This window comes from Notolepis coatsorum (genome assembly GCF_963971535.1).
Source record: "Notolepis coatsorum genome assembly, chromosome: 18".
NCBI classification, from domain to species: domain Eukaryota; kingdom Metazoa; phylum Chordata; class Actinopteri; order Aulopiformes; family Paralepididae; genus Notolepis; species Notolepis coatsorum.
In genome coordinates, this window is record NC_140182.1 from 66,379,531 (window position 1) to 66,612,030 (window position 232,500).

A 232,500-nucleotide genomic window follows, 5' to 3' on the forward strand; every position below is an offset into this window, starting at 1 on the left:
CTCCCCCCCCTTCAATTATTCAGAAAGACAAGAATAAAAGTGGCTCCTACACCTCCGGTGAGTCGGCGTGAAAACACAAGTCACTGTCTTCAACCAAGTCTGAATAATACAAGCCCGACTAACTGGACCTTCAACAAGACCCTATCCAACCTCATCAGGTACATCAGGTCCTAATTCTTCAGCGTCAATCAGCATGATATCACACATCACCAAGCCGGGTCTCAATTGACAATATTCCGTATACACTGTATGGGATAATGTATAGCTACGAGGTCATTGTCGCAAAATAATTGACAGACACTGCGTTCTCTCTGAACACAGTGAAGAACACAGAGTATACCAAGTATACCGAGAACACCGAGTATAGCTATACATTATCCCGCTTATTACAGGGCTAACTTACTAATATACGTAATTCATTTTACACCATCGACAAGACGAGATCAAATGCAGACGCAGTTGTTCTGTTGCTCCTCTGTCATCGACAGACGGCAGGTGTGGACTTGATTGCACCTGATGTAGTGCAGCTGTGCATATGCTGAGCTTAGCTTTAGCTTTTGTGACTGCGATCAAAATGCTTGATTGTGATTGGTCAATAGCGCTCTGTTGCCCCTAACAGCGGTCATTATTGCGCGTTGCCCATAGCAGCGGTGAATTATCGAGAAATAATTGACCGCTGCTATGGGCAACAGAGCGCTATTGACCAATCACAATCAAGCATTTTGGCGAATGTTAAAACGCCATGTAATAAGTATATATATATTTATTTATTCTTACTGTATATATATCTATTCACATCTGTCTGTACATACCTGCATATAATCCTTTTTACATATCTGTACAATATCTATATCTGTACATATCCCTACCTACTCTTACTAGTTGGCCAGTATGACTTACTACCATAGTGTTTTTATACCTGTATCACTGTACATATTAATACTACAGCTCTGTACATACATCTGATTAGCACTACACTCAGTAGTACTGATTTATATATCTTATACCCAGCTTAATCACCTGTACATTGTATATTACTATTGCACTACTGGTACATTTGCACTGTGGTTGGATGCCAAACTTTTTTTCGTTGTACTGTACTTGTGCTGTATAATGACAATACATTTTAATCTAATCTATTCACATAGCGGCCATTTTGCATGCTCAGGTTGGGTTCTTTTGGGAACAGGGTGGAAAGGAACAACCAACCTGAGCATGTCATAAAAGTGAAAGGGTCAACAACTACAGTCAACAATTTGGAATTTCTTCCACCCATAATGTAGGAAGAACATCTTGAGATTCCTGGACCCGGAGAGGGACATCTCTATTCTCAAAGGCACGTTGAAGCCGGGAGATGTCATCCATTATGTCTTTGACCGCCAGAGCACCACCAACATCTCGGAGAACCTGTACCGCCTCCTCCCCACGGTGTCGCCCATGAAGAACCAGCACCACCGACGCTGTGCCATCGTGGGCAACTCTGGGATCCTGCTCAACAGCCAGTGCGGGCCAGAGATAGACGCTCATGACTTTGTATTCAGGTACTGTAGCCGTCCAAAGCAGGTGTCTATCAAGAGAGCAACACAAGATAAGATAAGATAAGATAAGATATTCCTTTATTGCTCCCCTTGGGGAAATTCAGGTGTTGACAGGGTAATAGTAGAATACATAAATATAGGCAATACAATTATAGTAAAGACAAGAATAAGCAGTATAAACAATATACAGTAATTAACTCTGAATATGAGCATATGAGCAAGTAAACGGTGTAATCAAAGGTGCAGAGGAGGGTCTGTATGTCCTATCAGTTATATTACAATAAATATGGGCAATAAATAAATATAGACAATAGGCAATAGGCAATACAATTATAGCAGAGGTAAAAATAAGCAGTGTAAATTAACTCTGAATATAAGAATATGAGCAAGTAAAAAAAATTAATCAAAAGTGCAGATGAGTGAGATAAAGTATTGATAAAGCATGAATCGTAAATCAAAACATGAATACAAAAGTGAGTTAAATGTATATTCATTTTACGTTTAGCTCAGTTTATGCATTGAAATGATTAACTTTCCAAATTCCTTTTTTACTTTCAGTTTTCTATTCAGTTTGAACTTTCTACCTTAAAGTTAAAACTGCTGCATTTTTAAATGATTTGGTTATTTCTTTGTTATATCCCTTGTGGGCTTGTGCTGGCATGACAGAAAAGATAGGCTATCCATTGCACTTTTTGAAAGCTGTCAAAAATGTTTATCCTCTAACTCAGCTTTTTTAATGAACCGAAGCATTTTGGGGGGAAAAGCATCCCTGAATAATTAACGGCATGCTAGGCAGTTTTGACATTTTGAAAAGCTATAACTTAGCTATCTGCCAGAAATGTAATGAGCTCAGAGTACTGTTGGCATTCCGAAGGCTCTCACTCTTATTCACCTGGGGATTCTATGCTCAGTCAGTTCTGCTTTGTGCTTTACTGTCAGCAAAAGGGTTTCTGAGTGGGTTATTTATTGTCGTCTGCCTGTCACTGGAAGTCAGGGACGGATTTAGCCTGCTATATTAGGGTCGGGATGGTAGAAATAATAGGTGAGCAGGTGAGTTTGTTTTGCTGTGCTGTCTGGCACTTTACCTCTTAACCAGCCTCTCTCTTGGCTCTTTTCCACCAATTAGTTCTGGTTCATGATCCAGTTCCATTCAGGATTCTTGGTGCCATCTAGCGAACCACCCCGCGTTTCCACTAGGGATGGGCAAAACTTGTAAAATTACTATTCGATAGTCACTAGGAAGAATTTGAATACTAATCAAACCTTTCATTCCAAAAGTTACATCATTCAAGCTTGAACTGTCTGAACTTCATCTTGCTTTTCTGTTGTCGCAGCTGTTAACACTGTTACGCTACCTGGCTAGCTAGCGAGCTGTACCCAGCATGCCATTCAGCGATGTAACACTTTTCTGTTGTCCCAGCTGCTAACACTGTTACGCTACTTGGCTAGCTAGCGAGCTGTACCCAGCATGCCATTCAGCGATGTAACACTTTTCTGTTGTCCCAGCTGTTAACACTGTTACACTACCTGGCTAGCTAGCGAGCTGTACCCAGCATGCCATTCAGCGATGTAACACTTTTCTGTTGTCCCAGCTGTTAACACTGTTACACTACCTGGCTAGCTAGCGAGCTGTACCCAGCATTCCATTCAGCGATGTAACACTTTTCTGTTGTCCCAGCTGTTAACACTGTTACGCTACCTGGCTAGCTAGCGAGCTGTACCCAGCATGCCGTTCAGCGATGTAACACTTTTCTGTTGTCCCAGCTGTTAACACTGTTACGCTACCTGGCTAGTTAGCGAGCTGTACCCAGCATGCCGTTCAGTTTCCAGTTTAATGTAAATGTGCCAGAATTAGCTAATGAGCTAGTTTTCATCTGTAGTCCCTGCCTAACATGCATGTCTTTATGGTGTGGGAGGAAACTGGAGTACCCAGAGGAAACCCACGCGAACACAGGGAGAACATGCAAACTCCACACAGAAAGGCCCCCTGCTGGGGTTCGAACGCAGAACCTTCTTGCTGTGAGGCAGCAGTGCTAACCACTCTGCCACCGTGCCGCTCAATGTATTTGCTGAAAGCATAAGGAACACACACTTGTTTATGTATATTCTTTTACACTGTTTATGTAACTTTGCTCTGAAAGTGCATCCAGTGTGTAGTGGACATGTTGTCCTTTCAACACCACAACACTTGACCAGAAGTTAGAAATGGGTACTGGTATTTTCTGTGCTATTTTTCCATTGGCTGAACAAAAAAAAGTCTTACCTTTTGATTGGGTAGGCCAGATACACATTTGGTTGGGTTCCTTGCTGGAAATAAGTCGATAAATGGACATTGATACTGCACTGGCAGATACAACAAGCCTTATGTTAGACCAGCTATGTGCAGTGTACAGGCTAGGTACAACTCAACTAAGCATGTGTGTAGAGAGGCATCCGTAATGAAGAGACTCCTCTCTCATAAATCAAAGAGTTCTAATTTCATTTTTTTAAATTAGTTTTAGTATTAAAAAGTCTTACATTTAATTTGCACAGGTATTAAATTATTCGATTGGGGCAGCCCAGCTGTCGGGAGATTAAATAATATTAAATATATGAAATGTTTTTGTATTCAAGTCGTAGTTTTTTGCGGGGCTACCAGGAGCTTGGTTCATCTGGCAAGAGCTTGTATGGAACGTGTGAGAATCGTGGTCGTGAAATTGGTATTAAATGTTGCTCTAAGTGGTATTAAAAAAGTCTTACAATGAATGAACTTGAAACCTACAGATATCCTGAATTTGCATAGTCTGAAGCAGGAAGCAGTCGTCTCTATGCGGATGCAGCTCATTGATCTGATACTAGATCCACTTAGCTGGAATACGCCTGGAATCTTAGTCATTTCCAGTAATATTCCAGTTAATATGGAATCCATCTGTTCATCTCCTGTCCTCTGAATGTGCTAGCTGGGATATTCCTCCACTGAGGAATGGTCAACCTCCTCAGTCTCACAGCTCTGTTGTTATACAGCTCAAAGGGTCTCTCCATTCACGCCAGCCCAACAACACAGGCTCGAGGCAGAGAGAAAGTGTTGGGTTACAAGGAGCTAATTTGCACTGCCAGTCAGATAGCGAGATAGTATCAGTTCACTGTGGTATAGCCTGCTGTTTTGTTCTGCGCTATCCACTGTCAACGCCGTCATTCCTTCAGGCCCCTCGTTCACTTCCATTCATTTCGAGGATGAAATCTAAATATGATACTTCTGTTTATACTTCTTGTATAAACAAACTGTGCAGCAATAGTATTCTGTGTAATATACTTTTCTGTGTCAAAGAACTACTTGTTGTTTTATTTTAGCTAATGTTGCCATTTTCAAAATACCAGTAAACAAACTATTTGTCACACGAGGTGTAGTTTGACCAACTGTCAACTTTTCACAGAATGTCTCACACTCCTACGCAGAGAGTTGGTCGACGTTCCACCACTGACAGGCTGTGACGTGACGTACACAGAGCCATTTATTACCACAGTTTAGCCGGTCTGGATAGTATGGACTCCATGTTCTGGCCACTGGCCACCTTATCATAGTGAATCATACGCCACTGATACTTTAGAACTTCTTTTGAAACCTCGCTGTCTAAACTCTGGATGTACAGGCGTAGAGACAGCTCTGCGTAGGAGTGTGAGAATGTTTAACATTCTTCCCCCAACAAGGCCAGACTCCTACGCAGAGCTGTCTCTACCCCTGTACATCACAGCCTCCGCAACACATTTGCCCCAAGAGGACAACATTCTTTTACCAAATCAGAACATCCGCAAACAAATTAGTTTGAAAAGAAAATGCGGTTATAATGTTGAATTGGATGTATACAATAATAACCAAAAATTAAGCTTGTCTGAACATCTGAGTTATGCAGTGTTGTAGTTATCCGAAAAGTAAACAGACTATAGTGCTATGTCTTTTGGCCACACCTTTATGGCTACATTCATCATCGTTTCAAGTTCAAGTTTCTTTAATAGTTGTCATACAGAAGTACAGAATACTTTTATACAAAATGCTTCTTACTGTTACGCTCCAGAGACTGTGCTAGACAAGATAAGTATGAAATAAAATAGTATAGCATGTAGAATAGAAGTAAAAATAGAGGTCACAGTGTTCAGTATAGACATATGTACAATGTTCGATGCAGAATAGAAGTAACTGAGTTACCATACAATATACAATATACTATGCAATGTATTAATATACAATACTATATAGTGCAGAGCAGAAATGGGATGAGGTACAATTTAGGTACAATTTACAGTAAGGTGTACGAGTTGTAGTGCAAATCCTTTACCAATAAATATAAAGTGTAAAGTGTGTTTCGGTGATCTAAAGTGTGGAGAGTGGGTGCTGCAGTGTGTTGTTTGTTTAAGTGAGTGTGTGCGTGTGTGCGTGTGGGTGTGTGTGCTGTGTGCATTTGATGGTTGATGCATAGTGTTTATTGTTCGTTGAGCAGCCTGATGGCCTGGGGATAGAAGCTTCTTCTGAGTCTTTCTGTGCTCGCCTTAAGACTCCGGTATCGCTTGCCTGACCGCAGCAGTTCAAAGAGGCAGTTGTTCGGGGTGGCTGGAGTCCTTGATGATTCTCTTAGCCTTACCCCTGCACCGCTTGTTGTAAATGTTCTGGAGGGTGGGAAGCCCCCCTCCAATTGTGCGTTCGGCTGAACGTGTCACTCTTTGTAGTCTGCTACGGTCTTGTGCAGTGCTATTCCTAAACCAGGAGGTGATGTTGCCAGTCAGGATGCTCTCTATTGTACATGAGTAGAAGTTCTTAAGGATCTTCTGACTGACTTGGAACTTCCTTAGGCGCCTGAGGAAGTAGAGGCGTTGTCGTGCCTTCTTCACAACACTGTCAATGTGTGTGGTCCATGTCAAGTCCTCGGATATGTGGGCTCCGAGGTACTTGAAACTGTACACTCTCTCAACCGGTGCCCCGTCGATGCTGAGGGGGCTGTAGTCCTTGACCCCCGACCTCCTGAAGTCCACAATCATCTCTTTTGTTTTGCTGACGTTCAGGGAGAGGCCATGGACATGGTGAATAAACAAGGCTGCACAGACATCGTGAAATGTGATTATTTAATTTATTATTTATAAAAGATATGGGGGGAACAATAATATAATATTATTTATACAATATATTAAGGGAAAATAATATGAGTAAAGGTAGCACTGGTTAGTTTACTTGGGCTTAGTTTGGGCAGAGATGTTTGACAATGGAACGTTGTCCAATTCTCTGCGTAGGAGAGTGCAGCAAGGCAGCATGTAACCATGGGTAACCACTCTCCAAACATTCCACACAAGACAAAGATACACAGCACACTCAAACCTACCTTGTTTTTCAAAGGTAATGCATCTGTGAAGATACATCAAATGCCAAAACAAACACGTACCGTTGACTCACGTACCGTTGACTCTTGAAATCTGCACAGAAGTAGTTTGCTTATACTTCAGCAGTATGATATTTAGACTACGTCCCTGGAGGTGAATGAGGGACCTCACACCTGAGAGGAATGGTGGTGTTGACAGCAGACAACAGGGACAGCAGTGGTCGCTAGCTAAGTTGTACACTTACATGAAACTTTTGACTGTTCTACTGAAGTGAAATATCCCTTTGAACTTGTAGATACAGGGGCGGTCAGGTGGCGTAGCGGAGATTGTGCTCGTCACCAACGCAGGAGACGCTGGGTTTGAGCCCAGCTCTCGGCGTTGCTACCAGCTTGGCTGGCCGTTCATACTAATACAATTGGCAGTATTAGGGGGTGGAGAAGCTGGCGGGTGGGAATCTGGCGTTGTGGACAGCGACGCCTACAGGTCAGGTCTCGGCACTTGCTAAGCGGGGCAGGATTTGGTGGAGATAGCGTGCCCTCCCACGCGTTACACTCCACCAATGAGAGTCCTCGCTGCCAAGTGTAAAAGAGCATCACTGGCTTGACGGCGCACGTCTCGGAGGAAGCGTGCGTTCGACATCAGGATACCCTTGTACCGACTCGTGGGAGAACATGCGAACAACATCCAGGTAGGGGAGGGGGGGAATTGGCACAACGACTAAATTGGGACGGGGATAAAATCAGATAAAAATAGGAGAAAGAGAAGGTTATTATGTAGCCCTTATAAAACCCCAATCCGTAGTTTTTCTTTTTACCATATCAGTGTGGGTTATAATCACATACATTCTTGAAGAGTTTGGTCTATAGATGGAAAATAATCTATTTTGGACACTCTTAACGATATCTTATATGATATAGGTCACACCATATGGTCTATATATATGATATGGGTCAGACCATATGGTATATATATATAATATGGATTGGACCATATGGTATACTGTATATGATATGGGTCAGGCCATATGGTATATATATAATATGAATCAGACCATATGGTATATATACTGTATATGATATGGGTCAGACCAGGTGGTGTATGATATGGGTCAGACCATATGGTATCTATATACTGTATATGAATGATATGGGTCAGACCATATGGTGTATATACTGTATATATGGTAGGGGTCAGACCGTATGGTGTATATTTGATATGGGTCAGACCATATGGTATATATATATATGATATGGGTCAGACCAAATCTAAATCATGACAGTACAGACAAAATAAAATAAAGTAAACACATACAAATAAATAACCTTGAGATTGGGTCCCTCCTCCAAAGCATTCCCGCCTACACAAATATACCTACACATTTCCCTCTCTATTATACATACCCATAATACACACATGTATATTTCCCTCCATCCTGTCTCAAAGCAGTGTGTCCCAAGCCTACCCAAGATAGCTAGTAATTGACCTCCATCTCCTCTCAAAGAGAGGCATCTTCAGCTGTAGCTGGGCTGTCATGTGTTCCATCGTATGTACATGTTCAGGTTTCATCCAGTTAATAGTAATAATTGTTTTGCAATCATCAATAAGCTATGTAGTATATAGTACTGATCCGTGTCCAACACTTGTTCACGCTGTATTTATAACAGAAACAACATTGGGTCCATGGGAATGTCCGTTTCCAATATTTTCTCCATTTCTTCTTTTATATCATTCCAAAACGTCCGTATTTTTGGGCAGTCCCAGAATATGTGCGTATGATCCCCAACCATACCACATTCCCTCCAGCATTTGTTGGTAGAGTCCTTTTTGAAGACACATGCTGTCAATGGAGTTCTGAAGAATCTCATTTTGACCTTCCAATCAAATCCTTTCCATAACTGGCTTCCAATCCCCCTGTGACAGTTAGACATGGTTACACATGGCCTCCCAATCCTCATCCTCCACTATTGTATTCATCTCTAGTTCCCATTTTCTTAACATTATCAGTTATCTGCCTGTTGTTAATTAAACCTGTTTGGTCTGGTTTTATAAGTTTACTAATGTGTTTTTGTATTCTATTTGCTATAATTGAGGTCAGCACCTTTAAATCCACACAGAGAAGGCTGATTGGACGATATGACATACATTGGGTTGGGTCTTTATTGTCCTTGTGGATAACACTTATCACTGCATCCAGCCATGACCCCGGTGGGTCCCCTTTGTCCAGAGCATAGTTTCCAAATGTTTGGATTGTTGATGTTCTGTCTCTAGTCTCTTAATTTCCTTCTCCAATTCATTTTGTTGGGCTAGTCTTTTTTTTTTTTTTTTATCTTGAGGAAATAGCAATAATATTGCCCCTCATCACTGCTTTAGTCCCCTCCCAAAGAACAGAAGGGGAGACAGTTTCATTGTCATTGAAGGCGAGATATTCCTCCCAGCCTTTACCTATTTCCTTAAGCGCTTTGACATGCCTAATGTAAGGCGCTATATAAAATAAATGTATTATTATTATTATTATTATTTTGTATTGCTTCATTATTTAATAGTGAGACATTCATTCGCCAGTATTTAAACTGTTTACTTGGTCCTATCTTTATTTTCAAGGTGACAGGGGCATGGTCTGAGATAGTAATTGGTTCTATTAGCTCTGTATAGGTCTGTTCTTGAAATAAAAAACATGTCCAGTCTAGAGTAACTGCCGTGCACCTGTGACATGAACATATTATTCCTTCTGCCTGGGGTGTGCACAGCGCCAGATATCCATCAGTCCCAGTTCCTCCATCATCGCCAGAAGAGCATTAGTTTTTTTGGACCGGGGACCTGTTCCTGCTGGGAGTCTATCTATATTATTTCTCAAGACACAGTTAAAGTCTCCCCCTATCAAGATAGTACCCTCCGCTTTATCCGCTACTATGGATGCTATTTTCTTGAAGAAATCTGCATTGTCTTCATTTGGGGCATATATGTTGAGCATTGTTATTTTGGTACCCCCAATAGACCCCACTACCATCACATATCTACCCTCCTCATCCTCAATAGTTTTTTCATGGTTGAAATAGACTAATTTATGAAACAGTATGGCTACTCCCCTTTTTTTCCCATTTTTAAAAGAAGCACTATATACCTGATCCACCCATTCTCTTTTCAGCCTCAGATGTTCTTTTTCTGACAAATGCGTTTCTTGGATCATTGCTATAGAGCAGTGTAATTTTTTAAGTTGACTAAATATTTTTTTCCTCTTTACTGGGCTGCTCAAACCCTTGACATTATAAGTAATACAGTTTAGATCATCCATATGGCATTATCTTCCATTTGTTACTGACTGTTCCATCAGTCTCTTTCTTATCCAAAGGTATGTACATTCAAGTAAAGCAGGTGTATATTTAAGTGACGGTGGCCCAATGTTTCTCTCAAGGTATATCAAACTACACAAGTAAGTAAATAAAGTAAAGTGCACTTCCACATACCCAACTGTTTTTTTCTCATAAAATGTATTTACATTTTTTTTGTAATTGTTTATCACTTTAAACCAGTTCCGTTGTCTCTTGGGCGGGGGGTAGTGATGGTCCTCCGTGGGATTCACACACACACAGTGTCGGCGCCGCTGTCGTACATGGGTTCCGTTCATTATATTAATTTCTTTGTCATCCTAACGTCAGTTTCTTTACCTTATAGTAAAGTATAAAGTATAGTACAACTCGGCGTGTATTGAAATCACTCAGGTCCTCCGAAGAGTGCCGTCACATCTCTGCTTGACAGTCCCCCTGGGTCTCCACCTCTCCTCTCCCCTGTGCTTTTCCATCTGTTGTGGGACATCTCTTTTTCCATCCGCTCTCGTTCATCTACTCGCACTCGGATATCAAACTTCTGAAGCATCTGAGCAGCCTCCGTCAGAATAGTGTACATCTTTACCCCAGAGTCCGTGAAGATCTTTAGCTGTGCCGGGTACATACATCTGGCCTTAATGGTCTTCTGCCTCAGCTGCTTAATTACGACACGTACCTGTGTCAGATTATTTCGTCTTGACCTATTTTGTAGGTCTTCACATCTAGCCGTCAGTTCCATTTCTCTACGCAGCAGGTATTTAATTGCCCTCCTGTACCTCCCGTCCTTGTCCTCTACATCGTTAATACGTTGCTCCGTTTCTTCTGTTCTCTTCTCAAGGTCTTTAATTTCACCTTTCATCTCTTGCATTGCTAGTTCCAGCTTCGTCAGTGACGCTTTAGTCTGACGGTGTCCTTCCATGTTTTCATCTCTCAATTTCTCCATCTCCGCCAGTATCATTTTAGCATCCGAGCTAATTTCAGCGTGTTCCCCTTTGCTAATTTGGCTAGCTTCAGCTACTTCTCCCCCGGGGGATTGAGGTTGTTGTCTCCATTTTACTCCTCTATCCTTAGAGCCGCCTTGTTTAGCTATGCTCTTGAGTCTGCCGGACGATGAGTTTGTGCACTTTTGTCGAGTTTTAGTTAGTTACGTTAGTTAATTGTTACGTTAATTAATTGTTAAATTGACGGAGCCCATCTGTACCGATGTTGTCTAGCACATGACGTCACCGGAAGTCCACCAGACCAAATCTATTTTAAATCTCCTTTTCTCTGGTTTGAGATCTTTCTCACATGGGTCAGCTCCACCAATAACCCGACATGAAGGATCTGTGTTAAGACAGCTTTAGAGGAATCTATGCACTGACTATGAAGTGTTTCCGGCTGCTTGTTGTGGCTAACACCTTCTAAAAACATTTGATGTTGGCGTTTCCTTTACACCAGCTACCTGTGGGTGATCAGCATTCAGTTGTACAGGCTCAGAGAGCTCTGCATGCGAGGTCAAAAGACATAGATAAATGTATAGGGGGAATTGATTTGAAATGTAACAAGCACACAGGGACTAATTATATCGCTGCCATGGCAATTGATTGACTGTCTTTATGCCTCAGGTGCAACTTGGCCCCGGTGGAGGAGTTCTTGGGGGACGTGGGGCGGCGCACCAACCTGGTGACCATGAACCCGTCGGTGGTGCAGCGGGCCTTCCAGGACCTGGCCAGCGAGGAGTGGAGGGAGCGCTTCGTGCGGAGGCTCCAGGCCCTGAGCGGCAGCGTGCTGTGGATCCCGGCCTTCATGGCGAAGGGGGGTGAGGAGCGCGTGGAGTGGGCCGTGGGCCTCATCCTGCAGCACACCGTGGACGTGCACACCGCGTTCCCCTCGCTGCGCCTCCTCCACGCCGTTAGAGGGTAAGGCGGCCGCTCGGGTCGCACGCGGACAACGCTGATGCTCTTGATTCTCAGCGCTGCGTCGTCTTCTCCCCCCCCTGCTTGAGCTGCCTGGTCCTCTTCCGGGTTGTGCGGTGCATTTAAAGGAGCTGTAAGTGGTATATTTGTTCATGTAAGTGTTAAATAGCGGTACATTCCGACAGCCATCACTGATATAGAGTGAGTCAGTAACATGGGTCTCCCAGTCCCTTCCGCTCTTCAGTAAACACTGACACTGATATTCTATCCCACTTTATCCAATCAGGAGAGAGAACCCTAGACATTTTTACTTATTTCAAGAAATCTTGCCATGTCACATTTGCTTACTGCAGTGGTAGATTATTTTACTTGTTTCAAGCACACATTTGCCTACAGTTTTTATTTCTTATTTTTGGTCGTCTCTCCTGATTGGATAAGGTAAGAACAGGATACCAGAATAATGTATTTTTTTTATACGTTTTTTTATTATGTATTTTTGGTAGATATTTCATTGTTTTTTTCCACGCAGTCCGGTAGAGAGAGAGAGGAAGTATGGGAGGATAGATGGGGGAAAGGTCGCTGTACGTGGTGGGCCACCCTGGCACCCCAGAATAATGTATTTTCTGTTTACTGCAGAGCAGGAGGGACTGGGAGATCCATGTTACTGACCAAACACTCACGCATATCAGTGATGGCTGTCAGAATGTAGAGCTATTATTTGAACGTTTTAGGTAGACCACTCATCTTCACACAAAAATACCACTTTTACAGCACCTTTAACCTAATGTGTTATTTAAAAACAATACTCGCTGTACATCTGGTATAGTGCACCGTAGAAGCTATCCACAGTAACTATGCAAACAGTGAAACTGAGAAGAAATGGCTTTAAAGTTCTTTGACTATCCAGTGATTTTGTAGTTACTGCAATTCGTTATACCTTTTCTCTTTAAGACAGAGCACGATTGCATTCTGAAATCTTGTCACAAGATAAAACAGATATTGAGAAGTTCAATTTCACTTGTAATTCAGTTTTGAAAATAATTGCAGTTACTGCGGCTAGCTTCTGCGGGCCAGTATAGGCGCGGGTTGAAAAATCAATAGACGCAGAAGGACCGCCCGCATTCCGAGCCTGATGTTGCTCAATGAATCTATTAGGCCAAGAAAGTTGGCAGGACAAGAAGACCAGGCAGGGACACTCAACACACCTGTGAGCAGAATAATCTATGTGCTGGAGGGCTCTAATCTCACAGCGCTGACAGCTATTTTTAAATGGTTAAAGCTGCTCACCAGGGTTCAGTGTTAGAAAGCTCTGCTCACTGAGCTTCCTCACCAGTAGCTATACTCACTGAGCTTCCTCTCTCGTAGCTATACTCACTGAGCTTCCTCTCTGGTAGTTATACTCACTGAGCTTCCTCTCTGGTAGCTATACTCACTGAGCTTCCTCTCTCGTAGCTATACTCACTGAGCTTCCTCTCTGGTAGCTATACTCACTGAGCTTCCTCTCTGGTAGCTATACTCACTGAGCTTCCTCTCTGGTAGCTATACTCACTGAGCTTCCTCTCTGGTAGCTCTACTCACTGAGCTTCCTCTCTGGTAGTTATACTCACTGAGCTTCCTCTCTGGTAGCTATACTCACTGAGCTTCCTTGCTGTTAGTTATTCTCACTGAGCTTCCTCTCTGGTAGCTATACTCACTGAGCTTCCTCTCTGGTAGCTATACTCACTGAGCTTCCTTGTTGTTAATTATTCTCACTGAGCTTCCTCTCTCGTAGCTATACTCACTGAGCTTCCTCTCTCGTAGCTATACTCACTGAGCTTCCTCTCTGGTAGCTATACTCACTGAGCTTCCTCTCTCGTAGCTATACTCACTGAGCTTCCTCTCTCGTAGCTATACTCACTGAGCTTCCTCTCTGGTAGCTATACTCACTGAGCTTCCTCTCTCGTAGCTATACTCACTGAGCTTCCTCTCTGGTAGCTATACTCACTGAGCTTCCTCTCTCGTAGCTATACTCACTGAGCTTCCTTGCTGTTAGTTATTCTCACTGAGCTTCCTCTCTGGTAGCTATACTCACTGAGCTTCCTTTCAGGTCCTCACTCACAAAGCTCACTGTAGATCATTGGCTAAATTATTATTCGGTTTGCCTACTACGAGCCACCGCACCTTCAGTGCCTCTGCTTACAAACTGCCTCGTTACTGTAAATTGCCTCTTGCCGTCACGTTATACTTGATGTTAAATAAACCTACAGTTTGGTACAACCCGGGTGTGATCATTGACTCACACCTAACAGAGGTACATATTTACACTCACTGAGCTTTGTGAGTTTATTATACAAATGAAACCTATTTTGCTCAATCATCAGTGTAATTGATTTTCCCTGAAAGTGTATGGTCTTTAGTTCACTGGATATTTAGTTGTAATCCTTTGTTTTGATTTGAATTCCTTCGAAAATCCCATTCACTGCACTAAGTACATAAAACATCTGACTAACGTGAAAACTAGATTTTACTAACGTTATCCCCCAGTGGTGGTTTAGGTAATTCTATTTTCTACCGTCCACTCTTGTGATCGCTAACCAAATTCCAGCATCTTGCACGGTTTCCTCGGTTTTAGCAGGGTTTGCGATAGGAAGGCAGCACTTGTACTTATTTATTTTTAAACGGTTCTAATCTCAGAATTTTGCAGAAAGAGATAATTCCTCTGAAACGCAAGGCAGCGCATGCCTATGTCTATGACCTTTTATAGTGTTGTCAGAGGAATGCTTAGTAGTATACCAAGCTGACTGCATATCACTGGGCCTTTGCTCGTCTGTGCCTTTGCTTGTCTAAGTGCCAGATGCTCTTTACATAAGTAGAACCTCTGCCTCTCAACGTGATCTCACTGTTGACCAGAGAGCTGCACGGTTACTCACTATAGGCATCAGGTAGAGGGCCGGTCTGTCTGAGTGCTAGACAGGGCTTCGCTGGTCCTAAAACAAGACTTCAGCTCCAATCTATACGTGTCCATCATATATCCAGGGAAGCGTTGCTCATGGGACGGGGTTTGCACGGCAGGCAACCAGCTTTTGTGAGCAGAAGCGCGCGCGCGCATGCACGTGCGCTCAAGAACGTGCTGCACTCGACTCGTCGCGTGTACCTGGCTACCTCGCATAAGCATAACAATAGCGCATGGAATGCAACCCATTTCATGGCAATCACATTCACAGGTTTGGTGTGAACGGTGCTCTGCCTGAGTCAGACCACTTCACACCAAACCTGAGGGGGAGGGGGCAGGGAGCTCTGTGTCTATTCCATCCTATCCTATCCACTACAGTAAAATACTTATGCACAAAAGTCATTCCATGCAGCACTGCAGAATGTGAAAGGGGATTCAGCGCCATGAATCAAATTATCACCAATAATTTTCAAGTAAACACAAGTTGTCTGATTATTTTAAGTTTGCTTTTGTGTTTGTGTGTAAAACAATTTCTTTAATTGAATTAACAATTACATTTAAAACATTGTTTGTTTTTCCACCATATCGGTTGACAATATAATTTCTTTATATATTGAAGGCTACATCCTGTGCGCACGCGAGGGAACATGTATGCGCGTGCGTGCACGTGACGTCAATAAAACGTGTGCAACCAGCTTTGAAATCACCAACGCATGCCTGCATATATCCGACGTAAATGTAACACTATAGTGGCTATTTTAAGGACTTACTTAAGTACAAGATGATTGCCATTGGAGGATATTGAAGTTGGTAGATTTCTGATTGAACGCTGGCTTTTTACTGTGCTCCGCTTGAGCTAACATGAGTAGAACCATGGATACATACTGGTATTGTGAGAGTATATTCTAGGACATTATACCTTCACAATTGTCCTTACATTGTTTAAAATAACTTCTAACCTACTAACCTTTGTACTGTACTTTCTACTGTCTTTGACTATTATGCACTCTGCTACTAAGGAATCTACCTTGCCTATATTATTACCTACTATGCTAATATGCACTCAAGTCTGTAGCACTCACTGTTTGACAAACAATATCTGACCCTTAGCTGCCAGAGTTGTACCCTTCCTGTCAACTTGTTGTACAGAACTTGTAAGTAGATTTGGATAAAAGAGTCAGCTAAATGACTAAATGTGTAAATGTAAAATGTAAAATAAGAGATGTCTTGATGATTTATTCTTCCGCATCTTTCCGCTGTTAGTCAAATCAAATCAAAATCAAATGTATTTGTAAGGCCTGACAACACACGTTAATGTCCCCATGGGCCGGACACGTCTTCTTTAAACAAGTCAAGAAGAAACATCACAATAAATCAAGAACAAAGCAAAAACACCATAATGTCCAAACAATTTAAAATAAATAAAATCCTTGCTGGATTTTATTTACGCATAATGAAACACAAACAAGTACATGCAATAGCAACTAGGGTATATAAGAACATTTTGAAAGATTGAAAATAGAGCAGATGACGGATCCACTTGAGGCATGGGGGCGGTGTAGAGAGGACCACATCCTCCCGGCCATCACCATGGGACATCCACCACTCCGGTCATCACCACGAGACAACCTCTCACAGGGAGACGGGGACAGGCCGACAGGCGTTAGATAGTTTGTGTGTTTGTGATGAGTGGACATAGCAATAGATACAAGTAGTAAGCATGTATGTGAATAGAATAGATACATGTAGTAAGCATGTATGTGAATAGAATAGAAGTACTTAACCCAGCAATGAACCAGAACAGGCATGCATGCATGCATGGTGAAAATAGAATCAAAGTATATAAGATAATTGAGAAATGTAAGTGATGGATAGAACTAAGAACTACTGCAGGCATATGTAAACAGGATGAGATACAAGACGATGGCTCAGGGCCATATGCTCCGGGGGGCAGGAGAAACCACTCAGAATTGGTCAGGGCAGAGCAGGTAATGTTCAGCGCTGCAGGCCAGACAGAAGTCGGTATGAAGCTGTTCCATGGGACGGTTGAGACAGAGACAGGGGTTAAAAATGTCTCCCATGTCTGCAGAAAAGCAGACATGGGAGCAAATAGACATCCTAACTAAACTAGACAGATTAATCTAATGGTCAGTCCCCGACCAGGTGAGATCAGGGTTCGTTGAAGGAGAGAGTTGTAGTTGTAATGTATGCACTTGTTTTCCTAGGGAGGATGTAACTAACGTACTGTCATTTTCATTTGTCATCAGATATTGGTTGACCAACAACGTCCAGATTAAGCGGCCCACCACTGGTCTTCTCATGTACACCATGGCCACTCGCTTTTGTGAAGAAATCCACCTCTATGGGTTCTGGCCCTTCCCACTCGACCCGCACGGAAAGCCGGTCAAATACCACTACTATGACACCTTAACATACGAATACACATCCCAGTCAAGCCCACACACCATGCCTCTGGAGTTCAGGACGCTGAATACGTTGCACAGACAGGGGGCGCTCCGGCTCCACACGGGCACTTGCAACGCAAAGAAGTTACCACAGAGAGAGCCGCGGCAGAAATAGCTGCCAGGAATGTCTCTGTGGAAACGTCCCCTATGCTCTTAAGTTAAGGAAATACCTCTCGCTTGGCTGAGCATAGCTACTCCGGAGCAGGTTACAGAAGAAACACACTTGTTTGGAAACAAATGTTTATTGTACACTGGACTTTTATGAAACCCGGGGGAGTTGAACAGAAATGAACTTTGCCTCGTTTCAGCGCTCTTTATAAGAGATATTTATACACCTTACGATTTCCACCTTTTGAGATTTCTATGGCAACCTTTTGAAATGGTGAGACAATGTTTGGTTTGCTCCTCGTCGACGAGACAGGTTTATTGCTGATCGTAAAGCCCATTGTCCGTGTGGACAGAGAACATGTCAAGTCTGCCTGATTGCCTTTTATTCTCATCTGGCAGGCCATAGCCCTGGGAAGTCACGTGATCGTTTTAAGAACGCCTGGTTCCAGACTAATTCTTGCCTATACGGTATGGTCTTTTACCACTTGAGTTTCTCAAGGTAGCAGGTTTATGTGTGGTTCCACTTATTCAAGAGCATAATTAAATGATTTTTACATTTGAGAAGAAATGAGAAAAAAGTTATTGGCACAAGACTGTACCTAATGCAATTTAATCTTTACTTGCTTCCATAGAAACCACTACAGTACCCATATGCCTCGTCATTTGAAGTCCTGAGAGGACGACGTTGCGAAGTGAAAATAGTCAAAATAACAGACGAACACTATTGGAATTATATACTCATAATAATTACCTGACACGTTTGTTTTTAAACGCACCATGTCTTGAACGTTTTATTCGTGGCTATAATGAAAGCAAAGATGGTGGCGAAAACAAACGAGAATGACACAAACGTCAAAGTAGTAGTTGTGATTGGTTGAAGACTGCAGAGGCATATGGGTACTGTAGTAGTTACCATGGAAACGAGTAAATATTACAATATAAAACACATTTAGTCAGAAATGTTAAAACATTTGCTTTTGTTATGTTTTCATCTTATGTTTCATCGTATGTTTTCATGCCCCACTGAGTAATAATTCAGCCCAGCAACTATTGGCATCAATCTTTGCCCCCATGGTATGGGGAGGATGGGATATGATTATTGCTGGGAGACTGTGTTATAAGTAGGCAATGTTGGTCTGTTGTCGTTTTGTCTTTGTTATTTGATTGTATGTGTTCTACATGGTTAAGAATTTATATCATATTGAAATGTATATACTGTTATCAATCCCTAATTGTGCAATGTGGTGTTAGTATGTATGTCTTGAAAGAAGAAAAAAAAAAAAAGATGGAAAGAAAAGTTGTACCTTTATTGGTAATATTAATATAAGGATTAAATCATCTATACCTCAGTCAATGATTATGAACCTACACAATACGGTTTGGCTGTACAATGGGAGACTACAATGGGGGACAGGTGGAACCTCACTCTCCAGGTCTATGTCAAAATGTGGTCACAAAGTTAGTAATGGATTGTCCATTATAAATATAGAATAGCAATACAGATTTGGAAATTGCCATAATTTAAATTGCATTCACACTGCAAGCCTTAGTGCTCAATCAGTATGCTTTGTTTGGTTATTCACATTATATTTTTTGTGTGATTTGTGCTGTTCACACTGTGAGTCACATATGAGCAAAGAAATCAGATTTGGGCCACTGGCATCTGCAGTGAACATATAGCCTTAGTCCAAATGACAGAAGATCAGAGCTGCGTTGTGTCTCTTGTGAGGTGCTGGTTGCGCCACAAGATGGAAGCATCATGAGGAAAACTGGTTCTGAATGTGGTTCAAGTGTTCAAACATTGGTTCAAGTAGGTCAATGTGATTAAACGCTGTGGATATATGCAAGAGGGAATTGATAGTATATGAATGGAACGAAGTATTAGAATGCGGAACATTCTCTGTGCTATTTTAGGGATGTGGATGAAACGAAGAGTGTAAATATTGTTTGTATTAAAATATAAATAATTTATATTATAAATCCTAAGCCTTGGTGTATCTTCAGCTGAAAGGTCACTGTAGCGGATTGTTCTCACTTATGGATAATTAACTTGCACAGAAGCTTCAGAAAGAATGTGCATACAAGTTGGCAACTCAACGCTCTATGGCCCACTTCCATCGCCAAAGTCTGGATCATGGTTTACCTTGAGAGCTGACTGAAGCAAGGGAACCATGGCAAATTGTATACACAACTTCTCTAAGAAAAAGATCAAGGATAAGGAACCAGCCAGCTGCTCACACTAGAGGTTTACACAAGCTCAGCCAACAGCAAACTCACTTTGCAAACATTTCTCAAGACACTTTAGGGCCATGTCTGCATTTGGTCATTTTAGTTGTGGTCTCGGAATGTAAGTGCATGGTGCCTGTGTGTGAGAGAGTGCTTTTTGGTGCATTTTCTTTTCATGGACATACTGTATTTGTAATGTCCTTGACAACCAGTCAGCACTTCCTTGACAACCAGTCATCACCTGCGACAGTTCATTACAGAAGAGGTCCTCAGCCCCTAAAAACAAAGGAGTGACTTTTTGTGACAGAATGGTGAACTTTGACCAACATGGTTAAACAGAGACATAACGGTGAATTTCTACACTAAATAATGATTATTAGTTGTTCTTTTCAGGCCATTCCACTTGATTAATAATTCTTGGAGGGCTTTATACTTCAAATACTCCTTATTTCACAAGAAAACAAATCATCTGTACCAAAGATTAGAAACATAATGATGTATGCATGTCTTGGTGACCCTCACAAAATCATCACGTGACCCCCAGGTTGAGAACCACTGGATTACAGCACAATAATAATGCAAATGTTAAAAGCCTACTTGATAAATCGTTTTTTTTTTACTGAGATGATACATGGAAATATGTCTGTACAGTAGTTTCCATCTATTTATTTTCACCTCAAACTCAGCCACAAATAAACGACTACATCGAACATACAGTTCTGCTCACTGTAAGTAGTGTGAACTGTTGAGTGAACTGTTCTGTTTAGTTTAGTTTGGATCCCCAGTTAGCTACAGCATTGCAGTAGCTATTCTTCTTGGACAAAGGACTAGAGACTTGGACTAGTACACACACAAGACAAGCTCCAATATACAATAATCAACTATTCAAGAGATCTATTCAAGAGATTTATTGAACTATGTGAAATAGCTAAGAATACGTAACTGTACACAACTGTACGCCCACAAATTTGTTTATACACGCCTAATTTAACAGCTAACTAAATTGATGTTGATACATAATGATGTTGTTGATGCATAAGTCCCAGTACAGAGTATTTGACCTCATCATTGTAAGTAACTTTTACAATCACATTTGAAAAGCATAAAAAACTACTTTCATACATTTCAATAGTTTCTACATCTGTCCAAATATGGTTTCTATTTTTCTTTCATGAGTTTTCTCAAAAGATGTTTCCTCAAAATGCCTGAAATAGAAGTCAAGAAATATTTGAAATATTCAAAGTGCACTCCAGTCAAACAAGCAGCCTCTCATGTGCTCATGTGATTTTTCTATATAAAAGTATAGTCTTGAGAGGATGGTCCTGTGGACATACATGTTTGTCTTTCCAATCAAGTTGAGAATAGACATGAAAGCCACACAGACGTCAGCAGACCATCTGAAGTAATGACGGGTGTATTTGTGAAAGCCTGTCTGTTTGGGGCAAAAATGAAAAAGACTTTTCTAACCGATATTACTAAGTTAATTAGCCTCGAGTCTTTTTATAGAGAAGTCCTCCTGTCAAACTGTAATGACGACGGTATGACGATGTGAATCCTTCGTTTTGCTATAAATCATCTGTTCAACAGTGAAAACACAATAGAATCTTCTTTATTGTCAGTGTACACAAGGCAATTGAAAGTTGTCTTTTCGCATATCCCTCCTAGTTACACAAACACACAGTCCCCCACATATAATTTCATCAGAGAGGTCAGAGTGCAGTGCATCGCCCTCGGTTACTGTCCGGCCTCTTTTACCGCCACCCTGCCTCTCCAGTAATATATGGTAACAACAGGCATATGCTTTTGCCATAAAGCCTCTTCTGTTCAAAACAAAAAGACACAGTGACCTTTTGTATAGATGCACACAACGTACTTAAGAACTACTAGCCTTCATACTGTCTTTTACCAGTATGTACTTTGCTACTAAGGAATGTACCTTGCCTATATTGCTACCTACTATGCTAATGTCTATACTACTATACACTCAAGACTGTAGCACTCAAGTTCGACACTGTTTGACGAACAATCTTACTTACCCTTAGCTGCCAGAGTTGTACCCTTCCCTTCCTGCTGACTTGTTGTACAGAACTTGTAAGTCGCTTTGGATAAGTGTCAGCTAAATGACTAAATTACTTTAATGTAAAATGTAAATGTATCCGACGGTTGTGTGAAAACGATACGACGTGACACGTTTTCCTATAGCTAGTTCAGTGAAAGTGTTGAACTGTATCACTACAACACAGAGCAGGAAAATGTAGATGAACCACACAGAAATATAAGTTGGACAGGAAACAAGCTACTAAAAGCAGGAAGAATGAAGCACACAGGAATACAAGCTGGACAGGAAACAAGGAAGAATGCTCGAGTCACTCATTTAAGATGATACGTAGTTGAATGAAAGGTTGTTTTATTTGGTAAATGTGGAGCCAGCCAGTGGATAGATCTTTAAAACGATAGCGCTCTTTGTCAAAAACCAAAAGCATGGTTGAAATGAAACGTTGGAATTCAACATTGTTGGCTTGAATGTGGGATGAGGAGAATTTGCTACAATCTATAAATAGCTAACACAACAAATTGAATTCCTTTCATAAGTGGAGAAATCTGTCTGAAGCAGAGGATCCAGTTAAAATAAAAGTCCCATGTGACAAAATATAAAATACATTCAAACACGGCACTAAAAGACATTTTAATTATCTCTGAATAGGATATTGAGGACAAATTGCCAACACGTAGTAGGGCGACTATAGAACATCTGATGCACTGAATGGAACTGCTGCTTTCCTCCCAAGCAGCTCAAAAACGGTAACTTCAAACCAACAGGTAAGCCTTTTTGTACACAATATAGCTAAATGGATTGCAATCGTTTGAAACACATAAACCAAAATCAAATATACGTAGCTAATAATATTAAACATATCGATCTTTGAAAGCTTATTAGATGGTCATTACAACAGATTCAAATATGATACAACAGGACTTCCCAGAAGCCCCCCCACCACACACACACACACACACGCTCCTTCATATATTCTGCATATCAAACAGTGGCTATCATTGTGCACCATTTTCTGTAAATCACATTGTTTGAACACAGAGACATATCTTGATTCCTTTGTTTAAAAAAAGAAGAAAAAGGAAATATGCTGCCATCATTGACTGTACATTGTTTAAACTGAGTGATATTATGATTGACCAAAGTAAGTATATCAGTGTACTATCAGCTGTGGAGGTCATTTGGAATGCTTGGAAAACCGCTCTCAGATACAGGTGCTATCATGTAACAATTTTGATTAAAAAACAAGGTGACCTAAAACCCAAAGAACACTATTGTTTTGCAAAAGGATTTAGTTTAAAGTACAATACCAAGGGAGTTTGTTAACTACCCTGCGTATATATATATATATATATATATATTTTTTTTTTTTACCAAAACTATATTTGATCATATACCTTTTTGATTAAAACAACTTTTCAATCATTCACATTATAAATGATAGTTAAGTTATTAAACAATTAAATACTCCTTGAAAAGTGAAAAGTAAGTGAAGTCCTTACTTTTACTTGCTTGGTATCAGGTCAAATCATTTTCAAATGTCATGCTTGCCTTGAAACAAAAATCAAGATCTCTTCTTCAAAAAAAAGAAAAGCAGTGGAGAATTGGGAGAACAACATTTCTCAGCAATGGTAAAAGATGGCACCCACGTGTAAAAGAAATTACAGCTGTAACTCTAGTCAAATGTCTACATTAAACGTTTCACGTTTATCACCGTAAATCACCATTGTTTTTGAGATTTGAGTCGCATGCCATTCTTGACTTGAAGTCAGATTATTGTTTAGGCAGTTGCTGAGCGTCTCTTTCCATTTCCATGATAGTTGGTAGCCATTTTTGTGTCGTTACTTCCATAGGCTTCCAATGTATGTGAAACCCTATTCAGACTGGATTAGTGTTACGTGGGGAGGTTCTGTAATTGTTAAATAACTGTAGCATTGGTCACTTTAAAGGCCCAATCAGTGATCCAAACCTAAACAAATGGGTGGCCCCACCACCAGATATAAAAACAATAAATAGAAAATAATCTAGGCATGTTTTCATTCTCTAGTTTACCGACTCAGCTGTAGATACAACGGCTAATACTAGACAACGGGTAGTTATTCACAAGTTTTAAATTTCAAAAGCTTGTTTATGTCGGTAATATTTGTAGTAAAACAGACATATACTCTGCTTTATGGCGGGTTGAGAAAGTCCCTAAACTATTATATTCCATCTACTCCACTTTTTCTCCTCCTATTTTTTCTTGTATTTTCCTCCCATCCCAATTTAGTCGTTATGCCAATTCCCCCCTCCCCTTCCTGGTCGTTGCGCGCATTTGCCCCCTACTTGCCGGTCTAGGGAGCCCTGAAGTCTATCACATGCTTCCTCCGATACATAGGAGACAGCCAGCAGCCTCTTTTCACCTGGCAGCGAGGACTCTCATTGGGTGAGTGTAACGCGTGGGAGGGCACACTACCTTCACCGAGACCCTTCCTCGCTGTGCAGGTGCCCTGACCGACCTGTAGGAGTTGCTGTTTACAAGGACCAGATTACCACCCACGGCTTCCCTCCCGCTGACACTGCCAATTGTGCCAGTATGACGACCGGCCAAGCCGGAGGCACCGCTGACAGCTGGATTCGATGCCAGTGTCTCTGCGGTGGTAGACAGGCGCTTAGTCCGCTGCGCTACCCGGCCGCCCACAGATTGGTACTTTTAAATCCAGTACTAATCTGCCATAATTCGAGGGCAAATTACCCACTGGTACTCGGCGATCTCGACCTGATACTAGCAATTTAGTTTGAACAAACATCACCGCAACGTAATAGCATTATGTTGTTGTTGTGTTGTTGTCTGGCAGTACAGATCATGACGTTTCATTCAGACAAGAGGGCCTGCTAATGATTTGAGTCATTTGAGGGAAATAGCAATGACCTTTTATCCTGTGTAAAGGATTAGATCTCAGGACCTCCCCCAGTAAAACCACTTGAATAAGAGCTTTAAAAGCCTGGAAAGCCCATGGAAGTTACCACATTATTTAGCTGACATGTTGCCCCATTGTAGCTTGTTTGTTAGTGACTGTAGTTAGTTAGTTACTGGTGTAATATGTATGATGATCAACTATCATTTTGTAAGAAAGAAATGCAGAAGGGTTTCCACATTACCTTGCCACAGTAACATTTAGTGATTATTTCATTATGTCATTAAATCTGTATTATGAAGTGTAGAAACTTCATCAAATTAAATATTCACAACACACCTGATCACATCTTCTTAGACATTCAAATGAATTGCAAATGGAGGTATTCTATAAATACCTTAAAAATATACCTTTTCACAAGAAATATTGTAGCATAGATTTTAAATCCCCAAAATAAGGACTGCCTGTAACTCAACCTGCCTATTGTTATGATATGGAGCCACTAGTCAAAAACAGACTTTCGACATTCCACAAGCTCTCCGATAAAAGATTGCCTGACTCTTAGGCTATGTTCACACTGCAAGTGAAGTGGCCCAAATCTGATTCGGTTTTTTACTCATACGTGACTCAGATCTGATTAATTCGTGACAGTGTGAACAGCACAAATCACATGGAATCTGAGCTTTTCGATTCTGATTTGGGACACTTTCATATGTGGTCCTAAATCAGATACAGGTCTGATTTTCTGCAATGTGACCTCAGTCGGAACAGTTGTGCGACTTTCATGCAACCTTAGTCACTCTAAATTAAACATTTGTCACAATGTTTTACGCCCATCTTCTTTAGTGTTCATTTGCGCATGCGGGTCAGTTCAGGAGCGTGACCAGTTCACATTGGAATCTGATATTGGCCACATTTTAAAAGATATATAATGTGAAGAACAGCCAAACAATAAAGATCAGATCTGAGCAATAAATCTGAATTGAGCACTTACGGCTCGCAGTGTGAACATAGCCTTAGCGGGCATAACAACAAACATGAGAGATGACCGAGGGTCTTTGCATGACGAAGGTTTTGACAAATGGGAAAGTGAACAACCACTGCAGAGCTGACTGGGACCAGTGTTCTCAATGTTTCATTCACTTAAACGGAACCCTGGTCCCAGTGATGTCCAGTGGGTGCTGAATTTCCTCACTGTTGTCAAGTAAACGTCATCAACGTCTAGACCTTCTTAATATAGACCTTGGAGATGACTACCCTGACGATATTATATGAGCCTCTAAGCGAATATGTGCACTTGAACCCTTAAAACCTGGAAAACCCCCGCTGAGATAGCAGCAAAATGGGGATTTCTCAAACAACATACAGTAAAAAAATAGAAACACTTCAACCATGAGGACAGAAACCCTCAAACAGTATATATGCACAATAAAGTAGTTAGTAGATGGCTAATATTTGGTAAGCTACAACAAAGAAGTTGACACTTAAAAAAATATCAATCTGATGCACCAAACACGTATACTTAATAGTGTGCAAACTATACATTGGAATAAACTGTTTTCAGTGGACTACAGTGGATAATTAAGTGCCAAATGATGGCTTATAGCAGCCATCGCATTTTCTCTATGCGTTTAGCCTTCATTGAAAGAACGTTCATTAATTCAAATCACACAAACGTAACAAAACACCGGGGTGGTCGATTTTGGGCAAAAACTTGGCAACACCAAAAACGTTAAGGGGACAAAGGGAAGCATTCATTCAACTTGCCCTGGGTGAATGTGCAATCAGAAACTGATGTCCATGCTGATGTTCACCTGAAATGCAGAGAAGACACATTTATACAGCTTTAGTATGACTTTAGACAGAGGCAAGAGGGCGTAGGTTAGGTTTCAACACTGGGGGGGGGGGGGGGGGGGGGGACTTCAATCGGGGGAGTCTTGGGGTCCTCCTCCAGAAAGAGCTCAGAGCTCCAGACATTGATGTCTCTGATTAACAAGTTGAATGCTAAGAAGGAATAAGAAATATAAAACATGGCTTTGTTGAATTGGAGTAGACTGCAAGGCTGCTGCAATAATCAAATAATGGTGTGATTGCGATTATATGAGATAATAACATATAAAGATTTTGTTTCAGTCGTTTTATTTTCCCTTTTAGAATTTCTAAATTTAGAAATAGAATTTCTATGCCTCTTCCATATTAACTTTGAAATAAAAGCACATATGTTTGCATATGGTGGTGGGTGGTGGGTCTGGAGGTCAGTGACCCCTCCTCTGCATCAATGTATGGTGGGAATGTCTTTATTTATGTAAAGGAAAAGACAAAATTCAGGTACCCGCTGACACAAATATAATGGAATATAATGCAGTAAGGCATTCTGTATTGCTTTCAAATATTCTCCTGTATTATATATAGTTACAGGTAAGAAGGATATATAAATGTTTTGACCCCCTTATTTGTACCTGTTTTGGGGAGGGGGTTGTCTTTCCTAATTATACTAACCTACACTGTAGCACTCAACACTTTGATGAACATTGTTACTCAGCTGATAGAGTTGTGCCCTTCCTGATGACTTGTCGTACAGAACTTGTAAGTCACTTTGGATAAAAGCGTTCAGCTAAATGACTAAATGTAAATATTAGTTATATTTTTGAGGGGGACAAATGTACCTCACATTCTCAATATTGAGGGGGACATGTCCCCTGCAACCCCCCTAAACCTATGCCTATGACAGATGCCTGCTGTCCACAAGGTGTGGTGAAAGATAAGGCTGTTAGGCACATAAGAAGTTACTATAAAAAAAACTGTCCCGTCTTGAACGGCAGGTAAACAGGAGACCATATCTTCCTCTGAGGAAGTGGTTCTTGTGTCAAAGAACAATGGACAGGACGGAAGGGAGAAACCCTACGTCAACAGTTGACTTCAAGTAACACATTAACAGTGGCTTGTTAACAAGAATGTGCAGAGAACACAGCTACAGTATAGGCTACTGTACTGTAAATAAATACACACTTGTTTTTGAAAGTGTGTTCCTGTTAAAACAACAGGACCCTCCAAAGTCTCAAAGCCAAGCCATTCTACCACCTTTATGAAGCTATTCAATTGATCGAAGCAAGTTCTGAAAGTTCAATATGACGCATATCCTGAAGCTAGAACTTTGTCCTTGAGCTTTGAAGTTTGCATGTAGAGCATCAATGAGCGCACCTTTATCATCAATAGCATACAGAATTGCCAGCTCATTTATGGGCAAATTTTATTTTACACGGTAGCCTATAATCAAAGAAAGGTCTGAAATCGTAGAAAGCTCTAGAACACATGCTAAACAATTCAAAGGAACCAACCTGTATTTGACATCAAAGAGGGTTGAATCGTCTTCATCGTCGTTCTCCTCGTTGAGAGGGGCCATTTCTACACGCTCTGCTGGCGTAGTTATGATGTCATATTTTCGCGTTTTCCTAATTCGTCTCCCAGATCTATGGAAAAGCAAAAATAATACATGTCACTATGAGGCAAATAATTTTTTTTTTTAAATGAAGACAACATCACAGTTATATTTCCAGTTCAGTGCATGCCTATGGGGAGTATGCTATAACAAGTGAACTGAGGTTGTACATTTTACAATTTAGTCATTTAGCTGACGCTTATAACCAAAGCGACTTACAAAGGTTGTAGGCTTTGATACCACCCCAATGTATTCCAACTGCTACATGCCAATAATCAGAAATCCAAGGTATTCTATCCATAGCCTCGTTTTTGTATTAAAACATTTGCATTTTGTACTTTCGTTTGTATACTGTATCTTGTATAGTGTTTGGTCTTTATTCTTTTAACTTTTGTACTGTATGAAGCACAATCTCAGGGAGCTCATACAGAACCAAGCACTTCACTGTAATGTACAGTACATGTACCTTATATGTGACAAATAAAAACAAAACTTGAAAACCAGCCTCTAGTCTAAATGATGCTCCAGTTACTCTTGGCGACAACAACATTCAGCACCTCATGCTGTACATCACATGTGCCCAATAACAACATGACCGACAAATGCTATTTTCTTAGTCCTAATCGATTATTTGAGATGTTCGCGACGGAGCACAATTCACCTAATTACTGTGAGATATCAAAGAAAACCATTTATAGCCGTATTTCTAAGTGTCATTGCAATATAACGAGGGCTATAGAGTCATTATTTTACCAAGGAGCATATTCGCATCGAGTGATAATAACCTACCTGAACACTTTGATGACCAGACACGTGATGAGAACAGCTGTTAACACGCAGATCAAAATAACTATGTTTTTCAGAGCTGGAAGATGTTCCGTGATGAATGACATGCGGGATTCGGTGGTTGTGGCATTATTATTATTATTATTATTTGCCAAATCCTCCAGGATGGATGATGTTGAATTTAACTGCGTCGCGGCGGGTGAGGGGAGAGTTTGTGGTTCACCCGTGACTCGCCACGCCGCCGCAATAACACAAGTTATTAAAATGAAATGATAATATGTCATCATTCTGCAGAAATAAAAATGCAAGTTGTCAATAAAAAGGTGTATATGATTCTCCTCTTGTAGATTTACGAAGCGTATCTATATGCGACAGTAGCTCTACTCCTTCACATTATATATAGGACAGCTTTTTTCAACCGCAGATCTTTTTTGTTATTAAAAACAAAATAGAGAGCCGTGATTATCCATCTCTTATCGCGTCCGATCCTTTCCAGATATAGTAATTCGTCGCAGCTTCTTGTGTTTCTCTAGAGGTCGTTCGCTCCCGGGTTGAAGCAGCAATTCCTTCCTGATTGATTTTGGAATGTGTGCGTGTAGTGGGGATGAGGAGGATCAGGCCCCCGTCAAACCAGCAGCACAATCAGTGGGACTTCCTGTCAGAGCTTTTCAAAATAAACGTTCCCAGGTCAAACACAACTACAGTTTCAAGTTTTGTTTTATTTGTCACATATATTGTACATGTACATTACAGTGAAATGCTTGGTTCTGTATGAGCCCCCTGAGAATGTGCTTTATACAGTAAAAAAGTTAAAAGAATAAGTCCAAACACTATACAAAATATACAATATATGCAGTAGATAGGTGTCAAACTAACGGCCCGCGGGCCAAATGCGGCCCGCCACGTCATTTGATGTGGCCCCCCAAGAGCTCAGGTAAAAAAAAAAAAAAAATTACATTAATATTGGGTTAAAAAATAGCAGTGTTAAAATAATTGTGGGTTAATGCGTTAATAAAGCTTTAACTTTGACAGCCTTAGTGTAACTGACCGCCAAGGGTAAAGATGCCTATCATCTTTACCGTCAGTAAGCTTTGATTTGCGTTGGTCTAGATGATCAACTTCTAATAATAATAATAATAATTCATTTAATTTATATAGCGCTTCTCAATAACCCGAAGTTGCTGACAGTAGTCGGGAGCAGGGGTACAAACAAAGAGACGAAAGCAAAGAAACAAAACAAAACAACAAAGAAACAAAAACAAAGGAACATGAGACCATGGGGGGAACGGGGGAGACAGCCTGATGGCACAAAAAAAAAAGACTAGAGACATATCGATCAGGTTGGAGGGGAGGGGGGGGGTTTAGGGGTGGGGGGGGTTGAAGGCAAGGGAGAACAGGTGGGTTTTGAGGCGAGCTTTGAAGGTGGAGAGTGTAGGGGAGTCTCTGATGGACTGGGGGAGGGAGTTCCAGAGTCGGGGTGCAGTGCGAGAGAAGGCCCGATCTCCGAAGTTTTTAAGCTTGGATGTCGGGACAGTGAGGGAGGCAGTGGAGGAGGACCGGAGGGAACGGGTTGGGCGGTAGGGGAGAAGGAGATCAGTCAGGTAGGGGGGGGGGCAGGCTGTGGAGGGCTTTGAAGGTGAGGAGTAGTGTTTTAAAGTTAATGCTGTGTTTGATCGGGAGCCAGTGGAGGGAGTGGAGGACAGGAGTGATGTGTTCGCGGGACCGGGTGTTAGTGAGGAGGCGGGCGGCTGAATTTTGGACCATTTGCAGTTCATGGAGGGAGCGGGAGGTGATACCAGTGAGGAGGGAGTTGCAGTAGTCCAGGCGGGAGGAGATGAAGGCGTGAATGAGGGATTCAGCAGCGGGGGGGGAGAGGCAGTGACGGATTTTTGCGATGTTGCGGAGGTGAAAGTAGGATGTTTTCACGATGGAGCGGACGTGGGGGTCAAATGAGAGGGTGGGGTCAAGGAGGACACCAAGGTTGCGGACTAGGGGGGAGGGGGTGATGGTGGAGTCGTTGATGGTGAGTGTGATGGGTCCGGATCTGGTGAGGGTGGTTTTGGTGCCAATGATGAGGAGTTCAGTCTTGTCACTGTTGAGTCTTGTCACTGAACTTCTCTGTATTGGCTCAGAATACTGAGCTCTCTATTTATCTATTTAAGAAAAGAATATTTCGGAGCCACTTGTGCATTTTCATTTAGTGTCCACATGGGGGCAGAGCTCGTCTTCCCTATAGTATAAAGGTCACAGCTTCCTGTGTGACCAAGGCGGAAGTAACTCAGCGATAACGACGGAGCAGGCAGCGAATTATGTATGATAGAAGAACTTTACTCCAGTTAAATAACTCCCCTTGGTAAAGCGGAATAAGTTATGTCGAACACTCGAATGTATTATTATTATTACTGTTGTTGTTGAAGAGGTCTATATTTATGTGTGTAACTGCCAAACATTTATAAACATGTAAAGTGGTGCACTCACGGAGTAGCTTCTAATCAAAGGCACCTGCTGCCGGACAAGTAACGTTATTATTTATCATTGTTTTTCCCTGAGTGCCTTTGTTATGGAAGACGAGTTCACCTTTAAATATCTTTGAATGCAATTGTTTGTTTGAACACGTTGGTATAATAATGAACAACATGTGAACAATATTGAAACTGTGAACTATGTAACTAATTGTATGTTTGTGTTTGACTGTCCTATGCAGTTTTCACGGTGCAAACGGGGTGCAAACGGAGCAAATGAGGCAACCGTCACTACCTGTACAAACGACAAACTACCAAAGAAAAGCTACAGTACTGCTAAGCTGAAATGCAAAAGAGAAAACAAATAAAAGCATCTGTACGAAACATAACCGCATCTTTATTTCAACACCAAGCCGGGGGGCAGTTACACTTAGTTATTACACATTCTTACACATACATGTATGTTGAACATCTGAGGTATTGATGAAGTAACAAAGGAAAAAAGCCAAAAGCACTTACTCCTCAGACATTCTTTGACAATTTTACAGCCCAAAATACAAAAAAGATCCAGGCGGAATAGGTAACAAAGGGTTGAAGAAATATTGTCTGAACTGTCAGATGCAAACTGGCTGTGTGACATAACCGAGCATCTCGCTCAATTGAATAAGAAGCTGTAGGGACGCAAACAAGTCCCACCCAAAACTTGACCAATATAGTTGTGAACTGAGACAACCCTTATTTTGTTATTTTTGAGTACAGTTACAGTTGTGTGTTCATGCAGACACATAATAGCAATTTCATTACGAATTGAAAATGGGGGACCCTGATGTAAACAAGTCGAAAGTCTTTCTCTGGTCTGCATCCCCTTAACAATAGTGTGTATTGAACTGTACTGTACCCATTCTGCAATCTGTTAATTAAAGTTAATTAAACTATCTTCCATTAGTTGGATGTATGGCCTCTGCAAGGTTGTGTGCAGCCATTTGTTTTTGTAACATCTGCTACATCTGTCCCACGTGTTCTTTGCAGCTCAGTTGTTAGTTCTGCCCCTCTTGACTGTGACAAAAAGGTTTTGAACAAACTTAATGTCATAGCTTGTATTTGATGATATTCTTCTTTGTTATTTACTTGAATGGTTTGATCATTGATTGATGGAGTAATATGGGGTTCTGATAAACCAAAATTATTTGTTAAAATAACATAAGCTAACATATATTTTTACATTTATGCAAATGCATATGCAATATGGATAACTTGAATAAGTAATAAATACAGAAACAACATGTTTAACAATATGTAAATGTGTAGCTACATTTATTTTACATTACATTAACATTTATACGGTCTTTGGCCCTTTGAGGGCAACCATAATGCTGATGTGGCCCTCTGTGAAAATGAGTTTGACACCCCTGCATTAAAGGAACACGCCAACATTTTGGGAAATTAGCTTACCCTCTTCTCCAGAGAGAGACAAGAAGATAGTTAGCCTAATTTAGCACAATGAACGGAAGCGGACATAGCTGGTTAGATTTCGGGAGAGGTGTTAGTTGGACAATGCTTAGGCTAACCGACCATGTCCGCTTCCATTCATTGTGCTAAGCTAGGCTAACGTGCAGCCAGATATAGCTTTCTACTGAACGAACAGAGAGGAAACTGGTATTTATCTTCTTGTCTCTCTCTGGAGAAGACTGTAAGCTAATTTCCCAAAATGTTGGCGTGTCTGGTAATCGGAAGGGCAGCGTGTTGGAGTGTCCTTGAGCAAGACACTTAACCCCTAACTGCTCCCGATGAGTAGGTTGGCACTTTGCATGGTTGCCTCCTCCGCCGTCTGTGTGTGAATGTGTGAGTGAATGGGTGAATGTGAGGCACAAAATTGTAAAGCACTTTGGATAAAAGCTGCTATATAAATGCACCATTTACCATTAACCAAATGTTCTTTGTGACTGAAGCTCCTGCCCATGCCCCAACAATGAACCCTCTTTCAAAGTCACTTAGATATTTTCCTCTTGCCATCTTGATCCAAAATCAAGGTCAACTGGGCCTGTTCAGCATTTTCATACATGTCACAGAGCATGATGGGATGTTTATTGCACTCGTCTGGTTAGATGATAACTTATTTTCGTTGTACTGTACTTGTGCTGTGCAATGACAATAAAATGTAATCGAATCGAATCAAATTGCTTAATTGTATTCTGCACCACACCTATAAGGAAGCATCTGCATGTGTTATGTTTCTCATTCGTTTATTCAGGTTTGTCATGTCTGTATAGGGGGATTCATGATGTTCACTATACATACAATTAGCCCCCTTTGGGACTAGCACAAACCACTGTGTGGGTGCTAGTTCTGAGCAGCAGTGGCTTTGGAGATAGATATTTGGAAGTCAGGACGTTTCAAAGTAAAAACTATTCGAGTGAGAGAGAAAAGAGCGAGAGAGTGGCCTGTGTCAGAGTCGGTAGATAATCCACCAAGCTTTTACTTTGACACTTTGTGTCTTCTTCCATGTGAAAACTCTCAGCCTAGTATTGTGCCACAAAAGTTGTTATTCTGGAAAAAACTAGAACATAAATTACCAAATTACAACTAAAACAGTGCACAAGTAGCAGGACTTGGACAGTATACGCTAGAGCGACCATGGGACAGCCCCTATGGACGCCACAACAAACAACCCTTAGAGCACCATCATGAATGAAAGAATGTGGCTTTGGAACAGTGTCTGTCCAAATATCAAGACACTATCTCCAAAGTCCCCTGTTGGGGCTATGAATAGCTCTGTAGAGTATTCTGCAGTAGTGACTGTTGCGGTATTTAACTTCATGCAGACAAGGTTTCACAAACACATTACTTGAACAAATTAGGCTGCACACTGTTATGGCCCTGGCCTAGGGGAACCTGGGCCCCACCATGTTCAAGGGCCCCCACTCTTCCAACTCCCAAGGAGAGCCATGAAACCATAATCAAAAGGTCAAAGTAGCAGTTTATTGATTTAAAAATATTTTAAGATTCAAAGCAGAGCAGTGCCCACTAGAATGCCTGACCACTAAGTGTGTCTGACTCTTACCATCTAAACTACACATATGACATAATTCATGCCAGTTAGGGTACCTTATGTATACTGCACCATACTGTTTACTTTACTTTACTCATAGTATATATTCAGATTCAAATTATTTATTGCCCATATTTATTGTAACATATAATATAACTGATGGCAAACAGACCCTCATCTGCACCTTTGATTACACTGTTTACTTTCTCATATTTTTTATATTCAGAGTTAATTATATTGTTTACACTGTTTCTTTTTATTTACTTATTTCTTGCATATTTTTTACATTAAGATAGAATTGTATTGTCTTTCTAATATTACCCTGCCCATACCTGTACCTCCCCTCCCCCATGCTTCTATGACGCCCGGATTCAGGAACTAGGCAAAATCTGCATATGGCTCGCTGATAACAAACTATCATTACACATGGGCAAAACAGAGTCCATTCTCTTCGGTTCAAATAACAAACTCAGCAAGACCGACGGCTTCTCAGTTGCAGTGGGTGACAATATTGTCACAAGGAAAGACGAAATTACCTACCTGGGTTCCATCCTAGAGGCAAATGTTTCCTGTGACAAAATGGCATCCAATGTAATAAAAAAAGTCAACCAACGAACTAGATTCTTGTACCGGATCTCCTCTCTGGTAAACAAGAATACCCTGAAGACTCTGGCAGGAGCACTCATTCAAGGGTACTACGACTATGCGTGCACCTCATGGTACCAAAGCACCTCAAAGGCGCTAAAAACAAAATTACAAACATCACAAAACAAACTGGTCAGACTACTACTTGACCTTACCCCCAGAACCCACCTCACCCCTGCCCACTTTGACAACCTAGGATGGCTTAGAGTAGACGACAGAGTACAGCAACTTGCAATGGGCCTGGTCTACAAGATACACTATACGACTAAGGTACCCATGTACATGTCAAAATACTTCCCAAAGGTCAGTGAATACCACAACCACTACACCAGAGGAAGCTCAACAAATCATGTTAAACCCAGATTCGGCTCAAACAAGGGACTAAACACGTTTTGCAATTATGCCACATCAATGTGGAACGCCCTACCCAAAGCTGTAAAGGAATGTGAATCCCTACCCACATTCAAAACTGCTCTTAAAGAGCACCTACGGGAGGCTGCAATTTGAAACTGGCCACCGTAAATGCCCAAAACCCCCACCACCTCCTAATAGACAGTCTCCTCCCCACCGCATGTATATATTCTCTCCCCGCCGTATGTATATTTCTCTCCCACCCACCCCCTCCTAATGTACAGTCCCCTCCCCATCATATGTATATACTCTGTCAGGATCTATGGGTAACAGTACTGTATATTTGAATACCGTTTATGTCACAAATGTATCAGTACTAAATACCTATATGTCCCTATGCCATAAATGTCATGTATGGTGTGTATGTCATAAATGTCTATATGAATTGAAAATGGGGGACCCTGATGGAAACAAGACAAACGTCTTTTTCAGGTCTGCATCCCCTTAACAATTGTGTGTATTGAGCCGTACTGTATTGTACCCATTCTGCAATCTGTTAAATAAAGTTTTCATTCATTCATTCATTCATTCATTCATTCATTCATTCATTCATTCATTCACCCAACTGGATCAATAAAGGAATATCTTATCTTATCTTAACCAAAACAAACATAACTTCCCTATAACCCTATAACAAAACAAAATGGAAACAGAAATACAAAATTAAACCTAACTTCTAAATAGAAAACATGAGAAAATTATACAAAAGAAAACATGGCTTCTCCCTCTGACTGGCTTCTTCATGACAATTTGAAGTGATTAGATACAATTACAAGAAAGGTTATTTACATAATGTTTATTAAAGAGAAAAATAAATAATCTATACTACCACTGTAACCTTTCAGCACAGGTAACTTAATACTACAAAATGAAAGGCATGGCTCACCAGCGTCACACAATATTACAAAATCAGCACCACAAGATCAAAACACAAATCATAGCAGATGGTTGGGAGTGGAGGCTCCACTCAGAGAAACCCCACCTGCAGCTCATCACCCCCCACCTCCCCTCCACACACACATAGATACACACAGACTAATTGCTCACACTGGGAAGGATGAGGAGCAGGCTAACTGGCACAACACATTTCCACAATAAAAGACCCAAGGGTGATAAAACATGCGTTGACAGAATCGTTTGCTGAATAGTGAATACTTATTTTATCCCTATGAAAACCTAACCTTTTTACTGTCTTTTCACTACTATGTACCCTACTAATATACTTATACTACTACCTATCATGCTAATATGTCTATACTACTATGTACCCAACTACTATACTTATACTACAATGCACCAAACTACTATGATACTATACTTATACTACTACCTATCATGCTAATATACGTTTTTGTATATATATTATTAAGGTGTAACTTTTTGTATTGTGTAATACTTACTGTATTACTTATTGCTTTTTGTATATTGTGGGAGTGAGCAGAGCATTCCACTGTACTTCATATATACCAAACATTATAATTTGTAATCTTGAATCTGCCTCCTTAGTTTGTATGCCATTGATTTTTCTTTACAGAGCTTTGACAATGGCCAAATTGATCTGCCCCCTTAAGACAAGGCCTAATACGGCTCCCAGATACCATTCACTGAAAACCAGCAACACTATTCTGCATGAATATGCATTAATATTTATTTACAATGGTGGGAATGTACCTTTAATTGCAGTAGAAGGAAACAGAAGAAGGAAGCAGAAGAAGTGTCCAAGGGTGTTTAAAGGTGCTGTAAAAAAAAATATAATAAAAAAAAGCTGTATTTTCTTGTTAAAATAAGTGTTAAATAGCTCTACATTCCGACAGCCATCACTGAGTGTTAGGTCAGTAACATGGGTCTCCCAGTCCCTCCACTCTGCAGTAAACACAAAATACATTTAGAGTAACACACTATATCAGTGATGGCGGTCAGAATGTAGAGCTATTATTTTAACATGTAGACCACAAATTTTAACTATTAAATACCACTTACAGCACCTTTAATTAATTAAACACAAAAATACAAAAACCAAGGCCACAGTCTTTGAACCGGAGAACTTGAATACAAAAAAACAGAACACAAAATGCAAAAACACAAAATGCAAAAACACACGGTTAGCACACTGCACACGGTGAGGGTAACAAAAACCAAGAATAGACTTATTCAGGGAATCTTAGAAGAATGAATGAATGAAAACTTTATTTAACAGATTGCAGAATGGGTACAATACAGTACGGCTCAATACATACAATTGTTAAAGGGGAACTATCTTATAAATGGCCTTTTTGAGTGTTTAGCATTGTTTCCTAGCTATGTGAACTTATATTAATATGATCTATGTCTCAAAATTCGCATATTGGCGCATTCTTCCAATTCTCCTCTCACAATATTCACCCTCACTGAACTGAGTCATTTGAAAATGTGCGTGATTTGTGATGTCAGAGAGACACAGCTGCATGTTAATGAAGAGGTGCAAGATGAGCTGCACACAGTTCTGCTGCCCAGGCTCAAAACGGCTCGAGATCTTGAGGTAGAAAAATGCTGTTTTTGAGGACTTGATTAGAAATACAAAACAATGAATAAAAAAAATATATATATTACAGAGGTGTTCCATAGACTCACAGGAATTGTGTAAAAGTGCCCAAATAGTGAAAGAAATAGTAAAATAGTTCCCCTTTAAGGGGATGCAGACCTGAGAAAGACGTTTGTCTTGTTTCCATCAGGGTCCCCCATTTTCAATTCATATAGACATTTATGACATACACAACATACATGACATTTATGGCATAGGGACATATAGGTATTTAGTACTGATACATTTGTGACATAAACGGTATTCCAATATACAGTACTGTTACCCCTAGATCCTGACAGAGTATATACATATGATGGGGAGGGGACTGTACATTAGGGGGGGGTGGGTGGGTGGGAGAGAAATATACATACGGCGGGGAGGGAATAATACATGCGGTGGGGAGGAGACTGTCTATTAGGAGGTGGTGGGGGTTTTGGGCATTTACGGTGGCCAGTTTCGAATTGCAGCCTTCCGTAGGTGCTCTTTAAGAGCGGTTTTGAATGTGGGCAGGGATTCACATTCCTTTACAGCTTTGGGTAGGGCGTTCCACATTGTTGTGGCATAATTGCGAAACGTGTTTAGTCCCTTGTTTGAGCCGAATCTGGGTTTAACATGATTTGTTGAGCTTCCTCTGGTGTAGTGGTTGTGGTATTCACTGACCTTTGGGAAGTATTTTGACATGTACATGGGCACCCCGGTCGTATAGTGTATCTTGTAGATTAGCTTGTAGATTAGCTTGTAGAGCTAACGTATGACTGTGGACACTAGAACGGTAGACAATGGACCGGCAAACGACACAAGGAAGAGCAAACAGATGTGCAGACGGGCACAATGAGAACATGAGAAACACCTGATTATACACACAAGACACGCCTAGGAGGGAAACACAAGGACAAAGAGCTGCAGGGAAACAAGCGGGGGATTTACAGCTGAGGGGCAAACAACTGGGGGGAGTAGAACCGACAACCCAGGGCCTCCGCAGGGGGTCTGAACTGAATCTTAAAGGTGCCGTAAGTGGTATTTTTTGTTCAAATAAGTGTTAAATAGCTCTACATTCCAACAGCCATCACTGATATAAGATACAATAAGATATTCCTTTATCGATCCCCTTGGGGAAATTGAGGCATTATAGCAGCATGGGGGAGCGGAGGTACAGGTAGTAGAAAACATATATACAGGCAATACAATTATAGTACAGAAAAGTAAAAAATAGGCAGTGTAAACAATATAATTAACTCTGAATATATATAGTGCTTGGTCAGTAACATGGGTTTCCACTCTGCAGTAAACGCAAAATACATGTTCTGGTATCCCGTTCCCACTTTATCCAATCAGGAGAGAGAACCCGATATATTATATTTTTTGTACACTTATTTCAAGATGTTTTTATTTCTTATTTTCGTCAGACCATTTCCCCCCCAGGAGAGTCCTCTCTCCTGATTGGATAAAGCGGGAACGGGATACCAGCAAATGTATTGTTTGTTTACTGCAGAGTGGAGGGAATGGGAGACCCATGTTACTGACCAAACACTCTATATCAGGGATGGCTGTCGGAATGTAGAGATATTATTTTAACACGTAGATCTTCTTGCTGTCTTGTCGTACAGAACTTGTAAGTCGCTTTGGATAAAAGCGTCAGCTAAATTACTAAATGTAAATGTAAATGTAGATCACTTATTTTAACAAACTATTAAAAAAAACGACTTACTACCACTTTAACTAAAAGGTTGTTTTAAAAGATCAGGCTATTGAATTGTAAGCACACTTTTCCTCTTATGACAGATGTTGTACATAGGGAAATTATTGAAGGTGTGATAATAACAGTGGTAATAAAATGTGCCTGTTTCATTTTAAAGTAAATTACTTTGTTAGATTGTCTGTAGGTGGGTGCGTATGACTCATGGGTGGGGAGGGGGACCCAGAGGCACCTCATGTACACAGGGCCCGGAATTTCCTACTACGCCCTGGCCTGCAAGGCCTGATAAAAATTCCGGTACCAGTCCAGGAGGCGTCTATTCTTATCCTAACCCATGTTTGCGATCTGATAGGCCACTGACGTTTCTGGTCATGTGACATGTGCGCCCAATCGCGTGACGAGCTGTGTCTTTGCCTATTTCCGCGTCGAACAGCCTGCAAACAACCTAACGCCTAGTTTATCACTGGTTAAGCTTAGGCAACTCTTTCGAAGTTGGTTAAGGTTAGAGTTTGGAATCAGGGCTGGCGTTCTATCGCCATGCTCTAAGTCTTAGACAAACTCTAACCTTAACCAACTTCGAAAGAGTGCCTAAGCTTAACCGTCGAAAGAACTTGCCGTCACACGATTGGTGCACATGTCACATGACCAGAAACGTCAGTGGCCAATCAGATCGCAAACATGGGTTAAGATACGAATTTAGGCGTCCAGGAGCACTTAATTCTCCATGGATATGCAGTTTTTAATTCGAGTTTTGAAAATGGCCCAGTTTACTGGCCTCCTTAATCGTGAGTATAATTCCACATTTATCAGATGTTTTAATGCAGTATGATGGCATCATGCATTTCTCAAACTAAAATAACGGGTTTACCGACATTTATCGCGCTTTTATCTTGAAGGCAACATCTCTAAACCGGAAGTTATATCGGCTGTCAAAGGCCTTGCTTGTGTAGCAGCTAACCACTTTCGAAAGAAACCCCCTCATTTTATGTGTAGTAGTAAAGTAGGTACAACATTGGAAAAGCGTGATATGGTTACACTGTCACTTGTTTACAAGATCCAGCAATAACACACATGTTATTCCATATTTGTTTATACATCTCTCTCACACCAGTGACCATAGCAATCATTCTCTTGCCTGATAGCAACCGTTGTTTCTTCCAGCATGGAGGGAAAATGGACATTCTAAAAAGATTTGTGGAATAGGCCTCTATTCCATGGACAATTTAAAACAGAAAAGAGGATGTGATTATCAGTCAATCAAAGGCCCATCATTCCCATTAATAGACCTCTCAAGTGTGTCATAATTCTTCTGTAAGGGCAAATTAATGGGTTATTATAGCTTCATATAGGTGGTGCACACGGGCTCTGAGGTGTACCTGTAACCAAAGATACAATGTAAAAGACACAATTACTGGTAAATGCATAAGGAACACGTTCATTTTTGCCATAGGTGAAAAATACAAGGAACTGGAGCATTGCGTTTTTTTGTTTTGTTTTTCAAAATGATGACAACACTTAAGAGGTCTATGACACTACAATAAATAATCATTCATCAATTACACTAATTAAATTATCTTGGCACTAGTGGTCCTGTCCTACAAGTGTTACCCACCTTGATTTGATTAGTGCCACTAGATGGCAGCACATAATAACAACACGTTCTCTGGAATCTGTCATTTTCTTGTTAGCTAGCAATTCAGTAGTAAATACTCTGTTATGATCAGGTGTTTACCTTCACTCATATTGGCCAATAAAAACATTATGGGTGACACACTGCTGAGAATTAGTTGTAATGGGTGACATGTAGTAAGCAATAGCAAGAGGAGCCTTCTATCTTTGGCTAAATGGGTTATGATGACATCAACGGATGTGGACTTGGACCAGTCATAGATATATATAAAGACTAGATGGCGCAAGGCGGAGTCTCCCGCGCGTAGTTCACCGGCGGCCATCTTGCTACAGTTAACTACTGTTGTAATTTTGCATTCTGGCCACTGAAGTTGATAATGTCAATAAAATTTGGGCCTTACAGGGTTTAAGTTGAGTGATCTGCACAAACTAAAAAAATCTTAACTCGCTGAAATGGATTTACAAACGGTTTGGTTTATTACAAACGTTATTAATGTGGCTATGATTCTTGCTTGGAAGAATTTTTATTAAAAAAAGTTATTTTCATATGAAAGTCCATTATAAATATGCAGTATGATAACTACATCGCTGAAGTTTTTAACAAACCAAACGGTTGAAAATTGAGCAAGCTATGGTTATTTCAATAGTACATGCACTATCGACATTCATGTTATGAGTGGGCGTGCTACCCTGTAGCAAGATGGCCGCCATGTGGCAACGTCGGTCTCCGTTGGCCAGCAGCGCGGGTGAGTCATCTAGTCTTTATATATCTATGGAACCAGTAAGCTACTGGTTCCTGATGAATTGAAAATGGGGGACCCTGATGTAAACAAGACGAAAGTCTTTCTCTGGTCTGCATCCCCTTAACAATTGTGTGTATTGAGCTGTACTGTATTGTACCCATTCTGCAATTTGTTAATAAAGTTTTCAATCAATCAATCAATCAATCAACCATGACGTCACGGTTTACATCATCAAGCAAACAAACCAACATTATTTTGATGGATTACTCCAAATATTTAACCTTGCCTACAGATTATTATTGATTATTGTTTACTGGAATATTAAGTGGAATCATCCCTTTGATTAACCTACATCTGCTTCCTTATGGAGTGAAAAACCATAAGTGTTATTGGCATAATAGGCTACGTGCCAAACACAAAGCAAGTACACTCCCACACTTGTTCTCAACCCTGTTTGACAGTGCTATTGTGTTACCTGACAAAGCCTTTTTACAGGTCACTCTCAAGGAAGGTAGGCCTACACATAAACACAGAGCAAGAGGCAGGAAGTGCTTCAATCACTTTTCATAGCAGCCATTTTGACTTGTCATAGGTGGGTAAACAAAAGTGTAACCAACGATAGATATACTCATTATTATATATCTATTCTATACAGTAGCTAGGCCTATATCTTTATTTACACAGCCATGACACGTCAAAATGACTGCTGTGAAAACTACTCTTTAAAGTTAAAGTTGGCCGATGGGGTCACACAAGGAGCTGCCAGAGCTTATATTAATGGAAGTGGGATCAGCGTCTTCTGGACAGCTTTGAATTCTAGCCACGATGTGGAACCATGCTTGAACGTGCTTTTAAAGATAAAAAATTAAAAGCTACAGTGATTTATGTGTTTTCTGACTGGAATGTGTGAATTGATTTCCCAGACTCCCTTGAAACAGCGTTTTATTGTGGAGTGGATGATCCTGTTGAAATAAACAAATGAATCAATGAACGTTTCTGAGCATAAAATAAATCAATGTGCCAAGCCCACGTTCTCTACACATCCTTTTACATGTGCAAGAAAAGAGCAACATTCAATTGATCTATTTACCACATGCAATATTCGTCATCTCAACTACCGTGTCATCATTGGTGATCTCCACTTGTTTACTTAATTGATACAAATGCTGACTTAAAGCTAACCAAAAAACAAATCTATTTCACGCAACTTGTCAAGAGAGAAATCCACAGCGTGTATCATGATGTATGACAAAAAAACATCACTTTTGTATTTAGTTTAAAGCTATAGTTAACTCAAAAAGGGTGAGGAGAAAAAAAGAAGAGAACAGCAGTTCATCACAGTGATGTAGGAGGAGCTGGAAGATTGATTGATTGAAAATTGTATTAACAGATTGCAGAATATGTACAATACAGTACGGCTCAATACACACAATTGTTAAGGGGATGCAGACCAGAGAAAGACTTTCGTCTTTTTTACATCAGGGTCCCCCATTTTCAATTCATCATAACATGACATACACAATACAGTACTGTTTATTTACAGACAGAGTTTCTAAAAAAGAATATATACATTTGAGGGGGAAGAAACTGTACATTGGAGGGGGTTGGGTGGGGTGGGGTTTGGACATTTACCGGGCCAGTTTAGAATTGCAGCCTCCCGTAGGTGCTCTTTGAGAGTGGTTTTGAAGGTGGGTAGGGATTCACATTATTTTACGGCTGGGTAGGGCGTTCCACATTGTTGTGGCATAATTGCAAAACGTGTTTAGTCCCTTGTTTGAGCCAAATCTGGGTTGAACATGATTTGTGGAACTCCCTCTGGTGTTGTGGTCGTGGTATTCACTGACCTTTGGGAAGCATTTCGACATGTACATGGGTATCTTAGTGGTGTAGTGTTTCTTGTAGACCAGGCCCATTGCAAGTTGCTGTACTCTGTCGTCTACTCTAAGCCATCCTAGGTTGTCAAAATTGGCAGGGGTGAGGTGGGTTTTAGGAGTAAGGTCAAGCAGTAGTCTGACCAGTTTGTTTTGTGATGTTTGTAATCTTGTTTTTAGTGCCTTTGAAGTGCTTTGGTACCATGAGGTGCAAGCATAGTCGTAGTACCCTTGAATGAGTGCTCCTGTTAGAGTCTTCAGGGTATTTTTGTTTACCAGAGAGGATATCCGGTACAAGAATCTTGTTCGTTGGTTGACTTTTTTTTTATTACATTGGTTGCCATTTTGTCACAGGAAAGATTTGCCTCTAGGATGAGGCACACCTTTACTTTGCTTTCCACCAGGAAGCAGCTGGATGAGGCACAACACCCCCAGGCTCTCCATCAAGAAGCAGCTGGATGAGGCACAACACCCCCAGGCTCTCCATCAAGAAGCAGCTGGATGAGGCACAACACCCCCAGGCTCTCCATCAAGAAGCAGCTGGATGAAGTACAACACCACCCCCAGGCTCTCCATCAAGAAGCAGCTGGATGACGTACAACACCACCCCCAGGCTCTCCATCAAGAAGCAGCTGGATGACGTACAACACCACCCCCAGGCTCTCCATCAAGAAGCAGCCGGATGACGTACAACACCACCAGGCTCTTCCGGGCTTTTCTTTTTGTCTCAGAGGAAGGCAAACGAGCAGCTAGAGTCCAACATCCAGAATTTGTAGTGCAACAGGGAGTCCATGAATGATGCCAGTCTTTAAAAAGTCTGCCCCAAATGTGTATTTTTTATTTTTGCATATCCCTCCTAGTTACATCCACACACACAGTTCTCATCATATCCTTCCTAGTTACACATACACACAGTCATCATATCCCTCCTAGTTACACATACACAGTCCTCATATCCCTCCTAGTGACACATACACACAGTCCTCATATCCCTCCCAGTGACACATACACACAGTCCTCACATCCCTCCTAGTTACACATACACACAGTCCTCATATCCCTCCTAGTTACATGTACACACAGTCCTCATATCCCTCCTAGTTACACATACACACTGTCCTCATATCCCACCTAGTTACACATTCACACTGTCCTCATATCCCACCTAGTTACACATTCACACAGTCCTCATATCCCTCATAGTGACACATACACACAGTCCTCATATCCCTCCTAGTGACACATACATTACACACAGTCCTCATATCCCTCCTAGTTACACATACACACAGTCATCAAATCCCTCCTAGTTACACATTCACACTGTCCTCATATCCCACCTAGTTACACATTCACACAGTCCTCATATCCCTCATAGTGACACATACACACAGTCCTCATATCCCTCCTAGTGACACATACATTACACACAGTCCTCATATCCCTCCTAGTTACACATACACACAGTCCTCATATCCCTCCTAGTTACACATACACACAGTCATCAAATCCCTCCTAGTTACACATACACACAGTCCTCATATCCCTCCTAGTTACACATACACACAGTCCTCATATCCCTCCTAGTGACACATACACACAGTCCTCATATCCCTCCTAGTTACACATACACACAGTCCTCATATCCCTCCTAGTTACACATACACACAGTCCTCATATCCCCCCTAGTTACACATACACACAGTCCCCCACACATGTGCATTTCATCAGAGCACAGGGTCGCCTGCAGTGCATAAAAATGGACACCTTGGAGACGGATAAGATTGAGACCCTTGAATTTCAGCTGAAAGTAGCTGGAGATGGACAAAATGGAGGCATACCGGATGAAAAGAGAGGCTGAACTGAATGATAGGATCTGATCACTGGAATTGATTGATTTAATTGATTGATTGAAAACGTTATTAACAGATTGCAGAATGGGTACAATACAGTACAGCAAAATGTTTGACATTTACCGGGGCCAGTTTCTAATTGCAGCCACCCGTAGACCTCTTTGAGAGCGGTTTTGAAGGATTCACATTCCTTTACGCCTGTGGGTAGGGCGTTCCACATTAATGTGGCATCATTTGCTAAACGTGTTTAGTCCCTTGTTTGTGCCGAATCTGATTTGTGGGACTCCCTCTGGTGTTGTGGTTGTGGACTTCACTGACCTTTAGGAAGTATTTCGACAGGTACATGGGTATCTTAGTGGTGTAGTGTATCTTGTAGACCAGGCCCATTGCAAGTTGCTGTACTCTGTCGTCTACTCTAAGCCATCCTAGGTTGTCAAAGTGGGCAGCGGTAAGGTGGGTTTTAGGAGTAAGGTCAAGCAGTAGTCTGACCAGTTTGTTTTGTGATGTTTGTAGCCTTGTTTTTAGGGCCTTTGAGGTGCTTTGGTACCATGAGGTGCAAGCATAGTCATAGTACCCTTGAATGAGTGCTCCTGTTAGAGTCTTCAAGGTATTCTTGTTTACCAGAGAGGAGATCCGGTACAAGAATTTTGTTCGTTGGTTGACTTTTTTTTATTACATTGGATGCCATTTTGTCACAGGAAAGATTTGCCTCTAGGATGGAACCCAGGTAGGTAATTTCATCTTTCCTTGTGACAATATTGTCACCCACTGTAACAGAGAAGCCGTTGGCCTTGCTGAGTTTGTTATTTGATCCAAACAGAATGGACTCTGTTTTAAGCCGTAATGGTTAAGCCTTTGTCGTGTGGTAGTGAAAGGTTAATCTTCTGTAGTGTTTTTTTTATTATCTAATCTGTCATACACTTGTCCTAATATACTAACCTACACTGTAGCACTCAACACTTTGATGAACATTGTTATTCAGCTGATAGAGTTGTGCCCTTCCTGTTGACTTGTCGACGTTGTCGTACAGAACTTGTAAGTCGCTTTGGATAAAAGAGTGAGCTAAATGACAACATGTAAATGTAAATGTAGTGTAGTGAACGGATTAACCCTGTAGTGTGATAGTGAAGGGTTAACCTTATGTAGTGTGGTAGTGAAAGATTAACCTTCTGTAGTGTGATAGTGAAAGGTTAACCTTATGTAGTGTGGTAATGAAAGGTTAACGTAAGGTTATGTATATAACCAAGTTCTATGAATACTGGTGACGCTCAGCGTCATCTGCACGCACTTCACTTCGTGCACGAGCACTGAATAAAAAATTCCACAATGTACCTTTACATCCCAACATTCGTCTGGCAACACCCCTATCCGCTTACCTTCATAAGCAGGTGTGTGGTCACCTACTCGCCTCCTTCCCAAACTTTCACCACAAGGCGAGATCAAGGGCCGCAGTGGCGTCCTGACGCTGAGCGTCACCAGTATTCATAGAACTTGGTTATATACATAACCTTACGTTCTATTTCATACTGGCTGCCGCTCAGCGTCATCTGCACTACAGGAGCTGAGCGGGAGCCTGAAGCTCGACAAATGTACCCCACTGAGGCCCCCCACAACCATCAGACTGGGGAGGACCGAGCCCCCCGACCCTCCCTAATGGAGGATACCCTCCCTATTGGAGGACGGGAGGGAGACGGATCCGACCGTGCGAAGAGGAACTCAAGCAACTCAACGCACAGGGTGAGCAGATCGTGGCTTGACCCCACGACTACGCACACGCACAACCCGCATGCCACCAGGGAACGAACGGAAGGAACAACCCTCGTTACTACCCCCAAAATCACGGAGTCAAGAGCAAACTCAACCCCGTGGCAAGGCCGTAGCAGCGGAGCGCGAAGGAAGACCCAGACCCATTGAAGGGACTGGATCCCCTGGAAAAAGGGGGGCCCGGAGAGGTCAATGACGCCAGGCATCAAGACCCCACCAGGTGGTCACTTAGTGACACCGCCCCCCACATCGCCAGCGTATTCGGATAGGGCCCCTCCAAGAGCGGGCCCTTTCCCCCCAATAGTACACTGCCTGGCACACTGACCCTGCATCACAGGCAGTCAGCATGGCCGTAAAGCACTCAAAAAAGGTTAACCAACGGAAGCAGGCAGCGCACCGGGGAAACCAGGCAGCAGGCTGTAGACCTGAGCCTGGAGCACTACGGACGAGACAGGCGCCAAAGGGGTCAACTGAAAACAGCCCCCCCCCGGCGGAAGGGGCGTATGCTGGCGTTGTTGAGCACCATGACAAAGCCTCCATCAAAAAAAAACCACCCAGAGGGGTCGAGGCAGAGAAGGCTGACACGATTGGCAGACGTCATGAACGTGCAGGGGCACACTCAACCGGGTAACCCGGGAGTTGACTCTGCTCCAACATACCAGGGAATCAACCACCCTCTCGGTACACAGACGGTGGTTGTTCCTATAACCCCTCAAGAAAAAGGGTTATCCCAGGCCTACGGTTTCAACGAAACATTACTTCGGACCGGGCCCGGCGGCTCGGGAAGCACACAGGGTTACCAGAGGAGGTCCAGAAGACCACCCCAACAGCCCCCTCTTTGCCATGCGTGAGAGAGGAGCGAAAGAAAGGAGAACCAGCCCCTTATAATAGTGCCAGGTACAACATGTACCCAACAAAGGGTCTCCATAACGCCTAACCCTGTGACACCCGGGCCGACCCGGCATTTTTCCCCCTGAAAAAAGCGCAAGTCCCTCAGGGTACCAGAACAGCAGATCTGCATCCCCGGCGGACAACGGGTTAACTGACCTGGACCAGCGTGACCAGAACCAGTCCCGTGCCCTAACCACGCCGACATGCCCACTCCAGGAGAGGGGGCAGGAATGCGTGTTGATCTAAAACATGAAAAGAGGGCGCCACCCAGACGGTCCTATTTATACCGCGCTCAGTGGCCCACCCCCAAGGGCGTGAGACCCCTCTACCTATGTTCTGATCTATGCCGTTAATATCCCCCAGATATGAATGAGAATCCGTCGAGACCCAGCAACAGGCTCTCGGAAGAGGAAAAAATCCCCCATCCCAGTTGCCCTATAAAAACGCTGTTTTAATAACAAGCAACCAAGGCGTACTAGCCTCCTGCATGATTCTTAACAGAAACACCCCGAGCCAGCACTATGTATGCGTCGGGACCCAAAACATATCAATGGACAGTCTAACCAGACCCCACATTGATCCTTCAAGGCGCCTGGGAGAACGACAAGAAGGTTGTCGTGCTTCAAATTCTCCACTCTTTTTATTAAAAAAGAAAGAAACACAGACTGACATGAATCCCACGTGACGCAGCCGAGGGTAAATTTTTTTTACATTTTTACATCCCGCCACCCTAACCACAGAGGAGAGACGGAACTCCCCAGAGAGACTTCCCACGTGAGCCATAGATTGAAAAGTCACGGTAACATTGTGACCAACCGACTCAAGTTACACATATATCGAGCGTAGTAGAACAGTTCCTACGCTCTGCCCCGACAACTTGACAACAACAGATCCTACATACGGGTCTAAACTCACGGAAGCCGCCGTCCAATAGAAACGTGCCTAGTGACGTTTGTTATGACGGGGGGAAACCCAAGACTCAACCGCCCGTGATAGGTGCGGAGTCTGGGAAACCCCCCCCCCCCTCCTTGCCAAGCCGCCTAACAGCTTGGCCCTGACCGAATGAAAAGAGATTCCAATACCCCCCTGACCAATCAGAAGAGGGAAGGAGGGGTTTATCCGGTACCCCCTCACAAGCCCAACCCTTGCATACGACAACAACAATAGCCATATGATACCTTCGGTAGCAATGCTAATGAATAGCGCAAGCTAATTCAATGCACGCTAACCACAGACACATCTGTGAACAGGGTTTATAGCAAGACCAAGTTGTGTGTGTGAACCCGACACCCGTATCTATGTTGTAAGACACAGAAAATCTGATAGAGAGAGAGAGCGGCTGAGCCGCGGTACGTTTTCATACGAGCATTACTGCAAACCAACACAATAGTGTTGCAGCTCAATATCACTGTTTAAGCAACAGAGCACACAACTAACTGCTACCTGTTACTGCACAATGTTGTTTCTTCTTTTGATTCTATTATATGTACCACTGTATTGCACATCGTTGCGGGCAAGACCACCCGCATTTCATTGTATACCTGTATGCCGTGATAATTAAAACTCTTGACTTGACTTGACTTGACTTGACTTGACTTAACCTCTACCTTTATGTGGAGATTCAGGTCGAGGCAGAAAAAAATCCTTTTTCAACCGAGTGTAGGCTGCAGGCCTTGCTTAAGCTCCAACATGAAAATAACGTCTAGCACTCCTATCAAACCCATACTAGCGAAAGATTCACACATTGCATCCCCATCATATGTTTGGTGAATAAACACACAGTTTGTTAACAAAAAATACAGTCCCTGTAACTGAGGGGTACAATTCCCTGACTGTATTAATAAGTATGGTATCATTAAACCACTACTGTCTTATGTACATTACTACTGGCCATACAGTACACAGGTATATGATATGAACACCTCCACAATGACACGGTTCCACACAAATCTGGGTTATAATAATATTTATTAGCAGCAATGATAGTATATAACAATACTTTACGTAGAGTCGCGCTTATAAGGCGAAGAATGTGCGTGAGTAAATCAAGAGCGTAAGTCCATTAGAATAGTACGCAGGAGATAATAACTACCACCTGTATCAATAGGAATTATATCTATGGTACACTAGTAGGGCAGCGGGAGATACTAGTAGGGTCCCTCCGGTTGTAGGCCAGCAGGGGGAGGAAATGTTCGAATGCAAACTCTGGATCAACGGGGAATCAATAAGCTCCAGCTACGGGAGTCGGTACATTACTCCCTTGATCGGCAGACGAAAGCAGCAGCTGTAATCCAAGTATGCGTGCAGCATAGGTGAAAGCCAGCCAGCCTCTCCAAGAGACGGGCTCGAGTGATGTTCCTCATGGGTAAATCCCACACAGTAGTGGGTGTAGACGATTCTCCTCCGCTCCAACAGCCACAGGACCAAAGCAATATAATAATAATCCAGCCGGAAAAGGGCTCTGCATTCACCGGTGTAGATTCTCCGGTGCGCGGTACTTCACATTAACTAGGTCGAACTTGACGTTATTCCACTAAGCTCTGACACTTTTACTGTCCTATTCGCATGCGGTTATAAGTGCTCTATTTAGATGCACGGTTGCTCACTTCACTTGGTCGTTGACTCGTGATGAAGGCTTTACGTTTGAGGGTAACGCGTTTCTAGGTTAACTTGACTTTAGGCTAAGTGCTGCTGTATCCACCTGCGACGTATTTATACGTACGGCGAATAATCTAGTACCAGCCTTATTCCTGTCTCGTATTCTTGCGCAGAACCGGGCATGTCCAGGCAAGCCTTGGCGGTGACTTTGAACTAGACCTTGGGGGTATGGCAGTGGCGCCTAGGGGATCGCTTCCAATAGGAGAACGAAATATTATGGTCTGTACTAGGTAAAAGGGATATTCCGTGTATATGTACAAAGAATACACAAGGGATATCAGACGATATACAAATATTATGCAATATATATCAAGTAGTAAATATATATATTCGGTTTAATCTGATCCTTCGTAACAGCCGCCTCCTAATTAGTCCCACCTAATTAGATAAGCAGAGACAGATTAACCGCACTGTCCACTACTCAATGTCCGTTGTGAGGGTAGGGCAGTTCACAAAGTCGGGGGGTCATGGTCGTCATCGAGAGAGTCGGGGAGCCTTGGCAACTCTATCAGCCTCGCCACGGGCCGGGTGTATGTCCGCCCTTGGACGAGCACTTCTGCCGCTCTGACCTTTCCGTCGGCACCAGTGATCACTTTGCTTACGCGGCCGGCCGGCCACGCAGCTCGGGGTAGTGACTGGTCTATGGTCATGACGACTGGACGGGATGAAGGGGGGCTTAGGAGGAAGCGGGCCTGAGACTGCTTTGATCTGTGCTTGGCTGTGCCTCCTCCTCCTCCGTCTGTTTCTCTTGTTTGCTCTGTACCCCGTCTGAGGAGGGGCCGGTTCCGGCCGCCCCGTCAAGGAGTCGCTCGGGGTGCTGGGTTCGAGGTCAGCTACGTCTGGAGCGCAGCTGAGGGGGGTGGAGTTCCGAACTCCCTCTTGTGCCCACGGTTCTCTCACAGGCCTCTCGCTTAATGTCAATAGCCTCTCAACGGGCTGTACGAGGGAGTGGCCGGTGTCGCTCGCCTTTGTGTGTAGGCAGCGTGTAGACGTGGGTTGACTGTCAAGTCCGTAGAGGGGGCCCTGGAGCGTCCACCCCAGTCGGGTCTGAACCGCGACTGGGCATCCTTTGGGTCCGATGTGGGCCGCCTCAATTGGGAGAATGAGGTCCGCGTGGTCGGAGCCGATGAGCAGGGTCGGTGTGGCGCCGTCGATAAGCGGTATAGGTAGTTGACGTAGGTGCACATACTTCGCCATCAGCTGTGGGATGGGGTAGGTGTACTGTGATAGGCCTATGTCGTGGCTGGTGAAGACGTTGGTTATACTATACTGCTTCTCGGGCTGGTCCACCGTTGCTATCTTGAAGGAGACCTTCTCACCTTTTATGGTCTTCTGGTCCCTTCTGATGGTGCGTATTGTCATGGTACCTTTGGCACCCCGCAGGCCCAACTGGGCTGCTGCGGAAGCAAGGAGGAGAGTCTTTTCAGACCCGTCGTCCAGGACGGCGTAAGTGTCCAGGACCTTGTCCTCGTAGCTCAGGAGCACTCTGACCACTTTGATGAGCACTCGGGGGGTCCCGCTATGCTGGTCAATGTGGAGCACTCCTGTTGGTCGGTTGCTTTGGGTCTTCTGGAGGGCCCCGCACCGTGCTGCGCGGTAAGCGGCGCCCGCCTGGGCCGCCTCACGCCACTGTTCAACTTGGGCGGGGTTCAGTGTCTTATATTCGGCGCACTGTGCCATCCAGTGTCCGCCGTCGCAGTAGGTACAGTAGGGGGCGGTCTGGTGGCTCTTCGGTACTGGTGCCACCGCCTCGGCATGGTACATTACCGCAACGGGCCCACTCTGTTGTCCTGGCTGACGCCTGTTGATGTCATGCAGGACCTCCAAGTGGGCGCCACCGCACCTGCTGCACTTCTTCTTCAAGCGGCACTCAGCTGCCATATGGCTGCGCGCGCAGCGGAAGCAGCGGCGGTGGTCCTTGATCCACTGACTCACCTCATCCGTGGTCAGCTTCCCGAAAGTGTCGCATTGATACAGCCGATGTTCTCCTTCACAGTACTGGCATTCAATCTTCCACTCCTCTTTCGTCGAGGGGGTGTTGTGGTTCTTGTGCTGCGGTACTGATTCGGCTTGGTGCATAACGGTCACCGACCGGCGGTTATCATTTAATCCCCGAGGTCCTGGTCTTGGGCTTGGTCCACTCCATACGAACGTGTCCAGTCGTAAGCTGCTGACCTCCCTGGCGAGGAACTCAGACAGGTCTAGGAGGGATGCCTCTGGGCCGTTGGGGTCACGGTGGTCTCTCTGCCGCCGAAAACGCTCTTGTCGGGCGGGAGGGAGCTTCTCTAATATTCTCTCTACATTAGAGTTAGCGTACAGTTCGTATATCCCTTTTTCCTTTTGGGACCCCAGCATCCCTACCAGGGACTGTACCTTGATAGAGAGGTCATCTAATGCTCTGTTGTCTCTGGCTGGGGGGAGACGGTCAATGTCTCTTATCTCCTGTATCACGTAGTCCCATATGCGTCCATAACGTTGGTCGAGGGCTACTAGAGCCGCGGTGTATGGGGTAGTAGAGTTGGAATATGCCAGCGCTATATTGTGCGCTCTGGGCACCTTCAGGTGCTTGAGTAGGATAGCATACTTGTACGTTTCATCCGGTACATCGGACATCATTGTCTCTAAGCACATTCGTAGCTCTGTGTACTGTGCTCTGTTCTCGTGTGTGAAGTCCGGGAACGTCGGTGTGCCAAGGTACGATGCCATGGATGGCTGGCACATCGGTGAGCGTTGGGGGAGAGGCCTCCTGGGCGAGTCTCCCCGTGCGTGTCGTCTTGGGCTGGTACTTGGTGGGTACCGAAGGTCTGGTACCCAGGTGCTGTTCCTCGGGGCTGGCGGTGCGTCAAACTCACCCGTGAGTTGAGTCGGGGGTTTGTAGCGCAGTGCCTCGGGGCTGACGTCTGAGCTGTACTGGACCTCCTGGTCCAGAGTACGTTGCTGCTGGTCGGGGCTGTACTGGGTCTCCTGGTCCAGAGTACGTTGCTGCTGGTCGGCTTGACATTCCTCCTCTTCCTCCTCCTCTTCCTCTGCTAGGTCCTGGAGTCTTCTGTTCAGTCTCTCGGCGTGGTCCGGTTCTTCCCGGTTGCTGGGTCTCGTATGGACCGGCCGGGGAGGGGGTTCGGAGACGTGGACAGGATCCTCCTGTTGGCGGGGTCCCGGGTCGCTTGGTCGGGTAGGGGAATGTGTCCTAGACCCGTGTCGTGACGATCTCCGGGAGTGAGGGGGTGTCGCCATGGCAATCAATTTGTCCATCATCTGCGCCTGCAGGCGGTCGCGCTCTGCCTCGCGCTGGGCATGGGCGGTGTAACTGAGGGGTACAATTCCCTGACTGTATTACTAGATATGATACTTACTACTACTACCTTTGTACTTAATATTCGGCCACCCAGTACACGGCATAAATATATTATCATGAACACTCTCACGTAGATGAAACGGATCCAACACAAATGTACGAATTAGAAACAGGTCTTTATTTCCTACACAGCGATGGTGTGTAGAATAAACACTTAATCACTTAATTACATTTATGAATTGAAATAGTATGCACTTTTATGGCAAGGAGTATTCGTCGGTATATCAATAGATAATGTCCAATCTCTGAAGGCGCAGGTGGTAAATATACGACCTGGAATAGTTAAGGAATAACAGCAATGATACTTTAATGATTATAGGCTGGATACACTAGAGGGGGTTAATCCGGTCGCTTGTAAGCCGACAGGAGTAGGAGGGGGGGGGGGTAGAATCCAGCTGCCTCGTCCGGCCAAGGGTATCCCAGGTGAACCCACTGTAGTGCCGTTCAATGCGCCGGCGATCCTTGGACCACAGATGAAAGCAGGTGGACTCTTTGTGGGCCGGCTCTCTCCGGTCCACGGGGGAGAGATGTGGAGAGACCTCGTCTTGCAGAGCGTCTCCTCACCTTGCGTCCTCTCCAGGGGGGGGGGGTTCCAACACACGGTAGTGTCGGGGGTCTTTATCCATAGAATAATCAAAGTATCCAAAGCATAATCCGTGCTTGGGAAGGCGGGCTGTCGTCGGTAGAATAATCCGGTATACAGGTCCACTCGCTCGTCGGCTCTGGGGCTCCTCGGGTGCAGCTTCACATAGGGTCAACCACCCTGGGTAAGCAGCCAGTTCTCTGCCCGAAACGATGGGGTACTGACTACGGTAGTATTCTCACCGCACGAAGCACTATATATTAACAGACTATTATTAGCTTAATAGACTACGTCCAACTCGACGATATAGTGCCAAATATGACTATTCAAATATTAATATACACGATGTCTCAATACCGATGGTAGGCCGAACTTGGCCTTACTCCCACACGTGGCATCGCGGGGAGGCTTTACGTCTGTGACTCTATTGGAGGGTAAGAAACTGGACTGAAAAGAAAGTCCTACTTTAGTAGCGCAGTATATATACGCACTATGAACAAATAGTCCCATTAGTGGTGCGGTAGCCAAATTCCTACGCGGAACTAGGACTTGTTCGTACATGTCGAGCGGTACGTTTGAACTGGGTCTGAGGGGTATGGCAGCCTGGCACCAAGGTCTCGACCAATAGTAGAATGGAGACTATTATGGGATGTTCAGTAGGCTAGAATGGATATTCAATGCATATTGTACAAGGAATATACAAGGGATATCAGGGAATATTAGAGAATATACAAATACAATTAAATATATATATATAAATAAATATATATATTCGGTTTAATCTGGCCCTTCACAACAGCCACCCCCTGAATAGGTCCCAGACCTAATCAGTTAAACGGAGACAGATTAATCGCGTTGTCTATTTACACATAAGGGTTTGCTGTAGGGGTCAGTCAACTTCACAAAGTCATAGGGTTGTAGGGTCATGGTCATCATCGATTGTGTCTGGGAGTCGAGGCAGTTCTATGAGCCTTGCCACGGGACGGGTGTAAGTGCGACCCTGGACGAGCACTTCAGCTGCTCGGACCTTGCCGTCGGCACCGGTGATCACTTTGCTTACGCGGCCGGCCGGCCACATAGCTCTGTGCAGTGATTGATCAATAATCATGACGACTGTTCCTTCTGTCAAATTGTCTCTCTCCTTTACCCACTTCTGGCGGGTCTGTAGAGACGGTAGGTAGTGCAGTAGGAAACTGTTCCAAAACTTGTCGGCTAATACTTGGCTGTACCTCCACATTCGTCGGCCGTTCGCTTCTTCAGGCCGGTACATTGTCTGGGGTAATGTGGGATCTAGCCGCCCCATCAGGAGTGTGTTGGGGGTAACTGGGTCGATATCCGCCACATCACTGGAGACATATCCGAGGGGCTTCGAGTTAAGTACTCCCTCAATCTCCGTGAGGACTGTCAATAGGACTTCTTCCGCCACAGTCTGGGCCCCAAGTACTGCGTACAGGGCTGTCTTTATGGAGCGCACTTCTCGTTCCCAAGTGCCACCGAAGTGGGGTGCGTTTGGGGGGTTGAATTGGAAATCAACCTGTGCTGGAGCGAGGTGGGTCTTAAGTTCTGGGCCCATAGCTTGGAAGCTCTCTCTCAGCTCTCTTTCGCCGCCTTTAAAGTTTGTCCCATGATCGGACAATAGGGTAGACGGTCTTCCTTTCCGTGATATGAATCTACGGAAGGCCATAAGGAATGAGTCTGTGCTCATGGTCGGGAGAAGCTCGATGTGTATCGCTCTGGTGGTCATGCATTTGAATACAATACCCCACCGCTTCTCGGTTCCTCTTCCTTTCTTTATGTGCAGCGGGCCAAAGCAGTCCATACCCGTTGAGTGGAATGGCTTGTCACCGATTCGGAGGCGACATGGAGGAAGGTCAGCCATCCTTGGTATGCTGGGCTGCGCGCGCCACTTGCGGCAGTCTAGACATGTTCGTTGGAAGCGTCGTACCGCCTCTCTTCCTTGTAGGATCCAGTAACGACGTCTGATTTCCGCGAAGACTCTTTCTGCTCCTGCGTGATGTACATCCTCATCGTATTTCTTTATAATCAGCTCTGTGACCTTGTGTCGGCTGTTCAATACGATCGGGTATTTAATGTCATCCGGTAGATTGGGGGCTCTGCGTAGGCGACCACCCACTCTGATGAGGGTGTGAGCGTCGCTCTCGGGGGCCAGGTGAATTAATCTGCTGGACGGGCTTTCCTCCCTGTAGACAGGCCAATTCATCGGGGAACGAGTCTCTCTGGGCTCGCTGCAGTAGAAGCAATTCTGCTTCCTCGTAGTTAGCCGCTGACATATCAGCGGGGGACTTGCACTCCGGGTGGTACCGCAGGAATGTTCTTTGTTGTGCACTCTCTATGGACGTGCAATCGTTTATGTTAGGGTCGGTGGAGGCTACGGTGCTCAATCCACAGAACACAGACTTCTTAATTTCCACCTCCTCTGGACTTGCTTCCCTCGGGATAGGCATGGGCCACTGTCCTTCCGGGAGTCTTAGGAATGCGGGGCCGTCACTGTAGACATTGCGACGGGTGAGGTCATCCAGTGGCATCCCCCGGGTGATGACGTCAGCTGGGTTCTGTTTTGTATCAACGTAGCGCCACTCTGTTTCTCCGGTTAACTCTTCGGTTAAGTCTTGAATCTCGGTGACTCTGACTCCCACGAAGACTTTGTACTTGCATGAGTCCGATTTGATCCAGGCGAGTACCGTCGTGGAATCTGACCACAGGATTGTTCTAGACACCGGTATGGTGAGCTCACGTTGGATGAGCGTGGCTAGGTGCGCTCCGGCTAGGGCTGCGCAGAGCTCTAGACGTGGGATAGATTGTTGCTTGCGTGGGGCTATTCTCGAGCGGGCGAGGACAAATGCTGTGTAGATCTCTCCCCCTTGGTCTTGGGCCCGCAAGTAGGCTACTGATCCGTATGCGACCTCTGAGGCGTCACTGAAGACGTGTAAGTCCATTTTACATGTCTCTGGCCTCACCTTGGGTGGGAAGTAGCTTCGACGCATATTAACGCCTGGGAGTGAGTGGAGCTCCATCTCCCACTCTCTCCAGGTGGATCCAAGGTGTGCGGGAATGGGGTCGTCCCAGCCCTGGTCCTTGTCCCACAATGCTCGTACAATCATTTTTGCCCTGGTGGTGTACGGTAGAATACATCCTAGCGGGTCATATTGTCGGGCGAGTGTTGTGTACACACTCCGTCTGGTGGTCGGCGCCGCCGCCGGCCTTCCCTGCTCCGTAGTCAGGGGCTTGTGTCTGTAGTGAAGCGAATCTGTTTTGAATCGCCACACCAATCCCAGGGTCATCTCCTGGGCTTCTCCCGGGATTGTAGCCATCCAGGTCTCGCTGCTGGCTGCCTTGTCCTCGGAGGAGAGGCTGCGCAGTACTTGCGGATCGCTGCTGGCCCACTGCCTGAGATCAAAGCCGCCTTTGATCAATGAGGCGCGGAGTTTAATCAGGAGAGCCTCGGCTTCTTCCTGGGTTGAAAGGCTTTGTAGACAGTTGTCTACATAGAAGCTGTTCTTTACGCTGTGTCGGACCTCTTCGTCCGCTGCTGGGTCCTCTGCTACATGTTTCTGTAGTGCAAATGTCGCACAGCAGGGGCTGCACGTCGTTCCGAAGGGGAGGACTTCCCATTGGTAGATGGCTGGGTGCTCATCTCCTGGCTTCTCTCTCCATAGGAACCGTAACAGGGGCTTGTCCGCCTCTACTAATCTCACCTGCAGGAACATTCCTTTAATGTCCCCGCTGATGGCCACCTTTTCCTGGCGGAAGCGGAGTAGAACGCCGAGTAGGGAGGGGCCGAGTGTGGGACCGGGCAGTAACTCTTTATTCAGATTTTGGGATCCGATCTGGTAGCTGCAGTTAAATACTATGCGGTCTTTACCGTTGTGATGGACCTTGTGGTGGGGCACGTACCACGATTCAGTGGTCTGGTCAGCCTCTTTAATGTCCATCTTTGTGACGTGTCCCGCTGTGATGAGCTTCTCAATCTCAGCGCGGTATACACTCTCTTGGGCGGGGTTCTTGGCTAAGCGCCGCTCCGTGTTCAGCAGGTACCGTTCTATGGCGTCTGTCTTGGCGTGGAAAGTAGGCATTCCTTCTCGCCGCAGGAGTGGCGTGGCGTATCTCAACACGCCGTTGACCGGGACTCTCTTGGTCCCTGTCTCGAGGAGGTGAATGGCGTAAATGTCATCTTTAGAGCGAATGTCTTTCTTTCCATTCTTAAAGGGCATTTGTTCCAAGCTCCATAGCCGCTCTACGTGTTGCAGGAGTGCGGTTTCTCCCTCTGTGACTCGGGAGTGGAGACATCTAGTGGCTGTACTTCGGTTGAGAGATTTGGCGAGCGGGCCTTGGAGAGTCCATCCCAAACGGGTCTCGACTGCTGCAGGACAGCCTCGGGGTCCGGTATGAACCCGGTCTATCGGGACAATGAGGTCTGCATGGTCGGAGCCTATCAACAGGGTCGGCATAGCATTGTCTATGAGCGGGATCGGTAACTTGCGCAGATGTGCATATTTCTCCATCAGCTTGGCGACGGGGTATGTGTACCGCGACAGTCCTATTTCTTGGCTGGTGAAAGCGTCTGCAATCTGGTACCGTCGCTCAGGCTGGCCGCTTGCTGCGATAGAGAATGAGACATTCTCGCCCTTTATCGTCTTCAAATCTCGTCTTATTGTCCGAATTGTCATTTGGGTTTCGCTTCCCCGCAGCCCTAGCTGGGCCGCAGCGGAGGCGAGCAGCAGGGTCTTCTCTGACCCGTCATCGAGGACGGCGTAAGTGTCCAGGACTTTATTCTGGTAGCTTAGTGTCACACGCACTACTTTTAGGAGTACTCGGGCTCCACTGCTGCTGGCGGGATCGATGTACATGACGCTCGCTTTGCGGCTGGATGGTGCAGGTGAAGGGCGCCGTCTGTTACTGTCGTGAAGTATGTCCAGATGGGCTCCATCGCACTTGGTGCACCTTTTCTTTAAGCGGCATTCGGCTGCCATGTGTGAGCGCGCACAGCGAAAACAGCGCTTGTTGGACTTTATCCATTGACCTGCTTCCTCCGCGTTCAGCTTGGGGAAGGAGTCACATTGCGCTAGCCAGTGTTCTTTCTCACAGTAGGGGCACACTATCTTCCACTTCTCCGTTCTGGAGGGGGTACTGTGGCTCCTGCTGCTCGGTACTGACTCCGATTGGTGCATCACAGTCACCGATCTTCTTCCATCATTTAGTCGTCTGGTTCCTTCTCTGGAGCCAGGGGTGCTCCGTCCGAATGTATCTAGCCGTAGGCTGCTGACTTCTCTCGCCAGGAAGTCTGCTAGATCGAGGAGGTTCGGTTCGGGGCCATTCGGGTCTCTGTGGTCCCTCTGCCGCCTAAAGCGCTCCTGACGAGCGGGCGGCAGCTTCTCCAGGATCCTTTCCACATTTGAGTTGGCGTAAAGTTCATACTTCCCCTTTTCTCTTTGCGCTCCCAACATCCCTACCAGGGACTGCACTCTGATGGACAGGTCGTCCAGTGCTCGATTGTCTATTGCTGGGGGTAAGCGGTCGATGTGTCGGATCTCCTGGATCACGTAATCCCATATGCGCCCATACCTCTGGTCCAATGCTACCAGCGCTGCTGTGTATGGGGTGGTGGAAGTCGCGTAGGCGAGCGCTATATTATGTGCGCGGGGCACCTTTAAGTGCTGCAGTAGGATGGCGTATTTGTGGCGTTCATCCAATACATCCACCAACATGGTCTCCAGACACATGCGGAGTTCTGTATACTGGGCCCGGTTCTCTTGGGTGAAGTCGGGTACCATAGGCGTGCCAATGTATGACGCTGACTGTGGATACATCGGTGAGCGTTGGGGGAGAGGCCTCCTAGGCGAGTCTCCTCCCGCTCCTTGGTATGGGCTGGTACCGGCAGTGTACCATGGCCCGCTTGTCCAGGTGCTGTTCCTCGGTGCGGGTCGTGCGTCGTGCTCACCCGTGTATAGAGTCGGGGTTCTGTAGCGCAGCTCCGCGGGAGTATAGCCTGGGCTGTACCGGACCTCCTGGTCCGGTAGAGTACTGTGCTGTCTTCGGGCGCGGTTCTCCTCCTCTTCCTCTTCGTCTTCAGTTAGGTCATCCAGTGCTTGTAGTCTCTGGTTTAGCCTCTCCACAGGATATGCTGCTCCTTCCCGGTTGCTAGGTCTCGCTTGGACCGGTGGGGGGAGGTGGTCTGTGGGGGGTATAGACCTCGTCTGTTGGTCAAGTTCAGGGTTGTTTACTCGGCTAGGGGATGCCGCCCTGGAGGTGTGTCTAGACGAGTTCCTGGAGCCTCTGGCGGAGGGAGAGGGTGTTGTCCGTCTGATCAGCTGTTCTATTAGTTGCGCTTGTTGTCTGTCGCGCTCTGCGTCCCGTAGAGCACCAGCAGCTGCTCGCTGGCTGTCTGCTCGGTCTCGGGCCACATTTTCTTCCATCTGAATGCGTCTTATTTCCAGGCGTATGTGCTCTTCTTCGCTCCGTTGCTGTAGCTGCAATCGATCGCGTTCACCCTGGAGTCTATCGCGTTCAGTAGAGGCTTTCAGGCTGACGAGGAATGCCTGCTGTAGGGTCCTCTCTGCCTCGCTGGGAGAAGGCGGTTGTATAGGGGAGCCTTCCCTCGGGGTACTCCTTGCGGAGCCTTGGAGCTCTATCTCCACGGTGCTCTCCCCGTCTTCTTCCGTGCCGAGTTCTCTCTCGGTAGCGTTGTATTCCTCCCGGGACTCATCGGGGACTACTTCTTCAGTACTGGCGGGGTGTGAAGTCATGTCTGGTTCCCACTGGTCCCCACCGTGAACTTGGTCAGTTACATTAGAGCCCGTAGGGGCCTCTATGGTCGGGGTAGTCTGGGCGTTGGGGTTAGACATACTTTTACTTTCTAGTTTTACCGCGTTTACTGTTAGTAGAAGACTAGGTTGTTGACTGACAGCGTAAGCCTCTAAGTACTGAGGGAGCCGTCGTTCGCGCTGCGGGCGTTGGTTAGGAGGATCGTTTCGTGGAGTGTTCATCATAGGCCATTTCAATATTAATAACACTATATTAATATTACACTAATTACCCTCCGGCTCGAAGGACCAATTGTAACTGAGGGGTACAATTCCCTGACTATTACTAGATATGATACTTACTACCACTACCTTTGTACTTAATATTCGGCCACCCAGTACACGGCATAAATATATTATCATGAACACTCTCACGTAGATGAAACGGATCCAACACAAATGTACGAATTAGAAACAGGTCTTTATTTCCTACACAGCGATGGTGTGTAGAATAAACACTTAATCACTTAATTACATTTATGAATTGAAATAGTATGCACTTTTATGGCAAGGAGTATTCGTCGGTATATCAATAGATAATGTCCAATCTCTGAAGGCGCAGGTGGTAAATATACGACCTGGAATAGTTAAGGAATAACAGCAATGATACTTTAATGATTATAGGCTGGATACACTAGAGGGGGTTAATCCGGTCGCTTGTAAGCCGACAGGAGTAGGAGGGGGGGGGGGGGTAGAATCCAGCTGCCTCGTCCGGCCAAGGGTATCCCAGGTGAACCCACTGTAGTGCCGTTCAATGCGCCGGCGATCCTTGGACCACAGATGAAAGCAGGTGGACTCTTTGTGGGCCGGCTCTCTCCGGTCCACGGTGGAGAGATGTGGAGAGACCTCGTCTTGCAGAGCGTCTCCTCACCTTGCGTCCTCTCCAGGGGGGGGGGGTTCCAACACACGGTAGTGTCGGGGGTCTTTATCCATAGAATAATCAAAGTATCCAAAGCATAATCCGTGCCTGGGAAGGCGGGCTGTCGTCGGTAGAATAATCCGGTATACAGGTCCACTCGCTCGTCGGCTCTGGGGCTCCTCGGGTGCAGCTTCACATAGGGTCAACCACCCTGGGTAAGCAGCCAGTTCTCTGCCCGAAACGATGGGGTACTGACTACGGTAGTATTCTCACCGCACGAAGCACTATATATTAACAGACTATTATTAGCTTAATAGACTACGTCCAACTCGACGATATAGTGCCAAATATGACTATTCAAATATTAATATACACGATGTCTCAATACCGATGGTAGGCCGAACTTGGCCTTACTCCCACACGTGGCATCGCGGGGAGGCTTTACGTCTGTGACTCTATTGGAGGGTAAGAAACTGGACTGAAAAGAAAGTCCTACTTTAGTAGCGCAGTATATATACGCACTATGAACAAATAGTCCCATTAGTGGTGCGGTAGCCAAATTCCTACGCGGAACTAGGACTTGTTCGTACATGTCGAGCGGTACGTTTGAACTGGGTCTGAGGGGTATGGCAGCCTGGCACCAAGGTCTCGACCAATAGTAGAATGGAGACTATTATGGGATGTTCAGTAGGCTAGAATGGATATTCAATGCATATTGTACAAGGAATATACAAGGGATATCAGGGAATATTAGAGAATATACAAATACAATTAAATATATATATATAAATAAATATATATATTCGGTTTAATCTGGCCCTTCACAACAGGCGGCGTCGCGCGCTGCTTCGCGCTGGGCATTGGCGGCGTCACGCTGCGCATTGGCGGCGGCGTGCTGCGCCTCGGCGCGGCTTCTTTCAATGTTCTCTTCTGTCTGAAGGCGTCTGGTCTCCAGTCTTATGCGGTCGTCGTCACTCCTTTGTTGCGCCTGGAAGCGCTCTCGCTCGGTTGCAGAATGTTCGCGTTCACTGAGGGCTTGCGCTTGGAGTTGCGCGTGAAGGCGCTCTCGTTGGTCTGCAGCTCGTTCGCGCTCGGTGGAGGCTGCCAGGGTGGCGATGAGTGCCTGCGCCAGCATCTTGTCCGCTTCGCTGGGGGAAGACACAGGCGGAGGTGATCGGCTTCTGGCAGTGCTCGTTGGAGATCCGTTCTCCTGTCGCGCTCCGAGGAGGTCCATCTCCTGGGTGTGCGTCTCTTCTGGTAGTGGGTCGGGTTCCGTCCCTGGAGGGCTTTCTTTATCCTGGAGCTCTCCGGGGACTACCTCGTTGGCGTCGGCGGGGGGTAAAGTCATGTCAGGTCCCTCCTGGTCCCCCCCGTGAGCTTGGTCAGTTACGTTAGAACCCACTAGGGTCTCTACTGGCGGGGTCGCCTGGTCGGTAGGGTTTGACATACTTTGACTATCTGCTTTATTTATTTTATCCGTACTTAACTTCTTTATAAAGCTAGGTAGTAGACTGTCAGCGTAGTCCTCTAGGGAAAGAGGTGGCTGCTGTCTGCGCTGCGGGCGATCTAGTTTAGGAGAACCGTTTGTGGAGTGTTCATCATCGGCCATGTTAATATTAATATTATATTAATATTACGCTAATTACCTTCCGGCTCGAAGGACCAATTGTAACTGAGGGGTACAATTCCCTGACTGTATTAAATAAGTATGGTATCATTAAACCACTACTGTCTTATGTACATTACTACTGGCCATACAGTACACAGGTATATGATATGAACACCTCCACAATGACACGGTTCCACACAAATCTGGGTTATAATAATATTTATTAGCAGCAATGATAGTATATAACAATACTTTACGTAGAGTCGCGCTTATAAGGCGAAGAATGTGCGTGAGTAAATCAAGAGCGTAAGTCCATTAGAATAGTACGCAGGAGATAATAACTACCACCTGTATCAATAGGAATTATATCTATGGTACACTAGTAGGGCAGCGGGAGATACTAGTAGGGTCCCTCCGGTTGTAGGCCAGCAGGGGGAGGAAATGTTCGAATGCAAACTCTGGATCAACGGGGAATCAATAAGCTCCAGCTGGGAGTCGGTACATTACTCCCTTGATCGGCAGACGAAAGCAGCAGCTGTAATCCAAGTATGCGTGCAGCATAGGTGAAAGCCAGCCAGCCTCTCCAAGAGACGGGCTCGAGTGATGTTCCTCACGGGTAAATCCCACACAGTAGTGGGTGTAGACGATTCTCCTCCGCTCCAACAGCCACAGGACCAAAGCAATATAATAATAATCCAGCCGGAAAAGGGCTCTGCATTCACCGGTGTAGATTCTCCGGTGCGCGGTACTTCACATTAACTAGGTCGAACTTGACGTTATTCCACTAAGCTCTGACACTTTTACTGTCCTATTCGCACGCGGTTATAAGTGCTCTATTTAGATGCACGGTTGCTCACTTCACTTGGTCGTTGACTCGTGATGAAGGCTTTACGTTTGAGGGTAACGTGTTTCTAGGTTAACTTGACTTTAGGCTAAGTGCTGCTGTATCCACCTGCGACGTATTTATACGTACGGCGAATAATCTAGTACCAGCCTTATTCCTGTCTCGTATTCTTGCGCAGAACCGGGCATGTCCAGGCAAGCCTTGGCGGTGACTTTGAACTAGACCTTGGGGGTATGGCAGTGGCGCCTAGGGGATCGCTTCCAATAGGAGAACGAAATATTATGGTCTGTACTAGGTAAAAGGGATATTCCGTGTATATGTACAAAGAATACACAAGGGATATCAGACGATATACAAATATTATGCAATATATATCAAGTAGTAAATATATATATTCGGTTTAATCTGATCCTTCGTAACAGTCCCCCTTTAGGAGGGACTCTTTATTTTCCAACAAAAATCATAGAGGGGCCGGGAAGGGAACAGGGGGGGACCACAGAGGGAAAAAGTCAACTGAAGTCTTAGCGACGCCTGCCACGAGCGGCTCGGGGCTTCCCACCCCGTGGAGCCCCGGAAGGACGGTAAACGATTGGCGACTGGTCTCGACGATCCCTACCGTCACCTCCGGGCATAGATGGGCCGGCTGCAGTGGCGGAGGCACCCTCTCTCCTCCTGGCCTTCTTCGCTGAAGGTCCAGCAGTGGCGGTGGTAGCAGCGGCGGCCACGGCGGAGGAATCTCGACGACGCGGTGGCCGTCTGACTCCACCGGCAACATCGGGCGGGGGGAAATGAGGTTGGAGCACGGAGCGCTCCTCCTGCATCTCCCTGCAGGTTGAGGTCATCAGATGCAGTGCCGACCCGAAAAGTCCAGCCTCGGAGAGGGGTGCCATCAGAAGGGGAGTCCTCTTCTTCTCCGGCACACGCGCCTGCTCCAGCCAAAGGTGGCGCTGGATCAGAGTGACCAGGGCGCGCACTTTCCCAGCGGCTATAGCCTGCGGCTGAATCAGATGCAGGATAGCTCCTGCCGACTGGGCGAGCTGATCATGCTGTAAATCAGTCAGCTCCGTGCCGCCCGTCAATATCCCAGACATGAATCTCGCCAGCTGCGCGATGTTAGAAGTGGCAGCTAGAGATTGTGTTCCGGAGATAAATGACTGGTCGCTCCAAAATGCCAACCGCCTCGCCGATTTTTCCCTTGGGGAACCGGCTTCCGTAACGGCTCCCACACCACCTCAGGACAAAGGAGCGCCGCCATCGGCCTATCAAGCCATGGCACGCCCTCCTTCATGCCGTCTACCAAACCCGCCACCCGCGTGACTTGCACGTAGGCGGGAGTAAGGCCCATGATGTGGGAGACCACCTGGCCCTGACGGACGTAGGCCGCCATTGAGGGGAAAAATGGGTAGACAACGTCCACCCCTCTCACCGGGCGACGTTGCCATAGATGACCTATGAGATCGTCAGGGACAGGAACAGGCAGTGGCTGCGGCAGCGGCACGCCGTTTGCGACTGCCGCCGCCGCCATGAGCTCGGGGAACAAAGCACGCAGTTCCCCCTGCATACTTTCCTCCTCCGAGCCCGCGTCCCTCACATACAGCAGACTACTGGTTAAGGAGCCACATTCTGATGTGGCTGATAGCAGGGCATCCCGCCGCCGAGTCAGAGGTTCTGACCCAACATCTGCGGACGAGGAACCCCAAGGAGACATCTCACCCCCCTCCAGTGTTACCTGGACAGGCAGGGGACATGTCTCCACCGGGCCTTCAAACAAGAACCCGTCCGCCTCTATCATGTAGTCCTCTGTCTCCATCAGGCATGTAGAGACCGACGCATCCTCATCCGGCTCCAGCAACTCACCAAAACCAGGCCGTTCGCGTCTGCAAGCCACCATATTGCAACGGGAGCGAGCTGACGCAAAAAGTTTGCGTCTCAAATCCCCCGCAACCAAAAGAGCCGGCCGCCCAACAGCGGACGACTCCCCGGAAGCAGATGAACCAGAGCCGGAACCAGGCCATCGCACAGGAGACGGCACTGGTGCACCAGCTCCTTGGAGAGGCAAACTACCCATCGGACGCCTACCGGGCGTGGCTGCCGACCACGAGAGAGGCCTCAACCCCGCTCCAAGACGCACGACAGAGGCGGCGATGGAGAACCGCTGGTGAAGAGTAGCGTTGCGAGCGCGACCCTCCGAAGTAGACATTATGACTTAGCTTTTTTCTTTCGAAATATATGAGAGAAGAAAAAAGCAAGAAAATATGTAAACACGTCTCAACTTTCTTCAGCTAACAACCTTGTCAAGTGTGGGATCTACCGAAGGCACTTCCTTTTTTTTTTTTTATTTTTTTTATTATTGCAAAACAAAACTTATTAAAAGTCAGTACTCAACACACAATGTATAATGAAACTTTCAGTAAAGGTGGTTAAAATATATGCAAGTACAGAAACAGGATAAAACAAAAATAGTCAATAATAACATTTTAACCGTATACAGTGTATATCCAGCGAAGTTACAATTATATAAATGTTAGTATATAATATACCCCTAATACCTATTTTCTAAAACCCTACACACATATGCTCCAGCTCAAACCCCCCCCTCCCGGACCCCCTCTTGGATAGTACCTCCATTATCCCTCACTCCTAACCAGACATCACCATTATAGGCTAGCTTTTATTCTCTCCACCACTTCTAACCACATTGACATTTTGGATTCATTGAGCCCCAGAATTCTTGCTGTAGATATTTCTTGATATATCACATCGAGATATGTAAGAAACCACACTTTCCGGCAAATTTTTTCCGGTTGAAACCAACGTGATGCGATCAGTTTTTTAGCTACTGTGATACCCGATAAAACCAATCTTTTTAGTTGTGGATTCACTGCAAACTCAAAAACATCATTCAATAGCCGAAGGCACTTCCTTGTGGTGAAAGTGAAGAAGGAGGCGAGTAGGTGACCACACACCTGCTTATGAAGGTAAGCGGATAGGGGTGTGGCCAGACGAATGTTGGGATGTAAAGGTACATTGTGGAATTTTTTATTCAGTGCTCGTGCACGAAGTGAAGTGCGTGCAGATGACGCTGAGCGGCAGCCAGTATGAAATAGAACCTTCTGTAGTGTTGTAGTGAAAGGTTAACAAGTTTCAAGTTTCAAGTTTCAAGTTTCTTTAATAGTTGTCATACAGAAGTACAGAATACTTTTGTACAAAATGCTTCTTACTGTTGCGCTCCAGAGACTGTGCAAGACAAGATAAGTATGAAATAAAAACATAGTAAAATTAGAAGTAAAAAAAAGAGGTCACAGTGTTCAGTTTAGACATATGTACAATGTTCGATGCAGAATAGACGTAGTTACCATACAATATACAATACTGTGCAGTGTACTAATATACAATACTATATAGTGCAAGGCAGAAATGGAGAAATGGGACGAGGTGCAATTTAGGTACAATTCACAGTAGGTGTACGAGTTGTAGTGCAAATCCTTTATCAATAAATATAAAGTGTAAGTGTGTTTGTGTGATCTAAAGTGTGGAGAGTGGGTGCTGCAGTGTGTTGTTTGTTTGAGTGAGTGTGTGCGTGTGGGTGTGTGTGCTGTGTGCATTTGATGGTTGTTGCATAGTGATTATTGTTCGTTTAGCGATTATTGTTAGTTTAGCAGCCTGATGGCCTGGGGATAGAAGCTTCTTCTGAGTCTTTCTGTGCTCGCCTTAAGACTCCGGTATCGCTTGCCTGACCGCAGCAGTTCAAAGAGGCAGTTGTTCGGGTGGCTCGAGTCCTTAATAATTCTCTTAGCCTTCCCCTTGCACCGCTTGATGTAAATGTTCTGGATGGTGGGAAGCCCCCCTCCAATTGTGCGTTCGGCTGAACGTGTCACTCTTTGTAGTCTGCTACGGTCTTGTGCAGTGCTATTCCCAAACCAGGAGGTGATGTTGCCGGTCAGGATGCTCTCTATTGTACATGAGTAGAAGTTCCTAAGGATCTTCTGACTGACTTGGAACTTCCTTAGGCGCCTGAGGAAGTAGAGGCGTTGTCGTGCCTTCTTCACAACACTGTCAATGTGTGTGGTCCATGTCAAGTCCTCGGATATGTGGGCTCCGAGGTACTTGAAACTGTTCACTCTCTCAACCGGTGCCCCGTCGATGCTGAGGGGGCTGTAGTCCTTGACCCCCGACCTCCTGAAGTCCACAATCATCTCTTTTGTTTTGCTGACGTTCAGGGAGAGGCAGTTCTCCTGACACCACTGTGACAGGTTCTCTACCTCTTCCAGGTAGGCCCTTTCGTCGTTGGCAGAGATCAGGCCCACCACTACTGTGTCATCAGCAAATTTGATGATGGTGTTGTTGTTCCGCTGTGCTACGCAGTCATGTGTGTACAGGGAGTAGAGGAGGGGGCTCAGAACACAGCCCTGGGGGGCCCCTATGTTGAGCGTGATGGATGAGGAGGTGCAGTTGCCGGCTCTTACCACCTGGGGTCTGCCCGTCAGGAAGTCCAAGACCCACTGGCACAGGTCATAGTTCAAGCCCAGGTCCCTGAGCTTGGCTATGAGTTTGGAGGGGACTATGGTATTGAATGCTGAGCTGTAGTCGATGAACAGCATTCTCACATAGTTCCCCTGCCTCTTGTCCAGATGTGATGCTGCTGTGTGCAGCACATGGGCTATGGCGTCCTCCGTGGACCTGTTGGGGCGATATGCAAATTGCAGAGGGTCCAGGTTGATGGGGAGGGAGGAACAGATGTAGCCCTTTACTAGCTTCTCAAAGCACTTCATGGCTATGGAGGTGAGGGCTACAGGGCGGTAGTCGTTGAGGCAAGCGGGCGTAGATTTTTTGGGTACAGGGATGATGGTGGACTTCTTCAGACAGCCTGTTCCAAGGACAGGTTGAAGATGTCAGTGAATACCGGGGCCAGTTGGTCGGCACAGACTTTTAGGACGCGGCCGGGGATGCCGTCCGGTCCTGCTGCCTTCCTGATATTCACTTTTTTTAAGATCCGTCTCACCTCATGCTCTGTTACCCTGAACACTGAGTCTCCATCAGCAGACCCCCCCCCCCCCCCCATTGCCGTGGTTTGTAGGCTGGTGTTGTTATTCACAGCCTCAAACCTCGCATAGAAGGAATTGAGATCATTTGCTAAGGAGATGTCACTGTTCAGTTTGAGGGGGGTTCCTTTGTAGTCTGTCATTGTTCTGAGGCCCATGTGGTGTAGTAGTGAAAGGTTAACCTTCTGTGGTGTGGTAGTGAAAGGGTTAAGTTACCAAACCCATGCAGATAAGATTGAGAGTAGACCCTTGAATTTCAGTTGTGTATGTGTGTTTTTCTTCATGAGTCTGAATGATTTTCTGAATGTATTCTTACTGTATATCTATTCACATCTGTCTGTACATACCTGCATATAATCCTTTTTACATATCTTTAGATAGTATATCTATATCTGTACATATCCCTTACCTATTAATACTACAACTCTGTACATACATCTGATTAGCACTATTACTCAGTAGTACTAATCTATATATCTTATACCCAGTTTAATCACCTGACATGTATATTACTATTGCACTTTACTGTTACATTTGCACTCTGGTTGGATGCCAAACTTATTTTCGTTGTACTGTACTTGTGCAGTTGTGCTGTATAATGACAATACATTTGAATCTAATATAGTCTAATCTAACTGAAGGAATAGACTGCCTAAAGCTGACAGAACATTCTGAACTCCAACCAATATTGACATGTAGTATGAAGCACTATTTGGCCAACAAATAACCTTTGTTCTTTGACTGTTTGCTTCTTCTTTTTTATTATTGATTAATACAAGAAAATAAATCATAATTGGCAATGGAGTTGACAAATTAGAGGTTTATTAATCAAACATGTGTTCTGATGTTCCCATTCATTACATGTGTGTGTGTGTTTAATTATTCATGTTCTTGTATTTACCAGAATCCTCTGTAGCCATATTTATTATTAATAATACTATTATTATTATTATTATTATTATTATTATTATTATTATTATTATTATTATTATTATTATTATTATTATTATTATTATTATTATTATTATTATTATTATTATTATTATTATTATTATTATTATTATTATTATTATTATTATTATTATTATTATTATTATTATTATTATTATTATTATTATTATTATTATTATTATTATTATTATTATTATTATTATTATTATTATTATTATTATTATTATTATTATTATTATTATTATTATTATTATTATTATTGCTATTATCATTATATTCACTACTAGGCCATGGAAGAAAAAGGAACCCATGTTCTTATTCCAGCTGGCCTGTAGAGGGCACTATGAATGTGTGACCAATCTCAAATGTGGCCATTACATAGACCAGACAAGCTTTATTGTACAGTCATGGGACTTCATACATAAATACAATAAAAAAATAAATATATTGAGGCTTTTATGAGTCGCATCATGTTCCATGACGTTAGCAGAGATGCGGAATGGTGGGATGTTACAGTTCTCTGACCGCCTTGATAAAGCTAAACATATGACGTCAAACAGGATCTGTGCACATTTTGTGCATTATTGTACAACCCTTTTACAGAAGCCTGTTTCCAGTTTCTAGTTAAAAGTACAAAAGTACACGAATTCCAATCTGGCTTCAGAACATCCCACTCCACTGACACATGCCTTCTCTATTTGAACGACCACATCAAACAAGAGGTGGATGCGGGTAAATACTGCGGCATGGTCATGCTGGACCTACAAAAGGCCTTCGACACTGTCAATCACTCCATTCTGATTGACAAGCTAAAAGCAATTGGTTTTGATAGTTTATCAGTGAGCTGGATGCAATCCTACCTTGAGGGGAGGGAACAGATGGTGGAGGTAAACGGTACCCTACCCCCCCTCACAGTGAGCTGTGGTGTTCCACAAGGAAGCATACTAGGACCGCTACTGTTCCTAATTTATGCAAATGACATGTCGTCAGCTTGTGACTGCAACTTGTTCCTGTTTGCGGACGACTCAGCCCTGCTGGTCTCTGACAAGAACAAGTTACAGGTTGAAAAAACCCTCAGCTCAGAACTAGGCAAAATCTGCATATGGCTCGCTGATAACAAACTATCATTACACATGGGCAAAACAGAGTCCATTCTCTTTGGTTCAAATAACAAACTCAGCAAGACCGACGGCTTCTCAGTTACAGTGGGTGACAATATTGTCACAAGGAAAGATGAAATTACCTAGCTGGGTTCCATCCTAGAGGCTAATCTCTCCTGTGACAAAATGGCATCCAATGTAATAAAAAAAAGTCAACCAAAGAACTAGATTCTTGTACCGGATCTCCTCTCTGGTAAACAAGAATACCCTGAAGACTCTGGCAGGAGCACTCATTCAAGGGTACCTAGACTATGCTTGCACCTCATGGTACCAAAGCACCTCAAAGGCGCTAAAAACAAAATTACAAACATCACAAAACAAACTGGTCAGACTACTGCTTGACCTTACTCCTAGGCCTAACAAAAATAATGGTTTGTTTCCGGTTGCTGACCGACCCTGCCGATTTAGGTGCGACCAAATATATTTTATGAGTTTAAAAAAAATAAAAATAAAAATTAGAATAAAGTTTCATAGAAATCTTAGTCAAACCTTTAGTATTATGGATATTAAACATGCTGGCAGAGTACATGCATCCATGTTGTTGTGAACATTTTAATTAAATAAAGAAATTCCCTATCCGTCGCCGTGGGAAAGAATAAAATAAAAAAAAATGTATTCCCTACCTACCCATGGCCTAACTGACAACCAACAGGAAACAAACAATCTTTTTTTTTTATGCCCTAGAACCCACCTCACCCCTGCCCACTTTGACAACCTAGGATGGCTTAGAGTAGACCACAGAGTACAGCAACTTGCAATGGGCCTGGTCTACAAGATACACAACTAAGGTACCCATGTACATGTTAAAATACTTCCCAAAGGTCAGTGAATACCACAACACCAGAGGGAGCTCCACAAATCATGTTAAACCCAGATTCGGCTCAAACAAGGGACTAAACACGTTTCGCAATTATGCCGCATCAATGTGGAAACGCCCTACCCACAGCTGTAAAGGAATGTGAATCACTACCCACTTTTAAAACCACTCTCAAGGAGCACCTACGGGAGACTGCAATTCGAAACGGGCCCCTGTAAATGTCCTAACCCAACCCCCTCCAATGTACAGTAAATATCCTAACCCAGTAATACACGAGACCCTCTTCTTGGAACCAAGTATAAGGTTTTGTCGATAATCCAATGTACAGTTACCCCCACCCCGCCTAACCCAACCACCTCCAATGTACAGCCCCCCGCTCACCCCACCTCCTCCAATGTACAGTTTCTTCGTCAAATGTATATACTCTCTTTTTCTTAAACTCTTTTTGGATCACAAACTGTACTGTATTTGTAAATCTGGTATGTCATAAATGTATAGATGTAGCAGTACTGTATATCTGTGTCATATGTCACGATGAATTGAAAATGGGGGACCCTGATGTAAACAAGACGAAAGTCTTTCTCTGGTCTGCATCCCCTTAACAATTGTGTGTATTGAGCTGTACTGTATTGTACCCATTCTGCAATCTGTTAATAACATTTTCAATCAATCAACACACACACACCACACATCCTGCACTCTCTCACACACAAACACACTACAGGTAACTTCAGGAAAAAGCAAAGGTCACTTTAAAAAACATAAATGTGTGTTTTTTGTATAGTATACATATAGCATAACTGTATATTGTATAGCATATTGTATAGTAGTGTATATATGACACATTGCCTTTCATTTGTAAGCTTAGCATTGTATAGTATTTTATCTTATTACCTTTTATCATGTCTATCTATTATTATTTGTATTTTTTTTCACAATCAAAGCGGGCATGGCCACCTTCATTTCACTACATGTCTCGTGTATAATAAATGAGTGACTAATAAATCTCTTGATCAGCTGAGTGTTCATCAAAGTGTTCAGACTTGAGTGCTACAGTGTTGAGTGTATGTTAGTATATTATATACTGTATTTTTTTTTTTTCTCATTTCAGATATTGATTGAAGAAGTGTGTCTTCAGTCGACGGCGAAAGATTGGTCGGGTTTCGGCTATCCTAATTGTGGTGGGAAGGACCGAGAATAGGCGGCTTCTCTTTGATGACTCTTCTGGAGCTCGGATAGGACAATGTTTTTTTTTGTACATAAAGGGGAAGTGTTGAACTAAATCACAGATCAGCAAAATCCAAATAAAAGTCCTTGATCTATAGTAAACAGGTTTTAACCGAATGCAATCCATGGTAGCTAGCTAATGTCTAGATAATATGGTGTCATACCTTGACATTGCGTTGGTTATCTATCTTCACTAGCTTTGTTCAGATGTTATTACTTGTGTTAAAACTGGGTTAAAAAAAGGTTATTATAAACCTTATGCTTATTGTCCATTGTTATCAAGATGTATTGTTTATGTGGCCATGACAAAACCAAGCTTGTTTGGCAAATGTCTGTATATAGCCTATAGCCAAATTAGAACCATCATTATGTGCCCTCATAAAGGGGGACGTTATTTGATTACCAGTCAAATATATAAATCAAGATAGCAACTGATATTGTATGCAACCTTCAACTATTAAAACATGTGGCCTGCTGGTCAACGGTCCTATGGTGGTTAGGCTACTAGATTACGTAAGCTTCATTCAAACATCCGTATGACTTCCATCACAAGTCTGTCCTTTTGCTAGACTTTATGGATATGTTAAAGAAAGTCTCCTCCCCTATTATTTTCACCCGTCCGGTTGGTTAGGATCAGCTAAGTAATGTGAGCCTTTCTAAGCCTAACTAGCACTTTTCCTTCTTGTTGCTAGGCTGGGGATCTTTTTAAAGAAATCTTCCACTAAAGAAGAACGTGTTGTCGTAGCTCACACCCCATTGGCCAGTGACAGGGGTGGAGTACATAGAGCAGCACCAAGCACTGGACTGTGTTTCCAACACTGTGATGGGAAGTTCAACAGTTGGGAATGAGCTCTTTCAAACTTGTTCAATTGAGAAAACGGATATATATGGATTAATCATATTAATTTTGTGGGATAGTGCACACTTCTGGCGACTGATCAATTCTGATCAAAGTTGTCTGATGTGGTTCTCATTCTTTAAAGCAGATTTTGAGCAATAGCTTCGTTCAACTCCCGGTTTGCCAAAAACATTTGTTCCATATTAAAGATTTGTTCATGAATTGCACATTAAGTTGTTCCCCTCTTTAGAAAGACATCATGGCTGCAATGAAGGCTAGTTCTTTGTGACACGCAGTCATATTAAAAAGTAGGCTCCCTGATCTCTATTGACTACAGGATTCAAATAGGCTATTAATCGATTATCAAACAGCCTGCGATCATCATAGCTGAACTTTGTCAAGACCTAATCAGATGATAATGACAAAAGACACACTTAGCCAATAGCCACTGGTTATATCCAGCTCTGTTTAATACACAATGTAATTAAATTCCACAATGAATATTTAATTAATGTATCCCAGTAGGAGGCATATAGAGCACCCAGAGTGGACCCAGCAACCGTCTCAGTACAATGAGATTTGTCATTGTTGGTATGCTTAAAAAGATACTGTCCCCAAACTTTCGACTCATATTGACTGATCAAAATATTTGCAAATACCATGGCATAAGGAGAACGTGGTTCATCTTGGGGGATATTGGAGAATTCACAATTCACAAGTTTTCATGATTTTTGTTGAAAAATAAATAAATAGGCCACATACAGTATAGGTACTTTTTTGGAGTGCTACTCTTTTACTTTAGCTTGACAAATTTTCTAGACATGTAGCCTACTCTTACTCCTACTTAAGTACATTTTTACTGAAGTAACAGTACTTCTAGAGTAATATGCCAGTACTTTTTCCACTTTTATAGTTAATTTGAATGACATTTTAACATTTGAAATTGCTTCGCAAAATACTACGGTCATCATTTTAAATGACATGCTAGATGAGTATAACCATGTAGGATTTCAAATGGTTTGCATTCATTTTTAAAACATTCTCTGGTTTAAAGCACAAACCCATTCAGCAGAGCCTGTTCCTGGGTCCACTTCCTGGAATTTCACCAGAGGTCTTGCTCTGACAGGAAATAAAAGATTGCCTATGCCAGGGGTTCCCAAACTTTTCAGGCTGCGACCCAAAAATAACGGGGTCAGAGAGCCGCGACCCCCACTATTATAGGAGGTAAAAAAAATTGTTTTTATTTTTTTATAAATGGAAATGTATGGTTGAAACATACACACGTTCAAACGCACACACTCTAATAAGCATTGGAGGCTTTTAACCAGGGCCGGACTGGAGAAATCATTCAGGCCAGGAAATATAGTGCAAAATATAGCCCCAGTCAGGCCACTTTTTAAGCAGGGGGTCTGGGGGTCCCCCACCAGGACATTTCTTGTTACAATTTCATTTCCTGCATTCTGAACTAGGCAGAATCTGCATATGGCTCGCTGATAACAAACTATCATTACACATGGGCAAAACAGAGTCCATTCTCTTCGGTTCAAATAACAAACTCAGCAAGACCGACGGCTTCTCAGTTACAGTGGGTGACAATATTGTCACAAGGAAAGATGAAATTACCTACCTGGGTTCCATCCTAGAGGCTAATCTCTCCTGTGACAAAATGGCATCCAATGTAATAAAAAAAGTCAACCAACGAACTCGATTCTTGTACCGGATCTCCTCTCTGGTAAACAAGAATACCCTGAAGACTCTGGCAGGAGCACTCATTCAGGGGTACTACGACTATGCTTGCACCTCATGGTACCAAAGCACCTCAAAGGCGCTAAAAACAAAATTACAAACATCTCAAAACAAACTGGTCAGACTACTGCTTGACCTTACTCCTAGAACCCACCTCACCCCTGCCCACTTTGACAACCTAGGATGGCTTAGAGTAGATGACAGAGTACAGCAACTTGCAATGGGCCTGGTCTACAAGATACACTACACGACCAAGGTACCCATGTACATGGCAAAATACTTCCCAAAGGTCAGTGAATACCACGATCACAACACCAGAGGGAGCTCCACAAATCATGTTAAACCCAGATTCGGCTCAAATAAGGGACTAAACACGTTTCGCAATTATGCCACATCAATGTGGAACGCCCTACCCAAAGCTGTAAAGGAATGTGGATCACTACCCACTTTCAAAACCTCTCTCAAGAGACACCTACGGGAGACTGCAATGCAACACTGGCCCCTGTAAATATCCTAACCCAACCCCCTCCAATGTACAGTCATTTACCTAGTATGGTCTTGTCAATAGTCCAATGTACAATTTTGTTTGTTTGTACAGAGTCCCCCCCCCCCCCCCCTCAATGTACAGTTTTGCTTGTTTATACAATGTGCCCCCCCCCCCCCCCCCCCCTACCCACCTCCAATGTAAATTACCCAGTATGGTTGTCAATATCCCAGTGTACCCAACCCCCCCCACCCAACCTCCTCCAATGTACAGTTTCTACGTCAAATGTATATACTCCCTTTTCTTGACTCCTTCTGTATCACAAACAGTACTGTATTTGCAAATCTGGTATGTCATAAATGTATAGATGTAGCAGTACTGACTATCTGTATGTCATGTATGTCATATATGTCCTGATGAATTGAAAATGGGGGACCCTGGTGTAAACAAGACGAAAGTCTTTCTCTGGTCTGCATCCCCTTAACAATTGTGTGTATTGAGCTGTACTGTATTGTACCCATTCTGCAATCTGTTAATAAAGTTTTCAATCAATCAATCAATGGTGCAGGCATTTTTTTATTTGTACCCTTTAAATTCCAGTGTTTGTGATGGCATCACAAATTATTGTTAAAAAACAGGCTAGCATATGTATGATTAGCAACAACACTGATTTTAATGGATTTTCAGTTTTTTTGTAATGTCAGATTGAAAATAATACAATATTTTATTCAACTTCAGCCCTGATCATAACACCACATTCATTTTATAATTCTAACCCTTTAAATGCCAGTGTGTGTGATGGCATATATTTGCAATATATCAAATGCAAAGTAGATTTTTCTGGGGGGGATTATTACAGGCTAGCATGTGTCAATGATTAGCAACAACAGTTTTTTGTAAGGGTCCCGCCTCCACCAATCACATGCGGCTCCTTTTGTGTGTGTGTATGAGAGCAAGAGAGAGAGAGAGGAAATCATCTGGCGACCCCCCCCGCGGCGGCTCGTGACCCTCCTGTGGGTCGCGACCCCGACTTTGGGAACCCCTGGCCTATGCAACCAAACATTTCAAGTTCACAATGACGGTTAACCTATTAAGCCTTAAGGAAATCGATCAATAGAGACCGTATTAGATCCCCAATTATCATATCATGGGGTATCATTGGAAAGCCACACTCATTGGCTACAACCCTGTGCAAAGATTTTCGAGATCGCCAAATGATTGACGGAGCTAGAGCCCCGGGAATCGGGGTGGTAATGTGTACTTTTGCGTACTTTGGGGCACGCCTCACATATCGGCATGTAACTCGAGAACCGCTGAACGGATTTTGTCACCTGAAAGGGCAATCGACAGGCAACAAATAGGGCTTTAATTCCATATATATATTGTATTAAAAGAAATGCACACCCGAACCACTAGAGGTCGTAAAAGAATCGTCCACATGTGGGCCCTTGGATGTTAAGAGGTTAATGTTAAAAAAAAAATGTTTGCCAAGACCATAACCCTATCAAAAACAGTAGTCAAAGTGTATATTTTCATTTTAACCGATGTTTTATACGATTTATCGGAAATACGAATTTATCGGAAAATGCTAATTATTGTAAAAACCGCCAGGAAATTACTAAATCCAGATTCAACCCTGCCATTGGAAAGAGGAGCATTTTCCCTATCCATAGATGTATGATTTGGCCATAATAAGGTCAAGTTCAAGATCAAATATGAATTTATAATTAAAATCGATTAATTACTGTATACAAATCCTTCTGTTTAATCATCTTCCCGCGGTTCATTTGCTTTTTTTACACATGATCTCAATAAGGTGGTGAATGAGCTCAGTGAGCATTTTCTCGTGCCCCGCAGATTTAACATGATCAAAGATGCAAAAATCATAAATCATAATTCATATTCTCCTTTTCTTCATTACAATTTACTCAGCCTAGTAACAGACACAATATTTCTGACACTGGAAATACATAACCCCAGGTCCATAGATGTTCCTAGATACCAAGAACATGCAAATTGACCTTGCAGAAGTGGAGCAATCTTCCATTTACTTAGGCATGTACCTTTAGGCGAAAACGGTCTACAGAAGACTCAAACAAAAAGTGGAAACAACCAAGTAGGCTGTAATATTATATCACACAGGTCTAATTAGTGTAATATCAATTCACCTTATCTTAACTTCAATACAATGGGCAAAGGAATACAAATTTGTTGTATTATTCTAAATGTAATGAGCTGAATTTTAGACGGTTTCAAAAGTGCCAACAATAACATTCCAAAAGGACCCAAGTGTATTTCCTGTTGCAATGTTAGCTAATGCAATAGTTGACAGGAAATACATTTGGGTCCAAACCGTTCCCCTAGCAAGTAGCAACACAATCCCACTATAACGGTTTCACTGGAATTATGTTGCTAGGGAACAGTCTAGTAACCATTTTATGACTGATTGTATAGAGACGGTTTCAAAGTGACAACAATAACATTCCAAAAGGACCCAAGTGTATTTCCTGTTGCAATGTTTGCTAATGCAACAGTTGACAGGAAATACATTTGGGTCCAAACTGGCAACATAATTCCAGTGAAACTGTAAAGTATATCTATAGTATCTATACTACAAATAATAATAAATATACTACAAATATGTTTTCCACTATTTGTTCGGTTACACTTACAGCCTGATAAAGACTTGGAGCCCACACCACTCATAGCACTATGTTAGACCGCCGCCACCATTAGCCTACTGGGGCTGTGGAGGAAGTCGGGTTACGTTGAGCAAAAGGGGGCAGAGCTAGTGGAGGATCACAGCCCGTGCAGAACCAGAGAGCGGGACAGACACCACAGAGGAGGCGCGCGACGAGGACGAGGCTGGAGAAGAGGAACAAATGATGGTGGCCAGAGAACTCACCAAAAACGACGAAAACCGTCTAAAATGTGCGCCGCCGGACCGTGCAGATGACGGGGGATAGTGATGTCCTGAGAAATGGGTAAGAATTGAGTAGAAATCATATTTGTATAGCTATGAAGACGATTCGGGAGTGTATGCCAATATGGTGGAAAGAACGACAGCTAGACGCAGTGTTGAAAAAAAATGGCCAAGGTGGTTCTTCAGCCAAGAATAAAGAAAACGATTGTTCGAATAAAACTGTCTGATTGTACTCTTATTTCACGGGATGTAGATGTCTTTTTTTTTTTTACTGGTGTTTCGAATTAACTTCGTTCATATTTGTTAAAGTTGTGCATTTGCTGTGGAACTGTTTGGAGATTTTAAACCTACGCATTTAAAATGTGCTTTGTCCTTGAAAGGGCAAATGCCCTTGTCTTTATTTGATCGTGTAAAATGACCAAATCAAACTGTTACTTCGTTTTAGAGTGTTTAAATGGGTTTGTTGGAGCAGACCACAAGAACCTTTAGTTATTTTTTCGTGTATTTGAATAGAAACACTTATTTTTTTTTAAACTTTTTGTTGTAGCCTATTTGAAATAAAGAACATAATGAATAAATTAAAACACTTTGCTTTTATTAGAATCCCAAGTTCTTCAATGTAGCCTACAACAACATGTCAGTATGTTGCAGTTATATAATAGTATTAAAATAATTGTAATAATTTGTGGCAAATTGTCAAAAAACAAAAAATATTACTGACTATATGTACCCTTTTTAAAACACACAACACAAATTGATGAGTTTGTCAAATGAAGTTCATATCTTTAAATAAAGCCCAAGAACTGTTCGAAATCCAAAATAGGGTGTTGGCTTTTAACCATTTGCGCTACTGAATGGATCAGTCATTTGAATATTTACATTATGTTTTATTTTAACTTTTCAGTATGTATCTAAAATATGTGATGGGGGATTTTCAGTTAGAAAACACAACATTGTAGACACGAAGTATGTACAATTTTGATGAAATAAAAAAAAACTCAAAATTAAATAAAGAAATTAACCTTGTCTGGTCTTTCAGGCAAGATTATTGATATAGTCACATAGCAAGAACACAAGTGTTCTGCTGACATTTTATAATGATAGTGTTCAACCAGGTTACACTTTTATTGGAGATTATGATGTAAATTCTCTCATAGGAATACAAAGGGTTTGGAAAGAAAGCCTGCGACTTGATGCAAGACAAAATGTACATGTTTACTCAAGTGTAATCGCAACTATATATTTAACATTTGTAATCCATACTAGTGCAATTCAACACATATTTAGCTGTATTTAAAGCCATGAAACCAGGGAAACGCAACATACACATATTGTGGTACTTCAAGGTTTTTCTAGAGGTGTTGTCGCAATATTTGCGACAAATAATAATCGCAAAAACTTGCGGCGCAAATTTGTAATCAAATAATTTTTGAACTGGAGTAGCGACTTTGTGATCAGTTTCATTATCGAAATGACCATAACCACTTATTTTATGTTTTGTAGGAACGGGTTTGATGTGTCAAGAATTTGGTGAATGAAGAATAAGAATCGACAGACTCAACTGAAATGGTATGTTTGTATCAACCATTCCAGTTTGTACTTCTCAGCTTGTGGCATAAAGCCAATGTATCCTTATTCCCGCATACTTATAGCCACCAGTAGGTTGTGCTGTTGTCACCGTCTCTTCTGAACCTTGTATTTTTTTCATATTTTAAAGGTTTGTCGTGTTTCTTCCATGGAATTCGTGAATTGAGGGATTGGCGTGGTCTGGACTTGAACCGAACTTGTAAGTACTTAAAAAAAATTAAATAAATTGCCAAGCGAAATATTATCCAGGGCATATTTCTTGCATGCATGTCATCTCTGCATGAGGTTTTTGAAAAGTAATCTGTATATACAATATCATTATTATCTCCATCTATATGCAAATGTAATTGTACAGCACTTACATTTTTCGCTGTTTCAAGCTAGGTAGCGCATACCGTATAGTATCTACATTTCTTGAGCTATTAACCCACAAACATCCATTAAATTATCGGCATTATAACTATAATAATTACTGTGCCAAGTATACTGTATACATGTATTGCTTTACACTATTTTAATCAAGAAATATTTATGGGCGAAAACTTTTGGAGGCTGATTGATGTAAAAAAAAAAAAGATTAAAAAAAAAATCACGGCTTGATGCAACCAGGAATTTATTTTCTATCAAAGGGAAATGCCACTGAAACTAATTATTCAGTATTTTTTTTGTATACATAGACTTATATTAGACCTTTTGCAACTTGACAACAACATTCTGGAATGGACTACATTCAATTTCCCGTCAGCTTTTGATATTCGCAAACACTGTAACAGGAAATACACTTGGGTCCAAGGTGTTCCCTAACGATACAATTCCACTGAACCCATCTACAGTATGGTTTCAAATATTCAGCTTGTTCAAACGATATGAGTTATGCAATGATAAAGTTATCGGGGAAAGTAAACATGTCTTTTCTGCGTTGTTTCCATGGACACGAGTGATTGAACATGGTAGCAAAAACGGTGAAGTGAAATTATTTTACATTTTCAACTGAGTTTCGGTTGGGGGAACAATTAATAGAATATTTATTAAATAAGTTATTGTAAAATAATTAGTGTAACTGATTAACTTAATCTTGGGGCAGAGAGGTCTGACAGTGAAACGTGGACATATCTGCAATTGAGTGCTGTTGCTACAAATAAACCCAGCTAAATGGGAAATCAACTATAGCTGTTTCCTAGCAACCCGTCAAACATTCCACTCAAACAGTTAGAAATACGTTTTTCCCACCCCCTCATATGTGATGTACAACAAAACTTATTTGAAAAATATTTGCTACAAAAGTAAATTTTCCGACATGTGTCTGTTGCTACTTGCTACAAAAAAATGGAGCTGAAATTTAAGAAAAATCCAACACAAATTCTATGAGCCTACAAAGCCATCCAACGATTCACGAAAAAAATTTCAACACAAATGGAACTGCAAATTAGGAAGTTCAGTCCGGCGCGAAACTCTTGTTATACAAGTATCGCAGAGACATTTCAAAGGTACTCACTAGGGGTGGGACGATATATCGATCTATTATCAATAATCAAATGGGATCGATGCAACGTAAAAAGATCGATTCATATTGCAATACTCTTTATTTTGAAAATTCCATGGAGTGTTGTCTCGGATCAAGAGCACACAGCAGTAGCGTCACTAGAGCAAGGCTAGTGTGCCTATTCTGCGACCCTAAACATGTCCCTGGACATTATTCGTTGCTGCACTTGCTTCCACAAGAAGGCTCCGTTTAGTACCAGAGGCTCTGTTGTTGTGATTTTTGCACAATAAATATTCAACATTCTCTTTTGAGACTCCGCCTCAGACTCTTATCATTTGGCACTAAAAGCTAAACATTGTCGCAGATATGGCTGTCCGCAACATGTCATTAATTGTGTATGCGACGTGCAATTGTGCAATGACAACGTTACCGTGAGCTAAGTTAGCTAGCATGATCTACCGGTATATGGAAAGACTGTAACGTTACTGGTGACATTGTGATTTAACTTGGAATACTCCTTTGCCAACTTGCTGTACTTTGCTTGCAGATCTGCAGCCATTATTGCTGGATTATGAATAGCCCCAACTTTAGCCAAGGTAACGTCAAAGCTAGCTTTCGGTTAGCTGTTCAATGCTAATAACACCAGCCACCAAGCGAACTCATCAGAGCTCCCCGTCAACAGCGCTGTCGGGACGATGGCATAAGTATCTGCTCTGCTGTTAAAATGACAAATGGCAATTGACACTTTAATTCACGGTCGATTAAGCACACGTTTGTTTTATAATGCTCACTCAGCGAGTAGGGTATATCTACAGAGCCCAACGTCCGCAGTGTTTTTTTTTTTTTTTTTTTTTTTTTTTTTAATAATTATCTTTCTTCCCCTCCTTTTTCCCGATTTTTCTCCCATCCCACCCTTCCTGGTTGTTGCGTACTTTCCCCTACTGTTGGTCCGGGAGACCGGAGACTGTCACATGCTTTCCTCCGACGCATGTGCAGCCTGGGGCAGGCCAACCTGGCCGCGCAGGTTCTCACCGGGGAGAGTGTAGCGTGTGGGAGGCCACACTATCTCTCCTCAGATCCAACCCTCGCTGAGCAGGCGCCCCGACCGAACTGTAGGGGTCGCTGTACACAACGCCCAGGACCCACCCTTCAGCTTCCCACCCCCTGATACAGCCAATTGTATCAGCGTGAGAGGACAGCCAAGCTGATAGCAACGCCGGGAGCTGGATTCGAACAGGCGAATCCTAGTGTCTCCCGGTGTTGGTGACGAACGTAATCTCCGTGCGCCACCTGCCCCCCCTGTCCGCAGTGTTGTTGATAAATTACGTCATATGGTATCGGAGCGCAACATTAGGGGGTACTCGCCGATACCAGCATTTTAGGCAGTATCGGCGGCATTTCCGATACTGGTATCGGTATCGGAACAACTCTAGTACTCACAGTTGCACAATGGTCGTGGACAGAGATACGCAATGGTTTGAAAGCTCGGCGTTCGTATACCGAGTGTTTCGTGTCGGACCAGTTCTTCAGAGTTAATTAGGGTGGTTTCCTATGGGGAGGCAAGGGACTGTGGATTCACTCGGCCAAACGTGTTGGCGTGCATCAGTCACGAAAGGGGTTACTACTGAAGGTAGCTTTGCTTCCCTGCATCAACTCTGTAAATTAGCAACATCCCCCCCCCCCCCCCCAACTAATATTCATTCCTCTAAGTGTTTTTTGTAATGAGAAAATTGTAGAAACCAACTGAAGAAATGTGTATGTAAAATAGATAGTACATCATTATTGTAATTAATTAACTGCTAATTAAGTAGTTAATCATTTGTTAAAACGTCGGTTATATGCATTGAGTTATCTTGGATGAAGGATAAACATTCCTGCTTTAAATAGTTTTCCTACTTTAATATCTTATCTAAGGCCCAGTCCACACGATCACAGGTATTTTTGACACTGTTTTTTTTTTATTATTATTATTATTATTCAAAAAAATTAAACTGTCTACACGACTGGTTTAAACTCCGCACAGAGTGACGTCATATACATGTAGTACAATGCCAAAGCAGTAGGTGGCGATGTAGTTCAAACATGAAGGCCATTTCAACCAACCAGAAGGGTTTAGGGTTAATACCGGAAACTGACCTGAAGCGTGGAACACAACATCCCTTCTTGCTCACAGCCAAACAATTCGACAGTTTGCAGCTAGAACAACGTGCAATAAACAAAAAAGGGTACATTCACTGTGTTCTGCCTCATTTGTTGATGAAACAACCAACATCGACACAATTTACCACCAAGAGCGGAGTTTAGTCTCAAAAAATAACGTTAGGGCTAGTAGTAGAATTAATGGATGTAAATGTTATTTAACACAGTGCAGATGGGTACAATACGGCTCAATACAAACAATTGTTAAGGGGATGCAGACTGTTATAGTTGGGACTGGGTTCCTTATAACAATAACTTGACAACACACATGAGCTTAGTTTAGCCGCAGCTTCAGGTTTACTCTGGTCAGGTCAGGAATGCGACAACAGACTATCACAACACTCTTCAACACAGACGATACGTTTCGAACAAAAGTTTGTTACAATCATTTTCATATAACGCTACTTGGGACAGCTCTGCTGTAAACACTGGTGTCGCTGGCTCTGCTCTAATCTCTCTACCCCGCCTTCGGTTGCTAACTTGCTATTGTTTGCGACAGTCTGCCGTAAACATGGGAAATAATTGCGACAGCTCTGCCGTAAACACTGGAAATAACCTCGGTGGCTATCCCACACTGTAACCGGGATGCGCGCAAAACTTCACCCTGGACTCCGGTTTTCAAAGACCGCGGTTGCAGTGTAGCAAAACCCTGGTTGTGTGTGGGCGAACAGTGCAACTGCGCACATACAATCACGGTTACATTAAACCCAGCGTTCGTGTGGACAGTCCCTTAGGGTGGTTTCACACTCACTGCTCTGTGTCGAATCAGAGCCGGCTCGCATCAGAAAATGGTGTGTCTGTCTGAGTGAGAACGCTGTCCCCCGTCCCCGCCCCCAGCTGATTCGTCCCCGGGGGCGCTGAACCTGGACCGCTGAAATAGGTGGTCTCAGGTGCGCGCTGAGTGGGGGCGGTTAGGCCTGGCAATTTTGTTTGCCATTGCTATGTCTATACATTGTTCAATGCATTTATTTCTATAGACCAGTGGTGCCCAACCAGTCAGCCGTGGTCGACCAGTAGATCAATGACATGCAATATAATTGCCACAAGCGATGGGATAATGTTAGCTTCTGAACAGGCTAGCTAACTAGCGTTTAGCCGTTGGCCATTGCTGTATACTATACTTTCTTGTTCGAATGCATTTATTTCTATTAGACCAGTGGTGCCCAACCAGTCGGCCGTGGTCGACCAGTAGATCGCTCAAAACGCTCAAAAGCGGACTCTACAACACCATCCATTCGTGATAAAATGGGGTGGGTTATATTGACGAGGCTTGACAACAGAGGTTCAAATATAACTTCATATTTATTGGCAATTTGTTCATTTTATATCAACATCCAGAGTCCGCAGTCGTGTTAAGACATTCCCGTTTACATTTTTGGTCGACCAGTAGATCAATGACATTCAATATAATCGATGCGAGCAATGTTACTAGTAAAAGGTTATAAAGCTAACTAGCGGTAGCCGTTAGCTTAGCGTTATTGTTACCGCTGCAAAACGATCAAAAGCGGGCTCTACAACAGAGTTCCATTCGTGAGAAAAGGGGGGTGGGTTATATTGACAAGGCTTGACAACAGAGGTTCAAATATAACTTCATATTTATTAGTTATTTGTTTCTTTATATCAACATCCATTCTCCAGTCTCCGTGTGAACACTTCCTGTGTTTACATTTTCGAGCGTGACATCATCGACTACGGCAAGCTTACAAGCTCAAAACGCAAACCGTAAACAAAACCCAGAGCGCACCCAGACTGAAGTGTGTACACAAACTAGAGGGGGGAGAGGGGGGGGGGGGAGTTCGGATCAGATCTCGGAACGGGCAGAACGGAACGAAATAGAAACGAATAGAGTGAGTGAGAAAGGGCCCTTAGTCATGAGTCAAGTGAGTTACACACCCATTGACTACTTATCTGAGTGGTGTTTTGTTAGAGAATTCAACCGTCCCTCTATGTAAATTAACATTCCACTCTGTCCACAGGTAACTGTTGATCCACTCACAGGTCAGTTGCTCCTTCATACAATGCCGGTTTCATTCACTATTCCTCATTCTTTTACAGAATCAAGACATGGACTGGCTGACTCCACGGTAATCGATTCCTGAAGCAAGAAGACAGCTCTGTAAGTATTTTATTTATTCATTTATGTATTTATTTATTCCTTAATTTTTTGATTGAACATTGCTGAAGCGTGTCATTTATGGCTAAGAATAAGTGCCATATTAGTTCAGATTAATTGGGCATTTCAAGCAAGAATACCATTCGATATTCACTGGTAACTACTTGACGATTCATATAAGAATATTCATAAATGTAAATATGCATAAATATGGTTCCACTTATTGTTCGACGTGACTAATTGGACTGCCACCTTGTGTGAAGAAAATGGGTCTGATGGGGAGCTGTTTTTACCTGCATAGGAAAGGGTTGCTGGGTAAATTCTTGCAGCCAAGCCATATTCTTCAGGCATGAACGTCAAAATGCAAGGACTGAATGAGGAGGTGGTTTAGTGGTTAGAAACTCTAACCTGATATGCATGTTCATTTTTGTTTTCTGTAAACCTTGCGGGATGGTGATTTACGGCGGCACCGGCTTCTTTTAATGGCTGTTGGCGAACATCTTTTAGGTGCATTACTGCCACCTTCTGGCGGTGGTAACGTGTAGCGACCAGGTGCCGGTAAAAGCAAGGGGGGAATATATCTTTTAAGACTATAGTTGCGTAAACTATTCACGCGGAATAATAATAATAATAATTTCATAACTATTTGAAGATTTGACCCATCCCTAATAAGTAGATATAAGACTAAATGTATACAAGCGTAATAAATTGGTGCAAGCTAAAAGCTAAAGCGAACTAAAGAGTTAGTCAACTTTATATAATGCATCACTTTCTGAAGATTTTTTTCCCCCCTACCGCTCAATCACATTCACAATACATTTTTAAAATGTTTCCAACCATGCAGGTAATTCAGGTTTTGCTATTTGTCTGGTGTAATATTTGCTTACACTACCATATGCTTGAACCTAATATTGCTCACAACGTTTTGCATTGGCAATTTGTAAAGACAGGAGTTCTTTTTGCCCTTTTAGGGATAATTTCATGACCGATTGTGACGGATCACATTTCACGTAATTTATTTCACTGTTGCAGCTTTTGTGGGCAACAAGTCTATTTTTCAGTTTTGGTCCTGTAGGCCTACATTTCGGGAGTTTCTTAAAACGATTATTGAGAGCTCTTATGGACATTTGTTTGTTTCCTCATCTCCGCTTAGTGATTCTGGTAGTCACATTGCCTGTCCGTTCGAAGTCTACGCAGAGAAAGGAGAACATCTGTTTACTGCTTTCAATTTACTTAATCAAGCATCATTACTGTTCCACATTTGTCAATTATGGACCTATTTTTTCATATTTATGCATAACTCAAGCTAGGATATAGACTAGGCTACACTGGCTTAAGATAAAGCTCATGTTTCACCCCCCCTAGTGGACAGTTGTAATCGATTGGTAGGGGGAGGGGGTTCGTACAAGACACCAAACTCGCACTTGTGCATATTGTGGCTGCTTAGAACTTGCACCGTTTGGACTTCATCCTTTTCTTCACATCAAATTTTTTTTTGATAAAAATCACTATGCAAATAAAATACAATGGCAACAACGTTTAGCTAAATGTGTATTAAATTCAATACAACTTTATTGTATCGGAAATAACCTATTGTGACATTCTTACTAAAACCGAAAAACAATTATGTCTGAACATTCCATATTCCTAAAACATGTATCAAATGTCATGCTCTTTCGCGATTTTTTTGTATATACATGCATATGTCAAAAGTTGGCTGCATAGTTGAAATGAACATTTATTCAACGTAATAATTATCTAACAATGGTAACTTTGCACTTAAATTATTAATTAATCATTTGTTTTAGCTAAGCGAGATGCAGCAATTTTGAAATTGGGTTATAGCAAACAAGCCATTAAAAAATTATAATGATGAAATACAATTTCAAATCTCATTTGCATTTTGTCATTGCATAATCCTTGGCTGTAGGCTATAGTTCACCCTGCTGTTACACTATAATTCCTGCATGTAGCAATTTAACTACTGGCCACTGATGATATTTAGCAAATCTATCTAGCCTACATATAGACTTATATACTTTTATATAATCTATATTTAATTGATGTTGTATGGTACAGCTAATGGATTGCTAGCTTTCTTTAACTTGGCTAGCTACATGCGCAACTTAATTGTTTGATTTGAGTCTAGTTTAAGACTCTTTTTGAAAATGTATACATTTTCTAATGCATTGTGGGCTTACAATTTCCCCCTCTTTTTATCCCATCAAGGCGCCATTCAAGTGGATATTGCTGAAGTGGAGCCTGCGTCGATTGACGTGAAGATGACGAGTAATTTGGCAAAGCTGAATTATTTTTATTTTTAAAGATGGAATTTTTTAAAGATATTTTTAACTTTTCCGACTGGATGATTCGCAACAATTGGATATTTTTTTCTTTTGAAAACACGGGCATTGCTGCACTTTGGAAATACTGGACGTTCAATGGACTCGTTGAAAATTACAGTCATGTTCTTTTCCCGAAAGATTTTTGAGCCTCTGTACATTTGATATTCAAATGTTTATCTTAAATAAAGTGTATGTCCTCCTATTTTTGCTTGACTTTGTTTCATTAGCCAATGGGTAGGCTATGCCATCGAAGAACTCATCAAATTAATGATTATAAGCATGTAAATCATAAAAGGGTGTTACTGTGAAATCTTAACATAAAGTGCAAATATTTTAGCTGAGCAGTATTGTCATTATCTATTAAACACCCCAAATCAATTGAATGTACATTATGCCCTCTATATATTACCCAGCATAATATAAACTACTATAAATGCCTATATTATATCTTTGTATTTATTTCATTTATAATAGTCTTCGGTCGCTGTCATACTGCACTGTCGATATGAAGTTGATCATCAAAATAAGATTTGGCCCCAAATTATACTTGAGATTAGGGGAGAATGGTTGATTAATCTATGCAATTTTGTCTGCATTAACTCTGTAGATCCAATCAGCTGCCCATTACTTTTATCTCCATGCCACATCACATGCAGTCAAATCAGCTTTAGGTCTGATCTGAAATGGCTTCCAACTGCTCCATAAAATGGCTCCCGCTTCCTGTCTAAACAGGAAGTGATGGCTCCAGTCCAGATGCAAAAAGATATATATTTAATATATGCTACTGTAACACCCTGTTAATATTCTAGTCCATATCAGGGGAGTGAACCCTTTAATTCTGAGGCCTTGTCTTGGAGCTATGTAGTCATATAGTATAGTAGTTTTTAAACTAAATAAAAGGGGTGGGACTTTCTAACCACCTGAGTGGGGTAAATGGAAATAACGTCAATCAAAGGCAAAGCTTTCAGAGCTAGGAAGGAGCTCTAGATGGCGGCTGAGCCTTGGCAAGGGTACTCTAGGCATTCGTCTTTCTCTCGCCTTTAATCGTCCGAGAATGTGTCTCCTAGCGATTGTTTCATTTATAACCGAACGATTAGTATTTTAATCAAATTAATAGGGTTTTTTTGCGCTATTTGCTGCTTTTTTCCGTCTCTGCTGAGCGAACGCTCCGAGTCGTTGTTTGCCAGACTGGGCTCTGGCAGCCATGGCGCGCCTCCATTTTTAGTGTGCTGTGCTGCGAGGAGCTCGCGACCGTCGCTCCAGTCATAGTCTACTGGACATTCAATAGTTCGTTTTGAACAAACTTTTTTTGTAATTACTTTATATTTAAGTTATTCTTTTTTTCTTCTGCTCTTTTTTTCTTTTTTTTACTGAAGATCATTTTTATTCTGCCGGGACAAATATTATAGCCCATAATATAGCAGACGCGGTGAATCTAACGCTTGATTATACCTTTCTGTACATGGAATCGGTATGTTTACATTTTATAATACTTCTATTTTAGCGTTTTAAGATATTTCCCCCTAGTCCTTTTTCTGATGACGCAGTTCGGAATTAATGCATGCGGCATGATTCGTGGATAACATTGAAACACACTCGATGGGTATTTAACTCAATGTGATGGCACCTGTCATTTGTTTTTATCCACAATTACACTGCAAATGTAAATAATAATCCTTAAATCGTTATTTTTCGTCTTTTTTTCTCCCCATGTCGCAACGTCAATGCTTATATACTGCCATCTGAGCAAAAGCAAAATCTTATGGGACTTCTATGATAGTCCATGTTTCCTCTTAACTTTTCGACAGTAAAAGACAAAAATTATCCAATCAAAAGGGTTTCAAGATACAACGATGATGAAGAATAAAAACAAAAAGCAAGAGGATGACGGTTCGACTCAAAGCAATGCATCAAGGTATGATCCTTATACTTTTTCTTTCTTTTTACCCTTTTGACATCTTGGTTTGATTGTTTACCTTGTCAAGGATGGGTTGTCACTGTGCTTTACATTTGCGACATGGTTTTCATGATGTTAAGCAGTGTCATATGAATGACCTTGCTCTTGTTTAATAGCCACACCCTGATTTTCCTACCGTTCTTACACTCGATATCGAGGATTCAGGCCTATGTTTTAGATCGTTGTCCATAGTATATGTGTAGACTACAATACAACCGATATGGCCTGGTTAAACTTCTGAATGCATTGTCACTACTCTTTGATGTCTTGTGACTGGAATCTAGTATGACCTTGTCTTAGTTGGTACTGCATTGCACCATTTTATCTACGTTGATCCCCTTTCAGAAACGATGCATTACTTTTATTTGGAATGGGACATTTGCCTGGCCTTTTGGGTTGATTCTAAGAAATGTGCTTCAACTGGTTGTATGTTTTGAATCGAAAGCGACATACATGTTACAAGCCTAGTTTACAAGATTTTCTTCTGGATCTAGGTCACAGTGAATGTTTTAAGTCACCCAAAGTTTAGGAGAACATAAGTCAACCTCACACTGATCATCTAGACCTGCTCTGTTCATAACATTGAGCTTACTATTACTACTTAATTGTTTTTAAAGTTAGTAATGGAGAGGATATTTGTTTAGTTTTTAGATTGATGTTGTCAATGTGTCCCACGTTCTGGCTATGTTCAAAAAGCACGTGCAACATATTGTATTTTAATCTCTAAAAACATACATGTTTATTTCCAATGAAAGTTTCCTTTCGATTTTACTGGACTAGGGCAGCTTACTGGAATAGATTGTTTCTATTTCAAGTAATAACAAAATAACATCAGTTCTTCAACTTTAATGGATACCTTTTTGTGTATCTGTCTGTTGATGCCCCTACTATTGGGTAATAATATTAGTGAACCCTCGAGGGATCATTTCTGGTGCATGACCTCTTGCAATTCCTGTATAAGATAATTGCACTTATTGTCCAATGGAGATAGCCATGTTTATGCTCTAAACATAATCTAATGCTTTTTTTTTTATCACATTTATTATTCTTTTAAGTAATCTCTTTCCCATTGTGTCCTTTTCAACCTTTTTTAGTTTTCTCAGAATTCTATTTTAGAACTTTGTGGCTTTCTGTGACAACATTATTAGGAATGTTCATCTCACACATGAGATTGTTTACCTGAAAGGGTTACATCTGGCTGTTTGTATGACCAGTTATTTTGTTGAATGCTTAGCAGGCCTGTGGCCCAGATTCTTGATTGGTTAATATGAGTGACATTCAGTTACATTAGTTTCCTAAAGTACCAACATGTGTTATGGGTTAGTTCTTGGAAACATGGGATCTTTGACTTGTGTAAAACATGTTCATTCATATTGCATAATCGGAAAGAAATTGTTTACCCTGAATGAATAAAGATTTTAAAAAGTATCATCTAATCATTTCAAAATTGTTTCAAATTCACAAGGACAAAGCAAAAATACTTGCTTTGAAATAGTAGCTATGCTTCAAAATAGATAGTAGGTGTATATTGATCTCTGCCTCTAGGCTAACTAAGGCCTCCATGTTCTTTGTTGGAATTGCTGCCACGTTATGTTAAACTCTGACGCAACATGTGCACAACATCATACACATCTTGTCTCAGTTGACCAGTGTTGTATTTCTGTGTTAAGACATGGGGAAATTACATGCAAAGATCAGCCAGTGTCCATACCACTGAAATCCTTTGTCAACACACTAAGAGGTCACACTGCTATTTGCGTGTCTGTTGGCAGCCATTTTAGTATCTTTTAGTTTTGAGTCAAACGTGTCCTCTCTCACCAATGACATGTTTTTGTATGAATAGAGGACTATTGGTATTTGTCATGCACATAGTAGACAAACTGAAAATCTGGTGATTCTGGTTATTACTCTATTACATTACAGTCCATTACACTTATCCACATAAGTCACAAAATGGCCCTTGCTTTGTGCACAGCTTGCTGGGTTTGCTGTGTTTAAACTCATGGCTACATGGAGGGGGGGGGGGGGGCAGGAAGTGTTTGAGCAGGAAGGCCTGCAAGCTGAGCCGAGATAGGCTGGTTTTCTACATAGCAACAGTTCGGCCTATGGTAATTTGAGATGAGGCTTATATCCCTCCCACCTTTGACCTCACACAGCGGAAGGAGACACCTCCTTCTGTGTTTGGTCAGCAAAAGCTGCATACTCACCAGCAACAGCTGCCTGTGAGTGACTGTTTTTTACGAATTAACATTATAAAGGTCATGATTGCGAAACTGTTAACCGACGACAACATCACATTCCTGAATTGATCTCTACTAATGTCTCTCAGTTGAATAGTTAGTTGAGTAATGGAGTAGATCTCTTTTTTTCTTTTTTTTTCTTTTTATTATATATATATATATATATGTAATGTTTGTAACTAGGCAATATGAGCTCAAATGAAAATCCAAACGTGAGACAGTAGGTCTATGTAATGTATCTGATTTATATCAAACACAAACCAGCCATTTATGGCTGTGTTTAGTGGGGATCTATTTGGAACGTACCATGACCCCAGCTGTCCGCTCAGGGTATTGCATGTATCGAGAGCCAGTCTAGACAGCTCACACAGTCCTGAACCCCCTTGTGGGAATCTTTCAACATTGCATTATATAACAAACATGTTTTTAAAAATAAATAAATGTCTTGCTTGTGACCTGGACTCATGATTTCATATTTAGATTTGTCAACAACAACTCTTGCCCAAGAAGAGAAAAGTATTGTCTGAGGGTTTGATAAAGGTTTGATCACTAATGGTACAAGGAGTAATGTTGATTCTTTAAGGTGATCATTTTATAATCTAACTTGTACCTTAAGTTTATTTGAAAGCAGCATCACAAATGTGCGACATGTCAATGTTGAAACAGTCTACTAACATGCTCTAAAAGTATCTTGTGAATACCAAAATAAATCCTGCTTTTGCAAAAGGTTTGACTTGTTTATTGAGCATTCTGAGAAGTGACACGCCAGCTCAATACTCTGTTAAATAGGGGTTATTAATACTTTGTCAAACAGGGCTGATCAATACTTTGTTAAACATGGGTGTATCCTGCTTTGAACCATGTCACCACTAATCTGATGGGTTGGTCAAAATAAGTTTAAGAGGATTTGTTTAGTTTAGTGAATGAGCTGATAAGAATGGTAAGCTGAGCAATGAACTTGCAGTCTGATGTTGAGCTTCTTCTCAGCTTATGCTACTTGTCAGTTGTGTCCTTCCCAGGCTGTTGGCCTCTATACCTTCCTACTGAAAGTTCATATATTACATACTACACCCGTTCAAATGTCCCCATATCATCCGAACCTACTTTCCGACACTACCATAATATCTTATTCACATTGATATACATAATATCTGCGTATGTGTGCAAAATCACCTTTTTAAATGGTCCAACTGATGTCTCTCACATTACAGCTTAACATATAGTGGGATGTCAAACCCAAGGTTCCCCTAAAAATATTTCCCTTCTAATTTTGTGAGAACCTTCGCTGATCGAGACTAGGGCTGCACGATTAATAGATTTTTAATCGAAATCGTGATTTGGAATGATGCAATTATCAAACCGCAAAAACAATTAATAATCTCAATTCTTTTATTTTTTTACTAATTTGTTTAACCAGGAAGTCCCATTGAGATACAAGATCGGTTTGGGAGAGGGAGGTAAGGGGTTTGAGATTGTGTGTTGTGAAGTTTAGACTTCAGAGAGGGAGAGTAAAGTACAGAAAAAAAGGAACCGTTTGGTACCGGTATCGATTCCCAGGTACAAAGAAACATTTTCAGGCTCGGTGTCCTGAAAAGACCCACCGCGTAGGCCAGATGCAAGCCGCATTTTACAATAAACCTCTGTGGGGCTGCTTTTTTTAATTATTATTATAATCGCAAAATTTATTCGCAATCGCAATATCTGTCAGAAAAATTATTTCCCAAAATCGTGCAGCCCTAATCGAGACGACATAATTGTCTACCGCAATATATTTCCATCACCGTATGATCCCGTATATCATTGAGGAGGCCAATACAAAATTATTGTTTAGCTACCTCCTTCCACCTATCCTCTTAACACATCCACCGCCATTCACGCTGTAACACGTTATTGCCCGCCATGCTTTGACCACCAGACCACACTGTACAGCGATATTGAGATCAATATTTCATTTTTTCGCCATGGCATTCATAATTCATATATACTATACACCTCCGGCGCTGCAGCTGGACCCTACGGCTCAATACCGCCGCCTGGTGGATGGTCGGGCGAGTTACACTTGGAACAACAGGAAGTGGGAGGTGTGCGTAGATTAAATTCATCCGGCCGTCAGATATTGTCGCAAGGCTCCCGACAGACACTATCTACATAATTGATCGCTTTATAAACTTAATAATCGATATTATTTTGGCGTTTATTGCGACATACAAACCGGAAATGGACCTAGGCGATCGGCGTCGTATACCTGGGATCTTTCACCGCCAGTCTCATTGACGCACGGTAAGAGGACGCTAACGGCATTTTCAGCCCAATTGTTCATTAATTTCACTGCAAACCGATCTGATCAATATATCACCCATACTACATAAAGCATTTACTGATGATCACGGAATTATAAACGACCCCCCCCCCCCTTTCCTCCACGCATGATGACGCATAACGTATAGGATCATATACAGTTGAATTTTTTTATATATTTTTTTTTATGCCTATAAATCCGTTCTAGGAATTACTGCAGAAAACGATAAAAACATACTTATATTCTAGAAGGTATTTTTGTATGAATGTTTGAATGAAAAAGTATAACGTTCCTACATCCTGAACGATAGATAATCGATGTTGAATGGGCCATAGTAATGTCAATTTAGCAATACAATTAAAAAAAGTTATAGCCCTGCAAATAAGGTGAACATCTCCATAGGCTTAGAGTGGTGGCAGACTGGCTATATTGATGGATATAACCAATGGCAGGGAATGTGTTAAAACACAGACAAACACATTGTTGACAATTTGAGAATTTTATGTCAAAAGAATAAAGTATTAACCATTTTAACACTTTGGCTGCCATGGGTTAAATTAATGATATACCATAGATTGCCAGCGCTATTTGTCTATGGAGAACGTCCCCTTCTTTGCAGGGCTATAACTTTTTAAATTCTATTGCTACATTGCCATTATTAGGGCCCATTCAAAGTCCTATATGTATTGTTCATTGTGTAGCAACGTTAAACTTTTTCATTCACATATTCATAGTAAAGTATGGTCTAATGTATAAGTATGTTTTCATCTCTTTCTGCAACTTTCTCCAGAACGTGATATATAGCCCCAAATGCATTATATTGATGATGAAATACAGTTTGATGGCAATCAGCGCGATATAAAAAATTCCAACTAGACGTACTTCTAGAAGTTACTACATAAACTACACGTCATCTGATGTTGACCGGATGGGCGAGGGGGCGTTTATAATTCCGTGGGCAGCGTTATACCAATCATCTAATGTGGGTCAAATGTTGATAAAAGCAGTTAGTATCGAAGATGGTAACGTTACACGCTGAAACTCACCCCAGTCTCCGCGCGCCGTTGGGCGATCATCGTCGAGTAGAAATTTTATCATTATGGGATATATTATTACCCGGTCCATCTCCAGCTTATATAATGGTATATACGTCCAAATCATGTTGTTTATCGAGTTATTGGCAATCGATCGCTATGTAGAGTGACGAGCTAGAGTGCCGGAACCTATCCCGAGTGGCCGGAAGCAATAGGGCCGACCAGCAAAACCTCTACTGCGCTTCCTGTTAAGCAGTTGCGCCGATCGGCCACCAGATGGCGCTCCTGAACCGCCAGAGAGCTCAGTGGGTCCTGCTGGTGAATCTCAGGCCAGCGGAGGGGGAATATGAATCCGATTCCAGATTTTTGAAATATTGATATAAGGACGCTGTACAGCGTCCCCCGGCAACTTTAGCATCGCCAGCAAAGACGTTGTAAATCGTTTTTAGGCAGTCAAAGTGTTAAGTCTGCTCGTAATACTGAAAGAGTGATCGTGTTTTTGCTCCCTTTAGCAACTCGGCCTCAGAAGAGTCCAACCACTCCGGGTCGGAGTCCGGGAGCCGGTCAGAGAGCGAGCATGGCAGTGAGAGGAGGAGGTCCCACAACTCCGAGTCCAACAGCTCCTCGCAGTCGGAGAGCCACTCGGAGTCGGAGTGTGAATCCACAGGCTCCAAGTCTCAGCAGGCGGAGGTGAAAGACAAGCCGGTCAAGAAGAAGGAGAGTCTGGCGGAGGTGAAGAAGGTAAATTGTCACTTGACCCTTGAGGAAGGCGGCCGGTGCGGCTTGCGGGAATCCGTTTGAATGAATATTTATGATGAAGCCACTAGGTTGCCTGTCCTCTGGTCATTCCTTTTCTTGGCGGGATGGATATTGAATGGCATTTTTCAGACTATGCTGACGGGAAACGTTTAGTAATTTAGCTGACACTTTTATACCAGTTCTGTACAACAAGTCAGCAGGAAGGGAAGGGTACAACTCTGGCAGATAAGGGTAAGTAAGATTGGTCGTCAAAAAGTGTCGAACTTGAGTGCTACAGTCTTGAGTGCATAGTTGTAAAGACATTAGCATAATAGGTAGTAATATAGGTATGGTAGATTACCTAGTAGCAAAGTGCATAATAGTATGGTACGAAGTTTAATAAGTCTTTATTATTATTTTCTTTTAATTTCAGCGTCTACACCTGTAGACTACCACGTGGTTGGTTATGAAACATATTCAAACGGTTCTGAAGTGTACACTTAAGAGAGGGACATGCTGAAGATGGACTGGTGGCTGAATTATTGATTTCTGATTCACAGATGTGGGAAGAACATCCAGATGTCTATGGGGTCAGGAGGTCAAATCGCAGTCGACAAGAACCTGCTCGGTTAAACATTGGAGCTGGGGTAAGGGCATGTAAATCAAAGTGAAAAAAAACTGTTTCCAAAGAACTAGCCTCACAGCAAAACAACACAGAGAAATTATTATATTGTGTAGTGGCTTTCCAAAGTGTAACCTTTCTGCTAGGACATTCCTAGGAAAATCATCTGACACACAGGCAGTTTTACGTCACCAGCAGCAACTGGTTTGTTTGGAATTGATAGACAGACTTGACTAATTGGTGTGGATTTTAAAGATGGAAAGCAAGTAAATTCAGTGCTAAAATGCAACAGTAATGATCTCTTATTGAAATTCATGACTTTATAATTTGTATCAAAACCAAAATTTTTGTATTGACACTAGTAAAATGACAATCTGTAATTAAATTAATTCAATTTAATTTAATTAAATTAAACATAGAAACAAGTGCACACTATATGACATTAAGGCCAGTGTATGCCATGTGAATGAGACATTATGGCAAATTTGAAATGAAAATCTTATAATTTAACTATTCAGGCAATGATAGCTTATATATGAATGGCTACGTAACGATAGCCTTTATATCACAGTATATACGTTTTTCTTGTAAGTTTCATTCATTCATTACACACCTTACTTTAAATAAATATTTTAACACCTTACAAGCACACTCTAGTTATATCATTTTCATATTGTGCAATACATAGGCTCCAGGCTACAACCTTCACAATGGTCTCCGTACAGCCTTAGTTCTGTGTACCCCACGTTGGTAGAAGCAATATGGGTAAATTCATACCGTTCTTCCGGTGTATCATTTCTAAATTGATAACCTGAAACATTAACACCCTATGCAGCCCCCCCCCCCCCCCCCCCCAGGTATATGTCGTACAAAATATACAATGTAACTTAATGAAATACATAAATAAAAAGGATAGATGATGAATAAAGTCATTGTTTACGACTGTTATGTTTGTGGCTGTTTCTTTTGAATTAAAGTGTGATTTTACAATATCTTCTATGTCTGCTTAGGCAAACCTCCTAAAATATAAATGTGAAATATTTAGCTGGACATGTTTTTTTTGCATAAAATAATACATAACATAAAATACATAAAATGTTATTTCAAACCTTTTATTTAAACTTGAAAGGCAACTGAGGTTTCCCTCATTGTCGAGTGTACATACAGAAATTAGCTAAATAAATCATAACAATAAGACGACAAGATGAGGAAAAAAGCATGGATAACAAATCAATTACAACATGCACAACTTGATTGACATAGGTTGGAGATCAAGGTTTTAAACTGCAACAGAGCAGCGGTGAATCTCGAGCTTTAATAAGATCATAAGAAGGTTTTACTGCACATTTTGATTATTACTAATTACTCCTCACTCCTATGCTCCGATTATTTATGCTAATATTTGTTTTTAAACAAATAAATCATTTGAAATAAAAACAATGCAACATTTGTATCACGCAAAATCGCTAAGTCTCGTCTAGACGACTGCAACCTCTTGGAGCATGGGACGGTACGTTTGGAGAAATGTGTCAAAGCAATCGAGAAACACTTAATTTCCAGTTGGACACACCTGCCACATACACATTCATATCACTCACACCATCTAGTGGATGTTATATGGAAGCACTTGTATGCCTTAAATTGCAAATGGCACACCGAATCTTCTCAGAGCATTTTCTTTAGGTAAGGGATAATGTAAGATGAGTTGTCAAGTTATTGAAAAAGAACGCATGATTTGAATAATACAGGGCGAAGCTGCGTCTCAAATGAGTTTAGACCGGTGATGCCACTACTACGTCAAAGCCACGTAATTATTTGAAATTAATCGACACCCATCCCAGGCCACGGTATATAACCTGTGTTAATCACATTTGCAGGGTAGCAGTGGCTCTGAAAGCGAAAGCCCTAAGAGAAAGCCACCACGGTCTAAGAAAAAAGAGTAAGTACATTACATTCAGTCAGTGTCTTTTGTGGATGGATGTATCTTTTTTTAACCGCAGTATTACACCATGGTCATTTAAGTTCCGCCTCATTTGAAGTGTCATGCATCGTAAAATAGTGGGTCCTTTCTTTAGGGGGGAGAAAAACATCCTTAAAGAGTGGAATGCTGTTGAACCCACGCAGCAGTTTCGCATGATTCCATATCCATTTCTTTGCCATTTTTGTCGTCTCAATTGTTCAGTGTTGTGTTAGAATTGTGGTCCTCACCATTTGATTGCTCATTTGCAAATGGGTATCTGTTTGCTCCAAATTGGCTCCAAATTAGGTCCTTTTTAGGAGTTCTAGCCAATAACGAACGGATGACTTCCTGAATCTACAGCGAAATTGATTGAGTGATCGGTGGCTTATCTCGGATCAAATTGGGTTTAGCTGAGCACCCTATGGCCAATATTACACATAATAAAATATCAATAATAGCAATGATGGGCCTTGAGGGTGAACTTGTGGTATTTCTGTCTTGTAAGTAATACCTGGAAATCTGATGACTCAAATGATGATGATGATGAAGAGGAGGAGGAGGAGGAGGAGGAGGAGGATGCCAGCAGTGCAGACAGTGAGCAGGCAGCGAGAACAGTTAGATCCAGACGTCTCCCTGCTAGAAGGTAAGGGTGGAGTGAAGCCTGGTTTTCAGACAGCTACCCACTGATCAACCCAAACCCATTTCCATTGTGATTCATTGGTTGCTTAATATCATTTTTGCATTCCTTTTGATTTAATGTACCTAACCTCTTGCTGCAGGTTACTCTAATACTCGCAATCTATTTGAAAAGTTTGATTGAAACTTCTGTTTAGTTTAGGTTATTGGGTTTCCCAATTAGCTACAGCATTGCAGTAGCTGTTCCTGGAGTCCACAAAAAATGTACATTGTGACCGTGCAACATAATACTTCATCATAACATATAACATTACAAGTAAACATGACTAAGGACTAGTACATACACACACACAACATAATACTTGCATCATAATATATAACGTTACAAGACAAAGGACTAGAGACTTGGACTAGTACACACACAAGACAAGCTCCAATAATCAACTATTTGAAATAACCAAGAATACTTATGCCCACACATTTGTTCATATTACATTCATTTGTTGAATTATCTTGTATGAAGGATTTTGAATCGTGAATCATCTACTGTCGTGCACCGATGACAAATGCTTAGCTAACGAGATCTAAATGAACGATATGCAGTTTGCATCTTGAAGCTGGTCTCGAGGCCGGTGGCTTCAGTCAGGATGTTAGGGGTGACCGCTAGAGAACCTGAAATCAGAACTAGTGATGGTGATGCTGGCGTTTTTGTGGGTTGTTATCTTCATTTGGCTCATGTGTCTGTGTGCACGACTCGACGCTTTAACAGACCTCAGGCCAGAGCAGCAGCCGCCAAAAAGGCTCAGAAGGCACGGAAATCCAAGAAACAGGAGTCATCCGACGACGACGATGATGATGATGATGATGATGATGACGACGACGATGATGACGATGAGGATGATGACACTCCAAAGAGACAAACTCGTGGTGGACGGGGTGCGACTAAAGTCAAAAGGTGTGTTTATGTGACTGGTCTTGTCTTTTTACAGGGTTTTAAATGAGTTTTGTGAACAATTATTTGTATTTTTAATCATACAAAAAGAAAACTGGGTCAATAGGATAAGATATTCCTTTATTGATTCCCTTGGGGAAATTCGGGAAATGGACGTTTGTATGGATAAAAACGGCAAAAATAAAGAAGAAAAGTAAACAAATAATGAGCAGGTAGATGGATGTGAGCGTTGTTACACTGCCTGACTCATGACAATGCAACAAATGGGAGACCACACAGAATATTGAGTAAAATAAAAGTATTTAATTAGAAGTTAACAGGAATTAACTTCAGTATAAGGTAAAAACGACAAAATGGCTGCTGGAGACAAAGGAGAGAGAGCATGGCACCAGCCATCTCCGTCATACCGCTCGCTCGCCATCATCAACCCCCAATCTGAAACGCCTGCCAGCCTTCCATCTGTGATCGAGAGGAGACTCAGGCAAAACTCCAGAGGGGCGTAACGGCGTATACTTGCGTCACGTCAGAATACGTTCTCATACTTGAGATCCACCCGTCTGTACTTGCCTACACATAATCCTTTTACATTTCTGTAGATACTATATCGCTACATATCCCTTACCTACTCTTACTGGTTATGCTGCTGGCCAGTATGCCTTACTACCATACTGTCTTTATACCTGTATCACTGTACATATTAATACTACAACTCTATACTTACATCTGATTAGCACTATTACTCGGTAGTAACTTATATATTTTATACACCGTTTAATCACCTGTACATTGTATATTACTATCGCACTTTACTGTTATATTTACACTCTGGCTGGATGCCAAACTTATTTCCGTTGTACTGTACTTGCTGTATAATGACAATAGATTTGAATCTAATCTATTTACATACACATGGTATTTGTATATGCATAATACATGTAATCGCACATAAACAAAACTTAAAAGCATTTAGTCCGAACAACAGCACTCTTTTATGTAAGGGGAGCATAGATCTCGACCTTTAGAGGAAATGCTAGACAATAATAAGACTGCAGGTAGGGTCTGTAGAATCTAAGTAACTAACGAACAATCCCAGTCGGTCTTGATACATCATTCCCAGAGATAGTAGGGGTGACATCAGTCATCTGGTAATCCATAGGTTCCCGGTTTGATTCCCGCTCTTCCCAGGCAGCGTGTCAGAAGTGTCCTTGAGCAAGACACTTAACCCCCTAACTGCTCCAGATTAGCAGGTTGGCACCTTGAATGGTTGCCTCTGCCGTCGGTGTGTGAATGTGAGGTACAAATTGTAAAGCGCTTTGGATAAAAGCTGTTATATAAATGCACGGTACATTTCTTCCCTCGGCGGTCTCTGAGGTGCCACAGAGTACACGTCTTTTGCCGGCGCGTCACCGTCCTTTTACCATTGCCGCCGCGTAACCGTTACCTTCTGTGTCGCCGTGTCACAGCTATAAGGAGGAGCAGTATGACCACGAGACGGATTCCGACGACCTGATGGAGATGGTCGGGGAAGTACCAGAGGAACAGCAGGACGACGATAGTGAGACCATCGAGAAGGTCATGGACACCAGGACCGCGAAGAAAGGAGGTGAGACGTTTTATTCATCTTCATTTCAAACCTTTATTTAAACTTGAAAGGCAACTGAGGTTTCCCTCGTTTACAGTCACGTCGAGTGTACATACAGTACAGAAATAAAAGAAATAACAAGACGAGGCAAAAAGCAGGGATAACAAATCAACTAAAACACGTACAACTTGATTGACAAATTTGGAGATCAAGGCTTTAAACTGCAACAGAGGGGAGAATCCCAAGCTTTAAGGAGTTGGGAGTTCATTCCATGAGCTAGAGGGGCATCATAGCAAAATGCAGATTTACTCTTGTGGTCAGTCAAATAGACTTGGTTAATACAGATTTATTAACCTTCCACCACACCCTGTTCAGACCAAACTCATCTTTATCAATAATCAATCACTGGACTTTGAAGAAGTGCGATAGGCGGCACACGCATGCAATTTTTTTTGTTGGGTCGCCGATGCGATGAGTCTCTGCACTTGACCCACCCCGTCGTCCTTCCCCCCCCCAAGGGCAGCCGGGAGCAGATAGGGGCTGCGGCGTGGGGCCGCGCCACCGGGGACCAATCCAAGTGTTCCTGTCCGTCTTCGTCAGGGACGCGACAGCGATCTGTTGTGCATGTTTTTCCATTGGGTTTATCTTATCGGGGGGGGGGGGGCGGACCCTTGCGAGCACAGGGAGAACATGCAAACTCCACACAGAAAGGCCCTGGCAACATGGAAACCTGGTCCCCAAGCGGGAACCGAACCCTGGACCTTCTAGCTGTGAGGTGGCAGTGTTAACCACTACACCACCGTGCCGCCTAGTGTTTCATTCATGTTGTGTCTCATTAGCAATGGTGAGAGAAAGTACATAATGCAAAACTAGAAATCCTTTGATAGAAAAGTGGTGAAATTGCTCTATTAAAAATTCCATTCAAGTATCAAAAGTAAAGCACTTTGTACGTGACATTCCCTCAATGTCTATAAAGCACGTACTTTGTTCTTTTACGTTATGCAGCTACATTGATCCACTGTGTCCGTCTGCTTTTAATACATTTCCAATGATTAGTATCCATTTGTTGGACAGAGTTGACATAATGTTCTGATATTTTTTTTTAAATAAACCAATGGACAGTAAATCCTACGCCATTGTGTAACCCGTCGTGTCATCTCTAGAGCCTCCTTTCTCTCCTTCACGCAAAGTTAAATCTACTCTCGGTGAAACGAGCTACCTATGAAATAGCTCTGCTGTCTGTCCGTGCAGACATGTTCACTTTATAATGTTGTCTGACTAGTATTGATAACATGCTTAGTATTTTACAAATTCGTTTGTAGAATAAATTACCTTATTATGGCCAAGTCATACATCTATGGATTGGCTCAAATCTCCTCTTTCCAATGGCAGAGGTCAATCTGGATTTAGTATCACCAGGCGCCCGTTACAGGGCAGCAAATACCGTGAATTAAATCTACTGTAAGTACAGTTCCTTTTGTATAATGTCCATAGCTCCCGCATTTTTTTCCAGATTGTGACAGTTTTTTTCTAGACGTTCACAGAAAGGTAAAGAAACGATATACGTTGTATTTTATGGCAATAACGTTCAGGATTTTCCAATTTTGCCAATATAATTATTTCATGTCAAGCGGCTGCAGCTTTGTCTGGGTGGTGTAGTTTTATGAAATTTCGACGTCCATCAAAAGCCCTCTTTCTTACAACAATTTCATGACGGCGTCATGTCCTCACGTCTAAATCATCCGGTTTTCGATGCAATGCGCAGAGATTTTTATAAGCTCGTATTTAGCTAATAACACTTTCTCATCATTTTCAACTTTTTCAATCATTGCTAAACAAACGTAGTGCTGAAAATATACACATTGACAGCTGTTTTGATAATAATAATAATACTTCGTTTTATATAGCGCCTTTCAGAGGACCCAAGGTCGCTTATAGGGTTAGGGTCTTTACTCTTGGCTACATTTGAAAAAAAAAAAACATTGCTTAATGCGGACTGTATTGATCTATTTGTGACATGAAATAAATCTTGGCCCGGTACCGATCTGGCTTAAGAGGTTAACGTTGACACCCATATAGCTAACCGCCAGCCAACGCTGTGTAGCGTTACTACTCCTAAGGTGGTGATATAAGGGATGCAATACGTAGCAGTCACATTGAGAAATGTCTTGTGTGTTTTCCGTCCTAGTCACCGGTGCTCCCACTACCCAGTACGCGGTGGCGGAGAACGGAGACCCCGGGGCTGACTTTGACCCGGAGAAGGACGAGGGAGAGACCCAGTATCTGATCAAGTGGAAAGGCTGGTCCTACATCCACAACACCTGGGAGAGCATGGACTCACTGACGGAGCAGAAGGTCAAGGGACTGAAGAAACTGGACAACTACAAGAAGAAGATGGAGGAGCTCTATGCTTGGTAAGAATCTTCTGTTTTCATACTGTAAGGGCCTAATTTATACTCTGACATCAAAGTGGTTGCGAAGGCCAAAAATGTAACCACGCATCAACATAGCCGCTCCCTAAGCCTTTCAGAATCGACACTGCCTTACGTGTCAAACATTGTCCAATTGTTTCTACAAAGACGGATACAACCACAATTACATATTGCAAACAACTCCCTGTTGTGTTCACAGTATTCTAGCTAATGTTAACTACTTTTCTAATACCCAACCATGGCTGGCACACATACACACATACATATACACATATTATTCCTTTTATATTTCATATTGCCACTAGTTTTATCAAAATGTATTTTCATAATTGTTTTTGTATCCGTGTTTAGTCATAAATTCGGACACAGTAATTTCCCTAGCTACTCATCTCTCAATCTTTTTTTTCAAATCCGTAGGATGAGAAGGGCTTCCCCCGAGGATATAGAGTATCACAACTGTCAGCAGGAGCTTGTCTCCGACTTGAACAAGCAGTTCCAAATTGTGGAGAGAATCGTCGGTAAGAAGGAACAGCCTTTCATGTTCTGGTCTGCATTTAATTGTGGACCCCCTTGAAAACGAGATGGTTAATCTCAAGGGGTAATTCCAAATAAAGAATTTCAATATAATATTAATATATTGCCATGCCTTGTTTCAACGTTTCCTAGTTGGATTTCTTTGTTTGGCATATTACTAGGGGTGTAACGGTACGTGTATTCGTCCCGCGAATTTACGGTACGGCCGTCACGGTGCGGTACGCGCACCCATGCGACGAATACGCCCCACAGCGCAAACACACCCACATGCAGGCACTCGCGAGGTCCGTGTGAGCCGGGCACACCGAGTCAGACTTCAGAGCGGTGAAAGTGCACGGAGGAGAAAGGCACATTTACAATTGGAACAGCTGCAGGGTTATTACAGTTTTCTTGTGCGCCCAATAACGTTAACCAAATGAAACCAATGGAAAGAAAGTTAAACACACACGTGTCGCCGACACACACACACGCCAACAAACACATCAACATTCTCCCCGCGGCCCGCTGGACTCACAGGTGCACAATCAAATAAAAAGAAGAAACCTACTTTTCCGGACAGATCATCTGAGCTCCACTGTTTAAATCCAAATAATCCTCTGCCATTCTTGTAATATGTCATCTGTTCTCTAGTTCAGTCTGGTCGTGAAGTAAAATTCTCTCTGGAAGTGAAACTGAAACTTAGCAAGGATAAGTTTAAAGGGGCAGTAAGCAAGTGGATGCCTGAACACAGAATGACACCAGTATCACTAATTACCACGGCAAGCCTATAGAAAAGTATTCTATTTAATAATAATAATTATATATATATAAAAAAAATTACAAAAAAATTATATGAATAATAATTATTATAAATATATTTTTTCTGTTGTACCGAACTCGTACCGAACCGTGACCCCAATACCGAGGTACGTACCGAACCGTGGCTTCTGTGTACCGTTACACCCCTACATATTACTGTAGGCTCTTTTGAAGTTATCCTAATCGATGTTTCTTTGTCTCAGCAACAAAAACGGGGAAGACCGAAGGACCCTCTGACTTTCCCTGTAAGCCATTCCTCTAAATAATAACTAAAGCTACTGTGCAAATTGGTAGTAAAACGTCTACGCTGTTGGTTTCTGTCTTGTGTTAAGTTCTTTTCATGTCACAGTTATGTTTGAGAATAGTGTGAAAATTACCCTTATTGGCAGGTCTAATGTGCTCTCTGGTTGTCTTTTTATGCATTAGCTCACAAGACGGCATCATCGTCCGATGAGCCGGAGTACCTCTGTAAGTGGATGGGCCTGCCCTACGGAGAGTGCAGCTGGGAAGACGGCGCCCTGCTCAGCAAGAAGTTCCAGCACTGTATAGATAGCTTCCACAACCGAAGCTCCAACAAAACGGTCCCCTCAAAAGACTGTAAAGTATGTATTCATTCTAGTGGTGGGACTCGATTACAAATTTTTATAGAATTATTAATCACATTTTAATCGCATTGCGATTAAATGGCTCAGTGACTATCTTTATAATAGGGAACAGTTTGTTTCCATTAATAGCGATGACTCTGACAGGGCAAAGCTAGTCTGTGGGGTTCCTCAGGACTCTATACTTGGCCCCCTTTTATTTTTGATTTATATACCGTAATTCCTCTAATAGTAACCCCGGCTTGTATTTGTTTCAACTGTAGCGGGTACCAGGCTTGTATTAGGAGGAGGCCTGTATAAGAGGGAGGCCTATATTTAAAATTTTCAAACGGATCATAATGAATAAATCAACATTTTGTGTCAGTTTGAACCCAGTAAAATGTACTGGGTTCATTTATTGAAACCAAGTACTGTATGAAATAGTGCAATTACAGGTGGTCACTGGTCATTTCAACGTTTTCAAAGTGAAATCAAGTAACTAGCTCAGTATGCAGCTCAGTATATTAGTAACCCGGCTTGTATTAGGAGGCCGGCTTATAATTGCTTAGCTTAAGAGCGCACCCGGCCATTAATAGAGACCCGGCTTGTATTTGAGACCCGGTTACTATTAGAGGAATTACGGTAAATGATTTAGCTTTTTGTATTCTCGATCTTGTTTGCTGATGACACCAACATTATAATGTCACATGAGAATTTTGCAGTATTAACACATTCAGTGCCGTTCACGAGAATTCTAGTTTCTGGGCCCCAACCGTTCAGTGCCATAAACGAAGATTCTCGTTTCTGGGTCGTTTAACCTTTTTTTCGATTTTAATACCCTATTCAATCTCAGGGAGCTGTGTGTTGCCTGAAAAATGCATACTGGGAATCCGAAGGTACCGTACCGGCCGCATCCTACCAGGCGGTGGTATCGAGCACCATTTGAAACGTTGAGCCTTGGGCTGTGCGTCGATTATATCGGTCCGGGTGGACTTTTCTTTGTCGTACAAGTGTAGTGGTTCTAATGCTCGGATTGAGAAGAAACAATTACTCCCGTGGTGTATTTTGTGTTGGATTATGTTGGCGAAACGATGGACATCAATACTTGGAATGGCGATCAGATAATTGGAATATTCTTTTCGGGGTACATCCTAGTCGAGGTAAGGGCTATATGGTATCAATCTTTGTTTTCATTGTGATCCGAGCGTATGTGTGTAACGCTACTCCATAACATTCCGTTGGTGACGATCAAAGCATCGAAAAACAACCCCCCCCCCCACACACCCTTTCATGCATTCATGATGGAACATAATACCGATCATATGCATATGGATTTTTTTTTTCTTTTTTGCATCTTGACTGGAAGAAACCCAGTGTCAAATGACTATAGTATTGTATCCATAGCTATAATATAGAATATAGTTATAGCTCTACAAACAAGGTGTCGGGCTACATTGGTTTAATGGGTGGCATGAGCATAGCCGTTTCCCGGAAGAGGCGTGGCACAGAATGTGTTAATTAGGGAAGCCAATGATGGTTTATCTTGTGTCTCAGATTGGTTCCAGACTAATAAACTATCGTTAAATGTAGAATCTAATTTTATTATATTTTGTAATAAAGGTAAAAGTTATTCGAGAAAGGAGGAAAAGCTATTAATCAGTGACGTTTTTTAATCATCTATTATAGTCTGATCTTTCCTTGCATATCTTATTCTAACATAATATGGGCTAGCACTCATTCATCTCATCTTCAAAAAATGATTTTACTTCAATAAAGATTTGTTAGACTGGCAACCCTCTCAGATCGATTTGAACCATCTGCTCCTCTTTTCAAGAAACTAAACATTCTGACAGTCTGAGGTTAATTCTTTACAGATATGTATATTTGTGTACAAATGCATTTATGATATCACAATCTACCAAATGGTTTTAATAGTTTTTTTCTTCTTTTAATTCGGATGATCATTCATATGTTACATGTCAGTCCAGGGACCTGCATATACCTTATTGTGGTACTTCACTTAGGCAGTTGTCAGTGAGGTATAGAGGGTCCAATCTTTGGAATACAGCTGATCCTATGCTGAGGAAATCTCCATCTCTGCTTATTTTTAAAGTAAACTACAAAAAAATGCTCATATCCAAAAGTAGTAGATAGATAAATAGGTCATACATGTACACTAGGTATGCATTTGGTTATGTGGGTGGGTAGGTTTGTAGGCAGGTGGGTGGGTGGTTATGTATTATGTACGCAGTATACAGTATATGCATGTATGTATGTTTGTGTTAACACATCTTTTGAATAGAGTTGTTCCGATACCGATACCAGTATCGGAAATGCCGCCGATACTGCCTAAAATGCTGGTATCGGTATCGGCGAGTACACGTAGATTCTAGCCTCCGATCCCATGACGTCATTTATCTCCTGCGGAGAGTGAGGATTATAAAATGAACGTGTTTTAAAGTGTGATGCTGTTTGTCATTTTAACAGCAGATACACTTTCTTAAATTCCATTGTCCCCGACAGTGCGGTGTGACAGGGAGCTCGGACGGGATGTGTTTTGCTTGCTGGTGTTATGATAGCATTAGCTGAAAAGCTAGCTAGTTGGAACAACATCCGCTTTAACGTTACATCAAATCAGATGATCGCCTGTCCTTTCTCCAGGACCTGACACTGTCAGTCTATCAACAATAATGCACCCACGGTAGCTGACTAACGTTATCAAATGGCAATCCGGGGAAGACGAGCTAGGTCAGCTAGCTTAGCATGATAACGGTACCGTGGCTAAGGTTGGTGCTATTCATAATCTAGCAATAATGGCTGCAGACATGCAAGCAAAGTACAGCAAGTTCCAATTGCCAAAGGATAAGAGTCTGAGGCGGAGTCTCAAAAGAGTATGTTGAATATTTATTTTGCATCGAAAATCACAACATGAACGTTAATACTAGCCAGAGCCTCTGCTACTAACAGACTGGGTAGCGAGTGCAACACCGTCTAACGTCCGTGCGGATCATTGGAGTAGGGTATATCTGCAGTGCCGCAGCCCCATACTCATTGATTAATGATACTAATACTAATCTATACAATCACCTGTTGAATAAATAGCATTACTTTCTAGTTATTACTAAAAAACAGTATATATAAAACAGTATCTGTATATTAAAAAAAAAGTATAATTTATATAATTATTTGTATGTATGCACTGGTATCGGATCGGAATCGGATCGGGAAGGAAAAAATTGTATCGGAACATCTCTACTTTTGAATGTATTACTGGTTGTATTACTGGTATTTTTTTAAATATTATGTATATTTGTATGTTTTGATTTGACAAAACGGGGGAAGTTCTCTAAAGGTGCTCCCATAGTCGAGCAGACTGTACACAGAGCAGACTCCGCGGATGTCCGCGCGGCTCTTTGAGCTTTCATAGTCGAGCAGATCTCAGCGGATGTCCGCGGTCTATTTCCTACATTTCTCGCACCAGTTTTACTACATTTCCCACAATTCTGTCTGTTCTACTGTACTGGCAGATCAGAGGGAACATTATCAGCGGGGGAGAGAGAGAGACATGTGGAGAGAGAGAGAGGTAGAGAGAGAGAGAGAGAGAGAGAAGAGAGATGTAGAGAGAGAGAGAGCTTCACGGGCTCATCTCTCTCCTCGCGCCACCAGAGAGAGAGAGAGAGAGCTTCACAGGCTCATCTCTCTCCTCGCGCCACCAATCGCTCGCGCAGTGTCACATTTAATGCAGTTCAATGTCAACCAAAACGCCGAGCAGCATTTTGTGTGACACCAAGTCAGCGGCGCGGATGTCCGCGCGTCAGAAAATAGGAGCGTCGCACCTGTGGGTCTGCTGTCGGCTGAGATCAAAGCTCAAGAGTCCGCGCGGACGTCCGCGCGGACATCCGCGGAGTCTGCTCTGTGTACAGTCTGCTGGACTATGGGAGCGCCTTAAGTCTCTAGGCTTCTAACTTCTCCTTCACAATATGGTTATGTTTTTTTTTTTTTTTACTTTTGTTTAACTCTGTTAATAAATAAATACAAATAGCCTACAAATATCAACATTTAATGCGAAAAGCTAAATTGTTCAATTCAAATGAATTTTGGTATACGAGTATCAATGAATATACATACGTTTAAGCAGCAAAATCCTGTATTAGATACTACACAGACCAACAGATCAATGCAATTTTTAACAAAGTGCAGCAATTTTAGGAATAATATATATATATATATATATATATATAGCGCAAAGGAACTTTTGTAAACTCAAGCACTTTTGAGGTAAAAGTAAAACGCAGTACTTTCAAGTACATTCCAGAACAGTTGACAATTGGAAAAAAAAACCTATTGCTTGATTGATCTCAATTTCTCTTATTTGATTTTTCATGAACAAACCAGACTAAGAAAAAGTAATTTGCCATTTATTATACTTTATACTTATAGCACATGCATGAGTCTGGTCTACTTTGAAAGGTAACATTCTTACACAATAAAGAAAAATCATCATGCGATTGAATGCATCAATTTTTTTAACTTTTCATTCTTTCTGTAGTTAATTAATCGAAATTAATGCGATAAAGTCCCAGCCCTAATTCATTCATAATCTCACCTCTTATCTCCCAGTCAAGCTTTTTATTCTATATTGTCGAAAAACTGAACACTGTGATAAAACATGACTTTCTACCTCTTGACTGCAGGTGCTGAAACAGAGGCCTAGGTTCTCTCCATTGAAGAAGCAGCCAAATTATATTGGAGACGACAATCTGCAGCTCAGAGATTACCAGCTGGACGGCATGAACTGGTTGGCTCACTCCTGGTGCAGGTAAAAGCAGATGGTTTAATTATCTTACGCCTATAATAATGATACATTTTCTTACTACATCGTTTGGAAGAGAAGCATGTGGGTAGAACTTCTTATTACGGTACACACATTATAGGGTAATTACTGTTTAATAATGTAGTAATAACCAGAAGTTTCCCGGGAATTTGACGAGTAATTATTTGTAATTGGTTGTTGTTTTCTCAGGGACATCATAATAACCGGAGAAAGCACTAATTACCAATATCTGGTAATAACGAATAATTATTTGTAATTGGGAATGAGTGTTTTCCATAATAACCGGAGAAAGCACAAATGTATAAGCATCATCATGATTGTGGCTCAGAACCCCCCCCCCCCCCCTCCCTTATCGTCAATGTACAAAGACACACCATAAACTCTCTTATTGGCCCACATCTCTAGTTTCAGGGTGAGGTTCATCAATTCATTTACTACAGTGAGGCCAATTTATATATCAATTTATAGGGTTACAATTTGGAGCTGGCAGAGTTGGCAGACCAGCTGGTATCTCTAGATTCCTCAGGGTCTCTAGTTTCAGATGATATCCACATACTCCCTGTAGCACTAACATGGAGACCACCAGACCCGGCGCCACACGAAAGCAACTGGCCGGTCTTTTGATCTTGTTTCTAGTAGTATGTATACTATGTACGTAGAGCTTGTGAACGTGAGGTCCAATAACGACTTGTGTCTTCTCTCACTCCTCAGGTGCAACAGTGTGATACTCGCGGACGAGATGGGCCTGGGCAAGACCATCCAGACCATCTCCTTCCTGTCCTACCTGTTCCATCAGCACCAGCTGTTCGGGCCCTCCCTGGTGGTGGTGCCCCTGTCCACTCTCACCTCGTGGCAGAGGGAGTTCGAGATCTGGGCCCCCGACATGAACGTGGTGGTCTATCTCGGGGACGTCATGAGCCGCAAAACGGTACAGCGGATTTCACAACGGTTTAAAAAAGAAAAAAAGACAACTTTGGTTTACGGCGTTACGGTGAATGTTAGGCTAACGTGTCTCGTCCCTGTTCTTCTGTTTTGTTTTGAGACAGATCCGCGATTACGAGTGGGTGAATCAACAGACGAAGAGAATTCGCTTCAATGTACTTTTAACCACGTATGAGATTGTACTGAAAGACAAGGTATGTGTTGAAATCCATTTATAGCAGCTACAAGTCATGTATAGCAGCTACAACTCATTTATAGCAGCTACAAGTCATGTATAGCAGCTACAACTCATTTATAGCAGCTACAAGTCATGTATAGCAGCTACAACTCATTTATAGCAGCTAAAACTCATTTATAGCAGCTACAACTCATGTATAGCAGCTACAACTCATTTATAGCAGCTAAAACTCATTTATAGCGGCTACAACTCATTTATAGCGGCTACAACTCATTTATAGCAGCTAAAACTCATTTATAGCAGCTACAAGTCATGTATAGCAGCTACAACTCATTTATAGCAGCTGCAAGTAATTTATAGCAGCTACAATTCATTTATAGCAGCTACAATTCATTTATAGCAGCTGCAAGTCATTTATAGGAGCTACAACTCATTTATAGCAGCTACAACTCATTTATAGCAGCTATAACTCATTTATAGCAGCTACAAGTCATTTATAGCAGCTACAATTCATTTATAGCAGCTGCAAGTCATTTATAGGAGCTACAACTCATTTATAGCAGCTACAACTCATTTATAGCAGCTACAACTCATGTACTCGGCACCTACTAGGGGTATAATGGTACGTGTATTCGTCCCGCGAATTTACGGTACAGGTGCCACGTGCGGTACGCACAGCCATACGAAGAATACGTCTCATACCACTAGGTGAAACTAGGGTTGCACATTTTACAATCTATGCTCAATATCTTTACTTTACTTTACACTAGCTTACATTGATCTTTAACGTTGAATATTAAGCTTGTATTGCCAAATGTAGATGATGAATAAAACGTTGAAGCTTAGGCACGATGACAACAACACGCACTGACACACTCGGCTCTCCCCTCCTTGCCTCCCGTTTACTACAGCCTTTCGTGTCCCTAAAACAAAACCATGAATGAATTATATGTTTGTAATTGTAACACAGCAGGGTCATTATTATCAATTTTACAGTTTTCTTTAAGTTTTCTTGTTCGCCCAATAATGGTAACCAATGCAAAGACGTGCACACACGCTAACTTTCTCCCGCAGACTTTCTCACAGCTGATCGGAGAAAGAAAAAAAGCACTGAGCTCCTCTCCAGTTGAGCTGCTACAGTGTTTAAATCTGAAATATTGATAAATCCTCTGCCATTGTTGTGTAACATGTCATCTGTTCTCTAGTCTTCTTCGGTCTCTGCTTCACCTGAAGTTAAATCCTCTCTACAAGTGAAACTGAAACTAAGTTGTTGCATAAGTTGTTAACTCTTTCTCTTTTTTTCCCGATATTTTTATTCATTATTCATCCAGAGACCTTAGTGTTACCATAGGGAATGAGTCTGAGATCGCAAAAGTCCAATACCGCCGCCTGGTAGGATGCGGCCGGTATTGCACATCCTTTGAAACTCTGTCGATTATATTGGTCCGGGCGGACTTTTCTAGTAACCTGAAACTAGGGCTTCACCCGATCGCATTGAATAGTTTTCGGGACCCCGATTCATTATGCTGTGGTGGGTTATGTCGTGGGCCAAATGGACATACGATCTACCAGATGGCAATCAAATTGGAATATTCTTTTTGGAATCCCATTGGCCACAGGTAAGGGCAATTTAACGTCAATTTCAGCCTGAATGTGCCTTGTTTTCATAGCCATCGCCCTGATCAGCGTATGTTGTTGTACTAACTAATGCCGTTATTGACCATCAATTAATCAGAAACGACCCCCCCCCCCTTTCATGCATTCATGATGGAACATAATACAGATCATATGCATTTGAATTTTTTGTTGTAGTGTGTGTGTGTGTGTGTAGGGACGAAATGCCAATGGATTTAGTATAATATACGTCGCAGGCTATAGCCTCCCAGGAATTACCCTAAACCGCTCTAAAACCATACTTATATTCACCACGGTATAAAACGGGAATGTATGGATGGAATTCTTTTTTCTTTTTCACATCTTGACCGATAGATACTCGATGTCAAATGGGCCATAGTATTGCATCCATAGCTATAATATAGAATATAGTTATAGCCCTGCAAACACTGACTGACTCCATTGGTTTAATGCGTGGCAGCGCATAGCCATATCCCAGAAACAGCGTGGCAGAGAATGAGTTAAGGGGGCAGTAGGCAATTAATTTACTCGGTGGATGCCTGAACACAGAATGACACCAGTATCACTGACTACCACGGCAAGCCTATAGAATATTATTCTATTTAATAATAATTATAAATATATAATAATAATTATAGATATTTCTTTCCTGTTGTACCGAACTCGTAACGAACCGTGACCCCAATACCGAGGTACGTACCGAACCGTGGCTTCTGTGTACCGTTACACCCCTAGCAGCTACAACTAATTTATAGCAGCTACAAGTCATGTATAGCAGCTACGCTGCTGGCCAGTATGGCTACTACCATACTGTCTTTATACCTGTATACACTGTACATATTAATATTACAACCCTGTACATACATCTGATTAGCACTATACCCAGTATTACTAATCTATATATTTTATACCCAGTCTAATCACCTGTACATTACTATTGCACTTTACTGTTACATTTTCACTCTGGTTGGATGCCAAACTTCTTTTCGTTGTACTGTACTTGTGCTGTATAATGACAATAGATTTGAATTAGGGATGTCCGATATTATCGGCCTGCCAATATTATAGGCCGATATTGGCATTAAAAAGTAATATCGGAAATTATCGGTATCTGTTTTCAAAAATTTATTTTCTTTTTTTTACATTTATTTAACCTTTATTTATTTACCCAGGCAAGCAAGTAAGAACAAATTCTTATTTTATTTATTGTCAAAAGCATGCATAATGTTGTGTTAATTCCACGACAAGAGATATGTAAGGGATAATGTATAGCTACGAGGTCATTGTCGCAAAATAATTGACCGACACTGCATTCTGGAACACCGAGGTGCAGCGGAGGTGTTCTAAACGCAGTAGTGATGCACCGATGTGAAAATTGTGGCCGATACCGATAACCGATATTAATATTGCTGTTCGGGCCGATACCGATATTTACCGATGTCGATATCTCTGTATAGAAAACACTTTTTTATGATAATCAAATAAAGAGCTATTTTCCAAAACGCATAATTATTTTACTTTTGTAACTTTTTTTCCGAAATGACTGATATTTTGAAACTATTTAAGGCCAAAACATGTTAAAAAAAAAAAGAAAAAAATATATACATATATATATATATATATTTAAATATATATATTTTTTTTAAATATCTTCCCATATTTATCGGACCGATACCGATGTGTAAAAAAACTGCCATATCGGCCGATATTATATCGGCGGCCGATATATCGTGCATCACTAAAACGCAGTGAAGGTCAATTATTTTGCGACAATGACCGAGTATAGCTATATATTATCCCGCTTATTACAGGGCTAACTTACTAACAATATACAATTCACTTTACACCATCGACAAGACGAGATCAAATGCAGACGCAGTTGTTCTGTTGCTCCTCGCCGGCAGGTGTGGACTTGATTGCACCTGATGTAGTGCAGCTGTAAAGCTTAGCTTTCGTGACTGCGATCAAAATGCTTGATTGTGATTGGTCAATAGCGCTCTGTTGCCCCTAACGGCGGTCATTATTGCGCGTTGCCCCTGACAGCGGTGAATTATCTAGAAATAATTGACCGCTGTCAGGGTAGGGCTGGGCGATATGGCCTCTAAATGATATCACGATATTTTTTGGCTATGTCACGATACACGATGTACATCACGATATTTTGACATTTCCTCTAAAGCTCTTAAAAATGATTGATTTGAAGCTTACAGTCACACCAACATGACGATTAAAATAGTCCCTGCAACATGTCTGCATTAAACCATGAAGATGCTTTCAAAAATAATTTAATTAAACATTTCAAAAAATCTAAAAGAGTAGTCTACTGACACACTAATACAGAAAAATGTGTATTAACATCTAAGACAATTTATATAAATATTCTTGGGTGCCTAAGACTTTTGCACAGTACTGTTTTCTATCCACTTTAGCCAAAAATACACACACACTACTGTGAGAAAATAATAATCTTGTAACCAAGGAATGGTCCGCCTATACTTTTAATATATAGTAAATAATATAAAATCACGGGAGACTTGATAGTTTAGACTTATGGTTTTTATTATCAGCAATGTTATAACATCCTACTGGTAAACAAAACACTGTAAACGTGTGTCCATCATCATCATATATATATTTGATGCTAGCTAACAAGCTACTGTATGAATTCAGTGCCTTATTAGCTCATTTGCGCTAGCCGCAATGCTAACGGTTAGAACGCGAGGCTACTACCAGTTCATCCACCTCGGTGTCTCCATATTCCATTGCCATTTCTGAATAAAACACGTATGGCTAACGTTTAAACTCGTGAAGCTCTGTCCACTTCTCTCACGCTGTCGTATCCCCGTTCCCTGTTTCCTCGAGTAGAGTCCTCCAAACAAACCTGTAGCACCGCCTCTCTGGGTGTGTGTGTGTGTATGGGCGTGTACATGACGTAGGTTGGGGCGAGTGTGTGTATTCTTTTTCTTTGAGAGGGAGAGACGAGAGAGTAGAGCGCTGCGCCAAAGTAAGTCATCTCAACTGCGGCGGCTTATAAACTGATGTGAGGGATTGTGAGGAACATCACGATGTCCACGATATGTTTAAAAAGTATTTATGAACTGTACCCGATATTTATATAATATCGTCATATCGCCCAGCCCTATGTCAGGGGCAACCGAGCGCTATTGACCAATCACAATCAAGCATTTTGGCGAATGTTAAAACGCCATGTAATAAGTAATGTTAATTACCTGAAATTATTCTGTTTTTTTGGGGGGGGGGGGATCAATTTATCTGTTGATATCGGAAATTAAGAGTTGGACTATATCGGTAAAAAAGCCAATATCGAACATCCCTAATTTGAATCTAATCTATTTACATACACATGGTATTCGTATATAATATATATTTATGTAATACATGTAATTGCACATAAACAAAACTCAAAATAATTTAGTCAGAAGCATAGATCTCTTGGCCTTTGGGCGGCTGGGTGGCGCAGCGGACATTGCGCTTGTCACCAACGCAAGAGACACCGGGTTCGACTCGGGCTGTCTGTGGTGCCTCGGGCTTGGGCCAGCCGTCATACTAATTCAATTGGCAGAATTAGCAGGTGGAAGTCGATGGGTGGTAATCTGGACATTGTGGACAGCGACTCCTACAGGTCGGTTGGGGACGCCTGCACAGCAGAGACAGGAAATGGCGGGGTAGTGTGAGCCTCCCACACGTTACACCTCGCCAATGAGAGTCCGAACTGGCAGGTGAAAAGATGTGACAGGCTGCCTCCTCGTGTACCGGAGGGGACACGTGATGCAAGGCTTCTATCCTCCCTACAACTGGCCAGTGGGGGGCATATGCGAGCAACGTTCAAGACAGGGGAGGGAAGAATTGGCACGATGGAATTGGGATGGGAGAAGAATGGAAAAGGTGGATAAAAAAAAATATGTCTTGGCCTTTTAGATGAGGAAAATATAAATAAAATTAGTGATGCACCGATGTGAAAATTGTGGCCGATACCGATAACCGATATTAATATTGCTGTTCTGGCCGATACCGATATTTACCGATGTCGATATCTCTGTATTTGATTATCATAAAAAAGTGTTTTCTATAAAGAGCTATTTTCCAAAACGCATTTTTCTTTTTCTTTTTTACATGGTTTGGCCTTAGGCTATGTGTCCACTAATAGCCTTTTTTTTTTAGGCTGACCGCTTTGAAAAAAGAAGAAAAAAAAGTTCCACGCGTTTTTCTGGGTCTCCCCAGAGCTCGCGCCAGCCGCGGCTCCGCCCCTTCCTTGATGAGTTACATTGATGAGCGTGCTGCTTTTCCAAAAGTTTAACTACTTTCAACTTTATGAGCTGGGAGCGCTCCGCCAAAAACGCTGCCGTCGAGAGCTCATAAAATGTGAGGCGCGGCTCTGGGAAGAGGAGCGCGCCTGACTCTTCTCCAGTGTAGAAATGAATGACAGAAAGGAGCTGACAACTCATAAAACGTCCGCTGTGGACATATAGCCTTATAGTTTCAAAATATCAGTCATTTCTGAAAATAAGTTACAAAAGTAAAAAAAATTAAATAATGCGTTTTGGAAAATAGCTCTTTATTTGATTATCATAAAAAAGTGTTTTCTATAAAGAGCTATCTCCAAAACGCATTTTTTTTTTTTTTTTTTTACCTTTGTAACTTATTTTCAGAAATGACTGATATTTTGAAACTATTTAAGGCCAAAACATGTAAAAAATATATATATATATATATATCATATCGGCCCCATCTTGATATCGGACCGATACCGATGTGTAAAAAAACTGACATATCGGCTGATATTATATCGGCGGCCGATATATCGTGCATCACTAAATAAAATACATTTCAATCTAATCATTTCTAGATTTATTTTTGTGTTAGTTAATTATACTTACCAATTATAGTGATGGCAGTCTAACGTGGTTGGTTATTATGATATCTGTCCAGGCGGTTCTGGGGGCCATCAACTGGGCCTTCATGGGGGTGGACGAGGCTCACCGGCTGAAGAACGATGACTCCCTGCTGTACAAATCACTGATGGACTTCAGGTCCAACCACAGGCTCCTCATCACCGGCACCCCGCTGCAGAACTCCCTCAAAGAGCTCTGGTCTCTCCTGCACTTCCTCATGCCTGACAAGTACGTGTTCTTGTTCCCTGTGACACATTGCTAGCGCTACAATTATTATGTAGCTATTTATACGTAAAAGAGATTGCTAATGATCGAAAAGGAGAGGAGAATGTCACCAGTTCAAATTGCAACGGGTGACGTCCTGTTCCAGACCTTGAGAAGAGAATCTGAGCTTTCATCTCTTATCAATTAGATGGCTGACACTGGCTTAAAGTGGCACATTCACAGGGATTAGGGGTGTGCCGATGGCATTTTTTTCCAGTACTCAGGGGTGACACTATAGCTCAGGTGGTAGAGCCGTCGTCTGGTAATCAGAAGGTTCCCGGTTGGATTCCGTTTCCTCCCAGGCAGCACGTTGAATTGTCCTTGAGCAAGACACTTAAACCCTTAACACATTCAGTGCCAATCACTGATAAACATGTTTCTGAGGCCCGACCGTTGAGTGCCAATCACATGTTAACACGTTTCTTGGTTGTTTTAATTTTTTTTCCGATTTTAATACTCTATTCAATGTCAGGGAGCTGGGTCTTGCCTGTAAAAGACATACTGGGACGCCGAAGGTGCAGTACCGGCCGCATCCTACCAGACGGCGGTATCGAGCACCCTTTGAAACATTGTGTCTTGGGCTGTGCGTCTATTATATGGATTTGGGCGGACTTTTCTTTGTCGGGCAAGTCGAGCGGTTGTCCCGATCGGATTGAGAAGAATCGAGTACTCCCGATCCGTGTTTTGTGATAGATTATGTTGGCGAAACGATGGACATAATTACTTGGAATGGCGATCAGATAATTGGAATATTCTTTTTGGGGCACATCCTAGTCAAGGTAAGGGCTATATGATATCAATCTTGCGTTGATCTGAGCATGCCTTCATTGCGATCCGAAAGTGTTACTGTAACGTTACTCCACAACGTATGCCGTTGGTGGCGATCAGAGCATCAAAAAACTACCCCCCCCACCCTTTCATGCATTCATGATGGAACATAATACCTATCATATGCATTTGATTTTTTAATTGTAGCATGTGTAGGGAAGAAATGCCAATGCATTTAGTATAATACACGTTGCGTGCTATTACCAGCCTCCCAGGAATTACCCTAGACCGCTCTAAAACCATACTTATATTCACCACGGTATAAAACGGGAACGTATGGATGGGAAAATAATTTTTTTGCATCTTTACCGGAAGAAACTCTGTGTCAAATGACCATAGTATTGCATCCATAGCTATAATATAGAATATAGTTATAGCTCTACAAACAAGGTGACGGACTCCATTAGTTTAATGCTGGCACTGAATAGATGGGCCCCGGAAACAACGTGGCACCCAATGTGTTAACTGCTCCCGATGAGCAGGTTGGCGCCTTGCATGGTTGCCTCCGCCGCCTGTGTGAGTGAAGGGGATAAAAGCGATGTTTCCGGGGCCCATCTATTCAGTGCCAGCATTAAAAAAATTCTCCGGTCGCAATAATATCGCTTATCGCGATATTTTCGGGGGCAATTAATCGCCCAGCAAAATGTGTTATCGTGGCAGGCCTACGAGAGGTTAACGTCACATTGCCAGTGGTATCAGGTGCGGTTGTTTCTGACTAGTTGTACATGAGCACATTATCGGAACCATACCCAATATTACATTTTACAACTTATGTACAACAAGTCAGCAGGAAGGGTACAACTCTGGCAGCTAAGTAACAATGTTACAGTGCATAGTAGTATAGACATATTAGCGTAGTAATATTGGCAAGGACGATTCCTTAGTAGCAAAGTGCATGTAGGTTAGTATTTATATAATTTATTTATATAATATATTTTTTCAATTCAGATATTGATTGAATAAGTGTGTATACTTGTATCGATATCGGGACAACCCTACCAGGAATGGGCATTGGCCCTGCAAATAGATAAATAAACTGAAACTGAAGAAGGATGTATAAATGTCCAAACCATCACAATGTCATTGTACGGATGCCCTGATCATCACTACGAAACTCCGCCGCGTGTGTCTTTTAACGGGCTTGAAACTCCAGAACGGCCACTTGTAGCCGTTTCCCCCCATCGCCACTAATCCTGACACCCCTTGCAGGTTCGAGCTGTGGGAAGACTTCGAGGACGACCACGGGAAAGGGAGAGAGAACGGGTACCAGAGTCTCCACAAGGTCCTGGAGCCCTTCCTGCTGCGCCGCGTCAAGAAGGACGTGGAGAAGTCCTTGCCGGCCAAGGTGGAGCAGATCCTCCGTGTGGACATGTCCGCCCAGCAGAAGCAGTACTATAAGTACGCCTCACTCCCGCTCCCCTTCTCTCTCGTCACGTCTGCGTTTTCACTAGGGTCGGGTACCGAACTCGGTACTATTAACACTTTCAGTGCCATAAATGAGAATTCTCGTTTTTGGGTCGTTTTTCCTTTTTTTTCGATTTTAATACCCTATTCAATGTCAGGGAGCTGTATGTTGCCTGTAAAAGGCATACTGGGACTCCGAAGGTGCAGTACCGGCCGCATCCTACCAGGCGGCGGTATCGAGCACCCTTTGAAACCTTGTGTCTTGGGCTGTGCGTTGATTATATGAGTCCGGTTTGGCTATTTTTCTCCGGGCAAGACGAGCGGTTATAGCGCTCGGATTGAGAAGAATCAAATACTCCCGATCCATGTTGTGTGGTGGATTATGTTGGCGACACGATGGACATCAATACTTGGAATGGTGATCAGATAATTGGAATATTCTTTTTGGGGTACATCCTAGTCAAGGTAAGGGCTATATGATATCAATCTTGCGTTGTTCCAAGAATGTCTTCATTGCGAGCCGAGCGTATGTGTGTAACGTTAGTCCGCAACGTATTCCTTTGGTGACGATCAAAGCATCAAACCCCCCCCCCACCCTTTCATGCATTCATGATGGAACATAATACCATCATATGCATTTGATTTTTTTATTCTAGCGTGTGTAGGGACGAAATGACAATGCATTTAGTATAATACACGTTGCGGGCTATTACCAGCCTCCCAGGAATTACCCTAAACCGCTCTAAAACCATACTTATATTCACCACGGTATAACGGGAATGTATGGATGAAACAATTATTTCTTTTTCACATTTTGAACGGAAGGTTCTTACTGTCAAATTACCATGGTATTGTATCCATAGCTATAATATAGAATATAGTTATAGCTCTACAAACAAGGTGACCGTTCCCCATCTATAATGGTGGCCTCGCTACAGACTGTTGCGGGTAATAGCTTGCGGGTAAAAGTGTTAACCTCTTCCACAAAATGACATCACGTCATAAATCAAGCTCTCTACACTGTCTGACATAATTATCGTTATTTCAAACGTATTCAAGAAGAAACATCATAACCATGTCACAACAGCAGTTATAATGTATATTTTCATCAATATTTTACCAATAGGTTAAAGTGTTATTAGTGAGGTTTTAGTTTTTTTTAAATGTGTTATCGTGGAAATCGGCCATTTTGAATTACCGGCCGTCGGTGAATGTAGTCATTTTGAGAAGAGGACATTCAGAGCTTTCAACGAGCGTTGGCATTTTTCAAAACTACACCTCCCAAAGGCTTCTAGTTCTTATTACTCTTTATTATATACCACAAAACTGAATGTTATTGGCATATATTGGAGCGCAGTTCGCTTGTCTCCCTTATTTTGAGCATTTAGCAACCATCCGATTTGAATCAGTTTCAAAATGGCGGAGCTCTTGCAAGAATAAAAAACCTACTGTACATACAGTAGATTATCTGTTCTTCATGCATGCCTGGTGATACTAAATCCAAATTGAACTCGGCCATTTGAAAGAAGATTTGGCCCAATCCATAAATGTGCAAATTGGCTATAATAAAGTAATTTATAGGCCTGCTATTCTATATTCTATAATAATATTTCAAATGGCATTGGTCCGGATGGGAGAATTCAGTACTGTATCTACAAAACCTTCTGTTTAATCATCTTCCCTTTATTCATTTCCTTAGATTTTTTTGTACACGTGATCTCAAGAAGGTACTGAACGAGCTAAATTGTTCATGTCTGGTCATTTTCATGTGTGTTTTCGGGGACGCATCTCTCCTCTCTCTCTCCCTCGTCGGAGCATTTACACACAAACTTCACTGCGTGTGTGTGTTTTCGGGGACGCATCTCTCCTCCCTCGTCGGAGCATTTACACACAAACTTGACTGCGTGTGTGTGTTTTCTGGGACGCATCTCTCCTCTCTCCCTCGTCGGAGCATTTACACACAAACTTGACTGCGTGTGTGTGTTTTCGGGGACGCATCTCTCCCCTCTCTCTCTCTCGCTCGCTCGTTCTCTCTCGTATGTATCACGCTGTGTGGGTGACTGTCACTCAAAGCGCTTATGGATGGAGCCCAGCCCAATCAGCTTGAAATCTTGAAGTGGAAAAATTATGCTTTTGAGTACTTCATTAGAAATACAAAACAACGAATAACAAAAAAAAAAAAAAAAACTTTACAGATGTGTTCCATAGACTCACAGGAATTGTGTAAAGTTGCCCAAATAGTGCAAGGAATAGCAAGACATGTCCCCTTAAGTTTTAGTCATTTAGCTGATGCTTTTATCCAAAGCGACTTACAGGTTCTGTACAACAGGTCAGTAGGAAGGGAACAACTCTGGCAGCTAGGTAACAATGTTCATCACACTGTTGAAACTCTGGTGCTACAGTCTTGAGTGTATACTAGTAAAGACATAATAGTATAGTAGGTAGTAATATAGGCAAGGACGATTATTTGGTGGCAAATTGCGTGATACTAAAAGACAGTACGAAGGTTCGTTTAAATTTCTTTCTTCATTTCATTCAGATATTGATTGGAGAAGTGCGTTTTTAGTCGAGTATCGATTCAATCGGTACCACATTTCTGTACCTTTTTACATGTTTAGTATAAGATTGTAATATACTAGACAAGAGGGAGCCTTTTTTCCACAAATACATATATTACAGTCCCATCTCTTGGGTCTTTGGAAAGACCAGATGAGGTCAGAGGAGTTTGATAATATTTACTGAGGATGGCCAGATAATGCTGATATTTAAACATTTAGAAAACATAATACATGATCACATGATTTATTTTGTGTGGCGTGTTACAACAATAAATAACAATGTTCTAAATAAATAACAATGTTGAAAATGTTTTCTAACTGAAAACATTTTTCTTTGTTGAAGTTAAGTACCAAAAATAGGTACCGTAGGTACTTGACCCTAGTCTTCACACAACGAGCCGCAGTAAAAAGCCTGGCGTCTGAAGCTCTGTTTCCCCTCCGGTAACGTAAATCTGTTCCCCGACTATTCCCAGGTGGATCCTGACGAGGAACTACAGAGCTCTCACCAAAGGGAACCGCGGCAGCTCCTCTGGCTTCCTGAACATCGTCATGGAGCTGAAGAAGTGCTGTAACCACGGTTTCCTCATCAGGCAGCCGGAGGAGGGAGAAAGCACCACCCAGCAGGAGCACCTGCAGGCACGTCTCTCCCCCGTCTCCAGAGGTTTCCTTCCCTGGTTTCCTTTTGGCTTGTGACTTCCCCCGCTGACCTCCCTTTGCTTTGTGTCTCGCAGAACGTGGTGCGGTGCAGCGGGAAGCTGGTCCTGCTGGATAAGCTGCTCACCCGGCTCCGGGAGAGGGGCAACCGAGTCCTTATCTTCTCCCAGATGGTCCGCATGCTGGACATCCTGGCCGAGTACCTGGCGATGAAACGCTACACATTCCAGGTGAGATTGAGTCGGATCACGGGCTGCCTCTCGTACAGTGAAGCTGGGACTCTATAGACTCCCGGTTCACACACACAACACAAGAGGGTAGGAGTCCTTAGGAGGAGGACCTTCTTCTATTCATTTATTTGACATTGATGAAACAATTGGGTTGAAGTAGACTGGGTTTTAATTGGGTTGGTTGTGAAGTTTACTGGGTTTTAATTGGGTTGGTTGTAATGTTTACTGGGTTTTAATTGGGTTGATTGTGAAGTTTACTGGGTTTTAATTGGGTTGATTGTGAAGTTTACTGGGTTTTAATTGGGTTGGTTGTGAAGTTTACTGGGTTTTAACTGGGTTAATTGTTGGCCACCATGTGTTGGTTGCCAATAACGAGATTTCTCGTTATTTAATTGTTATTTCTTTTATTAGCGATATCCATTCATTTTTCATCCGTCCAGCCTGACATTATCATTGGGAATGGCGCTGTGCTCGAAAAGGGCAAATACTGCCCCCTATCGTCTCGCGGATGGTAATGCACATCATTGGATTGAGTGAAAAAGTGCATCAGAGAAAAACTCCGCCCCAGGGTTTCCCCACCTCTGGCAAGCAGTGTCGTGTTACCAGAGTCACTGGCGAGGCTGGAAGCAGCTTGGATCATGGACTATAACGTTGGATCAATAAACACGATCAATATTTGGAATGGCGATCAGTAATTGGATTAATCTTTTTGCAGAACATATGATCTGAGGTAAGGAATCTATGTTACCAGTTTTGGGTTAATCAGAGTTGTTTTTCACAGATTGCACAACGTGTGTGTGTATGGCGTTGTGCGCTGAGCGAGGCACGAATAAATGATTTTTCAGCCCACTTTTGTATCGTGCATAAAAACACAAATACTCTCGATAATCTAGCGTTTATTTGAAAACTATTCATAAATCAGCCGGAAAATGACAACGTGTTTTGTGTATTCCAGTAAATGGCTATTTTTGTGGAATTTCTCTGAAATTACTAGAAATCACAAACTATACTCGTATTCAAAACGGTATAAAACGGAAATGTACTGATGAAAAAACAATCCATTTCGTACATGTTGACTGCAAGCAAGTCATTGATAAGCGACGTATTAGACACGTAGCCATAATTTAAGATATAGTTTATGCGTTCGCAAATGTGCTCGTCCTCCAATTCATTAACGTGGTGGCATCCAAGCGATAAATCGCCATATCCGGCTGGCAACCAATGTGTTAATGGTGAAGTATACTGGGTTTTAACTGGGTTAATGGTTAAGTATACTGGGTTTTAACTGGGTTAATGGTTAAGTATGCTGGGTTAATGGTGAAGTAAGCTGGGTTTTAACTGGGTTAATGGTGAAGTAAGCTGGGTTGTAACTGGGTTAATGGTGCAGTATAATGGTGAAGTATACTAGGTTAACACTTTGAGTGCCAGCCGTGTTTTCCTTTTTACCCCCTTGAATGCCACCACCCACGGCCAATGTTTAACGTTAATATCGCCTAATCTATGTTTTAAATTATGGCTATGTGTCTAATCTGCCCGTCGCTTATCAAAGAATCATTTTCCAGTCAACATTGTCAAGGCAGATTGTATTTTTATTAGGGATGCACGATAATTATTGGCCCGATATCAGCAATTATGACGTCATCCCGATAAACTCAATAACGTTATTGATAGCTCCGATAACATATAATACATTTTTTGGTTAAAAGAAATCCGGTGTGGGTGGATTTGGATGAAGGGCGCTTGTTTTTATTATAGCCTCCTCCCGTTTTGCCAGTACTGTGGTAAAACTGATAGCGTGTGGTTTAGGAACAGGGAGTTTTTCACAAATCCAGCGCTCCCTTTCTTGGCTGTGACGTAGTCACGTTACATTCGGAGACAGACAGTCGATCTGCCAATTACGTCCCACGGCTTGCACCCACCTCTTCTTCTTGAATCGTTTTCAAATAAACGCTAGATGATCGATAGTATATGTGTGCGCACGCACGCTCGTGCCGTGCGCTGATAATCGCTGCTCTTATTTCCTCATGGCTTTTACAGTCAAAACAGCCATATCACATATCACATAAACGCTTATATATCCGTGAAAACGAGTCTGATTATCCTAACGCTGATAACATAGATTCCTTACCTGAGGTCAGATTGTATCCAAATGGTTTATTCCTAATTTCCGATCGCCATTCGAAAAAATCGATAAGTGTATTGATCCATCGCAGGGGAGGAAATTAGGCCACTTTACTCGCCAAATGCGAGTATTTTTTACGTTTGGCGAGTGATTCATGAAGACCACTCGCCAGTCTGGCGAGTATACAAAAAAAAAAAACATTCTGCAATCACTGCACTGGCAAACGGTGCGCGTCTTCTGAGTGCTCGCTTTAGTTGACAGTGCCACGAGAGCACTGCACAAGACCACCCGCGGACATATAATGTTTAATAAAAGTTTGCGCAGTACTGGCCAACCCGCGGACATATAATGATAAAAGTCCTGCGTTACTAGGCTAGCCATCAGGAGCACTCTCAAACGGATAACGTTAAACACAGCAGAAGATGGAAAACAGACAGACTGACCAACGGGGAACTGCATCCAACCCTAGTACAACCCTCGAGTATAAGTTACTAAGGACACATTTAAATCACAGAGGTGTAATGTTAGTCTACTGGAAATGTATACAGTGGTTAGCTTCTAGTTTTAGCGATAGCTGCTTGCTAGCTAACGTTAGCCCCGTGTGCTCAAAGCAGCCAGCTAGGTGTATCTGTTATGACTATAATGTTTCCAAAAAAGCACCGGACTACGACGTAAGGTTAGACATTTTATTTCATGCTCAAAAGCCCCTGGCTTGCACATCGCAGTCACGAAAGGGGCTAGCTAAGCTCAACCAGTGCACTGTGTACAACAGCACACCAACCCAACTGACGTTATCACAACACTTGACGGTACTGTCGTAAGACCACCGTGCTGTCTTAAAGGCACAGTGTGCCTACCCAGATGCATACACAACATTGACGAGGCTTGACAACCGAGGTTCAAAGTTAACTTGATTGATTGAAAACTTTATTAACAGATTGCAGAATGGGTACAATACAGTACGGCATTTTCAATTCATCATATCATATGACATACAGATAGACTACTGCTACATCTATATATTTCACATCTATCTATACACTTCACAACATACTTCGGTTTTTTTCTTTCACTGCCCAACCCAGTCCAACCCAGCATCTTTCACTGCCCAGTTCAGCCCAACCCAGTCCAGAATAGATACCTCTTTCATGTTAATATGTTTTATGCTAATATTGTGAAGAGTAGAGATTAATGTTTTATGCTAATACATATTTTAAAGAGTAGAGACACGGTGTGATTATTTTACTATGATTGAAAATCTATTTAGACGAAGACATACAAAGAAGTAATTATCACAATTAGCGATTTTTTTTGTCTGGTAAAAAATCTGTTTGGCTGGTAAAAAAAATCAGATACTCGCCAGTTGGCTGGTAAGCCAAAAAGTTAGTTTCCTCCCCTGATCCATCGTGTGTACAGTATAACCCATATTCGCCGTGGCTCAGAGGCTCCAGAATTAACTCTGGTAGACCCCGGTTACATCAGTGAGAAGTAAAATGTGGAGTCAGAAATCCGTTCTCCCATTCACTTTCATTGAGTCCATTCCAAAAGGGTGATTTACCATCTGGGAGACGATAGGGGGCGCTTTTTTCACATCTGAGCGCCGGCGGTCCCTGGATCTCCAACGGTAGGCTCGCGTGATGCAATATGATTTCGCTAATATTTTTATTTATTTTTTAAAACACCCGAGAATACTCGTGGCATTCAACGGTCGGGGCGTAAACCCGAGAAAAGCTGTGAGTGGCATACAAAGTGTTAATGGTGAGGTATACTGGGTTTTAACTTTGTTAACACTTTGTATGCCACTCACAGCTTTTCTCAGGTTTACGCCCCGACCGTTGAATGCCACGTCACGAGTATTCTCGTTTTTATTTTTTATTTTTTTATTAGCGATCTGAAATCATATTGCATCACGCGAGCCTACCATTGGAGATCCAGGGACCGCCGGCGCTCTGATGTGAAAAAAGCGCCCCCTATCGTCTCCCAGATGGTAAATCACCCTTTTGGAATGGACTCAATGAAAGTGAATGGGAGAATGGATTTCTGACTCCACATTTTACTTCTCACCAGAGTTCATTCTGGAGCCTCTGAGCCACGGCGAATATGGGTTATACTGTACACACGATGGATCAATACAATTATCGATTTTTTCGAATGGTGATCGGAAATTGGAATAAACCATTTGGATACCATCTGACCTCAAGTTTCAAGTTTCTTTAATAGTTGTCATACAGAAGTACAGAATACTTTCATACAAAATGCTTCTTACTGTTACGCTCCAGAGACTGTGCTAGACAAGATAGTATCAAATAACATAGTATAGCATGTAAATTAGAAGTAGAAAATGATGGATGAAGGATTGCACTACAACTCGTACACCTTACTGTAAATTGTACCTAAAATTGTACCTCATCCCATTTCTGCTTTGCACTAGATAGTACTGTACATTAGTACACTGCATAGTATTGTGTATTGTATATTATATGGTAACTCAGAACATTGTACATATGTCTATACCGAACACTGTGACCTCATTTTTCTTCTTCTAAATTCATGCTATATTATGTTATTATGTTATTTGATACTATCTTGTCTAGCACAGTCTCTGGAGCGTAACAGTAAGAAGCATTTTGTATGAAAGTATTCTGTACTTCTGTATGACAACTATTAAAGAACTTGAACTTGACTTGAGGGTAAGGAATCTATGTTATCAGTGTTAGGATAATCAGACTCGTTTTCACGGATATATAAGCGTTAATGTGATATGTGATATGGCTGTTTTGACTGTAAAACCCATGAGGAAATAAGAGCAGCGATTATCAGCGCACGGCACGAGCGTGCGTGCGCACACATATACTATCGATCATCTAGCGTTTATTTGAAAACGATTCATAAATAGGCCGACAAATGACAACGTTCTGGAATATTCCAGTAAAAGGCGATTATCATAGGCATGGGTTGTTTTTCCCCCGAAAACGGGTGATTTTCAAAATGCTATCAAACGGAAATGAAGCGATCAAAAAACAATCTGCCTTGACAATGTTGACTGGAAAATGATTCTTTGATAAGCGACGGGCAGATTAGACACATAGCCATAATTTAAAACATAGATTAGGCGATAGATTAGGCGATATTAACGTTAACATTGGCCGTGGATGGTGGCATTCAAGGGGGTAAAAAGGAAAACACGGCTGGCGCTCAAAGTGTTAATGGTGCAGTATAATGGTGAGGTATACTGGGTTAATGGTGAAGTCGACTGGCTTAATGGTGCAGTATGCTGTGTTTTAACTGGGTTAACACATTGGTCGCCAAAAACGCTTTACAGCGTTATTGCCCACCATGCGTTGAACGCCAACAACGCTGTACAGCGTTTTTGAGATCAATATTTCATTTTTTTCGCCATGGCATTCATAATTCATCCAGCCAACCTCCGGTGCTCCAGCGGGACCCTGAATGAGACTGTAACGCCTCAATACCGCCGCCTGGTGGATGGTCGGGCGAGTTACACTCTCAAAACCGGATGTTGTCATCGGTGCGTCGAGGAAATTCCTCCGGCAGTCACATCTCGTTACGGGACTCCAGACAAACACTATAGTGCATATGGATCGCTGCCATAACGCAATAATCGATATGATTTCGCCGTTTATTGCGCCATACAAACCGGAAATGGATGTAGGAGATCGCCGTCGAATAATTGGGATCTTTCTCCTCTAGTTTCATCGGCGCACAGTAAGAGGACAGTAACGTTATTTTCAGCCTGATTGTTTATTCATTTCACTGCAAACCATCTGATCAACGTATCAAGCCATAGTAAATAAAGCCGTTACTGACGATCAAGGAATTATAAATGACCCCCCCCCCTTTCCTTCACGCATGATGAAGCATAATGTATACCGATCATATACATTTGAATTTTTTAATATAGCGTGTATAGGAGAGAAACTCCAATCGATAATTTATATATGCTTCAGGGCCTATAACTACTGTTTTTGGAATTACAGCAGATTTTTTTTTAAAACATAATTATATTCTCGACGCTAGTAACACAACAATGTATGAATGAAAAAATATAAGGTCCCCAATCCTGAACGATAGATAATCGATGTTGAATGGGCCATAGTAATGTCAATATAGCAATACAAATTAAAAAGTTATAGCCCTGCAAAGAAGGTAAACATCTCCATAGGCTTTCAACGGTGTCAGAGAGTGGTATAAGATGGGCACAATGCCCGGCGCCCAATGTGTTAATGGTGCAGTATACTGGGTTAATGGTGCAGTATAATGGTGAAGTATACTAGGTTAATGGTGACGTATACTGGGTTTTAACTGGGTTAATGGTGCAGTATAATGGTGAAGTATACTGGGTTTTAACTGGGTTAATGGTGCAGTATGCTGTGTTTTGATGCAGCCTGTGCAGATCAGGTATCTGTGTTGCAGCCTCTTAGTGCAGTTATTTATATCGGCAAGTTGTTTCTGAACTGGCAGCTCCCCAGCATCCCAGACCCAGCTGCTTCAGAGTGACTGCAGGACGGCACATGTAGCTCAGTGATGCTGAGGGTTCAGGATGGAAGCTCAGGAGATGGTCCCAGGTTTTAATGCTTCCCTCTCTCTCTCCTCTTTAGCGGTTGGACGGGTCCATAAAGGGAGAGATTCGGAAGCAAGCGCTCGACCACTTCAACGCAGAAGGCTCCGAGGTATGTATGCTAAGACTACCAGCTGATTATATGTTGAGACTTTAATCAATTATGTATTTAATTAATTATCGAATTAATTACTCTTTGAGTTGAGGGTTCATCTTGGCTCTGGTGCAGATTCAGCTCTAATGTAATAAGTTTGATCTTTTAAATCTTTTATTTATTAGATGCTGATGTGGAATAATTATAAACGGATTATTCACTGAGGCGGACAACAGAGTCTTTGATTAAGGATAGTTTACTGACGGAATGACATGTTGCAACATGGAGAGACTTAGATTACAGGCCTAGCCTGGATCTCTATAGAATGGCGAGCTAACAAAGTATTTATATACACAATAGTAGATCAAAATACATGCAGCATTGGCTTACATGAGTTATAGATATGATGTGCAGAGATATAGGTGATGCAGGGCTCTACGCTAACCTTTTTCACTAGGGGCACAGGTGCTCCTAAATGAAAAAATTTAGGAGCACACAAAGAAATTTAGGAGCACCCAAAAATATTTAGGAGCACAGTGAAAATATGTCAAGTAACAGTTTCTTTTTTTTTTCAAAAATAAATGTATATTTGTACTGTGCGTGCATGTGCAAACGGGACACATCTGTGCAATAGCACATACCACCAAAGTCACTGGCCCACTGTGTGCGTGTGTGTGTATCATCTGCGTGTGCAAACGGGAATTGGACAGACATTTGAACTATTAATTAAGTGATTAATGCCTACTATGGCAAAGTTGTAGCCAACAACTAGGCATAATAAGAAAGGCAGTGATATTGAACAAAAAGGATACACTGGCTTTACAACCAGGGCCATCAGTAGAGGGGGGAGCTAGTGTTGCTCTTTTAGAAAAATAATCCTTTCAGGGTTGCCTATTGAAATACTGTACACCTCCAGTACAGTAGTTTGCGTGTCAGGTAGACCATTGATTGACAGTCGATTCTGCCAATTACGACGTCACACCGTTGCACTCTGGCCGTCCGGCGCTGCAGCTGGACCCTATTGCCACACCGCTTGCACTCTGGCCGTCCGGCGCTACAGCTGGACCCATTGCCCACCTCTGCGGTTGATAACGCTAGCCAAGTTAGCTGTACACACATACACAGTGGGCCAGTTGTAGGGGTGTAACAATGCATCGCAATGCATCGATCCTACTTTGCAATATTTACAAAACATGACATTGTTTTCGAACTCTAGCCATGGGGAAATGTTTAGCCAATTCACGTTAAATTTGTATGTCTTCCCTCCGGCTCCAGTGGGTGTAGCTTCGCTAGCTACAGTGGCTACATTGGGTGCTACAGTGGGTGTAGCCTCGCTAGCTTGGCCAACTTCGCTAGCATGCTGGCTAGCGTCAGTATCTTGGTTAACGTTAACGTTAACCATCACCTCTGTAACATGAGCTGCCTCGCCTGACTTCTCATTCTCCGGTATCTTTCGCGCAAAATAAAAATGAATGGGCTTCAACATGGCTGTATTATTGTTTGACTCAGACAGTGACGCAGCCGCTGATCATTACTTTCGGTTTCCAGTCACGTGACCACAGGAAACTACTGTGATTGGAACGTTTATGCGGCTGTGAACTGTGGGACTTGTAGTTTTTTAACGATTCTCGCAGCGGAGAAAAAAAGGACGAATGAGAGGCTGTACTCTGCACTCGCTGGCCCCACTCGCACGCCGTGCGAGTACTTGATTTTGCATGTTCGCACGCACATATTTTTAGGGGCATATGCGAGCAATATGGTCGCACTGTAGAGCCCTGTGATGAGGTAGGTAGATATGATTAGGAATGGATATGATTAGGATATGAGTGGAGGTTATGTGTATGCAACTGCATGTATGATAGTGTGTCGGATGCATTTCATAATTTATTCAGGAAGAATATTTTCTTTTATTTTTAAGGCCTTAACCTGTTCCACCCGTGGTGAAAATCCACCTAAAATATATACCTAGGTAAATGGAATATTGCTCCACTTCTACAAGGGACATTTGCATATTCTTGGTATCTAGGGACATCTATGGACCTCAGGGAATGTATTCACAGTGTCAGAAATATTGTCTATTACTAGGCTTGCTTAAATTGTGATGAAACAAAGGAGAATATGAATTATGATTTTTCTTTGCATCTTTGACAGTGAATAACACCATGCTAATAATGACCAAACATAAAAAATCTCGTTCAGTACCTTCTTGAGAGCATGTGTACAGAAAATCTAAGGAAATTAATAAAGGGAAGATGATTAAACGGAAGGTTCTGTAGATACAGTACTGAATTCTCCCATCCGGACCAATGCAATTTGAAATATTATTATAGAATAGGAGGCTTATAAATTACCTTATTATAGCCAATTCGCACATGTATATATATATATATATATTAGTGCTGTCAATAGATTAAAACAAATTAACTAATTAATCTCACAATTTTCTGTAATTAATCTAGTAGATTAAAAATAGCATTTTTCCACTTAAGACCGAAGCTTGTAACAGATATTTACTTGAGTAAAATCATGGAATTAATGTAAAATCAACACAAAGAAAGTATATTTAGATTCAAATACTATGTTAATAGTATTTTAATAGTAATATAAATCATATTAAAGGGGAACTATTTTACTATTCCTAGCACTATTTGGGCAACTTTAAACAATTCCTGTCAGTCTATTGAAGACATCTGTACGTTTAAAAAAAAAATGCATTGGTTTATATTTCTAATCAAGTACTCAAACCCATCATTTTTCAGCCACAAGAAATCAGGCTGTTATGGCCTGGCTCCGCCCATAAGCAGTCAGTCAGTCAGTCAGTCAGTCAGTCAGTCAGTCAGTCAGTCAGTCAGTCAGTCAGTCAGTCAGAGAAAGTTGGATTGGATGCAAAAAAAAACAAGCAAATATACTGCTGAAAGTTCAGAACGTTGAAGATTTTTCACTCCATAGATTAATTTATTTTAATGCTTTAATTAATTTAAATTAATCTCAAGTTAAAGCATTAATTTTTACAGCCCTAATATATATACATATATTATCTGTCAAATGCCCGAGTTAAATTTGGATTTAGTATCACCAGGCATGCATAAGAACAGATAATGATCTACTGTAATTTACTGTACTTTTTAATTTTCACCACAGTGCAACCATTTTGAAACTAATTTCAGATCTAATTGTTGCTACATGCTAACAATAGGGAGGAGAAACTAACTGCGTTTCAATATTTGTCAAAAACGGTAACTTTTGTTATTATCCCGAATAATAACGGTTATTGATATAATTCATACAGAACTCTGAACCTTGAACCCATATAGAATCTTCCAGGAAGTGTAGTTTGGAAAAATTCCAACGCTGATCGACAGCTATGCATGTCCTCTACAAAATGGCCGCAAAAAGCCTACAATTCCCATGGTTCAAAAATATCCAAAATGGTCGCCCTCGCGACGAGACTTGTCCAAATCGAAAAGTTTAATCTATCTAATGACACTTTTAACCTATTGCTAAACTAACGTATTGATGATGATATACATTCTACATGCTGTTGTGACATGTTCGTGATGTTAATACTTGAATACGTTTGAAATTTAAATCGCAAATAAAGAAATATTGATTAATGACCAGATGGCATTTCGGGACCGGTCCCGTCGGGTGGAACAGGTTAAAAGGTATTAAAAAGTCGTACATTTCATTTGCACAAGTATTCAATCTTTTGGGGGGACAGCCCGGCTATCGGGAGATGAAACGATATTAATTATATGAAATGTTTTTGTATTCAAGTTGTTGTTTTTTGCGGGGCTACCGGGAGCTTGGTGTGTCTGGGGAGAGCTTGTATGGAACGCACAATAATAAAATTTAGTATGGTTGTGAAATTAGTATAAAATGTTGCTCTAAGTGGTATTAAAAAGGTCTTTAAAAGTCTTAACTGTAACTTGTTATTGGTATTGGAGGTTACTAGATTACTTTCAAAATCAACCTTCCACATTTGTATTTCCCAGTCACTACAATGTTACAGTCTAGACAAATAATCGTCATTGAGGTAATGGGTCATGTGATGAGATTCATGGACACATACAGATGGGTCACAAATGAAAGGGAAAGTGTCTTAGTCAGGTGTTGGGACCACAAGCCGCTAGAACAGCTTCGATGCACCTTGGCATAGATCCTACAAGTCTCTGGAACTCTACTTGAGGGATGGAACACTGTTCTTCCAAAAGATATTCCCTTATTTGGTGTTTTGATGATGGCGGTCGAGAGCGCTGTCTTAACACTTTGAGTGCCGGGACACGTCTTTTCACGTCTTTGCTGGCCATGCTAAAGTTGCCGGGGGACGCTGTACAGCGTCCTTATATCAATATTTCTAAAATCTGCGATCGGATTCATAATCCCCCTCCGCTGGCCTGAGATCCACCAGCAGGACCCACTGAGCTCTCTGGCGGTTCAGGAGCGCCATCTGGTGGCCGATCGGCGCAATCGCCAAACAGGATGTTGAATAGAGGTTGTCATGACGACCGTAGTACTTCCGGGCGCTCGCTATAGTTCATGGAACTCTGGCTCGTCACGCTACACGGTGATCGATTGGCAATAACTCGATAAACAACATGATTTGGACGTATATACCATTATACAAGCTGGAGATGGACCGGGTAAAAATATATCCCATAATGATAAAATTTCTACTCGACGATGATCGCCCAACAGCGCGCGGAGACTGGGGTGAGTTTCAGCGTGTAACGTTACCGTCTTTGATACTAACTGCTATTATCAACATTTGACCCACATTAGATGATTGGTATAACGCTGCCCACGGAATTATAAACGCCCCCTCGCCCATCCGGTCAACATCAGATGACGTGTAGTAACTTCTAGAAGTACGTCTAGTTGGAATTTTTTATATCGCGCTGATTGCCATCAAACTGTATTTCATCATCAATATAATGCATTTGGGGCTATATATCACGTTCTGGAGAAAGCTGCAGAAAGATGAAAACATACTTATACATTAGACCATACTTTACTATGAATATGTGAATGAAAAAGTTTAACGTTGCTACACAATGAACAATACATATAGGACTTTGAATGGGCCCTAATAATGGCAATGTAGCAATAGAATTTAAAAAGTTATAGCCCTGCAAAGAAGGGGACTTTCTCCATAGACAAATAGCGCTGGCAATCTATGGTATATCATGAATTTAACCTTAGGCAACCAAAGTGTTAACACGTCAGTCCAAAATCTCCCATAGGTGTTCAATTAAGATGAGATAAGATATTCCTTTGTCGATCCCCTTGGGGAAATTTGGGTAATAGCAGCAGGGGAGAGGGGAGGTACAGATTTAGGCAGGGTAATGGTAGAAAGTAGGCTTGGGCGGTATCCTTATTTTCAAACCGGCAAACCTTTATGTTATAATACCCTGGTGCGCGGTATTTGACGGTATGACTTTCATTTTCATCAGCGGGGGGGGGGGGAGGGGTTTACGCGTTACCAAGTAAACAAATCATCGTCAGCTCTCAGAATGGTAGTCCCGTCCCGCACCGGTAGAAGCCTGCACCGTTTTAGCGTTAGCATCTAGCCTATAGCCATGGCAGACTATTTGATTCCTTAAGGGCTAGAAATTGCCTGGGTTTTGGTGATATGCTCCCGAAATGCTCCCGTTGTTTGGCTACTTCTATGTGCAGTGAAAACTACTCGAATGCTTTATAACCTAGTCATTGATTTAGTTCAGGGTAATCTAAGATTAGCCGCAGAGCTAACGCTACTTAACGTGAGCTAACGCTAGTTATTCAAGCTCAGTAGCTCACAGAGAGAGATAAACAGCTGACAGCGGATAGTACAGGACGGTACAAATACAATAAAAAGGCGGGTGGGGGCTGTTGTGTAAACCTTGTACTCTTTAGTTCACATAATTATAATAAGAGACGGATTGCCCCACAACAACACTGCTCTCGTCACAACGCTTTACGGTATTTTCACAGCACTGTCGTAACATTACCGTAAAACGTGAACACCGCTGTGACCCACTCGCTCCACTAGAGCGGTCTCGCCCTCTGCTGGCGCGTGTGTGCACTACACTCAGTGTGTGCACTACACTCAAAACTCCGTTTCACTGTTATAGAAACTGAAGCGCATCTGTGATTTTGACGGTGACGGACGGTATTGAAAATCAATACCGTAGGTATTTCTAAATACCCTGGTATACCTTAATACCGTCATACCGCCCAAGCCTACCATAAATATAGGCAATACAATTTTATCTGAAAAATAAACGGTGTAAACAAAGGTGCAGATGAGGGTCTGTATGCCCTATCAGTTATATTATGTTACAATAAATAGGGAGGTGTAGTCTAGGGGTGGACGGTATACGGTATAAACGGTATTAATTTGCTCTACGGTATGGATTTTGACTATACCGTGTAACCGGTAGAGCAGCTCTAAAATAGCAATGACGTCATGTAACCACAGCGACTATTTCAATCGCATTTGCCCCTAAAAATAGATAGAATTACCGTAATTCCTCTAATAGTAACCGGGTCTCAAATACAAGCCGGGTCTCTATTAATGGCCGGGTGCGCTCTTGAGCTAATCTTGGGTTAATCGCAGATACGCATTGTATGCATGGTTCGCATGTGTGCCAAATGGTGACCTCGGAGCAGGTCCTAAATTATTATTATTATTATTATTATTATTATAAGCCGGCCTCCTAATACAAGCCGGGTTACTAATATACTGAGCTGCATACTGAGCTAGTTACTTGATTTCACTTTGAAAACGTTGAAATGACCAGTGACCACCTGTAATTGCACTGTTTACTATTTCATACAGTACTTGGTTTCAATAAATGAACCCAGTACATTTTACTGGGTTCAAACTGACACAAAATGTTGATTTATTCATTATGATCCGTTTGAAAATTTGAAATATAGGCCTCCCTCTTATACAGGCCTCCTCCTAATACAAGCCTGGTACCCGCTACAGTTGAAACAAATACAAGCCGGGGTTACTATTAGAGGAATTACGGTAGTCATAGATAATAGATATGTGCAAACTGGAAAAAGTTATTTAGGAGGCTTCGCGCAGTGGGCGTGTCAACACGCAATTGTCATTTCATAATAAACACATATCACCGTGGCGCACAGCAAGTTTAAATTTCAGTTCCTGGCATTTTTAACCAGTGGAGAAAGGTAAGATATTTCCCTATCGTTTTTCTTATATGAATTATTCTACGTTAATAAAACATACCTGGTGATCAACTACAGTTTGCTGTAAACATTACGATATGTTTGTAGTGTTATGATAACGACGGCAGCAGCGGGAGCCGGGAGGACGGCTGCAGCAGTGGATTTGCGAATAGCATGCAGCTGCAGAGCCGCAGAGCCAGGGGCTCTTTCAGGTCTGGTCACAGGCCCGTCAAACAGCGCCCCCCCACCCAACGGCTGAATTGCCAATGGCTGAAATGAATGACCTGAAAGAGCCCCTAGCTCTGCGGCTCTGCAGCTACCTATGCTTCTAGCAAAATCCAGCCCCGCTGTTTGCAATGGGAGCAGGAGTCTCGACTCGGGACTTATTTTATTTGGAATATAATTACTTTATACGCAAAAGTAGCCTAGTTTTAAGTTAAAATATTATAAATCTACATGCCTTGAGGATGTCATTCTTTATATTGCCTGCCTATCAGGCAAAAAAAATTATTCTAACAGAAACACTGATACCGTGATATATACCGTTACCGTCTATGCTTCAAATTATACCGTGATATAAATTTTAGACCATACGTCCACCCCTAGTGTAGTCTGACATCACTGGTTGTTCCACCCGTATAGGGATTAATCATTGGGGAAATGGATTATCGGCTATTGTAACAATTCTGCCGCATGGAAATTGAAAAGCTTCCATTTTTGCACAAAATGAGTTCCCTTCTACCACTAACATTATTGTTTAAGCATTTTTTTGTGAAATAAAGGTAGTTATAAGGTTTTTAATTTGTCGTAAAAAAATAACTACACTTAAGGCCTCTGCATGCTACAGAAACTGCAAAGCAACTGCAACACAACATCGACAATGCAACGGTGTTGCAGACATTCTGCCTTTATGCTTCTGCAACATCGACGCGCAGCCTATGATGCAACATTGTATACCGGATGTGCGGCACGCGCCCAGCCCCGCTGCACACTCTAGCAATTACATAACGGATTTCCCTTCTCAACCATACGTTAGTATAATAATAGCCCTGTTTATGTTTGTTTTCGCTTGTGTTCTTGTATATAGTGTAATATAGTTATATCTACTTTAGTTAAGTTAAGTTTGTTTGTTAGTTAACTTAGTTAGTTCATTATTTTAGATTCGTTTTATAGTTTAGGTAACTTTCATTTTACGTTGGCTAACGTTGGTTTTACTTTAATGGGATGGACGTTAATGTGCAGATGCAAATACCGTACTTTTCGGACTATAAGCCGCGGCTTTCCCCCCCATTTTTCGACCCTGCGGCTTATATAACGGTGCGGCTTATATGTGACTCGACATGACCAAACTCGAAAATGTAAAAATCAAAATATTGCTTTTTTGACTGCATTGAAATGTTATTTATCTGTTCCCTTATTTGCTAAACTTAATACAACTTGTAAATGAGTTAATTCTTGTTATTTGTCCGACAGTATTGTGTCCCAATGCTAATTACATATGGTAATTAAACATTAAAACACCTGCGGCTTATAGTCCAGTGCGGCTTATATATGTACACATCATTCAATTTAGCTGCGAAAAGTACGGTACATCTGTTACAGCAACAGGCTATTGATGACGAGGAGGAAGAGCTGCTTTTATTTATTTTTTTGGTCTCGCGCCAGGAACACTAGAAGTGACAGGCAGCCCCGCCCCCATTCACTACCAACCAATCACTGCTACGCAATATCAACGCAACGGTTGTTCAGATTAGATTTTGGGGAGAGGTATGCAGCATCCTCGCAACACAGTCTACAAGACCCTCTGCAACATGTTGTGTTAAAGTCGCGCTGATGTTGTGTTGCAGTTGCTTTGCAGTTTCTGTAGCATGCAGAGGCCTTGTCAAGTCAAGAGTTTTATTTGTCACGGCATACAAGCATACAGTGAAATGCGGGGGGTCATTGCCTGCAGCGATGTGCAACACAAGTAATAAGACAGGAATGAGAATAGGACATTTGTGCAATAATACAATGTGCAATAATACAATTCAATAATACAAGTAATAATAATAACAACAGGTATATGTACATAAAGTTTACAAGAGTATGGTAGGACATGCTAAGGTCCTGCGATAGTGCAATACACAGTTAGCTACGGATGAGGCACTGGGTCTTATGTACACTACTATACAATGCTATGCTATACAATCTATAGTTATACTATGTGTCCTTATGCTAGCTTGCTATATCCTTCTGTTTACTATACAATAACCAGTAGGCAGCCTGTTGTTCAGTAGGCAGCCTGTTGTTCAGTGCTGTCGCCTAATCCACGTCACGGCCAGCTGATACCAAGCTAGCTAGCTAACGTTAACGTTACCTAGCTAAACGTACTAGACGTTAGCAATGTCTACTGTCGTGAACCATTTTAAATCGGGGCATGTAGAGGAGTTTCGGGAACGAGTAAAATGTGCAGGTCCTCTTCTCAGACCTGTGGTTACACTCTGGGGCAAAGCACTGCACGCATCATGCCTGCTAGCTACTAACGTTACGTAAAAAAACAATAACGTTATAAACTATACACTATGTAACTGAGGGGTACAATTCCCTGACTGTATTGATAAGTATGGTATCATTAAACCACTACCCGTTATGTACTTTAACTACTGGCCACACAGTACATGATATAGATATGATGAACACTTTCCCACCATGAAACCAAGTCCACACAAATGTATAAGTCGAATATTTAATATATAGCAAAGGGTATATACAACGTTCACTTAATGACATTTATGATTTGAATGCACTTGTAAGGCAAATGAGTATTCGTAGGCAAATCAACATTGAATGTCCAATCTCTGGTTACGCAGGAAGCAAGTATACAACCTGGTTCTTTAGGGAACTATAGCGATGGTACTTAATGATTATAGCTGGATACACTAAAGGGGGTCCCGCTGGTTGTAAGTCAGTAGGGGGGGGGTTAGGAGAGCCGCTGGCGATATCCCATCTGGCCAACGATTTCTTGGGAGAATTCAGAGTGCTGAACACGGTGCCCACAGAACCTTGGTCCACAGATGAATACAGTTGGGCCCTCTTGTAGACGGTAGCTGCCGGTCCACAACGAAGAGACGTGAGGCGACCTCACTCGGGTAGAGCGCCGTCTCACCTGGACTCCTCTCGGGGGGTAGTTCCAACACTCACCAGTGTTGGCTGTTATCCATGGCATAAATCAAAGCACCCAAAGCAAGTAGATAATCCAAGCCGTGTAGGGCTCGCCGTCGTCCGGGTAAGGTAATCCAATGTGCAGGTCCACTCGTCCTAGCCCAGAACTCCTCGGATGAAAGCACCACACGTGGTCTGCCCAGCCTGGTTAAGACTCTAGATAACGCGAGGAAACGATGGGGGTACTACTCACTGTATAACTCTAACCGAACGATGCACCATACATAATAGACTATTATTAACTTAATAGAAATACGTCCCACTCGACGGTATAGTGCCAAACTATGACAATTCAACTATTAATCCACACGATGTCTCAATGCCATTCTGAGGCCAAGTTGACCATACTGCACCACACGTGTATCGTGGGTGAGGCTTAACGTCTTGCCACTAGGTTGGAGGGTAAAGAACTAAGGGCTAAGGGACTAAAAAGGAAGTTCTACTTTACTTGCGCCATATATATATGCGCTGTGAACAAATAGTACCATTCGTATTTCGGTAGACGTATTCCTACGCGGAACCGGGGCTAGTAACGACATGTTCGTCGGCACGATTGAACTTGAACCAAGGGGCTTGGCTGCTGGCGCCAAGTTCTTGTCCAATGAGAGAATGAAACTATTATGGGCTGTTAGTAGACTAAAGGGATATTCAGTGTATATGTACAAGGAATATACAAGGGATATCAAACGATATACAAATACTATTAAATATATATCCATAAATAAATATATATATTCGGTTTAATCTGATCCTTCACAACACACTATGTACAACGAAACAATGATTTACATGAGTATTTACAGTGATTTAATATGCAGCGAAATAACGTTATACGATTTAAATTATAAATACAAATATTTAAAAAAAATGGTGGTTGGCTATAAACTAGTGTTGGGTGAAACGGATACTAGCCACAGATTCAGGGTCAGTTATTTTCCCATTGTACGAATTGTTAAGCTTATGGAATGTAAGGGAAATCTGACCCTAGGTCTGCGACTAAAGCCAGGAGTCTACGCTGTGGTGACGTCAGTCAGCAGCGCCAAATGGCAGTGTAGTTTCCCAGTGAACGAAAACATAAACGTTATTTTGCTACCTTCACGATTAACACATTGGACGCCAGACCCGAGATAAGTTGGGTTAACTCGCCGAACGTTGGGCGCCAAACTCGAGAAAAGTCGTGTTTTCATCGTTATTTCTTTTATTCGATATTTCCATTAATAATCCATGGAGGCAGCCTGATCCTATCGTTGGGAATGGGTCTGAGATCGCAAACGTCCAATACCGCCACCTAACGCCTTGCGGCCGGTATTGCACATCCTTGGAAACCCTCTGTCTCAGCCTGTACGTCGGTCTAAAAATTCCGGTCTGGGTTTCCCTTTTCGGGCATGAGTAACATTTATAACACATGGATTGGGGAGACTCGAGCACCGCCGGTTCATGTGCTTTGGTGGATTATCTTGGCAACACGATTGACATCAATACTTGGAATGGCGATCAGATAATTGGAATATTGTTTTTGCAGTACATCCTAGTCAAGGTAAGGGCTATATGCTATCAATCTTGCGTTGATCCAATAATTCCTTCCCCGCGATCGGAGCGTGTGTCTGTAATGTACTGTGTAACATATTCCGTTGGTGACGATCAAAGGATAGAAACCCAGGCGGCTGGGTGGCGCAGCGGAGATTGCGCTCGTCACCAATGCGAGAGACTCCGGTCTCGAATCCAGGTGTCAGCATTGCCTCCGGCTTGGGCCAGCCGTCATACTAACTCGTTTGGCTGAGTTAGCGGGAGGAAAGTCGATGGGGTGGTAATCTGGCGTTACACACCAACATTTTGGGAAATTAGCTTATCGTCTTCTCCAGAGAGAGACAAGAAGATATATACCAGTTTCCTATCTGTGCGTTCAATAGAAAGCCATCTGACTGCATGTTAGCCTAGCTTAGCACAATGAATGGAAGCGGACAGAGACTGGTAGCCTTCGGGAGAGGTGTTAGTTGGACAATGCCTAGGCTACCCGTCACTGTCCACTTCCATTAATTGTGCTAAGCTAGGCTAGATATTAGCCAGATAGCTTTCTACTGAATGCAGAGAGAGGAAACTGGTATCTCTTCTCGTCTCTCTCTGGAGAAGACGGTAAGCTAATTTCCCAAAATGTTGGTGTGTTCCTTAACTGCTTTATTGTGTCATGCGGTACCACCTATATGGAAGCATCTGCATTCATTATGTTTCTCCACTCATTTATTCAGGTTTCTCCTGTCATTTTCTATCTCTTCATTGTTTATTTGGTGTTGGTGGATGGGGGTAGCGACAAGGCAACATAAATAGCTCAAGATTGATCGATGCAGGGTACGGGGCTTTATATGACTTATCAATTTAACTTTCCATAGCATCTCCCCTCGTTTCCCCTCCCCGCTATATTCCAGGCCTACGTTGTACCGCTTGTGTTTGCCAAGGTGTGTTGTTCTGCGGTAGCTAACCATCTCTCCTCTCCGCTCTCCAGGACTTCTGCTTCCTGCTCTCCACTAGAGCCGGTGGTCTGGGGATCAACCTGGCAACGGCAGACACCGTGATCATCTTTGACTCCGACTGGAACCCCCAGAACGACCTCCAAGCGCAAGCCAGGGCTCACAGGATTGGCCAGAAGAAACAGGTAACCCGTGGCCCCAGATATGACTTGAGTGTAAACGGGTCAGAAAGGGTGAAGTCATATTTATATTTTCAGAAGGGTAATGAGAGAGCCATGATGAGGAGCACGTTCAGCCAGAGAGACCCCCCCCCCCCGACACTCTACTAACTACCTCAGCTAGTGCCTGGCGAACTAATGGCTGCAGAACTCGAGAACTATTAGGAATGTCTGACCACTAATTGTGTCTGGCTCTAAACCACCAAACCCTGCACGGACTATAATGTATGACATACTGTATATCATGCCAGTTAAGGGTACAGACCCTCACCTGCACCTTGTATATACTGTTTACCTTTACTCATAGTATATTCAGATATATTATAACAGATAGGGCATACAGACCCTCACCTGCACCTTGTTATTATTTTTCTCCACATTTTTGATCTTAGTTAGAGGTGGGATGAAGTTGTTTATTTGTAGGGTACACTAAGCAAAACCTCCACACCTTTCCACGCAGGTGAATATCTATCGGCTGGTTACAAAGGGATCGGTGGAGGAGGACATTATCGAGAGAGCGAAGAAGAAGATGGTCCTGGACCATCTGGTCATTCAGAGGATGGACACCACCGGGAGAACAGTGTTGGACAACAACACAACAACCCAGGGAACCACAAAGTGAGACTTTTAACATCAGTCATCAGATTCCGCTGTATAAACACCCGAGTTTCTCTTAACATTATGTCCTCTTACCATTCCGGTTCACAGTTCGAATCCCTTCAATAAGGACGAACTGACCGCTATCCTCAAGTTCGGAGCGGAGGATCTCTTCAAGGAGGCAGAAGGGGAGGAGTCGGAACCCCAGGTACCACGGCACTGACTGAACCTGTCAATGTCATGTGTTGTTGGCGTTAAAACCATTTGCCATAACCACTTCTTCTTTTTCTTTTTGCAGGAGATGGACATCGACGAGATCTTGAGGATGGCTGAAACGAGAGAAAGTGACCCAGGATCTAATGCTACAGACGAGCTTCTCTCACAGTTCAAGGTACTGACAAGTCATTAAAACAGTCAAGTCAAGTGTTCCTTTATTAATCCCCTTGGGGAAAGTGTCATAGCAGCATGGGCGAGGGGGGGGGCTGATAATAGTGATAACGGTAGTAATGAACAGTAGTGAGTAGGGGTGGGACGATACATCGATCCAGATCGATATATCGATCTATTATCAATAATCAAATAGGATCGATGCAACGTAAAAAGATCGATTCATATTGCGATACTCTTATTTTGAAAATCCCATGTGTCGTATCCGCTCTGCTCGGATCAACAGCACACAGCAGTAGCGTCTAGAGCGTCACTAGAGCAAGACTACCGTACTTTTCGCACTATAAGCCGCACCGGACTATAAGCCGCAGCAGCTAAATTGAATGATGTGTACATATATAAGCCGCACTGGACTATAAGCCGCAGGTGTTTTAATGTTTAATTACCATATGTAATTAGCATTGGGACACAATACTGTTGGACAAATAACAAGAATTAACTCATTTACAAGTTATATTAAGTTTAGCAAATAAGGGAACAGATGAATAACATTTCAATGCAGTCAAAAAAGCAATATTTAGATTTTAACATTTTGGGGTTTGGTCACGTCGATTCACATATAAGCCGCACCGTTATATAAGCCGCAGGGTCGAAAAATGGGGGAAAAAGCTGCGGCTTATAGTCCGAAAAGTACGGTAGTGTGCCTATTCTGTGACATGTCCTTGCTGTTTTATTCCACAACGGGTCCAATGCATCTAACCTGCTTTGCAATCCTCGCCACTCCATTATGCCCACGTCGCGTTAAAGAAGATAACGTTACGTTAGCGTAAGCTAACAAGCTAACCCAGAGCCATAGGCAGAGAGAAGTGGGGACTGGGAAGGAGGGTGCATTCTTGGATAGCCCCACTAACAGGATCTGGCCGGTACTGCACCTTCGGACTCCCAATATGCCGTTTCCAGCCAAAATACAGCTCTGTGACAGTGAATAGGATATTAATATCAAAAAAAAAAAACGAACCAAAAACAGTGAACAGGAGGTCTATTTGTATTAAAAACAATAGATTGTTTTTCATTTAAATGTCTGGAAGAGCTCAAAAATAAAAATGTCAAATGATATTTCCATTGCCTTTTTTTGTTTTTAAATGTTACTGATTGTGTTAAATGGGCATATAATATCGTCTAATATCGATCGCAGGCACCTGAATCGAATCGTATCGTGGCAGACTGTGATATCGGATAATATCGTATCGTTGTCCAAAGAATCGATATCGTATCGTGATGAAACTGGTGATTCCCACCCCTAGTAGTGAGGATTCGATCGGACGGTAGCAACAGTGATGATGGTAAACATGATGAAATGTAAAGATTTATCAACTACGACTTTAATTTCCATGTTGTAAACTAAGGCGACCAGATCTGCAGCCTTGTACCGTTTGGCTGAATGTGTTGTTCAGCTCCTCAAGCTGTGAACACTGTTTATTTGCATACAATTGACTGTTGTTGACGCCACAACCTTGCTCTGCAAAGCAAACTATCCCAGCATGCTTTGCGCAGTGGTGGTTTGCTTGCTTCCCAGAAGATTAATTGAAAGCGGAATCGTTGCCTTGACTAACCGCACCTGTGAGCCATGGCTGCAAGACATCTCTCTCCGCTCTCTCTCTTGTCTCTTTATCTCTTTTTCACCCCTCTCTCTCTTTCTCATCTTCTCACCCCTCTCTCTCATTCTCATCTTTTTGTCTCTCTTGTCTATCTCTTTTTCACCCCTCTCATCTCGTTCTCATCTGTTTGTCTCTCTGTCATCTTTCTTGTTCTCATATTTTTTCTTCCCTCATCTCTCTTATTATATTTTTGGCTCTCTCTCTCCCTCATCTCTTTATCTCTTTTCACCCCTCTCATCTCTTTCTCATTCTGTTGTCTCATCTTTCTCGTTATCGGTTTGTCTCTCTCGTCTCTATCTCTTTTTCTCTCATCTCGTTCTCATTTGTTTCTCTCGTCTCTTTTTCACCCCTAATCTCTTTCTCGTTCTCATCTGTTTTTCGCTCATCTCTTTCTCGTTCTCATCTTGTTTGTCTCATCTCTTTCTCGTTCTCATCTCGTTTGTCTCATCTTTCTCATTCTCATTTAGTTTTTCTCATCTTTCTCGTTCTCATCTCGTTTGCCTCATCTCTTTCTCATCTAGTTTGTCTCATCTCTTTCTCGTTCTCATCTCGTTTGTCTCATCTTTCTCGTTTCTCTCATCTCTTTCTCGTTATCTTGTTTGTCTCATCTTTCTCGTCCTCATCTTGTTTGTCTCATCTTTCTCGTTCTCATCTTGAATGTCTTCTCTCTTTCTCATCTTTTCATCTCGCTCACTCTGTTGTTGACGTTCTCTCCTCTGCTTGTGTCCCTGCCAGGTGGCCAACTTCTCCACAATGGATGAGAGCACCACGGAGCAGGAGGAGAAGCGCGGGTGGGGCTGGGATGACATCATCCCCGAGGACCAGCGGCGCAAGCTGGAGGAGGAGGAGAAGCAGAAGGAGATGGACGACATCTTCATGCTGCCGAGGAGCAGGAGCTCCAACAAGAGGGTGAGGAGAGACTCTTTATTCTCTCACCTTGATTCACTTCCGTGTCCTCTTCTCAAAATGCTAAAACGATAGTGAAGTTGTGTAATTATGCGTTTGTTATTCTGATTGTTGTTCTGTCTGTTGTTGGGGTGAATGGGCACTTCCACAACTGTACCCCTCTTTGCATCAAAGTTTACCAATATGGCGGCAAAGTGAATATGTTTGGGGTGGGGTGTAGTTACCTAAACTGCTACGCTTTGTTCGCTTCGTATCACAGCTGGGCAAATAAAACATAGACTGAAATACATTTTAGACCTCCCATTTAATTAGATTTTAATATAAAGTGCTTCCGAGTAAGTATGTAAAATTACATGACATCAAAAGGGAATTTCCCCCGGCTGTGATATGAAGCTGGAAAGCATAGCGAGCGGCTCGGGAACCAGCAACCTAAAGGGTAAAGGAACAGGCTTGAGACTCACCAGTAGAGAACTGTGGTCATGCTGCGCAGCTCCAAAAGAATACAACACGCTCAGCAGACCCATGGTGCATTCTGGTGTTTCTCTGGGTGACCGTACTATCTGGCATAATCTTCCAGGACTTTTACTTTTAAATCGACATCTTTACAATTGTACACTTAGTACTGTACACTTACTGTATATCTCTGTATATTTTTGGCTGTATATTTTAGAATGGATATACATAACGGAATGTATATCCCGGACCGTATTTTATTATTTATTTTTATTCTTATTCGTGACTTTTGTTTCTGACTACCTAAATGTTTACTGTTTACTGTGAGTGATCTGTAGTGCTGAATTTCCTTCTGGATAAAAATAAAGTATTTCTATTGTCTTTCAGGCTCGGGCCAACGACAGCGACAGCGACGCCGGCTCCAAGCTGAAGCACCGCTCCTCGGGCTCAGAGAGCGAGACGGACGACAGCGACGATGACAAGAAGCCCAAGAGGAGGGGCCGGCCCAGGGCCCGCAAGAACAACGTGGAGGGCTTCACCGACGCAGAGATCCGCCGGCAAGTCTGAACTAGCCACGTCTCTTCTGGCGTGATGACATCCTTTTTAATGACATTTTCTTGAATAAAATATATTTTTTTCCTACCATTTAACAGATTCATCAAGGCTTATAAGAAATTTGGAGCACCACTTGAAAGGTATGTATCGCTTGTTATAGAATTAGTGAAATGATGTAGATGTAGTTTTTCTATATAATGAATTTGCATTGTGGTCTTGTCGGAGACGACTAAGAAAAAGCTGTTCCTTGTCTATACTACTACTACCTACTATACTAATATGTCTCTCTACTACTATACTAGGGTCGCGAGCCGCCGCGGGGGGGGGGGGGGGGGGGGGTCGCCAGATTTTTTTTTTTTTTTAGTCAGGCCACTGAACTTAGAAGCAGGCCAGGGCAGTGTTTCTAGTTGCAGCAGCGCAATAGTTAGATAACCTAGGTGGGGAACAACTAGGAGATCACTGCAACTCACACAAGTTGGAGAACTATCTCTCTCTCTCTCTCTCTCTCTCTCTTGCTCTCACACACACACACACACAAAAGGAGCTGCATGTGATTGGTGGAGGCGGGACCCTTACAAAAAACTGTTGTTGCTAATCATTGACACATGCTAGCCTGTAATAATCCCCCCCAGAAAAATCTACTTTGCATTTGATATATTGCAAATATATGCCATCACACACACTGGCATTTAAAGGGTTAGAATTTCAGATATCTACAGATTAGAGATGACTATAATAAAGAAATAAGAGGGGACAAGGAAGAAGAACAGAATGGAATAATTAGGATGATAGTAAGGTCATACGAAGGAGGGAAAGGAAGGGTAATATCAGCACTGTACCGGGCTATAATGACCAGCAAGGGACACACGACCGATTATATAAGGGAGAAATGGGAGAGAGAACTAGAGATAGGAATAACAGGGAAGGAATGGGGGAACATATGCGAGGTGCAACATTCAACAACAGGATCGAGGATATGGAAAGAGTTTGGATGGAAAAACATAATCAGATTCTTTATAACCCCAGAGCTGAAGGGAAAATATGCACCAACACAAAGAGCATGCTGGAGGATGTGTGGGAAGGAGGGGGCAAATCACACGCACATATTCTGGGGATGTCAGAAGCTGAAGGGGTATTGGGAGGAGATAGGGGAGGCAATGATCAGAATATTAGGATACGGGTTACCACAAACAGGACTGGTGCTTTACTTAGGAGACCTGACACACGAGGGAATACAAGGGGGGGACATATTTAATAAAGATAATGTTGATAGCGGCCAGAAAAGCAATAACAAGACTGTGGTACAAAGAAGACCCACCGACAATAGCACAATGGGTAGGAATAGTGGAAGAGATACAGGATATGGAGAGGATAACACACATGCTGAGGTTACAGGAAGAGAAATTTGGAGAAAGATGGGGAAAGTGGGAGGATTACAAGGGGAACGAAAACGACATCACAGAGGAAGAACCAAATACATCACAAGAGGGCGAAGGGTAAAGGAGGAAAGAGGTTCAAAGAGGGTCTCTGAACCCATGTCACACACTTAATGTTTTCTAATTTTATTTTTGTTTAAGGTACGACAACTGTATTATGTTTTTACATTTTATTATTTATGTATGTGGGAATTTTGCTCAAGTCAGTGTTTTTTTATTTCCATTTGAGTATTAAAATTCTTATTGTTTTTGTCTTTATCGTTTATAACTGTTGATGTCATTGTATATGTTGTAATGTATGTCTATAAATGTTTAATAAAAATGTAAGTTTAAAAAAAGGGTTAGAATTATAAAATTAATATGTGGTGTTATGATCAGGGCTGAAGTTGAATAAAAGATTGTATTATTTTCAATCTGACATTACAAAAAAACTGAAAATCCATCAAAATCAGTGTTGTTGCTAATCATACATAATTATGCTAGCCTGTTTTTTAACAATAATTTGTGATGCCATCACAAACACTGGCATTTAAAGGGTACAAATAAAAAAATGCCTGCACCAGAATGCAGGAAATGAAGTCTTTGTAACAAGAAATGTCCTGGTGGGGGACCCCCAGACCCCCTGCTTAAAAAGTGGCCTGACTGGGGCTATATTTTGCACTATATTTCCTGGCCTGAATGATTTCCCCAGTCCGGCCCTGGTTAAAAGCCTCCAATGCTTATTAGTGTGTGTGCGTTTGAACGTGTGCATGTTTCAACCATACATTTCCATTTTTTTATTATTTATTTTTACCTCCTATAATAGTGGGGGTCGCGGCTCTCTGACCCCGTTATTTTTGGGTCGCGACCTGAAACGTTTAGGAACCCCTGATGACTATATGTAAGGGTAAAATGTAAATGAACTAAAACGGATCTTTAGAAGTTCAAGTTTTTTCAAGTTTTGTTTTATTTGTCACATATAAGGTACATGTACATTACAGTGAAATGCTTGGTTCCGTATGAGCCCCCTGAGAATGTGCTTCATACAGAACAAAGAAAGTCCAAACACTATACAAACTAAAGTACAACCTAAAGTAGAAAATGCAAACATTGAGGTACAAAATGCAAACTTTTTAAAGAATGCAAACATTTGGTATGGATGTAGTGAAAATCTTTTTGTAATAAAGAGATTTAAAAAGTGAAATGTTATTCTCTCCGCTGCCAGGCTGGAGGCCATTGCCAGGGACTCTGAGCTGGTGGACAAGTCCGTCGCTGACCTGAAGCGCCTGGGAGACCTGATCCACAGCAGCTGTGTGGCGGCCGTGCAGGAGCACGAGGAGCATCTGAAGGAGAACCCTGCCGAAGGTGTGTTTTCCATCACGGCTCTTCTGGCTCAACCCCCTCTGGGAGTTTATTTCAACTCGACATGTGGTTATCCCTCGTATTTTCCATGTTTTTATTTTTCACTTGGGACGTACTTTTGTGTTTTCTAGCCAAAGGTCCAGGAAAACGCAGGGGGATTAACATCAAGATTTCCGGAGTGCAAGTGAATGCCAAGTCCATCATCCAGCACGAGGAGGAGTTCGAGCCGCTGCACAAGATCGTGTCCGCAAACCCTGCTGAGAGGAACAAGTAAGCCGCCGCTACCGGCGTCACAGAGGATATGAGCTTGATGATTAGCCCAGTGACCTGTTGTAATGGTCACAGATATTTTTGTGTTTACTATTTAGTTGCAGTGCCATGTTTTGGTCACTTGATGTAGCAACAGGTTCAATTTGATTTGAGCCGGGCAGTAATAATACACTTTATTTGTATAGCAATTGCCACCTTTCTTACAAGTGTACGGTAGACATAAAATAAGTATAAAACAAGCATAAAATAGATGGCAGCAAAATAGACATGGTCAAGGTAAGGCATAGAGCATTAAATCACATCGTTTTTCATATTAAGATCTAACATCTTAGTAGGCCTCTTTGTTTACGATTTGATTCTATGGCATTTTTTAAATAGACCGTAATAACATTTCTGTCTACCTGCCATCCGGCATAACGTTAACCTCTCATCTCTAGTAATGATGTGGCTCGTGTCTGTAAATGTATATAAGATAAGATATTCTTTTATTGATCCCCTTGGGGAAATTCAGGCATCATAGCGGCATGGGGGAGGGGGGAGGGGAGGTACAGGTAGTAAAAAGCAATAGTATGTTGATTTACATGTATGTTAAGGGAATATAGAGCCGTATGACCAGGCAGCCTGATTGCTTTTACCAACGCGTTCATGTTTCCGCGTCTCTGATTGGCCAGGTCATGTGACATGTACGCCCAATCGTGGGACCGCAAGTTTCTACACTGGTTAAGCTTAGGCGCTCTTTCGAAGTTGGTTAAGGTTAGAGTTTGTCTTAGAGCAGGGCGATAGAACGCCTGCCCTGATTCCAAACTCTAACCTTAACCAACTGTGAAAGAGTCGCCTAAGCTTAACCAGTGATAAACTAGGCGTTAGGTAGTTTGCAGGCTGTTCGACCCGGAAATAGGCGCAGAACTTGCCGTCCCACGATTAGCGCACATGTCACATGACCTGTCCAATCGGAGCGCAAAACGGGAACCCGGAAACACGAACGCGTTGGTAAAAGCATAGACGGGACCAGGCATCGTCTAATTATGTTTTGATAATAAACGCGTGTGAAATCCCAACTGCGACGTCGGAGTAGCTCTTTGCTAAGCTATCCTGTTGTAATTCTTTAATGCTAAGTTAACGCCACACAGCCAGACACGTCACACCATGCACCACACCAGCACTGATTTTCAGTCAAGACATTCTACGTTGGTCACTTTGAGGTGTACCCAGCCAAATGGCCATCCAAGAATGTAGATTTAAATGCGTCTTAAACTTCTGTGAGCATGTTTATTATTACAAATCACCCCAACAACGTGTCCCACTATCTGTAGGTTGGAGCTGACGTGCAGAGTGAAGATGGCTCACTTCGACGTCGAGTGGGACACGCAGGACGACGTGCAGCTCCTGCTCGGCGTCTACGAGCACGGCTACGGCAACTGGGACCTCATCAAGACCGATCCCGACTTCAGGCTGACTGACAAGGTAAACATCGCGCAGACGGCTGTCGAAACCGGACAGAGAAACGCTGTAAGAAAAACGAGGACCCGACTGATTGTGTGCTCTTCGTCTCCACGCTACAGATTCTCTCCGACGACCCGAGCAAGAAGCCGCAGGGCAAACAGCTGCAGGCGAGAGCCGACTACCTGCTGAAGCTGCTGAAGAAGGAGCAGGACAGCAAGGACCTGCCCAAGGCAGGCGAGTTGGTATGTGGTTATTAACAGATCAATCACTCACTGCGTGAAGGCAAAGCCCCTCACGGCGCAGTTTGTGTCTCTCTCGTTTAAGATGTGTCAATAAAGTACAGGAGAAAGGTACAGAATGTACGTTATGTTATATAAGTAATATATTTACGTATTGTATGAGTAATATATTTCCGTTTCATATCGGCGAAAGTCTGAAAAACGGCACGATTTGGAGTTGTTGCTTGACGAGTGCACTCGCCAGAACAAGCCATCCACCCTGATATAAACAGCAATACTATGATGGTTTGTTTTAACGTTCTGCTCAAGACTACCGGGACGCCCACCTAAACCTTACCTTAACCACACAGTTACCTTAAACTAACCATAACCACACTGTTACCTTAAACTAACCATAACTTTCTATCATAGTATTGCTGTGTTTGTAACAGGGTGGGTGCACTTTCCCCCCACCACAATCCTTAGTTCGACTCCTGATTGTGTTTTTTTTTTTTTTTGTCAATACGAAACACATACCTGTGTGTGTGTGTGTATATATATATATATATATATATATATATATATACACACGCATATATATATATATAAAACTAATATAACATACATTATAACATACATATGTACTTTTTCCCCCCCCCCCTGTGGTCGATTAATTGTTTTCTAATGAGACTGTGTTGCTCTCACCCCCTCCCTGCAGGTCAAGGTGAAGAAGAGGAAGCCTCGAGCGAAGAAGGAAAACAAGATCCTCAAAGATGAGAAGGGCAACGACGTCGCCTCCCCTCACCCGTCAGACAACCCCTCAGAGGAGGGGGAGGTGAAGGTATGTGCTCTTGCATACATCCTCGCCTCGGGAGAGACTTCCTGAGAAGAGAAGTCTGAGAAGACATTCCAAAAAAAGATAATGCACACCTGAATGGGTTAACAGGCAGATAGTACCGTGTGGCGCCAGTCAGAACATCATGGGTTAAAAATGCACAGATGATTTTACTCTTTATTTCCCTCCAGGGATTAGTACGAGTCAGTGCAGTATAAGCAGTGGTGGAAAGTAACTAAGTATTTTTACTCAAGTACTGTACTTGAGTATAATGTTGAGGTACTTTTACTTGTATTTACATTTTTGGTGGGGAACTTTATACTTTTACTCCGCTACATTTCAACGGAAATGTTTTTTTTTATCCACTTTTTCTCCTCTTTTTCTATTTTTCTCCCATCCCAATTTAGCCGTGCCAATTCTCCCCTCCCCTGTCTTGAACGTTGCTCGCATGTGCCCCCCACTGGCCGGTTGTAGGGAGGATAGAAGCCCATCGCATGTCCCCTCCGACACATGTGTAGGCAGCCAGTAGCATATTTTCACCTGCCAGCGCGGACTCTCATTTGACGAGGAGTAACTTGTAGGAGGCTCACACTGCCACCACCATTTTCCTGTCTCTGCTGTGCAGGCGCCCCAGCCGACCTGTAGGAGTCGCTGTTTACAACGTCCAGATTACCACCCATCGACTTCACACCCGCTAACTCTGCCAATTGAGTTAGTATGACGGCCTGCCCAAGCCGGAGGCAATGCCGACCATCGGATTCGATACCGGTGTCTTGTGCGTTGGTGACGAGCACAATGTCCGCTGCGCCACCCAGCCGCCCCCCATTTCAACGGAAATGTTGTACCAAATATTTAGCATGGAAAACATGGCAGGTGATGTATTGGAGGAGGCTTGTGGTAATCCACGCCAGACCGACGGCAGGGCAGCGCAGCGACCAGAGGACGAAGTGGCATAACAACAAAAATCGGGGGACGGGGGCAAAAGAAAAGTGGTCCACAGAACACTAGGGATGGGCATCGAGTTTCGTCGTTAAATGAAGGCCTGTTCAGCTAGCGTTGGCTGTTAGCAATGATGGCAGCCAGCTATGGTCGCTTGTCGGATTATCTCACGTTCGCTATTAAGTAAAAACCATACCATACGCTAACGTGGAAGTTCAGACATTTCAAGTATCAATTATTAATACTGATATGAATACTTGAATAGTTCCCAGTGACTTATCGAATAGTAATTCTGTGAGTTTTGCATCCCTACTGAACACAACCCTACTGGGCACAACGGCAGCATACTTTAACTAGACACTGGAGTGTTGTACTGAGTAACTAACTGACGGTCTGTGTTTTCAGGACGACAGAACGGAGAAGTCCCCGGCCAAGAAGAGACAGAAGAAGAAGGATAACAAAGAGAACAAAGAAAAACAGGGAACTCCTAAAAAAGAGAAGGAAGAGAAGGAGAAGAAGACCTCCAAGGCCAAGAAGGAAAAGGTAGCTCAGTTTGTCATGACATGAACGTTATGTGGTAATTTGCCGAAACAGTCTCGCATGGGGCTATAATTCAATGTTATATTGTTAACGCCTTCCTTCGATGGGATCGTAATTGTGATGATATTATGAATGGTATTGTGATATCAGGGTACTGTTGTCTAAACAGTTGTGCACAGATTAGATTAGATGCAAATGGATTGTCATTACAGTACAGTACAACGAAAATAAGTTTGGCACCCAGAGTGCAAATGTAAAGAACAGTAAAGTGCAATAGTAATTACAATGTACAGGTGATTAAACCGGGTAAAATATACAAATTAGTACTACTGAGTAATGGTGCTAATCAGATGTATGTACGGAGTTGTAGTATTAATGTGTACAGTGATACAGGTATAAAGACACTAGGGTGGTAAGTCATACTGGCCAGCAGTGTTACTAGTAAGAGTAGGTAAGGGATATGTATAGATATAGAATATACAGATGTGTAAAAAGGAGTATGTACAGACGGATCATAGCACCATGGGGAGGTACAGGTATGGGCAGGGTAATAGTAGAAAGACATAAATATAGGCAATGAAATGATAATAACGAAATAATCAAATAACTCTGAATATATATATATATATATATAACGTGTCCACGGTGGTGATAATTGTGTGTCTCTCAGGCTAAAGGAGCCAAAGGGAAGAAGCCCCAAGGCCCCGTCCACATCACCGCTGGCTCCGAGCCCGTCCCCATCGGGGGGGAGGACGACGACGAGCTGGACCAGGAGACCTTCAGCGTTGTGAGTTCACTTCCATTCCCGTCGGCCTCTCCCGTACATACACAAGCTTAATACGTATGTCAGGCTCTTCTACGACGCAGTTCGGTATTTATTTAAAATGTGACCTTTATTTCCACGTGTCTTCCAGTGTAAGGAGCGCATGAGGCCAGTGAAGAACGCCCTGAAGCAGCTGGATAAGCCCGACGAGGGCCTGTCGGTCCAGGACCAGCTCCAGCACACACGCACCTGCCTGCTGAAGATAGGAGATCGGATCACTGAGTGCCTTAAAGCCTACAATGACCCGGAACATGTCAAAATATGGCGACGGTAAACCAAGACGATTTCACTCTACCTCCGTTTTAATCTGACACGTCCATGTCTTATGCAAGTTTTATGTATTCGTGTGAATTATCATGATGATGTTGTTTTTTGGGGGGGGGGGTGTTATCCAATATAAGTCTTGTATGATAGCATGTACAATAATGCTGTATATACCGTATATCTTTTTTATTCTTACCGTATATATATATATCCACATCTGTCTGTACATACCTGCATATAATCCATTTTACATCTATATCAGTACATATTCTTTACATACTCGTTACGCTGCTGGCCAGTACGACTTACTACCATAGTGTTTCTATACTTGTATCACTGTACATATTAATACTACAACTCTGTACATACATCGGATTAGCACCATTACTCAGTAGTGCTAATCTATATATTTTATACCCAGTTGAATCACCCGAATGTTGTATATTGTTCTTGTACTGTACTTGTGCTGTATGATGACAATGCATTTTAATCTAATCTAATAATGACTCCCTTCCTTGTTGACAGGAACCTCTGGATCTTTGTGTCCAAGTTTACAGAGTTTGGTGCCAGGAAGCTGCACAAGCTTTACAAGATGGCACAGAAAAAGCGTTCGCACGAGGAAGAGGTGAGCTCCTCCCACATCCCCATGGAAACATCGTCAGTCGAACATTGAACACTGTCCATTGCACTTAGCACTACTTGTATGGTCCAATGACGTAACATGATCCATGTCGTTTGGTGGAAACCTTTATCCAAAGTGCCTTACAGTACTTTAATTTCATTTCAAACCTTTACTTCAACTCGTAAGACACAGAGTTTACCTCCATTTACAGCGATGACGAGCTCGCAAGACATAGTTTATCAGCTATTTCTTACATTATATAGACAAAATATATACGAATAAACAATAAAAGACTAAGTCGACACACGGTCGGAGATCATACTTTTAAATGCAGCTTCAGAGTCTGTTGGAGGGCATTCAAGGTGTTTGAAGCATTAAAGGAAAAAGCTGTTTTTCCTAGTGTTTACAGCACTACGAGTCACACGGACTAACGGGGGAGTAGGAATCGAACAAAGAGAGAAAGGAGTTCCTAAATCATAATTGATAAGTGATCACGAACAGTTCAGTCAATATCGAGAAACAGACAACTGTCTCCATGAGCTGGAAATCAGAGCATCAAGACTTGGGAGTTTGTGATGTCATCAAGAGACACTTTTCGGAGTCGGTCCGTTGCTGATGAATTAGTCACATTTTGTGGGCTTGAATCATTTTAGTTTGGGGTATTACATCCAACTTTTGGTTTTATCTAAATCATGTATATAGTATTTTTAATTTTTTTGCCTGATTTTCTATTTTTCTCCCCATCCCAATTTAGTCGTTATGCCAATTCCCCCCCCCCCCTACCTGGTTGTTGTGCGCATGTTCCTCCTACTGGTCTGTACAAGGGAACCCTGAAGTCCACCACATGCTTCCTCCGACACATGTGGAGACAGCCAGTGACTCTTTTTTCACCTGGCTGCGAGGACTCTCATTGGTGAAGTGTAACGCGTGGGAGGTCACGCTGCCCTCACCATTTCCTGCCTTTCGCTGAGCAGGCGCCCAGACCTGACCTGTAGGCGTCGCTGTCCACAACGCCAGATTACCACCCACGACTTCCCTCCCCCTAACTCACCAAACGAGTTAGTATGACGACTGGCTCAAGCCGCAGGGCAATGCTGACTCCGGGAGTCAAGACCGCAGCCTCTTGCATTGGTGACGAGCGCAATCTCCGCTACGCCACCCGACCGCCTATGTACTTAGTATTTAAGACAAATTATACATACACATACCAATTATGTGCTTGTTCTATTATCCATCCCTCTATCATCCATAGCAACACCCATATATCACCGACAGCCTGATGGGGGATCCCCTTTGAATTGCCCATCTGAAGTTTCTACCTTTCAGGGAGTTGTTCCTTATCTTCCTTGGGGAAAGTCTGGGGGTGTTGCAAAATTGTGGATTTTATGGTGGTTTTTATTGTGGATCTATTGTGATTCAGATCAACTTTAATCGCCATTTATGTTACAAAAACAGATGGGAACGTGATATGGCATTGACAAGTACAGTGCGTAAACTTTTTTCACAGAATGAGTGCAAAACAGTGATATAACAAGACAATAAAGTACAATGGCTAATGATCTGTTGGCAGTGCAAAATAACAGTTTTAAATTCTGACCCTAGCAGCTCCCCATAGAGGGGGGGGGGGGTGGAGCAGGGGGACACCTGACTCATTAACTAGGAGCTGCTGAGGGGAAGAAACTGAGTCAATGACCACAATGATCAGTTAGGGCTGGGCGATGAAACGATAACGATAATTATCGTGATATATTTTAATAATCGGTATCTATCGATAATTAAAAAAAAAATATCAATAAAATATATATATATATATATTTTCTTTTGTGACCTGCAACAGGGCAGTTTTTTAAAGCCGGAGACAGTGGACAGACTTGTCTTTCTTGCCTGCAACTTAAAGTAATGGCTTTGCTTGTCCAAATGACAATACTGACCAAATTGAGATTTATTTTGTTTGCTTTCTAATTTAAAATACAGTTTGAAACAGCCTGTACACAGTAGGCTATGTGTGCTAGCAGAGCTAGTCTCCAGTCGCGAGTCACATTGCACATGTGCAGTGGTTTGTCCACCAAAAAAAGCGCCAAAAGATAGAAAAGAAACTAGCAGAGTAGGGCTGACCTTCGATTTTTTTTTTTGAATTCGAAGCTTCGGGCCGAGTAGGGCCGAGATTCGATTTTAATTCGAAGCTTCGAAATGTTAAAAAAAAAAATATATATATATATATATATATATATATATATAAATTTTTGTTGTGGGACTTGTACAGCACTTTGTTCAACTTTGTCAGTGCTGTAAAGTTAAATCTTAGACAAACTAAACACTTTGCTTCCATGAAATATTGTAAGCCGTCATTTAAGGCTTTATAAAAGCAGCACAATGAACACAAATCTGTCAGTGCCGAGTCCGACCTCATCTTAAATAACAAACAGCATTGCTTGTTGTAGTTAACAAAGAGAGGCATAGTTGATATTGCAAATCATATATATATATATTTTTTTTTTAATATAATCGATTTTTTTTTTCATATTCGAATCCCATGCCCATCGAACGAAGCTTCGAAGTATTTAAGACAGCCCTATAGCAGAGCCAGAACTATTCAACTCCCCTGGAGCCACAGCCAGCAGAGCAACCTGTTTACTTTCACTTTCAAACCAGCTGCAGCCTGAGAACTGGAGTGTGAGGGGCTGTAACACTAAAGATGGCGGCAACGACAAAGAATTGCTGCAAAATAAACATACATCCTTATAACAACATCGATAATTATCGATATAGAGTGATAACATTATCATATCGTTATCGTGATATCATTTTTGGCCATATCAACCAGCCCTATGATCAGTGATGTTACTTGTTGATCTGTGAAGCCCATCGAGGCAGCTTGTTGTGATTTTGGGCTATACAAATACATTTGACTTACAGCTCTGATGTGAAATATACCCACATCCCAGTAAAATCACCATTCACCGTCTTAACCTTAACACAATCCCGCCCAAGCACGGATAGCTCCGTGATTCGATTCCACCCGTTGTGGACAGAAGCACGGACATGTCCGTGGGAAGGTTGTTTTGGCTTTATAACCTATTCAAGGTCACAGAGCGGCACTGCAGATTTACCCTACTCTTTGAATTCGCCAACGTGCATTACGGGCCAGATCCTCTTAGGGGCGCTGTCGCGATAATGGAGTGTGCCCTGTGGCTGAACGGTGGATTTTTTTTTTCTTTTTTCTTTTTTATACTTTCAATGGAGTTTTCAGTTAGCTCGATTCTGGATGTACAGCCTGTAGCTTGGATTACGTTTTGGATCGCAGATTTCACTATGCAATAAGGGGATTTATCATCAGCCAATGGACATATCGATCTACCAGATGGCGATTGATAACGGGGAAATGCTCGGGGGGATCCCACCGGCCCACGGTAAGATCTTTTTTACGTAAAGTACATCCCGATCGGGCCTTGTTTTGATAGCCATCCATCCGATCAATGAATGAGGCTAACGCGGTTATTGGTAATCAATAATCAGAAACGACGCCCCGCCCCCCCCCCCCTTTCATGCATACATGCTTGAGGATCGTGCCGATCATATGCAGTTTGAGTTATTTCTGTAGCATATGTATAACGGAAATGCCATTGGATATAACGGTAGTAGCTATTAGCCCTTTATCTCGCCTTCCAGGAAATATCCTAGCCGAAATCCCGTATAACGCTTATATTCACGGTGCTATAAAATGAGAACGTATTGATGATTTTTTTTTTCCTTTAAGCCATTTTGAAGGGACGGTTTATGTTCTCAATTGACAATGAGAATGGACAGATAGCAATACTATAAAGTATAGATTTAGCTCTACAAACAGCCCCACGTCTGTTTACATTTGCCGGTCCTCTAGAGATTTATTAGACTCATCCCAATGGCCCCGAATGTGTTAAGCCCTAACCATATTTTCTGAAAATGTGCCTAAAAGTACATACCATTCCAAGTAAATTGGAAGATCGCTCCACTTCTACAAGACCATTTGAATGTTCTTGGCCTTGGTATCTAGGGACATCTATGGACCTCAGGGAATATATCCCCAGTGTCGGAAATGTTGTGTCTGTTACTATGCTTGAGTAAATTGTAATGAACCAAAGGATAATATTAATTATTATTCGTTTTTATTTTATTGATCCATTTGTGACGTGAAAATGTGACTGGATTCCTCACTTGCACTCTCTCACACACCCCACACACAAATACACTACAAAAAGGTAACTTTAAGGCGGCTGGGTAGCGCAGCGGACTAAGCGCCTGCCTACCACCGCAGAGACACTGCTATCGAATCCAGCTGTCAGCGGTACCTCCGGCTTGGTCGGTCATCCATACTAACACAATTTGCAGTGTTAGCGGGTGGGAAGCCGGTGGGGTGTGTATCCTGGTCAAGGACGCGAGAAGTGGGGGTGCGACGGGTGCTCCAGCACCCCCTGCTGGCGGGGAGGGTAACTGCAACTGCAAGGTGGTTTTGGCCTTTATTCCATTGGAATACCGACGCTACTCAATGTCATAGAGCGGAACGGCACTGCAGATTTACCCTATTCTTGGAATTCATTGTCAGATCCATAGGGGCGCTGTCTCGATAATGCAGTGTTATTAAAACAGCGTGTAGACTCATGAACCGGTTGGGATTCGAATAGACGCGGCCTGGAAGCGTCAACGCGGAACTGGAAATCCGTTGGTAAAATAAATAGCGGCCTGGAATAGTTTTTGTTTTGGGACAATTCGCAGTAAAGGAATATATCTGTCGGCGATGTTGTATGCGGGAACGAATTGCAGAGAGGGAGGACTGTCTGAAGTGGAGAGTGTTTACTTGTGTCTCAGAAAAGAAATGTCTCATCTGATTTCTTTAATAATAATAACCTGGACTTGCTGCAGCATATGCATCCGGATATTCTGGACTCACTGGACATTCATGTTGTCATGAAGGAGTTTATTTCCACCACTCCTGAACGCAAGACCACCTTCTGTGTTTTACCGTCTTCGGAATAGGTAATGTGTGTTATTATTATTATCGCTCCTGCAGCGATTGTTGTTGCGACAGTGACACAGAGGGCGCAACAGCCAGATGGGGTAAGCTGGGCTGTGATGTGTGCATCAGAACGCTCAGAGCGCGGAGTTGTTCAGCTGTAAGTTTGATTGAAAAGTTTATTAACAGATTGCAGAATGGGTACAGTACATTACAGCTCAATACATACAATTGTTAAGGGGATGCAGACCAGAGAAAGACTTTCGTCTTGTTTACATCAGGGACCGTCCCCCATTTTCAATTCATCATAGTATCCTAGTGAACGAGAGTGTTGGTTATGACTGACAGACAGTGGAGCTGTTTGCAGATAGCGAGCATTTTGACGTGTTGCGTGGTGGCGATGTCTCGCAGACAATACAACTACAAGTATAATTATATAATATATATATTTTATATAAAAAAAAAATTATATAAAATAAAATAAAAATTAATCAAAAACGATCGATATCTCAGCACCCCCACTCCCCGCGGACATCTCGCGGCCCTGATCCTGGTCGTTGTAAACAGCGACTCCTACAGGTCGGTCGGGGCGCCTGCTCAGCGAGGAAGGGAACTGGGGGAAGTAGTGTGATCCTCTCATGCGTTACGCTCCCCCAGTGAGAGTCCTCGCTGTCAGGTGAAAAGAAGCGGCTGGCTGACTCCACAATATGTATCAGAGGAGACATGTGATAGTATCTATCAACCAGGGTTAGAAAAAAAAAAAAAAATCCAAGGCTTTTTTTGCCCCCCTTAATTGATTTTCGGGGGCACATAGTTTTTATGATGAAAATTAACATAAAGATTATAAAACATTGTCGACACTTTTTTTACAGTCTTCGTTCCTATGTTTGATAACGTAATGTTAATGTCTCCATATATAGGGCTCTACGCTAACCTTTTTCCCAAAGAGCACATGTGCTCCTAAATAATTTTTTTATAAATAAAATCTAAATAAAAATGTAGGAGCACACAAAGAAATTTAGGAGCACAGTGAAAATTGTTCAAGTAACCGAGTTTATTAACACTTTGAGTGCCACGCCGGGTTTTCCTTTTTACCCCCTGAATGCCACCATCGGCGCCAATGTTAACGTTAATATCGCCTAATCTATGTTTTAAATTATGGCTATGTGTCTAATCTGCCCATCGCATTATCAAAGACTATTTTCCAGTCAGTGCTGTCAAGGCAGATTGGTTTTTTATCGCGTCATTTCCGTTTCAGAGCATTTAGAAAAGCACCCGTTTTCAGATAAAAAACAGCCCATTCTGGACCATTCTATGAAAATCGTCTTTTACTGGAATATTCCACAACGTTGATATTCGTCTGCCTTTTTATGAATCGTTTTCAAATAAACGCTAGATGATCAATATTATACGTGCACGCAAGCATATTCGGGCCGCGCACGGATAATCGCCCCGTTGATTTCCTCTCGGACTTTTACAGTGAAACCGAAAGAGCCCATTTCACAAAACGGCTTATAACTTCATCAAAATTTGTCTGAATATCCTAACACTGATAACATAGAGTCCTTACCTGACATCAGATGGTATCCAACTGGTATATTCCAATTCCTGATCACCATTCGAAAAAATCGATAAGTGTATAGATCCAACGCGATACAGTAGAACTCCATGATCAGCGGGGCTCAGAGGATCCAGAATGAACTCTGGTAACCCCGGCTGGATCAGTGGACTGGAAAATGTGGAGTACCGGATTTTTTCCCCCATCCATTTTCATTGAGTCCATTCCAAAATCCCTTATGTCATCTGAAAGACGATAGGGGGCGCTTTTTTCCACATAGAATCTCCGGCGGTGCTCGTGTATACTCGGGTAGGCTCGCGTGATGCAATATGATTTCAGATCGCTAGAAAATAATAATAATAATTCCGAGAAATCTCGTGAGTGGCTTTCAACCACATAAAAATAAACCCGAGATATCTCGTGTGTGGCAGTTAAAGTGTTAACAAACTATTTATCACATGCATATTATACTGTGCGTGTGCACACTATGAATTGAAAATGGGGGACCCTGATGTAAACAAGACAAACGTCTTTTTCTGGTCTGCATCACCTTAACAATTGTGTGTATTGAGCCGTACTGTATTGTACCCATTCTGCAATCTGTTAAATAAAGTTTTCATTAATTCATTCATTCAAGGGCTAAACATCTGTGCAAATAGCACATACCACCAAAATCACAAATTGGCCCATGTCTACTAGACGCAAAGGATATCTGTTGTCAAGCTGCTTTTGTAGTGTTATGATACCAACATTTTGACTTTGATACAGATAGGAAAGGCAATGGAATATATTATTAGATGACAACATTGAAAATTCTTTATACAATTATTTAATTCATTATAATTGAAACGCTATTGAATAATAGTTAATTAATAGTTAATACAATTATTCTGTTACAGCTACAACTGAGCTATAATTTATACTATAGCTACTGTCCATCAATGTCTTCCTTTTGAATGAAATAGGTTCAGGAGAGAGAGATGTAGAGAGGGAGAGAGAGCGAGACGCACACACACAGATAGACACAGATATTCTCAGCCCCCCTTTCCTCTGAGTGTTCCCAGTGATGGCATACAATGTGTGTGTATGTGTGTGTGCAAACAGGAACAGAACACACATCTGTGCGCACACACCACCAAAGTCACTGGCTGGTCCACAGTGTGAGTGTATGTGCGTGTGCTAACTTCGCTAACGTTATCTGCCTCAGTAACATTAGCTGCCTCGCCGGATTCCTCTTTCTCCTCGTCTCTCTTTTGCTCAAAATAAAAATGAATGGGCTTCATGGCTGGCTGAATTTTTTGCGTTGTCTGATATTGAATGTATAACTTGCCTATGCCGGTACCGTGACTTTCTGTTCCAGCGCGTACTGTGTTCTCATTTCCTTTCACTCTCATGAAACCAGCCGCGTCACCGCAAGAAACTCTACTGTGATTGGACGTTTATGCGCCTTGTGTAATGTGGGACTTGTAGTTTCTGAACTATTAGCAGCGGAGCTGTTTTGTAATCTTCACTCGTCTCGCACACTGCGAGTAAATTTTTTTCCGGTTCGCGCACACATATTATTAGGGGCAAATATGAGGGAAATGCTCGCACTGTAGAGCATATATAATTAGTAAACTGTCGGGGGCTTTTCTTGCCCCCCTTAACTGATTTTCGAGGGCATTTGGTAAATTTTCGAGGGCATTTTGCCCCAAGCCCCCGTTAATTTCGAACCTTGCTCCTGCTATCAACCCTCCCTAGACCGGCAAGTGGGGGGCAAATGTGTGCAACGACCAGGAAGGGAATTGGCATAACAACTAAATTGGGATGGGAGAAAAATACAGAAAAAAGGGGGGCGAAAAAGTAGATAAAAAAAGGTAACTTTAAAAACACAACTGTATACTTGTATATTATTGTATATAGTAATCATTACCTTTATTTCTTAAGCTTAGCATTGTATTTTATTCTTATAACTTTTTATCATGTCTATTCTATTTGTATTTTGGCACAATCGAGGCGGGCATGGCCACCTTCATTTCACTACATGTCTCGTGTATGTATGTGACAAATAAAACTCTTGAATCTGTTTGCAGAAGGAGCACAGGAAGAAGGAGGACCCTGCAGGGAGGGCCAAGCCCTTCAAACCGGAGCCGTCGGGGTCTCAGTCGTCCTCCAAGGCCGGGCCTCACCCCTCCCAGCCGGGCCCCCACGGACACCACCGAGAACCCTACAACCAGGGTGGCAAGAGGCACTTCGGGAATGACGGTAAACTCATTCAGATTTGTATACTGGCTGCGGTTGTTAATTAATTAATACCACAACCCGACATCCATCTGATTAGCACTATACTCGTAGTACTAATTTGTATATTTCTATACCCAGTTTAATCACCTGTACATTGTATATTGCTGTTGAACTTTGCTGTTACATTTGCACTCTGGTTGGATGACAGACTTATTTTTGTTGTGCTGTATGATGACAATAGATTTGAATCTAATCTAAATACCGGCTGCAGTTAGGAGGCGAAAACCTTGGATCTCCAAAAAGATTTTCCAGGATTTAAGAAAGAAAACAAATGATCCATGCGTTTTTTAATCGTCTCCACTGTGGTTTCAGTGGACTTCATTGTCCCTGATACTGTGGAAGTTCCTCTCAAGGCCTTTTGTTCACACCTCCCCTCCCCCCTGTATCCTCCTTTCCTCCCCCCTCACCTGGTCGTCCCTCCCCCGCCCCCTTCCTTCCAGAAATCTTAAAAGACAATCCCACAGATTGAGGGGGGGATAAGACAAGATATTCCTTTATTGATCCCCTTGGGAAAATTCAGGCATCATAGCAGCATGGAGGGGAGGTACAGGTAGTCTCCTGGCCAGAGAAAGTCGAGTCTTCCACTGAACTCCTAACCTAAATTGTATTTGTTTTTGTTTGTTTGTTTCATTAGATCCCCATTAGCTGTCAAATGAATGACCGCTAGTCTTCCTGGGGTCCTCGCAAGTAAATAATACAACAGAACAAATACAGAATGCAATTAGCAATACAATTAAAACGAGAGAAAAATTTAAATAGTTAATCACATCTTATATCCGTCGCATTTACATAATTTAATGCCATGTTTTAACAATAATTTTGTATCAACCATGAAGATTTTTATCAAGTGTATGACCTCTCCGGTTCCAACACAATACACATGTAAACGTCCAATTCAAGTAAAAACATGTAAAACAGGAGATACGAGGCCATTTCGCACAACACCGTTGTGTTTAAGGTAATCTCTACAGATTCCGCCACTCAGGTCGTCTCACACGAGCCGTAACATCTCGTCTCTCCTTACAGACAGGGGAGAATGGCAGAGGGACCGTAAATACGGTTACCCTAGCAACAGCAACCAGCCGTGGCAGGGGGACCGGCATCATCCGTATGACTCCCACCGCTACAAGGATCACTACGGCGACCGGCGAGACTCCTACCGCAGCTCGGGAGGGTACCGCAACAGCAGCTCCCCGCGGAAGAGGCAGTACGAGCAGTACGACAACGACCGGGATCACCGCGGTCACCGGGCCTATTATGACAGGTGAGGGTCCAACCAACCAGACGTCATGTTTTTGTGTGAAAAGAAGGGCATGTTGTTGAGGGACGGAGCGATACTGGTATCGGATGTCGGACTGATACTGGTTTAAAACAGAGTGTTTGGTATCGGAAAACTAGTGTGTCCTGACTCTTAACCACCAAAACCTGCAACGTGTGACGTATATCATGCCAGTTAGTTACTTTTACTCCTACTCATAGTATATATTCAGATAAAAATTCTTTATTGCCTATATTTATTGTAACATATAATATAACTGAGAGGGCATACAGATCCGCATCTGCACCTTTGATTACACTGTTTACTTTCTCATATTCTGTGTTAATTATATTGTTTCACTGTTTATTTTTCTCATTTTTATATTCAGATCCAATTTTATTGTCTATTTATGTCTTTCTACTACTAACCCTGCCATACCTGTACCCCCCCCTCCCCCTGATGCCCGAATTTAGGAATACCTTATCTTATCTTAAAAGAACACTGCAACATTTTGGGAAATTAGCTTACCGTCTTCTCCAGAGAGAGACAAGAAGATAGATACCAGTTTCCTCTCTGTGCGTTCAGTAGAAAGCTATCTGGCTGCACATTAGCCTAGCTTAGCACAATAAATGGAAGCGGACATGGCCGGTTAGCCTTCGAGAGAGGTGTTAGTTGGACAATGCCTAGGCTAACCGGCCATGCCCACTTCCATTCATTGTGCTAAGCTAGGATAAAGTGCAGCCAGATGGCTTTCTACTGGTATCTATCATCTTGTCTCTCTGGAGAAGACGATAAGCCAATTTCCCAAAATGTTGCTGTGTTCTTTTAAGAAGTGCCATTGGCATTTCCCCCCTAGATGCATTCTGTCTTGTTGAAATCCCAGGGGAAAACATGATCTCGTGCCTTTTCAGTTAAAAGACTTGAACGCTGTGGTCTCTCGTCATCGCAGGCATCCAGACCCCAAGAGGAGACGCTCCGACGAGTTCCGTCCGCCCAATTACCACCCGGGGACCCGCGAGGGCCCGCCACAGGACTTCCGCAGGATGCCGGAGCACAGGTCCCCGGGCCCGGCCGGGTCGGAGCACTACAGGCCCTTCCACCCCGACAAGCCCCCCGCCCTGGCGGACCCCCGCTCCCCGCAGGCACAGAAGTCTCCCCAGGACTCACGCTCGCCCCCCGAGCGGCCTGCAGAGCAGAAGGCCGCCGGGGCGGACCCCAACTGGAACAACAGGAAGACATGAGAGTGCCCCCCCCCCCCCCCTGGTGCCGGAGAGAGACGCTGGTTTTAGTCAAGGCCACAATGCTGCTGAAGGGACGGGTCCTCGACTGGCCAATCATAAGCTCACAGTTGGAAAGGGAATCGATACATACTGTACCCTCTTAGCAAGACCAGCTAAACCAAACTATGTCCTTCGCCCCCCCCCTTCCCTCAAGTGACTGTGGCCATGCCTGACATGTGCCCTAAAGGAAGAAATCAATTATATGTGCCCTAAAGGAAGACATGAATGACATGTGCCCTAAAGGAAGATATGAATGACATGTGCCCTAAAGGAAGACATGAATGACATGTGCCCTAAAGGAAGACATGAATGACATGCGCCCTAAAAGGAAGACATGATTGACATGTGCCCTAAAGGAAGAAATTAATGACATGTGCCCTAAAGGAAGCATACATTACATGTCCGCTAAAGGAAGCATGAATGACTTGTGCCCTAAAGGAAGAAATAGATTTTCTTTCAATTATCATGTTGTTGAAAAAGACGGATAAATCATGCATCTTTATTATTGAGTTGAGATTACTCGATCAGTCCTTGTTTAGACGCCTTGGTCCCATGGACTATTACCTAAGGAAAATGTAGGATACCTGAACCCATGGCGATGATGATTATGCCTGATTTTGAATCCTAAAAGTGCCTGAAGTATTTGGCCTTTTTGAAAAGATAGATGTATGTCTTTCCTTTGTCCCCCAAAGGAACCACGACTTGGACACTTTTCTCTTTTTTTTGCGTTAAGCTTTAAAGTCTTAAAACGATGTCACCGCGAAGAGTTTCATTATAAGCGAATGTTGTTTATAAATGTATTCTCATCACTGCATCTTCAAAGAAATGTTCAACTTTATCTTTGATCATGTAGCGAAATATGAAATGTACCACAGGGTTATCGTTTCACACAGAAGATGACATCCCACCGCTACCAAAACGGGACAATATAAACACTGTACGAGACGCCACGGGTTAATCAGCGCAGTACCTAGTCCTTTAAGTACTATTTAACAACGGTTTTAGCTAATGAGTGTTTCTCATGTGTATTGATCATATTTTTCTTTTCTATAGTTGTGTAGTTATACACACTGTTGGAATCCTTTTGTTTTTCTCCTTCCATAACCACTCTGCTGTCTGTAGGGCCTAACGACAAGAGAGCTTCTCAATGGTGTTTATACTGTAGCAACGACTTGTGCAAAGGTTCAAAACACTATGGCTTTAGTCAGAACAATCTTTTTTCCTCCTCCCTTTGGTGTGTTGATGGTACTGTACGGTACTGGAGGGAATCTTTTTTTTTATCCTGTATCCCCTACTTGTAAAAGTATTCAGATAATGTCGGGAGATAAAAAAAAAAATTCTTTACGTTTTTGGTTCATGTTCTATCCTTTTTCTCTTTTTTTTGCTCTCTTTTTGATTCACAGTGACTGTGGTATCAATGCTGGAAAGCCGTTCGAGGTGTTACTTGAGAATCGCCGATGAAATTCAGCATTTTCAGTCGTCTGTTTCAGTGCCAAACCAGAGACTGGTCTTACTTTGGGCCTAATGTCCCCCAAACCCCCCCTCCCCCGTCGCCGTCGATGTTCCGCTTCTCCATGTGTGCCTTATTTCTGTGTGTGTTATCATACTGCATAATGGGTTCAGACACTACTGTAGTCTTAATTAACGGAGAGGACACAGTATTAAACAGTTGTGTTTTAAGGACACGGCGGTACAGTAGTATTCAGAGAGGAATGATGGAGGGAACATTTATTTCTAGTATTTCATCACGCAATCCTATTTCCCAGAGGATTCGGGGAGGTAAACATGAACTACGTATTAGGTTTTGAGGTAAACATAAACTACGTATTAGGTTTTGAGGTAAACATAAACTACGTATTAGGTTTTGTCCAGAGCACTCCGGTAAACCTGTTGCAACGAATAGCCAACGCACCTTTCTTCCAGTTAAACTACAGTCCCTGTATCATATGTTCTTTGAAACGAGCCTAAATAATTTATATTTGTGACAAAGCCACTCTTCATGGGATATTTGCTGTAAATATGTTTATAGACATGTGTAATAAAAGTTTCCTACATGAATGAGTGTTGATGTTGTGTGATTTCATGGATCTTGAGATGAGTGTTCACCTCAGACACGATAGTTTTACATTCAAGATGGAATAATGGCCGTTTGAGCTGCTGTTCACTTTAGACTGCTGAGAGGCGATATGCTAAATTCAAAATGTTGTATAATCGACCCGTTTGCTGTATACAAACATACCGATCAGCAATACCAACTGAGTCACGTGACTAAGTTGCCTCAGACTTGCGCAAACTGCTGCGCTAAAAGAATAAGACTGGGCTCTGGAGAAACCATGGCACTCCCCTGGCTAAATCTAGCTTTGGCATGGATTGATTGTTTAGATCGCTAGCATGGCTAACAAATGCAAGTATATTGCAGTCTGCCCTGTTGTTCTGACCAGGATTACGTTCCTATCTACTCCAGTCCGGGGATGTGCGCGCACACAGCTTGATTTATACAGGTCAAACTGAGTTTGCTCCGTTTGAGTGACAAGACACATTAATTGCATTAATTGACTAATCAGACTGAACATAATGCCATTTCTCATTGACTTTCATCGTTCCTGCTTTGATTTCAGTTGGACTTTCAGATGTGCAGCTATATCTACTATCACTATATAATAGGGGTGTAACGGTACACAAAAACCACTGTTCGGTACATACCTTGGTTTTGAAGTCACGGTTCGGTACGGGTTTTCGGTAGTGGGGGAAAGCTTGGCTTTCCATGTTCCACTCAGGGGTGATGTAGTGTGCAGTAACTAATTGTACTTGTAGGGCTGTGAACTAATAGTCTATATTGAAATTAATAATCGATTTGTTAAATAAAAAAATTAAAAAGAATTATATTAGATTGTGAAAAAAACAGCCCCCTGTGGGTCGGTCGTCAGTGGTAAACATACCGTTGTATTCGTTCGGTACACAGCCGTACTGAACCTTAGGTCCAGTACTGAAACGGTTCGGTACGGATACATGTACCTTTACACCCCTACTATATAATCCCCCATTTAATTGTGTTGTCCCTCACCTTTTGTATCTGACAGTACAGTATAAGTGAGAGGTTTTTACAGCAGGGGGCAGTCAAACATTTCCGATTATTTACAAAAGAATAGATTTTCAAAAAATGCTCCACGACAGCTGAGACGGACGACTCAATTAGCAAGACATCTTTTTATTCAATAAATAATTTACATTATAAACAGTTGGTGTGTGGCACCACTTTTGCTCTACATTACAAACACAATTTTGATCTCTGGTATGTCCTGTTTAGCTATATATATTTGCATTTCCTTTTTTTTTGCTTTTCTTTTTTTTGTATTTTCTACCATTACATGTCTGACAACCGCTATTCACAATCAAGTTCAAACCAAGTTAAAAGAGCTAGATGAAAAGAAAACATAAAGTGCTTTTCACTCAAACATGAACACCCCAGAACACTGTCCTACATTCCCTTTCTGCAGGATCTGGACTGCATCCAAGACATTCGGTTTGGTCTGCAACCAAGTAAGCAGAGTGTTGAAAGCCTAACCATGTTATCACTGCAGTACAGTAGATAGAACTGCACAAAGATTAGGTCTGTCTCTCTCTCTTGGTGTGTGTCTCTGTGTATGCGTGCGTGCATGTGCGTGTTCATTGTAATTACAAATAGTTTTGTGGTGTTCATGTTTTTGCATTTTTTTTTTAAATAAAAAAAAAAGTTCACATTCACCAAACCATTCCTCATATACAAAAAAAAACGTAGTGATAGATTCAACAACAGGTACAATTTCAGCTCAACGACAACTCACAAACATATATACAATCTCACATTACACAGAACCGTATACTATAAAATTCACAATACAAATTACACCTATCGACACAAGATTCAACATTACAATCATTTTTGTTTTGTATAATTGACGTATTTTTTCCCCTCGTTTTTGTCAAACTGCACCGATACATACTCCCATAGCAGTAATGTCTGCCAAATACTTCAGTGTAAGTATATATAATATTACCATAAAACTTTCTCCGAGAAGTAATAGCCTCTAATAGGATGATAACTACTACAGTACATTGCCAGATAGGTGATAGCCAAAGTTCAAACGGAAATATCCCTTAGTGCGGAATGTTCTCTTTTTTTTATGAGCATAGGAAAAGCAACGGTGGAACTGCAACACGGAAAACAAATGGCGACCTTACAGTGTATGTCAATGTGGTCCAGTAAAACAAGATAGCATTTTGGCCTTTTCCGCTACCGCAAATCCACCAGACGAGATAAACCTATATACATACACACAACAAAGAAATCCCTTAATGTGAATCACTTAAGATACCCCCCCAAAAAAGTGACAAAATATTCAGCTGTTAAGAGATCGTTGGCACCAGGGCTTGTTCTTTTGGGGGGGGGGGGGGGGGGGGGGACTCAAGCCATGAATTCACATGTGTACAGACAAGATGCTAATCATAGTGTGTTCTCCAACACCCAGAGCCATGTCAGCAGACCCGTTTTCTCTGTAAACTGACCGGTCTGACTCGAGGCAGCATCTCTCTCTCTCTCTCGTAGTGAAAGCCTTAGTGAATCGACATAAATGGCTAGAATCTCCTGCCGTCGGCCAGACACGGTTACCGGTATAAGAAATAAACATTCACAAAATGCATGAAAGAGATCGCCCCTTCTTACGCCGTGGACTTGGAAGGATGGTTAGTTGGTTGGTAGACTTGACATAAGTTAGCGTTTGTGTAAACGTGGTTCTGCGTGCTGCATGCCCTTTTTTCATATCTGTTGATTGCTTTCCTACTGCAGTAAGCGTTTACCTTAGTAGCTGGTGCCTTTACAAAAAAGATTCAAAGTACCAAACACTGTCCCCGTGATGAAAATGTTCAGTTTGGTTTTGTGATAATATGTACGACGTACAGATGGGGAGGGACGAGTCTCTGCCAGTTTACTTAGGAATTGCTACTTGGCATGTTTTGAAACTGACCCTGGACCACCATGTATTTTCTGTATTAGAATCTTGGGTGCAATATAATGACATGGAAAATATCTCTCCCGCGAGAGGTTTGTTTTCCACTTCTGAGGGGAGTGCTCTCGCACGCACGCACACACACACACACTACATTCTAGCCACACACTAAGTACATTCTAGCACACACAATTAACCACAGAGGCACAAGTGTACACACGTATTTGACCAAACGCACACACACACAACCCAACAATATGACCTATTAATCTCCACAGCAGACAACTGGAGACACTGCTATGACATCCTTTTGGCAGAGTTATTCCTCCAAAAGAAAGAAAAAAACTCTGGCTTCTCCAGCGTTGGAAAGTAATCAAACACAGAGCTGATTCTGGCCATAGGTTAACAAAAGCCCCCTGTCAGGTTCTCCAGTCTAAAGAGAGCTCCACTGACTTGGCACCAAGGATGGGATCAGGGCGGGGGGGGGGGGGGGGGTCAGCAAACTCTTCTTTCCGCAGGAGATCATCTTGTCCTGCTTCCCGTAGGCATGCGGCTCCAGTGGGAATGCAGGGTTTAGTCCCAGCTGGATATCCAGAGGTCTGTGGGGGAGGGGGTAGCAGGGTTCTCCAGAGGTCTACGAGAGAAGGAGGGGGTAGCCGGGTTCTCTCTCTCATCACCGCCGCCTTCAAAAGGACCCGGGTCCTCCAAATACCAGCTAAACACATGCAATGATAGGGGGTTTAAAAGATAGGCTCACCCCCCCCCCCCCCGGCTACGACCTAGAGAGTCGAGATGCGACAATAAGGAAACGTATGGCTGAGGATGAGTTTGATTGCACACAAAATTACTCTGTCCTATCAGAGGTATGAATGGCCCCGCTGGCTCCCCTCCAGTAACATAAAAGCCAAACCAGGGCAGTGCAGTGGCGCTGATTTATGCCCTTTTAACAGCCACTGGCAGGTAGCAGAGCACCGGGAGGGGACTATAGATGAATGGAGCAGCACTCGGCCCACAGCAACAGAGCCAGGCAGTTGAGGAGCACGAGCGAGAGTAAACCCGTCCCCACCGGGGCCGCGCCGCCCGTGAATGTGTCCTTCTCGAAGATGTGGTACCTGTCACTGTTCGAGTGGAGCATCTTCACGTCCTCAAAGGCGTAGTAGGCGGCCATGGTGAAGTTTATGTCCCCGGAGGAGAGCAGGTCGAACACGCAGGACTGGAAGTAGAGGTCCTCTACCGGGAGGCGCTCTTTGCACTTGGCCTTGGCGGACTGGTAGGTGAAGCCGTGCGCCGGTGGGGCCGAGGAGCCGCCGCTCTTGGCCTTGCCCGCGCCGCGGCCCTCGAGGGCCCGAAAGTCGATGCGCTGGTTGGCGGGACAGCCGTTGAGGCAGAGGTACAGGTCCTGGTCGTCACCGTCTTCCACAGAGTTCACCACCTCCTCCGGCATCCGGACGGCAAAGGTCAGGTAGCGGCCCACCTGCCGGACCACGATGGTGGTGCCGATGTAGCGCGCCTGGATCTCCACGTGCTGCCCGGCGACCCGCTCCACCACGCGCAGCGTGTTCGCCCCGTTACGCTCCCCGCCGTTCTTGGAGCCGTCTGCGAACGCCGCAGGAAGCTCGTCCGTCTCCGCGTGGTACATCTTCTGGTCCACGCACTCCTGGAAGTTCTTGAAGATGATCGTCAGCTGGATGGAGGGCGAGAAAGAGGGAGATTGTTAGCGGTTGGCGAATCCGATGGTGTTACGATGTTTAGATATGTCCTTTGTATTCTGATAATCCGATTCTAAGTTAGTATATTGTTTACACTGCTTATTTTCATCTTTGCTATAGTTTTATTGCCTATATTTATGTCTTTCTGCCCATACCTGTACCTCCCCTCCCCCATGCTGCTATGACGCCCGCATTTCCCCAAGAGGATCAATAAAGGAATCTTATCTTATTTCTTATCTTAAATAAATAGCTGAGACGAAGAAGAACCAGATAACTCCATTTTAGGAACAACGTTTTCGAACGTTATTATACGAAGGTGGTAAGTTATAGGGATGGGACTTTCTAGCAAAAGTGCTATTCGAGGGGCGGTCAGGTGGCGTAGCGGAGATTGCGCTCGTCACCAACGCAGGAGAGGCTGGGTTCGAGCCCAGCTCTCTGCGTTGCTACCAGCTTGGCTGGTCGTTTATACTAATACAATTGGCAGTATTAGGGGGTGGTAAGCTGGTGGGTGGGAATCTGGCGTTGTGGACAGCGACGCCTACAGGTCAGGTCTCGGCGCTTGCTCAGCGGGGGCAGGACTTGGTGGAGATAGCGTGCCCTCCCACGCGTTACACCAATGAGAGTCCTCGCTGCCAAGTGAAAAGACGTCACTGGCAGTCGCCGCACGTATCGGAGGAAGCGTGCGATCGGCTTCGGGACGCCCTTGTATCGACTCGTAGGAGAACATGCGTACAACGACCAGGTAGGGGAGGGGGGGAATTGGCACAACGACTAAATTGGGACGGGGAGAAAAAAAGAGAAAATTTGGAGAAAGAGGTTAAAAAAAATTAAAAAAGTGCTAAAAAATTATATAAATGTTATTTTATTTTTTATATCAGCTGACTGGCAATAAATCTAAATAACACCATTCACCATCGTAGCCTATAATAACAGCATTGCATTGACCTATCAACCGGCTTTAATAAACAAACAGAAACAGTAGCATGTGCATTAGGCTGCCTCTACATATAAAAAGGAATTAAATAAGAATGTTTGCTTCAATAAAAGAAAAAAGCATTTTATAAAGAAAAATTATTATAATTTTTTTTAAATTTTGTTTACATCAGTACTCTGTACATCCAGTGGTGGAAGAAGTACACAGTTCCTTTACTTAAGTAAAAGTAGAAATACCAAGATAAATGAGTACTCTGGTAAAAGTAAAAGTCCTCCATTCAAATTCTACTTAAGTACATTCAATATAAAATACTTATCTACTTTTACTTAAGTATTCAAACCTTGATCCATTGACCTCTAAAAGTTATGTTAAAGTTGTATGTGGTCCAGTTATGCTGCTCTGATTACATCATCTTGTAGTTGACAGGCTTCAAATGTGTATAGTATATAATCTTCATACATTTCTGCCATGTTTTCTATGCAAAATCTTTTTCTTCAAAGTAACTAGTAACTGATGGGTTCAGATAAATGTAGTGGAGTAAAAAGTACAATATTTCCTTTGAAATGTAGTGGAGTAAAAGTATGAAGTTCCCTAAAATGAAAATACTCACGTAAAAAGTACTTAGTTACTTTTCACCACTGCATACATCTGATTAGCATGACACCCAGTAGTAATTTATATATTTTATACCCAGTTTAATCGCCTGTGTACATTGTATATTACTATCGCACTTTACTGTTACATTTGCACTCTGGTGGGATGCCAAACTTCTTTTCGTTGTACTGTATAATGACAATAAATGTGAATCTAATCTAATCTAATCAGAGGGATATATTATTATTCAACATGACACACAAGATAAAGGTACGAACACAAGAAACAAAACAAAGCTAATCTCATCCAGTACATCAAGTCTATAGATGCCGCCCGGCTCTGCGGCTCTGTGAGTAAGGAGTCTTTGTGCTTTTTTTTTTGCATTTAGAAGTTTTGTAATATAGACCCATCTCCCCCGCCACCCCGCTCTCTCAAGTGTCACATTTCAACTACGGCTCAACGTGCGGGGAGGCCAAAGTAAACGCCCTCAGAAAAACACGAGTCTCGGCCATGTTAAATCAAGCCTCAGTCTGCAGACACAAAGACCGTCCATTCATGGCGCTGGAAACCTGCCTGTGAACCCCAGAAGCACCGTGCTCCGGGGAGTGGCGCTGGGCCGGGGGAGGCGGGGAGGGCATGCTCCGTGGCTAATTAAGTAAGACTGGTCAGTATTCTGCGAGCTCAGTTTCATCGGGACGCCGGCGGGGCCTGCGGTCCACCGGCCGTGATCCCAGGACGGCCGAGGCACTCTGAAGTCTGGGCAGCCGGGGACAGAGGGGGGGGGGGGGGGACCGACCAGAGATCCGAAATACCCTGTTATTAGCTGGTCAAGAACACAAGGCAGACTCTTTCTCCGTTCCCCCCAGAGACCGTGTGAACAATTCTCTGAGTGAAATTAACTTTCATCCACCTGTATCCGTTTGCTTTTCCCCCCGCTTTGATTTGTCTTTAAGGCTTTTCAGGGGGGGAAAACAAACAAACAAAGGAAATTATTTAATTCTCTGATCCTCCCAATGATAGGTGGTACAACCCCCCGGGCGGGTTTGGTTTGCGGTGGTGTAGGAGCGGCATACCGACAGAGCTCTGGTAGTGCCTATCTGGGACCAGGCGAGAGCATTGTTTGCACAGGTGGCATCGGCTGCTGCCTCGCTTTCCCTTTTGTCGAGACTCAAAAGACCCAGACTCTTTCTAAAAGCCGTCTCATTTGTTTCCAAGAACAGCAATGTAAGAATCATTACTTTAAGTGCGCAGAGAAAAAAAAACGAAAAAGAAAACCTTGACTGGTAAATAGAGGATCATTGAGAGGCCTTGATTATAGAAAACCAAAATTTTACCAAATTGTTATTGAATTTGTTGACTACAAACACTCTTTACCGGCTCTTTCCGTTCACCTTAAGTCCTACTGAAAGCCATTTGGGGGGGGGGGGCAGTCTTCCAGGCTATACCAATGTACCATAAAACAAAACAATAATTTATGAGGTATGTGGGACAACTAATGTGGAGAAAATATCTGCAGTTTCCTGCGTGTCACTCGAGCACTTAGTTGAAACAACACTGTCAGCCTTGCGGTGGTACAGGGAAGGGGGGGGGCTGGACTTCAGCACACAGAGGAGGCCTTGCTCGCGTCAAGGCTCGCTCCTCCTGCGAGTGAAAAGGAGCACGACGAGGAGGAGGGCCCCACGCGTTATATTTGATGTACGATTGTTGTTACAACACTGACGTATCATTTATAACGCCGCTTATCAAGATCCCTGCAATTGTCCTGTGTGAACGGCCACTTCGTCTGTTATGGAACCGATCCAAACATTATCCAGAGTGCGCACTTAAGCGAGTCCCCTGGCTGCCCCCGCTGACCACATGAGAGAGGTAAAGAAACCCCTGCATACCTAATATGAGGATATTTCTCCATGAAGCACTCCAATACATTCGCTTTTTAAACAGCTCCATGGACCCGTGCCTGAAGTCGGCTACCGTGATGAATGAAGCCGCGAGCGGGCCGTTTGCTTTACTTATTCGAATTAGAATCATAGCCACAATAGATCCAACGGCGCGGCGTACGAACACGAGGAACGACCGCGAAGATTCCTACCTTGGTGGTGGCGGTCGCCAGAGAGCCGGGCACCACGGGCGTGTTGGTCACCTGCACGGACAGGTACTTGTTGTGGATGAGCGGCCAGGCGCCCTCCACCTTGCACGTCTGGAAGTCGTCACCGAACGTCCGCAGATGGGGGTCCCCGAAGAAGCCGCAGTGGGTGTAGTTGGGCGGGGCGGCGTGGCGGGGAAAGCTCCGCTCATAGTGGCAGACCTCGGGGCCATCCGAGCGTTCCTGGCTGTCCGGCTGCAGCTGCGGAGGAGGCGGCGGCGGGGGAGGCGTGCGGGCACGCGGCTGCGACGTGGGCCCCTCCTTGGAGCAGTTGTGCTGGCTCATGAGGTCCTCGATGCCATGCTGGGCCGAGTGGTAGGTCAGGTCGCCCCGGCAGGTGCGCGCGGTGCGCCGGACGCAGCCGTTGTAGGCCCGCAGCGCTGTGCAGAACTCCTCCTCCGGGCCGGAGCTTGAGGTGGAGGCCCAGAATTCAGAGTTGCACTTGAGGATCTTGCACTGCAGACTCACTGTGGATGGGGGGAGAAAGCGTTACACTAACTGCTAATTGATAAAATGGTGCATTTATATAGCGGCTTTTATCCAAAGCGCTTTACAATTTGTTCCTCACATTTTACCCATTCACTCACACATTCACACACAGACGGCGGAGGCAACCATGCAAGGTGCCAACCTGCTCATCGGGAGAAGTTAATGGTTAAGTGTCTTGCTCAAGGACACTTGGACACGCTGCCCGGGAGGAGGACGAATCGAACCGGGAACCTCCGGATTACCAGACGACTGATCTACCTCCTGTCACCCCCATTGATTAATTAGTAAATTATTCTGTGTAAATGATCCCTCCGTTTTTGGTTTGCGGTGTTAACCCTAGCGTGTGCAGGCCGTAGCATCGAATCCGTTGTTAATTTTTTTCCCCCCTTTTATTCCTCCTTCAGAAACAGGGCTGAAATAGAGATTTTCATTAACTGGGGAGGGCTGTGGTGTGGGGCTGCGGGGATAGAGGCCCTTGCTACTAATTTGAAAGGAACAGGATATCAGACGGGACTGGTTCCAGGACCAGAGGGCACAGGGAAGTCTCCACTGGTCAGACTGGATCCAAGATATCTCTCTCTCTCTGTCCATTGAAGAGGGAACTAAGATTCCCTCCCCTCCAAGTCTTATATTGCATGAACTGCAACTGGAAGTTCCCTTGGAAGTGATGGCTTGGGGGTTTTAGGAGATATTGAATGTTATTCAGGCCTCAACTTAGCATTATTACTCAGTCAGACTCAGTAGTAGTACTAATCTATATATTTAATACCCAGTTTAATCACCTGTACATTGTATGTCACTATCGCACTTCACTGTTACATTTGCACTCTGGTTGGATGCCAAACTTATTTTCGTGAATCTAATCTAATCTAATCTTGATTTAAATCTAAACTACAGGCTACCTATTTTAACAATGTACGGTTTGCTCAAACGTCAATGTCATCCCCAGCGTTTACGCCGTAGTGATCAAATCATGTGTGAATGTCAACGCACCTCCCATGCACCACTGCGCATTCCCAAGACTCACAAAGCACTCATTCTGAAGGCATGCAAGCAGCCTCGCCAAACATGTCAGGGTGTATTACCCACACGTCCAAGTCACACTCTCAGTTGGACAATTTCCTCTTAATGGTTTCACCATGACGACAACTCTTTACGACCTCCACCACCACTCCCACCACCTCCCAGGCAAAAACACATTTGCCCTCCATCTGATAAACTGGCAATTAATTAAGCTTGCAGGGTAATCTTGAATAAACGGCAGCGACTATCGTCACGTTATCACGTTTGTTGTTTGACGGTGAGTGACTTGAGGGAAGGCGATAAGGGGGTCGGCGAAGGCATAAATTGAGTTGAATGAGTTTCACGAGTTGAATGTTCCTACGGTCTTGGTCATTTCAGGGATAAGGAGGGCCAGACTTGCATGTCAACAGTCTTATCTGCTGGCAGAGCAAAACAACCTTCACACTGTAAAGTATACACTGATTTTATACTTTCCAGTATGAGGGTTTCAGGTGACTCATGTCACTAGTAATTAGAAAGTAAGGATCATTGTCCTTAAAATATACAGCTTAATGGAGACATAGTATGTATCTTTTCAACCATTTTAAACAACTTCATTGAATCTGTTTGTTCCCAGAACCTCTTCCCTTGAGTTGTTGGTGGGTGTAGCATTAATCAATAGGGTTGTATTGATCATGTCCTTCCTTGCCTGGCTACCCCACATCCAAGATCTTGAAAAGAAAACATTTACAAACTGGACAGTACACTAGGTAGGCTCTAACAAATCATAGCTAATTGATTAATTAAAGACAATTTGATTGCTTGTGACATCACAAAGGGCAATGCATCTGAACAGCTTGAGGACGTCAGACCCTGGCCAGATTTCAAGGAGTATCTGTCCATTTCCCCCAGTGCCTAAATAACATTTCAGACGAGCCAATCCATAAAGACTAGGCAAAAACCAATGCATATCATATGTCCTCTAACAGATTAATATGTTTATGTAAAAAGTAAACAAAACGCATTTTCCCTTCATGTATAGGGAAAAAACAACCTGACGGGTAAAAAGTCATTAAAATGACCGTATCCCCCTCACCCCCCAAAGAAAACTAGCTTTAGTGGCATGCCAAGGTCTGTGTGATTTCTCATTATTATCACTTACCGCTAATTCCACGACAATAACCTACTACAAGCAGCATGACTAACGCTTATAACACATTTTAAGGTTTGACCTGTGAAACGGGGCCTTCAGGTCTGCACAGTAGTCTACTTCACTGGACCAGCAAGTTCTAGCGTGTTTTCTTCACTTTTATCAATTGCTCCCAATATTGTTCCTATGAGAGTCTAAAAAACATAGCCTCAAATGTCCAAATATACAGGGCTGGTGGTATCTAGCGACATAGGCTCTAAAACACATTCGGATAAGTTATTGACATGAACACTGGGGCTGATCAACAGATACATCAACGTTAACCGTTTCCTCAGGTTTTTAGATGTTCTTCACCCACTGGAAGGTTGTGTCGTGCGTTATTGTTTTCCTATGCTATAGATCAAGTTTCAAGTTTTGTTTTATTTGTCACATATAATGTACATTTCAGTGAAATGCAGCATTGGTTAGTTGGTTCTGTATGACTCTCCTAAAGATTGTGCTTCATACAGCCAATAAAAGTAAAAAGAATAAAGACCAAACACTATACAATATACAAAACTAAAGTACAACCTAAAGTACCAAATGCAAACCATAGAGGGGTGTAGGGAGGGCTGTACTTTAGTTTGTATATTGTAGTGTTTGGCCTGTATTCTTCGTTGTATGTTGTTACTGTATGAAGCACAATCTCAGGGGGCTCATACAGAACCAAGCATTTCACTGGAATTTACATGTACCTTAATCTTAAATGACAAATAAAAACAAAACTTGAAACTTGGATGTAGTGAAAATCGTTAGTAGCAATACATAGATAAAATATGGTGTCGTGTTAAAAACGTGTTGACTTAACGTTTAGATGCGCGTTTGGCTACAGCAGCATAGGAAAACAAGACAATTACATGCCGTCTTACCAGCGGGGAAGAGGAGCAGAAACAAAGCGGTGATTCTGCAGACTTCACTCGCCGAGGGTCTCGCTCTTTCCCCCATAACCATCCATCCAGCATGGGGTCGCGCTTCACTCCTCACCCTGGTGGTTAAAACCAAATCAAGGAGACCATGGAGAAAGAAATAGTTCAGTTAGGAAGACTATCAAGTCCAGTGAGAGAGAGAGAGAGAAAAGCGCAGTTATTCGGTCGTGTCCTCTCGTAACCACTCGGTTTGGAACAGTTGCGAGGCTGCTTCTCTCTCACTCCCGTGCAAAACTCCGAATTCCAATCGTCAGCGATGCGAGCAGCAAAAGCAAAAGGCAATCGATCTTCCATGTAGGGAGGGAGTGTCGAGAAGGTGCAGCACAGGCCTCCACTCTGCCGACCGAGCCAATCACAGATACTTGTTCTAACCATTAAACCCCTTCTCAGTTTCAAATTACATCTCAATGTGCAGACTTGTTCAACAGAGTCACGTTGACCCACAGAGGCGCTCCTTGCCCGTCACCGTAGGCCTACAAACATTTGCATTTACATTTACATTAAGTCATGATTTAGCTGAACGCTTTTATCCAAAGCCACTTGCAAGTTCTGTACGGCAAGTCAGCAGGAAGGGTACGACTCTTTCAGCTGAGTAACAACAATGTTCATCAAACAGTGTTGAATGAAACGTGGATGCTACTACAGTGTTTAGTGCATAGTAGTGTAGAGACATTAGTAGTATAGGAGGTAGTAATATAGACAAGGAAGATTAATTAGTGGAATAGTGCATGATAGAAGACAGTAAGGAGGTTCGTTTTTTCCCCCCGTTTTTTTTTCACATATTGATTGAAGAAGTGTGTCTTTAGCCTACATGAGATAGTGTTGATATGTTGCACAATGTAACTTTAAACTGGTTGGCAATAATATTCCCATATTATGCTTAAAGTGAGACCTTGTCCTTTCGGTAACATGTCCTTGGTACATTGTAACGCAGGGCAGCATCAAAGTGACCAACAATAATAAAATAAAATAAATCCCTGCCTATGGGCCTCTCTGTTTAAAGATGTAAGATCATTAGTATCTAACAAAGAGACACGTTAGAGAGATTCTACTTGTGTAGGCTAGTATTGAAACATTTGCTGATGTTGTCCTATACCAAAACGCAGTAGTTTGCATGCATTATCTGTAACCTATTGGCTGTGTTTTCCATATAGCATATTGCATTGAAGGTCGTCAATTGCTTGTCTGTGAATAAGGGATACATGTATGATGTAGTTTTGTTGTAGGCTAGTCTATGTTTCAACATGTTTTTCCAACAAGGGTGGTCCTGTAGTTTCTTGCAGACACACATCTGAAGTGAGTGCGGTTGACAAGGTAGACCCTACGGTAGGCTGATCTGATACTTTATGGCAAATATGTACTTGAACATAGACTCAGAGACAAACTAAGATAGAATAATTTCCCAACACAAGTCAAATCGAATGATAAATAAATTATTTGCAATCATCAACGATTGTAAATTGTGAATTACCACATGCTATGTTGTGTTGTCGTATCACGGTATCATGGATATGACATGTGTGTGCCAATCATGGAGTATTGCTTAGGAGAAAGCTCAGGATCAATGCCTGGTATCTTTATCACCCATCTCTTCCGCAAGATGATGTTCTCTTACAGCCTGGCATTTTACTATAAAGTACTATAAAGGCTCTAGCACGTCGGATAACGTATTGACATGAAAACTGGAGCTGATAAGATAAGATAAGATAAGATATTCCTTTATTGATCCCCTTGGGGAAATTCATGATGCCTGAATTTCCCCAAGGGGATCAACAAAGGAATATCTTATCTTATCTTATAAAAACATAAAGTAAAGTAATGGTGAAATTAGCTTTCTTTTGGAGGTAAAGATGTTTGAGACACCTGGGGTATAGCACACAACTGACATTTGCACAAACCTCTGACTAATTTACTGTAAGAATTGGACGTGTTGGATGACTGGACATTTAGCACCTGTTGCATGTATGACTGTTCAGGAAAAAAAACTCAATTAACTTGTGCTATGGTTTACTTTCAAAAGACTGACAACAAGATGAATCATTGTTCTAAATAAGACATTTACTATAGGCTTAGTCATTCTTATCCAGACCACAGATTTGGAAATAGACCTATAGATACTGTATGCAGCCTGCTGCCGCTGTCAGGGGGAAAGCCTCGTTCTCCAATGAGGCCATGCACGGAATGTTTACGTATAGTGCTCTTTCTTCCAGCATGGCTGCCTGTAACAGTTGTAACCACTTTCAAAAGAAAACGCCTAATTTCTATGCAGTGGTACAGTAGGTAAAACACTGCAAAAAAGCATGATATTACTGTTCTACTGTACCATGTACAAAACAATGGTTGCCATGTTACAGGCGGCCATGCTGGAAGAATGAGAACTACACAAACATTCCGTGCAACATATCTTTTTGAATCGAAAGATTACAGTGTTATCTATGTTGTGACCAAATTGCATTACCCAAAGGACATTGAAAGAACTTAAAAAATACATGGGTGTCAATTTTAAAATGGGATTGTTGTTGTTTTTTTTTTTTATTCCTGAAAAGTTTACCCTAAAGTGTACAAGTGTAGTACAAGATACAAGGTTTTCACCCGACAGCAGTGCTATGCTATTCTCACTTGTAATAATACTGTAATCAGAATTCTGCTTCGGCCATTAGCTATAGTGACATTTTTATTAGAACCAGCTGGATCAGACCTATAGCCTATATACTGACCAACAGCCCTCTCTGATGATGATGGATTGGTTGTTGATTAATTGGTTGATTGATTGATTGTTTGATTCTTTTTCTGGTGTCATATGCAAATTAAGTCACCATCAATATAAATATATATATGATCTAATCATTGCTTGAAAACATTACACTGCTAAAAAAAAAAAAGAGAAGGTAATTACATTAAAATAAATAAAGCATGTGCTTCACAGTCTATAACAGTCGAAAGCGATTAACTACAGTACCAACAAAACGTCACAATGATGACATAAATACATTACCCATCAATATTATGTTTAATGCAGCTGTGTCGCTGATTTCGTCTCAAGGCCAAAGTTATTTATGGTGGGCCAATGTAGACTATTTAAGCTAATAAACAGTAGCCTAATTTATCATTCTAAATATAAAATGTTGACTTGTGCCAAGTGGACTATTCAGAACCTTTATGCAGCGTTACAAGTGGAATATTATTTGCAAATTGCACCCGGCTTGACAGCATGCAGATATAATCTTTTCCAACAGATGGCGCCTGTTCTGAGCTCTGATATGATACCTCCAATCATGACACAAACGCACATGGCATTAGTGGACCTTCAGGACAAGTAAACCTGTCATTAAATGTGGGGGATGTGGACAAATCTGTTAACCTAATTGTCTCTTTTATGTACAATTATATAAACGGTGCAAATCAGCAGTCTACACGACCGAGGCTTGTTTGCTCTGTCACTGGACTGGCAATGCCCTCTTTTAATAAAACAAGAGTGTCCGCTTCATTATATACCCTGAACAAATAAGCATGTTTGCAAAGAGCGTTTCTGGTATGTGTCTACTGGTCATAATAAATACACGGTGACAGCTGCATGATAGATCGATAAATAAATAAATATGCGAATGACATTGCATCAAATACATTTGTATATTAAATAGGCTACCCCTCTTCGAAATATATACGGCTATTTTCTAATAACACAATGTGCAGAATTGACAAGACACATATACCATCTATAACCTATTTCAGACACTAGTGAAGTAGAATCAATCGATTATCTTCACAAGTTCAGTTCTGTATAGGCTCTCTTATATCTGACACGATCGGATCAAATCGGAGACATTTTCCAGAAAACATTATGTTCGGGAACGAGCTGATCATGAGGCTTCAGATAATCACCAATCACCATGACATGTTTTATTGGTGAAGATGATGACACCTGGGGCGCAGACAGTTCCAAAAAAGCCCGGTATGCTTCGTGGAAATTGATATTCATAAAACAAATGTCTATTATCGGTCTATCTAAATCAAACAATAAGAGATTAACAAACAAACCTTTGCGACTGCATGGGCTCTTCACGACTTCAGTTCTGCCGAACAAGACGAACCAGAGGAGACGGACTCCTAAATCTCCCACAAAGACGCGTTCCGTGTCACAGTAAAACCAATTAAAACGCGCTCACTATTGTGTTTTTGTGGTGGGAAATGCGTCCATCCATACATGATGTCCACCGGAGACATGTCCCTGTAGCCTACAGTGAGTGAAAGTAATTTTTCAGTTCCTAATTTAGGCTACACCTCTCCCTACCCGGTGGAGTCAGTTCCTTTGAGCCATTCCCCTGTTTAATTCAGTTGGCTGTGCACTAAGTCCAAACGAAAAAACAGTCAGATTAACTCCGATAAATGTCCTCATCCGTGCGTTTCTCCTGCACCCCAAATGTTGGTTTATGGTCGACGTCGGGGGAGAGAGAGAGCGAGAGAGAGAGAGAGCCCCAGGGCAAGCTGCTGCATATGCCGCTGAGACTGCTGGCTCGATTCCTCGTCTCGATGTTGTGAAATGGCTAGTAGTTACAAAGTGTGAGAGAGACAATGATCGACTCGGCAGGACGCCGTTAGGACCCCTCTTCAGCTGCACGAGACAACAGAAGAATGCGAGGGAGGAGAATGTCTTCCCAAATTAGGTTCGCAGCTGTTGCAACGAGTTAAAATGAAATGCACATACTTTCCCGCTCCTGATCATATAGTATTGTAATGTTGCTAATTTTGCATTTCGATTTTGCATATTGTTATAGGTCTGCTATGCACTTGAAATAACAATTATTAGTCAAGTCAGTTAATCGTGGATTTTAAAAAGACAACACTTTACATAAAATTACACCATAAAATTTTGGCAGATCAGATGGACAAACGTGCATGTATTTTGGGGAAGGGAGGAAGAGCCCTGAACTCTGGCTGCACCTGTGTTGTAGGATCAAACTGCAGGGAAATACCACCCCCTCAGCTTAAGCTACATGGACAGCCTCCACCCCTCTGAAGTGAATTGGCTCTCACTGCTGCAGCTTCTCTCTGCTCATCCTCCCCTGATGGAAAACCCATCATGGCAGAATGCAGTCAGAGGGACATATCTCACCATGTCAGGAGAATGGCCGTGTTTTTTGAAGCGCCGCAAACCTCCTTCCGCCAGGCCACGTCCGGTTGACACGGTGACCGTGCGTGATCCGCGAGGCGTGTGGAGGAGATAGCAGGGCTTCAAAAGGTAGTAGTCCACATATGTGACAACGCACCGATAGGGGGTCCGGGGGGGGGGGGGGGGGGCTTAGCTAGGTTTCACCCATTTCAATGGACACAGGGCCCCACTCGCTAGCAGGGGCCCCCGGATTGACAAAGCAAACACGCCCTGGATAATGTGCCGATGTGGAGGATAACGGATGCGTGGTGGAAACGCTTGAGAAGGCACATTGCCAACACAGAAAGATGTTTACTGACAAAGCCTTTCACTTTGTAGAAGACACCTTGCTCCTGACATTTTAAATATAAGATAAGGGCCCCATATTTTATCTTGAAATGGGCCCCCTGGCCCTTAAAACACTTTCAGTGCCACGGACGACATATCTAGTTTTATTAGGCCCCCCACTGAGTGCCCACGACGACAAATATATATTTTCTGTTTTATTAGCGATCTGAAATCATATTTCATCAACCGAGTCTCCCGTTGGTACAGCAGCAAGACCACCCGCATTTCATTGTATACTTGTATGCCGTGACAAATAAAACTCTTGACTCTTGACTTGACAGCTCCTACAGGAGCTCAGAATGGAAAAAAGCGCCCCTTATCGTCTATCCCTGTGTAACTGCAGGTCAGTCGCTTAGACTGACCTGGGATCTGTAGATATGTAGGGGCGGAGCCAGCTGGTTCCTTGTGCTGGGACCAGTCTGATCAGCATGGAAGTCATCGCGGGACGGGAATCAGCCTGGAATATATATTTACAGCAGCCAATACTCAATCAATAAGCGTGATCGATATTTGGAATGGCGATCAGGAATTGGAATGATCTTTTTGGAGAACATCTGATCTGAGGTAAGGAATCTATTTTACCAGTCTTGGGATAATCAGAGTTGTATTCGCTGAGATCTCAGTGTTTGCCCTATGTGTGATGTGTCTGTTTGTGCGCGATCGCTGATGAGGAAATAAGAGAATAGATTTTTCAGATTGCGTCTCTAGCGTGCATACGTACACATATACTATCGATAATCTAGCGTTTACTTGAAAATGATTCATAAATAGGCCGAAAAATGACAACGTTTTTGTGTATTCTAGAATATTCCAGTAAATGTCTTTTATCACGGAATCTTTATATTTTCCTTGAAAACGAGGGCTTTTCAAAATGCTATAAAATGAAAATGAACCGATAAAAAAACAATCCGCTTCGACAATGTTGACTGGAAAACGAGTCATTGATAAGCGACGGGGCAGATTAGACACATAGCCATAATTTAAAACATAGATTAGGCGTTTTTAACGCTAACATTGAAGTGGATGGTGGGCATTCAACCGGTAAATCAAGGTTAAGCAAGGGCTCTGAAAGTGTTAACGCACCCATAGTAGACCAAGCCTCTCCTCCTGTATCGGAGCAGCAATCCTCGTGGTTTTACACACAAAGCATCAAACCTGCAACTTTCCTGGACAGTGTTTGTTATCTTGTCGAGCAGAAGCCTCGACACCGGCACAGTGGGCACACCCTGTTTGTGATCACGGTTCGTATCGGCCCGTCGCTGATGGCCATGAAGAGGTGGCGTTTTTACACTGATGCAATAGACACACATGAAAGGCTGCCACCCTAGTGTGAGAAAGAAAATGTCTTTCAAGACGCCGGATGCAGGGCCCCACGTCTCAAACACAGCTGGTGCTGGTGCTGCCTCGCAGCAGACGTGTGGTCAGTTAACCAGTTAGCAGGAGTTAGTGCAGCACGCTGCAGGAGCCACTCCTTCGACATACCTCAGAATCACAAACTCGCTCTCATTTTAAGCGGCTGACGTGAGACGTCACACACCCGTCATATTTTGTATTGCAGAACAAATCACTGATAATCAGCCATGTAATTATTATTACCCTAAGTGAAAGAAACGATCAATAAAACACACCCTCGGGCTGCTGTGATTTCCTTTCAAATTACCCTCACCGCTGAATTCTGACAGCAGGAATCTCATTAAGTATGATTTAGTCCATTATACCAAGTCTGTCAAGTCCAGGCTGATATAAATGTCAACAAGTGAGAGAGAAACTCGAGGTGGAAATTGGATTTTCTGTGGGAAATTCTGACGGAGAGCGGAATATTCACATTAATGGTAACGTACAGGAGATCACGAGTCCCTGATGCTGGATAAACCATTTATTCCTTAATTTGTGGATCTAAAAAAGAGTCAAATGGTCCAACAGGCTATGCTGTTGTATTTACGGAATGAATCCGTGACCATGGGAGATCAAGATAGCATGATGAATCCTTTCTGACACAGTAATAATTGCTTCTAGGAAATTGCCTTGTAGTTTCTGTGACAAATCATTTGACCCATATACAATGTGCAAGGAATCACGACAGACGTACACGTGGATGTAAACAGTAAACGGATGGTGTGTTTTGGTGGAGTTGAAGTCTTAGTTCTTTATTTTAGATCAAAACCAAACCTTGTCGCCTTATCGTGGTGATCTGTGTTGCCCCTCGTCACGTGCCTCGTCCTCGTCAGATCAAATGTATAAGTACATTTCTTTCTCAAATAACTATTAATTCAAACTCCTGATCGTTAGCTCCTCATACATCCAGCTCGGCGATGACATGCCTCTATTCAGATCGGCCTACTGCTTTGTTTACATTGTTAGTCGTAGCTTTGCCTTTGCTTTGGGTGCATTCTGTGGTTTGTGTACATGGAAAAGCAAATCATGTTATCAATCTTCACACGAGAGCTACATCAACGAGGCGTTTGCAGTCAATTGATTATCTGCAATTTGCCACCAAGTGTGAGTATGCCACTGTCATTGAAGGTGTATAGGTTTCTGAACAAAGTATGCTTGAATAAGTGAAAGAGAGAGAACTGTTCAGAGATTGGAGCCCTACGGTGTAGGATACCTAAACTGTTTAACATGGAGGGATGAGGTCCAACACGGATTGTTGGTTTGTTGATATCCCCTCTAATGTGATTCACATCCATATAAGTTATCTTTTCAAATCTAGACCATATAGAATATCTTATCACATTTCAGAACACCTTTGAAGGCCAAAAGGAATTGTGCAGCAGTGACCAAATTTGGCCACATGGCTTACTTTGGACAGGAGTATCATAAAGCAGCAGAGAGACATAGATTGAGAACATGTTCATGTTGTCATTGACCTTCCCTCCAGCGAACGCAGAGTCCCTCCGGTGTGTACAGTACACTAAGCATAGCAATTAGCTCGACACAATGAGTGGACCGGTGTGTTGTCGCGGTCCTCTATCACAGCGTTTTTACATATGCTCTCCGGGCAGATTTCTCAACAGGCAGTCTGTTCGGCGTGTCAGCTGATATAAATATGTTAATTTATCACCCAATTGCACGGTGTTTAACAACCTAATCCCTTCTCTCACCAACGTCATGGAAAAATCCATACGATTAATCTAAAGCAACAGGTGACTACAATAAAAACATTATACACTAAATCTAAATGTATGTCTTCTCAGAAACATGATGACAATTTTAGAAAACAGTCAAATTGATTAATCTCACAAATGCACTATGCAGCTTTGTGAGAGTCAGAGAGGCGAATCATTTCTAAGATATATTTTCATAACCGATCCCTGGAACACTGTTTGAAGCTTAGAAGGCTACCTGTAACTGCTGTCCTTTACAAAGTCAGCACTGGCAATTTAGTTAACAAAGATATTCTAGGCTTACGTTTGGTTCACAGTGCCTAAAAACAATTTTGTTAAGATAGAATCATTCTAAGAGTTACAGTAAATATCTTTTGCAGGATCTGTAAACAAATCCCCCTCCTCTGAAATGGCATAGTGCACCTTTAAAGCTCAATACATAATCACTGCTAATAAGTAAATAGTAATCTCCTTCACTTTTACAACCTTTGTCACCTTCATTCTGTTGGAAGGTGAAACACTGTGTCAGCTTCAGGCACTTGTCAGCTGCTCAATTTGACAGCTGTCCTCTTAAATGACACCTCCTATAGCAAGAAAGGAGAAAAGCAATAAAGTTGGACAAAGATTTTGGAAGAGATGTATGTTAAAGCGGTGTGTGGTCCAGTTATGCTGCTCTGATTAAAGGTTATGTTAAAGCGGTGTGTGGTCCAGTTATGCTGCTCTGATTAAAGGTTATGTTAAAGCGGTGTGTGGTCCAATTATGCTGTTCTGATTAAAGGTTGTTAAAGTGGTATGTGGTCCAGTTATGCTGCTCTGATTAAAGGTTATGTTAAAGTGGTATGTGGTCCAGTTATGCTACTCTGATTAAAGGTTATGTTAAAGTGGTATGTTGTCCAGTTATGCTACTCTGATTAAAGGTTATGAGTGGTATGTGGTCCAGCTATGCTGCTCTGATTAAAGGTTATGTTAAAGTGGTATGTGGTCCAGGTATGCTGCTCTGATTATGTCCTATTGAAGTTAACAGGCTTCAAATGTGAACGAATGCAAAATATTTTTCTTCGAAGTAAATAGTAACTGAATGGTTCAGATAAATGTAGTGGAGTAAAAAGTACAATATTTCCTTTGAAATGTAGTGGAGTAAAAGTATAACATATAAAGTACAAGTAGCTCGAATTTGTACTTAAGTACAGTACTTGAGTAAAAATACTTGGTTACTTTCCACCACTGCACCGCAGCAACTAGACAGACTACGATAAACAATGATTGCTTTGTCCGAATGTGTGCATCAAAACAGATTTAAAAGCAAACGTGTTAACGTGGAATCTAGTGTATCTCCCTTGTCTGCTGTTTTGTCACGAGAGTGTTTTAAACACTCTGAAACTAAATCTGCGGGATTGAGAGAAGACAATGACGTTGAAAAGATGTACAATATCAATAACATTGCACTCAGTGCAAATGAAGCCGGAGTGAGACTGATGAAAAAGGGGTGGGAACATCCAATAATGTCTTGGGTAATAAAGTGTGAGTGTGAATTCCAAAAATCCATTTACCGGTGATGTGTGTGTGGAGGTCAGACACTCTGTGCAATTACTCCTGTATATAGTTGGTAACAATATGAATGCAGGAAGCTTGCAAATTGGCCAATCTTTACACACAGAGGCGTGGGGTTGAATGTGTAAACCTTCATTACAAAAATGCACTTTCCCATTCTACCTAGACCGCGATCCAGTGAGAATTATGCACTCTATTTAGTTCCAGACATGCACCGCACGAGACAGCAATAGATAGACCGCAATAGACTGCAATAGACCGCAAGAATAATTAGCCTTGCTGTTAAACAGACATGATCCGAATGAATAACGCCACACATGCTAAATCACAGAGAGAATGAACAGCTATCCTTAGACCGTGACTGGAATGATCGTCTGAATTATGCACCTGACGGGATCCAGGGGGATATATTGGTGAACGGCCCTGTTCGATAGATCCTGTAAACGCACAAGCTAGCAGACTCAACAAAAGAGCTGCCTTTTTAATTTCCTGCTGCTCACATTTTGCCTGAAAATAGGGAGAGGGGAGCTCTAAATATCCAGGGTATGAATATATAACATTAGATAAGGTTTCACTTCGCACAGATAAAAAAAGAAAAATCCATGACAACCATTTATACCATTCACGGTGAGGAGAAAAGCACTGTGATTCAGATGTAGGCAACATTATTTAGAATCTTCTGCGCATCAGATGTGATTTCCAGTTGAGTAATGTGCAATCAAAGACTCCTCGAACGAATATGATGATGTATGCTAACGGTAATCCAGTGAGCAAGCCTATTAGATGTTGCACCGAGTTGGTTTACATCTGTATTGTGCAGTCACTGTTTGTAACTCAACCTTCTCTTTGGAGAACAGAGGCTCCCAATCAACAGCGCAAGCGTTTGTTCCGTTTGTATGGCAAGTTGAATGTCACCGACTTTTAGGGGTTCTGGCTTTGGAAAATAAGCAACCAGTCTGAATTCTTTGGAAGCCTTTTCTTTGCTCCTTCTGCCTGGGCTGTTGAACTTTACTAGCGTCCTGTAGTGTTGTCCTGTATGCACAGCTGCAGGGGCTACGTCTTGCCCTTCCTTTTGTACCATCCTGTCACAATGGCTGCAACGAGAAAAGTTGAAGTTATTGCAGCTGCGAGAGAATGATCGTCGGCCCACGGTTGTTTTTTGCTGTGCTCGTCTTTCCAGCACCGGTGGAGATCGGGCTTTAGGATGTTGTTTGTGTGATCAGGCGGTTTGTGGATCCTGCGAGCAGCACAGGCACTTTGATGCTTTGTGGCGTTGGTATTACAGAAGATCTCTGAAATGTTGGTTTGTCCATAGAGACTAGATGACTCACCCACGCACGCTGCTGGCCAACGGAGACCGACGTTGCCACATGGCGGCCATCTTGCTACAGGGTAGCACGCCCACTCATAACATGAATGTCTATAGTGCATGTACTATTGAAATAACCATAGCTTGCTACATTTTCAACTGTTTGGTTTGTTAAAAACGTCAGAGATGTAGTTATCATACTGCATACTTATAATGGACTTTCATATAAAAAAAAAAATAAAATGTAATAACAATTCTCCCAAGCAAGAATCATAACCACATTAATAAAGTTAATAATAAACCAAACCGGGGAGCTCCAGTAGCTCACCACGTACCGCGAGTGCTATTTCAGCACCGTGGACAACCGTGCTCGTCACGGATCTGGGGCTGAGCGCGTTCGAATCCCGGACGGCAGCCGTGCCTTTCCCAGAGTGTCTTCCCCCCCATCTGAACCCTTTCAGCCTGCTTCTGTCGGTCGAACTTGACCAAGTATGAATGCGATGAAAAAGCGATAAACGCTAAAAGAACCAGCTGACTGGTCAAAGTTTAAAAAAAAAAAATAATAATAAACCAAACCGTTTGTAAATCCGTCAAGAATTCAGCGAGTTAAGAGTATTTTTGTTTGTGCAGATCACTCACCAGTAGTGAGTGATCCACATTCAGTAGCAGTAGTCTACTGAAGCAAGATGGCCGCCGGTGAACTACATGGGATACTCCACCTTGCGCTATCTAGTCTTTATATATATCTATGGGTTTGGCCTCCGAGAGGAGAATGACTTTACTTTTAATCATAATAAGCAACCGACATTCTACTCTGGGTTGGAGAAGATGCAGACCAAACTCAAACACATAGCACAACCTAGGTTTTGGATCAGTCTGTAGACTATTATTATAGCAACCTTTTACAGGGAGCATCTGAATACCTATTTACATAACATTTAGTCATTTAGCTGAGGCTTTTATCCAAAGCGACTTACAAGTTGTGTACAACAAGTCAGCAGGAAGGGTACAACTCTGGCAGCTAAGGGTCAGTAACATTGTTCGTCAAACAGCGTCGAACTTGAGTGTTACAGATTTTTGTGCATAGTAGTAGAGATATATTAGCATAATAGGTAGTAATATAGGCAAGGAAGATTACTAAGTAGCAAAGTGCATAATAGTAAAATACCATTGTTTGGGGGTATTATTATTAAAACATTTTTAAATTTCAGATATTGATTGAAGAAGTGTGTTTTTATTCGCTGGCAGAAAATTGGGCGGGTTTCAGCTGTCCTGACTGTTGTGGGAAGTTTGTTCCACCATTGTGGAGCAAGGACCGAAAATAGCCTGCTTCTCTTTGAGGACCCCCCAGGAGCTCGGATAGCAGTGGGTCAGAGGCGGCCAGAAGATGCAGAGTGGAGGGGTCTTGAGGGTGTGTAGTTAGAGACCATTGGGACATACTGTATATCTCTTCTGTAAAAAGATATTGACCACAGCACATACTTTGCCTTCAACGTATCATCTCCATATGACATTATTTCAGTAAAACAACAGCAGTATACACAATTCTACAAAACTCATGACTCATATTTAAGTCCATTTAAATTATTCCATTCAAACGTGTTTCTTTCAGACGCGGCCATTCTTGGACGCAGAAGTACAGGCTCATTCCTACCGAAACACCATACGACGTACGAGATTTCACTTGCAAATTAACCGAGCTGCAAACCAATATCACGGGTCAATTGCTCAATAAAGGTTTAGAGCCTTCCATCCCCACCATTTTATCCCGAGCCAGTGGAGAGAAATTAATTTGCAATTCCAAAGCTGTGGAATACGATCATTTACATACCGCAATATTTACAGTCTCCTTAAAACCAACAGCGCTTGAAAGGACTGAAAGGACACATTCATTTGGAGGCTCATTAGGATGTACGCTATCTCTTCAACGGGCCAGGGAGGATCCCCATGCTGTAGACGCTACGAAAACATTCAGAGACGGCTTCTGGTTACTGTCTTTAGAGCCGGCCGCCTGGTGGAACCACCAGTGTGTGTGATACTGTCTTTAGAGCTGGCCGCCTGGTGGAACCACCAGTGTGTGTGATACTGTCTTTAGAGCCGGCCGTGTGATGGAACCACCAGTGTGTGTGATACTGTCTTTAGAGCCGGCCGTGTGATGGAACCACCGGTGTGTGTGATACTGTCTTTAGAGCCGGCCGTGTGATGGAACCACCAGTGTGTGTGATACTGTCTTTAGAGCCGGCCACGTGGTGGAACCACCAGTGTGTGTGATACTGTCTTTAGAGCCGCCTGGTGGAACCACCAGTGTGTGTGATACTGTCTTTAGAGCCGGCCGTGTGATGGAACCACCAGTGTGTGTGATACTGTCTTTAGAGCCGCGTGGTGGAACCACCAGTGTGTGTGATACTGTCTTTAGAGCCGGCAGTGTGGTGGAACCACCAGTGTGTGTGATACATGTTCCCGACCCTCCACAGCAGTGTAGTCCACTCTGTCTCCGTGAAGTGGGCTTTGGCTCGTTAATGAGCCGTGCAAATGTCAGCACTCGGGGTTCAGATTCATTAAAAAAGCCTGCATACGTCTAATTACAGGAAAATTACTTACAGATATCCCCAACCCTTCGAGACAATAGACCTCTCCTCTGGGCTAAATGATGCCGTTATTGATCGTTCACCGTAAGATGATACTGTAATTGCCCGATCTCCGCCGTTGCAATAGAACCTAATTAATTGAATCAGACCCTAAAGAAGGAGGGGAAAAAAAGGAAAAAACTGTGTTGCTGAATAAGCTATAAAGAATTGATTTGTTAGTTAGAGATGTTTGTGTAAAGGGATTATAAATGCAACAAGGTTAATAAAGGCTCATTTAATGGGTGTGTAGTGCACTGTTATGTTTCCATGATTTGTACCTGCCCCAGTTATTGCCAGACATGGTTAAATAGTATTGGCATATTTGCTTTAAGCTGATTGGAGTACCTGATGGGTTAGGTGCATTACATCAGGACAATACAGTTATATTTCATATCTGACATCGCGTCTCGCTCTGCCATATTGAGATGATATCTTATCTCCATGCACATATTGTGCATGTGAAAAATGTGACACATGCACGTCACTTGCACGTGATCACGCCTACCCCTGTGTGTTCCTACTAAACACAGGAAGTGGTCACGCTTACACCCTTCCTTTATCTTTTTCCATGCGTGGATCTGTTCATATGCACTTTCAACCAGTGGAACGTTACTATGAAGAGAAGGGAGAAATTAAACAATGTTGGACTCTCGCCGGAGGTTCACCAGCCCCCGGACCCTCCTCGGTGCGTCCGAACGGAACAGCGGCCCTATTCTGTCTGTCCTCGATTCTTGGCAGTGGACCGAGGTACTTCGCGCAGCGTTCTGCGGTCGAGCCACGGCGTGCACAGGTAGGGCCGACATGGCAAGTTTTAGTACTAGCGTTTTCACTACTGCTCGTTGTCCCGTGAGACGGCCGGGCGGTGTGATGGTGCGGGGGGCTGTGTATTTGGATGAATATGGTCAACATGACACGTTGTTAAATGTTTTTCCAATTATCATGGCGTGCGCAGCTACTGCTAATGCTTATGCTTTCGGGACTCCGCTCCCATGCGTTCCGCGGGGACTGTGTCCAGTTTCCCCTCGCTTAACCATTACATTATTGAAGGTCAATCGGTGTCTAATGTTGGGGGTTTGGGTGAGGCTTATTTACCCTTTACACGGGTGGATGGTCTGACGACGGGGCTCAGGACAGGTGTGCCGTGCTTAGAGAAGCAGGTGGCATCGGTCCTTTGCCCTGACATGGTAGAGCGGTATCCCGCCCGGAAGCCGACGCCAAGGGGCGAGTCGGCCCGGCAGGTGGCTGAGTGGGCTGATGAAGCTTATACCGCCGCAGTACAGAATTTAGCAGCAACTAATAACATTGCTCAATTGGCTGCTTTTCTGTCGAAAATGGTGTCGGGTGATGGGGTCTTAGCGCCAGCCGACGTCAAAACCATCGTGCAAGGTTTTGAGGTTATTCAGCTTTTGACCCAGCCGCAGGCAATAACCGCAGGGAGGGCTAGGATGCTGTCGACTCTTGTTCACAGACATCTGTGGTTGGAGCAATCTCCCCTGGAGGAGGAGAGGAGAGTTCTCCTCCTCAGGGCTCCCCTCTCCGTGGATGGACTTTTTGGTCTGTCGACGGAGGCGCGGGCGGTATTTGACCGGGGCCCCACACCGCGCAGCCAGAGGTGAGAGCACGGTCTCGCCATCGGCTGCGGCGAGACCCCCGACCGGCGGCCATGTGTCCCCCGCCTGGGATAACCTGGAAACAAAGAGAACATGCTATCATGGTGCCGACAGCCTCGGCGGCCGAGGGATCGGCTGTATTAGATGGGCACGCCCTAAAAAACCGTTGCCATCTAGCTGTGTCTAGCACGCTCTCCGTTCACTCCCCCCCGCTACACTACGGGATTCAGGGCTCTGTTGTGTCCCCTCTGGCTGCGGGCCGCGTTCTTCCAGTGAAGCGCAAACGGCCCCACATGTCGCTTCTCATGAAGACAGGGGCTGACACCCAGCTGCTGGCTAGGCCTGGGTCTGTCTATGAGAATGTTGTACTGTCAGGAGGCTCCCGCACCACACGTCCTGCGTGTGCGTTTGGTGAGCCTGGTGTTGTATGTGACGACGGAGCAGGGTTCCCTGTATCTAATTTTTTTTGTCAGAGTGGGAACCCTAGGCCCAGGAGGTCGCAGCACGGGTTCCGCCAGCCCCGCCCTCGCCAGGCCGGGTATTACATTAGTGCCTCCCCTGTCCGGACTTCCAATCCTAGCAGCGGTAGTGAGTCAGGCACGCGTAATTTGGGTGGTAGTAATATCACTACAGGGCTACGGTGTGTAGGGACTCACCCTATCGGGCAGCGTGGGGACCACACACCATGCATGTCCAGCCGCAGAGCAGGCTGTCCCCAGCAAGCTACGGGAAAATGCTCAGCGGGGGAACTACCTCATTCACCGGGGGTGATGAGCGCTCCCCCCGGCAGGACAAGTGGGGACTACGTCCAGACGTAGTCAGGCAGGTCTGGGACCGATTCGGGGAGGCCGCGGTGGACCTGTTTGCAAGCAGTCAGTCCTACCAGTGCCCTCTGTGGTTCTCGGCAGTCGGAAGGACAACCCCTCTCTGGGAGTGGATGCCTTCTCGATGTACCCGTGGCCGGGATTCTGTACGCGTTCCCCCCATACACCTGATAGCTCAGCTGTTGGAGCAGGTACGTCAGGAGCGCAGGACTTTGATCCTGGTCGCGCCGGACCGGGGCACAGCTGTGTGGTTCCCGGCCCTGATTCAGCTCTTGGTGGCCTGTTCCGTGGTCACTGCGGGCCCTCTCTCAGGCACGCGGAACACTGTTCTGCCTCCTGTTCTGGGGCAGCCTCTAATGGCTTGGCTGCTGAAAGAGTAAATATGGAGGGGATGCGTCTTAACTCTACTGTGGTTAACACCATCCAGAACGCGCACGCTCCGTCCACTACCGCGGTTTACGCAGGGAAGTGGCGTATGGTTCGAGAGTGGAGGGCAGAACGATGTTCAGCCACCCTCTTGTGAGACGTTTCCTGCTTGGCGCATGGCGTCTCAAGCCTGTGGAATGTGCTCTGTCTCTGAGCTGGGACCTCCAACTGGTCCTGGAAAGGCTGTTGGGGGCCGCGTTTGAGCCTCTTGAGCAGGCGCCATTGGATCGACTGTCTTTCAAGACCACGTTCCTTCTGGCCATCACCTCCGCTAAATGCGTGGGTGAGCTGTGTGCTCTCTCGGTGCGGTCAGAGTGCCTGTCTATTCAGGCCGATAACAGTGCGACTCTGAGGCCTAATCCGGCCTTTGTGCCAAGGGATATCCGGAGCTCTTATCGCTCCAGGGATATTGTGCTCCAGGCGTTTCAAAAAGAAAAGGATAAGCCCTCCTCCTCACGCTAGTGAGTTGAAAGCGAGCCTTCACCTGTTGTGTCCTGTCCGTTTGCTGATGGTTTACCTTAGTCGCACGCAGGATCTCAGGGCTACCGATCAACTGTTTGTTTGTTACAGTGGCTCTCACGCGGGTAAGGCGCTGTCCAAGCAACGCCTGTCACATTGGTTATGCAAGGGCATTGCTCTCAAACTTTGAATTCTCCCGTTCCACATCCACACACAAGAAAGCCACTGACTACGACGTAGTATTAACTATTTTTTCTTTTTAAACTTTGACCAGTCAGCTGGTTCTTTTTAGCGTTTATCGCTTTTTTCTTCGCATTCATACTTGGTCAAGTTCGACCGACAGAAGCAGGCTGAAAGGGTTCAGATGGGGGGGAAGACACTCTGGGAAAGGCACGGCTGCCGTCCGGGATTCGAACGCGCTCAGCCCCAGATCCGTGACGAGCACGGTTGTCCACGGCGCTGAAATAGCACTCGCGGTACGTGGTGAGCTACTGGAGCTCCCCGTAGTATTAACTATTTAATGTCCAATTCGGGTTACACTTTTGATAGTATAAAACTGAGTTCTTTGGATTGATATGGTATGAGCCAGCTGGACAGAATTCATGAGATGAAGTCAAGTCAATCGATGGTATTTATTGACAGGAACACACGGAGAACGAGGAACAGTCCTGGAGACCACAGCCATCCATGGGGGCTGCAATGCTCCAGAATGACAAACACATCATGGCTTAAATACTATGTGGGTTCCAAATTTAGCGAGCCACTGGTTAATAAATAGATGATCAGACAGGCTTGGTCGTATATGGTAGTCTAAGGATGAATCTAGTTTGCTCCTCTCACTGGCCTGTGGCCGGATACAGCCATGCATTAGGTCACACAGATCACACAGGTCAGAGTATTCTGGGTGCCTGGCTTGGCGTGGTCACTCGACCCACTGGCACATTCCAGAGACCTATGTACTCATGGTGACCAGAGGAGCTGGATGTAAAATATTAGACATTAATGAACTGGAAATACCTATCAACCCCTCTTTTGACATTAATCAAATATGTCAACACAATAGTTCATTAATGGACCATACCTGCTGTAACTGAGGGGTACAATTCCCTGACTGTATTGAGAGTATGGTATTATTAAACCACTACTTAGTTATGTACTTTAATTACTGGCCATACAGTACACGGTATATATGGTGAACACCCACACAAGAATACTTCAATGACACTAAAGTTCTATTTTGAGGGATTTATTATTATAGCAAGCAACAATAGGTTACAACATGAGAATTATGAATTGCGCTTATATGGCGAAGAACACTTAAGTAGGTCAAGAGCGTAAGTCCATGAGCATATTAAGATGGGTATAATTGAATACCACCTGTAGCATAAGAATTATATAAGGCACACTCATAGTCAGCTGGAGATACTAAGGGGGTTCCCTCCGGTTGTAAGCCAGCAGGGGAGAGGAATGTTCGGGAGCAAAAGTCTGGATCAACGCGGAATCAATAAGCTCCAGCTACGGGAGGCGGTACATATACTCCCCTCGATCGGCAGACAAAAGCAGCAGCTATAATCCAAGTATGCGCGACAGCATAGATGAAAGCCAGCCAGCCTCTTCCTAGAGACAGGCTCGAGTGATGCTCCTCACGGGTAGATCCCACACAGCAGTGGGGTAGACGGTTCTCTGCTCCAGCAGCCACAGTACCAAAAGCAATATAATCCAGCCGGAAAAGGCTCTGCATTCGCCGGTGTAGATTCTCCTGTGCACTATACTTCACATTTAACTAGGTCGAACTTGACGTTATTTCACTAAGCTCTGACACTTTTACTATCCTATTCGCACGCGGTTCTAAATGCTCTATTTAGACGCAAGGTTGCTCACTTCACTTGGTCGTTGACTCGTGGTGAAGGCTTTAACGTTAAGACGATACGTTACTTTGAACGAATGATGAACTGAATGAACTGATACTTTGAACGAAGTGAACTAAGTGCTGCTGTATCCACCTGCGCCGTATTTATACGTAAGGTGAATAATCTAGTGCCAACCTCAGTTCTGTCTCGTATTACTGCGCAAACCTGGACATGTTGAGACAAGCCTTGGCGGTGGCTTTGAACTCGCCATTGGGGGTATGGTCGTTGGCGCCTAGGGGTCGCTGTCCAATAGGAGAACGAATATTATGGTCTGGCTTGTACCTAGGTAAAGGGATATTCCGTGTATATGTACAAAGAATATACAAGGGATATCAGACGATATACAAATATTATACAAGGGATATTAAGCAATAAATATATATATTCGGTTTAATCTGACCCTTTGTAACAGCCGCCTCCTAATTAGTCCGCACCTAATTAGATAAGCAGAGACAGATTAACCGTCTTGTCCACTACTCAATGTCCGTTGTGGGGAGTAGGGCAATTTACAAAGTCAGTGGGTCATGGTCGTCATCAAGGGAGTCAGGTAGCCTTGGCAACTCTATCAGCCTCGCCACGGGTCGGGTGTATGTCCGTCCCTGGACGAGAACTTTTGCCGCTCTGACCTTTCCGTCGGCGCCAGTGATCACTTTGCTTACGCGGCCGCCCGGCCACGCAGCTCGGGGTAGTGACTGGTCTATGATCATGACGATTGTGTCCACTTTTAAGTTGTCCCTGTCCTTGACCCGCTTCTGACGGGCTGGACGGGATGGAGGGGGGCTTAGGAGGAAGCGAGCCTGAGACTGTGGTCTGTGCTTGGCTGCGTCTCCACATCCTCCGTCTGTTCTTCTTGTTCGGTCTGTACCCCGTCTGAGGAGGGGCCGGTTCCAGCCGCCCCATCAAGGAGTCGCTTGGGGTGCTGGGTTCGAGGTCAGCTACGTCTGGAGCGCAGCTGAGGGGGGTGGAGTTCGGAACTCCCTCTTGTGCCCACTTTTCTCCCACAGGCCTCTCGCCTAATGTCAATAGCCTCTCAACGGGCTGTACGAGAGAGTGGCCTGTGTCGCTCACCTTTGTGTGCAGGCAGCGTGTAGACGTGGGTTGACTGTCAAGTCCGTAGAGGGGGCCCTGGAGCGTCCACCCCAGTCGGGTCTGAACCGTGACTGGGCATCCTTTGGGTCCGATGTGAGCCGCCTCAATTGGGAGAATGAGGTCCGCGTGGTCGGAGCCTATGAGCAGGGTCGGTGTGGCGCCGTCGATAAGCGGTATAGGTAGTCTGCGTAGGTGCACGTACTTCGCCATCAGCTGTGGGATGGGGTAGGTGTACTGCGACAGGCCTATGTCGTGGCTGGTGAAGACGTTGGTAATACTATACTGCTTCTCGGGCTGGTCCACCGCTGCTATCTTGAAGGAGACATTTTCACCCTTTATGGTCTTCTGGTCTCTTCTGATGGTACGTATTGTCATTGTTCCTTTGGCACCCCGCAGACCCAGCTGGGCTGCGGCGGAAGCGAGGAGGAGAGTCTTTTCAGACCCATCGTCTAGGACGGCGTAAGTGTCCAGGACCTTGTCCTCGTAGCTCAGGAGCACTCTGACCACTTTGATGAGCACTCGGGGGGTCCCGCTATGCTGGTCTATGTGGAGCACTCCTGTTGGCCGGTTGCCTTGTTTGGTTGATCTTCGCTGGTGGGCCCCGCACAGTGCTGCGCGGTAAGCGGCGCCCGCCTGGGCCGCCTCACGCCACTGGTCAACTTGGACGGGGTTCAGTGTCTTATATTCGGCGCACTGTGCCAGCCAGTGTCCGCCGTCGCAGTAGGTACAGCAGGGGGCGGTCTGGTGGATCTTCGGTACTGGTGCCACCGCCTCGGCCTGATACATTACCGTGACGGGCCCACTTTGTTGTCCTGGCGGACGCCTGTTGATGTCATGCAGGACCTCCAAGTGGGCGCAGCCGCACCTGCTGCACTTCTTCTTCAAACGGCACTCAGCTGCCATATGGCTGCGCGCGCAGCGGAAGCAGCGGCGGTGGTCTTTGATCCACTGACTCACCTCGTCCGTGGTCAGCTTCTTGAAATTGTCACATTGATACAGCCGATGTTCCCCTTCACAGTACTGGCATTCAATCTTCCACTCCTCTTTCGTCGAGGGGGTGTTGTGGTTCTTGTGCTGCGGTACTGATTTGGCTTGGTGCATAACGGTCACCGACCGGCGGTTATCATTTGATCCCCGAGGTCCTGGTCTTGGTCCACTCCACACGAACGTGTCCAGTCGTAGGCTGCTGACCTCCCTGGCGAGGAAATCAGATAGGTCTAGGAGGGATGCCTCTGGGCCGTTGGGGTCGCGGTGGTCTCTTTGCCGCCTGAAGCGCTCTTGTCGGGCGGGAGGGAGCTTCTCTAATATCCTTTCTACATTAGAGTTAGCATACAGTTCATATATCCCTTTCTCCTTTTGGGACCCCAGCATCCCTACCAGGGACTGTACCTTGATAGAGAGGTCATCCAATGCTCTATTGTCTCTGGCTGGGGGGAGGCGGTCGATATCTCTTATTTCCTGTATCACGTAGTCCCATATGCGTCCATAACGCTGGTCGAGGGCTACTAGAGCCGCGGTGTATGGGGTACTTGAGTTGGAATATGCCAGCGCTATATTATGCGCTCTGGGCACCTTCAGGTGCTTGAGGAGGATAGCATATTTGTACGTCTCATCAGGGACGTCGGACATCATAGTCTCCAAGCACATCCGTAATTCCGTGTACTGTGCTCTGTCCTCGCGCGTAAAGTCTGGGAACGTTGGTGTGCCAAGGTACGATGCCATGGATGGCTGGCACATCGGTGAGCGTTGGGGAAGAGGCCTCCTGGGCGAGTCTCCCCGTACGTGTTGTCGTGGGATTGGTACTTGGTGGGTACCAGGGGCTGGGTACCCAGGTGCTGTTCCTCGGTGCTGACGGTGCGTCAAACTCACCCGTGAGTTGAGTCGGGGGTTTGTAGCGCAGTGACTCGGGGCTGATGTCTGGGCTGTACTGGGCCCCCTGGTCCAGAGTACGTTGCTGCTGGTCGGGGCTGTACTGGGCCTCCTGGTCCAGAGTACGTTGCTGCTGGTCGGCTTGACATTCCTCCTCTTCCTCTTCCTCTGCTAGGTCCTGGAGTCTTCTAGTCAGTCTCTCGGCGACGTAGGCCGGTTCTTCCCGGTTGCTGGGTTTCGTATGGACCGGCCGGGGAGGGGGTTCGGAGACGTGAACAGGATCCTCCTGTTGGCGGGGTCCCGGGTCGCTTGGTCGGGTAGGGGAATGTGCCCTAGACCCTTGTCGTGATGATCTCTGGGAGCTCCGTGCGGAGAGAGGGGGTGTCGCCATGGCAATCAATTGTTCTACCATCTGCGCCTGCAGCCGGTCGCGCTCTGCTTCGCGCTGGGTATGGGCGGCGTCGCGCTGTGCATTGGCGGCGTCGCGCTGGGTATTGGCGGCGTCGCGCTGTGCATTGGCGCTGGCATGGGCGGCGTCGCGCTGTGCATTGGCGGCGTCGCGCTGTGCATTGGCGGTGGCGCGCTGTGCCTCGGCGCGGCCTCTTTCAATGTTCTCTTCCGTCTGAAGGCGTCTGGTCTCCAGTCTTATGCGGTCGTTTTCACTCCTTTGTTGCGCCTGGAAGCGCTCTCGCTCGGTTGCGGCGTGTTCGCGCTCACTGAGGGCTTGCGCTTGGAGTTGCGCGTGAAGGCGCTCTCGTTGGTCTGCAGCTTGTTCGCGCTCGCTCGTCTGTTGCGCTTGAAGTCGATCGCGTTCACCCTGAAGTCGATCGCGTTCGGTGGAGGCTGCCAGGGTGGCGATGAATGCCTGCGCCAGCATCTTGTCCGCTTCGCTGGGGGAAGACACCGACGGAGGTGATCGGCTTCTGGCAGTGCTCGTTGGAGATCTGTTCTCTGGGCGCGCCTCGAGGTCCGTCTCCTGGGCGCGCTTCTCTTCTGGTAGTGGGTCGGGTTCTGTCCCTGGAGCGCTTTCTTTATCCTGGAGCTCTCCGGGGACCGTCCCGTTGACGTTGTCTGGGGGTATAGTCATGTCATGTCCCCCCTGGTCCCCCCCGTGGGCTTGGTCAGTTACGTTAGAACCCACTGGGTTCTCTACTGGCAGGGTCGTCTGGTCGGTAGGATTTGACATGCTTTGACTATCCGCTTTATTTATTTTATCCGCATTTACCGTCTTTATAAAGCTAGGTATTAGACTGACAGCGTATGCCTCTAGATAGGGAGGTGGCTGACGTCTGCGCTGCGGGCGTTCTAGCTCGGGGGAGCTGCTTGGGGAGTGTTCACCGCTGGCCATGGTTAATATCAATATTATATTTAGATATTACACTGATTACCCTCCGGCTCGAAGGACCAATTGTAACTGAGGGGTACAATTCCCTGACTGTATTGAGAGTATGGTATTATTAAACCACTACTTAGTTATGTACTTTAATTACTGGCCATACAGTACACGGTATATATGGTGAACACCCACACAAGAATACTTCAATGACACTAAAGTTCTATTTTGAGGGATTTATTATTATAGCAAGCAACAATAGGTTACAACATGAGAATTATGAATTGCGCTTATATGGCGAAGAACACTTAAGTAGGTCAAGAGCGTAAGTCCATGAGCATATTAAGATGGGTATAATTGAATACCACCTGTAGCATAAGAATTATATAAGGCACACTCGTAGTCAGCTGGAGATACTAAGGGGGTTCCCTCCGGTTGTAAGCCAGCAGGGGAGAGGAATGTTCGGGAGCAAAAGTCTGGATCAACGAGGAATCAATAAGCTCCAGCTACGGGAGGCGGTACATATACTCCCCTCGATCGGCAGACAAAAGCAGCAGCTATAATCCAAGTATGCGCGACAGCATAGATGAAAGCCAGCCAGCCTCTTCCTAGAGACGGGCTCGAGTGATGCTCCTCACGGGTAGATCCCACACAGCAGTGGGGTAGACGGTTCTCTGCTCCAGCAGCCACAGTACCAAAAGCAATATAATCCAGCCGGAAAAGGCTCTGCATTCGCCGGTGTAGATTCTCCTGTGCACTATACTTCACATTTAACTAGGTCGAACTTGACGTTATTTCACTAAGCTCTGACACTTTTACTATCCTATTCGCACGCGGTTCTAAATGCTCTATTTAGACGCAAGGTTGCTCACTTCACTTGGTCGTTGACTCGTGGTGAAGGCTTTAACGCTAAGACGATACGTTACTTTGAACGAATGATGAACTGAATGAACTGATACTTTGAACGAAGTGAACTAAGTGCTGCTGTATCCACCTGCGCCGTATTTATACGTAAGGTGAATAATCTAGTGCCAACCTCAGTTCTGTCTCGTATTACTGCGCAAACCTGGACATGTTGAGACAAGCCTTGGCGGTGGCTTTGAACTCGCCATTGGGGGTATGGTCGTTGGCGCCTAGGGGTCGCTGTCCAATAGGAGAACGAATATTATGGTCTGGCTTGTACCTAGGTAAAGGGATATTCCGTGTATATGTACAAAGAATATACAAGGGATATCAGACGATATACAAATATTATACAAGGGATATTAAGCAATAAATATATATATTCGGTTTAATCTGACCCTTTGTAACACCTGCCGATTATCAACCATTAAACACATCATAAGAAAACTAAACAACAGTTAGAGAGGTGAGAGAGAGAGAAAAGAGAGAGACACAGATTTGCAACTTTCAAAAGAATACACCTAACCCTGAACCCCCCTTACTCAGGTGCACCCCTTCTGTTCGGATGCATTCCTTCCCTTACTTAGGATACACCTCCCCCCAAAAGGTTCAGGTAGATCCTACGTCGAACCAACCAGCCTTGGCTGCGTTGTATCCGCCCGCAGACCCCCTTCCCCCAACAGAGGTGCATGCAGGTCTCCCTTCCCAGGGTATAAGGTCTCCTTTATGAACGAGAGGTCCCCGTTCCAGAGTGCAGCTCTAAGGCAAGGTGTCTCCTCTGGTGGTCTGCCTGAGTGTCTTTGGGCTGTCTTCTCCGCCTCTCCTCAGCTGGTACCCCGTCTCTTCAGCTCTGCCTCAGTGTCTCTCCTACTGCTGTTCTTTCCTTCTCGTTGTAGATGATTTGTACCAGGCTGTGGTGCTTGGCCTCGCTGGGTGGAGGAGATATGGGGCGTTAGCTGGCCCCTGCGGCTTTAGCTGCCTCCTCCTCCAGCCTGTAGGTTGGTCTCCACGGAGGACAGCGAGGGCCGTCTGCTGGTGGTCTAGGTCTCGGACGTCTGAAGGGCTACTGCTGGCATCTCTCCCCTGAGAGAGACCTTTCTGACCAGCACAGACTGCCTGCCGACCTCCATCTCTGCCACAGCTGATTCTGAAGACGCGCCACAGACAGCTGTTAGTGAATGTCTGGATCTTCTTGCAACGTCTTCTTTGCCATTCTCCATGTTTCCTTTCCTTCTGATGTCAGGAGTTCTCGTTCTGTTACTGAAGAAAAAGCAGCAGCGGTCCTTCTTGGTGTCCGCCAGCTGGCCCAAATCAATCCCAGCAGTGCCTCCATTTGATAGTATAAAAACTGAATTTGTTGGATTGATATGTATGAGCCAGCTGGACAGCGATTCAGGAAACAAATGTGAAGTCAATCGATGGTATTTATTGACAGGAACACATGGAGAACGAGGAACAGTGTTGTGAAGAAGGCACGGCAACGCCTCTACTTCCTCAGGCGCCTAAGGAAGTTCCAAGTCAGTCAGAAGATCCTTAAGAACTTCTACTCATGTACAATAGAGAGCATCCTGACTGGCAATATCACCTCCTGGTTTGGGAATAGCACTGCACAAGACCGTAGCAGACTACAGAGAGTGGCCCGTTCAGCCGAGTGCACAATTGGAGGGGGGCTTCCCACTCTCCAGGACATTTACAACAAGCGGTGCATGGGTAAGGCTAAGAGAATTATCAAAGACTCCAGCCACCCAAACAACTGCCTCTTTGAACTGCTGCGGTCAGGCAAGCGATACCGGAGTCTCATGGCAAGCACAGAAAGACTCAGAAGAAGCTTCTATCCCCAGGCCATCAGGTTGCTCAATGAACAATAACACTATGCAACAATCATCAAATGCACTCACAGCACACACATCCACACGCACACACTCACTTTTAACAAACAACTCACTGCAGCACCCACTCTACACACTTTAGAACACCTAAACACACTTTATATTTATTGGCAAAGAATTTGCATTACAACCCATACCTCAGTACACCTTACTGTAAATTGTACCTAAATTGTACCTCATCCCATTTCTGCTTTGCACTATATAGTATATTGTATATTAGTATATTGTATAGTATATTGTATGGTAACTCAGTTACTTCTACTCTGCATTGAACATTGTACATATGTACATACTGAACACTTGTGTCTACGTACGTGACTTCTATTCTTTACTTGCTATACTTATTTTATTTTATACTTATCTTTTTTGTCTAGCACAGTCTCTGGAGCGTAACAGAAAGAAGCATTTTGTATAAAAGTATTCTGTACTTCTGTATGACAACTAATAAAGAAACTTGAACTTGAACAGTCCTGGGCCCTCATTTATCAACGTTGCGTACGCACAGATATGTGCTTAACCCGTGCGTACGATCATTTCTAAGCAAAGTGTGGGACTTATCAATTTGAACTTGTGCTTGACTTTGTGCTTATATCTACGCACAGCTCGGAGCATGCGTAGCTGGCGCCCGGTGGTAGAATATGTTTACAAGGCGGAAATAAGCACTGACTGCGCTCTGTGTATAACTCAACTCGTTATTATTTTGCGCATAGATTGCAGAAATACGTGAACGTTTTGATTATATTTAAAAGGCTTTGCCATTGTTAAACGTAATAAGTGGAACCCCGAAGCTGTAAGCAGAATACAAGTCATATGAACACCCACGAATCGTGGGCCACGATATAGTGTTCTTCCCCCTTCCTACTGTATAAGAAAGAATAAAAAACGCATTGCAACGAGAACAGAGGTTATTTGTTGAGTGTAGGTGTATTACAAAACCCTTGCAATAAATGTGTCTTAAATGAATGAAAATACATGCTCTGGATACAGAGCATATATCGTGTGGGTGATATCATGACTTGTATTCTGCTTACAGAATTTCACTTATTTAGTTTTACAATGTCAAAGCCTAAATCAAAACGTTCCCGTATTTCTGCAATCTATGCGCAAAATAATAACGAGTTGAGTTCTAACAAAGAACGTATTACATGCTGGGTGGGCTGATAAGAGTAAACTATGATATGAATATGAATATGATATGATATAAGGTATACTGGTCCGTCCGCGAGGATAGCGAGGAGTCGGATAGCCATTAAATGCCATTTGAGAATTAATGCAAAGCAACGGTCTATAGCCTATACATATTATTTGATGTTTTCATAAGCGTAAAGATACAACAGCTAGATTAATGATCAAGTTAGTTTATTGTGCAGGGTTCGCAGGGCTGTGTCATGTGCTATTATATATGCACAAGTTACTGTTGCATAATGTAGGCTATGGGCTGGCTGCTATTATATGTAATTCATATAGGCTACCTAATACCGACAACAAAATAGATTGTATCATATGCCTCTACACACATCATATTATACCCGGTAGCCAATCCATATTCCAGCATGGTTATAATAATGACACACCAACGTGCCAAACAGTGGTTAACAAACGGTCTTTATTAGTATTTTGAGCTGTCCAGGCAGAATTGCAGCAATGGTCTTAGGGAGTCGTTGATATCTGACATCACCATGTACAAGTCCGCCAGCATTTTATTTATTATCCCATAACACGGGTTGTGTCTTCTTGGTTCGGCAGCGCCTTTGTGAACAATCTCTCGTGGAGTTTCTCAGAGTTCGCTCGGGTCAGTCCATTATTTCACATCCCATGGGGGTGTTTCATTACCGGATAATCGGGCGGTTTTGGTATGCAAATACGTAAAACCGTGCACGAGCTGCAGCGTAGGATCAAAGTGATATTTATCAAGACAGGTGTGTGTACGACCTGTGTACGCACGTGTGATAAATCCCGTTTTTTTTGTGCGTACACACATTCTAAATGATGAAAGTGCTTAAGAACAAAGATAGAACACTTTATAAGAATTGTTGATAAATGAGGGCCCTGGAGACCACAGCCCTCCATGGGGGCTGCAAGGCTCCAGAATGACAAACACATCATGGCTTAAATACTATGTGGGTTCCAAATTTAGCTAGCCACTGGTTAATAAATAGATGATCAGACAGGCTTGGTCGTATATGGTAGTCTAAGGATGAATCTGGTTTGCTCCTCTCACTGGCCTGTGGCCGGATACAGCCATGCATTAGGTCAGTGTTTCTCAACTGGTGGGTCGCATTTTGAGTGGGTCGCGGATGTGTGTGTAAAAAATAAATAATAATAATATATATATATTTTTTTATGTACTTTTTTTTTGCACTACCTATCTTTGTGAAAGTGGCTTCTCAGCTCTGGTCCAGCTGAAGACAAAGCGGAGGAACATATTGGACATTGAGCATGACCTCAGAGTTGCTTTGTCTACCATCACCCCAGACTTTGAGACTCTTGTCAGGAGCAAACAACATCCCCAGTTATCCCATTAGTTCCCTGGGATGTTAAGCTAAGAAGTCTGCTAAGAAGCATAATTATTTATTATTATTATTTTATTTCATTGGGTTTTTAGCCCTAGTTGCACTTTTGTTGCAACCCCAGTTATCCCATTAGTTTCCCCAAACTTAGGTCTGTTATGTTAAGCTAAGAAATATGCTAAGAAGCATATTATTTATTATTATTTTATTTCATTGGGTTTTTAGCCCTAGTTGCACTTTTGTTGCAACCCCAGTTATCCCATTAGTTCCCCCAAATTTAGGTCTGTTATGTTAAGCTAAGAAATCTGCTAAAAAGCATATATTATTTATTATTATTTTATTTCATTGGGTTTTTAGCAATAGTTGCACTTTTGTTGCACTTTTTTGTGTTTATTTCATGTTTTGAAAGATTGCGTATTACTGCAATATTTTTTTATTTTTACATATATCGCAGTGGTTAAAAATGTTGGGTCGCGACTTAATGACTAAGGAAAATGTTGGGTCCCGAGGCTAGACCAGTTGAGAACCACTGCATTAGGTCACACAGGTCACACAGGTCAGAGTATTCTGGGTGCCTGGCTTGGCGTGGTCACTCGACCCACTGGCACATTCCAGAGACCTATGTACTCATGGTGACCAGAGGAGCTGGATGTAAAATATTAGAAATTAATGAACTGGAAATACCTATCACTTTCAAGTTTCCTAATTATATATAGAGCGAGATTAAATAAAGTTTATCCAGGGAAATAGAGAGAGGTCTAAAAACTGTCTGGCTCCACTCTCTCATCACTCTGCCTGACCGCCGGTACAATCTGCGTTATTTTCTTTTTAAACTAATTCTGTCACCCTGCCGCACCTGACAGTAATCAATGACATCACGGTTATCCTGTCAAACTAAAAGTCCCTCGGCCTATCAGCCAAATATCACGTACGAAACAAACTAACAACAAAGAAATCATTCTTACCAATAAACATGAATTTTCTTAACATTTTAACTTCTGTACTAATAATAATATCTATCTATTTAAACACCATGAAATACAGGTCCAAAATACTTTTCTATTAACTGAAATTACTCTTAATTACCAGACTAGGCATTTAGGCACCTAAATTTCCGACCCCTAATTGTTATCAACAGCCTTGAAACAATTACACAAAATATCAACTTAAGGTGTCTAAATGTCATTTAACTTAAATATCACAATCTAAAGTCTCAAAATTAAACTAGACTGAAGAAGTGAAGCTCTTGATCTTCGCTCTGCCCGTGACAGAGACTTGACTTTGGTTCATCATCTTGTTCTCCCCACCCGAGGTGAGGCTTTGCCTTCAGAATAAAGTTTATCAAAAGTCCATGAAGAAGGACAAGCTTTGTTATTCGGCGACGAAGCTCGTTGGTCTTGGTCTTGACTGTCACTTGGCGAACAAAACCTTTCTTGTCAGGAAAGGTTTCCACGATCCTCCCATGTGGCCAGGAATTTCTTTTTTTGAACAAGGTTTTTAAATTTGAAGATTCAGTTTTCACATGCGGTCCCACATGGGCCAAAAGAAAATAAAAATAAAATAAGGCCCTCCCTCCCTCCCTCCCTTTCCCCCACCCCTATACCAGACAGAATCATACTAAGATACCGTAAAGCATTTATTAATCATTGTTTTTCCTTTTAGCTTTTAAATCACCAGACAGCAGTGACATATGCATCTATTGTATTCTGTAGATAGAGAAAAAGAAAACATAAAATAATAGAATAATAAGCTGAGAGACTAGGAAGGCCAGTCAGATCGCCTCTGTCACATTATCCGCTTCCATACCCTCAAAGAAAGTTAGGAAAGGATCCCAAATATTGTGGAATTTTTCGGTACAACCTCTGAGTGTGTTATGGTTTGACACCGACCCCAAACGCACGACACAAGAGAGTAGGAATTCAGAGTTGCCAAAAACAAGGGCTTGTTTATTGAGACTAATTAATGAGCACAGAATAGTCAAGTCAAACAAGACAGGTACACAAGCAAGGGGGAAAATGTTCTGCTGCTCTGCAGCTTCTCCCGTGGTGGTAGTAGGGGGTAGCAGATGCTGACGTCTGAGCCGCTCTGCAGACTTCTCTCGGCAGAATCTCCGAAGTGTTGCGGGACCGAGAGAGAGAGAGGGAGCGAGTCAACAAGGGTGCAGGTGGAACGAGCAGGAGAACAGGAGAGGTGACTTGTACCCAAATACAAAAGTTATCCAAGTGAACTAATCTTCGTGTAAATACACACAGTGAGCAAAGTTCCAAAACACAATCCCAAGTGAATCTCTTCGTGTAAATACACACAGTGAGCACTGTTCCAAAACACAATCCCAAGTGAATATCTTCGGTGCAAAAATAGACACTGAGAGTGAAGTCCAAAAAACAATCCAATGTGAATAATATCTTCGGTGTGAACAACACACAGTGGGAGATGTAAAGTCCCAAAAATATTATCCCAGTGAGAACAACAAAAAGGCGATCGCTGGGTGAGTGACTGTCTGATAAAAAGGTGGTAATCTTCAGTGTTATAGAAACACACGAAAACGGAATTTGATCAAGACAGTCAGTAAAAAACTCACCCAGACGTAGTGCGTAATGAGTGCTGGAACAGCAGCGGAGCGAGCGCGTCGCCACGGGGAAAAGGTGTCCAAGAGGAAGGCTTCTTGGAATATCCTGGAGGTAAAGCACAGAGAGCAAACAGCAGCAGCAGCAGGAACGGAGAATGCAAACAGAGAAATATCAAAACGATCCAACAAAACTAGAGTGGAGAAACGGGGTATAAATAATACGGGATTGATTGATTGACAAGCAGTGACAGCTGGGGAATGTGATTGAAAAGCGTGCGGACGGGAGAGAACCAATCAACGACGTCTCTGACGACGTCACTGGGAAGAAGCGTGTGAATGGGGGAATTGAATGATTAACAGAAACAAATGAAAACAGAGCGAGGTGGTTTAAAGGAACAGAACGAGTGAGTGAGCAAGGACAGAAACCTCACAGTACCCCCCCCTCCACGGGAGCCACCCGGCGACCAGGCCGACCCGGCTCGTCAGGATGGGCACGATGGAAGTCAGTGATCAAGCCGGGATCCACGATGAGCTGCCGGGAGACCCAGCTACGCTCCTCAGGGCCGTAACCCTCCCAGTCCACCAGGTATTGGAACCCCCGGCCCCGCCGACGAACGCCCATCAACCGGCGGACCTGCCACTGGGGGTGACCATCCACCAACACGGGAGGCGGCGGATCAGGAGCTGGAGGCATAAGGGGACTGAGGGAGACGGGCTTAACCCGGGAGACATGGAACACGGGGTGGATGTGCATGGATGCAGGAAGTTTCAGGCGCAGGGCCGCCGGACTGAGTACCTTCAGGACCTCGAAAGGTCCGACGAAACGGGGGTTGAGCTTCTTGGCCGAGGACCGTAGCGGGAGGTCCTTTGCGGAGAGCCACACCCTCTGCCCAGGGCGGTAAGTCGGCGCAGGAACCCGGCGCCGGTCGGCACCACGACAGGCGCGCTCAGATGTCCGGAGCAGCGCGGTCCTGGTGATCTCCCAAACTCGTCGGCAGCGGTCGAGGTGGACCTGCACGGAGGGAACTGCCACTTCCGTCTCCTGTGCGGGGAAAAGAGGGGGCTGGTAGCCCAGGGAGACCTCAAAGGGGGAGAGGCCGGTGGCGGAACTGACCATTGAATTGATGGAGTATCCAACCCAGGGAAGGAAACGGCTCCAGGATGCTGGTCTCTCGGCTGCCACACACCGAAGAGCAGACTCCACGCTCTGGTTCATCCTCTCCGTCTGCCCGTTAGTCTGGGGATGATAACCAGAGGAAAGACTGACCGTTGCCCCCAATCGCTTGCAAAAGGCCCGCCATACCTGGGAGGTGAACTGGGGCCCCCGGTCAGAGACGATGTCCTGGGGAAACCCATGAAGGCGGAACACGTGGTGCGTCAGGAGGTCCGCCGTCTCGGCCGCCGAGGGAAGCTTGGAGAGGGCCACGAGGTGAACCCCCTTGCTGAATCGATCCACCACGGTCAGAAGGCAGGTGTTCCCCTAGGAGGAGGGCAGACCAGTGACGAAGTCCAGCGCCACATGTGACCACGGACGGCTCGGAACGGGAAGTGGCTGCAAGAGCCCGGAGGGTGCCTGGTGAGAGGCCTTGCTGCGGGCACAGACCGTGCAGGCCAATACGAACTCCTTGACGTCGTTCCGCATGGTGGGCCACCAGAAACGACGAGCCAGGAAGGAGAACGTGCGATGGACGCCAGGGTGGCAGGCGAACCGGCTGGTATGGCCCCACAGCAGTACCTGGGACCGGACAGAGTCGGGGACGAAGAGACGACTCCTAGGGACGTTGCTAGGAGCACGTTGGAAGCGTAGGGCACGCCTTACCACACCCTCGATGCCCAAGGTGATGGCTCCAACCACTTGGGCCTCCGGGAGGATGGGAGTAGGGTCCTCAGAGGGTGGAGCCCCCTTGGAGTGCATCCGGGACAGGGAGTCGGCCTTCGTGTTGCGAGAACCGGGTCAGCGAGAAGTCGAACCGACTGAGGAAACTGGCCCATCTCGCCTGCCGACCGTTGAGGCGCCTGGAAGCGCGGATGAACGTCAGGTTCTTGTGGTCCGTCCAGATGGTAAAAGGCTCCTCGGCACCCTCTAGCCAATGACGCCACTCCTCCAGCGCAGCCACGACCGCCAGCAGCTCCCGATTGCCGGTGTCGTAGTTCCTCTCGGCAGGGAGGAAGCGACGCGAGTAGAAGGCGCAAGGATGCACCTTCTGGTCTGAAAGAGAACGTTGGGATAGGACAGCGCCTAGGCCAGAATCCGAGGCGTCCACCTCCACGATGAACTGTCTCTTGGGGTCAGGGTGGAGCAGGATAGGGGCGGAAGTGAACCTTCTCTTGAGGGATACGAACGCAGCGCATGCCGCTGGGGACCAGTCGAACGGCAGAGCGGGGGAGGTCAGCTTGGTAAGTGGCTCCGCCACTTGACTGTAGTTCCGGATGAACCTTCGGTAGAAGTTGGCGAACCCGAGGAAACTCTGTAACTCCTTCCGAGTGGTGGGTTCTGGCCAATCCTCCACAGCCTGGATCTTGCGAGGATCCGCTCGGGTCAAGCCCTTCTCAACGATGAAGCCCAGGTAGTCGACGGAGTTGGAGTGGAAACGGCACTTCTCCGCCTTGACGAAGAGCCGATTGTGGAGGAGGCGCTCCAGCACACGGCAGACATGCTGGATGTGTTCCTCGAGGGTCCTGGAAAAGATGAGAATGTCGTCCAGGTACACCACCACGAACACCTCCAGCATGTCACGAAGGACGTCGTTCATGAGTGCCTGGAATACCGCCGGGGCGTTGGTGAGGCCGAACGGCATTACTAGGTACTCGTAGTGGCCCCTGGGGGTCTTGAAGGCGGTCTTCCATTCATCGCCCTCACGGATACGGACAAGATGGTAGGCACTCCGGAGGTCCAGCTTGGTGAAGAACGAGGCCTGGGTCAGTGGCTCGAAGGTGGAGCTCATGAGAGGTAGAGGGTATTTGTTCTTGATGGTGATCTCGTTGAGCTGACGATAGTCGATGCAGGGTCGCAGGTCCCCATCCTTCTTACCAACAAAGAAGAACCCGGCCGCCACCTGGGAGGAGGAAGGCCGAATGAGTCCTGCTTCCAATGACTCAGAGATGTAGAGATCCATCGCCTTCTTCTCCGGGACAGTCAGACTGTAGAGGCGGCTGCCGGGAAGGGGAGCCCCTTGGCGGAGGTCGATGGCGCAGTCATAGGGGCGGTGAGGTGGAAGGGCCTGAGCCCTGGTCTTACTGAAAACCTCCAAGAGGTCGTGGTACTCGGGAGGTATGGACGAGAGGTCCGGAGGCAACTCACCAGCGGGCCTCCGGGGCGGGGGACAGGACGCCGCCTGCAGACACAGGGCGTGACAGGAGGAGCTCCAGCCCCTGATGGTACCGGAGGACCAGGCGATGTGGGGCTCGTGCAGCGCGAGCCAGGGCCTACCCAGGACCACCGGGACAAGGGGGGATTGGGTGATGAGGAACTGGATTCTCTCGACGTGGTTCCCAGCGATGGTCAGCACGACTGGGCCGGTGCATTGAGAGATGTCGGCCAGGCGGTGTTGGTCCAACGAAAAGATCTCCAAGGGCCTCACAAGGTCCTCAAGTGGAATGTTGGCTCGGGTGGCGAACTCGAAGTCGAGGAAATTCTCGTCTGACCCTGAGTCGATGAGGGCCTCCACCGTGGCACGTTGGTCCCCCCAGGCCAGGGTGACGCTCATCAGATGGTCAGGTGGTGCGCGGCGCTGGGAATGGGAAAAACGGCTCACCAGGATCTCCCGGGGTCTCGGTGAGCCTGATCTTTTGGCCGGGTGGGGCAGTCGGCGATTCGGTGTCCCGCACCTCCGCAGTAGAGGCAGAGACCGGACCTGAGCCTTGCCTCACGCTCAGCCTGGCTCAGATGAGAGCGTCCCAGCTGCATGGGTTCCTCCTCGCGAACCGAACGGGGGGGGCCTGCTACCACCAGTAGTGTTGAGGACAGGGCGTCCAGGAGTGACGTCATGCGTCCGGGGAATCCGGGGTCCCTCAGGAGGTAACAGTCGGGTCCTCTCGCGCCTTCTCTCCAGGAGGCGTCCGTCAATACGGATGACGAGGCTAAACAGATCCTCGAGGGAGTCGGGCAACTCCCGGGTAGCGAGCTGGTCCCGGACTGCGTCACTGAGCCCCCTCAAGAAGGTTAGGCGAAGAGCAGGTTCGTTCCATCCACTCTCCACCGCCGCCAGACGAAACTCCAAGACATAGTCCGTCACCCTGCCGCTCCCCTGTCGGAAAGTCCCCAACCGGGCTCCAGGGTCCAGACCTCGGGCTGGATGGTGGAACACTCTGCGGAGCTCCGCCACGAAGTCTGGATAGGAAAACACAAAATCTGCTTCCATTGCCCAGGAGGAAGTGACCCACTGGGCAGCATGGCCTGAAAGCAAGTTCGTCATATAAGCCACTTGGGACCCACGAGCAGAAAAACGGCTTGGTTGATGGCGGAAAACCAACTCACATTGCATGATGAATGTGGCACACTCCTCGGGATTGCCGTCGAACAGCCGTGGGACGGAGAGACGGGGTTCCCGAGGTGCGGGATCTGCTGGGGCTGCGGGGAATGCTCCTGAAGGTTGTGAGAGATGAAAAGCATTAACGGTGTCGCCCAGCGAGTGAAGCTGAGCGAGAATGTCGGACTGTTGTCCCGCCATAGCGGCCATTGACCCCTGCATAGGCAGGACCTGATCCCTGAGATTCTGCACCGCAGCCGCAGCCCGCTCTAATTGGAGACTGTGATCCCTGGTCAACTCGACTTGATTAGCAAGTGCGGTTCTGACCCTCTCTGTGTCGGCTGGGGTCGTCATTTTGGTTGGATCGTAATGTTATGGTTTGACACCGACCCCAAACGCACGACACAAGAGAGTAGGAATTCAGAGTTGCCAAAAACAAGGGCTTGTTTATTGAGACTAATTAATGAGCACAGAATAGTCAAGTCAAACAAGACAGGTACACAAGCAAGGGGGAAAATGTTCTGCTGCTCTGCAGCTTCTCCCGTGGTGGTAGTAGGGGGTAGCAGATGCTGACGTCTGAGCCGCTCTGCAGACTTCTCTCGGCAGAATCTCCGAAGTGTTGCGGGACCGAGAGAGAGAGAGAGGGAGCGAGTCAACAAGGGTGCAGGTGGAACGAGCAGGAGAACAGGAGAGGTGACTTGTACCCAAATACAAAAGTTATCCAAGTGAACTAATCTTCGTGTAAATACACACAGTGAGCAAAGTTCCAAAACACAATCCCAAGTGAATCTCTTCGTGTAAATACACACAGTGAGCACTGTTCCAAAACACAATCCCAAGTGAATATCTTCGGTGCAAAAATAGACACTGAGAGTGAAGTCCAAAAAACAATCCAATGTGAATAATATCTTCGGTGTGAACAACACACAGTGGGAGATGTAAAGTCCCAAAAATATTATCCCAGTGAGAACAACAAAAAGGCGATCGCTGGGTGAGTGACTGTCTGATAAAAAGGTGGTAATCTTCAGTGTTATAGAAACACACGAAAATGGAATTTGATCAAGACAGTCAGTAAAAAACTCACCCAGACGTAGTGCGTAATGAGTGCTGGAACAGCAGCGGAGCGAGCGCGTCGCCACGGGGAAAAGGTGTCCAAGAGGAAGGCTTCTTGGAATATCCTGGAGGTAAAGCACAGAGAGCAAACAGCAGCAGCAGCAGGAACGGAGAATGCAAACAGAGAAATATCAAAACGATCCAACAAAACTAGAGTGGAGAAACGGGGTATAAATAATACGGGATTGATTGATTGACAAGCAGTGACAGCTGGGGAATGTGATTGAAAAGCGTGCGGACGGGAGAGAACCAATCAACGACGTCTCTGACGACGTCACTGGGAAGAAGCGTGTGAATGGGGGAATTGAATGATTAACAGAAACAAATGAAAACAGAGCGAGGTGGTTTAAAGGAACAGAACGAGTGAGTGAGCAAGGACAGAAACCTCACAGAGTGACAGTATACCTGATCTTCTCCAGTTTAATATGATACATGACCTCTCTCATCCAGTGGCCGTACACCGGTGGACCTGGGTCTTTCCATTTGAACAGTATTAGCCTTCTGGCCAATAGTGAACAGAAGGCCAGCATTCTAGATTCCCACCATCTGAAGTGGATGTCCGTTGGGGCCACTCCGAATATTGCAATATATGGAGATGGCTCTACTACCTTTCCAAATATCTTAGAGAAGGTGTCAAAGATGGCCTGCCAATAGGTGTGCAACTTTGGGCACATCCAGAACATGTGGAGCAGAGTGGCCGGAGCCTGTCTGCATATATATGTCGGGATATATTTTAGAGAGTGTGTCTTTAGACCAATGCAGTCGGTGTACAATTTTAAACTGGATAACAGCATGTTTAAGGCATATGGAGGCCGAGAAAATCCCCTTGATATCAGTGTTCTGCCTCAGAGCCAGCGCAAGGGGCTCCATTGCAATCACAAAAAGGAGTGGAGATAAGGGACATCCCTGTCTCGTACCCCTATGGAGTTCAAAGTAGGTGGATATATTGTTGTTGGTACGAACGGCAGCCATCGAAGTTGTATATAGAATCTTAATCCATTCTATGAGCTTAGGGCCAAATCCAAACCTCTCCAGTGCGTGAAAAAGATAGCCCCACTCCACCCGGTCGAACGCTTTTTCAGCATCAAGGGAGAGGACCACTTCAGGTGTTCCGGGTAGAGTGAGATAATGGAGGGGAGAATCCCCTCCAGGCGGCGAGCCAGTACTTTAGCGAGGACCTTGACATCGGCATTAAGGAGGGATATTGGACGGAACGAGCCGCATTCAAGTGGATTCTTGTCTTTCTTAAGGATTAAGGAGATAACTGCTTGGCGCATGGTTGGAGGAAGAGAATTTGTTGAGAATGATTAATCGAATACGGATAGCAGCAGCGGGGATAGCTGGGCTGAGAATCTTTTGTAAAAGTCTGTAGGGTAGCCGTCTGGCCCCGGGGACTTGCCACTTTGCATAGATCTAATTGCTGATGCAATCTCCGCGACCGTAAGGTCCTCCTCCAGATCTGCGGCCATCTCTGGGTCGACTGTCGGCACATGAAGGGTCCTATAAAAATCATCCAGCGTGGAGGGGCCCACTTGTGAAGAAAGTTTGAAAGCATTTATTAATTTCAAGGTTGTCAGTGGCTTTTGAGCCCCGCTCGTCATTGATAGTGGGAATGGTCTGGTTGGCGGTTCTTTGTCGCAACTGATGGGCAAGTATCCGTCCGGCCTTTTCCCCGTGTTCATAGTACCCATGTCGTGATTTAGTGATGAGGTATTCAGCCTGTCGTGTTGACAGGAGATCAAACTCAGTTCGTAGTGCCATAAGTTTTTTCAACGTGTCAGCTGATGGCGAGAGGCTATGTAATCTATCTAGCTCCAGAATCTCGTTTGTCAGTTGTTTAAGGCGTGCCGTGTTTATCTTTCTTTGGTTGGCGCAATATGAAATCACCTGCCCCCTTAAGTACGCCTTCAGTGACTCCCATATGGTTAAAGAAGACATTCCAGGGGTCTGATTAATGTCGAAAAATAGTGTAATTTCTGAGGTGAAGTTTGTGAAGGCTTCCTCTGACAGGAGCAGCGGGTTGAGTCTCCACTGGCGGTGGCCGAGCTGTGTATTGGGGATACTCATTCTCATAACCAAGGGACCATGGTCCGAAATAACTATCGCTCCATAGTCACATTTGGTTACGAGGGAGAGGAGCCTTTTATCCAAGAGAACGTTTTCTATGCGCGAAAAGGTGTTATGGACCGGGGAGAAGAAGGAATATCCTCTGGATGTAGGATTACAAAACCGCCATAAGTCAGCTACCCCATACAATTTAAGAAAGAGCTGGATTGCACGGGCTGATTTAGACAGGGCGAGCAGGGCGAGCTACGGTCCAGCACCGGGGAGAGTGCGCAATTCATGTCGCTGCCTAGGATGAGATGGTGCGAGGTCATATCTGGTAGGCGAGAAAAAAGGCTGGTGAAGAACGAAGGATTGTCCCAGTTTGGCGCGTAGATATTAGCTAGAATGAATTAATGGAGCTTCCCCACCACTATAATATAGCGCCCTGCGGAGTCAGCCTCTACACTTGACATAGTAAATGGTGTGTTTTTATCAATTAATATGGCTGCTCCTCTGGCCCTTGAGTGGAAGTTGGAGTGATACATCTGTCCCCCCCCCCCCCCCCTTGTCGGGCATGGTCCGATGTTCTTAAGTGTGTCTCCTGTAGAAATGCTATATCCACATTGAGTTGTTTTAAATGTGTAAGTACCTTCTTACGTTTTACTGGGTGGTTGAGTGATTTAACATTCCAACTCACAAAATTGACAGAGCACCCGTCCAACCCTACGGCATCACCTGTGTTGATCATAGTAGACGAGAGAGGCCATGCATCTGGAACCTAGAGAGAGCTCAGCACAACTGCAGGTGAAAAGCAAAACAGACGTCTGATGGATTAAGCATGTTGAATGTACAAGTCTGGTAACCCCCCCCGTGACACCTATAAAAAACAAGGTGCCCAAAATACCCTTCAGAAACGAATCCACACATAAAGTGCTTGTGTTGGAGGTTCTCTATAGAGCCATCCGCTCAGGCCCTCGTCGAGCCCCTTAGGTAAAAAATAAATAAAAATAAAAATAAAAAACAATAAAAAAAGTAAAGGTAAAAGTTTTAACTCAGATCTTGGTACTATATGAAATCTTCAGCTGCCCAGTGAGATATACCCAACCAGGTAAGGTAATATAGGTGGCAACGTTAAACGGTAAGCATAGCAGTAATATATTAACATTAACAACATCACATTAAGCAGGCCCCGGAGTAAGGCCGAACACCATACTCCCAAACAAGGGCAACCAACGTTAAACACAGAAATGGGTGCCTGGTTGGGTGATCTAGAACAAATTGGAAGAGCCGTGGCAGTGTGGGTGTGTGTGTGTGTGTGATCGTGCATGTGTCCATGTGTCTATAAATGGGTGTATGCCCTTCAGTGTTCGTGCAGTTGCGTGCACGTGAACCTATGTGTGAGTGTGCGTGGATGTATCGGACACAGCCGGGGTGTAAGAGTATGAGTGTGTAGGTGTGAGTGTATGGGTCTATGCCTATGTGTTTGTGTAGTGTGTAAACGTGTATGTGTGTCTATATGTGTGTCTGTGCATGTGCGTAATATGCGCCTACGTGTGTGCGTTATGTCTAGATAGTGTATCCATTAGGAGTGCGAGCGTGTGCGTCAGCATAGGTGTGAGCGTGTGTGTACATGTTTATATGTCTGTATGTGTATACACATATTGTCCTATTGGAGCCAAAATTATACACTGTTCATATCACCTGTACATCATGAGTGGCTGTTAGTATAGGATCAGAGATCTGCTGGATGTTGAGTGAATTGTATAGCTTAATAATAACCAGTGGTAAACTCTCGAAGCTGGGTGGGTGAGTTACTTAGCTTGATATATGGTATCCAGTGGTGCCCACTTAATGCTAGGCAGGTGATGCCACACATAGATTATCACACAGTAGACACTACAGTAGCCTCTATACATAGTGCCCTGTTGAAGTTAAAATGATACATTGTTCACATCACCTGCATATCACAAGCAGCACGCACACACCGATACATCTCTCCTTTCTATGTGGTCTGTTGATATAGGATCAAATCTCCGTGCTCGTGCGTCAATGTATAATTATGTGTGTGTGCTAGGGAGTGTGCGTGTGAGTTGCTACATCATGGCACTGACAAAAGAAAAAAAAAGAGAAAAAGGACATGGCCAGCTTGTGACTCCTAGAGAGAGAGATGGGCGCCTGGGTAGAAATTAGTTATTAGCTTCGTTGTGGGGATAATTTCTGGCTGGCATCTCTCTCTCTATAAGCCTTTCATTTTGAATTCTACTTGGGTAGGGTCAGGAATTCGCTGGGGATTGATGAGTTACTTAGCTTGATATACGGTATCCAGTGGTGCCTTCTCAATGCTAGGCAGGTGATGCTACACATCGATTATCACACAGTAGACATTACAGTAGCCTCTATACACATATTGTCCTGTTGGAGTTAAAATGATACATTGTTCACATCACCTGCATATTATAAGTAGCACGTACACACCGATACATTTCTTCTTTCTATGTGGTCTGTTGATATAGGATCAGAGATTTGCTGGATGTTGAGTGTGTTATCTAGCTTAATAATAACCAGTGGTAAATTCTTGAGACCGAGTAGGTGGATCATTACACTAGATTGTTAATTAGCAGATTTTACAGTGACCTTTTAGCAAGTAGTAGCCCATTGAGGACAAGATAGCACATCATTCACAATATCTGTATGGTACAGATATAACATATAAATATCAGAGTATCTCCCCTTTCTGATCGAAAAAGTTTATAGTGGTGTGCAGAGCAAACAGTATCTCGAGAATCCTTAATCTTTTCTTTTTCAAGAATGCTAGCATTGTGTGTACCAAAGGACCCGACCTCTCCCGTTGCTGCATGCACAATGTTCTTTCTGACGTAGCCCATCGCTTCACTTGCATCGATGAACTCTTTATCTTCTCCCTTGTACGTGATGTGAAATCGGGCTGGAAAGAGAATGCCGTACCGGGTGGCGTGTAGTCTTTTACCAACACACTTGCAGTTCCGCGTTCGGGTTCTGCGATCTGATTGGCCACTGACGTTTCTCTCTGCGCCAATCGCCACGTAGCTGCCGCCTCGCAGGTTCTCATTCAACTACTGTCCAAGTTGCTGTATAACAGCAGCGTGATCAAGAAAATATATGAAAGTTATTACTTCAACCCTAAATCCGTGGATCTTTAAAAACGAAACACAAGTCAGTTGTAATGTGCAGTCTCCCCACCGTATGTATATATTCTCTCCCCACCATATGTATATTTCTCTCCCACCCACCCACCCCCTCCTAATGTACAGTCCCCTCCCCATCATATGTATATACTCTGTCAGGACCTATGGGTAACAGTACTGTATATTTGCATATCGTATATGTCACAAATGTAACAGTACTAAATACCTGTATGTCATTTATGTCCCTATGCCATAAATGTCATGTATGTTGTGTATGTCATAAATGTCACTATGAATTGAAAATGGGGGACCCTGATGTAAACAAGACGAAAGTCTTTCTCTGGTCTGCATCCCCCTAACACTTTCAGTGCCCACGACGTGATATGACGGTTTATCAGCCCCCCCCCCCCTGAATGCCCACGACGCTAATTATCGTTTTTATTTTTTTATTAGCGATCTGAATTCATATTTCATCAACCGAGTCTCCCGTTGGTACACCAGCCCCATTAGCAGCTCAGAATGGAAAAAAGCGCCCCCTATCGTCTATCACTGAAAACTGCACGTCAGTCGCTTAGGGGCCTTTCTCACTCACCATTCGAGGTCGAATCAGCGGCGGGTCGAACCAGAAAAGGGTGTGTCCGTCTGAGTGAGAACACTCCCCCCCGTCCCCGTCCCCCGCTGATTCGTCCCCGGGGGCGCTGAACCTGGACCGATGAAATAGGTGGTCTCGGGTGCGGGCCAGTGGGAGCGGGGGGCGTGACACACACAACGTCGTTACTGTAATGCTTTCATGCTTGCTTGAATTTTGGGCAGATAAAACCACACAGCAACAACTGGACAATACCCACAAAAACAATATTTATGGGCAATTTGAGAGCGCAGACCTCAACCAAAAACAAGCATGTGGAGCCTCACAGCTCAGTGGATGAAAACATGAAGCCACGTTACAACGCACAGCACTTCCCTGGCTCGCATTAGGCCTGGCAATTTTGTTTGCCATTGCTATGTCTATACATTGGTTTCTTGTTCGAATGCATTTATTTCTATTAGACCAGTGGTGCCCAACCAGTCGGCCGTGGTCGACCAGTAGATCAATGACATGCAATATAATTGCCACGAGCGATGGGATAATGGGGAGCATGTCTATGTCCCGGATAATGTTAGCTGCTGAACAGGCTAAGTTAACTAGCGTTAGCCGTTAGCTTAGCATTTGCCATTGCTATGTCTACTATACTTCTTGTTCGAATAAATTTATTTCTATAGACCAGTGGTGTCTCTAATGTTATCTAGCTACTGATAGCTCCCGATATCATCAGTTTGGTGCTGGCTGGCTAACTAACGTGAGCTAACGTTAGCTGCTAGCCACAATGCTATACTGTTATACTGGCATATTCCATTCACGTTAGCATGTAAGCTAACAAAATCGGCGCCGATGAGACTAAACTCCGCTTTTGGTGTTCAATTGTGTTGATGTTAGTTTTGTTTCATCAACAAACGAGAGGCAGAACACACAGTGAATGTATCCGTTTTGTTTATTGCACGTTCTTTTCTGAAAAATAAGTGCTACAGTGGCTATACTAGACTAGTATTAACACTCTTCCTGTTTACATTTTCGAGTGTGACATCATTGCCTACGGCAAGCGTACACGCTCAAAACGCAAACCGTAAACAGAACCCGGAGCGAACCAAGACTGAAGTGTGTACACAAACTAGAGGGGGGAGAGGGAGGGGGGAAGTTCGCACCCAACCCGGAATGAGGACGGTACGGACCGGAACGGACCGGAATGGTGAGTGAGAAAGCACCCTTAGACTGACCTGGGATCAGTGATATGTAGAGGCGGGGCCAGCTGGCTCCCTGAGCTGGCAAGCCGTCTGATCAACATGGAAGTGATCGCGGGACGGGAATCAGCCTGGAATATATATTCACAGTAGCCAATCGATAGTAGACAGTAGTGATTGATTTTTGGAATGGCGATCAGGAATTGGAATGATCTCTTTGGAGAACATCTGATCTGAGGTAAGGAATCTATTTGACCAGTCTTGGGATAATCAGAGTTGTATTCGCTGAGATATCAACATGTCCCCCATGTGTGTGTGTGTGTGTGTGTGTGTGTGTGTGTGATGTTGAGGAAATGAGGTAATCGATTTTCAGCCCGCGGCCCCAGTGTGCATACGTACACATATACTATCGATAATCTAGTGTTTATTTGAAAACGAGTCATAAATAGGCCGAAAAATTACAAAGTTTTTGTGTATTCTAGAATATTCCAGTACAGGGCGTTTATCATGGAATCTTTTTATTTTCTTTGAAAACGAGGGCGTTTCAAAATGCTATAAAACGAAAATGAACCGATAAAAAAACAATACCTCTCATCGGTAAAATAACAATTTGTGATGTTGAACAACCAATGAACATAAATTGTGAGCCATGACGTAAGGGTCCCTGTTGCGTGTAGTCTTTTACCAGCAAGATACTAGTCTATTTTGAACTGCTGCTGCCAAAGCTTGTCTAGCCTGGCGACTGAGATCCGATTTGCAGTCACTGCTGTCCGCTTGCTCTTCTAGCTTGTGTCACTTCCGCCTTTGAGGGGTCCATTAACTGTCCAGCCTAGGATCGTTCTGACGGCATATGGTCCTTTGTGCACGCTGCTCACCACTTGGAGTGGCTCCATTGCCTTCGGGACGTTTGCTCCTATGAGCAATCCAACCTGAGCTTGGATAGTGGGAAGCTTCACCTCCTTTAGGTGAGGCCATCGGCTGACATCCTCTTGCCGGGGAATGTTCTCCTTGGAGATGGGAATGGTTTTCTGAGAAAACACCTCTGGAAGCTTGATGAATTGTTTTCCATCCAGGCTGATTATTTCCAGTCCATTCACAATATTTGTGTCCACAACAGATTCTGAGCCCATTGTTCGCAGCAAGATGCTTGCTTTGCGTCCATCCATGTTCAGTTGTGAGATCAGCGACTCTGCAGCAAAAGTAGCTGAGCTACCCAGGTCCAGAAACACGTACGTTGTTACTTCCTTGGTTCCCTTCTGTGCCTTGACGCGCACTGGAATAATTGAGAGAGCGCAATCTTCCTTTCCGGCCCCAGTGACACCAAAGGCCTCCATCATTTGTACAAGAGCACTTGCCACTTCTTGTTCCGTTGACTTCGCCTCCTCTTGAGAGTCTTTAGAGCGATCTTTAAAGTCGTAGTGAAGCAGCATGGGGTGTTATCGAGAGCATTCTTGACACTGCACTTTGTCTGTGCAGCTGTTACTCATGTGACCATGTTTCAAACACGCGAAACATAGACCTTTGCCTTTTAGAAAGTCAATCTTCTCTTTGTGTGGTTTGCTCTTGAGTTTTCTACAAACCATAAGGGTGTGCTGCTCTCCGTTGCAATAGCCACAGGGCTTGCTGTTTACGTCCACTGCAGCGGTTGGTGTCTTTGGTGTTGCATGTTCGTCGCTCTCCTTCATGCCTTTAGTCATTTCATCCCCACTGCATCCCCTTAACACTTTGCCGCCCAACCACGAGTTAACTCGGGTTTCGGTGCCATGCGTTGAGGACCAGAGCCAAGTTGTTATTGTTTTATTCCATATTAATCACGGTATCAACATCCCCCATCGACTCTGCAGATCTACCAGCATCTGTGATTTCGGCAACATGCAATACCGGCCAGATCCTCTTAGGGGCGCCACCGCTCCACTGCAGTATCATTGGCGGCGAATGGGAAAAAAATTATTTTACTGTCTATGGGCGTTTCATATGAGCCTGTTCCCAAACGAAGGGCCCGCACCGTTGTTCACGTTTCGATTAGCAGATTTCAGCCTGGAATAATGGGATTTATGATCGCCCAATGGACATATCGATCTACCAGATGACGATTGATAAGGGCGAAATGCTGCCGGCTATCACATGGGCTGACGGTAAGACATTATTAACCTAAATTATAGCCGGATTGGAGCTTGTTGTAAAACGCAAGCAATAGATCAGTGAATGTGGCTACTTGCACGGACACTCTATTGCTAATCAATAATACCATCCCCCGCCGCCCCCATTTCATCCATAGATGCTCTGGAATAGTCCGGATGATAAGCATTTTGTTTTATTTCATTCGAATATATACAACAGAAATGCCGTTCGATATAACGTTAGTAGCCTTTAGCCTCATATCTAGCTTCCCAGAAAATATATGAGAAGAAAAGTGCGATAAACCTTATATTCACAACGCTATAAAATGACAACCAACCGATGGATATTTTTTTCTTTAAGCCATTATGAAGGCACGGTTTATGCACTCAAGTGACAATGACAATGGACAGATAGCAATACTAGAAAGTATAGATATAGCTGTACAAAGAAACATCGGTTTGTTTACAAAGCTTTGTCCTCCAGCCACATATTAGACGGCGCCGGCCGGTCCTCAATGTGTTAACAATTGTGTGTATTGAGCCGTACTGTATTGTACCCATTCTGCAATCTGTTAAATAAAGTTTTCATTCATTCATTCATTCATTCACAATGCTGACGTTTGCATCATCTTCTTTTAATGTCACTATTTATTTCATCATGTTATTTGACAGTAAGAACCTTCCGTTCAAGATGCATAAAAGAAATATTTTTTTCATCAATACGTTCCCGTTTTATACCGTGGTGAATATGAGTGTTATATCGGAATGATCTGGGATAATTCCTGCAAAGCTATTTATAAGGCTCTAA

At 43.6% G+C, this 232,500-nt stretch overlaps 3 protein-coding genes across 6 annotated transcripts in view; 2 read left to right on the forward strand and 1 right to left on the reverse strand.

Annotated features, from left to right (window-relative positions):
- The window catches only part of st8sia2 (ST8 alpha-N-acetyl-neuraminide alpha-2,8-sialyltransferase 2), a 22,823-nt gene extending 3,123 nt beyond the window's left edge, over positions 1 to 19,700 (forward strand). For both annotated transcript variants that reach the window (XM_084334824.1, XM_084334823.1), the window contains exons 3-6: positions 24 to 158; positions 1,284 to 1,541; positions 11,815 to 12,108; positions 17,305 to 19,700. In XM_084334824.1, the coding sequence (XP_084190950.1) occupies positions 24 to 158; positions 1,284 to 1,541; positions 11,815 to 12,108; positions 17,305 to 17,617 (1,000 nt within the window). In that variant the 3' untranslated portion in view covers positions 17,618 to 19,700. The remainder of the gene's footprint in view (positions 1 to 23; positions 159 to 1,283; positions 1,542 to 11,814; positions 12,109 to 17,304) is intronic.
- Positions 19,701 to 80,413: 60,713 nt separating this feature from the next.
- chd2 (chromodomain helicase DNA binding protein 2) lies at positions 80,414 to 173,600 on the forward strand. Of its 3 annotated transcripts, XM_084334855.1 has the most exons (43): positions 80,414 to 80,566; positions 82,009 to 82,074; positions 82,223 to 82,291; positions 87,830 to 87,890; positions 90,117 to 91,703; positions 92,069 to 92,147; positions 98,275 to 98,503; positions 99,061 to 99,147; positions 101,000 to 101,061; positions 101,588 to 101,725; positions 102,488 to 102,673; positions 104,134 to 104,273; positions 106,441 to 106,666; positions 107,102 to 107,202; positions 108,220 to 108,261; positions 108,443 to 108,618; positions 113,292 to 113,416; positions 114,143 to 114,359; positions 114,478 to 114,567; positions 121,137 to 121,327; positions 123,401 to 123,589; positions 126,627 to 126,789; positions 126,885 to 127,037; positions 133,779 to 133,850; positions 146,710 to 146,859; positions 147,353 to 147,510; positions 147,601 to 147,697; positions 147,788 to 147,880; positions 150,270 to 150,443; positions 151,281 to 151,450; positions 151,547 to 151,588; positions 154,089 to 154,228; positions 154,357 to 154,495; positions 155,809 to 155,959; positions 156,058 to 156,180; positions 156,875 to 156,997; positions 158,336 to 158,473; positions 159,141 to 159,257; positions 159,385 to 159,563; positions 160,083 to 160,182; positions 168,800 to 168,971; positions 170,037 to 170,274; positions 171,218 to 173,600. In XM_084334855.1, exons 6-43 carry the CDS (start codon positions 92,086 to 92,088, stop codon positions 171,507 to 171,509), a joined length of 5,445 nt encoding a protein of 1,814 aa, XP_084190981.1. In that variant the 5' UTR covers positions 80,414 to 80,566; positions 82,009 to 82,074; positions 82,223 to 82,291; positions 87,830 to 87,890; positions 90,117 to 91,703; positions 92,069 to 92,085; the 3' UTR covers positions 171,510 to 173,600. The 3 variants fall into 3 exon arrangements, with proteins under 3 accessions (XP_084190981.1, XP_084190980.1, XP_084190982.1); XM_084334854.1 differs by having other exon boundaries at positions 90,117 to 92,147; XM_084334856.1 differs by having other exon boundaries at positions 90,117 to 92,147; positions 171,180 to 171,348.
- Positions 173,601 to 175,983: 2,383 nt separating this feature from the next.
- Positions 175,984 to 190,004, reverse strand: rgma (repulsive guidance molecule BMP co-receptor a). Its single transcript, XM_084334261.1, has 4 exons — positions 189,558 to 190,004; positions 185,463 to 185,578; positions 181,860 to 182,380; positions 175,984 to 178,217 (listed from the first exon to the last, which is right to left on the reverse strand). The coding sequence occupies exons 1-4, from the start codon at positions 189,569 to 189,571 to the stop codon at positions 177,516 to 177,518; spliced, it is 1,353 nt and encodes a 450-aa protein (XP_084190387.1). The 5' UTR covers positions 189,572 to 190,004; the 3' UTR covers positions 175,984 to 177,515.
- Positions 190,005 to 232,500: the final 42,496 nt, after the last annotated feature.

What these genes read in the sequence shown, in the direction of transcription:
- rgma (XM_084334261.1), bottom strand. An exon ending in TCTGCTCCTCTTCCCCGCTG is followed by an intron (nt 182,381 to 185,462) that starts GTAAGACGGCAT and finishes CCCCATCCACAG; the next exon opens with TGAGTCTGCAGTGCAAGATC. An exon ending in TGGCGACCGCCACCACCAAG is followed by an intron (nt 178,218 to 181,859) that starts GTAGGAATCTTC and finishes CCCTCCATCCAG; the next exon opens with CTGACGATCATCTTCAAGAA.
- chd2 (XM_084334854.1), top strand. Translation starts at nt 92,086, where the DNA reads ATGATGAAGAATAAAAACAAAAAGCAAGAGGATGACGGTTCGACTCAA. An exon ending in CCACGGTCTAAGAAAAAAGA is followed by an intron (nt 101,062 to 101,587) that starts GTAAGTACATTA and finishes CTGTCTTGTAAG; the next exon opens with TAATACCTGGAAATCTGATG. An exon ending in ACGTCATGAGCCGCAAAACG is followed by an intron (nt 114,360 to 114,477) that starts GTACAGCGGATT and finishes GTTTTGAGACAG; the next exon opens with ATCCGCGATTACGAGTGGGT.